Genomic DNA, 281,503 nt, shown 5'->3' on the forward strand with positions numbered 1-281,503 from the left:
GAGACTCTCTAACAGCTCTTATCCAGCACCTTTCATCCAAGGATCTCAAAGCACTTTCCTCTCGTTACCACTCAACCCCCAAGCCCAGGCGTATTTAGACCCATTTTACAGAGAGAGTCACAAAAAAGATAGTCGAGCGGCTGCCTTGGGCCACCCGCAAGTGACTTGGGGCTTGTCTACATTTGAAGCAGCACAGTAACTCCTCACTTAAAGTCGTCCCGGTTAAAGTTGTTTTGTTGTTATGTTGCTGATCAATTAGGGAACATGCTCGTTTCAAGTTGTGCCATGCCCCCTTCTAACATTGTTTGGCAGCCGCCTGCTTTGTCCACCGCTTGCAGGAAGAGCAGCCGGTTGGAGCTAGCTGGTGGGGGCTTGGAACCAAGGTGGACCGGCAGCCCCCCTATCAGCTCCCCGCTCCCCTAAGTTCGCTGTGCAGCAGCTGCCCAGCAGGCTAGCAATTGCAGCTGTTCCTCCCCCCACTGCCATGTACTGCTCCTGCCCTTTGCCTTGGAGCTGCTCCCCGAGCCTCCTGCTTGCTAATGTCAGGGTGTCCCGCTCCCCCCTGCTCCTACACCCCGCTTTCTCTTTCTTCTCCATATAGAGCAGGGTGGGGACACAGAGAGAGCCTGGGGCAGCAGCTGCTGTCTCAACTTCCTGATCCACTTAAAAAGACAATGGACTTAAGAGTGGGTCAGTTTACTTAAAGGGGCAGTGTGCATTTCTCTCTCTCTCTCTCCCCCCCCTACACAAGGTGTGTGTCTGTCTGCTATGCTGTCTCCCCTCCCCTCCATTCCTGTGGCCTCCTAGAGCGTGAGGCTAAATTAAAAACAATGTATTAACCCTTGAGGGCTCAGCCCAGTGCTAGTTCATCATTTAGCCCAGGGGTTCTCAAACTGGGGGTTGGGACCCCTCAGGGGGTCACTATTACATGGGCGGGTCGCGAGCTGTCAGCCTCCACCCCAAACCCTGCTTTGCCTCCAGCATTTATAATGATGTTAAATATGGGGAGAGGTTTGCTATGTGAAAGGGGTCACTAGTACAAAAGTTTGAGAACCACTGATTAAGCAGCAAGGCATTCCCTGGGAAATATCCCACCCTCTAACGTCACCACCTCAACCAAGCTTCACAATCATCAGCTGTGAACAGTATTAAATTATTTGTTTAAAACGTACTGTGTGTGTGTGTGTGTGTGTGTGAGTGAAACACATTTCCCTGGAACCTGACCCCCTCTATTTACATTAATTCTTATGGGAAAATTGGATTTGCTTAACATTGTTTTGCTTAAAGTCGCATTTTTCAGGAACATAATTACAGCGTTAAGTGAGGAGTTACTGTACAGTGCCACCGCGGTGCTTCAGTGTAGACCCTCCCTACGGCAATAGGAGGGGTCCTCCTGTTGCTGTAGTTAATCCACATCCCGGAGAGGTGGTAGCGAGGTGGACGGAAGAATTCTTCCATCGCCCTCCCGCTGTCCACACGGGTCAGGTCAGCTTAACTACGGAGCTCAGTAATTTTTTCACACCCCTGAGCACTGTAGCTGGGTTGATCTAATTGTTGAGTGTGGACCTGATCTCAGGGATAGAAACAGAACCCAGGAGGTCCTGTGTGTAAACTCAAGAGCGGCCGCCGCTCTCCAGATCAGGCTGAGCACAGTCTAGTCTTGCAAAACACACCGTGGGCTCTTTAACGACAAGTTGTCAAGGCCTCTGGTTTTCCCTCCCAGACGGCCACCTGAACGGCACAGCGCTCCCTAGCTACTGTGCTTACTGAGGTACGGTCTTTCCTCCTCCCCTTCCCCAAGCACCATAGAGCTTTCCTCAGAGGTCTCCCCCTCCAGCTACTGACCGGGTGGGCCCCTGAGTCTGCTCCCCAGATCCCAGCCCGTGGTGGTACCCAACTGAGGCTACTTACTTGGACTGCTGATTGCTGAACCCCGGGTGCTGCGTGTAGATATGAGCGTGGGCGCTGGGGGCTGACTTGAACGCCATGGGGCAGATGGGGCACTTGTGGAAAACCTCACAGTGCGAGGTCTGGATGTGGGACTTTATGGAATTCACCCCTCCGAACACCACGGCACAACTGGGGCACCTGGAAGCAAGAACACACGGTAAGGCGGCTATTTCAGAGGGGCAGGGTTAGGTTGGGGACTTCCCCCGCGCCAGTAACCAGTGAGCCAAGGCAGCCCACGCTGGGCTGTGCGCTGGCAGAGTTCAAAGCAGGCTTAGTGACGTGTGCCCAGCTGGAATTCCTCTGCCCCTTTCTAGAGGCAAGTGCATCTGCTGCTCTTTGGTCCACCTCTCCCACACCCTGGATTTTAGCCCTTTGGTGAGGGTCACTGTCTAATGGTTAACAGAGTAAGATCAATTGCTGAGCACGGGGGACAGCTACTGCAGTACAGTCAGCTAATGCATTCCTATCTGATCACCATGCTTTCGAGGGGTAACACCGGGGGGATCAAAATCAGCCCTGCCAGGAATGACAAGTTTGGCCCTAAGGCCAAGAGAGACTTTAAAGTCAAAGTCAAAGCAGTCAAACAGATTTCTACTTGGAAACCATGGGATGAATACAGGGACATTCCCACAAGCTGCTTGTCCGTCGTCAGCTGCCCTGCTCCGCTGGGAGCTCTCTGCCCCACAGAGTCTGCGTTATTGCCCAGGAATGGGCTGACTCACTATAGTGTTTTGGATCCTTCCTAGAGGGTACAGGAAGCTGTTCAAAGAGGGAGAGAGCAGGGAACAGCACCAGTTCTGAGTTCTGCTTAAGATAATTAATATGAATGGAATAACACCACCTATTTCTCAGACAGCGCTTACCTCAAACCGCTTCATAATCTATAATGTGTTTTTAAGAACATCCATACTGGGTCAGACCAAAGGTCCATCTAGCCCAGTATCCTGGCTCCAACAGTGGCCAGTGCCAGATGCTTCAAAGGCAATGAACAAAACAGGGCAATTATCAAGTGATCCATCCCCTGTCATCCAGTCCCAGCTTCTGGCACCTGAAGGTTTAGGGACACCCAGGGCAGGGGGTTGCATTCCTGACCATCTCAGCTAACAGCCATTGATGGACCGACCTATCCTCCAGGAACTTGTCTAGTTCTTTTTTGAACCCAGTCATAGTTTTGCCTTCACAACAACATCCCCCTGCAATGAGTTCCACAGGTTAACTGTGCCTTGTGTGAAGATGTTCTTCGTTAGGTTTGTTTTAAACATGTTGTCTATGTTCACAACACCCCTGTGAGGCAGGACAGGGCAGGGCTCTTCACCACACTGTACAGATGGGCCACAGAGGCAAAGTGACTTGGCCAAGGTCACACAAGAAGTTTTGTGGCAGAACAAGGAACTGAAACCGGGTCTCCCATGTCTAGGGCTAGAGTCCTAACAGCTGGAGCATCCTTCCTCTCCTAGCTGCTGGCAACAGGAGACCAGCTGGCAATCCTGGATCCAGGCAGCCTCTTATTAACAGGCCAGATGCACCACGGGGTGAATCAGATTCCTACCAGAAGAGCCAGGCTCTGCCACCATTCACTCCTTGGCCTCTGCTGAGATTGACAATCCCAGCTGTGACAGTGGGGACATCTGCCCAGAAAGAACTGGAATGAGCCTCGCCCCCTATCCCTCCAACCCCCCCTATTTCATACGGCCACCGCCATCCCACGGCCCAGTCACAACCATCCCGTGTTGGATTTGAACTGCTGACCTAGGGGCTCCTGCCTCTTCTTATAGCAACAGGAAAATTCTCTGTCAGCAGTTGAAATGACGACAGCCAGAAGGGGGAAGCAAAGCTGACAGTTCATCCTCCAGGTCATCCTCCACTTTGCACCAGTGACTGAGCTAAGCAGAAAGAATTTGCCTGGAACCTTTCCCTGCGGCATCTGCAACCAAAGTCTGTGCCACAGGGCTAGCCCAGTGCTTCTCAACTTCACCTGACTGGGATCCCTCCAGGCTTCTCCTATCTAGCTGGGACGGACCCAGGACCCACCCCCAGCCCTGCGGGAAGGCCAGGGTGGTCACAGGCCCCCGAAACACCGCAGAGCTGTAGCGTCATACCTGTATCCCACCCTCCTGGAGAAATGCAGGCAGGCCTCCTTCAGATGGGCCTCGAAGTTCGCCAAGAGGAAGTTCCCGCCACACTCGGGGCACACGTGGGGGGGTCGGTTTTTGTGCATCCGTTGATGAGCGTTAAAGCTGCAGGGATTGGGCATCATCATGGGGCAGGTCGTGCACACCTGGGAGGGAAGCAAGCACAGGTAACGTGAGCATCCATCGCGCGGCACCTCCAGCCGCCACCGACTTCACTAGGTTGTGCAAGAAGAACACACTGGCCACGTGTCCCCTTCCCTCCCGGCTCTATTCAGAGCCCCGGGAAAACCTGTGAACATCTAGCCAAGCCCAGCAGACGGTATAAAGAAGTGATGGGTGCGTGGTTGAACTAGGCCTGACACAAGTTTTGATTTTGCAAAGTGGGGGGCTGTTTTTCAACTGTTTTCCAACCCAGTCCACGCAGGCAGGCAAGAGTTAGTATCATGGTAGCGCCTAAAGCAGGGGTGGCCAACCTGAGCCTGAGAAGCAGCCAAAATTTACCAGTGTACATTGCTAAAGAGCCACAGTAATATGTCAGCGGTCCCCCATAAGCTCCCCCCTTCCCAGCGCCTCCCACCTACCTGATCAGAGCCACCCTCTCCCTCCCCAGCTGTTTCGTGGAATGCAGGAGGCTGAGGGGAGGGGGAGGAGCAATGGCATGGCAGGCTCAGGGGAGGGGATGGGAAAGAGGGGTGGGGGCAGGGCCCGGAGTTGAGCAATGAGCACCCCCTGACCCATTGGGAAGGGGACGCCTGTAGCTCCATCCCCAGAGTCGGTGCCCATACAAGAAGCTGCATATTAACTTCTGGAGAGCCGCACGTGGTGCCACAGGTTGGCCATCCCAGCCTAGAGGCCAGCTGAGATCAGGGCCGCATGGCCCGAGATGCCGTCTAAACTCATACGGTCGGATTGAGAAAAGGCCCTGCTTGTGACTGCCACTAGGTGCCTCAACAGCTTGGTACCCAACCCATGGTAACAGAATCCATGCCCCAAAGAGCGTATGAGCTAAACGGAAAAGACACACAGGGTAGGAGGGGAAACTGAGGCACAGAGACTTGTCCATGGTCACTCAACAGAGCCAGGAAAATAACCCTCATCTGCAATATACATTAATACGCTACAATCAGTGCGAACCACAACAGCCCAAAGCCAGCCCCCCGGCCAGGCTGCCTGGAGGAAAACGCTTAGCGAGGGCCGGGGATGTCAATTGCGTTGGCGCTGCAGCACTGGTTCAGTGACTTGTATCCTGTGGGCGGCTGCTGCTTGTACTGACTCGCTTCCCGGTGGCTGCTAGGAGAACACAAAGCATAGAAGAAGAGGGTCTTTTTCTGCTTCTCAAAAGTCTAAATGAAAACAAACAGGTGGAAGATGCCGGTTCGACGCAAGCCAGAGCGTCTCTTAGGAATTTCACTCTGCAGTGCATCTTCCATACCCCCTACCCCCTTCTGCCATTGTACTAGAATCAATTAGAGTGGGGGAGAGACATTAAGAGGTACAGACAAGGGAGGTGACGGGATATTTCCAGCTGAGCTTAGAAGAGGTTCAAGGAGGCAGTGAGATACTGAAAGGCAGGAGCTGAGGGAAAGCGGATTCAGGAAGCCACAGCAGGCGGCCAGAGAAGCCGAAAGTGAGAGAGACACACCCCTACCCCAGGTCCGTGTGAATCCATAAAACCAGAGGGCAGCTTGGAACTGGATCCTGGCGGCAGAGCTGCAGGTCTTTGTACGTGGAAGAGCCGCGGTTGGTCGGCATGTGCAGAAGGCCAAGCTTAGGGGGGCTGCAAGCGTTAAGAGGGAAGCAGAAGCCAGGGTGAGGACTTCAGGAGGCGGAGGGGGCCACAGGAAGGGTGGGAGGAGAAGCCAAGGTCGCCAGCTGGAGCCAGTGGATGGAAGAAGAAAGAAGGAGTGAGGAGTGCGTGCAGGAGTCTGAGAAGGACAGAAAAAGCTTGAATTAACCCTTTCAACACTGACGGCTCCCCGTGACTCTGTAAAGCGCTTTGGACGCATCTGGAATTTAAGGGGTGCTGCATAAATGCACGACCTAGAGCTGGCTGCCATATACCTCCTCACTCTCCTCTCTGGGCCTCTGGCATGGCATCCCCTAGGTACCTCGCCCTATAATTACTCAGGCTTGGAGCCAACGGACAAGGAGGAGTCCTTCGAGTACAGTTTAGCAGCGAGAAATTACCAGGGAGCAATGGACTGGACAAGAGAAAGCAGCCAAGACTCGTTCCAAGCAGCCTAGGAGTTATGGGAGCGGAGCTGTTTGTTGCAGGGTGGCTGGCGAGTCTCTCAGCAATGGAGGAAAGGGATTGCAATACCCTGTAGCTGGGACAGACTCTCAGAACTCAAGGGGCCCAGATCGGCACTCCATCGCTGAGTCCAGGCTCGCATGCTTTGGAGAGTGCTTTGCAGGACACACCAGTCCTGGCTTTTCCTAAGGGGTGGGGTGGGGAGGCACGTGTGTCTGAGGAGCGCCCTTATTTAGATTTGGCAACCAAGGCTGCAATTAGATCAAGCTTCCAGAGCCATGTGCATATTCACGCCAGCTCTGTCCGATCCTAGGAGTTACTGAAGCAGAGAAAACTGCTGACAAATTCAGGCAGCACAAGAGATTTAAACAACAAAGGAAAAGCAGACAGGAGGGGGAGGGGTGGGAGACAGCACCAGTCATAACCAGATCTGGGGATCTGAGATCAGACATCAAGGACATAACACAGGGAAAGGAGGACAATACAGTAGCCTTGTAATTCTAATGGCCTCTTGTTAATTCACTTTGTCAGTGCAGAGTTAAGGTTGCCTGATGGTATCTTGTGCCCTTCCAGAACATTTCAATTCAGCTAAACTTCCAAAACCCAGGAAATAAAGAGGTAAGGCACACGCTATCCCCACAACATCACCTTAACTCTGCCCCCTGGGGCTGGCAATTGCCCCTGGAAATCCTTCGGTAAGGGTGACACAGCAGTAAGGGGACACGAGGAAGTTGTGTAGGTCATGTCAGTAGCAATACATGGCGCTTTCCTGCCATGGCAATTGGCAGACGTGGTCTGTGGGTTTGAGGGGTAAAGTTGAAGAGGGCGTAAGAGGGGTTACGGCCTTGTACAGTTCCACCATTGTGCCTTGCACCTCTGGAGTGGACTTGGTGCACGTCGGATCTAAACACGTTTTGCATTAGGCCTGGTCTACACTGAAGCATTATATAGTCACAGCTGTGCCAGCCAGGGGTGTGAGAAAACCCACGGTCCTGCCCAACGCCACTACGCTGGCAAACAACCTCCCGCCCATGTAGATACAGAAGAGCACTTCTGTCACTGCAGCGGAGTGGTGGGGTTCCCAGGCTGTCAGAAAAACCCTTCTATCGGTGCAGGCTGATGGGGCTATGCCAACAGTGTCCAGATATGCCCGCAGGTGTTAGATGCCGCTCCCGCGCTCAAATGCCCTATTACCCAAGTGTTCTGTACTCTCTGCAAGGCACAGGGCTAGGATACGTGTTGGCCATCATGCAGAGGACAGAGTTACGGTTGCGTGGTGCAGTTGGCATCTCCCTTAATTCTAGTTCCTACTTTTCAGAAATTTGAGTTGAGCTGAACTTGATGTCTTGGAAAGGCACAAGGTGCCACCAGGCACCTTTAACTCTGCAGGACCGACACTTCTCAGCAGGGAATTCTTTTTCTGAACCAGAAAGTGCTGTTCTGTGCAGGAGACGGGGTTAGTGGAGGAAGCGTGATTATCAGGTGGTTTGAAGGTAAGGTGCTGCCATGCTAGGCAAAGGATACTGTGTGATTCTCAAAGGGTCCTTCCCCCTCTTGTGCATTTTGTTGTAGTGCAGTGGTGAGCATGGTCCTGCAGGGAAATGTCTGGAGGGTGCGGTTGCTGACAGGGCAGGGAGAGAAAGCACAGGCCTGGGTTATTTCACAAGGGGTTGAAAGTTTCATTCCATGTGGGTTACCGTAACTAAGCATTCACGAGGAGGCTGGTGTGCATCTCCCTGTCTTGGCCCCTCCCTCCCCAGAGTATATTTTCCCTCTCCCCTTTGCTCCTTTATCTACCCCTCCACCTTCAGCTCAAAGCAGATCTGGTCGTAGGCTGTGCCCTAGCTGGCTAAGGAACGTGACCATCCAATCTGTGACATGACCAGCGTCCACTCTCAGCAGCTCTAGAAGCCGGGGGCACACTCCATCCCTCCCATGGCTGCTAGCGGCACTCACCCTTTCACCCCTTCTCAGAGGCTTTCAAAGGGCACCTCAGTCCAACAGCCTGGAAGAGGAATCTGCTCGCCACAGCCCCGACAGACGCCCCAAGAATATGGCCCCACATCTTGGAAGACACTGACGACAAACTGTGGGGCACGTTCTGGCGGATTGTTTTTTGGGGGGAGGGGGAAGCGGCGATACCAGGTGGCCCGTGACAGGGGCTCTACAGAGGGCAGGGAAGGAGCGCCACCTCCACCCCAACTCAGCTCAGTGGGCTACACAACCCAGAGGCAGTGCTAGAATATTGGGGGTCCTAAGCAAGTACACTTCTCCTCCCACCCCCAACACTGACAGCCCAAGCCCCCCCACCAGCTGGGGCTGACAGCTTGAGCTCCCCACCAGCCCAGGCTGGTTGGAGGTGCAGAGATCACATAAAATCATGGAATCAGTGACCAACTGGAGCCATAACAACAACCACAAAAAGCGACTAGGGGGTCCCCTTGGGCTTCTCAGACCCTACACAATTGCTTACTCTGCTTATGCCTAGCACCAGCACTGCCTTGGTTGTGCGTAACAGAGGGTGGGGGCACAGACAGATACCGTTAATAGTAGAGGGGGGGGAAGTTTGCACACCACTACTCTAGCTGACTTTATCCTTGAAAAGACCTTGCTCCCTCCTGGGGCAGACGGACACCAAGTCCCTGCGCGACAAGCCCCTCCCGCTGCTATTTAACGTTAGCTTAAATCACAGCTCGACCAAAGCTGGCAATTCCACCTCCAGTTGCATTCTCCACACCCTCCAAGAGCCACCACCTGTTCTCCAAAGGCGCCACATCCATGCTACTCCTTGCTAACACCCACTGTGCTCCAAGGAGCTTTCCAGACCCTTTGGGAATCTCTCCGTCAGCCTTTGTAACATAGCGAGGCCCCGAAAGCCCAGCCTTACTGATGTTCCGCATGCTATCCATAACTCCAGCTGTGCGAGCGCGCGCTGCATCAGCGCTTCAGGGCGGAACCTGTTCTCCAGGTAAGCAATCGCCTCCCCGCAGAACACTTTGCACGAGTCACATTGAAACACCCTGCTGGAAATCGTATCAGCTGAGAAAGCGGTGCCACCCAAGCCAAGCCTAGCACACTGGTGCCCAGCATTCATTCTCAAAGGCCTGCTGAGGGCAGGACTCGACCTTGCGGTCTTGGAGTACGACTGGAGTTGAAGCACCGGAGCACGTTGCCCGGCCCTACTCCATGACTGACGTCAGATACACTTTCACATGCCTCCCCAGCGCCCGTCCGGGTCCCTCCGGAGGCGAGTGCTTGTGGGCTGACCCTGGTTTGCAGGATTCCCTGCAGTACACTTTGCATGAGCTGGGCACAGGCATCATACACAGCATTGCAATATGCACAGCAGCAGTACGTTCAAGACACTAAGGGTTCAGCTTCCTACCCGCCGGATCAGTGGGTAGTGTTTGATGTATCGGGGATCGGTTTATCGTGTCTCATCTGGATGTGATAAATCGATCCCCAAATTGATGCCCATACTCCATCTTGGCAGGAGGAGTACGCAGAGTCGTCGGGGGAGCCGTGGCAGTCGACTCACTGCCATGAGGACGGCCAGATAAGTCGAACTAAGATACTAAGCGTAGCTGAAGTTGCGTATCTTAGTTCAAACCCCCCCTGCTAGTGTAGCCCAGGCCTAACTTCTAACTTCGCTGGGATATTAGAGGCTACTTTCCAAGCAGTGTAAAAGAATCCCACTTCTAACAGGCAGAAATAGCTCAAACCCCTGGTCGATGAGGATGGCTGGGGGGGTGACTGACTACAGCACACGTCCCTGACCTACTCTGGGACTCTGCCATCAGCTAATATGGAGATATACTTATCTCACAGAACTGGAAGGGACCTTGAAAGGCCATTGAGTCCAGTCCTCTGCCTTCACAGCAGAACCAAGTACCATCCCTCCCTTTTTTTTTTTGCCCCAGATCCCTAAATGGCCTCCTCAAGGATTGAACTCACAACCCTGCGTTTAGCAGGCCAATGCTCAAACCACAGAGCTATCCCTCCCCCCATGCTTATTCATACTCATGCACATTTCCACATCCTCCCCCTAATCCCCACATACACACACATCAATTTGGATCTGTTCTCTAAGTCCAAATTCTCAGGTCAATAACTTTCTCAATATTGTGTCCCAATAGGGTGATGGGTAAAGTAAATGCCGAGTGACAGACACACTAAGGGCTTGTCTACATCAGAAAGTTGCAGCGCTGGTGAGGGAGTTACAGCGCTGCAACTTTGAAGGTGTACACATCTGCAGGGCATCACCAGCGCTGCAACTCCCTGTTTGCAGCGCTGGCCGTACTCCCGTTTTGTCTCGGGTGTAGAGGATCCAGCGCTGGTGATCCAGCGCTGGTAATCAAGTGTAGCCACTTACCAGCGCTTTTCTTGACCTCCGTGGAAGAAGGAAGCCTCTGGTAATCAAGCTGGTCTCCTTCCCCGGCTTGCTCTCGCGTTCCCGGAACCCCGAGCAAGCAGGTCTCCTTCCCTGCGGTTTGCAGGGTGGTTCGGGGAACGCGAGAGCAAACCGCGGGGAAGCTGGTCTCCTTTCCCGGTTTGCTCTCTCGTTCCCCGAACCCCGAGCAAGCAGGTCTCCTTCCCTGCGGTTTGCTCTCTCGTTCCCCGAACCCTCGTGCAAGCAGGTCTCCTTCCCTGCGGTTTGCAGGGTGGTTCGGGGAACGCGAGAGCAAACCGCCGCGAAGCTGGTCTTCTTTCCCGGTTTGCTCTCTCGTTCCCCGAACCCCCGAGCAAGCAGGTCTCCTTCCCTGCGGTTTGCGGGGGGGTTCGGGGAACGTGAGAGCAAACCGCGGCGAAGCTGGTCTCCTTCCCCGGTTTGCTCTCGTGTTCCCCGAACCCCCCTTGAAGCCGCCCAACAGCGCTGCAGTATGGCCACATCTAACACCACTTGCAGCGCTGGTTGCTGTAAGTGTGGCCACTCTGCAGCGCTGGCCCTATACAGCTGTACTAATACAGCTGTAACAACCAGCACTGCAAAATTTTAGATGTAGACATGGCCTAAGATACCCAGACACGTGCAAACAAGTGTTACAAGAACCAGCTGTTTGTAAGAGGGCTGTAGCTCAGGAACCCCTTATTCAAATAGCCCCAAATTTGGACCACTATCCCCACTCTGCATCCTCATGAAACACGGTGAGTTCCAAGCCAATTTCAGTGAGCAGGAGGATTTTAGAGCCAACAGCCAACCTTTAAACAGAGAGCAATGCTCATCCTTAACTACAGCACGGTGATATGTGAATTTAAACAATCATTTGGCTGTAACAGCGCTCGGAAGTAAACAAACACTGAAGGAGGAACAGTAAATTCTTTTCACAGGAAAGAAGCCAATGAGCTTAATAATTTAAAAGGACAAAGTTACGGTGGACAGAATTTGTAGGTCCCCTCTGGGACTCTGGATACCAAGGTAGGAATAGATTGTATTCAGGCTCATTCCGCCTTTTGAAGATCAATCTATACTCCGCTTTAATGCTGAGAGACGGCTCGATGTCGTCATGCCGAGTGAACCAGGATGTGTTCACAGCAAACAGGAAGTAGACGGAATCTCAGGCCTAGCTCTCCAGCAGGGAGCTAATACATCCAGGCTTCTCCACCGACTTAACTTGATGATTAGCGCCAACAAACCAGGAAGCAGGATCCAGATCAAGACTCTAGCAAGAATCCTAATCTTTTATTAGCATCTTTAATTCTGCCCCACCCCACAGACTTAAATAATACACAGATGCCTATTACAAGGCCCTAGGTGCCTTAGCACATAATTAATGCTACAGGGGAAATGCCACAGAGCCATTCACAGGTCTAAGGCCAGAAGAGACCACTCTGATCATCTCATAGACTTTAAGGTCAGAAGGGACTATTATGATCATCTAGTCTGACCTGCTGCACAACGCAGGCCACAGAACTTCAGCCCTCCCGTATAATGCAGGCTACAGAACTTCCCTGAATTAAATCCTCTTTGAACTAGAGATCTTTTTGATTAATCATCCAACCACGATTTAAAAATTGCCAGTGACGGAGAATCCACCCCACTTGGAACACCACAGAATCAAACCTTAGATCTGGTGCTTCCAAGAAATTCCCCACTTTCCAAGTGATAATACAAAGAAATGTGTTTTTTAAAACTGCAACAGAGGATTAATTATTTGCTAATTGCTAACATTCCATGAAAGTGACAGACGCGGGGGAAATTGTCCCTTATCTCTGAAATATACACTTGGATTGAAAGGGACCAGGTGTAAGTGGGTTACATAGAACTGAATGTGCAATTTTACATTCTTCTCTAACAAGACGGATACTGGGAGCGCTGACTCTTCTGGAAACTGCCTATGTACAGAGTCAGCAGACCCTGAACTGTAGTGACAGGGCTGAGAGACTCCCAGTCAATTTAAATTTAAGATCATTCCCTTTCAAGGTTTCTCCAGTTCAGTTGTAGGCTTCCCTGCTTTCCTTGGAGACTCTCCCCCAGGCTAACAGATCCGGTTGTCGATTACCTTTCCTGCACCGCTCTCAGCAACCTTCCTGACCCTCTGCTCCTTGCAGTCTTCAAGCTTTGCACATGCTTACATCCCATATTTCACTAAGTGCAGCACATTTAGTCTCCCAGGTCAATTCCTTCTCCTTTACCATAAGGTTATTCAACCCAAAATTGGGCTATCAGAATGTGTCAACGAGTCATGCGGGAGTCGGCACCCTTGGCTCTAGTCCCATGCAGCTGGCCAGCCTCGGCTCCATGACAACAGGGGCAACAGGAGCACTGTGACTCCATGTACCAGATTGTGACACCACTGTCACAAATTTGGCCTGGTTGACCTGCCAGGGGAGCTAGGCCAAACCAGAGTGGTGATGCGACATCAGAGGTCGCAGGAAGCCGAGCCCAGCCAGACGCGCCGTACCGGAGCTGCAGGAGCTGCCGCTATGGTATGCACAGTGTACTTACTACATTGACGTGTTTGTTCAATATCGTGGGTAAGATATTTCATAAACTAGATTTTTTTGCACTGAAGCTATTTACTAGGTCGCAACAGGCCACCAAGGTTTACAAACAGGTCCTGAGTCCCAAAAGGTTGAGAGCCGCTGCTCTACAACGGGCTGGTTTCCTGCAACAGAAGCTGCCTCTGTGAATAGATATTTTGCAAATAGCAGCCGCATGATACAGGAAATAATCAGGTACAAGGCAGTATAGAGAGCTGCTAACGTAACACAATGCATATACCCAACGCCTTTCATCTCAGGCTCTCGATAGCCTCATTCTGCAGAGGGAGAATCTGAAAAAGAGGGGAAAGGACTTGCCTGAGGTCACACAGGGAACCCACAGCAAAGCTGGGAGTAAAAGCCAGGTCTCCTGCCTGCTATGCTCCCTGTCTTGCCATTAGACGTGCTGCCTCTCTCAGGAAAGCGCTAGGACACCCGGGAGCTCTGCAATAAGAGGGGGCCTCTGGGACGGGGTCGAAGCTGTTCTACCTACCGTGCTGGTGATTGTTCCGGCAGTCACAGCCTGCTGGAAGTGCGCAGCGAGCCCGGCTTTGTCCTTGCATTGCTCCTTGCACTCCAGACACCGGAAGCAGTTATAGCTAGTTTGCTCCGAGCTGCCGCTCAGGGGCAGGATGGGTTGGTCCTGAGCCCCATTAGCTGTCGCCATGGCATCCTGAGGCACCCCAGCCACTTTGCCAGCAGTGAGGGAGGTCACTGACACGATGGGGGTGATGTCCGGCTGGCCAATCATTTGATCCAGAGCAATAGGTCTCATGACCAAGTGGGAGCACTGCATCACCAGGCCTTTGTCCTTGTGCTCCCGGGCATGCAGAAGCAAGCTGCACTTGTTGAAGAAGACCAGGCGCTTGGTGCAGTGGTTGCAGGTCACTTCGATGCGCATGCTACGCCGGTCGTAGTGCCGAGCCAGGCTCTTCTCCAGGGCGAAGGAGTCCCCACACTCCAAGCAGCGATACCCGAAGGGCGGGAGAGTCAGGCTGGAGTCCGCCGGAGGATTCAGGTTGGGTTTGTAGGTTGGCAAGAGGTTTTTACTGTTCAGGATCTTGTTGAAAGCCTCCACCAGGCTGGACTGGCTCCTGGAAATGACCGTGCCGGCAATGGTGGGTGAAGGCTTCTGCGGCTGCACCATCACCACCGTAGTGCCGTTGACCTTCTGGTTGGCCGTGGTGGTGACGGTGGTGGTCTGGGTCACCGTGCTGACGTTGGTCCTGGTGTCGGCTTTGGGGAGAGTCTGCGGCACCAGGTTGATAATGTTCTTCGTCACGGCCTTGCCCGGCAGCACCACAGATTTCTGCTGGGCTACGCTGGCGGCGATCAGCATGGCGCTGCTGGCGTTCTGGATGGTGGTGACCGGCAGAACAGTCCCTTTGATTTTGGTGCCATTGCCTAGCTGGACACTGACAATTTTGGGTCCTTCTATGACTTTCAGGGGACTGGAGAGCTCCGTTTTCTTTTTGGGCACCTCCAGCACGCTCTCCTCTTTCACCACTGCAGCCGAGAGCATGGAGTCCTCTGTGGAGGCCTCCTGAGAACTTGGCTCCAAAGGCAGCTTGGCAGCTCCCGGCTCCGAATCAGAGGAGACTCTGGTCACTGTCCGGGTGATGCTGCCGGAAGACGTCTTGATGGTTTTAATCCGCACTTTGAGAGGCCGCGAGGAACTGGAAGAGGGGGAATCATTGCTGCCATCTTCTTCCTCCTCTTCTTCCTCCTCGCCGCTTGACATGCTCCGTGGGAGTTTCTCTAGAGCCTCCTGCTCTTCCTTGAGGGGGATGCTCCCCAGCGGCTTGGGGGAGCCAAGGGGCTCGGGGCTTCCCTCCGCCAGTGGGGAAGGTTTGAAGAACGGCTCCTGAGGGCTGGTGGGAGACTGTTTCACTTCAGGGAGGTTGCTGGTGCTACTGTCAAGGTTTGGATCTGAACTGGGCCAGGACGTGACGGGGGAATCATCCGTGGAGTAGCGGACAGTGACCGATTTCAGGTGCCCCAAGGGGCTGTCATGCAGGGCTGCAGCCAAACCCTTGGGGCTGGCCCCATGGTCCAGCTCCTCTGAGTCGGACTCCTCTTTCTTGATCATGGGAATGATGGCAGGGGAGCCGTTCATGCCCCCTGCTTGGCTGGTTTCAAAGGGCTGCGGGAAAGCCGGCGGGAGGCTGTCAGTGCTCTCTCCGGCTGGGTCTTTGCAGTTTGGCGATGAAGCAGGAGACGGGGTGGGGGATGGGGAGAGAGAGGGCACAGAGAGGGCTCTCTCTTTCTGTTTGCCCTCCCGGGGCCTGTCAATCAGATCCGCAGAGTTCTCCTCGTGGGGATCGGGGCTGAAGTGGGAAAAGATGTCCATGGGTTTTGCCCCTTTCTCCTTGGAAGCCCAGCACTCTCCGTTGGACGACGCCACCACTTCCCCTGGCCTGGAGGTGGGGGACCTGGGCATCTCTGGGGCACCAAAGCCATTCTGCAGTAGGCGGGGCCCAAGGCCGTGCCCATCTTTGCCGCGGCCGTCCAAGGGGTCGAGCTGCTCGGGGCAGACAGTGTTCTTCACTATCACACTGACGGCAGTGATGTCTGCGTGGGGGAGGACGTGGTCAGGGGCCACGGGCTCCCCAGGGACCTGTTTGATGTGAGCCTCAGCCTCCTCATGGCCAGAATGGATGGCCTCGTTGGTGTCGATGTCCGGAATATCAAAAGCTGCCAAGAGGTCATCGAAATCCGGGGTCTTCATGTCACCCATGGTGAAGAATCCAGCAGAGTCTAAGAAAAGGAAGACAGAGGATTTAATATTACAGGGCAGGGAAACTTCCTGGACCGACACAGACCATGCTGGCATCACAGAGCAGCACGCCATGCACAGGACCAGAAGCTAGGACATTGTAACCCCAGCTGTGTATCTCTCAGGTTCTGGCCCATCACCATATGCGCCTTAGCGTATTTATCCTCATAACCCCTGGGCAGCAGGGCTGTTACATTGTAGAGAGGGGCAAACTGTGGCACAGAGACACTTAGGGCATGTCTCCCCTGCAGCTCACAGACACACACACACGCTAGCCTTAACCTAGCTAGGTTGGGTCATGCAGCAGTGAAGCTGTGTAATTGAGAGTAATTACCCAGGGTTCCAGGTGGGTACACAGCTCGCCAAAGCCCACACCGACAGGGCTTCGCTACTCCAGGACCCGAGCTAGTTTCAATCTAACCAGCTTGGGTAAGTCTACACGAGCTGCAGTCACACCCTAGGACTGCCATAGAGATGTAACCTTTTTGACTCACCCAAGGTTGTACAGGAGGCCTTTGTCAGGGTGGGGAATTGAACCAGGTTCTCCCCAGTCCCAGGCCAGTGCTCTAACCCCTAGGCCATCCTTGCTGTCTAGTCCCAGCTCTGGCCCCCTTGGGCATACATCACTTTGCCCCTCCCTGCTGCTGTTCACTGCATCTTTTTCTGTAAAATGGGAATAAGCACCTCACACGGGAGTCACAAGGGTTTGTTCGCTGTGAGAACAGGATTCATAGAGCTCAAAATGCACACGGTGGCACCGAGGATACCTCTCCAAAAACCCCGTTATCCCACTCTTCACCAATCTAGTGTCACGTAGGGCACTTGGATCCTACTAAGACGTGCCTGTCGGAATGCCCAAGGGAACTGAAAAATTCTTCACTGCCTCTTGGAACACAGCCAAAGTTCTCTGTGGCCAGCCGGGGGGGGGGGGGAAATCTTTGTTTAATCAAAACCCCATTTTTTCTATCGAAAAAACAGTTTTGATGTAAAATTTTCAACCTGCCCAAAAGATCAGAACAAAACAAATCTGCCCATCTCTCTCCACCATAAAGGGGCCATCCCGCCTCTGTGGGTGGAGTTCCACAGACGTGAATGGCATTGCACTGCTTACACCAGATCTGAATGAGACTTAGGATTCTGAAACCTGCAGAAAGACTGACAGTAGGAAAGGATCCAATTTACGCCCCAAACAGTGGATTATCCGAAACACATACATAGGCCAACTTCTAGCAGTAACTTTCAGATAACCCACTGGAATATTGCGCTATAAACCACATCTAATCCCTTCGCTCCATCAGGAGCTTCAGCAGGGTGACCAGATGTCCCAATTTTATAAGGACAGTCCTGATTTTTGGGTCTTTTTCTTATATAGGCTCCTGTTACCCCCCATCCCCTGCCCTGATTTTTCAGACTTGCTGTCTGGTCACCCTAAGCTTCAGAAATATACATGATTAAGTTTACTAGAAGAATTGCCCCTTTGATGTCATCGACTTGTATGAATAAGTGGCAAAATATCTGGCAAACACCAAGACACTTAAAAAACCCAATTCTAAGATGACGTATGAAAGATTTTCCATGATTTGGCCAATATTTCAGCAGCTGTATTTCCCCTACCTCATTAATGCTTGTTCACAACCTTGTAAGAGTTTGACGAGTAGCTGGGCTTTTCACCCCTCATCTTAACTGTGATGCTTCCAGGAGTTGGTACTTTAACTCACAGGCTTCTTTAGCTACATGGAAGTGTCAGGTCAGTGCAGCTACCTCACTCAGAGGCGTGATAAATCCACACCCCGAGGGGTGTTAAGCCGACCTAAATCCCCCTGTAGCAGCACTAGGTCAATGGAAGACTACTGGCCTCTCAGAGAGGTGGACTGCCTATACTGATGGGAGCATCCCATCAACATAGATAATGTCTACACTGCAGTGCTACAACTGTGCCGCTACAGAGTTTTCAAGCGCAGACGAGCCCTCTGACTATCTGTAAGCAGCACGTTGTTCTGAGTCCCCACAAACACATATGTGAGCAAAACCCTTCTGTCTCGCTAGGTTTATTTGGGGAAGGACAGGACAAGTTTCTCAGAAGAGCCCTTGTTGGGCTGAATACTGATGCTCTGTTTTAAAAACTGGCGCACACGTGCATGTGGTCTACGACCAGTGGGAAGCAACAGCTCCTCTGTGGCAGAGGGGATCAGCGAGGGAGAGGGCTCTCAAAGCACACCAAGGAGAGGAGCATCCAAAATAAGAAATGACAGTGTGCTTTCACAGATAGCGAAGTCAAATCATGCAAAGAATGCAACTACAGCGCACACACCCCCTAGCCTGGTCTGGTTCTGTTATTGTGGCTCTGCACAAAACAGATTGTGGAATGATACTAGGTTGCATCTGTTCCAAACTTTTGTAGAACAGTGGTTCTCAACCAGGGGTATGCATACTTCGGGGTTACTTTGAGGTCTTCCAGGGGGTACATTAACTCATCTCAATATTTGCCTAGTTTTTCATCAGGCTACCTAAAAAGCATCAGCGAAGTCACTACAATTTCATACAGACAATGACTTGTTTATACTGCTCAATATACCATACGCTGACCTGTAAGTACAATATTTATGTTCCGATCGATTTTATAATTCGATGGTAACAATGAGAAAGTCAGTGACTGTTCAGTAACAGTGCGGCTGTGACACTTATATTTTTAGGTCTGATTTTGTAAGCAAGTCGTTTTTAAGTGAGGTGAAACTTGGGGCTACATGAGACAAATCAGACTCTTCAAAGGGGTACAGTCATCTGGGAAGGTTGAGAGCCACTGACGTAGAAAGGCACCGCAAACGGTCCTGTGTGATGGCACCAAACCAAAGACATGGTCTTTATGGTGAAGGCACGTGGCTAACTGTAGCAGGACACTGTATCGGCACTAGCATAAGGCATTTCCACGGGCCATTCCATAGCTGCAGCTACATAGACCTGCAGTGCTCTAAGACCATGATTAAGAACAACGTAGATGCCGTGGAAGTAAATGTTTTAACATGGTTCAGGTGGCCAGCACATATGGGGACAAACCGGGCTAAGAAACCTAGTTCTGAGTCTCGGCTAAACCTGTTTTTATACATGGTTTGGTCTCATTTGTGTCCTCGAGACCTCATTAGAAACCTGTTTCACTATGACTGAGCTAAGCAGGGTTTTAAAGACCACTAGGAAAGCCACTGTAGACAGCTTAGTAGGTAGGTTTAGTCTAGTTATATTTTTAACCCTCACCATAGGTCATTCCAAGAGGGATCTCTGTTCAGTCAACTGACCCCCAGAGACATCCCCACGCTGCATCAGTGTCATCTCTTGTACCATGCGGGTGAGCTTCTCAGGGAGACTCTTCCAATGCCCAGACAAATAGCTCTGCCCTGCAAAACAGACACCAAGTGTGTCTACACTGCAATCAGATGCCCCTGGAGGATCTGTGCCAGTCCACACGGGCTCGCGGGGATCAGGCTACGGCAGAGGTGGGCAAACTACGGCCCACGGGACCGTCCTGCCTGGCCCTTGAGCTCCTGGCCAGGGAGGCTAGCCCCTGGCCCCTCCCCCGCTATCCCCCCTCCCCTGAAGCCACACTGCCGGGTGGGCAGCACTCTGGGCAGCGGGGTTGCGTGCTTCTGCCAAGCAGCACAGCAGTCAGGGGACAAGGAGCAGGGGGGGGTTGGATGGGTCGAGAGTTCTGAGGGGGGACAGTCAGGGGCCAGGCTGTTTGGGGAGGCACAGACTTCCCTACCTGGCCCTCCATACAGTTTTGCAACCCCAATGTGGCCCTTGGGCTGAAAAAGTTTGTCCACCCCAGACTAAGGGGTGGTAATGTAGGTGTAGACGTGAGCTCTGGGACCCTCCCACCTCACACAGTCCCAGAGCCCAAGCCCAAATGGCTACAATTAAGCATTTAAACAGTTCTTTAGCCCAAGCCAGCTGGCATGGGTCAACCATGTTGCAGTGCAGACATATGCTAGAAAGGAGGCTAGTGCGGCAAACAGAATTTGTTCAGAGTTCTCATTACATTTGAAAGGGGAGAGTGCGCAAAGCATTGTCTACCAGATTGAGAAGGGTTTCCACAGGAGGAAAGGAAACGGCTGGGAGGCACAAGGGGATAAGTGATACCGAGAATGGGCTGAAATTACAAAAGGGAAAATTTAAGCCACACTGAGACCTATTAAGGCTCTGGCGTCATCTCCCAGGGGAAGAGGAACCCTGCCTGCTGATACATTTAAAGGCAGATTTGATAGAAGAGCCACTAGAAGATACTGGAGGGATTGATCCTGTGCTGGACACCTGAGTAGGAACAGAGGGGATTTTATTAGCAATAGAAGAGACCTCCTCTATGATTAAACCCTGTCCTACGCAAACAAGTTTCAAAGAGATCACATGATGTTCCTCCAGCCACGACTAGGGACAATGCAGAGATGTCTTAAGTGATGTGGGAGGAGAGGCTCCATTAGCTCTCAGCAGAAGGGATATGTTGAAAAGAAGTGGGATTTCAAAGAGCCGGGACAGAGGACCTCTGTATGTTACGCTCAGCTCCATCATTTGCCATCTGTTTTCCCAGCACACTGGCCCGCTTAGCCTCACACACGATTCTGCAGGAAAGTTGGTTTTTCAAATAATGATTTTTCTCATCCAGCTTTGGCAAAGTACGACTATTTACAGACAAGAGAGGAGACAAGCAGGTTGCTGCACACAAAGACGCCCCGGAAGAAGCCAACAGTTGGCCTACGCAAACAAAGCAAGGATTTGTTTAGGGAAATTCTCCCCCTTGGAACAGATTCAACATGATCCCTGGATTTCTAGTTCACCTGTGCACATCCCCTCCAATACTATCCTGGAGGTTACAGCCAGTGCAAAGGTTCTCCCCTTTACACACAGCTTCCCTCTTACTAGGAACAGGTTCATCCGCACGTGGGCATGGAGAAGAGACAACCAAGAGGGATTTTCTGAACGCCGACTTGGACATCGGGGAAGGATAAAGACGTCCCTTAAGCAGCTCAACCTCAATTTTGAGAAGCAGCATTGGACACGGCTTCAGAAACCAAAATTACCTCACTTTTGAGCAGTAAAACTCAGCTTTGTCCAGATCTTCAAAGTGTTCAATGGCCCAGGCCCAGGCCTAGGCCCAGCAGACTGAAGAAGACGCCTACACTGCAGCTGGGACATGCTTCCCAGCCCAGGCAGACAGACAGGAGGCAGCTCTGCTTGAGCTAGTGTCGCCAGGATCACATGGGCGGTAGTTTGGACTAGCTGTCCGAGTGCAAATACACCAAGGATACGTACTCGGGCAGCTAACCTGAGCCACCATCTGTGTTACACCAGCTACGCCGCTACTGTCAGGGTGCTGTTAGCTCAAGCAGAGCTAGCCTGTCACTGCCGACAGTGGGAAGCACGTTCCCAGCTACATAACCTAAGAGCCTCAAGTTCAGTTGGCAGCTCTGTTCCTCAGGCCCAGGGGAACTTTCCACCCCTCGGCTGGCATCAGACAGAGCTTATTTCAGCTATGGAACAATCTCCCATGGGAACTACGGCCCATCCCAGACCTCCCCACCTCCTGCTACAAGTGCCAGGTGCACTTCTTCAACCTGCCTTCCCTCACATAAACACAATGCAGCATGTAACATTTGAAAACAAAACCCTACCAAAACAAAAACACTCCACTGCACATAACACTCTCCCCTGGGAGGAGAGAGGGAACGAGCCACCCGTGACAGCTGATGGGCACATCACAATCCACAACTGGAAGGCGCTTCGGTACTCCGGTGACGACGGCAGGATAAGAGCCCCGAGAGAACAGAATCTTTCAGCGGCAACCTCCGAAGAAAGGCCCAAGACCTGGCGGAACCAGAGACTGAAACTAGCTTGGGAAGGAGCACTGCCCATGAAACACCGGTTCTGGTACACTCGACACACCAGTCTCCAGGGCTGTCACTTCTCACCCGCAGTGAATTCTCAATCCAAAAGGCATATTTTAAAGACTGCTTATGAAACATTGAACGTAGGCTTTTACGCTGTTGAGACAAGCACCGTCATTATGCGGCCTGGTGTCACATGCAACCTGCATGCTGCTTTTTATTTATGCATCAGACTAATTATTCAACATCTGCCCTAACATCCCGCGTTGCAGTTTACTCCCACTTATTCTACTATAAACAATTTGCATGTATGTCTTTGTACAAGCAGACACACATGATCTCCACTAGGGAAAAAAAAACCCAGACATTTCATTTCTCAAATACAGGGGGAAGTCAAGTTCTGCCTCTTGTCATCCTGGCGTTTCCATAGATTAGTTAAGTTTCTCCTGCACCCCTTTTGATTAAGTCCCCCCCCTTTTTTTTTTAAATACACCCAAGCCCACCATGGTAGGAGACCAGACCCCATTTTAACCTCCTTCCATTGTCTTCGAAAACCTCACCAGTTTAAAAACAGAAAGAAAGAGGCATTTACAAACCGTTCGTAGCTTCCATGCTCCCAGAGACGTTCTTCAACCGATTGCTCCCTGAAGAAATTGCTCTTGAGGGAGGATCGTTGACTCTGCACAGGGCTGATTACATGAGCGTTTCCTCGTGGGTTAGTGTCAATGGCAAATTCCCCTCCGCCCTCACAGGGGGGTTGTGTGTGTTCTTTGAAGTCACTATTCCACCGAGATCCCATCTGCACCACAACAACTGTGCCTGTGTCTTCACTGTGTTCTTAACTCGAGCTCACACACGCATGGTAAAATCCCGGTGAAGACAAGGCAGTCTGCCGTTTCCACATGAGTTAGCAGGTCACAGCAAGCTGTAGGCTCTCCCCCTCTTTATCTCAAACTGCCATGGGACAGCCTACAGCTCACTGTGACCTGCTAACTCACGGGAACACTACAAACTGCCTTGTCTTCACCAGGACTCTAGCAGAGTTAGCTAAACATGAGACTAAAAAAAAACACTTTACAAGGCTGATGGTTTGGGGGACACTGCACTGCCACACAGTTTGGTTACTGATGGTCCTGAAAGACATTCTACCCAGGCTATAACGTGACTCAGGAACCATTCCTTACTGTACTATTTAATCGAGTGCTTAGATATCTGCAGGGGGGGGTGGGGATCAATTATTTTTTGTCAAGATCCACGTTTCTTGGTCAAGGTATAGTCAAGGTCCAGGCTGCAGAGAAAATCATACAAACATTATAACAACGAGGATGATAAATTTAGAATGACAATGGCAAAAAGATTTTGCGGTCTGTTCAAAAGTGTCTGGCGGTCCGGATTTGGCTGGCAGTCTACCTATTGACTACCCCTGGTATAGAGTCATTCTCATTTGACAGACTGGAAAACAGACACAGTAGGGAAGTTGTGGAGAGGCTGAACCAGGATTAGAACCCAGATCTAGGCCACCCCAAGCCTGTCCAGGGTTTCAAGCACTATAATCCCCATTTTCAAATTAACGAGAGATCAATGTAAGATTTCAAATCTAAAAGCTCACAGTTCTGTTATCAAACTACCACCCGTCCACCAAAGAGCACAGGATACAGAACCACCAGAGACCAGTTCGTTCTGGCTACGTCTGGGACAAGATGATGTGGTTTTAAATGGAGATGAGCTCAGTGTAAAGATGCACCTCTTTTTCCAGTGAATACGGAGCCTCTGTCTCCAGTGCCTATTCTTGGTTTGGATAGTCTGGAACTCAAAAACAACACTGCCGTGGGCAACTGTCATCAGGGTCTCGCAAAAATGAGGAACCCTCAATGGTGAGCCATGCTGATAATCTAAGGGAACATTTGTGCTTTCAATTTTAAGCCAAAGGATATGGTTTCCGGTTAGCTCACACACACATTAACCGTGAGCCCGTCACGTCCATTTCTGGCCGGATACGCAGCACGCACAATATTGCCGTTACAGGGGTGTTTTTATTGCAACTTGACCATGTAACTACTGTTCAGTCCTACAGGGGGCACTCAGCTGGATACAGGATTATTTAACAACTGCAGTAATCAGCCCAACAGGCTTACTGAAGACAGACCAGACTGTCATAGTCACTGGCTGAAATGCAAAGGCCGCGCTGCAAGGGGCCTCCTTGCAGAGGGAGGAAACAGCTTCTGTAAGCTGCTCTGTAAGGAAGGCCAAGTTTTATCCTCATCCCCCACTCAAATACCCTTCCCCCTCCCCCACGCCTGTTCACAGAAACCCATGACTTGTCTAAGGATGGCCCGTGTGCAAAGGGCACAGTGCAACAGGGAGACAAACCAGATCATGGGCTGCTGCTCTCTGCTAATTGCAGAGCTGGAAAAGTTTGTCAGATTAGAGGCCAACCCAATGGCAGAGGGGCAAAAATGTAGAGAAACTACAGCTGGGTCTACATGAAAAAGTGAGGTGGACCCAGTTACGTCGCTTAGGGATGAGGTATGTAGTGAAGCTGACCTGAACCCTGGTGTAGATGGCACTAGGTCAACTGAAGAATTCTTCCCATGACCTAGTTACTGCCTCTTGGGGAGGGGGATTAACTACAGCAATGGGAGAACCTCTCTGGTTGCTTTAGCGAGCATCTACATTGATGGGCTGCAGTGTTTCTAGTGAAGCAGTAGCTTAAGTTCTCAAACCCAGACCATATGAAGTTTGAGATCAAACAGCACTTCCTACCTTAGAATACAGAATCTCAGGAGATCATGTAGTCCAACCCCCTGCTCAAAGCAGGGCAAATTCCAGGACTTTTTCTTTTTTAAAACCCCAGTTCCCTAAATGGCCCCCTCAAGGATTGAACTCACAACCCTGGGTTTAGCAGGCCAATGCTCAAACCACTGAGCTATCCCTCCCCACTTGCAGCACCTCCTAACTCCAAGCTCTGGGACATCTCTCTTCAGGCATGGGTAGGGTGTAACCACCACAGCCCAAAAGAGGGGGAGCGGGGATTAGGGTGGTTGGGGAAGTGAAAGCTGCATGCCTGCCTCAGGGATGTCCTGGGATCTTGAGTCTTCTATGTCATTAACAGACCAAAGTCCCCGTGTCTCTGCAGAGTGGTGTAAACCCAACTCCCCCACAGGCTAAATAGAGCTTCAGATATTTGAAGGCCAGAACAGATCATCGTGATGGTCCTGTCTGAGCCCCTGCAGAACATGGGCCAGAGACTGTCTCCCCAAAACGACTGCATCAAGCTGCTAACTTTTGGTTGAACTACAGCAAATCTCCCAAAGCAATGAAAAATCCACCACTTCCCGAAGTAAATTGTTCCAATGGTTAATTATCCTCCCTGTTGAAACTGTTGAATTTGTCTCGATTCATCTTCTAGCCACTGGATCTTGCTTTCCTTTTTCTACTAGATTAAACTGCTTTCTCTAGGGAATCTTCCCATGTAGGTACTTGTAGACCGTGAACAAGTCACTCCTTCAACACCTCTTGGATAAACTAAACAGGCTGAGGCCTGGTCTACACAAGAAAACAAAATCTGTTTAACCATGTTGGTTGGGGTGTGAAAAATCCACACCCCTTAGCAGTGCAGGTAAACCAACCTAAGTCCCTGTGTGGACAGCAATTGGTCAAGGGAAAAATTCTCCCATTGACCTAGCACTGCCTACTTGGAAGGATTCTTGTGCTGATCTAAGTACCGCCTCGTGGGGAGGCAGATTAGCTTTGCTGATGGGAAGAATTCTGAATTCTACACTGAAGTGCTACAGCACAACAGCTGTCTGCTTTAGCATTTTAAGTGTAAACAAGCCCTGAGTTTCTTTAGTCTTCGGTATCGGTCAGTAGCAATCGATTGCTCGGGGATCGATATATCGTGTCGCATCTAGACACGATATATCGATCCCCGAACGCGTTTATATGGATTCCGGAACTCCACCAACCCCAACGGAGTCGCGGAGTCGACATGGGGAGCCGCGGACATCGATCCCGCGCCGTGAGGACAGTGAGTAATTCGATCTTAGATACTTCGACTTCAGCTACGTTATTCATGTAGCTGAAGTTGCGTATCTGAGATCGATTTTCCCCCGTAGTGTAGACCAGCCCTTCCTCTCAAAGGGAGGTTTTCCAGACCATGAATCTTCTTGTAGCTCTTTTCTGAACCTTTCCCAACTTGTTAACATCCTTATTTAAGTGCTTAAGTGCACACTAGAATTGGACACAGTCTTACTAATGCAGGAGCAAGCAAACATTTTGGGGTGTAGGTGCTGGGACTGAAGGGTTCAGAGGGCGGGAGGAGGATCAGAACTGGAGCAGGGGGGTGGGTGCAGGTTCTGGGGTGGGGCTGGGGATGAGGAGTTTGGAGGATAGGAGGGTTCCCCGGGCTGGGACCAAGGGGGTTTGGAGGGTGAGAGGGGGATCAAGGCTAGGGCAGGAGGTTGGGGCTCAGGGGTGCAGGCTCTAGGCAGCACTTACCTCAAACAGCTCCTGGAAGCAGCAGAGACACAACCAGGCAGCTCTGCGCACTGCCCCGTCCACAGGCACAGCCTCTACAGCTCCCATTTGCTGCAATTCCTGACCAATGGGAGCTGCGGAGGCAGCGTGCAGGGCAGAGCCCCCTGGTTGCCCCCTACAGGTAGGAGCCGGAACAGGGCCATGCCACTGCTTCCAGAAACAGCGTGGAGCAGCCCCGACCCTACTCCCTGGCTGGAGCAGGGCCATACCGTGGCTTCCGGGTGGTGCAGCCCCTGACCCTGCTCCCCAACTGGAGCAGGGCAAGCACCCCTCCCTCCCCAGCGGGACTCGAGGACCAGCTTAAGTCGGCAGGCAAGCTGTTTGCCCACCCCTGCAATAATGCTATACACAAAGATAACACCACTTCACTACTTCTACTTCATAGTCTCCAGTTTATACAGGAAAGAATCAGATTTGCCCACTTAGCTACAGTACTGCACTCTGAGCTCAGGTTCAGGGGTTATCTACCCTAATCCCCAAGTGCATTCCAGGAGACAGCCCCCCCCCCCCTCCGTCTTTGTTTCAAGATGTAGGGCCTTGCCTTTGGTCACATTAAGACACATTCAAATGAGCCCCCGCCCCAAGCGATTCAGATCTTTCCAAAGAACTGACCTGTTCCTGTCAATATTTACCATTCCCTCAGTTTTTGTGCCATCTGAAAATATTACCAAGGAGTATTTGCATCATCATCGTACGGGGAAACTGAGGCCCAAAGTCACACACAGCAAGTCAGTGGCAGGGCTGGGCATGGAACCCATTCTCTCTGCTCCAAGCACTAGACCACACTACTTCCCAAAGCAAGGGATAGAACCCTGGATTTTAGAGTCCCAGCTTCGGACCTAACCCCTAATCATTACCACTAATATTAGGCAGCTTTCTACGCAGATGCATTGTAAAGCTCCCAACACCCCTGCAGCCGCTCTGCCTAGGGGTTTAGCGTGGGTGCAAGTGGCTTTATGCTTAACTAGGAAGCAGGACTGCTGGCTGGAGGATCCCATCCACTACCCTCCCCCCCTTAAAAAAATACCAATAGAGGAGGTGTCCTCGGGTCTATTAACAGAAGCCATCTTTGTGCACTGATGCTCTGGAATTGCTGGGAGTATTAAGTCCCCACTCAGCGCACGGAGAACACAGACCGCACCAGAGAATTTGTGCCAGGGACAGCCAGAAAGGCACACAAGGCCCAGACAAAAAGAGAGACTGAACCGTGGGACTATTTAAAGGGCCTGCTATTTCTAAAAGCTGCTCTTCCTGTTCCCCTTCCTGACCAGTGCAGGGTCCTGCCTACCAGGAGCATTTAAAAAAACAAACAAACCACCAACCCTCAGAAAACACGACATCTCAATGAAATTGTTAAACGCCATTTGGAACATTTCCCTCCCACTTCCAGGCCTTCAGCCCTGCCTGTCCCTGCGTCCAAGGCCAACTGGAATGGCTGAGCTCCGGAGGATCACGTGACAAATGGATTAGCTTCCGAAGCACAGAGGAAACCTTCAGAACAGCTCTCCCTGGCCTACTGCTCCCAGGCCTCAATGCCCACGGGGGAGAGGAGGGACGCAGTCCCAAGGAAAAAATGACAGATTTACCTGGCGAGGAGACCCCAGATTAAGAGCTGGGCAAACCACTCCCTTCTCAATCGTTCCTAGTGCTGTTTTGAGCTATTTTAAAACCATTCCCCTGCTTTAAAAAAAAAAAACCAAAAAAAAACCTCCAGCCTTTGTGGACCCTTCAAGAGCAACTGTTTTTAATGAGCAAAACTAGCGCCAGGTGTTCTATAATCTCTCTCCCCAGCTGAGACCTCAGGCCAACGTTTTAGCAGACAGTCTGCAGAAGGCCTTGAACTGGGAGGGAGGGGAAGGGAGAAATCTCGGAGCAGCACAGACCGGAGCTCCTGGCCTCGCTATTCCATATTTCACTGCTCTCCCCCCTCCCCCCCCCCCCCCCCACAAACAAAATCCTGCACTGTTGGCAACTGGTAAAAAAAACAACAAAACAAAACACCAATGGCTGTGCTTGTGTGTGTGTTATTTATGCAACAGCTAGTGCTCATCTGTTCTAATTCCCCTCTCTGGGGGTAGACCCCCCAAAGCTGTGCTCACATGGAAGATCAATGCTAATTGTTGACATGATTCCCAGCTGGTGCTGACAAGGGAGTGGGGGTGGGGTGGAACCTTAGTACATGCAACAGGATCTGCCAGCTTAGCTTGTGTTTGGGGCACATCTGCCACCACAGCAGAGAGCGCCCCGCTTTGCCCAATGCACAATCGCAAACGGTCGGAAACAATGCGGCGCTGAACGCTTTACAGAGCGGGTACCTGGATTTTGTGGTGAAGGCAGATCATTCAGGTCAAAGGGAAGTGCTATGTTTATTTTAACACCAAAACAAGTTTTAGTAAGTTTTCACAAAAGCTGGCATGACGAGAAGTGACTTTGGATTGAAACCTTCCCTAACAATGTTTGCAAGAGTTGGGAATCTTCTGACTGCTCTAACTATTCAACCTCTCTGCTCTCCAGAAACAGCAAGAGAATAGGAGTGAGATGCAAAAGGCCATTTTAGTGGGTTTTGATCCCCAAAAGAGGGAATCTATAGGATGCAGTAAGATTGGAGATTTTGAACACTGCAGCCTTGAGTTAGCAGGAGACACAGAATACGAAACTGACATAAATCAAGTGAAATTGAACAGTATAATTTTATTGCCCAAGTTGAGTGAAATTCAAGAATTAAACAATATCTAAACAAGAGGAGATTTTTTTTAAAGCTATTAACCTGACAGCACCCCAAAAATAAGAAAGAATCAGTTGTTCAAGAAAAACAGGTGGTTGCCATGAATTTATTAGAGAACTACTGTTTTATCCCACGTCTAAGTGGGTGTATATTTGGGGGGCTTTCCTTCTTTCTAGAGGAACCTGCATTTCTAAACAGCATTTTCCTCTAAAACAAAGACTGCATGTACACAGCATCGTTCAGCTCTCAAACACTTGACAAGGTTGGGTATTATCACCCATTTTACAGATGGGGAAACTGAGGCAAAGGGAGAGAAAGTGATCAGTGAGTCAATGGCTGTGTACAGAATAAGATTTAAAAGGCGTGCAGTTAGCTTGAGAAGCACTTGTTTAGATATCTGATGTGGGGGACCGGCAATTTTTTTCCCCAATGTGCCAGGGACCAGTACCATATTATCAACCTATTCGACGCTCTTTTGAGGAAACTCACCACGGACCGGCAGCCAATGGGTCACAGACCGGTGAGAAGCACTCATCTAAACCACATCTAAGCTCAATTTTTTAGAACAAGGCAGTGTATACTTTAAACTGCTCAAGTCTAAAGCCAGCTAATTTGATCAGTTTACTGTATGTTAAAGCATACGCTGGCTTGTCCACACTGGATTTTTACTCCATGGCAGCCAACGTGTGCTATTACCACACCTGTAAAACCTAACATAGAAAGAGCCGGGAGCAGAACACAGACATCCTGACACCTCGACCTAGTAAAATTTCACAAGTTTTACCAGCATAGCAGTCAGTTTGGGGCGGTTATTTATTTTTTTAAACTAACACAGCTATTCTGGGAAAAGCCCTAGTATAGACAATGTTATATCACTATAAAAGTGCTTATAGCAATATAGCTTATGCTGATATAAGCACACTTACACCAATATAACTGTGCCCACAGTAGAGGCTATTGCCAGCATAGCTGAGGGTAGATAAAGCCCTCGTCTCCAGCTCTGACCACTAGACCGGCTTGCTTCCATTTCATTACTCAATGACTCGCACTTCACTGGCAGGCACCGCAAATCTCATACCTGTTCCTGAGCCATATTTTCTTCTCCCTGCCAACTAAAGCATTCCAAGCTTTCAGCATTATGCCACACCTAGGCTGACTTCTCTGGGAACACAGCATCAAGTTATGAGCCTACTTCTCCCTGCCGGACAACTTCTAAAGATCTCCAACTTCAAAGTTTTTCCCTCTGCACTTTCTTCTTTTGGGGCACTATAATTATTTTCGCTAAGATAGAAAGCAGAAAGGGATTCAGCCGAGCTTTGGAGGAGAGACGCTATTTATAAACAACCGTGTGCATCTAGAGTGTCTTTAATTTGGGGATTTACAAACATTAAGCTTAAGTCTCATAAGCCACATGGGAGCAGAAGAATATTACACCCTATTTAAGGATGGGGAAACTGAGGCACAAAGTGGGAACTGACTTGCCCAAGATCACAAGTCAGAGACAGAGCTGGGTACAGAACCCAAATCCCAGTTCCCCTGCTTTGAGCCAAAGAGAACAGTCTTAACTGAAATTTATCAGGGCACCTTCAAAGCCATGCATGGAGCCCTGGTGAACCATTCCCAGTTGCAGTTCAGCTAAGGGGGACCTGCGTCTTTGTTCTGCAGAGTACCACGCACGCTTCGGGGGGCATATAAGAAATACCACATTTACACAATGCTCCAAATTCACTCATAGCTTCCCCCAGTGATACACCCCCGTTTGTTTGGTAACCTATTCCAAAACCACAGCACCTATTTCAAAAATCCCTGCACCCAAGAGGTTTCCAGTACACCGCATTTCTCGCTTTCGGCCTTCCTGATCCCATCAGAGCTTGCTTATCTAGCAAATCTTCAGCGGTGTGATCTGCCAACTCAGTCACCCTTCAGCTTCCAGAACCAGGCACCCGGTGCGGTACTAACCTGCTAGAAGGGAGCTCTGTGGAGGAGTGCAGCAGGCCGGGAGGACCCGGCTCGAGTTTCACATGGAGGAAAAGGGGAGGGGGATGATAGAAAGCCACACTGGTTAAACAAGCAGCAGCAGCATGTTCTGCGCCTCAGCGTGACATCATGAGGTCAGGACTCAGCAGGGACAGCTGCAGTGGGAGGGAAGGTTTAGCAAAACAAGCCCCAAACTCCTCGGTGGCCACGGCTGGCCTTCTGGGAGGATGGCCCTGGCTAGGAGGCGCGGTTTAAGGCAGCAGCTACCCATCCGATGCTCGGCGCAGAGGCGCAAATCCTAGGCACCTCCACTGCCATCCTCTCTGCCTTGCCCCCAGCAACATCGACTAATTCGTGGGAGGAGCTCCATCTCCCTTGCCATCTGCTAGGGCTGGGATCCAGAGCTCACCGTGTCCATCCTTGCTCAGCATGGCAGGCTCAACACCACATTGGGGGGAGGAGGGGAGACAGGTATTCCAGGTCTCGGGGCTTCAGATTCTGTTCATCAAACCAGGGGGACAGCACCAGGAAAAGGGGGGAGATCAGTGAGGAAAGAGAAGACAAGCAGCAATCACAGCAAACACCGCTGGACTCCTGGGTTCCATTCCCAGCTACTCAGGATTTTATCCTGCTGCCCATCACCACAGCATCTGTGCGCCCTCCTCATCAAACCGCCAGCAGCAGTGAAGTCCCTAGCAGCCTTCATGGAGTTCCCCCAGCTCTTCTCCTTGTTCAGGGTGAAATCCAGGCTGTGCATGTGCTTGTTGCTTTGTGCCAGGTTTATTGAAGGCGGGTGTGTGTGTGTGTGTGTGTGTGTGTGTGTGTGTGTGTGTGTTAGGGTCGAGACCATCATTCTTGCCATGAGGAAAGGCTTTACCAAAGAGGAAGATTTGGCAGCATTTCCTCTGGAGTCGCTGTGGTAGGTTAGATTAGACAACAGTCAGAAGGCCTTTGTTCTGCTCCCAGCTCTGCCCCCTTCGCTGGGTGACCTTGAACCAGTCCCGTCACCGCGGTGCCTCAGTTTCCCCACTGCTAAAATTAGAGCCTCACAGGGAGATCGTGGACTTTCAAGTGCTTCGAGATCCCTGGATAAAAGACACTAGAGAAGGGCAAAGCAGCATGTAACCCAGAGGAAAGTAACAGCTGGCAAACAAGACGAGCATGGGTGGATATACAGGAGTGAGAATTTGGTGTTAGACCCACAAACCCATGGAAATGTCTCACCAGCACCATGCAGAATCCGAGCTGAAAGGGTGGGTGGGCAGACGTGCTGCTAGACAGATATTGTGCTAAAAGATTCCTAGATGTCTTGCAGGAAAAACAAGCATCAGTAGAAACCCCAGAGGCACAAGCTGGCTCCTTTTCACCTTGATGGGCAGTATTAAGCCTCAAGAGGCTAGTTAAAACACAGGCATTGTTAACTTCTGTCTATGACAGAGCAACTCAGCAAGTGTCCAGGTGCTTTTAGAAGCCGTGATCTTTATGCCAAGCCCCTGGCTCTTCCTGCGTTGACGGAAGCCACAAACGCACAAAAGACCTGGAGTGCCCCAACTTCTGGGGTTAACCTGCAATTTCCTTTTTCTTCAAACACTAAAGCCCCTCTGAAGAAGAGCTCTGTGAGCTCAAGGGCTGGGCCAACCAAAGATATTCCCTCCCCCACCGTGTCTCTCCAATATCCTGGCACCAAAAGCTTTCCCTGTCATATGCACTTTAACAGAGATGACAAGCTCAAACCCCTCATAGGCATTAAGAGATGAAAGCCTCGACCCTCAGAGGTAGGGAAGAATCATTCCCATTTCACAGATAGGGAAACTGAGGCATGGTGAGGTGACAAAGGACACACAGCAAGTAAATAGCAACACTCAGAACAGAACCCAGACGTCCTGACTCCTTGGTCTGTATTCCAATTGGTTTCTTGTACTCTCCTGGCCCCAGCTACCCAACAAATCGAGCCCAAAAGATATCATGAGGCCTGTCCCCAACCATGACAAAGCAGAGGGACGTAGCTCTTGCTGCTAACTCAGTACAAAATTCATAATCAAATTGTCACCTTAGAAGATGCTGGGCACCTGCTCTGTGAGGCGCGACTTCCATATATGACTCAATTCAGCTGTTTCATGGGCTACTGCTGAGCCACGGGGTCATTTCCAGTATGTGTCTTCCCCCACCCAACAAATGAAATAGACCCAGAGAGAGACACGGAGCTTTCCACAAAAGGCTGGGCTGAGATCAACCAAGGAAAGGATTGAAGGTTCAGCCCCAAAGGAGAAGGTTTCAGAAGGGCATGAACAGATGAGAACAGAGGTGGAGCTGCGCTCTCTCTGCATGCTGGAGCAGGGCTGTTTGGGACAGGGCTAAGAGGGCTTCAAAGATGGTTTTTCAATTGGTGAAAAGTCTCCATCCCTAGGTGTTTCCAAAGCCATGCTACAAAAATGGTCAGCAAGGGGGCCTAATCTAGGAGCTTTTGGGGGTACAGGATCCAAGTCAGTGGCAAGGACATTGCTACATTTGCCCTGAATCTCTAGGCTTTTGTAGCTTACAGAACGTGGTTCCCAACAAAGTCAGTTATTGTTGGAACGATTTCCTGACATGGAGATAAGCGAGTGTCTCACAAGGGACGGTTTGTAAGGAATGCCTCTAGGCCACACCTCATGTGCTGGTGCATCTCCAGAAGGATGGGCAAGAAACTGAGTGCTCCTCATAGACCCAGCTCTGCAGACCCCAGCATGTGCTGCTGCTGACCTCACACATACAAGGTGACAGAGACACCTTCACCCCCTTCCTCTGATATCCCGACCAGCTCGATTTGTTTCAGGAGCCTGTTCCGCCTCGGTTTTAAATCCCACTGTGGATTAGCGCCAGCCAACCACCTTGATCCACTCTCTCTATGCTCCTCCCTGCTTGTCTAGCCACATAATCTACCCTTTGGTGCAAGAGCCTTCTCCTCTACATCTCCCGCCACTCCATGAACCCCACTACCACACAGTCTCTCCTTTCCCTACCCTCCATGGCCCGCCCTCTCTCCCACATCAGCAACTGAACCCTCCCTGGCCAGGAAGGACAGGTAACCGCTGCGCTCCCCAAAAACGGTCTGGTCAGAATTCCAACCTCCAACCCCACCTGATCCATTCCAGATAGGAGTATTTTACAGCACAGCCGAGAAGAAATAAAAGCAGCAGGGTTTTAGACGTTAGCCGCTAGATGCAGGAAGTGTGGCCGCTCTACAGTCTGTTACAGAAAATGTTACTTTTCAAGGCTCTACCAGAGCTTAATTATGAATGTACCCTGGTGGAATCCATGGCTGCCCACTCGCTTAGTGAGGACAACCCGTTACTTCCTGGAATCAGTTCCCTTGTGTCCATTTCTCTTGGGAAAGGGCCCGTATCTATTCCCTGCCCTCATGCCTTCCTGTCTCTGGAGTGCTCAGTGATGGCTCCTTTCACCTCTCCAGAGGCCCAGGTAGGAAACAATACTCAGCCACACCTATTGATCTGACATTGGAAGCCATTCAAGGCTGTTTCCCCCTCCCTTCCCAGGGAGGGGTGGGTGATTGGAATTTGGCCATTATGCATGTTTCCTTGCGCAATGCCCCCTCCCACTCCCCAGCAAAGACGCACCCTACAGCGATGAAAGTCTACAGCCTACACCACTTCCCTGAGCGGCAGTAGCTAGGGTGACAGAAGCATTTTCCGTTGACCTCGCTGCGTCTACACGGGGTTAGGCTGGCATAGCTCCAGCGCTCGGGGGTCTGAAATCTTCACTCCTGAACGCTGTAGCTATGCCAGCCACCCCATCAGAGACTCATTCACCTGCACATCTACCAATGTGCCAGCAATGCCCCTCTGCCATGCACACTGGCCAACCCAGACAGTCTCTACGCAAAAGAATAAATGGACACAAATCCAATGTTTTTGAATGTTATCATTCCTGACCAGTCGGAGAACACTTCAGCCTCCCTGGTCACTCAACTACAGAAAAAAGTCGCAATTCTTCAACAAAAAAACCTTCAAACACAGACTCCAAACGAGAAACTGCAGAACTGGAATTAATCTGCAAACTGGATACCAGCAGATTAGGCTTAAATAAAGATTGGGAGTGGATTGGTCATTACACAAAGTAAAAACTATTTCCCCGAGCTAATTTTCCCTCTACTGTTACTCACACCTTCTTGTCAACTGTTTGAAATAGGCCATCCTGATTATCACTACAAAAGCTTTTTCTCCTGGTGATAATAGCTCACCTTAATGGATTAGTCTTGTTAGAGTTGGTATGGCAACACCCATGTTTTCATGTTCTCTGTGTATATATATCTTCCTACTGTATTTGCCATGCATGCATACAATGAAGTGGCCTTTAGCCCATAAAAGCTTATGCCCAAATAAATGTGTTAGTCTCTAAGTTGCCACAGGTACTCCTGTTCTTTTGGTAACCTAAGAGTAGACCAGGCCTAAAACTCATAAGGACTCTCAAACATCACTCCCCCAGGAAAATCATAAAATTATAGAATATCAGAGTTGGAAGGGACCTCAGGAGGTATCTAGTCCAACCCCTGCTCAAAGCAGGACCAATTCCAAGTAAATCAAGAGGCAGAACCTGATGACCGTTGGCCGGCCTGCCCAGAGACGAGATGGAGGAGCTTGTGTCCACGGGGAAGTTACTCTGGAATAAGGTAGGGTGTCCAGTTAAAGCATGAAAGCTATTCTGAAATTAAAATGCCCATGGGTAGAGGAATTCCAGTAAATCCACCCACCACAAGGAAAAGAACCCATATCAGTAAGAGCATAGCTTTGGCAGCATAGCTGCGTGCACACTAGGCTCTACGGGCTTCTGCTGGCACGGCCATGCTGGTCAGAGATCACACCTCTTCACAGCCCACGTAGCTGTGCTGGCAGAGGTCTGTAGTATAGACACAGTCTAATGCAGTGATACTCAGACCTCAGTGGTTCCGGAGCCAAATTAGCGATCAACGTTACCCACATATAAATAAATAAAATTCGGACCAAGTATTATTTTATCGACTACGGGCTTGTCTACATCAGAAAGTTGCAGCGCTGGTGAGGGAGTTACAGCGCTGCAACTTTGAAGGTGTACACATCTGCAGGGCACCACCAGCGCTGCAACTCCCTGTTTGCAGCGCTGGCCGTACTCCCGTTTTGTCTCGGGTGTAGAGGATCCAGCGCTGGTGATCCAGCGCTGGTAATCCAATGTAGACAGTTACCAGCGCTTTTCTTGACCTCCGTGGAAGGAGGAAGCCTCTGGTAATCAAGCTGGTTTCCTTTCCCGGTTTGCTCTCTCGGTCCCGGAGCCAGCCAGCAAACCGCAGGGAAGGAGACCTGCTTGCTCGGGGTTCCGGGACCGAGAGAGCAAACCGGGAACGCCGCGGTTTGCTCTCTCGGTCCCGGAACCCCGAGCAAGCAGGTCTCCTTCCCCGCGGTTTGCTGGCTGGCTCCGGGACCGAGAGAGCAAACCGCGGCGTTCCCGGTTTGCTCTCTCGGTCCCGGAACCCCGAGCAAGCAGGTCTCCTTCCCCGCGGTTTGCTGGCTGGCTCCGGGACCGAGAGAGCAAACCGCGGCGTTCCCGGTTTGCTCTCTCGGTCCCGGAACCCCGAGCAAGCAGGTCTCCTTCCCCGCGGTTTGCTGGCTGGCTCCGGGACCGAGAGAGCAAACCGCGGCGTTCCCGGTTTGCTCTCTCGGTCCCGGAACCCCGAGCAAGCAGGTCTCCTTCCCCGCGGTTTGCTGGCTGGCTCCGGGACCGAGAGAGCAAACCGCGGCGTTCCCGGTTTGCTCTCTCGGTCCCGGAACCCCGAGCAAGCAGGTCTCCTTCCCCGCGGTTTGCTGGCTGGCTCCGGGACCGAGAGAGCAAACCGCGGCGTTCCCGGTTTGCTCTCTCGGTCCCGGAACCCCGAGCAAGCAGGTCTCCTTCCCTGCGGTTTGCTGGCTGGCTCCGGGACCGAGAGAGCAAACCGCGGCGTTCCCGGTTTGCTCTCTCGGTCCCGGAACCCCGAGCAAGCAGGTCTCCTTCCCTGCGGTTTGCTGGCTGGCTCCGGGACCGAGAGAGCAAACCGCGGCGAAGCTGGTTTCCTTTCCCGGTTTGCTCTCTCGGTCCCGGAACCCCCCTTGAAGCCGCCCAACAGCGCTGCAGTGTGGCCACATCTAACACCACTTGCAGCGCTGGTTGCTGTAAGTGTGGCCACTCTGCAGCGCTGGCCCTATACAGCTGTACTAATACAGCTGTAACAACCAGCGCTGCAAAATTTTAGATGTAGACATGGCCTACAATTGGTTAACAACACAGTAAACGCATCCTGACTGATTAGCGAGTTAGACTAGTTGATAATGAATCACCCAGCCTTTTAATATCATGTGCTGCAAAGAGCTGCAGGAGACCCACTAAAGAGCCACTTGCAGCTCCCGGGCCTCAGTCTAAGTATCACTGGTCTGCAGTCTGATTTACACTTACAACTTATACTAGCACAGCTATGTCGATTAGGGGTGTGATTTTCTGCTGACACAGCTATGCCAGTACAAGCCCTAGTGTAGACGCACTTATAGCTGCATAAAGGTGTTTTGGCTGGTATCAACTGTCTCTTAGGGCTAATTACACCAGGCAGTTTGCAGGCACAGCTGCATCAGCTAGGAGAGGCTTGGTCTACACTACAGAGTTAGGTCGGTGTAAGGCACCTTTCGTCATCCTAATTACACCAGTGTACATACACCAGCCTTGCTCCCGTCGACGTTGGTGCCCCACACACCACCATGACAACTCCACGAGAGGCGTAGGCCTTATGTCAGGGTGATGCAGGGTCCGTGTAGACACTGCAGGTTGAGCCCCTGGCTGTCACTTTTATCTCCTGGCTGCTCAGCCTGCATGGAATGCGTACAGCCAAATCGCAGTCCCGTTCCTAGGGAATGGAGAGCCACATCGCAAGCACTTCTGGTGCTAAGTGGCCCCCTTGTTGGGGGATTCAGCAGAGAGGGTGAGGACTGAACGGGCCAGAGGGATTAAACTCTCCCTCGCATGAGGTGGCCCCTCCAGATTAGGGTGAACAGATGTCCTGATTTTATAGGGACAGTCCTGATATTTGGGTCTTTTCCTTATATAGGCTCCTATTACCCCCCACCCCCATCCTGATTTTTCACACTTGCTGTCTGGTCACCCTACTCCAGATCGAGCAGAGGAAGAGTGCAACACCTTCTGCTGGCCATGAACTCTCTGGGCTTGTCTACATCAGAAAGTTGCAGCGCTGGTGAGGGAGTTACAGCGCTGCAACTTAGGAGGTGTACACATCTGCAGGGCACCACCAGCGCTGCAACTCCCTGTTTGCAGCGCTGGCCGTACTCCCGTTTTGTCTCGGGTGTAGATGATCCAGCGCTGGTGATCCAGCGCTGGTAATCAAATATAGACACTTACCAGCGCTTTTCTTGACCTCCGTGGAATAAGCAGGTATCCCAGCATACCTGAGGAAGCCTCTGGTAATCAAACTGGTCTCCTTCCCCGGCTTGCTCTCGCGTTCCCCGAACCCCGAGCAAGCAGGTCTCCTTCCCTGAGGTATCCAGGGTGGTTCGGGGAACGCGAGAGCAAACCGCGGCGAAGCTGGTTTCCTTTCCCGGTTTGCTCTCTCGTTCCCCGAACCCCGAGCAAGCAGGTCTCCTTCCCTGAGGTTTGCTGGGTGGTTCCGGGAACGCGAGAGCAAACCGCAGCGAAGCTGGTCTCCTTTCCCGGTTTGCTCTCTCGTTCCCCGAACCCCGAGCAAGCAGGTCTCCTTCCCTGAGGTTTCCAGGGTGGTTCGGGGAACGTGAGAGCAAACCGCGGCGAAGCTGGTCTCCTTTCCCGGTTTGCTCTCTCGTTCCCCGAACCCCGAGCAAGCAGGTCTCCTTCCCTGAGGTTTCCAGGGTGGTTCCGGGAACGCGAGAGCAAACCGCAGCGAAGCTGGTCTCCTTTCCCGGTTTGCTCTCTCATTCCCCAAACCCCGAGCAAGCAGGTCTCCTTCCCTGAGGTTTGCTGGGTGGTTCCGGGAACGCGAGAGCAAACCGCAGCGAAGCTGGTCTCCTTTCCCGGTTTGCTCTCTCGTTCCCCGAACCCCCGAGCAAGCAGGTCTCCTTCCCTGCGGTTTGCAGGGTGGTTCGGGGAACGCGAGAGCAAACCGCAGCGAAGCTGGTCTCCTTTCCCGGTTTCCTCTCGCGTTCCCCGAACCCCCCTTGAAGCCGCCCAACAGCGCTGCAGTGTGGCCACATCTAACACCACTTGCAGCGCTGGTTGCTATAAGTGTGGCCACTCTGCAGCGCTGGCCCTATACAGCTGTACTAATACAGCTGTAACAACCAGCGCTGCAAAATTTTAGATGTAGACATGGCCTCAGCCATGGTCAGGATTTCAAGGCAGAGCCAAGGGTCAAGGCTAAATTACCTTACAGGGCCATGGGAGTATTTTTGGAGGAGGGAGCCAAGGGGCTCCCTCCTTATGACTATTGTTCTGCTGTGCTTCCACGTACTTTCATTTAACCCCCGCAGCCCATCAGCAGCTCTGCTCAGGGAATCGAGATCTGTAGCATCCAAGGAGCCCAGGAATTAAGTCTCACAACCCTCTTTACCGACAGGGAAATGGAAGCTGCGAGAGGTGGAAGTGACTTACATAAGCTCCCACAGTGAGTCAGTGCAGAGGCTAGGAACAGAACCCAGGAGTCCTAGTTCCCAGTCCCTTCACTAACAGGCAGCTCTTAACATTGCTCCATGCTGAACGGGAAGATCATAGAAAATCAGGGTTGGAAGGGACCTCAGGAGGTATCTAGTCCAACCCCCTGCTCCTAACAGCCTCACTCATTAGAAAGATCCAGCGAAACCAGCTTATGATGATCTCAGATCAAGTGGAACGCCACTTATTCTGACCAAAGCCAAGCCACTTCCCATTTCACAGGTGGGGAAAATGGAGGCACAGAGAAGGGAATAACAATACTCCTCGACAGCTGTAAAGCGCTTTGAGTTCCTTCGAGGAAAAACAACTATATTACAGGCCTCTAGTTAGAACAGGGGTCGGCAACCTTTCAGAAGTGCTGTGCTAAGTCTTCATTTATTCACTCTAATTTAAGGTATCACATGCCAGTCACACATTTTAAAACTTTTAGAAGGTCTCTTTCTATAAGTCTATAATATAGAACTAAACTATTGTTGTATATAAAATAAATAAAGTTTTAAAAATGTTTAAGAAGCTTCATTTAAAATTAAATTAAAATGCAGAGCCTCCCGGACCAGTGGCCAGGACCCAGGCAGTGTGAGTGCTCACGTGCCGCCTTCGGCATGCGTGCCATAGGTTGCCTTCCCCTGAGTTAGGAGGTTGCCTTCCCCTGAGTTAGGAGGACACCTCTGCAAAGACAAACAATGGCTTCTCTCCAGTGACAGGGAACAGAAAAGGATCTAAGCTAAATATACGTCTGCCTGAAGATTTTGTACCTGCTATTTTATCTTTTTTTAAACAAGCCAGACTTAAGTTCACTGTAAGAAATAAGTCGCAAAATCCCTCTGTTTTTTCCAGATGTCTCCTTTGTGCATTTAACAGTACCTTCTTTGTGCTTTTCCCCTGTGTGTTAATAAGCATTTTGATTATACAGGATTAACAGAAAAACTAGGCACAAATTTCCCCCTTTTGCTTGTGTAGGTGCTGCTGTGTGAAAGAGGGGAGAGAACGAGATATAAAAAAAGAAATAAGGAGGACCAAGGGGGCAGATAATATACCTGAAATCATCTTAGCTTATTTTTTAAAACTGACTAGCTCTCACCATGGCAGCACGCTTTAAAATCGCTCCCCAGCTTCTGGAATCAAATCTAGGAGTGGAACCCAGCGGTCCTGATGCCCAGCCCCCTTCGCCCATCAGTAGCCAACACTGTTCTTCCTGGATCCACACCCAATGTACGGATTCCACCCCAGGAATTTAACTACTGAGGCAGGTGCACTGAGAATTCCAACTTGAACCCTTTTACAATAGGAAATCCTAAGAACTGTTGTGCAAAGTTTGGGGAAGTTCCAGTTTCCCCATGGAGCAAGCAGGGAACCCAAGGAACAAAGCAATAAATTGAAATGAAACCCTAACTCCCAGTCCTGCGCTCCATCTACCAGCAGATCACAGCTGTCCCTGCAGGAGAGGAGACATAAACCCGACTAGAGGCTGGTTAGTGATTAAATTCCCATAGGTTTAACAGCATTAAGTCTCTACCATCTGCTAATTTCTGGAGACACCAAACAAACAAGTGGTGGCTGAGATCCAGGGCTGCTTAGAATTTGGCCAGCCTGGAAAATGAAGTTTTTAAACATTGGCAGGCTTTTGTTTAAGTTGTTTTTTTAACACAAACTGGTCTCAGCATCAACACGAGGAGAAAGGAGCGATTCTGTCAAACAAAACAAAACCCGACAGAGTCTGAGTAACGGCCGGTCTAAGGTGGAAAACGAGATCCCATGGGACAGTACTCTGCACTCGGGACAGTGTCCACACTACAGGCTTCCGCCAGCCTGAAGAATGAGATCTCTGACGGACAAAGCTATGCTGGCAGCCCTGTGCTAGCGGCGATACAGCTACAGCAGCTACCCTGTGCTTTTGCCAGGGTAGCGTATCCCGCTCTAGGGGCTGGAATAAGCTATAAGTGTGTGCAGTTTGGTGGTACAAACTTCAAACACACTAGGAGCACTTTGCAGGTTTAGCACCTACACTAGCAAAGCACTCCTGGCATAGACAAGGCCTACGCAGTGGATAATTCACCGAGATCTAGGCGAGCACTAAGCATTACCACTCCCACCCCCAGTATTAATTCTATTTTACAGATGGGGAACTAAGGCCTGAAATCTAGAACTGACTTACCCCAAGGTCACAGTGCCAGGACCCGTCTACACTAGGAACGTGCCCCGATTTCACACATCTGGGCAGTAGCATCAGTGCTAAGCCCTGGTGTAGAGAGGGGAAGCCGCATCAAGCGATAATTTGCATTTGCACTCATTTAGCCAGCCGTCAAGTTGCACAGATGCAAGTCGCGCCTCAGCCTGGCATTGCCACACACGCAGCGGGCACTGAGGTAATTCCCTAATGCAGCTAAGGCCTGATTTTCCCGGCAGAGAAAGGAAGAAAAGCTACTGTTTCTAGTACCACTAGACAATGCTGTTTAGTGAGTAAGGCAGTGCTATCGTAGCTACTGAATCATGCCACCAGAATAGCACAAACAGGTTAAAATGAACATTTTATGAAGCAATGGGTAATATTACATTCCTCTCCAGCAGTAGTGTTCCAGTAGTGGCCTAGAGACTTCAATCAACATTTTGTAAAGCGTTCTATACGCACGTAGTATGAGACAGCAGCTACCCCAAAGAGCCTGCAATCCAAGCAAGACAAAGGTGGGAGGAAAGGAAATATCCCCATTTTCCAGATGGGAAATCGAGGCATAAACAGAGGAAGCAACTCACCCAGTGGGTCAATGACAGTCAGCAGTTGAACCCCCTTGTATTTCCTGAGTCCTACTTCAATGTTTTAACCATACGGCAATGGAGACTTCCCAGACCTGGAAATCTACAAACCCCTTTACCATCTACTGGTGCATTTCTAACATACCCTCCCCACGTCATCCGGCATCAAAAACAACACCCAGATTGATGTTCTGAGATTGATGTTCTGAGATTTCTAGAGGACCCCACTGTTATCTTTATGCCAATGGACTTTCATTCTGTTTTCACCATATTAAGTTTTATAATGCAAGTTTCAGACTCAGCCAGGATCTCTCCTTTCAGTCCAACACTGAAAACAGATGATGTCACACATGTATAGCAATGCCAAGGGGGAAAAGGAAGGAGATAAAGTAGTTCTCTCACTCTAGACACACACACACACACACCAGTGACCCTGTTCCATAACTGCACACAGCTTCTATTAGCACATTAATATTTGTACAGTATCCAGAAGTGTTTAGATGCTTTCCGGTACAAATAAATTAAAGCCTGCAAAACATATTGTAAGGGACAATCCTACATTAGCAAAAGCAGAGATTAAAACAGATGACCTAGAAGATTCCAGAAGTCAGAGATGGAAGAGATCAAGAAAACCGTATAAGGTCCCTGTCCTTGCAAAACGCTGAGCGAACGATGCAGGACGTGCACCACACAAGAGTAGGCCCCTAAAAGGAACAAAAACAACATATCCGCGTCAGAAAAACCTGCTATTTGGGTAATTTTCTGAAATGCTTCCACCACTGCTAAGGCCTGATGTTACAATCAGCCGCAGGCAGACACCTGCATCTTTGCAGAGCCCTACGGGTTTCACTTGGTCTCCATGCAAAAGTAAGGTCCCCCCTACACAGCTGAGACTGCAGGATTAAGGCCAAAGGTGAAAGCACAGGTATAGCTCACTGGTGTTCATACCACTGTCCTCTACACCAGAATAGGAAGACAGCGGTAAAAACCCCTGCACACCTGATCTATGCTAGAGACGGTGGAACTGCTAGCATCGACGGAACCACACTGTGTCACAGAACAGACGGGCGATTTTTCACACACTCAAATAGACTGTCATCAGTGACTGCTGGCCCTCATGCTAAATCCTGGGACATTGCTTAGATCAGATACAACCTAAACATCAGAAGAAAGCAGATCTTACTTACAGCCGACTACAGAGAGATTTAATTCTGTTTAAAAATCTGATCTTCTTCCCACAAACAACTTTATTTTGCAGAGCCACAAGACTGCCCTGCGATATGATTCCGCAGAGTCACAGACTAGAAAGAGGCGGCTTTCTGGGGGAGATGCCCAGGAGGCCGTAACTGGGTCTGAAGCAAAACACCAAACGCCCAGGATGTCTAACAACCCTTCCTCCTATCAAACAAAAGGCAAGCGGCCTCAAAAGGAAGTGACCGAAGCCCAGGATAGACTGAAGCAGAATGGAACAGTTACATTTTAATACTGTACACAACTTCCTTGCAGAACCCATCCCCCTTCCCACAAGGTTCAACCCTGATCGTCCACTCCTTTGTATTACACCCACCCACGCACACATAGGGAGAGTTGAGGGAATAAAAGGGTCTCAGAGCAGGACCACCTACCCAACCCCTTGTTTCCATTTCAGGAGTTTGAAGGGCTGTGCGGTGAGACACCCACAGGAGCTCGGGGGTGGCCATAGAGGGGACAGTCCCTGAGTGCAAGAGCACTATTATTTGCTCCCACTGAGCTGGGGGGAGACGACCCCCCAATCCAGACTCCACTCCCCTTAAATTGGTGGCCCATAATGAGATCCCCCTTCAGTCACCTTCTCCATAGTCCAGGGTCCCAGAGAAATACCCCCTATTCAAACAACCTTCCCCAGGCACTGGGGAGCTGAGGGAGATCCCAGGAATGGGAGAGTCCCACAAAACCTCCATTAGCCACTTCCCCATTTGGGGGGCACCTAGTCCCCTTAGTCATACACTCCTCCCTGACATCTGGGGGAAACCCCATAAAACTCCCTTGTTCACCTTCTCCGTGTTTGAGGAGGACCAGAGAGACACGCCACCTTAGTCACACCCTCCTCCCCAGGAAATGAAGGGCCACCAGAGCCTGCTATTCACTCTCTGTGTCTGAGGGTGCCTAGAGACCCCTAAGAACCTGGGGGGCGGGGGAGGGGCTTGAGGCCTCTTTTTTAATTTTCCCCATTTGGGGCACTCCCCTATTCCCACCTCTTCCCTGGGAATCAGGGGCTCCTGGGGAGACCCCTTTATTTCCCTTCCCCACTCGGGGGTACAGAAACACCCCTCCCCCTTACTCCCCACGTGCTGGGGGGCAGGGAGACCCCCCAGGAACTGGGGGCCCGCATAATACGACCCCCCCTTATTCCCCATTTGGGGCACTCCCGTATTCCCACCTCTTCCCTGGGAATCAGGGGGCTCCTGGGGAGACCCCTTTATTTCCCTTCCCCACTCGGGGGTACAGAAACACCCCTCCCCCTTACTCACTCCCCACGCGCTGGGGGGCGGGGAGACCCCCCAGGAACTGGGGGCCCGCATAATACGACCCCCCCTTGTTCCCCATTTGCATTGTACGGGGGCGCCCAGGCACTGGGGTGCAGCCCCCGCTCCAGGCCGGCGAGGATCGGGGGGTCTCGGCGCGGGGGGGGGATTTACCCGCTGGCCCCTGGGCTCAGGCGGCGGCGGCTCCTCCCCGGCTGGCCGGGCGCTGCGGAGGAGGGTCCCGGCTCCAGCTCCTGGAGGGGGGGGGCGGCTCCGATCCCAGCCCCAAGGCCCCTCTCCGGCTACAGCTGCTCCTCAGCCACTTCCTGCTTCACCCTCCTCCCCCCGCCCCCTGCCCGCTGGGGCTCGCCCCTCCCTTACACCGACCCCATTGGCAGGCGGGCCTGGCACTCAAGGGCTCTTCCCACCCTCCTCCCGCTCCATTGGCTATATTATCTCTCACTCAAGGGCTTCCTTCTCTTATCTCATTTCCCATTGGTTGGAAACAAGCAACTCCGAGGCTGATACCGCCTACCGTATGCTGTTCCCATTGATGGTCGCTTGTGCCACTCAAAGGCTACCCCCGCCTATGTCATACCCCATTGGTCTGAAGCACAGCGGCTGCAGCCACTATCTCGTTCTCCATTAGTCGGGAAATATGTCAATTATCTCTGCTCCGCCCACTCTGATCCTCGTTGGCTCTCCTGACTGTCACTCAAGGGCTGATCCTCGCCTCTATTGGCCAGAAAGCTTGACAATCAAGATGACACCCAACTGCCTAGCCTAATACTGGGGAGCCCCATACTCAACTGGATGACTCCCTAGGCCGATTGGTTGAGGACAATCCCTGAAGGGCTTCCCCGTTAGCTAGGGAGGCTGTCACCCCGCGACCCCAAACCCCAAGGACCAGCGGAACGTAGCTCAGGAATGGCCTCCTTCCACGCCCAAGTCCATTGGCTGCCATGGAGAGGGATCCCTCACTCTGTCCTTCCAATTGGCCTGGGCATCTGTCACTCAAAACGTTCCTCACAAAATCTCAGCTCAATTGGCGAATAAAGCTGTCATTCACATCAGTTCCTACCCATTGCCTTCCCTATTGGGTGGCGGGTATGTTAATCAGGACTAACCACTCACATTTTATTGGATGCCTTGTGCATTGCCTACCTTACCCCTTCTTCCCTTCCTCATTGGCTACAGCCTCCACGGCTTGCAGCCGCTCTCCACCTATGAGAAGGCCATACCCAGCTGCTAGCACCGCTGATTGGCTGAGACCACTCGCATCGCAAACCCACCCCCTTGGGCCACCCCCTTTTGATTGTAAACAGTCCTCCAATGATTGCATTGGCTGCTGCCATCCGAGGAAGGGCAATGGGGTCTGGGAGCAGGAGAGCAGAGAATTCTGGGAGCTGGGGCGCAAAGGATTCTGGGAGCCGGAGAGCAGAGGATTCTGGGAGATTTCTAGCTACAAGGAGCTATGCTGACACATGGCCTGTAAAGGGCTAAGGCTCAGCAGAGTTTTCAGTTGGCTCATTCCTGCAAGGCCCTTGACTTCCTGTCTCAAACTCTCCCTGCCCCGCAGACAGGAAGTGAGTTCAGCAGAGACAGCCATAGAGCACTCAGCCAGGCTGGGGTGATGATAGCCTCAGGGCCATGTTCATCTCAGATGTCAGTTGCTGCTCCCCACCCAAAGCAGGGTCGCCAGTTGAAAAGTCCAACAATCAGGCAGACCCAGCCCCTAAAAAGCAATGAAACTGGGCCCCAATGAGATTTTTTTTAAAAGACTAAATGGTGGGTTGTGGTCTCTGCTAAACTCCCCCTGCACACCCCACTGCATGTGTGACAAGTACAGCAGTGGCAAGCTAAGGTGGGTGAGGTGATATCTCTGATTGGCCCAACTTCTGTTGGTGAAAGAGACAAGCTCTTGAGTGACACAGCTCTTCTTCAGGACTGGGAAACTTACTCAGGTTTTGTCCACACCACAGACTTATGTTGGTATAACTGTGGTGCTCATGAGGGCATGTCTACACTACAGTCTTAAATCAACCTAGGTTAGGCCAACTTACAGCCACTGTAGTAAGTTGCATCTGGAGATGGGACAGGAACTGAGAGTCTGGGGCAGGGCAGCCAGGCTGCTGGGACCCTGGGGGGCAGCAGGCCTCCCTAGGAGGGTTCAGGGGGGCAGCTGAAGCTGGGAGCCTGGGTGACAGCCCAGCTGGGGAGCCATGAAATTGACAAGACAGCCAACTACTGATGTAAGTAATGCTCCGTTGCCCTATCATAAGCCCTAGGCCTCTCATGGAGGTGGAGTTATGTCAGTATAGCAGGGCACTTACACCAGCTGGAGCAAGGCTGTAGTGTGTACGCTGACATTGGTTGAGGCTGTAGTGTGTACACTGACGTGAGCTGCCTTATATTGACCCAACTGTGTAGTACAGACCAGGACACAATCCACACCCCTGAGCGATGAAATTATTCTGACCCAAACTCCTGGTGTAAACAGTACAGAAGGGCTTCTCCCATGGGCTCAGCTACCCTCTTCACTAAACGCTGCGGCACTGTACATATAGACAAGCCCTCAGGGTGTCACAGCTAAATACAAGGTGGAACAGACTGTTTAGCATAAGTAGTTAACAGGTATTTCAAAGGTGAAGTGGCCCATTAACACCCCTCCAGTCATACAGAGGAAGGGTGGGGGGAGCAGCTGACACTGACCTGCTGTGTGACATAGAACCACAAAAGGGACTGCAAGGGTCACCCAGTCTAATCTAACCCCCTGCCAAGATGCAGAATTTGTTGTTTCTTGTGCAAACCACTTCATCTTTGTGCCTCTACTTCCCCTCCCGGCTTTGGCTGCCTTGACTATTTAGATTGCAAGCCTTTGGGGCAAGGACTGTGATACACCCAAAAGTATGGGGCCCTGCTCTCATTTGGGGCATCTACATGATACCAGAAGCAAACAGGAATTTCAGCTGCATAAAAGGCCATTCAGGGGAACAAAATGGACAATAGCAAAAATGCTGCAGTACCTTGTTCATGCCAGCAGCTAGGGCTGGAGGGCTACACTAGTCCATGCACTTTGGAAGGTGCAACAGTATAAGCAAGCTCTGAAGAAGCAACCAACCAGGAGTCTGGGGAAGGGGTTTCACCTTCCTCTGCAGGGTGAGGTGTGGGTTGCTTGCCAAGATTATCTGGAAAGATCTCACTACATTTCCCTGCCGTTGCAGAGGTCTCAGGCACTGGTGCACCTCTGTCCCTCCCATGCTGTCTGCCTGCCGCACATAACCACCATCCCGTCTCCTGTGGGCTGTGCTACTTTGCTCTCATTTTGGTTGTTGGTGTTGGGGGGGGCAAGGCTCCAAGTAACTGGCAATATGGCGTGGGATCAAAAGTTTACATTCTCAGGCCTACGATTGCCCTCGGATTGCCCCCCCCCGGGCTAATCAATATGTTCCTTTGAAGCTAGCGTAAGTACATGCATTCATTTATTATTTTTCTTTTGTTCCTTTGTTTATGGTATAAAATGTGATTAATCAAAGGGGGTTCTGTATTGTGGGAAGAGGATGTAGTTAATTAAAGAATCCGGTAGTTAATAAATTGTAAATGATCGATTGTAGCACCTGTAAACATCTCTGTAAACAAGTAGGGTATATAAGGTAGGGAAAAAGGATAGTAATGTGTGCATGATTTGAGATTGGTATCTCCCTGCACCTTATTTGATTTCAAATAAAGAGACTTGCTTCTCCACTCCGGTGTGGTCATTGGGGATACACACACCGGGCAAACGAACCCCAACTGTTGCCCCCTGCAAGATTGGGTTAGTGTGTGGAGGCTGGGTGGGGTTGGTGGCCTCTGCTATGCAGAAGGTCAGACTGGACGAGCAGTGGTTCCTTCTGGCCTTAACCTCTATGACTATCACATGACTGGACACACCCGATCACATGTCTGTGAAACAGCCTGGTTACAATGGTGGAGGAAGTGAGTTCTAGCACAGAAAAAAGGCTCTCTGACAAGGAAAAGTGTTAACAGTGTTTTACATGGGATTGTTATGGCAGGTGACATGGTTGCCAGAAGTCCAGTTTTGACCAGAATGCCCAGGACCCTGGCATCTCTGGTCAGTACCCCTGACTGGGCCATTTAATGTCCGGTTGGTGGCAAAGCGGGGCTGGCAAGCTCTCTGCCTGGCTCCGTGCGGCTCCCAGACGTGGCTGGCAGGGCCCTCCGGCTATTAGGTGGAGGTGTGGCGACAGGGGCTCCATGTGCTGCCTCCTGCCCTGAGCGCCGGCTCCGCAGCTCCCATTGGCCGGGAACCATGGCCAATGGGAGCTGCGGGGGAGGCGTGTGTGAGTGGGGGAAGTGCACAGAGCCCCCTGACTGCACCTCCACCTAGGAGCTGGAGAGACATGTCAGCCGCTTCCAGGACCCACCTGAGGTAAGCACTGCCTGGAGCCCGTGCCCCAACCCCCTGCCCCAGCCCTGGGCCCCCTCCCACACCAAACTCCCTCTGGGAGCCCCCTCCCACTCCTGCACCCCAACCCCCTGAGCTCCCTCCTGTACCCCAAACTCCTCATCCCTAGCTGCACCCCAGAGCCCGCACCCTCAGCTGCAACCCTCCTGCACCCCAATCCCTTGCCCTAGTCCAGAGCCCCCTACCACACTCTGAACCCCTCACCCCCAGCCCAGAGCCCCCTCCTACCCCCCAAATCCCTCATCCCCAGCCCCACCCCAGAGCCTGCACCCCAAACTGGAACCCTCCTCCCTTCCCCCTCCCGCACCCCTGCCCCAGCCTGGAGCCCCCTACCTCACTCTGAACCCCTCACCCTCAGCTCCCATTGCCCAGGTACCAGGGCGGAGCCGGTGCTCAGGATGGGAGCAGTGTGCAGAGCCCCGTGGCCCCCCTGTCTAGAAGCTGGACCCACTTGCTGGCCACTTTCGGGGCACAGCGCGGTGTCGGAGCAGGTAGGCACTAGCCTGCCTCAGCTGGGCAGCACTGCCGATGGGACTTTTAACATCCCAGTCAGCGGTGCTGACCAGAGCCGCTAGGGTCCCTGGGTGCTGAGCAAGGCGACCCAGTGCCTTATACGCCATGACCCAGTACTGGGTCACAAGCCGAACTTTGAAAAACGCTGTTCTAAGGAAACCTGTTACACAGAGGCTGTCTCTCCACTACAGCCCACATAAGCGCCGGGGTGGAGGAGAGCTCTCTCCCATCGGCTTTCAGCAGCTACATTAGACATCTTACAGCAGCGCCGCTGCATCAGTGCCGTTGTGGTGCTGTAATCCCTCTACTGTAGCTGTGCCTAGACTGCATGGGAATGCTGACCAGCGAGCCCCCGATGCCTGCTACTGCTCCTCAGAGGGGCAACCCTGGTGCCAGAATGGCACACAAGTATCAGAAGGGCAACAGCCCAGATATAGACTTGCCCAGGATATGGGCAGACATGTAGGCCCTGCACTAAGTCAAATCACTTTATAAACAGGGGCCTACGAAGCTGGGAAACACATGGCCTGAGGTGGCTTTTCCCAAAGGGGGCATGCAGGGCTGGGTGGAAGTTTTCTCCCGTACCAGGCTAACAGCAGGGTTAACATGGGGTGGGGCTGATGGTTTTCATTTCCCCGCAGGGAGTGGGTCTCAGCTTGCTGAAGATTTTTCACCACCTGTTCTCTGGGTACAGTGAGAAGAGATGATCAGAAAGCAGGTAAAGAAAGAAGCCCCAAACTGCAATAAATAGCTAAAAAATGATGCCCAGATGAGCTGCAGGTGCCAGACAGAACAGACCTTCGAGCACAAGCCAATCTGTAACAAACAACTCGAAGCTGGGTGGCTCAGAGGAAGCAGAAGGCTTGGATGTGAGCTGCAACTGAAATCTTCTATTGAGGCGCAAACCCCAGGACTGGGGGAGGAAGCCGTCGCCAGGCCATGACAGCAAAACAAGAGTTTGCAGCAGTGCCCACAGGAAAGTCTCTGGCCAGTGTGTGTTCTGCGTCCACAGCCTTCTCGTGCCAAAGGGTTTGAATAGCAAATTCTGGTCATAAACCTGACCCAGATGCAAATGGGTTAAATCACGTCCTAGGGAACTGCGTTTGCAGGAAAGGGACATCGCCCAGAACACTGAGATAGTGTCACAGGAGCGCATGGGGTCTGTTACATGCCTCAGCCAGGTGGGTCCACACACGTAGGAAGAGATTGGAGAAAGCGAGGGCAGAAGATGGCAGTAGCGGATGTCGTATGGGTGGGACCGGCCCATGCCATAACTGGGAGAAGCAAGACTTGGACTTTGCCTGGACTCCTGTGAGATGAACAAGAGACTTCTCCACTGACTCATGGGGAATGAAAACATTGGAGGCAGCCTCACGTACTCCACAGGGCACCGTGTCCTCTTTTAGGGCTGGTGGGGCCCCACATAGAGGTCACTGAGCCTGCTATAGCCTTGGCTACAAGAGGCTCTTGCTTTTAGATGCAGGGGGGGCCAGGTTCAGTTCCCCACCAGAGGTTTGCCAAGGAGGCAAACGCTAAAATCTTCAGCATCCATCACTGAGGTTTGGCAGGTTCTGCAGGGTGTGGACTCAAAACTCAAAGGAAAAGACCCCAGAGAACACTGCTTTTCAGATCTCACGACTGAGTCGCCAGCAAGATGAGAGACCCTTAAATGTATTGCGGTGACCTCATTCCTTGCCAAGGTGACCTCATGCTACATGAAAATACAGCCCCACCGCCGTGTGGTGACATCACACCATGACATCATGCACCGTCACTCTCCCAGACGTGGGGACGTCACTGGTGTGCAGTGAGGCAAGATGTAAGCACCACCTCTTTGGGCCCTGCACAAGAGCGCAGCGGGACATACAGTAGTGTGCAGGGCAGGGTGGACACATATAGGAAGAGGACACGGGCCTGTCTAGTGGCTAGAGCACTGAACTGAGACTCAGGAGATGATGGGTTCTATTCCCAGGTGCTACTAACCTGCTGGGTGACCTCAGACAAGTTACTTCCCGCTCTGTGCCTCAGTTTCCCCATCTGTAAAAAGGGGATGATGGATACTGACCTGCTATGTAAAACACTATGAAAGCAACGGATGAAAAGTGCTAGATAAGAGCTCAGGATGATTATCACCACTGACTCAATAATGTTGCATCACAGTCCCTTTTACCCCCCAACAACATCACAGTGATCTGCAGGCCCTGGGGAGGGGGCACATGCCAAGGCTGTCCAGTTCTTAAATTCACAGTGAGCCCAGAAACAGCAGAAGAAAGCACAGGTGCCAGATCTGCAACACGCTGCGCCCCTGCCAGGGAAGACATTCCATTTGTAGATTTCAAGGTCAGACGGGACTACTGTGACCTTCCAGTGTGACCTGCACAGAGAGCAGGGAAACCTATCGGTGGTTCCTGCACGGAGCCCGTATCCTTTGGCTGAGCTCGAGCACAGCTTTCGGAGAGCCAGCCAGGCTCCCTTTAAAGACTCCAAGCAAAGCAGTTTTCCACGTGCTGCCGGAATACGTTCCAGTGGTTAATTCACCTCACAGTTAAAAATTCTCAGCTTATTTCTAGTTCAACATTTGGATTTTTCATTAGGCTGTTCAAGCCCCTCTTTCTGCAAATATCTGCTTTGCCTCAGGCCATTGTGATGATCGTATGACATTGATACTGCACGCACACCCAGGACGGGCCCAGACTGGGAGAGCTTTGGGCTCTTTGTTCCGTGTCTGTGTAGCACCAAGAGGCCCCGAGCCAGGACTGGGGCGCCTAGAGGCTACTGCAGTACAGATAATTAATAATAAATTTAAAACAGGTTTAAAACAACTAAAAGGAAGTTCTTCTTCACGCAGCGGACAGTCAACTTGTGGAACTCCTTGCCTGAAGAGGTTGTGAAGGCTAGGACTATAGCAGCATTTAAAAGAGAACTGGATAAATTCATGGAGGTTAAGTCCATTAATGGCTATTAGCCAGGATGGATGAGAAATGGTGTCCCTAGCCCCTGTTTGTCAGAGGGTGGAGATGGATGGCAGGAGAGAAATCACTTGATTATTGCCTGTTAGGTTCACTCCCTCTGGGGCACCTGGCATTGGCCACTGTCGATAGATAGGATACTGGGATAGATGGACCTTTGGTCTGACCCGGTGTGGCCATTCTTATGTTCTTAATAATAAAGGTGACACCTCTCTAGACAAAGACAGTTTAGCAATTACAGCAGAGGCCTGGAAGTTCTGGCCCTTGAATAGCCATACTAGGTCAGACCAATGGTCCATCTTGCCCAGTATTCTGTTTTCCAACAGTGGCCAGTGCCAGCTGCTTCATAGAATCATAGAATATCACGGTTGGAAGGGACCTCAGGAGGTATCTAGTCCAACCCCCTGCTGAAAACAGGACCAATTCCCAACTAAATCACTCCAGCCAGGGCTTTGTCAAGCCTGACCTTAAAAACCTCTAAGGAAGGAGATTCCACCACCTCCCTAGGTAACCCATTCCAGCGCTTCACCACTCTCTGAGTGAAAAAGTTTTTCCTAATATTCAACCTAAACCTCCCCCACTGCAACTTGAGACCATTACTCCTTGTTCTGTCATCAGGTACCACAGAGAACGGTCTAGATCCATCCTCTTTGGAACCCCCTTTCAGGTAGTTGAAAGCAGCTATCAAATCCCCCGATATTCTTCTTTTCTGCAGACTAAACAATCCCAGTTCCCTCAGCCTCTCCTCATAAATCATGTGCTCCAGCCCCCTAATAATTTTTGTTGCCCTCCGCTGGACTCTTTCCAAGTTTTCCACATCCTCCTTGTAGTGTGGGGCCCAAAACTGGACACAGTACTCCAGATGAGGCCTCACCAATGTCGAATAGAGGGGAATGATCACATCCCTCGATCTGCTGGCAATGCCCCTACTTATACAGCCCAAAATGCCGTTAGCCTTCTTGGCAACAAGGGCACACTGATGACTCATATCCAGCTTCTCGTCCACTGTAACCCCTAGGTCCTTTTCGCAGAACTGCTGCCTAGCCATTCGGTTCCTAGTCTGTAACAGTGAATGGGATTCTTCCGTCCTAAGTGCAGGACTCTGCACTTGTCCTTGTTGAACCTCATCATGTTTCTTTTGGCCCAATCCTCTACTTTGTCTAGGTCCCTCTGAATCCTATCCCTACCCTCCAGCATATCTACCACTCCTCCAAGTTTAGTGTCCTCTGCAAACTTGCTGGGAGTGCAGTCCACACCAGCCTCCAGATCATTAATGAAGATATTGAACAAAACCGGCCCCAGGACCGACCCTTGGGGCACTCCACTTGAAACCGGCTGCCAACTAGACATAGAGCCATTTATCACTACCCGTTGAGCTTGACGCTCTAGCCAGCCATTCAGAGGGAATGAACAGAACAGGGCAGTTATCGAGTGATCCAGCCCATCGTCCAGTCTCAGCAGCAGGCAGTCAGAGGCTAGGGCCACCCAGAACATGAGGTTACTTCCATGACCACCTTGGCTAATAGCCATTGATGGACCTATCCTGCAGGAACTCATCTCATTATTTTTTGATCCCACTTATACTTCTGGCCTTCACAACATCCCCTGGCAACGAATTCCACAGGTTGACCTGTGTGTGGTGTGCAGAAGTACTTCCTTTGGCTTGCTTTAAACCTGCTGCCTGTTAATTTCATCAGGTGACCCCTGGCTCTTGTGTTATGCAATGAGATAACTAACACATCCCCATTCACTTTCTCCACACCACGCATGATTTTACAGACCCCTATCCTAGCCCTTCTCAGTTGTCTCTTTTCTCAGCTGACTGGTCCCAGTGAGCGTCGTTTCTCTTCTTATGTAAGTTATTCCAGCCCCTAATCATGTTATTACCCTGCTGTGTCCCTTTTCCAATTCTAGTCAATCTTTTTGGAGATGGTGCAGCCAGCAGTGCCCGCAGTACACCAGACGGGGTGTACCACAGATTTATACAGTGGCATGACCCTGCCCTTTCTATACACTGTGGAGAACAAGTCTTTCCTGCCTCTGCCTTGGGCAGACGGATGCTAACCTGGTGAGACATAGGAGCTAGATCCAGGATCCCCAGGCTGCTTGCAAATTTCTCCTTCCCAACCAGCCCGCCTGAGGGCTCCAGTGACCCCCCCTCCCCAGCTCTATTTTCCACCCGAGGGGCCGAGGCCAATTTTATCTCCCAGGGCCTGGAGCTGTTCAGTGCCCAGCCTTTAATTGCAACTCGCCTTCAGCTCAATATCACCGAACAATCTTCCCTTTATGCTGCCTCAAAACCAGCCGAGCACAGCGCCGGCCCCTTCTCGAAAGCTGAGTGGGCTCCCACAGGAGCCCGGCATGACACAGCACATCCCAGCGCACAGGGGCCCGTTTGTGTCCCAGCCCTGCCTTTTGCCAGCAGGGGCCCAGCCAGCTTATCAGTGATCAGGTTTCCTTTGAAAGGCCCTTTTCCCAGGAGCTTGGAATGTGGAATCTGAGCAGGTCGGCTGAAAGCAGAGCTGGACTGTGCTTGGGGTACTTGTGGGGGAGAGGCTGGTACCAATCTGCCATGGCAAGGGGACTGCCCTCCCTCCATCGTTAACCACGCGAGTTGAGAAAGCCGGGTTAGCATAGGGACAGTGGAGAGTTCTGCCCCCCTTTAAGTAAGGTGACTCCCTCCCACCCCCTGAAATAATGAGATCTTCTCCCAGAATTTCAGGTCCTTCCAGGACCCAGTGAGCCACCCAGACAGGGAGAGAGCTACAGTAAGAGCACAGCAGTCCCCCCGGCCATCTCCTCCACATGCAACATTGCCAAACCCCCAATGTTCAAAAATCCCGAGTCAGGCTCACCAAAAATCCCAAGATTATGCACAAATAATAGATGTAGGGTTCTTTTTATTTGCCTTCTAGTTTGGGGGCCTTTAGGGTGCACTGGGGTCACATGTTGAAGCTTTCTCCACAGCCTCGAGGGCCAGAAAGTGACTTTTTCTTTAAGAATGAAGGCTGAAATCATCACGTCTCCCTGTGACTCCAGGAGCTGAGGCTTTAAGGAAGAATCATTATGAGATTCATGACAAAATCAGAAGAGTTGGCCACACTGCAAATGCAACAGTGGCAGCAAAGTTTAGGGTAAGCAAAGAAGCTGCGGGTTTTCTCTAGCACCCATCACTGGAGCATCCAGGTGCTCTGCCCCATGGCTTCCCCTCTGTATCACAGTCAGGCTGTCTCTCACTCTGGGCTCCTTGCATGACATGCTGCCGTTCATTGATAGAGGAGGGGCACAGTTGCGCTCTAACTTTGTAGGCCCAACAGAGTCATGGCCCAGCCAAGGGCTACAAAGGAGGATGCAACACACCAATTTTCTAGCACACCTTCCAAGCCAGCTGCAGCGCGAGGACACTTCACGGAGTCGACAGGCAGCCGACGGAGAGGGAGCGAGGCATCTGCAGAGAGAGCTGGCAGATCCAGGAGTTTACTGCCAGTGAAAGACTCCGCAACCCCTAGGCAGCCTGCAATCATCCATTCCTAGATGTTCGTCACCATCAGAGAACCCCCCAGTTCTGGTGGTAGGCAGGGCTGGCACGTCAGCTTTGAGCCCAGCCAGCAAGGAGAAGAGTGAGTTATTTTACTCCAATTCAGAAGCCAATTGTAGGATTCCAGATTTAGACCTGGCCTCAAAAGCTCCGCTGGGCCGTAGCAAGCCCCAAGTTCTGGGCTGCTCCCCATCACACAGGGCTGAGCTCCATGGGAAAGACACACAGGGCAAACATCAAATGTGAATTTCAAAGGTTGGGGGTGGGGGCTCTTTCTGCATACGAGGGGCTTTATGTGGTTTAGCGGAATTCAGCTAGAAACAGGACTAGCTAAACTGACGTCCACGCAGCCCCTAACACCAGTTACTAGATTGATTTGAAAGCACGTTCTCATTTATGCCCATGCAGCTTCCTCCGACAGCCACACCCTCGGTCGTGTTAAAAAAGCACAGGCTTGGATTTAGGGAGAAAAATCAGCCATTGGGGTTGGTGGGTGTTTTATTTTAAAACCACAGATGTGGGTGCTGGTTACGGGGTGGGGCTGGGACATTAGCTTGGGATGTAGGCGACCGGCATTCAGTTCCGTTAACGCCACACAAAATGGCAGAGGAGGAGGGAGACCCCTGTTCAGATCCTCTCTCTTCTTCAGGCAGAGGGGGGAACCGAACTGGGCTCTGCCAAGTCCCAGGGGCATCCCCTAACCCCTGGGCTAAAGCCTGTCAGGGAGGCGCTCCTCTTGCTCCATGGCATGGTGTTAAGCAAGCACCTAACGCACGCTCGCAAGGAACAGCTCAGGGTGTTCTAGAGTGGACGCATTCAGGAGTCACTTCGAGAGGGGTGGTTCTAGACCTTTAGTGAAACACCTCAGGCTCCAGCAGATCCCTCTGGGCACAGGGCCTGCCCTGGGAGGTTGTTTAAGGCACAAGCTGGGCCATTCTTTTCCCTTGGCACAACATGTTCCAGAAGCAGAACATAATCTAAGGGAGAGGGGAGGATTCTTGCAGCCTCCCTCTCCACATCCTGTCCTGCGAGGTTCCGATCACAGCTGCAGACAGAAACCGCTTCGGGTTGTGCGCTCGGGGCTATTGTTGGGGCGCAGGCAGAATAGGACAAAGAGGTAACTCAGGCTGCAGGAAGGGGGGGGGCAGGTGCACAGCTGGGAGGCTCCACTATAGGCCTCAATCCCATTGGACAGGCACAGCCCAAGTAAGGCCGCCCCCCAGCTTTGCAACCCCTATAAGACACCCGGAGCTCCGGTGCCGCTGGCTGAGTGCGAGAAGGGGTCTAGATCGCCTGCGTCCCTGGCGCTCCTGGCGAATGTCTGCTGAAGAGAAGAGCCCTGATTCCTGGCCAGCTGGACTGCAGGTGAAGAGCCCCCCATATGTAAGTGACAGATCAGGCGCTGGAGCGGGGGGTGACAGACTGATCCTTGGGGAGAGGAGTTTGGGGAGCACGGGGGCTCAATCCAACTCCTAGGATATGGCATCCAACTCACTAAGGCACCTGCGGGGTGGTAGCTGCAGCTGGAAGGAGAGGCCAGGGACCGTGGGTGCCACAGAACACGAATGCCCCTGTCCCAGAGACGGTCCCTCCAGGGCAGGAGAAGGCACTTCTCCTCCTCCTCCTCCTGCCGCCAAAACAGAGCCAGGCTGGGCTACCACTGCAGCTGCATTTGGTCCTGGGAAGCCTGGTCCCTCCCATGCCCCAGCACCAACGTGCCCTCAGCTGGGTGGGGAAGTGGAGCAGAAAACAGGCGCCAGCCCCCTCCTGGGGGGCAGAGAAATTTGAGGGGGATAAGGAGATGCCCAAGCACTGTGGGGGAGAAGTTAGGGGAAAGGGGTCAGGACCAGGGAGAGTAAAAGGTTAGAGCGGCTGGAGAAGGGACATACAGGGGGTGATGAGAAACCGGGAGAGGAGGGGGACGACCTCTGAACCTCTCTCCAAGCACCAGAGCCCACAGACTTGGAGCAAGAGGCAGGCTTGATCCCCAGCCCCGCACGGAGGGGCCTATGCTGGGTGCCTGGCTCCATCCACCCCAGGCTGTGGCTCTTTCGCCCCTTGGTTAGCGCAGAGAGGCGCCCAGCCAGCTTGAAGTTAAGCTGATGGCAGAGACGCCCAGGATGGCTTCACTCTCCTCTTCCTTTGCCACAGCGGTCCCTGGGTTCCTCTTCCCAACAAAGGCCTGTGCCTTAAGGAGGAGCTGGGTTACTCTGGAATGGGGCTGCTGCCCGGCACTCAGAACACGGCACTAAGACTCCTGAGTTCTCTTCCTAGCCTGAGGAGGGGAGCAAGATCTAGTGGTTAGAGCAGGGGCTGGAGATCTTGGCTTCTGTCCCTGGCTCTGCTGAAGTTTTGCTGAGAAGTGCTCTCAAAGTTCAGACCCCCTCTCTGGGGCGCAGTTTCCCTACCTCTCGGCAGCTAGTAGCCCAGCGGGACCACTCCGGCTCCAGAGGAAATCAGATTAGTCTCAAGTGTCATGTTCAGGTTCCTTTAAACATCCTACAAAGCTCAGCCGACAGGAGCTGGCTGCAAGGGAAACAGGAGCCGCGGCAGCATCGGGAGCCCAGACAGTGCCGCCGTGGCCTGGTGCAGGGGAGAGAAATTGTCTGGAAACAAAGGGACAGTGAATTTCCACAGCAATTTGCATCCAGGCGGCTCCTGGCACTTTACTACCACCCCTTCTCTTAGCCTCACACTTACCAGCAGGCAGGATTATCAGACTCTATTCATAGATGTTGAGGCGAGCAGAGTAGGAATGGGGCAGAGACCATCTCTTTGTTCTGTTTGTACAGCACCTAGCGCAACGGGGGCCGGGGCTGCAGCTCTAGGCACTACAGTAATACACCTCACAACAGGCAGAAGTAGGTTTGACATTAAAGACCCCTGCCCCCTTCCAACAGCCAGCTGGGAAGGGAGCTGTCATGGCACCTCCAGTCCCCTAGCCCCTCTGCCTAGACGGGGCCATTGCCTGGGGTGGTTCCGCACTGGGCTCAGACTTGCCACATTCATTTCACACACGGGCCTCCGAGTGGCAGCACCTTCCCAGGGCCACCACGCTAGGCCGGATGTTGAACTGGTGCCATGGCAGCAATGGGCTCTTCAGCCCAGGAAAGAGCGAAGTCCGGCCTCTGCTGAGGTTGGCTAGCAGCAGCAGGGAATCCAGCCTGCTGCAGAGTGAGCCTCTTGGACCAGATGGCTCCGGCCACGGGATCCTTCTCAGCACACCCCGTCTGCTGCCTGCTGCCCAACACTCTCCCTCTTCCTCAGACCTTCCACTCCAGCCTGGAGATGCAGGGGACTCCTCCCTCCAGCCCCAAGCTGGTGATCCTGACTCTGGGGGCGGTCGCAGTCCTCACCATCAGCATCATAGGGGTCCTTGTGGCAACATATCTCGGGCGAACTACCTGCCTCCAGGTACAGCGAGGGGATTGGGGGGAGGGAGGTGTTGGGCCTGGCTCCCTGTGCAGGAAGGAAGGGAAATCTGAAAGGAGAGGGGAGGGCCAGGGGTTCCTAGCTAAGCAGATCAGCTTGCTCCAGGCTAGCAGGGAGAACATGGAGGGGAGGGTGCCTAGGAGGAATGGTAGCTAACGGGGATTTCTCGTGGTGACCAGTCAGTGGGGGCTGGCACATCCCCCTGTTCCTCCTAATCCAATTTCCTTCCCTTTCCCTCCCTTTGCCCTGCTCAAGCGAGATGCCTACGGCTACCTGCCTACGCAGGTGAACGTCCAGAACGAAGCGTCGCTGCTCCTGGCTCTCAGCGAGCTGGGAGAACAGGGCGTTGCGCCAGGGATAACCTGTGACCTAAGAAATGTAAGTACAGTGGGTTTGGGGTGCTGGGGAAGATGTAGACATCCATCATGCATTGCAGGGGCCCCTTCCACACCAAGGCCCCTCTGCTTCGCTGACGGCCTACACAGAACTACCACTGAGAGGCAGCCACCTCCGGGGTGGGACGCAGTGGAGAGCAAACAACCCGCAACAATGCTACTGGAGAGCTGAGAACCAGACGCGAGAGAAAGTCCCAGCTCTGATTGGGCTGCAGAATAGAATGATCCCAGCTAGGACTGGCTGCCTCCCACCCAGAATGCCACGGGGGTCTAATGAACACAGTCCTTGCTCAGTGGTAAGTCTCCACAGCAGCTGTGGACAATGGGTGCAGCGGAGGCCAGCAGGACAGGCTCCATTGTCATCTCCTCCCCAATGCTTATGCTTCTCGGCTGCATCGGGGCCAGGCTAACACCTGCCACGAGCACAGATCAGCAGGGAAAGTCCCATGTGCTCTAACTCAGGGAGGAAGCACACAGGATACCAGCCTGTCCCCAGCTTGATCCAGCATTGTGGGATTAAACACAACCTCCCCTGCTGCGCCACCCTAGCAGCACTCCAGCCGCGAAGCCCTGCCCAGAGGCTACCACGACAGGCTTTCACAGTGGGGTGCTCTCGCTTTCCCCCCTCCCAGCACCTGATGGTGTATCACGGGCAGCCAGAAGGGTGCGTGGCCCGGAAGATGGAACCCTCCGACCAGCTGCCATCCTGCCAGGAGCTGGAAAGCTACTTCCAGGCTGTATTGGTAAATAAATGCCCAAGAGATGCTGCAGCTGCCCCCATAACACCCCCCCTCCCCGTCAGACAGGGCCCCTCAAATCCATCCGGTCTCTGAGAGGGTGGGGGGGGGCACTCCTAATCAGTGGAGCTCTGATAAGAGCAGAGGCCAAAGGTGGCCAGCCTGCAAGAGAAGCATTTCCCCCATCCCCTCTGACTGACGGTGGCGCTGAGCCTGATCTGTTCACCAGAGGCCTCCACTGAGCCTGGGGCTGGAGCTCCAACGCAGCCATCATTCCCCTTCTCCTCTCCAGTGAGAAATGGCCAGGCTGGATCAGACCCAAGGTCCATCTAGCCCCCTACCTGCCTCCCCCCAGGGACTCCAGGAGAAAAGCGAGACCCCTGCAGCAGGCAGCAGTGGGCTGGCCCTCCTTAACGGCTCACCCTGATCCCTACCAGAGCCTCACCAGTTCTGAAGTTTCAGGTTCTCTCCCCCACACACCCACCCTTTCCATGGCTCTAATGCTAACAGTCATCCAGATCCTGCTCTCCAGCCAGCCGAGCAGGACAGGGCTGGGGTCCAGGATCTGGAGCCCTCCCCGCCAGTAGGAATGAGAGCATATGGGCCCTTGGCTCAGGGAAAGGAGCCCAGTGGCCCAAATCAGGGTAGCTCTGCTCTCAGGCACAGGGGCCCATTGCAATTCCACTTATATGTGGTGGGAGGCGGCGGAGCTGGAGCCACTGCCTGCCAGAACCAGGAGTGATGCCAAAGCAGCCCAGGAATTGCTCCACAGATCAGCGACGAGGCAGTCAGGTGCTCAGGCTTAGACATGTCAGCCCTGCGGCACAGACTAGAAAAATACCCCACTGGCCGGAAAGGGGCTGAACGATGGAAATACTAGGCCCAGGTAGCCCCACCCCTACAGGCCTGCTGAGCATGCTCCAGCGCAGGGTAAAGGTGCTCAGAAGGGGGGGACAGGCTGCAGGACACAGGCAACCTTCTCCAGAAAGCCAGGCAGAAGGTTGAGCCTGAGAGGGGACCACAGCATGGATAAGGCCCCCAGGCAGAGCCTTCCTCTCATAAGAACCAGCAGATCCTACTCGTCTGGACTTTTCTTAAGCAACTGAGTGTTGAGATAGTGGTCATGTCCCCAAACTGAAGGGAAGTGACCCAGGGTAGCAGACTTAGATGCTCTGCAGGGAGGGCCTTGCTGGTGTTGCTTCCCACAGTGCACTGGGCTGGGACTTGATGAAGAGGGAGGGACCAGGTCCCTCTAGCACTGCCCCCTTCAAAGGGCTGTCACCCACATGCAGCTGGAGGCCAGAAGATTCCAAGCGAAGGGTCAGGAACTAGGTACCTCTACTGCCCGACAGACAGGCAAAGGGCTGGTCAGGTGCACTAATCACTAGACTGCCCAGCCCTCCAAATCCCCTGTCACACCCTTCCAAGGCGAGATTCTTTGGCTGCTGTATCAAAGCCTCCCACTCAATTGTCTGATCTCACTGCAGAGAAACGCTACACTGGGGATTACCTCGGATGTTCAGAGCATGGGGACTAGCTCCCTGGGCAGCCTGACCACCCTGCTTTGCAGCAACAAACCCACGTATTTGATCACAGCCTTTGCACGTAAGTAGCACAACCTCAGGCTCAACGGGCCCCAGGGAAATCGCTGTGCATGTTAACCAGCTTGGGGCAGATGGGAAAGCCAAGTTTGCAGCCATGACATAGACCCAGTTTTGCAAGACTGGGCTACGCAAACCTGCACGAGCAGCCTCTAAAGACTGATCCTGGCCCTGCTAGCCACTGGCTCCATCTTCCCTAAAAGGGGAGTTGCCAGAGCTATTTGGCCGGCTAGACCCAAAAAGTTAATATAGGAGTCGCATCACAGTGAGTTGCAGCGTTTGCCTGACCAAGTCCTGGGCCCCTAGTTACATTGAAATATCCTATAAGGGGGATCCTGGCCAGAGATGCAAAATTAGGGATGCAGAACTAGGTCTAGGCATAACGAGTTCTCATTACCGTGTTGTACACACGTCTACAAGAGCTGATTTGACAGCAGCAAAAGAATGGCAACCAATGCAAGTTCTGCTGGCATCAGCCAAAGGCTATTATTGCGTGGTCTGGCTGAGACCTGCCCCATTTAATGCCTCTCTGGACAGTCCTACTCAGCAGCTTGGGGTTAGAAGAGGATTCCCAGCTCAATCATTTACAAGGACACATGAAAGAGGTGGTGGAACCCCGTCTCTTGGGACACTCTAGAACTAGACTGGTCAGAGCAGTAGTGGGGCGACCGTGCACCGCCCATGTGCCATCTCTTGTTTCTTTACTAATCACTATGAAAACACCAAAACCCCTGTGATAGTAGCCACTAAATGAAACCAGCCTATCACATTATGATGAGTGACACACACCCTTTGGTGGCAGAACAGTCTGGGACATGCCCACTGGCAATTCAGGCGTAACTAAGAGCAGAGGTAGCCAGAGCTGATCAGCCATTTAAGGCCCATCAGGGCAGAGGAGGGCTATTGCTTACTAAAGCTCTTGATTTTGTGTCCACGCAGCTTCCCCCAGGCATCACATAAGCATGGCTGCTTAGCAAGCCCACGGCTCATGCAGGGAACACCAGACTGCAAATCCAGCTGTCTCGACTTACTGTATTAATTCCAACTGCATCCATCTGGGATGGCCACGCACACGTCAGAGTTTCTAGCCTTGGGTTCTATCTTTCGGGGGAGAACCGACAACTAACAAGTGTGGGATTCTGTATCACTGCTTTGCCCGAGATAATCAGTAGCAATAAAATACAGAGATGTGACAAGTTGCCGAGTTACCCATAGCATCATCATGTATCGAACTAATCAACTCAGAAGCAAAAGCCAGTCTGCAGAGATTCTTCATTACGTTGTCATTCACATGGGCATGGGTTTGGTGCTTCCTTAGCACGTTCTGTACTACAGGAAGCCCTCGGTGGGGATACAAGGAAAATATATTAATGACTGACACAGTGATCAATAAAGAGCACCACAAAACAGCCTTTGTTTCCGTGTGGATAATTTCCAGTGCTGATAATACTTCCTAGCAAGCACTCTGCTGCGCAGAAGCGAAGAGTTCCTGAGCAGAGTCTTTGGCTTTTAAATCTTTGAGACAAGGAGAGTCATCACTTGGGTACGTTCTCAGCAGCTGCGGTAACGGGGGTTCTGTTGTAGCACATGGATTTTGGATGGGTGAGTTGAGGAGATAAAGTAAACTGGGCCCTACAGCCCTTTGAAGACTACAGGGCACTGGTGTCCTCACTGCTCCACAGCCACAGCAAGGGAGTCCCCATGTATTCTGCACTGCTTCCCAGAGGCTGCCTGGTCTGAAAGCAGAGCTCAGATAAGGCCACAGAAACAAGATGGTGCCAGACTGCCTCTTGGAACTGCTGAGAACTAGATAGTGCAGCCGTCCATTTGCACTTCAGAGGTGGGTTTAAAGCCCGGGTACATCACAGCTGGAGAGACAGTCCAAGCTGTTTAGGCCTGTATGTAACAATATGCACCTCTCTGGTATGGCTCAGCCAGACGACATTTTTGGTGGGCAAGTTCACATGGCTGGATAAAGTCCGACCAGGGAATTTCCAACACAGCTCTCATCCTGACCTGCAGGCCATCTGCTGGTGCAGCCTGAGGCTTCCTTCCGAGCTCTGTTAACATACCTAACTCCCACCCTGCTATTCCATGGGAGGGGATTCTTGAGAAGGCTTGTAGGGGTCTTAGCAAATAGGATGTGCTGAGGTGCTTCTGGGCCTTTACCAAATGGCTTCTTGCTGAAAGCTAGGGAACTGCCTCCTGCTAGAAGGGTGATGGCTTTTAATAAAGGGGCAACTACAGTTAAAATAAGGCCTTTCCTTCTGCCCCTTCCCCAATGCACAGACGAGAACAGCACACTAGCATCACTCCTGCCAGCAAACACGTATGTACAGCAGCATTGTGGTCATTTAGTCTGAGCTCCCGCATTAACACAGGGCAGAACATTTAATCCAGCGATTCCTACATGAAGTCTGCTGAGCTGAGCTGGAGGACCTGCTGACGGACTCTGAGAATTTACTCCATCCTTATGGTTCCGTTCTGTTGGGATGTTTCTCTCACGGATAACAATTTGCCCCCCCCGCCCTCGTCTGAACCTTGCCAACTTCCACTTTCCACCACTGGCTCTTGTTAAGCCTTCGCTAGACTTAGGAGCACCAAGGTATCAAATTGATGCATAACTTTTCCATAGGCAGATAATCCTGTTTGCGTCAATCGGGTTACTCCTGTGAGTAAAAGTTACACAACTGATTAAGTGTTGCAGGATCTAAGCACAGTGGGGAAGGCTCTCAGGGGTTTATTTCCTTTACTCCAAAGGTCCCTATGTACCACAAAGCTGAGAAGGGAATATATTTAAGATCAGCAAGCCGTGGATGTTACTTGGAAGGTTGGATTTGGATTCAGTTCAGTTTAAGGTGGCTTAGGATACCATGGCCTCCTGCTCTAAGTTAGGGGACCTGCATGCTAGAGGGGCCGCAAACTATGCAATGCAGCTTTCCATGGCAGAAGCCCTGTCTACACACAAGTTGTACTGGTGTAGTTAAACCAGCACAACACCCCCAACACGACCCTGGGTACAGTTCTCTCTCTGTATAAAGGGTATGTCATACAAACACAGCTATTTCCACACAGGAAGGGGATGTACTACCCCAGTATAAGGCTCCTCTATCCCAGTATAACCAAGTCCAGACATGGGGCTGTTCTGGTAGATCAGTAAAAAGAGAAGCATTCCCCTGACAGCTGTATCAGTACAAAAGCCCTCTCTAAACCAGGCCTAAGAGATGCAAGGAATTCACTTGGACCCAACTAATCTGGTTTAAGTGAAGCCCTCTCCCACTCTGAAACCTCATGGACCTAAGGGGTAGCTTTCCCTGGAGGTGGGTCACCCCGTCACTGCAGGGATTCTTGCAGCCTGCTCTGAAGCAGATTGTTCTAGCCTGGAGTCAGGAGACTGGGCAAAGTGCACCCCTGCCAATTCCTATGTGCCTCTAAAAAGAACCCATTAGCAGGTTCTATAGTTACTTTAGAAGGGAGATGGAAAAAAATTTAACGTTTTTATTAACTGTTACATCAAGAAAAAAAAATTCCTACCCTTGCCCTGTGATCGCTCCGCAGCTACCTGGAGAACAGTGATTAAGTAAATTGAAGTTATTAGGTTACATGGACCGGAACATGCAGGGCTGAGATTATCCCAATCGCTTGTCAGTAGCAGAGAGGCCAGTACCCCAGTGCCATCACTTCTTCTCCTCTTCCTTTTTGTCTTTGTTCTCCTTGGACGCCTGCGAGGCCAAGGAACCCATGGCGTTGCGGATGGCCTCGTTGTTGGGGTCGACGCCAGGCAGGTTTTCAAGCACGCTCTGTAGGAACTCCGGATCCTGCATCACATCGTAATCATCTTCTTCCTGCACATCCATGAAGAAAGAGTCATTCCCCATCGAGGAAAATATGCTGGAATCTAACAGGCTAGCACTGCTTACTTGAAACACTCCCCCTTATTAGCAGGTGCTGAGCGTACTAGGGAAGGTTTAAGTGGATTGCAGGAACTCATTGAGCCTGGCAGCTCTTGATAAAGGAGATGGGAGTGGCTCTGTGGGGGAAGGGAGACCTAGGGTGCGAGCTGAGCAGTCCTGAGGGAGGAACCTCAGCAGCAGCAAATCCTACTGACAAGGCTTGAACTGAACTTTTACGTTAACCAAGTCTAAGGAGAGGGGGAGTTTGGACTCTACACAGAGTGGATGTGAGAGACTGGGAAAAGGTGGCTGGGGAGACCATCACCTTGGTAGGTTCTGATGTGTCCATGGCTGCACTGCTATCAACTTCTCCCGATTCAGCTTGGGCGAACTCTGAAGAGAGGAAAGAAATGTCTTGGCTATTGAATATTTGCCACTACCTTTACTGTAATAGTATTTATGCTGGGTTGCCAGCAGGGTGTGTATGTAAAGATATTGAAGGCAACTTGCCTGTGGCAGTTAGTGGGCCAGGAGTTTCACAAACCAGACATCCACAATTGCAGGCCTTCAGGTCAGGAGTCTGTCAGCGCTTCATCCCATCCTTGCCTTACCCAGCATATGGCAAATCATTCCCACCCTACTGATCTGCTGCTCCCTGCTACAGACAGCATATCAGTCAAGAGGTGCCTGCGATAATACTGATGGATGCAGCAGGAAGCCTCAAGGCATAATAGTGAGGGTTGAGAAAGGAGATTCAGGCTTGAAGGCCTGACATGAAGGTTCTGACACCCCTCGCCCCCAGACAGGTAGGACATTCATGGAATTCAAGTCCACTCAGACAAGCATTCGCTCATTTTGTGCATCTCAGTTTTTGGGTGCCCAACCTCTGTCAGACGTCCACAGGTGTCAAGAACCAGCTGCTGTCACTGGGACAGCTCACTCAGCACAGGATTTGGCTTTAGGGATTAGACAGCTGTGCTAAATTCTAGCCGCTCACCTGGCCCTTGCAGAGACATCTGCATGGCATAAGCAATCTGCTCCTCTTCTGTCATGCTGCTAAGGTCGGGCAAGCCAGCTCTACCAAACTCCTGCTGGGTGATCGTCATCTTCAATAAGGCATCGTCCGAATCTAGCACAGGGATAAACACAGTACATGTTCCTAGAGCAATTCCCCAACAAATTCTATATTCAGAGAAGAATTCCTCCTCACCACTGAAGAGCAGCCACTTCTGGGGTGGGATGAGAGAGCTGCACAAAGCGCACAGCAACAAGGCGCAACAGTTCAGGACAGGAAAAAATACTGCATTAAACTGTAAGTGCAGAGACAGTTTTAGGGATGGCAGACTGTAGATACCCGAGTAGGGACTCGGCTGAGATACTGGGGCTAACAGTATTCTTGTGGAAAGTGCCATGGGATCTCTAGCCAGTGCATGCGATCAGGGATCTCAGATGAAGGGGAACACCACACTGGGGGGACAGAAGGAATTAACATGTTGAAAGGAAGTGCACTCCTCCCTAATGAATCCCCTGCAGAGCGCAGGTGTCCATCCCATCCTAATGCAACCCGGGCCTGGCTTAGCACCGGAGGCTAGACACGATCTCAGTACAAATGATCTGGCTGCATCAGCAGACTCCCTCTCTCTGTTGCATCGAACTCGCTGCTTTACTCTGTTCACCCCTGCCCCTCCAACTGAAGAGGGATTAGATCCCCCGCCTGGTTTCTTACCATCCCCACCAGTGGCTGTAATTCCTGCCTCAGCAGCGGAAGCAGCTGCAGCTCTCCTGGCCTCTTCCTCCTGCCGCTGCCTCTGTTCCTCCATGGACACACGCAGCGCCTGTAGAGCAGACAATGGGGTAAACTCAAAGCAACAGCATGTTCCCAAACAGTTCGGCTCCTTCAAAGTGATTCTCGGTTCCATCATCTCTTACCAGAGCCAGTTCTGGGTCCGCGCTGGGATCCACTCCAAACTCAAAGTCGCTAGCGCCAAGGCCAAGCATGGCCCCGCCCTCCCCAGCCAAAATGGGGGAACTGATGAGGGCATCGGCAAGGCTAGGGCCAGGGGGCACAGTCACCAGGTGGGAACCAGTCCCATCCTTGCCGTTTAAGGTGTTAATGAAGGCAGTCAGCTTGTCTGTGTTGGCTTCCTAGGGGAGGGGGGGGAGAGAGAAAGAAGAGGTTAGAACTCAGGCTGGCTTCCTCTCATTGGCTTGGCTCAAAGGAGATGATGCTGGGCTGCCCTATGAGCTGTAATAACCCTGAAGTCCTCTTACCAACTGGTGTTCAGGAAGAGAACTCATCTATAATTACAGAAGTACAGAGAACGGTGACCAGGATGCATCAGGGGTATGGAGACATGCCAAGTTTCAGAGCTGCAAGAGGCCATCTGTAGAATGGGCCCCCTCCAATGGGTAACTGATTAAAATTCTCCCCAGGAAGTCCCTGTGCAGAGTGAGGACAGTAGGCTCTAGTCAATTCATCCTGAGTTTGCTTGTGTTTTAGAGTCCTGCTCAAAGGAAGTGCCAGCAGTTTCCTTTCATGGCGGTGTGATCTCACTGGCGATCAGGAACCTTATGGGTGTTATCTGGCAGTCAGCCTGAGGGTGTACCAGCAGCACTAAAGATGAGATTATACCCAACAACCAGAACAAACTTGGTCCTATTTCTCTTCTAACATGGGCACCCCATGTCTTGAATACATCCCTAATTTTCATACTTTTGCCCTCCATCAGAATCATGTTACACTGAGGTTTTGCTGTATCTATCCAGATAGAGCAGTTCAATGTGATATGGCATCAGGCCACTCTGCTTTGCATCTTGATCATCAGCTATGCTGGAAATGGTTGTGGTAGGTTTCTGGGATTCAGCTATCTCAGTTTAGGGAATAAACTCCATCATTCTCCACTGAGTACGGGTTGCCCCTAGGAAAGAAAGTTGGCTAGGGTATCACCCTGGCATCACTGATGCCACCCACACATTAACGATCAGGAAAGAACAGTCACAGAATCCTGTGAAGGCTGCTCCCTCCAAGCAAGTATGTCCCTGGAGATCTGGAAGTGGAGTAGGGATTACTGGGGAAGAGATGGGAAAACTACCAAACCTATTATTTTTCCTGCTCACCTGGAACATCATTACCAGCTTGGTTCTAAAACCAAGCACCAAAAGTCTTTTAAAGTGGTGATTAGATTCTTGCATAGCTAGTGTTGCAGCCCAGAAACACCACTCGGAGGCATATGGTGAGACACTATATGGGGCCATTTCCAGCAAGGACAAGATAACCCAGGAATTCACTTACCTCGATGGAGAGGGGTCACCTCACAGGACTAAATGCCAGACCGACAAAATTTAACCACACTTGTATTCCCAGCACTCCCCACTGTTCCTCAGCCTTACACCACAATACAGCCCTTTGCCCAAGGAAGTCTGAAGCTGACACTGACTAATGTAGCCTGCGACTCATGGAGGTGCATTCCGGAGCATTAACAGTATATTTCATGAACAGTAATTAAAGTCTTTGATGTATGGTTGCAAGTGAATATGGTAACTTCACACTGCCATGGAGGTGTCATCCTAAGGAAGGGCTGGGGTTTTAAATACAAAGGGTAAAGTATGTTTTACATACAAAGGTTTGTGTCACAAACTGATAAAGATGGAGGAAACTCAGAATTACAGGTGGCTTTCTATTTTAACCCCAACACTGTGAAAAGACAGGTGACTAAAGCATGCGGAAACAAAGTTAAAAAAATATTAAAAGAAAGGATGTTCTTCAATACCTTCGCTTATGGAAACAAAGAGTTTTTAAAAATCCAAATTGTTTTCTTTTTGCCCTTCACTTTTAGACTGGTCAATTTCACTGTTAGAGTCAGTTTCACTGAAGCACTAGCAGAAGTGGGAAATGTTTGGGTAGGAAACACAGCAGGGGAATATTTGAGAAGAGTCTCCTTTGGAATCTGCAAAATATTAATGGAAGGATTTCTGTTGTCTGAATAGACCAGCCTTAAAATCCTTGCTGAAGAGATTAAGATAGGGGGAATTGTGATAGTATTCTTCACTGGTGTTCCCAGATAGATAAGAGTCAAGTGTTTGAAAATGGACACCTGGATGGAGTTTGTATTTCAAAGACTCTTGGGAGATCAGTTTAAAAGTCTCACCTCTTCTCCAAAGTTGATGATGTCAACATTTACTTTCTCCTTTTTAAGGCGCTTTGCCAGTTTCACCAGCTGCAATAAAGAGAAAGCAGTGTTAGCCTTTCATCCCTCGTCTTCAGCTCCTACATCTCCTCCACATAACAGAAAGCAGACAAAAGTGCATGGGATTCATTCATCAGGACACAAAGCCAGATATAAAAGCATCTAATTTACAGGTGCCACAGTCTATACAAGCTTCAGAATAAGAGATTATTTCTGTACAGTAAAATGTTTGAGAGGTTTAATTGTATGTACTTTGATTTAATTAAAAAGGCACCTATCTAAAATTCTGATTTTTTTTTTTTATATAAAAACCATCCAGACAAATACAATTAAGAGTTCAGATTTCTGACCGTTCGATGCTTGAAGGCTTTTTTAATACTGCAACCAGATATTAAGCATGATCTGGTGTATGATCTGATTTAAATTCCCCCACCTACTGGGGGCAGATTTAAATTTTCACAGTTGCAGGGAAATTATGGGGCAGTGAGACAATTATTTAATCACAACAGACATTGAGATTCAAAAAGTTAGAGATTTATAACTGTGAAAACACAAATTGTCAACATCACATCAAAATATACAAAGTAAATATCCTTAAATCAAACTCTAGGAAGTTATCAAGCAGCATTTTTCAATGGAAATATTTTTTCATAGGTTTGTATGTGTACAGTGAAATCAATGTTTATCGACATTTACCTACAGAAATCAAATCCTTCCAAGCCTATTTATAAAATAGGTTAAATGAGGCTCTATTTTGATAGAAACTCGTATTGCCTGAGAGAGGATCTGTTACACTTAGGCACTAGGCATACTCAGAGAGCTGAGTGAGGGCTTGTCTACATCAGAAAGTTGCAGCGCTGGTGAGGGAGTTACAGCGCTGCAACTTTGAAGGTGTACACATCTGCAGGGCATCACCAGCGCTGCAACTCCCTGTTTGCAGCGCTGGCCGTACTCCCGTTTTGTCTCGGGTGTAGAGGATCCAGCGCTGGTGATCCAGCGCTGGTAATCCAATGTAGACAGTTACCAGCGCTTTTCTTGACCTCCGTGGAAGGAGGAAGCCTCTGGTAATCAAGCTGGTCTCCTTCCCCAGCTTGCTCTCGCGTTCCCGGAACCCCGAGCAAGCAGGTCTCCTTCCCTGCGGTTTGCAGGGGGGTTCAGGAACGCGAGAGCAAACCGGGAAAGGAGACCAGCTTCGCCGCGGTTTGCTCTCCCGTTCCCCAAGCAAGCAGGTCTCCTTCCCTGCGGTTTGCAGGGTGGCTCCGGGAACGCGAGAGCAAACCGCGGCGAAGCGGGTCTCCTTTCCCGGTTTGCTCTCTAGTTCCCGGAGCCCCGAGCAAGCAGGTCTCCTTCCCTGCGGTTTGCTGGGTGGCTCCGGGAACGCGAGAGCAAACCGGGAAAGGAGACCAGCTTCGCCGCGGTTTGCTCTCCCGTTCCCCGAGCAAGCAGGTCTCCTTCCCTGCGGTTTGCAGGGGCTCCGGGAACGCGAGAGCAAACCGCGGCAAAGCGGGTCTCCTTTCCCGGTTTGCTCTCTCGTTCCCGGAGCCCCGAGCAAGCAGGTCTCCTTCCCTGCGGTTTGCAGGGGCTCCGGGAACGCGAGAGCAAACCGCGGCGAAGCGGGTCTCCTTTCCCGGTTTGCTCTCTCGTTCCCGGAACCCCGAGCAAGCAGGTCTCCTTCCCTGCGGTTTGCAGGGGCTCCGGGAACGCGAGAGCAAACCGCGGCGAAGCGGGTCTCCTTTCCCGGTTTGCTCTCTAGTTCCCGGAGCCCCGAGCAAGCAGGTCTCCTTCCCTGCGGTTTGCAGGGGGTTCGGGAACGCGAGAGCAAACCGCGGCGAAGCTGGTCTCCTTTCCCGGTTTGCTCTCTCGTTCCCGGAACCCCGAGCAAGCAGGTCTCCTTCCCTGCGGTTTGCAGGGGGTTCGGGAACGCGAGAGCAAACCGCGGCGAAGCTGGTCTCCTTTCCCGGTTTGCTCTCTCGTTCCCGGAACCCCGAGCAAGCAGGTCTCCTTCCCTGCGGTTTGCAGGGGGTTCGGGAACGCGAGAGCAAACCGCGGCGAAGCTGGTCTCCTTTCCCGGTTTGCTCTCTCGTTCCCCGAACCCCCCCTTGAAGCCGCCCAACAGCGCTGCAGTGTGGCCACATCTAACACCACTTGCAGCGCTGGTTGCTGTAAGTGTGGCCACTCTGCAGCGCTGGCCCTATACAGCTGTACTAATACAGCTGTAACTACCAGCGCTGCAAAATTTTAGATGTAGACATGGCCTGAGTTTATTTGCATCATTCCTTCTTTTCCATTTTCCCACCCACCCTCCCCCTTTCAATAGCTCACATTCTAGTAGCAGGGTTTATCAGCTAAACAGTTGTCTCACTGGGACATAAGCTTTGAACCTTACAGTTCTTGATACAGATGCAATGAGATTGTTGTAATATCAATGCTCATTCAGATTTCTTAGAACCATGTTTTCTGGATATAAAGGCCTGGTCTACACTAGGGGGCGGGGTTGATGTAAGATACACAACTTCCGCTACAGGAATAGCGTAGCTGAAGTCGACGCATCTTATTTCCACTTACCTCCTGTCCTCACGGTGCGGGATCGACGGCCACGGCTCCCCATGTCGACTCCGCTACCGCCACTCGCCCTGGTGGAGTTCTGGAGTTGACCGGAGCGCGTTCGAGGATCGATATATTGCGTCTAGATGAGACGCGATACATCGATCCCCGATAAATCGATTGTGTAGACATACCCAAAGACTGACCAACATAGTCAGTTCAGAAAAACATTGAACAGTTCCAGCTTCAAGAAAGCAACAATTATTAGGTACTTGATATCAGGGTAATGAGAGCAGTATAAACACCTAGATAAAGAAATTGCTGTGAAAACTAAGGGCACGTCTACATTTAAAAGGCTGCACTGGCTCTCCCGTCAACACAGCGCTGTCTACATGGGGGTTAGGTTGGTGTAACTACGTCACTCAGAGGTGTGGATTTTTCACACCGAGAGTGACATAGTTATACAATATAGGTCTGTAGTGTAAACCAGGCCTGAGGGTTCACCATCACAGATTAAACATACCCATGAACTTGCATCTAAGTGGTCACGCTTTACTCACATCTTTCTCATTATCTTCCACAGGGCTCCCAACAAAGGCAATGATGCGCATCTTGTGATTCTTGCCTTGACGATGTTTCAAAGCCAACTGGAAAATAAGAGTTGTCATCCAAGGTGAACATAAGAACGGCCATACTGGGTAAGACCAGTGGTCCATCTAGCCCAGTATCCTGTTTTCCAACAGTGGCCAGTGCCAGCTGCTTCAGAGGGAATGAACAGAACAGGGCCATTATTGAGTGATCCACCCCAACGTCCAGTCTCAGCATCAGGCAGTCAGAAGTTAGGGACACCCAAAACATGGGGTTGCATCCATGACCATCTTGGCTAATAGCCATTGATGGACCCATCCTCCATGAATGTATCCAATTCTTTTTTGAGCCCACTTATACTTTTGGCCTTAACAACATCCCCGGCAACAAATTTCACAGGATGACTGTGCATTGTGTGAAAAAGTACTTCCTTTGGTTTGTTTTAAACCTTCTGCCTATTAATTTCCCTGGGTAACCCCGGGTTCTTGTGTTATGTGAAGGGGTAAATAACACTCCTCTATTCACTTTCTCCACCTCATTCTTGATTTTATAGACCTCTATCATATTTTCCCACAGTCATCTCTGTTCCAAGCTGAACAGTCGCAGTCTTTTTAATCCTCAAAAGGAAGCTGACGGTGACTGATGTATCAAGAAAATGCAAATACCCAGGATGGAGAAGAGTTGCGTGGGATGGAAAAAATGGGATATTACACACACACTTTGGAACAACAGGCTGAACCTGAGCTAGATACCAGGAAGCACTTTTATGAAGCAAGATGAGCACTGGAAGGGGTTACCTAGGGAGGTGGTGGAATCTCCTTCCTTAGAGGTTTTTAAGGCCTGGCTTGACAAAGCCCTGGCTGGGATGATTTCGTTGGGGATTGGTCCTGCTTTGAGCAGGGGATTGGACTAGATACCTCCTGAGGTCCCTTCCAACCCTGAGATTCTATGATAAAATTCATTAGACTGAAGAGTATTTTCAAGAGGATATAAGCTGTATTGTAATAAGCCGCTTTTAAGCATCTGCTGCTTCCACAACACGCTTTAAAAGGAACTGGCACTCATAATGCCACTTCTCTATCAAAGGATCCCAGCACAACAAACATTAGTTTAGTTGCATTTGTGAGGCAGGTATTACAATCCCTATTTCGCACCCAAGGAAACTGAGGCAAAAGAGCATCATTAAGTGACTTACTCAATGTCTACACGGCAACTCCACACCCACGGCTAGCCTGTGCCAGACGACTCAGGCTCGCGGGGCTCAGGCTGCGGGACTGTTTCACTGCTATGTTGATGTCTGGGGTCAGGCTCGAGCCTAGGCTTCAGGACTCTGTGATATGGGTGGGTCCCAGAGCTGGGCCTGAGCCCAGAAATCTACACAGCAATGAAATAGCCCAGAAGCCCTAGCCAACTGGCATGGGCCAACGGAGTGTTTTTCTTTGCTGTGTAGACATAAGTAAATCTGTGGCAGAGCTGGCAATAGACCAGAAGGTCGACCTCCAAGTCCTTTTCCTTAACTACAAAACCATCCTTCCCCCTCTGAACAGATATGAGTATTGGCTTTCCAGATGTACACAGCAGAGGTGAGATGAGAAGCACATATACCAGTACAGAGCAAAAGAACAGGACAGAAGAGAGTGACTAAACCTTGAGACCTATTCCAGATGTTTAAGGGTAACAAAGGCACCTCTCTTTTGTGGGTGTGAATTGCCAGAATTTGGCCCCCTTAAGTTGGCTGCACATACATGAGATATATTGCAACTGTAACCCCGCAATTTGGTAGCAAATCAAAAGCTATCGCCACAGACTAAGATTCTCTCTCGCTTATAGTTCTCTTTCTTCCCCTTCACCAAACAGCGTCATTGATTTCCCCACACTCGACTACTCAATAGAATTATTCACCCGGTAGCAGACTGGATTACATTAAATCCCATGACCTGGCTCAGTTCCAACGCGAGTAGTTAGAGGACACTTGCCTAAATTCACCTCGCACTTTCAAATGAAGGTAGTTAGTATCCTAAACTATGATGAGACGTTAGTACAATACCAAACCCGTATCTAGCACTTTTCATCCATAGATCTCGAAGTGCTTTACGAAGGAGGTCAGTATCACCACCCCTATTTTACAGATGGGAAAACCGAGGCACAGAAGTGGCATGAATTACTCAAGGTCACCCAGCAGGACAATGGCAGAACCAGAAACAGAAGCTAGGTCCCCTGAGACACAGTCCAGTGCTCTGCCTAGGAGTCCACACTGGCAGTCAGCAGAATGTTTCAGGGTGAGCGGGGTTATAGAAATGCAAGACGACGACTCCTTTAAGAAAAGTCATGAACAAGGTGTCACTTACATGAGCAACTCGGATTCCTGTACAGAAGGTAATTTTCCCTTTGGGTTGCACCGTGTGTAATTTGGAAAGGATCCGTCCCGTGTCTGGGGTAAGCGTGGTCAACACTTCACAGTTACTAGAACAATATACATGATTGCATTGTTATACAAAGTCCTTTCAAACCATTAAACAACCCCCCCAAAACCCCTTGTATCCTTCTACAGGTGGGGAAACTGAGGCACAGGGTCTCCCACAGTCACATGGGGAAAACAGCAGAAGCCAGTTATTCCTAGATCTGTGCTCGATACACTAGAACAATGTTTCTCAGCCTTTTCAGGTTGGCAACCCCTCGTGCGAGGTCAAAAGTGTTTGTAACTCCCTTATATTTACTATAAAAGAGTCAGAACTGCATCATTGATAAGCCTATGTAATTCGAGTTTTTTGAGAGGTTGACAGAATACTTAACCTTGCAGGATCAAAGCGTGCAGGGAGCAGGATCTCTGTTGTAGATTATATTATAATCCCCTCCCTTATCCCCTGCACTGCCTTTCATGACCCACATAGGGGTTGCAACTCACGGGCTGGGAAATACTACACACTAGACCATGCCCACCACCTGCGCGGGAGAGCGGGAGACATTTTGATTTCTAGGAGGAGGAAAACTCTACAGACATACTTAGCTAAGGTAATGAGCCCCACGTTGTTCTCTGGGTTGCTACGGGTTTTCGAGTGGCACACAATGTTGACAGCATCTTGCTGGGCTTGCAGGCGAGTAGGTAGAAAGTCCCCATTTCTCATGTACTCGCTGTTGTCGACACTGAAATACAGAATCAGATAAGGTCAGAACTAAAAAACAGGCTCGTCTGGTTTTCACCGTAAGCTGGTTCATGAAAATGAAGCCTCAGGATCCTAGATCTGTGGTCAGAAAGCTAACAGCATACACGTCTCGTCTCCTCTCCTCGTCCTTGTCACTTCTTAAGGCAGAGAGAGAGAGAATCTTGAAATTCAGATGCAAGAACCAATCCATTTTAAAGCCCTGGTTATAGCAGAACAATGCAGAGGCCTGCCCTTTGGGCCTATGGGACAGACTCAGAGCCCATAGTCCAGTTCATGAGTCCTAAAACTGGGCACGCAGCACCCCCTCCCTATAACTGCAAGCAGAAGAGCATTCAACATCAGCTCCATGTTCTAAGATTTGCAGGTGAACACAAAGAACAAGCAACTTCTCTTCATCCATCAGACAGTGTTAGCCATGGCTGGAGACAGGATAAAGAATAGCTGGACCAAGCTGACGGGGCAATACCTGCGTTCCTATCAGTATATATACGCAAGCATCTCTTAGGGTTATGAGCATTTATTTGACATTTTAAGAAGTAGCCTACAGCTTTTTGATATTATAGCAACTTAGCACCGCTTCCAAAGTGCTTTGGAACAACTATCCATGCCCTCATTTTACAGAGAGGGAAACTGAGGCACAGACAGGGGAGACTTCCCCAAGGTCACACAGAGTCAATGAGAGCTGGGACTAGAACTATTGTCTGGCGTGTGTCAGCCCCAGGCGCTAATGAAACATTGATACAGGCCAGGCTCCTGGCAAGCTGTCATGAGGGCTGTGTCCCAGAGTTCAAGCATCCCCGTTACACAGATTTCACTGTTTGGGATACCGTGATGTCTCGTGGTTGAAAGCAGAGACGGGGAAGCAGGGCTTCTCAGCTCTATTCTGGCCACTGCCACTAACTCACCGGGCGAGCTATGGGTGAGTCACCCCCTGCGCTTCAATTCCCGCCCCCTGTGTAAAATGGGGCTAATTCTCACTTGCTCTTTGCAAAGTGCGTGGAGCTCCTTGGGTGAAAGGTGCTAAACATGTGCCTGGTATTATCAAGCAGGGAATTACCAGCTTTGTGGTTTCACTTCTGTTCCCAACAGAAAGAGATTAACATCCCAGCCCCCCCTCAGTTAACAGGAGCGGTTACATTGCCTGTTAGCTACACTGACTGGGTAAGTCGGATTCACTCTCCACCCACTAGCCGGCTGACCCATTCCATGCAAGCTAGCACATCTACAACACTGATGGCTTGCTATGATAGTGCTTTCATTAATATTAGGATTGGTTGAACAAGGAGAGGCTCTCTGCCAGTGGTCTCCAACCTTTTTATCCCCAAGATCTCTTTTTAAATGTAAATGCAACCCAGGATGTACCTATCTAGCTCCTTAACCGAGGGCGTCCCCACACACACACTCACTCAATCCCCCCCCCCCCATTGCTCATTCTCACCCACCCTCATTCACTTTCACCGGATTGGGGCAGGTGGTTGGAGCTGAGGGGTTCGGAGTGTGGGAGGGGGTTCCGGGCTGAGCCTGGAGCAGAGGTGTAGGAGGGGTTGAGGGGGTGCAAGCTCTGTGAGGGAGTTTGGGTGCAGGAGAGGGCTCTGGGCTGGGGCAGTGTTGGGGTGCAGGAGGGAGTACGGGGTGCAGGCTCGGGGTGCAGGCTCTGTGAGGGAGTTTGGGTGCAAGAGGGGGCAGAGTGTTGGGATTCAGGATGGGCAGTGTTGCGATTCAGGAGGGGGTGCAGGTTCTGGGAGGGAGTTTGGGCATGGGAGGGGGCTCTGGGCTGGGGCAATGTTGGGGTGCAGGAGGGAGTACGGGGTGCAGGTTCTGGGAGGGAGTTTGGGAATAGGAGGGGGATCTGGGCTGGGGCAGTGTTTGGGTTCAGGAGGGGGTATGGTGTGCAGGCTCCAGGAGGGGGCTCAGGGCTGGGGGGTGGGTTCCTGCCAGTGGTGCTTACCTCAGGTGGCTCCTGGTCTGCGGCACAGCAGGGCTAAGGCAGGCTCCCTGCCTGCTCCAGCCCCATACCACTCCCGGAAGCTGCCATTCCCTACAGCCCTGGCAGAGCAGGGAGGCACATGGCTCCACACACTGTAGCCAGGCACTGCCCCCACAGCTCCCATTGGCCACAGTTCCCTGTTCCCAAACAAAGGGAGCTGCAGGTAGGAGCAGTGTGTGGGAGACCCTCGATCCCGCTGCCCTTCCAGGACTCGGCAGCGCAGGATCAGGGCAGGCAGCAGGGAGCCTTCCTGAGCCCTGCCAGACTTTTAGGAGACGGAGATCACAATCGACTGTCAGAGGCTCCGAGATCCACCAGTTGGTGACCACTGCTCTACACTCAACTTGAAGGCATGTCTGTCAATAACATGATAACTTTGGAATGCCAGAGCCAATCCATTCTAAAAATGTCAGCAAATGTTCAGTCTAGGTATTAATGGGCAGAACCCGATGGATTTTGGTGAAAAACAAAACTGGGAAGGGGGAGTCCCAGGCATCTAGTTAGCAGAGTTACCAGCTTCAACCAGTCTGTAGATCAAATAACTAGCTGATGGGGCCACTGATGCCTTCCATGCTACCCACATCTCAGCTCTTCCCTTCTTCCCAATAGAGTTTAAAATGCTGAGCCCCTGAACGAGATAACTCCCAGACAGAAGAAATAATGGAAGGCACACAGAGCCCCTGCCATGGGGCAATGAGGGGTTGCAGAGAGTTCCTGAAATAAGGCACACAAACAGCTTGTGGGGCAAATGAAAGGAGGCAAGGAGCCCCTGGTGTGTGCAATGAGCTGAGCAGACAGAAGCAACTACGCAGTAGTTTTGTGCCTGGGCAATTTTAAACCTTTCACATACAGAATGTCACAGCCCAGGAGCCAGTTTTAATCCTTGCTCTCCTGGCTGTAGCACATAAAGCCACTTTCTCATGCCGGGAGGCATCAGTCTGTATTAAAAATGCAAAACCCTGTCACATTGTGCACTGCTGAACACAAATATTCGTTACTACAAAAAGCAGCCATTCATTGACGCACAATGAATGGAAGTGGATGTGTGTAATAAGGAATAGCACATGGCATATGGATTTCAAAGTGCTTTGCTAACATTAATTCTCACAACAACCCTGAGAAGCAAGTTAATAATACTGTACTCTTATTTTACGTGACACAGTACCAGTGGCATGACATGGGCCAGAAACCAGGACTCATGAATCCCAGTGCCCTGGTCTAACCCACTACACACACACCCATGGCCCAGCACTTCTTAGCCTGCATCCTGTGGGGGAGGGATAGCTCAGTGGTTTGAGCATTGGCCCGCTAAACCCAGGGTTGTGAATTCAATCCCTGAGGGGGGCATTTAGGGATCTGGGGCAAAAATCAATCCTGCTTTGAGCAGGGGGTTGGACTAAATGACCTCCTGAGGTCCCTTCCAGCCCTGATATTCTATGATAGTCACTATGTGAACCTAGTGTAAGAATGAGGGTAAATACACTGCCAGACTAGAATGATAGCCCGCTGCACCCATTCTGCACTGGGGAAAGTGACCATACAATGGACTGGGCTCACTAGATCTGGGATTTTATACTCCAATTTCAGGACTCATTCCCCCAAAGTCATGACATCAACAGCTGCAAGAGAACATTAACTAACCTAACACTGTCTCTTATTTGAATCTGACACAGTTACTGTGATGTCTCTATCCAACTAACTGAAGAGCTATTTAGTTACCAGGTACAACCCACAATGGAAGTTTTGTGCATATTATGAATCTCTGCTATTGTTACATTTGGTAATTAGACTACAGCAAGTAGGGTCTGAGGTATTGTAGTAACCAGGATCTTTATTATGCACTGAACAATAGTATGTTTAATAGTAAGTTCAGTGATTTTTTTTATGTATCTCTGAAGTATAAACGTATTTTCTATGCTTGGTTTTAGCTCCAGCTATCAGGTTGGTAACGTAGAAGCCAAAACTGACACCACCATTTTACTTCACATCTGGTATTAAGCAACAGCGCAACACTAATACAGTCGGATTGCAGTTGCCCAGGACTTCATGCCAGCCCTGCATTAACCCACCTATACACACCAGTCACTGAAAACATGGGAAGGGAGGAAGGTTGCCTGAGCTGGGGGCCTAAAAGGTTATTTATACTCTCCAGCTCTTGCAGGGGAGGTGAAGGGGGCGGGGGGAAGAGAGGTCAGACACTGTAAACCGTGAACAGTTTCTATTGTCTGCTCTTGTAACAAGTTACTCTAGGCCACATCAAACCCTAACCAGCCCTGCTTGTGCTATGAGATAACATGTGGGGGGTGGACAGGGAGCAAGGTTGGGGGTTCAATCCACACCAGGCTAGAGGCGAGTTAACACAGAGAAGGCCCTGGATATCTTTGTTGATGCAGTGTGAAGTGGATTCGAGTCCAGCTATGTCATATGCTCCCACTTCTCAGTCCCAACTGATCCTCCCAGAGTCCACCCCTCCCCATCCCCCAGAGTCTGCCCACCACACACTGCCCACTGTGCCCTGCAGCTTCTCAACAGGATCAAGCCCTCCCCCAGCAATGTCAAATATTTGCCTTATCCCACCTGACCCTGTCACCACATCCCAGCCCAGACCGCCTCTGAATCTCCTGTCCCAGACTATCACCAACTGCCCACTAGACTAAAGCTCTCCATAAACAAGGAGAACCTCCAATCCAAACAACCGCCATCTCCATAGCCCACCCAGCACAGCACAGCCCCACATCCAAGTTAACAACTGTCCCTGCCCTTACCTCAGCTCCAAACCACCTTCCAGCCTGGAAGGGACAGCCAGCCCAGCCCCGCACCAACCCAGAAAAGGACAGCGATTCCCAGCACCTTGTGAACACGCCCTGATCCCCTCACTCCATTACTGTGCCCCTCCTCATAGGGCAGTAATTGTGGCCCCCAATGCAACCTAGAACTCAGTCACTCAACAGATCCCACTTCTCCCACAACCTTGTACTGATGCTCCCCATTCACCTTATCCTATCCCATCCCCAGCCCAGAACTGGGATGGCCTCTGCCTCTTTCACATCCCTGCTCCCAACCTGCCACTCATCTCCTGCTCCCAGAAATCTCCCCAGCTGGGTCCTGCTTCACTCACCCCCTGCATGACTTTAACCCAGCCCTGCTCCAGACCCCCTTTCCAGCACCGGACCTCCCCAACTCCCCGTCACCTCAGCATTTTCCCCACTGAAATCTCCCCATCTTGGGGTTATTCCACACACACCTGTCCCCGCCTGATCCTAATCCAGCCCCCCACCTGCCCTCCCTTCTCCTGGCTCTCCACAACCCCATCAAGTCAGACCTGCTCCTCTTCCCTATCTCCTGAACCAGATTCCCCCACGGAGCCTCTCCAGCCTGACCCTGCTCCATATCCCTCACAACTCAACTCCAACCCTTCCCCTGACCCCCCGATCCCTGCTCCTCTTCCCCGCCTCACCCTGGCCCTGCCCCCAGAGTCACCCCAGCCTAGGGATATTCCACTTCCCCTCCATAGCTCCCACCTGCCCTCCTCCAGCCCCCCAGCTAGCCCTGCACCCATCCGCCCAGGACTCTAAACGTAATGATCCCTGCTTAGTCCTGTCCCCCCCCAGATTCTCTCCAGCCTGACCCAGTGCCACATACACCACTGCTCAACCCTATTGTCTACTCGGACAGCCCCCCGCCCACCCCAGAACTCACTGCAGTTCTCCTCACCCCAGCCTGGCCCTGCCTGCAGGAGTCTCCCCACCTGGTGATATTCCACCCCCTCACCTGCCTGCTGCCCTCCCCTATCCCCCCACAGCCAGCGCTGAACCAGCCCCAGCTCCACATCCCCTCCAGGCCTGCTCCGCTCCACCCCAGGTGAGCCCCCCTGCCTGACCCTGCTCCCCCTCAGCCCAGCCTCACCCTGACAGCCCCACTCCCCCCAGCCCCCCCGACCCTGCTCCCTCTCAGCTCAGCCCCACTCCCTCAACCCCCCTGCCTGACCCTGCTCCCCCTCAGCCCAGACCCATTCCAACCCCCCCGTCTGACCCTGCTCCCCTTCAGCCCAGCCTCACCCTGACAGCCCCACTCCCCCCAGCCCTCCCGCCTGACCCTGCTCCCCGTCAGCCCAGACCCACTCCAACCACCTCTGCCTGACCCTGCTCCCCGTCAGCCCAGACCCACTCCAACCCCCCCACCTGACCCTCCTCCCCCTCAGCCCAGACCCACTCCAACCCCCAGCCTGACCCTGCTCCCCCTCAGCCCAGACCCACTCCAACCCCCCGCCTGACCCTGCTCCCCCTCAGCCCAGACCCACTCCAACCACCTCTGCCTGACCCTGCTCCCCGTCAGCCCAGACCCACTCCAACCCCCCCACCTGACCCTCCTCCCCCTCAGCCCAGACCCACTCCAACCCCCCGCCTGACCCTGCTCCCCCTCAGCCCAGACCCACTCCAACCCCCCACCTGACCCTGCTCCCCCTCAGCCCAGACCCACTCCAACCCCCCGCCTGACCCTGCTCCCCCTCAGCCCAGACCCACTCCAACCCCCCACCTGACCCTGCTCCCCCTCAGCCCAGCCTCACCCTGACAGCCCCACTCCCCCCAGCCCTCCCGCCTGACCCTGCTCCCCCTCAGCCCAGACCCACTCCAACCCCCCTGTCTGACCCTGCTCCCCGTCAGCCCAGACCCACTCCAACCCCCCCACCTGACCCTGCTCCCCCTCAGCCCAGACCCACTCCAACCCCCCACCTGACCCTGCTCCCCCTCAGCCCAGACCCACTCCAACCCCCCACCTGACCCTGCTCCCCCTCAGCCCAGACCCACTCCAACCCCCCACCTGACCCTGCTCCCCCTCAGCCCAGACCCACTCCAACCCCCGTCTGAACCTGCTCCCCGTCAGCCCAGACCCACTCCAACCCCCCGCCTGACCCTGCTCCCCGTCAGCCCAGACCCACTCCAACCCCCCCACCTGACCCTGCTCCCCCTCAGCCCAGCCTCACCCTGACAGCCCCACTCCCCCCAACCCCCCCACCTGACCCTGCTCCCCCTCAGCCCAGACCCACTCCAACCCCCGTCTGAACCTGCTCCCCCTCAGCCCAGACCCACTCCAACCCCCCTGTCTGACCCTGCTCCCCGTCAGCCCAGACCCACTCCAACCCCACCACCTGACCCTGCTCCCCCTCAGCCCAGACCCACTCCAACCCCCCACCTGACCCTGCTCCCCCTCAGCCCAGACCCACTCCAACCCCCCACCTGACCCTGCTCCCCCTCAGCCCAGACCCACTCCAACCCCCGTCTGAACCTGCTCCCCGTCAGCCCAGACCCACTCCAACCCCCGTCTGAACCTGCTCCCCGTCAGCCCAGACCCACTCCAACCCCCCCACCTGACCCTGCTCCCCCTCAGCCCAGACCCACTCCAACCCCCCACCTGACCCTGCTCCCCTTCAGCCCAGCCTCACCCCGACAGCCCCACTCCCCCCAGCCCCCCCAACCCTGCTCCCTCTCAGCTCAGCCCCACTCCCTCAACCCCCCTGCCTGACCCTGCTCCCCCTCAGCCCAGCCTCCCCTGACAGCGCCCCCGGCCGGGCCTGGACAGCGGAGCAGGAGCCGGGATGACTCAGGGAAACCCCGCGGGGGCCCGGTCCCAGGTCCTGGCCCGGCCTATCCTCGACTCCTCACCGGGATCCCGGCCCGCCCTCGCCCGTCTCGGCCCCCGCCCCACCGCCCGGCGCCTCGACCGGCCCCGGCCCCGGCCGCTCACCAGACCATAGTGCTCTCCAGCACCATCTTGCCTCCCTTCGAGACACCGGCCGGGCTAGGCCCAGCCAACAAGCCACCCTCGCACTGGCCCAGCCTCCAGCCAATCACCGGAGCCCATCTTAAACGGTCGGCCGCAAGGGCCGCAGGGAGTTGTAGTTTCATCGCGCCTTCCGAAGGGACTACAGAAGGACAACTTTCGTCCCCGGCCTGCGGGCGAGAGGCCGGTCGTTGGAGCTGGAGCTCCCTCCCCCACCTTTGCAAGAAAAATGGGCGCAGGCAAATCCTCTCATGCAGGGACCTTAGTTGCGTTTTATTCCCTCAGCAGGAAAAGTTACTTGGCCCAGATGAATGGGCTTTTGCCCTGCAGGAATTGCCAGGTTTTTGCAAACAAAATTGCTTTGTAAATTTACTGGCCCTGGTGCAGAATTCACTTGCCAGCCCTTTGTTGTGATAACAATGGAGGAAAAGAGAAGCGAGTGAAACACAATTAATGGGACTTATAGCGCAGGGAGGGAGGGCACTTGTACGCTGTAGGTTTCAGCCCCACCTGAGTTGAGCTTTCAGGCATTATTTTGAGAAAGTTCTCTGGCCTGTGTTAGACAGGAGGTCAGCCTGAGGGTCACAGTTGTCCATCCTTTCTGGCAGTTTAAAACTGGCCTTGCAGGAATGTACAAGCACTTTATTTCCAGTAAAAGCTTTGTAGATGTGCCATTGCTACAACAATTCCTAGTGTGGCTGCCCACCACCAAGTGAGCGATTTGGAATGGGTGTACCCACAAGTCAAGTACATGGAGGAGTGCAGCATTTGTTAATTGTTTAGGAGTGGTGTTCGGATGGCTTAAGGACATAAAAATGGCCATACTGGGTCAGACCAATGGTCCATTTGGCCCAGTATCCTGTCTTCTGAGAGTGGTCAAGGCCAGGTGCCCCAGAGGGAATGAACAGAACAGGTAATCATTAAGTGATCCATCCCGTCACCCATTCCCATCCTAATAGCCATTGATGGACCTATCCTCCATGAATTTTTCTAGCTCTTTTTTGAACCCTGTTATAGTCTTGGCCTTCACAACATCCTCTGGCAAGGTGTTCCATGGGGCCCTGCACATTTCCTTGATCAATATCACATTTAGCTTCAATCCACGCCCTCCCTGCCATTTAAAATTACCCAGGGGATGGTAGCCTTGGATTACTAGACTTGTGGTAACTGAAAACTCCCACATGTGCACCTATAGATCTTACAGTGTAAACAAAGATACCAGATTCTTTTGTTAATTGTTTTAAAAGCAGCTGGTGCAAGAGAAATGTCCTGACCATATTTGGCCACTGGGGGTCACTGTACTACCAGCTCAAGAGGACTGAACAGTACTTGTGTTTCTCTGGAAGAAACATTTTTAAAGGTGGACTTGAGGTTTAGATGGTGAAATTCAAAGCTGGGACCATTATGCATTTTGATTCCTTCTGCATAAGTGGCTTGTGATGATCTCTCTACCCCATGTTTAAAGTCAGCCCCAGTAACAAAACAATGAGCTTTGTTATTGTAACTTGCTTCATCCATCTATAGTAAGGGAGACAGTGTGATCTAGTAGGTAGGGGCACTAGATCAGGAGTCAGGGTTCTTCTATTCCTGGCTGTGAGGATGGGTGAATCATAGTGTCATGGTATAATTCTCCACTCTGAACCTTAGCGTCCAAAAGATGGGGTACCAGCATGAATTCCTCTAAGCTTAATTACCAGCTTAGAACCTGTAGCGCTGCCACCAACCAGGAATTCCAGTGCCTGGTACACTCTGGTCCCCACAAAACCTTGCCCAGGGACCCCCAGGACCCAGACCCTCTGGATCTTACCACAAGGAAAGTAAATCCTTTCCCCCACCGTTGCCTCTCCCAGGCTTCCCCTCCCTGGGTTACCCTGGAAGATCACTGAGATTCAAACTCCTTGAATCTTAAAACAGAGAGGAAAATCCACCTCCCCCCCTCCTTCTCTCTTCCCCTCCCAGACTCTTCCTGAGAGAGAAAGTAATCCTAACACAGAGAGAAATTAACCTTTCTCTCCCCCTTCCCTCCTTTCTCCCCACCAGTTCCCTGGTGAATCCAGACCCAGTCCCCTGGGGTCTCACACCAAAAAAAACCCCAATCAGGTTCTTAAAGAAGAAAAGCTTTTAATTAAAGAAAGAAAAAACAATAAAAATTATCTTTGTGAATTTAAGATGGAATAGATACAGGGTCTTTCAGCTATAGACACTGGGAATACCCTCCCAGCCTAAGTATACAAGTACAAATTAAAACCCTTCCAGCCAAATACACATTTGCAAATAAAGAAAACAACCATAAGCCTAACTCGCTTTATCTACCTAGTACTCACTATTCTGAACTTGTAAGAGCCTGTATCAGAGAGATTGGAGTGAAGCCTGGTTGCACATCTGGTCACTCTCAGAACCCAGAGAGAACCACCACCAAACACTAACAGCACACACACAAACTTCCCTCCCTCGAGATTTGAAAGTATCCTGTCCCCTGATTGGTCCTCTGGTCAGGTGACAGCCTGGCTCACTGATCTTGTTAACCCTTTACAGGCAAAAGAGATATGAAGTACTTCTGTTCTATTAACTCTTACTTATCTGTTTATGACACACAGAATCTCAGGGTTGGAAGGGACCTCAGGAGGTATCTAGTCCAACCCCCTGCTCAAAGCAGGGCCAATCCCCAGACAGATTTTTGCCCCAGCTCCCTAAATACCCCCCTCAAGGGCTGGGCTCATAACCCTGGGTTTAGTAGGCCAAAGCTCAAACCACTGAGTTATTCCCCCAGTGAGTCACTTACCCCTTCTCTGTTTCCTCTCCCATCCTTTGTCTGCCTTGTCTATTTAGTTTGCCTACACTCCTTAAGGCAGGATGAATGGCTCTTACTATGGCTAGGTTTACACGACAGAATTGCTTCAGTATAACTACATCACTCAAATCCACACCCAAGTGAAGTAGTTATACTGATCTAAGTGCTGATGTAGACAGTGCTAGGTTGACAGGAGATATTCGCCCGCTGACATAGCTACGGCTTCTCTCCCGTCGGCATAGCGTGTCTTCATGAAAGCACTGCAGCGGCACAACTGCATTGGTGCAGCATTTTAAGAGTAGAACCACTCTTAGTGTACGTACAGCGCCTAGTGCAATGGGGTCCTGATGTCACGTAGGGCCTCTAGCTGCTATTGTAATATTAATAGTAAAAGAACAGTGAGGGCTTTTTAATCAGGAGAGCTCCAAACGCTTTACTATGGAGGTCAGTATCCTTATCTCCCTTTTACATGGGGAAACCGAGGCACAGAGAAGGGATGGGACTTGCCCAAGGTCACCCCGCAGGCTAGGAGCAGAGCTGGAACTAGAACCCAGGTCTCCCAAGGCCCAGATTAATGCTTTATCCACTCTGAGACAACTGTGTACATGATTATGAAATTGTATGTTATCTCATCACCATCTGCTGTCACGTGTCTCAGGCCCTCGTCCTGCAGTGGGGGCTCTGCACAGACCCTGTTTCCGGATCTGGGCCTTGGATTGTGAGCTGTTCAATGCAGCGAGCACGGCTTTGTCCAGCATGCAGCACAGTGAGGTCCTGACCCTGCTTGAGGCCTCTGGGTGTTACAGCAATATAAACAGTAAGTGCCGCTTCTAAGCCAGCTGGGTCACACACACTTCAGAAGCCCTGCCCCCCCTCCATCTCGCCGTCCAGTCCCATCTTCTAGCAGTTGGTGGATTAGGGACACCCAGAGCGTGGGGTTGCGTCCCTGACCATCTTGACTAACAGCCATTGACGGATCTGTCCTCCAGGAAATACTCTAATTTGTGACCCAGGTATACTTTTGGCCTTCGCACCATCTCCTAACAAGTTCCCCAGGTTGACTGTGCGTTGGGTGAAGAAGTGCTTCTTATGTTTGTTTTAAACCTGCTGCCTGTTACTTTCATTGGGTGACCCCTGGTTTGCATGTTATGTGAATTCCCTATTCCCATTCTCCACACCGTTCATGAACGTATAGACCTCTATCCTCTCCCCCCTTAGTCGTCTCTTTTCAAAGCTGAGCAGTGCACGTCTTTTTTAATCTCGGCTCGTACAGAAGCTCAGCCACCCCCCAATCATTTTGTGGCCCTCTCTGCAACATTTCCAATTCAAATAGATCTTTGTGAAGGAGGAGAATACTGTAGCTTTCACAGGATGCTTGTCCCAGGCGTGAAGGGCCGAGGGGAGAAAGCACAAAGGTGTTTGAAAACATAAGAAGTGGGTGATAGAAAGGTCAACTCCCATCTCCCAGGCAGAACGAGACACGATGGGGATGGTAGGGATAGACTGTGAAGGACCTTGACTGTAAGCAACCTGCATCTCAGTGGGATGTATAAACAGGGAAATCTCGAATAGGAGCAGGGAGATTATTTTACCCCTGGCTTTGGCACTGGTGCAACTGCTGCTGGAATCCTAAGTCCAGTTCTGGTACCCACAATTCACAAGAAGGATGTTGAAAAATTGGAGAGGGCCAGGAGAATGAATAAAGAATTAGAAAACATACCTTAGGATAAGAGACTCAAAGACTCTTTCTATTAAGCTTAAAGAGAAGGTGAAGGGAAGACTTGATTACAGCACATGGGGAACAATATTTAATAACGGGCTCTTCAGTCTAGTAGAGAAGGGTGAAACACGATCTAATGTCTGGAAGTAGAAGCTAGACCATTTCAGTCTGGAAATAAGATGTAAATTTAAAAACAAAGTAATAAACCATTGGAACAATTTACCCACGGTCAGAATGGATTCTCCCTCACTGACGTTTTAAATAAAGATTGGATGTTTTTCTAAAAGACCTGCTCTTGGAATTACTTGGGTCAGGTCTCTGGCCTGTGTTAGACAGGAGGTTAGACTAGGGGTACATCTACACTAGTGATCCACCTATCAGGGAACAATTTATCACATCTAGTGTAGATTCGATAAACGGATCCCTGATCGCTCTGCCATTGACTCCTGTACTCCACCGTACCCAAGAGGCGGAAGTGGAGTCAGCAGGGACGTGGCGGCAGTCAACCCCATGCCATGAGGACGCGAGGTAAGTCGACCTAAGATACGTCGACTTCAGCTACACTATTCTCATAGCTGAAGTTGCATATCTTAGGTCAATCCCCCTCGCTAGTGTAGACCAGGCCTTGATGAACACAGTGGTCCCTTGTGGCCTTGTAATCCATGCACTTGCTTTGTTTGTGAGCCCGCAAACAATAGTTTTGAGAGGTGTGAACTACTTAGTCATGTAAATGGAATGTTGATTCTGAAACCTAATGACAACTGCGTGCAAATATTGTCATCTGCATGGATGAAAGCATGAGTTCCATGTTGTATGTAAGGCACAGGAAGAAACTGTCTCACTGCACTCAGCCCTGGTGAGGCTTAGGCTGAACAGATCTGGTCTGGGGCACCACGCTTTAAGAAACATGCGGACAAACTGCAGAGTGTGCAAAGAAGAGCAACGAAAATGCTAAAACATTTAGCAAACCTGACCTATGAAGATTGGGCATGTTTAGTCTGGGGACCTGATAATCTTCAAACATGTTAAGGGCTGTTATAAGCATCAACTGTTCTCCCTGTTTATTGTCATTTAGATGGAATAGAGGGGCCCAAACAGTCAAAGGTGTTAACATGATCCTGTTACTCTCCAACAGTGTTCAGCAAGGTTCAGGGGCCTGCTTATACCATGGCAAACACACCATTCAAAATCACTAACTCTGCGCTAAAAACATACAGAAGGAAAATGTAAAGCTTTAAGTAAGGCTTTCATGTTAACAGCCCTCGCTCCCTTCCATGTGAGCTGGAGGGTTTTTTAAAAGGACCCTCCTCCCAGCTCAGTTGAAGTGGCATTAAAGATGGTCAGAACTGTCCTTTTGGGAAAAAGAGACACTAGTCGAAATGGGATGGAGCTGGCCTTGTTGCTGTTGGTATTCGAGTCCAATCCTGCTTTCCAGGAAACCAAAAAAGAGGAGCACTCCAGGGGAAAGGAAAGAACAGCAAAAGAGGGACAATGCAGCTGGCTCTCCCATGCAACCTAGCTGCTGAACACACACAAGGCCACCCGCTGTGCTGATCAGCCACTCTGACACCTGGCAAACTTATGCGAGCAGCAGGCATTTTAGAGCAGTACACTTAGCTGTCCTTGCAATCGCAGGCTTACAGCACGGTTGCAAAATATGCAGTCTTGGCCAACAAAGCCAGCCTCTTCTTAGACCAAAGGAAAAGGGGATAGGGAGGCAGGGAAGAGAAGAAATAAGGTGGGAAAGAGAAAGGACGTACTGGGAGAACGACCCCATCCTAGGTGGTGTTTGGGGTTTAGTTGGAGCTGGCAGAGGTGATGGTGTCATCTGGGTCCCTCGCTCTGGCCTGGTCTGGACCGGACCTTTCTCAGGATTAAGACAAAGGTTCCAGGTCCTGGGAAATAAGGGGGTGGCAGCTACAATGGTGACACTCGTTCCTTTCCCTTCTTTTAGCCAGTGTTCGTATTCCCTCCTTTCAGTCAGCCCATCTTTCAGTAGCCATCTTCCCCCTGCTTGTCTTTCTGAGGCCCTCAAGGAGGAGTGACGGCTGGAATGGCTCCTCTTCCTCATTTGGTCCACCAATTATGCTTAATTTCTGACACCAATTTGAGTGAATTGATTTTCAGTCCCACACTCCTCTCGTTTACTAGGCATGATCTTAACTTGGCCCTGGGATTGTATCAGTAGGACTTGAGGTTTGGACTAATTCAGTCTGTCTCCATTTTTATCTTCTCCCATTAACACTTGTAAGAGGTTATCCTGACACTTTTAGGAACAGTCAGTCGCTTTTCAGAGTTGAGCTGATAATTAGGGCAAGGGTGTAGGCCCAATTATCACCACACAGCCACTGAAAGTAGGAGAAGTAGTAATGGGCTTAATCTGCAGCAAGGGAGATTTAGGTTAGAGATGAGTAAAAACTTTTTAATTGTATGGGCAGTAAACTAGGCTTCCAAGGGATGTTATGGGATCCCTGTCGTAGGAGTTTTTAAGAGTAGGTTGGACAAACCCGTCAGGGATGGTCTCGATTTATTGGTCTTGCTACAAGGCAGCGGTCTGGACTTAATGACTTCTCGAGGTCCAGTAGTAACCCTGAGGAGAAGATAGGCAGGAAAGAACCCAGGGAAACAGCAATAGTGTCACAACTTAAGCAGACTGGTTGATCGGCCTACGGTCCCTGGTCTGGAACCTGGAGTAATGGACAGGGCCAGGTTCCCCTACCAGCCACAAGGGAAGTGGTATAGTCTTGGAGGTGAAGCAGAAGACCACCTGAGACTGCAGATAGTCAGTTTGTCCAGGGAGAGTTTGATACCCTGCAGGGCAGGGCTACAGTGACCTGTCTGGAGGCTGTCACGTAGAGCACTCCATGTCCAGAGAGTGTCTACAGGGCAAGCAACAGAACGCTGCTGCCAGGAGAAGCCGCACTGGCAAGGGAACCCCGTTACAAGGACAAAACTAAGTGTTCAGTGGGACACCTCTCAGGCCACGGCTACGCTACAAGCACAGCTGCAGCACTGTCGCTGTAGTGTAGACACTTCCTCCACTGATGGAAGGAGTTTCTCTGGAGTTAACCCATCTCGCCAAGATGTGGTTAGCTAAGTAAACAGAAGAATTATTGTTGACCTGGCTGCATCTACACTGGGGTTAGGTCAACTTAACCATGGCACTCAAACAGTGCAAAATTCTTCACAGCCCTGAGCAACTGTTAGGTTTATTTAACTTTCCAACTCTAGACCAGCGAACAGAGTGTTGCTAGAGCCACTGGAGACAACTCGCTCCAAGCCAACAAGCACTCCTCAGAACTCCACACCTCAACAGCAGTTCCCTGAACTTAAGTCTTTACCATTGCAGACTTGTCTCTTACATCTACCATCTCCATTGCTGCGTGCCAGGAGAGAGTTGTATGAATGTTATGAAATGATGAAGTATAGTTTTCAAGTTCCCTGAAGCAACCCCTCACCACCAAGAGGAAAACAAAACAAAAAAACTCAACACACACACACCTTTCTGGGTTTGGTAATTTCTGTGTATTGTAATGTCCCCACAGTGATATTATCCCCTGTGTAGGACAGGCTGCTAAGAGACAAAATGAATATTAAAAACAAAAGCTAACAGCCAATGATGGCAAAAGTGTTACAAGATTAAAATGACACTATTCACCACACGGCACAAGTTGTTTCATAAGGATGTATGTTCGACAGGTCAGATCCTCCCTGCTGGATTGACGAAGTAGTAACGGATCCTGCCGTGTGGAATCAAAGCTGTCGGCGTAGACTGAGCAGGAAAGAGGTCCAGCCATTGGCAGCTCTCAATGATTCTCCCCGCATTTCAGTCCAACAATGGAGAGAGATAAGGGTAGGGCGAGAAGCTTAAAACAGGGAGCCAGGATCAAGGGTCTTGAGCCCCCCTTTGCGGACCCAACTCTCTGAGCCGTTGGCCAGGTAACCAAACCTCTCATGATGGAAATAACCGACCAAGTTTTAATACCTTAAACCAGTTACTCTGCCCCTTTTAGAATGCAAGAAGCCTTTGCTGTTATACCATTGCAAAGCAGAGGTTGATAATTATGATATATAAATGTCAATGCCCTCCCTTCCTTACCCTTTGAGCTCCCTGCAGACTGAGTAATTATTCCCAGAATAAAAACATTTAAATACAACTTCATAAATATTAAATGATGAAAAAAACCCAACTGAACTGGTTTCTTTCCTCCTGGTAAAAAAAAAAATTTGAGTCAGGAGGGAAGATCAGAAAGAGTGTGTGTCTAATATAGACTGTTCATCAGGGTGTGAAGAATAACCTGCTGAGTAGAGGGGAGAAAGAGGGAAATTGTACTCGAGCCATTTCTTGTTGTCATTACACGGATCTTCAAGGTACAGGTCTCAGCAGGATATCACCTGACGTTTAAAATCTAGATAAAGAGGTTCCAGAGCCCTTAGGAACCAAACATTACTCAGAGACCATCGCTTTCCTGCTTGACTAAACTCCTTTGTGTTTGGACACCTGGCTGGCTCTCTGTGAGAAAGGCAGTTCTGCCTCATCTGCCTTTCAAAGATCTGTTGTTTTTTTAAAACTAACAGCTTGAACTATATTCACTTTAAATTGATTGGGAAAAAAAAACAACCCCAAACACTCAGCCCTGATACATCAACTAAAAACCCCTTCTAAGCCGCTACATTCTGCGGCTTTATTAGCAACGACTGCTAATACGCATACAAAACCCTTGCACGGGCAGGAGCAAGGATTCCTTTATTTTTTAAATCTATAAAAAGGAGGTGGGGGAGGGTCACTGCTTTTGGGGGAAAAAGACTAAGATTCATTAAATTAAAAAAAAACAAAACTTTAGTGAAAATAAAAATCAGTACAACATATGCTCAGGTTTCTAGCCATGTGTCTGCAGCTGGTAACTTGGTAAGGACTGCCACAGTCTTATGTACAGCAAATGGCAAAGATAATACAGCAATGCGTCTTTTCAGCTGATTCTAATAAGCTGCAGCTTGGAATTAGAGTGCAACACACACTTTTGTTGAGGCAAAAAACCCAAAAATCTGTTGCTCTGCACAGAGACCCAGCAGCCGTTTATATGGAGTGGCATTATGGGAATCTATTTGGATGCGGTCAGAGCACCGTGTGCAGAAGGTAACCCTGATGCCAAAGGTTAAGACAGAAGCATAGCTATCAAAAGGGAATTTAGCTATAAAAAAAATGCAGATTTTACAAGTTGTGTCCCAAGGAAGACAAACAATACTGGGAAAAAAAACAAGCAGGATCGGTTTGGTCCATTTGCTTAAGAAACACTGAAGGCATAAAAATGTGCCAGGCACTGAGATCTCCTGAAATCTCTGTTGCTTCTCATTCTGTGTGAGGATGAGAGAATAAAGGAGTAGTTTAAAACAGGACAAAGCAATGCAAAAACCTCTCTGACATCTTAAAAGTGTGGCCCATTCCAAATCCTTCAAGCACCAAGCCATGATAAAGCACCAAGTCTTGTGAGAGAGTCTGTTCCAGGTCACCTTCTCAGGATGATGATGATGCAATGTCATAAAGGCATTGGCCTGCTGCACTCAAAATTAGTTTATAGAAAAGACATCCATGATCAATACCTTTCATGTGTGACCAAAAAACAGTCGCTCCCCCTTCTACGGGACATTTTTGGAGAAACACTGATAAAACTATTTTTAAAAATAACAGATAGTTGTCGCAGCCTAAAAGAAACAATATGACTGAATTCAAGAAACTTAAATTAATATAAAAACCAAACACCATGTTGAGCTGTTGCAAAAACTGTTCCAACAAGGCTCCAATGTCCATTTCCCCCGGTGCTCTTCAGAGTTGACCATTGTTCTTGCAAGGTTTGTGAGGTCCTCAATCCTAGGTAACCGACTCCTCCAAAGCCAGCTCCTTTTCTCCAGAGGACTCTGGCCTGCATGGAGCAGCTCCTGCTCCTCCCTGGAGATGAGCAGCCTTGCTCCTGCCAGTCTTCAAAGAGAGGACAGCAGCAGAAAACAAACTAGATGCAACCAGCCACAGCTTGAGGGCTGTTTTTCAGAAGAGGTTGCTGCTCTGGGCTCAGCCACTGTTAATACTATGACACTAAGTATGTCCCAAGCCTTCCAGCTTCTATGGATTCTGTCCGGATAAGATTTCTAAGATCAGCGGCAGGGGCTGAATGTTTGTCAGACTCTACGGCCCACGCAGAGTATAGAGAAATCTTCTGTTCACATCAAAACTGTCCCTCTGTTATTTCACTGTAAAGGGAAAAATCAATAGGTAGACTATTCAGGAAGGTTTTCCAAGCAGTTTGAGTGAGTTTCTTCCTTGGTGGAAGGTGCTGGATTGCTAAATGATTGTGGTGAGTAAGAGACAAGTCCAGTAGCAATGCAAAGCCTCCCTGACATTTCAAAAGCTAGTCTCTGAACAGGCACAACTACTCTGTGCTAATGTAAGTGTCGTAAAGTGCTTCCTTCTTGTCCTCGAGTAGTCAGGGGAGTGGTTCTCAACCTATTTACCATTGCGGGCTGCATGCAATACTACTTCTGTGGCCCTGGGGGTGTCACATGGGCTGCAGCTCTGCGGATTGGGCTGCAAGTTGAGAACCACTGATCTCGGGCCGAGCAATTCTTGGCCTCTCTGAGGCAGACATTGTATTAGAAGATGCTGTCTAGACAGGTCACAGGTTTGGTCTACACTTGATCGTGGTTTTATAGGTCCCAAATCATGCTGATGGGTCACTTTCAGCTTGGACAGTGAGACTAGCCTGGATAATTACACTTTGTGGCCCAGTGGCTCTAGCACTGAACTGAGACCCAGGAGCCCTGGTTCTATTCTCAAGTTTTCCATAGACCTGCTTTGGACATATCTGATCTGTGCCTCAATTTCCCCTCCCACTCTATGTGATCTCTGGTGCAGAGTCTCACTAGATATCTGTGTCGCGTGCAGCACAATGAGGGGCCATTGTATCAAAGAAACTAATCCATTGAGTTAGTCTGTTGCATTTCGTGATTCTCACACCCCAAGCACAAAACGCCTGCATTTGAATTAAAAACCCAATTAAACTATTTTTTTTTTTAAACTGCGACTAAAAGTGCCCGACAGAGCCCTCCTCAGACCTATAGAAATGCAGGTACTTACAAAGCTTATCTCCGTCTCTTGCACGTCTTCAAAATGTTCTGTCAGTTCTGAGGAGCGTTCTGTTACGGAAGGCCCTGCAGAGCCACTGGGGAAACAGAAAAGGGACACCTATGAAGCTACTTCTTCTAAACAATCCTTCAAAATTCGTGTCCCTTTGGGTTTCCTAATATGCCCTCACGATGTATAAAGCATCTCTTAGCCACACGAGAGGTTCCTAACTCATGAGCCACCTTGGCACGTGTACTTGAAAAGACTGCACCAGGAAAATAAATAAACCCCACCCTAAACTGACTGTACCAGTCTGGAATCCAGGTTTTTCCTCCCTGCCCCACAAGAGTGCTGTGATGTGTTACTATCTCTCTGGGGCAGAGTGCTCCTTTCCCACATTCCACATGGGTACTGCAGAGATTTTTTATTCAAACAAGAACTACCCTCATCACAGACTCGAACTGAGGGGAGTTTCAGGCAAGCAGGTAGGGCCCACCACTGGTGTTGACTCATTTAGGGAAACGCAAAGAGAGGCCAATTTCCGTCACATGTTTCCATTCTACAAACATTCCATCCTTAGTGTTTACTCAGTTGGAGCAGTCACCTTCTCTTCCCTGGTTTTAATTGCTCTGTTTATTGTGTAAACGTATATCTTAAACACTAGATGAGAATGCTTATGGTTCAGATAAACCAATGGCTCCTCTTTACAAGCACAGTGGGTTTTCAACCTTCTTTCATTTGCGGACCCCTAAAAAAAAAATTTCAAACAGAGGCACAAGCCCCTTTGGAAATCTTAGTCTGCAGATCCCCAGGGGTCTGCAGACCACAGGTTGAAAACCCCTGCCCTAGTGCATTGCTGGTAGGTAAATAAATACTCCTAGCTGGAAGGCATTTCAAGGAGATGATAAAGTGACATAATGGGCTACAGCTGTGTTTCTCGACTTTTTCAAAATGGAAATATCTTATTTAGAGGGAAAAAATTTTGTGATCCCCTAACATTTACAATGAAATAAGCAATTGCACCAATGGTAGATCTCTGATTTGCATGTGTGTTTTAAGAGGCTGACAAGACTGGACCTTGAAAAGGGTCAGGGTGCATGGGGAGTGGGGGAGGCGATGCACTGGTTTCCAAACTGGGCCTCCCCACCCCTCCCACCTAGCAATACAGGACGGGCAGTGTGGGCATGAGGTCCTGACTCCATTTCATGACCCAAAGATTGAGAATCCATGAAGAGGATAAAGGGAAAGTTCAACCTGGTGAACAGAGATTTCACACAGTACCACGTGTTACACAGGCCAGGAGATGCTAGTCACAGTACAGTCACTGTCTTAAAAGAGAGTTGCGATTGCATAAGGAAAGCCACATGCTTCTGAAGTTGAAGGCACTTTGGTTTATGCAGCTAACGCACCCAGGGCTTGTTGTTTGCTTCCAGCAGGCTACACCTTGTCATCTGGTGCTGCATGCATCATCGGCAGGGTACAAAATGCATAGAGCTGTCAAACCGCGCGGTGGAGGACAACGTTCGGTACATGGAAAGTGGTCACCCTGCAAAGCTAGGATCTCTGCTCAATAATCTTCTGTTCACTCACATTCAGCAGACTGGAGACTCTGGAGTCCTTGTGTTTGGACACAGAGGGTACCACACATCTTCCCCTGCCTAGATTAAAAGCCTCACCTATTTGAGCAGTTACTCAGGGCTGAACTAGCTACATCCTCTGCTGAGCTTTCTGAGCTGTGAACTTCCAGTCCCACTGACCTACACAGAGATTAAAAGGAGAGACCCTCAGCTGGTGAATACAATGCCCCAGACACTGATTTTACAAAGAAGGGAAAGTCTGGTGATAATTTTAAAATGCAAACTTTATGTGGGTTAAGAAATGATATCCTCATTTTAAGGTCATTTATGTAGTACCACAGAATCCAGCAAAGGGATGACAAGAAATTCCCCACCTAAAGCCATGAGGAAGGTCAACTATGGGACTCATTGCCACAGGATGCCAATGAAACACTATGGCTGAATAATTTATAACTTTATTTAGAAGCACTGTTTGGGGATCTCAAAGTGCTTCACAAACAATATCAGAGTCAATGGCAGTGATGGGTCCAGATACACAGGGGAGTCCTAACTCCCAGCCCCATTCTCTTCTGGACTGACCCCTCTTTTCATCTGAGATTATACAGCATATAAACTGACCCCCCACATATCTCAGGGAGACAGTCTCCTTCCCACCTGCACAGCACTACAGCTTGCTTTGAAGCATCAGGTATTGGTTACAGCAAAAGGCAGGACACCAGATTTAATGGCTCAATGACTTGATCCAGTGTGGAAAGCCTACTCTGTCATGAATGTTGGCCCAGGGGCACCCCATACACAGAAGGCGGTGCAGGGACAGCCACACATCAATGGCAGGCACCCGGGGTTGGCTTTACCCCTACCCCTCACAAAGGCAGGCAGGATTTGCTGCAAGCACACGCTAACAGTGTGGTATTGCTTATGTTGCTCTGAGGGGTGCATCCTCCTCAGGGCAGGCTGTGCACAGTTAGAGGCATATAGCAACACTCCACAGGAGGGGAAAGTGGCTGCGCTGCAAACCAGAGACTGGAGTAGTTCTTTCAACCTGAGATTGCAAAATAGGGGGCCCATCCCCTTGTGTTTAGAACTTAAATACAGGGCAAATTAGTGCCTTTCCGGTCTTGGTCTTCACTCTCACCTATTGGAGCGGAAGCTGAGAATTGTTCTAATTGTAGCGTTTTCAGACTTGTGAACTTGAACTCCCACTGACCTACACAGAGATTACAAAGGTGAAACACCACACTGAGTGGTAAATACAAAGCCACAGGCTTGCTGACGCTATAGAGAAGGAGAAACTCTGGTTTAATTCCATGTAAACAATTACTACAGTTACGAAAGTACCTCAGTGCTAGTCCATTAAATACAGTGCCGTGGGATTTGAACACAAGACCAAGACCCTTGCTCTAGCAATCTGTCCTCACTTGTATCTATGGGAGGTTAGAGAAAAGTAATTGCATCTCATGATTGCTTGCAGGGGTCAGGAAGGAAATGCTTTATCCATGTGTAGTGTTGTCCCATTGGGCAAGTGTATTAATGGATGGGTGTGGGAGGAAAGGTTGTTTCCTTCCCTTAAAAATCAATAAATGTTCACAGGATTCCAGATTTGATGGACCAGTGGGATTAACCCAGCAAGGCAAATCCTATGGATGCTGGGATTATTATGATGTCATGCAAGGATGACACCATACCTTGAAGGCACGTATCGTTCCATGACTGTGTTCCATGGTATTATATTACATATGATGAATTCCCTAGATGCAGACCACTTATAGCCTTTGAACAGTAAAGGGGCATATGGCAAGTTGGACAAGTGGTCCTACTAAAAACAGGCTATGAAGTACTTCATCTACAGATAGCAGAAGTCAAAATTCTGTTTAGAACTGAAGAGATTTCAGGCAAAGCATGATCCTCGCCCTCACCTATTTGAGCAGATAGCAGGAGCTGTTCTAGCCAAATCCTTTGGTGAGGTTTCAGATTTGTGAACTTGCACTCCCACTAACCTAAGCAGAAATTAAAGGAGAGAGACCCTCAATAGTGAGACAAGAAAAAGCCTCAGACATGCTCACTTTATTGAAAAGGAGAAGATCTGGTTTCAGATCCCTATAAAGAAGCGTGTGTGAGATGGGCAAATTATAAAATTTATAATCTAGTTCTGGCTCACCAGTTCAGGACAGAGCAAAAAAAATCAGATGTTGGGCTGGGTTTGTGACATTCTGCAGTCAGACTATGATTAATGAGGACAGAATGTTTTTGATCATTTGTGATATGAGAAATTAGCATCAGAGCAGCTGTGCGCTTCCACGATCCAGACTGCCCCACCCCTTACATCCCCTCCTATTCTCTACCAATCTTACCCCTTTTGCAACAAACAAAAGATTCAAGGGGGTCCTTTCATTGCTGTGTATGCACATTCATCTCCTAGCAGATGCACTTTTAAAACTCATTTTCTTTTGGCCTCATTTTCAGAGGGGTTAAGCACCTATAATTCTTCTGGAATCCATGAGAGCTGCAAGAGCTCAACACTTCTGTGGGGGGCGGGGGGCGGGGGGGGGGGGATGAAGTATATTTTGTCAACCCTGCTTGCTACTATGCTTGTGTTCTCCTGTGTGTCTTCTTTTTTTAAGAGACATTTCACCAAATCACCTACTGTAAAAGATTTCAAATGATGAAGTAAAAAAAAAAAAAAAAAAAAAATCAAAGCTGCTACACAGTTCAAGCAAGGAGCTAGAAGGCCAACAAGACTCACCACCTTACAAAGCAGAGGATGCAACACTGCCTTGTCTTCAAACACAACACTGCATGTTAATGGTGTTACCATGACCCCTTGTGCTGATGGTACTGAACCTGTCTGGCATGGAACGACTCTTCAAAAGACATGTAGTTTGACAAGCATGCCAAAAAATAAACACTCCATGAAAGCAGCAGGCATCTGCCCTGTGACTGATGTGTTTGAAAGCAGAGTATCCCAGCCTGCAGGCAGCAGTGCCCTCCCACGCACTGTTGTGATTAATGGAGAGGTACCTGTTGGCTGGAGAGTTAAGGCCTCCACTGCCCATCGAAGAAGTGGACAAGGTTGTTGCCATGGAATCACTGTTAGCTTCATCTACTGGAGGAGTTCTGGGAAGGAGATCGGGGCGACCAAGATGGGAACCTGCAGGAAGAGCAGAACAGATAGCTCGGTCATCAACATAATGAATAGCATCCCCTTGCATGAGCAGCCATAACTAATCATTTGCCAAGATCTTCTGTAGCCAATGCTGCAAACTACACAACAGAATGGTCCAGATCAGCGCATTTGGTATCCATTCTTAGTGAATCCAGCTCTTTGTGATACAGTCTGTGTACTAACATTTCCACTAACACACAGGCAGGGCATGATCCACAGGGAAGGAGATCAAAGCTCAAGACATTACTTAGGCCAATTACATAGGACTTACCATACTGGATCGGACCAGAGGTCCGATCAGTCCAGTATCCTGTCTTTACACAGGCCAGTACTAGATGCTTCAGAGGATGGGGTAACAATGCTACTGACATGGGATAATCCACCCCTCACCAAATGAGGTCTCCTCCTGACCTCTAAGAGTTAAAGATAGGCTTCAGGGCTTTAGACTGAGGTTTAAAATCCATTCCAGAATTTGTTACGATACCAAGAATATCCAGTTGTAATTCATATAGATGTCCAATCCCTTTTTGCTTCTTGCTAAATTAGTTCTTGATCTCATTCACTTCCTGTAGCAGTGAGTGCCATGGGCTAAGTATACATTATGTAGAAAAAAAAGGTCTCTATTATTCCACCATTAATGCACCACAATGTTGGCAGGTCCTCAGTGGGCTGAGAGAGACATTTCATAAAAGTCTGACAACTCGTCTAGGCCTGCTAAAGACACCTCAGAATGCCATACCCCTTGAGCTACGCAATATATTAATGGCTGCATCTGAGTCCTGGTAGCTGTGATTAGATCTGTGATCCCAGGATAGTGCCCTAGTATGCTTGCAGACTCAGACAGCGTGTACTGAATGTCCCCACAGTCTCATCAGTGGAGGTCTTTGATCACAAAAATCTGGGCTGAACCAAGCTTCTTTTGCTGTTCTTTTTTCTAAAAAGGAAAGCAATTCCTGTCATCTGGGTTTTCTAGCATAGGCACCAACCTTGCTCCACATCTGCTTCTGCTGTTACTTGCGCTTTAGTTTCACACGATGAATGCGATTGGTAAGGGGCTCCACCCTGACCCGGCCTCCGAGGAACAGTTGTGCCAGACCGGCTCTTTTTAGAAGGAGAAAGTTTTACTTGAAGACAAAAGAAAAGAAAGATCTCACTTAATATCACCTTTTCCAGAAGAGGAAACAGAGTCTTACACAGCAACATCCATAACCTTCCCCATTATTTAATGGGGAAGTGTTGCACTCAGAAGAAAGCCGATGGATGAAAGACCCTCCCCTACAAGTTGTTAGTCACGCTCTGCAGGGCAGGAAGATGTACCAGTAATCCTGACACAGCACAAAGTTTCCTACTAATCAGACGAACCACCATTCATTCTCTTCCTGACTACAGCAGCCTCCCAGGAACCCACCTGTGAAGAGATACTTACATGGTATTTTCTTGAATGCAGTGTTGCACATGAATCGTTGAAACCTTTCTGCATAGAAGCTGGGCCTATGCACAGACACAGTGTCCTAAAAACATCCAAGGGGCAAAAGTTACACATGTAACTAGGGATAAGTAGAATTCTAAGACAACATGGGTTTCTTTTAGAGTAGGTTTACATTTGGAACAAGTATGGTCACATGATATTAAAGGCATCTTTATAAATGGTGTATAAAACTATTAAAAAAGTGTTTATTAGCCGTTGAAATCATGAATAGTATCTGTTATAAACACATCAATAGAAGGCATTATAGATGGTTATAAGCAAGCTATTAACATGGACTAGCCATCGACTATGCATTTATTAACATTTATTAATCATTTGTTGATCTTTATAAAATATACCTTTACTATAAGGTGTGACCATATATACTACTTTACTATATATCTACACAAACAACTCTCTGTTTGATGGGACACCTGATTTTAAACTACTGCTATCAGGTAATTTAAGACCCCCAGGATGACATTCGTGCCACTTACCCCGTCATGTACCAAAGCTTTCCATGAGTGCTCCAACTTCTTAACGAATCTGAGAAGTGAGATTTGAAAGCAGTGAACAGACCACCGTCATTTTCAAATTTAGGCTTTGCAATCACTATTAGTCAATTACGTTCATTGCTGCAGTTTGGCTCATCATTGACAGATACAACAGAAATGCAAGCCAAAGTAAATTTACAGATCTAGTGAAAATAATCTAAACATTCAGTAGCTGTTTTATTCTTCTGGGGGGAGATTTGAAGAGGCATCGATAGCAGTGAGATAACGCTCATTGACTTCTAATGCTCTCAATTTCTAAAGCTCTCAATTTTTTTTTTTTTTTAGTTAGCTAGAATTCCCAGCTAGCTGAAACTAGGGGTGTGGCAGCACCTCTGGGCTTGAAGTGGTTTCCACCATATTCAGGGTTTACAGTTTGGTTCAATGGCTTTTAGCACCCCTCCCACACACACACACACACACACACACACACACACTATACAAACTGTCCCAGCACCCCAGGCTATGCACCAACTTGACACCAACACTACAAACGTCGAAGCAAAGTTGTAAAACTATTTTTCATTGCAGAGGAAAGAGGCGCGATGGTAATTTTAACCTACCACCTATTTTACTCTGCTACTTCCTGCACACTCCCTTCAGCATAATCACCAAGTCTAAGAAAACCCTGGCCTGTAAGAGCAAGCCTGTACTCTGACACCGAGTAAAAGACGGATACAAGGTCCAGAGGAGCATGTGGGGATTTCAGCCTATGAAAAATGTCAAGGAAATGAGGCCATAAAACTAAAAACTGCTTGTAGTCGTCAGTAAACAAGCCAGAGTCTCAAACTGTTGCAACCAAACAGGGCCAATTTTATTACTGGAGGTTTATTTTATCCACTGTTGACAACATACAGGGGTCATGTAAAAACTCTTACCTGTACGACTGTAGCACATCGATGATACCAATATATAAAAGCAGCCTTTCTCCCTTTGAATTCCGGGCTGGAATGCCTCCCATTCTAGAAAACAAACAGGAAGCATGAGATTTGCAGGCTTTACCCTGATCAAAACGTTTTCACTCTACACAACTTAGCCTTGCATGGGTTAAACGTTAAGTGGATTAACGAGTGGCAACATGCAGAGAATACCTACTGCTGAGCTGACAAACTCTAGTGAAGACAAATCAGAGCTAAATGCTAAGTCGGTAAGTTACCAAAACATAATAAGAGCTTATCCCTGTTTTCTGTACACTTGTCAATTTTACTGAAACTGGGGGCTGGTCAATTGATAACTGACGACTTAGAAAAGGCTCTAAGAAACCCTGGAGTATCTGGTGCTGGCCACTGTTAGAGACAGAAGTTCGGGTCTGATCCGCTATAGCAATTCCTATGATCCACGGAGGCGATACTTAATGTTTAGGTGTTTGAGTACAGCTTCCAGGTGTGGTACAGACATTAATCCCCGAATATCCGTGTGAGGCTGGCAAGCATCCTGCTTTCGCAGGTCAAGGAAGCAGAGGCACAAAGGACTTAAGTGACGTGCTCACAATAAGGAACTGAAACCAGAACTCAGGAGTCCTGAATCCCAAGCCTCAGGCTCAGCCCTACATCATACTCCTGCCATAATGCTTTGGCTCTGTGATCCATACTCAGTACCTAAAATCACACCTTCCTTATCAATTCTTGAATTTTACCCTATCTGCTTTAAGTATGAATTGGCCATGTTAATTTGAACGATCAAAGCAGACGTACTGGTCGTCAGTCTCTATGGTGCCGCCTCGCCGGGCCTCTCCTCGGATAGACTCCATAGCAGTGGAGTAGAGAGCTTTCTGGGTAGCTGGCCTTCGCGTGTCCGACTGGGACGTCCCATCCATTATCGCACGCTCTCTCAGTGCCTGATCAATGTTATGGACAGCCACAAGCAAACTATAATCCATGATTTTAAAACTCTGCAGAACCTGGACGGAAACAAAGTCAATATGGCATCATTTACGTTTTGCAAGCTACATGAATGGTTAAACTATTCCAGTTTTATGCATGCATGGACTATTTTTGCTTAGTATTCTGAAAATACCAAGGGGATGGCCTCTATATAAACACTCAGTGATCTTCACCCACAGAGAACAATGAGCAGCTTTACAAAGGAAAGTAAAATATCAGTATCTTTCTTCTACAGATAGGGCAACTGGGAAAATGATTTGTGCAGGGCTGCACACCAGGTCAGTTGCAGGCACAGAACTCAGGTCCTCTGACTCTCCGTCCGGTGTCCTATCTGCTGGACCACATAACTGCTCTAAAATTAGGATTCCTCCTACTGGAAGGGTACATCTATACTACCCACCAGATTGGCAGGTAGTGTTTGATGTATCGAGGATCCATTTATCGCGTCTCGATCTCTGAATTGATGCCTGTACTCCACCTCAGTAGGAGGAGTAAGCAGAGTCGATGGAGGAGTGGCAGCAGTCAACTCGCAGCCGTGAGGACGGCCAGGTAAGTCGAACTAAGATATTTTGACTTCAGCTACGCAAAATAGTGTAGCTGAAGTTGCGTATCTTAGTTCCAACCCCACTCGCAATGTAGCCCAGGCCTTAAAGTAGTAAGACATTATTGGGTGGGGAGCATAAATCTGACTGCTCAGGGGGATAGGGGAGGGAAGACTGGCCCTTATCCCTCTAGATTACTGATTTGAATTTGAGGTGCCAAAGATTGAATGGATCACGATAGAGTTCTCTGGGTCAGAATTGAGTTGTACGGGGAGGGCAATGTTTCGAGGGGGTGATGCACTGCAGCTGCCCGGGCTGTGCCTTTCTGGGGGACAGAGGACTCAATCCTAGCACCTTTCACTTAAAAATGCACTGCAGAATTATCACCTGTAGACACACAAGGAAAAAATAGGGCAGATGCCAGGCCTAAGAAGCTTTACAATGACCCTCGGGTACACGCATTTCAAAAGGCATGAAGCTAATCCACAGAGAAGGGGGAAATTGGTCTCAATTCAGCCTGTCTCACCCGTTACTCACCAAACAATCTCTCTGTAGTGTTTTGCATAAGGCATTGTACATATCAGAGTCTAGGAACAGGCCATCGGGGATGTCCTGCATAAAATCCAGGTCTTTGTATGTCGGGAAGACCTTCTCCCGCTCCTTCTGGGATGCTCGACGTTTATAGGTGGAGCCTTTCAAGTCATACTTGAGGTGCATTTTCACAGAGCGGGGAAGCAGGTTGTTCATCACTACGATGCGGATGTTCTTCCCTCCAGCCTGCACGCAGTACAGCCCATAGAACTTAGGCAGCAATGTCCGAGGATTCTGATTCAAGTTCTAAATGCCCAAAGACAGAAGACGTAACTTCAGAGTCCGGGTGACTCCCTAAATTCAGAGTGGCTAGCTATTTGCTCTTTACCAGTGTATCTGAATCAAAGCAACCTTGTCTGGGATCCAAAGTGATGATCAGCAAAGCAACAAATCAGGGATGGATGAACCTGGGGCATAGATAGGTAACTCTAAGGTAAGAAATGTTTTCTCTCCAAAATTGAATGTGTCCGATGCAGCTTTTGCATCTTCATCCACACAATTATTTAACAGAGCCCATCTGTGGCAGCCAGCAGGGAAAAGGGGGATTTTTGTGCTTAGTTTTTTAGTTTGCCACTCCCTCTTCAAGCTAGGCTCTTGCCAGATCTAATCCTAAACAGGACAGAGGTGGGTGCATACTGGAGTAAGAGACCACTATAACTCTGGTGCTTGCAGAAACTAGCATTGGGCCAGTTTCCCAACCTAGTAATATGGGCAAAGTGCTGGTGGTGCCATGGTCTTAAGCAGAGGTCTTAACCAATGCATGTATTAAGAATCCCATGGCACTTTTCTAAGCCAGGGACAAACTCCATTATCCCGGCCAAATTCCCACTCACGGAGGCAGTTAGTAAAGCACTCTGGGACCATCTGCCATCTCTAGTGGGATTATTATATATTGTATGTTGAGGCTGGATCTGATTTTGTTCTAGGACTAGCAGGGCCCATTGATCTATTTATAATCACATTTTTAGACTCTTTAGACAGACACTCAGAGGCCCTGGAACACGGGCATGTTAAATTTAAATAAAGTAGTGTTTGTTGGGCAGCACTGATGAAACGAAGAGAATGGTCCAGAAGAGGGGAAAGGAAATAAGGAACTTTGCTAGTCTTTGCATATCATGAGTAGGAGCTTCTCGCACAAACACTGACTGAGCAGACACACACTCAGCTATTCAACCACAAAGAATCTAGCAGTGCAAGCCTGAACACTGGGTGGGTCCCTTTAAGGGATACAGGCACTCTTCAAAACAATCCAAATGGGAAGGTCTGGTACAAACCTCCCGGTGCAGGCCCAAAGAGCTCCAACAGTCTCTCTCAGCCACATGCAGGAGGGTGTATCAGTATTAGGCAGCAGAGGCAAAATGGAGTTGACCAACCCAAAGGGCTCAGGTCCAGACTTTCAGAGCTGCTGAGCATCTGCCCCTGCAGCTAATCGGAGTGGAGTGTGCTCAACATCTCTGAAAATACAGCCTTGAGACCAGCTGTTAACCGGCCATACAGCCTGTGATCTGCCAGCTACGACGATATTCTCAAGTTTATGCCATCAGAGAAACATCAATACAACCCACGCAGAAAGGTCACTTACCATATAGTAACCCGGCAGCAGCTTTTGCAAGAACTCTGCTTCTTTGTGCTGAACGGTTTTAATGATGAACTCGTCATCACTGGATACGTAGAAGAGGGAACCACTAGCCCCAGAGTTGGAGAGCTCAATGAGCGGTTCACTGCAGAGCGAGTACTGAAGAGGGGTGAGTTAAAAAGCAAAGGCATAAGAGAAACAAGTAACAAAGCACAGGCCTCTTTATCCAAGTTACAGCCAGAGGGCCAACTCGAGGGTCTGAGAACGTAGATGAGGAGTCGTTATACATCCGCGTATGCGCCCTTGCAAAGCACTTTGAGCCAGCCCAGTGAACAGCAGCACCATATATTGCAATTCAGTACATAGACAGGTTACTAGCTCATTAAGTTAGATAAACTAGAGATGTTTTATGAGCGCAGCAAGTCACGGCACAGCTTTTAGAATTGGGGAAGCATCCAGCAGGACTGTCTCTGGAATCTGTGGCCCTTAGGTTAGAGCTTTTTCATGTCCGTAACTTTGTGCTAGAACATGTCTTGTTTGGAGAGATTACAGGTAGGCATGGAGATGTAGTTATAAGCCTGTGATGTCTCAGCAGCTTTGCTCCCTCCCTCCCTCTGGGTTGTTCGCCGTTAGTAATTATTTGTATTAGCATAGCACTTAGGAGCTATAGTCAAAGACCAGGACACCCCACCCCCCAGCCCGAGTTAGTGCAGTTGCTTGCTACGTAAAGGAACAGTTTGGTTCCTTCTTGAAACTACTGGCCCACTGACTGGCTAAGGGCAACATATTTTGGCCAACCACGGGGCCCTATAAGCAAGGATCACACCTAATTTGTATAAAATAGAGTAAAAACTGCTGCATCCTGCTCTAATACAGTAGCACAATTGCAGAGATCACCTGGCCCACTGTGCACAACTCTATTTTGATGCTAGTAGTCTGAGCTCCACATCAAAGATGGGAGCTGCACAATAGAATTCTGTGGGCTGCATGTGCTGCTGCTTTGGCCACCCCTGGGTTAAAGTAGTGGTTTCAAGAGAGCCTACAGTGGGTCCAGGCTAGGAGAGTTTCATGTGACGGTATCTGAGAAGCACAATCAGGACGGAATTGGTACTGGACTCTGTATGGACATTCAGAATATGCTGCTGCGAATCTGACAGTCAGACCAGGCAGGTCTCATTAGCTCCACTCCAGAACATAAGCCAACAGTCATCAGAAGGGTCAAGAGATCCCAACAAGGATAAATATTGATCTGCCCACACTGGGGAATTGAGGATCAGGCTGATGGCTATAAGTGAAGTCCTGGCCAAGGGCTTTTTCTTGGTAAACTTTAATAAATAAAGGCAAACCTCAAGAAGGGGGCGAAGCTGAGACAACATCCATTGGTGCGCACGATGTTAGGAGTAGGACCGGATAGAGGCAATTTACACTGGGGAAGAAGGGAAAAATCAAGTATGACAAATAACACTGGCTTCCCCAGTGACTTACCAGATAGTCATCTGGCCGTATTCCAAACAGTTCACGGAAGTAGCGAAATGCTACAGGAGCATAGGTTTTAAACCGGAAGTCATTGTAGTGATGAGCTGGGGTCAGGTTACTCCCTTCACTGTGGGGGTGGGGAATGGATAGTTAGAAATACACATAGTACTTTTAAAGGCCTCTTTTAAAAATAAAGAAGGACCACCCCAAGGCAATTTTCTACAACCCCAAAAAACAAAAAACAGATGGCAAATTTCACACCTTAAATCAGTGATTCTCGACCTATTTACGATTGTGGGCCGCATCCAATACTACTTGTATGGCCCTGAGGATGTCACACAGGCCACAGCTCTGTGCTGATTGGGCTGCAAGCAGTGGGCTGCAGGTTGAGAACAGCTGCCTTAAATTCTCTTTCGTTAACCCTCGCATGCCTGAGAGCTCCAGCAGGTATTTTTCTATCATATATAATGCAAGGACAGTCATTGTTGAATGCATGCTCTGATGGAAAGGTTGAGGAATACCTAAAATTAGGGGCTGAGTTGCATTCTGTTGTGAATATCAACAAGTGCAGAACTAGCCACTATACTATTGAGTGCTTTAGAGACGCCTGTATGTGTCTTAGGGAGTTTATTTGGAATCAGTGTTGCTTTCTTCTCTTAACACTCCAACCTACAAGTAAAGTAACAGTACTAGCTCATAACCCACAGGAAGACTCATCTCAGAGTGGATAACTCTAAGTAAAAGCATTTCACAGATCAGCAAGAAAGCTCTCACCTTGGGAAGAAGATACTTTCTACTACATAGAAGTCTTGCATGAGAACATCTCGCTCCGGTTTGGTGCTCAAGCTTCCAACTGTGTGGGTGATGCCCAGCTGAATGGCACCTTTCAAGGCCGATGATGTAGTCTGGAGGGGAGAAGGAAACAGGAAGTCAAACATCTCTGACATGGAGCAGCAGATTCCATATTGCAACAGCAGGGGTTAAATGAATGACTGACTGTCTTCAAGCAAAAAAAGTTGGCTCCAATTTAAACTAGCACCCTTCCAGTAGGCACTGACTAGATAGTATTTTGTACCCAAAAATCCCGGTTTCCTTTTTTGCTTCTCTCTAGCTGGCTAACTTAGTCTTTGGCTGCTTACTTTCATGTCAATCTGCTCTATGGGAAAGATTCTCAACCTATTTACAACTTATCACTGAGCAGCAATATCATCACATGGATCCTGTTTCCAGAATATTTAAGCTGCTGCCAAATTAAGGTGACAAGGGCTCCATATTCCACTCATCTGAAGCGCAGGGCATACAAGACTAGCTTCTGCCATATATTAGGGATGGAGATACCTCTACATCCCCAACAAAGCCCTAACAATCCTTCATCTCATTTTATCCCCATTCTGCAGCATTGCTACCTCAGAGGGCTTGCACTGTAGCTACCATCCACCTGGCCATATGAAGACTGGATTTTACCTCCTCCTAAGGTGTTCGTTTCCACTCCTTACAACGACCAGAGTGCTGGCTATTGAACAGCCAAGTACTCTTTTTCCTCTGGGAAGCAGACAAGCACAGTATCTGTGCATCATCTCAATCTCCCGAGACCTAGGTCTGCATGATCAGAAGGCCGCAGCATAGACTCTGGTCTTCCTTGAGGCAATGCAGAGTCCCATCACGGAGCTAGCCATCAAAATAACCTAACCCCACAGAATGCACACTTGTGGGTTGCAACCCTCTAGTCTCACCCTCTTATTCTACTCCCTTGCTAGGCTTGTGGCTCATAAGCAATAATAATAATAAGAGGCTTGGCAGAATTCACTGATGATTTTATTTTTTTTAAAAACACAATGTTGACTGTAATAACAATGTTTATTTTTAAGCATTTGTTAAGACTTGTATCTATTTAAAAACGGATAAAAATAGGAAAAAGTGCTTAAAACCATCATTCTGCACAACTGTGAAAATGTAATGTTCACAGTTGTGGGAAATTTAGGGGGAAGTCAGACAATTATTTAATGACCGTAGACGTTGCAATTCAAAAAGTTTCAGCTTTGCCAGGGTCAAAACACAAAGTTTCACCATAGAGAAAGCAAATATCCTTAAAAATCAAACTCTAAGAAGTTCTCAAGTGGCATTCTTCTTTGCCTAGCTGGACTTTTGACCAGTGATGGAAATGTGTGTGTCAGTGTGTGTGTGTGTGTGTGTGTGCAGGGTGAAACTGAGGTTTACCTATAAAAATCTGATCCTTCCAAGCCTAACTAACAGCTGGTCATTACAGTTTTAAAAACAAACCGTAGCTTTGCTGCTGCGGCCTCTGCATAAATTGTCCAAGAACAATGCAGGATTATATTCCTGTGGCAGCTATTTACAAACATCAAGAATCTGCTAGTTTGCTCATGTCTACAGAGCACACAATTTTGTCTTAGGCCGTTAACACTTGCTTATATCCAGCTTGTTCTATGCGGTCATGAATCTTCAAGGATGACAGAGATAAGATCAAGGATGACACAGTAGACAACTACTGAAGTTACATGGTCTGTGTCAATTCCTAGTCTATAAAACATAAGCCCACTGCAAAGGTTGTTAAAACTATGGTGGAACAGGTGCAAGTTGTTTACATACAAGGCAACTGAACCTAAAACAAAGTCCTGAGCAGGTGACTCAATAAGTGATGTCCTTCTGACAGTCAGTATTAAATCAATACCCCAGCTAGGTGCCAAGGGACACTGTGCATCTAATAAGAAGTCCTGATGATTTGGTCGTTTAAGATCAAGGTACGTTGTGAAAGATTGAATTCTATCTTGATGACTAGGCCAGATTCCCATTTGCGCAAGTACATTTTGGCTTCCCTAGATTTCCCCTCCATTGCCTCTAAAATGAATGCTCTGGCTTTCATCTGAGTATCTACAAAATCTTTCAAAGATGAACAAACATATTCCTCATTCATTATTAATCATCTTTATTATTAAGGGCCGACAAAGAATGAGGCCCCATTGTGCTAAGCACTGTACAAACTCAGAAATAAAGAGCTTATTATCTAAACAGACAAGACAGATGCCAGGTGGGGAAGGAGAAGCACACAGCAGCAGAATGGACAGCGTGATGGCAGCAAGCAGGTTAGTTCCATTACTATTTTTGGGAGTGGGTTTGGTTAGGAGAGGATCAGCAAATGGAAAGAAAAGGGAACGGGGGTGAGCAGGACAGAGCAGAAGGTAAATGGAGATGGAGTAAGAGATTTGTCCAAGATCACATAGTAAGTGACAGAACTGAGAATAGAACTTAGGTTTTTCTTGATTCCATCAGGTTTTAGACCACTTCATGGCATTCCTTCACTGTGAGACTTATCACACAATCTGTCTAGGATGTTGGAACAGAGTTCTCCTAAATACCTTTCCTTCTTGCCTTTTAAAATTAGTATCACTGAAAAATCCATGAAAGCTCAGCACACCGTTCACATCGAAAAGGTAATTTCACTTTAAAGATAAAGAAACTATCAACACTAGCTTGGCATTGCTGCATTATCTGTGGGTGCAAAGAGCCACAATGAGGTTGCCATTAAGCTGTGTGCAATTTTTTCCCCTTATCATAAACTGAGCAGTCAGCTGCCTGTTTACAATTGTTTTAACAAAGGGCAGAGAGAGAATAAATTAATCAACATACTGCCTCAAAGAAAGGCAGGAGAGACCTAGCCACAGCAACAAACAACTTAAGTGAGGAGAGCCTGTCAGTCATTTCCAGGTAATCCCATTAGTTGTGTCCCCCCCCACCCCAAACCCCCGGTTACTAATTTCTGAGGTCCCTGCAAACATATTTAAGTATCTCATCTAATTCCACTTTGGTTGCTGCCTTCTCCCAGCCAGTACTGCTACCTCCTCCTCCTCCTCCTCCTCCTCCCCCCCCACTCAGCATTCTGGGATACTGGAGATCTGAACTGAGAACCCCCAAGCTTAAACATAATCAATTATAGTAAATTAGAGAGACTAGATTAAACAGAAGTGCTGTTTAAATTCTCTCCCACACACTCAGTTCCCTTATTTTCCAGGTGAAGAAGTGAACCCCATCACCAAACAAACAGTACGTGGATATTAAAGCGTGGCTGGATTAGAGATTTCAAACGAGAAGCTTCCACTTACATAAAGCGAGAGCTGCTGAAACGCCTCGATCATGCCATTATCCATTTAATCCAGACACAGGAAACCACTCTTGTTGTAAAGCAAGTTGGCACATACTGATGAAGTCCAACAAAAGTTAGTAGCAGCGTCCAAAAATCCCCACATCCATAGGCTGGTTTAAGAAACCAACACACAATCTGCCCTTTGTAAAGCAAATTTCAGCAAAATCACAATCTGTAGCTGCTATTGTGTCCAGACAGCATAGAGCACACTCAGTAAACGAGAAGGGTCCTAGGAAGTGTTGCTAAAGGGGTAAGGTTTAAAAAATAATCCTGTCTCTAGGAGGCAATAGCAGAGAAGCATAAATCCCCAAAGCATAAATTCAGCCCTTCAGCCTGCCAGTCTTTGCTCTCACTAAGATCTTCTTTAATGTTTGTCACGCAAGTTACCCAACCTTTTACGCTAAATAGAATGAGTCAGAAAAGCCTGATGCTCTGGGCAGCATTAATTTAGCGAACAGGGGAATGAAAACAAACAATTAGATTAATTAGGTGAGAGGCACCTACCTTTTTATATGTCGTCTCACCAGTGGAATCTACTCCTCTATGACCTTTTTTTATTGTTTGTGAGCCAGGCTGTCCAGAAGAACCAGACATCTAGGAGTATGGGTGAGGACAAGAACGAAGAAGTTTTAAAAACAAATATCCTAGGTGTATCTCCCCACCCAGAATCAAGAGGCATAACTACAGAAGGCTACAGGGGCTCTCTCAAGGGTAAGCCTATGGAGTTGTATAATACATTTCTTTTCAACTTGCACCTTTAATACAAAGATACAGCTTGCAGAAAATTACAGGTCCCAGCATGCAATGCCAGAAGCTGTTTGGATCAAGATGGAGCACCACACGCTGGGACCAGTAGTCTTCATGGGCTGCTTCTGCATATTAATGTGGAGGGGGACATTATATGGCCGAACTTCATCTTCAAAATAGCAGAGTGACATTAAAGAATCTTGGAGAAATACTAGCTTCCTGGGAACTTCCTGTGTGATGCAGACTTGGAATCTAAATAAAGGGGTGGAGGGGACTGTCTTCGCAAAATGCAAGCTAGGGGAGGAATTCTGGTTCCTGTACAAGGAGAGAGTTTTCAGGTTGCTCTTAGAAGCCTTAATTTCCAGCAGACTGGTCCGGAATGACCTCAGGCTGCAATCAGTGTTCGCTTTCCTCTACTAGTACAACTCGTGCCCATGAAGGGTATGGCTAGACTGCAATCATAACAGGACTGCTGCTTGAGCAGACATACTCTAGCTAGCATGGGTATTGGGCTTGTACATCTCTTGCTCAAGTGCACACGGCCACAACTTCACTGCTCCAGTATCCGAGCTAGCTAGATCAAAGCTAGTATGTGTGCTCAAGCTGCAATTATACCCTGTGATTGCAGCGCACACATACACTTCGAAGACTCGAGTCCTTAGAGGAAGTGAGCTAGGTTGGCAGTACAAGTTAATCTAGTTTCTCAGGTAGAGGTGGCAATTTTAGCTGCATCTTGTCTGCACTACTCTGTTACCCCTTGGAAACTTGCCTGGGTCATTGTCTTCTGTGTAAACGGCCATTCTGTTCCTCTATAAACTCGAGCTCAGGCTCTGTGGCTTGACATTTATATAATGTTTTGATGGCATGGCATCACTTGAAATTCCAGGGCCATAAGGATATAAAAATGGACCCGATTCTCTTATGAGGAACAAAGGCCCACTGATTTCACAAGTGAATACATCAGCTCATTGCAGCCTTATAATTGCTTGTTCGGCTGTCCCCCGCTTTCCCTTCCAGATTCAAGCCATATACAGAGCTCAAAATGCCTAGTTTCACAGAAAGCACCTATTTATGACAGTGCTCAGGGAACAAAGCACACCAATTTCTCAAGAAGTAACTTACCTCTGAAGTGTATGATTTTTTGAAGGTTGCTGATCCTGTCAAGATATAAATTTAAGAGATATTTAGCAAAGAAACAGGTTATTATATATTGTAGAAAAAGCCTGACATTCCGCTGTGATTTGAATGTTTTAGTGCATCTGAAAAAACACTGACTCATGTTTGATTTTTTCCTCAACTTCTCCTCTTGCTCACAGCACAGGGAAATTTCTCTCAGGCCACAAGGAAATGTTATTCTGCTTACCACACAGCCATCCCAATTTAACTTTGTTTCTCTCTCACAGCGTAGCTATTTGCTAGTCTGATCTCTCCTGCTCAGCCAGATTCCAAGAATTTTTTAGCTGTGTATAGAAACTCAGGGCCAAATTCAGACATGGTGTAAGATGATGCAACTTTATCAAATTCAGTTGAGTTACACCAAAGACTTAATAAGGCTCTAACCAACCATTTATTAAAATCACTACATCAAAGACCCAATTTTCATAGTTCAAGCTTTGTGATGCTGCAGCGTCAGCACTTCCATTATAAACTTATTTCCAGGAGTTTTTACAATCACAACATAAATCCTTTGAGTCAAATGTTAAGGTTCAGACAAAACTAGGGCTAAATGACAGTGAGGTGATTTACTGCTTTTTCCACCTTTTGAGGCCAGGATTCCAGTCCTGTTTCTTAGATACGGGAACTGAAATGGACTCTGTGATCCTGCTCTTTTGGGGATGTTTGTCTAAGCCACAAAACCACCACACAGATCAGCAATATAAGAAAACAGCCCAGAACTGCAAAAGCAGAGATGCTGCCTGCACATGAAGTGAAGTCATGGGAAAACTTGCATTTCTTCCTCTACCTGGGAGAGAGAGAGAGACACACACACACAAACAAAAAAATCACACACCACAACTCCAGGGGAGTTGGGATAGCTCAGGGGTTTGAGCATTGGCCTGTTAAACTCAGGGTTGTGAATTCAATCCTTGAGGGGGCCACTTAGGGATCTGGGGCAAAATCAGTACTTGGTCCTGCTAGTGAAGGCAGGGGGCTGGACTCGATGACCTTTCGGGGTCACTTCCAGCTCTATGAGATAGCACCATGGCAGCACATCCTCCCCAGGTGAGAGCCACAAATACAGTCTGAGCAAGCTTATTTCTCAACCATGGCAACCTCAGTCATTCAAAACAGGGACAAAGAAAAACTCAAGTGTTATGGTGGTAAGAAAACTGCATTTCAGCAAAGTATACAAAGGCACTTAAATGGATCAGAAGGATGGTCAGGTTCACTGTTATCTATCAATCAAATCTCCCATTTCAAAACAGACGAAACAGTGAGCAAAAATAATTCTGTGCCAAAAGCTTTTTACTAACCAAAGTGAGAGGACAGTGACTGGCTTTTCCAACTTGTTTTCCACCCACTCTGTTCTCCCCTTAAAGGCAAGAAAGGTGTCATGACAAGTTCTAATTTTTAATGCATAAAGTTCCACACATTCAGGAGCTATTCCCTCCTCCTCCCAGTACATTCTGTGCTCTTCATAAAAATGAGTAATGCACAGCTGTATTCATACTCACTGACTTGCAACTAGCTGTGCTATGCAAGGCCACAGACCAGTGGCTTACAACCTGCAGCCCATGGACTCCTGTGGGTACACAGACTATGTCTAAGATTTCCAAAGGGGTCTGTACTTCCATTCAAAACAATTTAGGGGTCCTCAGATAAGGTTGAAAACCATTGCCATGGACCAAAGACGGTCGGGCTAGCAGGGCAGCCAATTTTGCACATCAGTTGGAGCCATCTGTCCTGGGACACAGGTCCAAGGGCTCAAGATTCTGTTGCCACTATTCAATTTGGCCAGTTGAATCGCTGTGGAGTCAAGGAGGCTCTCCAAGTTTCCATGAGGTTGAAGCTGGAGAAGCCTGCTAGGCTATCACTGTCTGACAGTCCAAGTTAACAGCTTTTGTTCTCCCCCTCACCCCCAAGCAGGAAGTTCTGTCACTACAGAACAAAATGGATCTGAAAGCAAACATATTCCCAGTTGGAAGCTTGCTTCTCTACACTTCAGTCCTGCTAACAGAAGCCAAGCAGCCACAACCCAGTTTTCCTGCATGCTGTTTTAATGGAAAAAACAACTGACAGTGCTCCACTCTGTCACCTTGCAGTACAGGTGACTGCTCTGAACAAGGCTTTCCAAACTGTCAATGTCTGGGACACACTGGTGGAGGAAGCAACTCAGTTATTGCAATGCAGCACCTGCACAGCAACAATTGAGCCCAATTGCCTTTTCGAGTGTGTATGTAAATCAGATATTCTCTATAAGTCACACTCAACCAGCAGCACAGCTAGCCCCATCACCTTAGAGATGATTAACATAGCTAATCATCCATTCGAACCCTTACATTCTGAGGATTTATCTAAAACTACTTATTCAAAAGGGACAGCAAATGAGCTTTTTTAATACCTTTTCAATCACATCCAAGAAACATTAAAGCAAAAGAGAGAGACACCCAAAAAACCAAAAACGTTTCACTTGTGAGGCACTTCTCAACTGAGGATTCTAAAGAATTTCATATTCACTTGGCCTCTATACCAAGGGCGGCCAAGCATACTGACCCAGCGAGCTGCATACAACAATCTTCAGAAGTTTGAGAACCGGGGAGCACCTGCTGGGGCTTGGGGTTTCAGTTCTGCTCCTGCTGAAGCCTCAAGCCCTAGCAGGTGTGCCTCATGGGGCTGAAGCCCTGATAACCCTCTACCACTGAGCAGAAGTCCCTACCCCACCACCCTGCTGCAAGGCAGAGGTCCTCACCCACACATACACACTCCGAGTTTGGTAGGTGGAGAATGGGGTGGGGGTGTGTGTGGCACACCTGGGTGTGGCGGGGCTTCACCAGCAACACTAACTGCAAAAGAACCACATGCAGCTTGCGAGCCACGGTTTGACCACCCCTGAGATATACCAGTGTGAGCCAGGCACTCTCAATTTACAGAGCTTTACAGTAATATACACAGTGATTTGCCTGAAGTCACACAGCAAATCAGCATCAGGACTGAGAAGAGAAACCAGGAAACTGGCTCTACATGGCACTGGTGAAGCCTCAAACGAATACTGTGTCCAGTTCCAGAGCCACACTTTAGGAAAGATGTGGACAAATTGGAGGAGCCCAGAAGAGAGCAACAAAAATGAAAAAGGGTTTAGAAAACCTGATCTATGACGAAAGTTTACAAAACTGGGCAAGTTTAGTCTAGAGAAAAGACAATTGAGAGGGAGACCTGATGACAGTCACCCAATACATTAAGGGCTGTTATAAAAAAGGGAGAATGATCAATTGTTCCTTATGTCCACTGAAGGCAGGCCAAGCAGTAATTGGGTTAATCTGAAGCGAGAGGGATTTAGATTAGACATTAGGAAAAAATGTCCTAACTGCAAGGAAAGTTAAGCACTGGAACAAGCTTCCAAGAGAGGTTGTACAGTCCCCATCATGGAGCTTTTAAAGAACAGTTTGACAGACACCCTGTCAGGGATGAGGCCCGCACAACATGCGGCCCCCAGAGGCTCACTGTGCGGCCCGCGGAGGGATTCAAAAGGCTCCGAGCTGCCTGCAGCGGTGGGGAGCCCAGAGCCATTTAAATTTCAGCCGTGGCCGGGATTCATAGGGTTCTGGGCTGCCCGCAGCTGCAGAGCCCAGAGCCCTTTAAATCTCAGCCGCCAGGGCTGGCTTTAGGCCAATTCAACCAATTCCCCTGAATCAGCCAGCCCCTAAGAGGGCCATATGCCCAAGCCCCAGTAGGGTGCACCGGCAAAAGCCAGTGTGCTGTAGCAGGGTGGCCCAGCTTCCCCAGGGGGCAATTTAAAAGGCCTGTGGCTCCCAGGCTCTTTAAATTGCCACCAGAGCAGCACTGCTGGAGCCCTGGAGTAGGGCTGTGGGGCTCTGGGGGCTATTTAAAAAGTCCGGGGTTCCCATCGCTTCTACCACCCTGGCCCTTTAAATAGCCACCGGAGCCCCACCACTTCCCCAGGGTTCCTGTGGCTATTTAAAGGGCTGGGGCGGTAGAAGAAGGCGAGCCCCGGGCCCTTTAAATACCCCCAGAGCCCTGGGGGCTATTTAAAGGGCCGGGGCTCCAGCTGCCTCTGCCGCCCTGGTCCTTAAATAGTCGTTGAAGCCACACCGCTTCCCCAGGGCTCCCTCAGCTATTTACAGGGCTGGGGCGGTAGAAGCAGGGGAGCCATGGGCTCTTTAAATAGCCCCCAGAGCCCTGGTGTGTGTGTGTGGGGGTGTCTCCAGATGCCTTTGCTGCCCTGGTCCTTTAAATAGCCCCTGGAGCCCCACCATGTCCTCAGGGCTCCTGCAGCTATTTACAGGGCTGGGGCAGTGGAAGCAGGGGAGCCCCAGGCCCTTTAAATAGCTCCTGAGCCACAGGCTGCTACTGCTACCCTGGTGGGGGAGGCAGGAGGAGGGGGCACTCACCATACAGGATGGGCTGTATCCCCTGTACCTGGACCAGTTGCCCGCAGCCAACCCCTGCCGCACCTCCTGCCCTGCCTTCACCAGTTCCTGTCTGCAGCCAGCCCTGCACCCATTGCCAGCCCATCTCCAGCCAGCCCCTCACCCCTTGCCTTGCCTTCAGCCCTGCACCAACCCGTCTCCAGCCAGCCCTGCACCTCTTCCCTGTCTCCAGCCAATCCCTGCCGCACCCCCCTGCCTGAAGCCAGCCAGTCCTCCACTCCTTTGTCTCCAGCCCTGCCAACCCATGCCACATCCCCCGTGGCCCTGCCTGAAGCCAGCCAGCCCATCCCACATGCCGTCTCCAGACTGCCCCCCACCCCTTGCCTAGCCTGCAGCAAGACCCTACCTCCAGCCACCTCCAGCCAGCCCCATGTCCACTGGTGCCCTGTAGTTCCCAGGGAAGTAACCCTGCACACCTGCTTCAATGAGGTGGGCAGGGAGCAGCTGGGACCCACACGTGCACCCTAGCACACCCTCAGGGAGTGGCGGAGCTCATTTCTAGTTCAGACACATCTTTTTAAAAAAGAACTTTAGGTAGGGTTAACATACATGTGTACTTTCCTGGACATGTCAGGCTTTTTGGATCTTAAATCGCCATCCAGGAGGAAAATATGGACGTATGGTAACCCTATTAGTACAAAAAATACATACTGTGGCAGAACTTTTTATAGGGAACCGGTTGCTAAGAAATGAAAGGCGTTTTTTTTTTTTTTAATTTTTTTTTTCTTTCAGTCATCCCTGTCGGGGCCCCGCTGAAAATGTTCGAATTGGGCCCTGCACTTCCTAAAGCCGGCCCTTCCAGCTGCGGACGAGATTCCAAGGCTCTGGGCTCCCCACAGCCGTGGGGAGCCCAGAGTCCTTTAAATCTCAGCCATGGCTGGGATTCAAGGGGCTCTGAGCTGCCTGCAGAGATTCTCGGCCGTGGCTGAGATTTAAAGGGCTCAGGGCTCCCCGCCACCACGGGCAGCCCAGAGCCCTTTGAATCCTGGCGGCAGCTCCAGCAGATGCGCTGGGGCTGGGATTTAAAGGGCTCAGGCTCCCCTCAGCAGCAGGAGCTCTGGGCCCTTCAAATCCCTGCCCCTGCCCCACAAAGCTCCGGGTTCCTGCAGCCACCGGAGCCCCGGGCCCTTTAATTTGACCCTGAGGGCTCCTAGCCACCTCTTCAGCTGGGAGCCCCTGGTTGATTTAAAATCAAGTATCACCTCCCGACCCCTAACCTTCCTTTTTGGCCCACAGCTGTTTTGGTGGGGCGGCACTAGGAAAGAAGGGTTTGTTTCTTCAGGGCTGGGCGGTGCTAGGGCGGAGTGTTTCTGCTGGGCCGGGTGGGGGGTGATGTTTCCGCGGGGCTGGGGGGTTTCGGCCCTCAGCTGTTTTCTTCAGAGTAATGTGGCCCTCGCCGCTTTACGAGCTGTGGAGGCCAGGTCTAGGTTTACTTGGTCCCACACAGGAGGCTGGACTAGATGACCTCTCAAGGTCCCTTCCAGCCCTACATTTCTATGCATTCCTACTTCCCTGGTCTAACTGCTAGAGAGAACATTGTCTCCCATCATGTAATTCTAGTGAATGCAATCTGGAAATCAGATATACATTATCTCCAAATCAAGCGCCACTGTTTACAAGGAAAGATCACTAGTCAGTATAGAAAAGTTACCGTATGCTGTAACAAGGATCGGTAACCAACACACACACCCTACCATGTGCAAGACGGGAAGCACTCCCTCCCTCTCTCTAGTTCCTTCATTTCCAAACAAATGTGCAATATCCGTTGATTGCGATATCTCCAACCGTCCCAGATGGGGAGGGCTCTGAGTTACTACAGAGATTCTTTCCCAGGTGTCAGAGTAGCAGCCGTGTTAGTCTATATTCGCAAAAAGAACAGGAGTACTTGTGGCACCTTAGAGACTAACAAATTTATTTGAGCATAAGCTTTTGTGAGCTCCGAAGAAGTGAGCTGTAGCCCACAAAAACTTATGCTCAAATAAATGTTGGTCTCTAAGGTGCCACAAGTCCTCCTGTTCTCTCTCTCAAGTGTCTGGCTAGAGAGGCTCTCTCTCATGCTCATGGTCTAACTGAACACCCTATTTGGGGTTGAGAAGGAATTTCCCCCCAGGACAGATTGGCAAAGACCCTGGTGTTTTTTTGCTTCTCTGCAGTGTGGTGTGGGGTCACTTGCTGGTTTGAACTAGAGTAAATGGTGGATTGTTTGTAACTTGAAGTTTTTAAATCAAGATTTGAGGACTTTAGTAATTCAGCCAGAGGTTACAGGCCTATTGCAGGAATGGGTAGGTGAGGGTCTGTGCGCTGTGATGTGCAGGTCGTCAGACTAGATGATCATGACGGTCCCTTCTGGCCTTAAAGTCTATGAGATTGGACAATAGGTTATTTCCTTTGGTCCACAAGAAAGATGGCTAATTACACTTGAGCACTAGAATGAACATGCAGCAGGAGTCTGGTCTCCTAGGTAAAGGGGAGATGAATGTAAACAGGCGTGTGCAATTACTGTAAATGTTGGGAGTTGCCTGCAAACGCATAAGCTTCTGACAGAGCCAGAAGAGTACCCAAGAAGCCACCTACTACAGGACAGGTCCAACAAAGAAAACAACAGAACCCCACTAGCCATCACCTACAGCCCCCAACTAAAACCTCTGCAGTGCATCAAAGATCTACAACCTATCCTGAAAGATGATCCCTCACTCTCACAGATCTTGGGAGACAGGCCAGTCCTCACTTACAGACAGCCCCCGAACTTGAAGCAAATACTCACCAGCAACTGCACACTGCACTACAAAAACAGTAACCCAGGAACCTATCCTTGCTACGAAGCCTGTTGCCAACTCTGTCCACATATCTATTTAAGTGACACCATCATAGGACCTAATCACATCAGCCACGCCATCAGGGGCTCGTTCACCTGCACATCTACCAACGTGATATATGCCATCATGTGCCAGCAATGCCCCTCTGCCATGTACACTGGCCAAACTGGGCAGTCTCTATGAAAAGAATAAATGGAGACAAATCTGACATCCGGAATCATAACATTCAAAAACTACTGGGAAAACACTTCAACCTCTCTAACCACTCAGTGACATACTTGAAGGTGGCAATTTTGCAACAAAAAAAACTTCAAACACAGACTACAAAGAGAGACTGCTGAACTCGAATCAATATGCAAATTAGATACAATTAACTTAGGTTTAAACAGAGACTGGGAATGGTTGGGTCATTACACTAATTGAATCTATTTCCCTATCTTAAGTTCTCCTCACACCTTCTACGGGTCATATCGATCATCACTTGGAAGGTTTTTTTTTCCTCCTGCTGATAGCTCATCTCAATTGATTGGACTCTTCCAGTTGGTATGCGTATCTAATTTGCATATTAATTCACCTTTTCATGTTCTCTGTATGTATAAATATCTTCTGTGTGTTCCATTCTATGCATCCAATGAAGTGGGTTTTAGCCCACAAAAGCTTATGCTGAAATAAATGTGTTAGTCTCCAAGGTGCCACAAGTACTGCTGTTCTTTTTGTGATACAGACTAACACGGCTGCTACTCTGAAATCAGTTAAAAGTGTTACTGGTTTTGGCCAGAGGGAGGCATCATACACAGAGCCAGGAAAGACTTTCCATGCAAGGAAGTCAGAGTTATTATTCTCTTTATTTAAATGACTATTTCTTCTGCAGCATGTGGCGAAATGAAGGACGAGCAACAGCATTAGCCAACTCAATGAGCACATTTTCTACAAAACTGAACCTTTAGTTAAAGCTTCGCTTGTGCCTGGGCGTTTCTGAAAATGAGTTAGGTTTAAAAATATGGATCTCTTTTTCAAAAAACACTCATGAATTTAAGCAGATCTATCTCAAGTGTTTAATTAAAATCAAGCAGGTGATTGACTAAAGAGTTCCAGTAACTATTTTGATACTCTTTGTGGTTTAACTTTCATGCCTGGCCTCTCTTTTGAGGGGATTAGATAACTTAGACATTACCTATGCCCCCAACTCCTCAAAAAAAAAAAAGGAAAAAAGATGGATCATCATATGTTTGTATCTTTTAACATCACACAATCAATCCCCAAGGAGAATTCAGATGGTCCATGGAGTTATTTATTGGAAGCTGAATCAGGAGAAGCAAATAGAACCTAGCTGAAAATAGTACAAGCCCACCATAAGTAGTATATTTCTTACAGCACATCAAATAAATATCAGATTAAAAGCCATACTGAAGCTATTGTGGTGCTGTTTTGGTTAAACAGTCCGCAAACTGCTCTGAAAGGAGTATGCAACACAGAAATTCAGGTCAAATTCTCCCCTCACTCATTCATCCAGTGCTAATTTGGGGTGGGCAGGATTCATAGCCACCAGTGTCTATATTTATGGAGCGGTTCTAACAAATTTCAGTTGCATCTCATGTTTTAGATAAAAATAAAAGCGAAAACATTACCACATCCAAACATATCATCAAGAGCTACACTCTTCAGGGTATGAAGCATCTTACTAGCTAAGCGCCAGGGCCACATCAAACAAGCATGCATTGAAGCAGCTAGAAGCTCTTGTGAGGAAAGAAGACATATCTCCATTTCCTCTCCCAATTTCAGGTTCCATCTCAACCCCGCCAGCAGACAACTGGAGAAGGACATAAAAAAAAAACAAAGCAACCACCTCTTTTCTATTTAGGATGGCTTTCAAAGGTTCTGCAGACGGAAGACAGTTGAGATGTTTTCAGAAAGGCATGTCAAGCAGGTATGAAAACATAAAATGAACCTAACTAGAATAATCTTGGCAAACACACAGCATAGATGTCAGGCAGTAGTTCATACTTTCATATAACATGCATTTTTTTTTTAAAAAAGCCATTTAAATTAAAATAGCAGCTTCCACTGAGCAAAGTTATAGCACCCATCAACTAAGCCTACAAAAGGCTTGATTCTGTATCACTTCTTAAAAGCCAAGACAGTTATGTAAGGTGGGCTGTTTGCTGCTAGTTACGGACAGGAAGAAAACCCATGCTTCTGAAGCAGATATGCAACTTGTCTACCTCTTTGAGATGACACTGAGCAGCACAAAAAGCTGAAATCTATATGAGGAAGAACAAAGCAAAAGAAAGCAAATTGAAACTTCAACCCTTAAAGAAATGGGAAACTTTTTTGTGGCTAAAGATACAGGAACAAATTTTATCAAGACCGAATATAATTTCTGTAAGATAAGAAAGAGGACACCTCTCAAACTGTGCAAAAAAAAAAAAAAAGCTGAGTTCTTAACAAGACACCCTCACCCTGTTGAGTTCACTCACAACAAAACTCTTTTGCAGCTCTAGAAGACGAGCATCTAAATATTTCATTTGCTTTTGGCAAAAGGCTCTTATGGACACTCAAGGAGCCTGGCTTGAACAAAAAGTCAAAACAACATTGATCATAGCAGTTGGAGAGGGAAGATCTGTTAGATCATTCAGCCCACCCTCCGCCAGGGCAGAATACAGTCCTCTGAAAGAGGATATATAAACACTTGATCTTGGCTGGAAGGCCAAGCAGTGGGTGGCATTTTGAAGTTCTCTGCACCGTCTCCCCCGCTTCTTCCATGCCCTGGAGAAAGAGAGGAGGAGCCAAGAAGCATGTCACCTGCCTTCTGGCAGAGGATGGCACCCCCCCCCAACACTCCCCAAAGATCAAGAGGAGATATGCGGGAGGACCAGGGCCTTCTACGTAAGCCTGTTCTTCCTGGATCTGACCAATCCTGATGCTTGCAGAGTGCTCTGGGACGGACTCCTGGTGGTCAGCGCTGGTGACTGGGACCGGCTAGAGCTGCCTCTCACTCTGGCCGAGCTCTCGGAAGCCCTCCACCGTATGCCCATGAATAAACCAATAGATCTATCCAACAACTTATGTTAAGAGCATTCCTAAATGTTTTTTATTTACATTTGCTGTTAAAGAACCTCTGGATTAAGACTTGCTAAATTTCTTCATGAACTACTCATTCTTGCTACCACAATTCCATAGAATATTAGGGTTGGAAGGATCTCAGGAATTAATCTAGTCCAACCTCCTGCTCAAAAGAGGACCAATCCCCAGACAGATTTTTACCCCATTCCCTAAATGGCCCCTTCAAGGATTGAACTCACAACCCAAGGTTTAGCAGGGCAATGCTCAAAACCACTGAGCTAATTTGCTAGCAGTCAGCAGAATTAACACATGCATGAATGACTTTTTGTTGCCTCGGATTAGTGCACAGCTTCTTCTCTATTTCACTTGTACTATGAACTAATGGAGCAGAGCATGAGACAGGATATTTCTGAAGTTACTGGGATGCTACTGACAATGATTAGGCTCACGGTGAGCCCATCAAAGTTTCTTGGGGGATAGGCCACAGGAAAACTCTAAACATTTTGCACCATGTTTTCATGGCAAGCTCCTCCTGTTGCTTTACAGGACAGGAATAAACTATTCCTGAGGGGTTATATACTACAGCAACAGGCACTTTATAAATACCTAATATAGAGAGTTAATCTCAGACATCAAGACATCCAGAAATAGAAGGAAACATAGTAAGCTCTGTGGACTTTTACTCCATTATTGCACAGAGATTTGGCAAGTTGGGGTGCAGGGAAAAAACCCAACAGGTTTTCAAACTTCTCTCCCCATCTCCTTAAGGTTTGTGGGTGAAGTTCCATGCTTATGTTAGTAAGTGAGCATTGTAAACCTACTGGAACACGGGAATTATAAACACACTGTTGGAGACAGTTACAATAGCAACCCAGTAACAGAGATACTTAACGGCAACTAACTATTTTGGGTCCTGAACCAAAACCCACTAAGGTCAATAGGAGTCTTTGCACTGATTTGATTGGGTTTAGGATCAGGTCCAGAGCTGTAACTAGGCATTTTTGCACATGGGGCAAACAAGCATATTTGCACCCACTAAAGGCAACGTGGGCACGGCAGAAGGACACAGGATCACATCCCCCCACCCGATTTCTGCCTTCAAATTAGCACAAAGGTTTTCAAAAGGCACACTCCAGTTTGAAAACTGTCGCCTGCTGGTGGATCAGATGCTGATGGGAACTGCCTAACTCACTTAGGCCCCGGCTCTCCGACTGCGGGAGCCGGGGTGCTGCCCTCCTTGCCCTGCTCCTCTAGCTGCACCACCTCTGCATGGCTGGGTACTCCCCAGCCAGGGCACATGGCACAGCTCCAAGATGTGCACCGATAGGCTCTTGCCTCTCCCTCAAGAGTCCGGTGCCGGTTGGCGAGGCCCCTTGCCCACTGAGCCTGCCCTGCCTGGGGAGCACCTGGCCATGCAGAGAGAGAGAGAGGGAGGGCTGCTGGGCAGCCAGCCAGTGCCCTGGCTTCTACAGTGCAAAGAGCTTGGGCTCGAGCAGCTTCCAATCTGCTGGCTCCTGGCAGGAGGCTACGGTTTTCAAACTGTAGGACAAGCCCCCATAGGGAGGTGCACCTGACAGTTTGAAAGCTACTATGCTAAATGGAAGGCAGAAATCGGGGGGGGGGGGGTGTAACCCCACATGACCTCTCTCACTTTTCCACCCCCGCAGCTTTGCGCCCTGGGAAGCTGCCCCACCTTGGTACAGCCCTGATCAGGGGTGGGTGTTCTATAGAAACCTAACAGATCTTTCTTTTTTCTGATCACTGGCCCAGGAGCAATGCTTAGAAAAGATCATTGTCCTCTAGTGCATTTATAGTGGCAAATAAAACTGTTTCTAGTTCCGTGAGAACACCCCACATTAAAAAGGACTTCCTGACGGACAGTTCGCTATTTCCCTCAACACCACAAGCCCTTGCTCCCTTGCTGATTTCAGCAGCTACGGTTTCATGAACAGCTAGAGTGGATGATTCATGTTTTCTACCACCAGTAAACCGGCACTGCAAACTTTGCTCAAATAAATTTGTTAGTCTCTAAGGTGCCACAAGTACCCCTGTTCTTTTTTGGGGGTTGTACAATGCATTTGTTGCTGGCTTTGGCTGTGCTCAAGATAGAAGTTAAGATCATTCTGCAGTGAAGTGGGAAAATCGGATGTTAGTCAGAATTATGCAACTCCAACATCCCATATCATGACTTGCCAAATAAATACAAGATTTATGCACGTGGCATTGTGGGGAGCAAGTGAAGGACAGACAAGAGACATCAATGAATGGTTCACAGATGTGGAGCAGACAGCCTTTGTGACTGAAGACAGACAAAGGCGAGAGTACTGTCCCAACGGACAGGGAGCTAAAAGCCACTGACTTCTGATCCTGGCTGATGCTGTGAAGGTCAAGACTATAAAAGGGTTCAAAAAAAGAACAAGATAAATTCATGGAGGATAGGTCCATCAGTGGCTATTAGCCAGGATAGAGTCCTTAACCTCTGTTTGCCAGAAGCTGGGACTGGATCACTTAATGATTGCCTGTTCTGTTCATTCCCTCTGGGTCACCTGGAATTGGCCACTGTCGGAAGACAAGATACTGGACTACCTTTGGTTTGACCCAGTGTGGCTGTTCTTTTGACTCTTACACACACTCCCCTGTAGTGAAGTGATTCGCCAATACCTCTCTGCCTCAGTTTCCCCATCTGTAAAGTAGGAATACCACTAAGCAGGCAGGAGGCTGAGTTTGGAGACTGTTTGGTAATAAGGATTATAATGTTTTGAAGATGAAGAGCATTATGTAAGTATGAAACAGTACAATTAAATCCTGGTAAGAGTCAACTAGAAAGTGCGCAACAAAAAGCTATTTAATTACAAAGGCTTGATGTGAAAGTAATGTAAGTGTATTGTTCCTAAAAGGAGAAAAGATCACATTCCATCTCCCATGGAAAGGTTACGTTTCTTGGCTCCTCGACACACAGTTACAGACTTCAGTATCTGCAGAAGACAGTTCAGCGCTTCTGAAAGCACGACCACTCTGACAGGAACAGTTTCTGGACTATTTTATGGGCTAAACATTAACTAACCCTCACAACACTTGCACATTTACTTCACAGAGCTGTCAGGTTAAGTGACTCAACCAAAGCCATGGAGGGAGTTGGGATTAGAAATCAGGGGGTACTCACCGGTCCCTTGTCATGTGTTCAGGCCATGTCCGTCCGTCCCCCCCCCCCCACCCACCCACTTTGGAGAGGCAAATTGTCATTTTCCAGCAGAACAGAATTTAGGCTACATCCAAAATGCCATTCTGTCTCCTGAGAGCTATGGCTCTTAGAACAAGGGAGAGTAAGTGGGGATTATAAAACACCGTTAATAACATATATAATGGTGTTATAATTGTGATATTACAAAGTAATCAACAAAGACCAAGAACTACCTTCAATATCTGTGTCACATTTTCTGGTTTTCATTGGATCTAGTCTGTCAAAAGTGAAACTGACAGCCCTAGAATGAAGCTCTGCATCACCAAAGAGATACTGCACAAGCAGAAGTGTCAATGTGCTTTGGTCCTGAGCTGGAGGGGTTCACATGAAAGGGCTCATCTATGCAGGGAGCTACTCCCATTCATTCCACTCCGGCTCATCTACCCTATGAAATTAGGTCAGTATAACTGTGCTGCTCGGGAGTGTGAAAAATCCACAGCCCTGAGCGACACAGTTAAATTGACCTAACCCTGGTGTAGACAGCGCCACATGCATAGGAGAATTCTTCTGTCAACCTAGCTACTGCCTCTCAGGGAGGTGGATTACCTATGCCAGCAAAAGAACCCTTCTCATTGGCATAGGCAGCATCTTAACTGAAGCGCTACACAGCACAGCTGTGTCACTATCGTGGTTTATGTGCAGACAAGCCTTTATTCCAAAAGAAGTGTGCCTTATTCCAAATTAGCTTAGTCCACATGATTAGACTAATTCAGAGAAGGCATGCTTATTCTGGAATAAGAGTGTTCATATACAGGGTTAATCAGAAACAGATAATAATCCACTTTAAATTCCCACCCTACTTTATTCTGGATTTTCATGTGGCAAGAAACACTAAGGGTAAGAGGAAAAAGCTTAGTCCTTGGCCGCTATTGCTGAAACTGTCAACGGTAGCGGGTAGATGCCTGTCTAGTGTGATCTGGACAAAGACAACCATACAGACAAAGCAGTAACAACTTTCAGTCCCTACTAATCTGGGTTGTAATTGAACCAGTCACCTAGAAATAAAAGGCTTCAAAGCCCATTTTCCAGGGGTGTGTGCAGTGAGGGACTAGCTGGAGTGGCATGGAAGAGGAAGTTTTTTTTTTGTTTTGTTTTTTTTTGAGAAAACATAAGCATTATTTATAAATATGTCTTAAAATAGTAAACCTGGGTTGCCCTTTAACAACACATGCCAGCATTAAAGGCTGTGTTTTCCAAAAGGGGGCTCAAGTTTAAGAAACCCAGGAAATGGTGCTATGGTTTATCACCAACCCCCACAAACCATCGTACAGTAAAAGCTGTGTTATCCAGCACTTTACCAACTGTAAAGCTCTAGAAACCAACATTTCTGATATCTCCATTAAAAGTGTGGTTGGCACAGGACTGGCAGGCTCCCTACCTGGCTCCACGTGGCTCCCTAGAAGTGGTGACATGTCCCTCCCGCTTTTAGGCGGAGGAATGGTGGGGGGCTGCATGCATTGCCCCCGCCCCACATGCTGGCTCCACAGCTCTCACTGGCTGGGAACCACGGCCAATGGGAGCTGCAGGGATAGTGCCTGTGGGAAGAGGCAGCACACAGCGCCTCCTGGCCACACCTCCATCTAGGAGCAGCAGGGACATGTCGCCGCTTGCGGGGAGCTACCCTAGGTGAGCACTGCCCAGATCCAGCACCCTGAAACCTCTCCTGCACCCCGACGCCCTGCCGCGAGCCCCCTCCCACACCCATACTCCCTCCCAGAGTCCACGCCCTGCACCCTCCACCCCCCCGCACCCAAACTCCCTCCCTCTATTGGTAAGTATAAAAACTCTCAGTTAACGGGAATTTTTGACTAACCGGTACCCCTCATTCCTCCACGACAGACGATAAAACTTTTCCTGTATTTTCATGCGCTTCTTTCTAAAGAATCTTCCAAAGAAGAAACTTCCAGCTTGACAAACCTGTTTGTATTTTGCTTAGAAAAGCAAACACGCTACTTTGTTCTTTTAAATCACCCGGTATCATCATCTCTCCTCTCTATCTTAAAGGACAAGGCAATTTGGCCAATGCCAATACGTGTATTGCAAACATAAGCTCATGAAGTTTTTCTGCGCTAGGTTTTTCTTCTGTTTCCCACCATTGTAGCTCCAGTAATGGTAGCGAAAGTGCAAGTTTAGATCAGGGTGAGACAACAGTGTGCGATTTACAAGAGCATTCAGAAGCAGGGAATGGATCACTGGAGGATTCCTTCTTCTGTTCATTCCCTCTGGGGCATCTGGCATTGGCCACTGTCGGAAGACAGGATACTGGGCTAGATGGACCTTTGGTCTGACCCAGAATGGCCGTTTTATGTTCACATTGCTGACTGCCCACTACAGATCATTTTAGATGTTGACAGGGTAGATACAAATCAATTTTGGGGGGACAAAAAAAAATAATCAGATTTTATAATTTAAATAAAAGAAAAACATTGTTATATTTTAAATATGAATCTGAATTTAATACATGTTAAGGCAAAAATCTATAATCTCTTAAAACATTTATCTAAAATATATATGTCGAATCCATGAGCCCCTGTCAAAACTTTTGAGTTAAAGACTGCTTTTTTTAATAGAAAGAAAGAATCAGGGCAAAAACATCTAACGTTGGAGGTCAAACTTAACAAATATGGCACAACAGATCAAGTGCTGTGTTAAGGGCTTGTTTAAATAAAAATAAATTTGATATGTTGTTGTGTGTGTTTAATTAAATTCCAATTACCATCCTAATGCTGCTTGACACAAGCCACGAGCAAAAAGTTAATTATCTAGAGCAGTGTTTCCCAAACTTGGGACACCACTCGTGTAGGAAAAGCCGCTGGTGGGCCAGGCTGGTTTAACTGCCACATCCGCAGGTCCTGCTGATCGTGGCTCCCACTGCCTGCAGTTCGCTGCTGCAGGCTAATGGGGGAGGAGGGAAGCAGCGGCCAGCACATCCCTCGGCCCGCGCCGCTTCCAGCAGCTCCCATTAGCTTGGAGCAGCGAATCACAGCAGCCAGTGGGAGCCACGATCGGCCGAACCAGCGGACGCAGCAGGTACGCAAACCAGCCCGGCCCGTCAGGGGCTTTCCCTACACAAGCGGCATCCCAAGTTTGGGAAACACCGATCTAGTAAATAAGCAGTATGTCATTCACCTTCTCCTAAAAAGTTAAAAATGTAAAATTAATAGAAATCTGAAAATATCAAACTATATATGACTGCTTAAATAAATGCATAACTTTATAGCATACCTTCCTAGGTAGCAAAAAGATGTACCAAATCCAGTGTAAAGACTCTACTTAGTTGCAAAGCAGCATGTTTTAGTTGTTACCTTTCTTAAGAAAATAACCAAATGGAAAAACTTCCTTAACATTTATAAGTTAAATTGAGCTTTTCCACTTGGTGATTTAAATCAATCCACCCTGGGTTTTGAAGTTTAGCTCTGTGAGGAAAAGGGCAAGAGACTTTTTAAAATTGAGGCTTAGGACTCCAATAGTTAGGGTCCTTCCAAATTCATGGTCCACTTTGGTCAATTTCATGGCAGCTGGATCTTAAAAATCAGTCAATTTCATGATTTCAGATGTTTATATCTGAAATTTCATGGTGCTGCAATTGTATGGGCTCCCGACTTAAAAGTAGATCATGGGGGGATCCCAAAGCTGTTGGGGGGGGGGGGGGATTGCAAGACTGCCATACTTACTTCTGTTCTGCCTTGACAGCCCAGCTCTGAAGGCAGCAGCTGTGGCATTTACCATAATTCAGAACCTCCCTGTGCAATTAACTTCAAATCTGTCAGAAAAATTCTACCTCCACTCTCAAAATTAGGTTAGATTTGAAGCTATATTTCTTTGGAAATTTGAAAGAGGGGCCCAAACTCAAGGTTACAATGAAAACCAAGCATCTGAAGTCTCACACTGCTACTTTTGGCACTGTTCTCACACTTCAAAGTGAAAGCAACAAGATGTGATCCTCTTGGGTGTTTCCATACACAGTTAAAAAACAAACAAGGAGGGAACATCTCCATGTCCTGCAGAGAGGGTGGAGGAAACTCCGCATGACTGGATTTTAAGGAGGAAAGGGTGGTACAAGTTTCAGAAACAGTCATCCCCTTTACGTATGCAAAGAGAAGCCAGAGGGTAAACAGCAGCATTGCCACTCTGGGGAATGTGGCTAGCCCCCTAATAACCACGCCAAGTCTTTAAGTAGTTTTAGTTGTATTGTGGGGAGGAAGGGAAGGAGCACACTCTCCCACGTCCAAATTAACAAACCATTTTTAATATCCAACTACTATGCTTATTCTGCCTAAGGAAGGCTGTACTGTGCTTCCCCTGGAGCCTGACAATGCAGCTCCTGAGGTGCCTGCAGGTGTTTGTTGGAGAGAGAACCAAGATACCCTTAAACCCTTGAGGCAAGGCTTGCTGAATTCAGGACCTGAGTTTGCATCCTCCTGTGGCACAGCAATAAGATCACAAGATAAAGCAACTGTCATTTGAAACAGAGGGAACAATTACTGGTCTAAGCCAGCGCTTGCTAATTAGTCAAAGAACAGAAAATCTTAAAATCCACACTACAGGACAGTCAGAGGCTTAATGGCCATCACTGGTCCCAAAGGCTGTGCCTGTCTACACTGCCACTTTACAGCACTGCAACTTTCTTGCTCAGGGGAGTGAAATAATACCCCCTTCAGCGCTGCAAGTTTCAGCGATGTAAAGTGGCAGTGTAGACTGTGCCACAGCACTGTAATAAAAGCACCCCTATGAGGGGAGTAGCTATTACAGTGCTGGTGCAGTGACCACACAGCCACGGTAAAGCACTGCCGCGGCACCACTTTAACATTGCTAGTGAAGCCATACCCTTAGACTCTTTTTTTGGTAAAGTGGCAGCAACAGTAGGAGCACTAGTGTAGACAGCATTTTTATTGCTTTGTTAATGCCGCTTAGAACAGCTCTAGATGACAAAGATGTTAGTGCCCTGCCTACCCTAGAGCTTCCACCATTGCTTCCACTGTGGGAGATTTCCCAAAGTAGTTTAGTGCAGACAAATCCATAAGCGATGGGGAAGAGGAGAGGGTGGAAAGGTTATAAAGCCTGTGCAGTAAATGCTAAACGAAGGATACATATGTCAACAGATCACAAGGGTTTGAGTGATTGTTTGGAAAGTAAACTAAAGGCCGTTTTAAAAAATTAACTTGCACTACAGCCACAGGCTATAGAGAGGTGTTTGGTTTGGCCTGTTGTTAGGAGACCCAACCCAATTCCTGTAAAAAAGAGAATGGCGTTCAGTAACACCCCACCCAGCGATACTGCAAGAATTAGTGTCTGTGAAGTGCTCTGAAGATGTGCATAAGTGCTAAGTATCTGCCCCTTTCTCTCCCAGGGGTGACTAGCTGCCACAATCCCATTTTTGTTATTATTCGCCTCCATCACCAGGTTTAGCAATGGCATTCAGAGCTCCTTCCAGCTCCTGTCAACACCATTTCTGGTTCAGCTGGAGTTAATAAAGAGAAGAAACCTGATTATATTCTTCTGTTTTAACAGTGACAAACACCTTCCCACCCTGGTAAACTGAGGCAGGAGACGGGACTCTTTGCCTTGGCTTCCCAGGGGAGGGAGCCTCTTCCTAAAACAAGCCTGATGACAATTTACACTCCGTCTGCAGGGTCCCAGGGCACCCCGAGGAGGGGTCTCTGCACACACCCAGGCTACACCCCCCCCCAGCACAGAGCATCACCCAGCACCTGCCCTCAGCACCAGACCCTTGGGCGTCCCCAGCCAGAGCCCCACAAGCGTTTGCGACCCCGGCCCAGGAAAGGGGAGGCGGCGGGTCACACCTCGGCCCCCCCCGGCTCTGGGAGCAGAGCCACGCGGGGGGGGGGGGGCTCAGCTCCCGCCCAGCTGCCTGGGCCCCCCAGCGCCCCGCCCAGGTGTCCACACAGCGGGTCCCTCCTCCCCCCTTCCCCCGCCCCTCTGGGGAGGTTACACCCCCTCTCCGGGCCCCCCTTACCCGCGACGCCGGCGCTGCTGCTGCTGCTGCCCCCAGACTCGGGGCCGGCCGACGCCATCTTCGAGCTTCTCCCTGCTCCGCTGGCCGCCGGCAGCTCCGCCCTCCCCCCGGGGGCCCCTCACTTGGTGCCGCCCTCAGCTCAGGACCGCACCACTCGGGCTTAGACGGTTGGGTCGCTCCCTCCGACTTGGACTCGCCCGGCCGGCTCCGGACCGAACCACTCCGAGCGGATGGGAGGGGTGGTGAGAAGGTGCCGGGCTGCGGCCACCGCCTGTTATTGCTAAACTCGGGGAGCTGAGCGCCTCCTGGGCTGGCTGAAGCGCATGCGCACGGAGGGGGGGGTTGTGAAGCCATAGTGGAGGCCGCCATGGGTCACATGACAATGGAGGGGGCCACAAAAACAATGATAACCCCCTCCAGTGTGATGTCAAGGGGCGGGCCTGGCACATCATGGTGCTACTGGGGTGTTGCCATGGTAACATAACATGGCTTGTCATGACTTCACCTGTGTTGCCACCGTGCTTCGACCTCACCCCGTTGTCATGGCATCTTATGTCCTGACCTCATCCTCACATCATGTCCCTGTACCACCTCATCAGGTCATGGCACCACGTGTCCTGACCTCACTGTGGCACCTCACCTCTCACCTCCTCGCATTGCCACACCATATCATGCCCCGCCTTTTCCATATCATCCCAGCCCCATATATCCTGACCTTATCCCGCTGTCACTGAGTGATGTGCTGACCTCACTGCATAATCATGTCATGCATGACCTCACCAGCACATTGCCATGATGTCACGTTGCCTTGACGTGTTACATGCTAACCTCGCCCTGTCACTAGCTGAGTTGAGAGATCTGGGATTTGCGGTTTATAAGAATGAATTTTCTATGCAGTAAGAGTCTAATCCTTATTTCATAGTGGGAGATACTAAATTCCCATCATTAGTGTATAATTTTTGGACCAAATTGTATGTTAAGTCAAGTTCAACAAAAACCAGTTTAATGGTTATTGCTATAGCCTGCCATTGGCCCTCCAAGTACAGCAAGTCAAAGGGAGGAGATTTCATATATTTTACTGCTCTAGATACAGAGTTCACCAAATGCAATCAGAGACCCAGTAACCCCAACTAGTTTAAAACAAAGAGAGTAAATACCATTTAACCTAAAACATTTCCTCTATTACATCCTCATCTATCACATTGCCATGGTAGGTCAAATCGCCACTTCACATCTAAACCTCTACATGTTGCTGTGTCATGTCGTGTCCTGGCACTATCTCTTTGCAACGTGTCACCAATCATGTGCTGACCTCACTGGATCACATCATGACTAAGGCTAAGATTTTGTCATGGGTATTTTTAGTAAAGGTCATGGACAGGACGCGGATAATAAACAATAAATTATGGAAGGCCCAGCCCTTCACAGTGGAACTGGAGCTGAAGCCCCGCGGTGCGTGGCTGACAGCCAGAGCCCCGCCACACGTCAGGCTGAAGCTGAAGCCGAAAAAGTCACAGAGCTCTGTTAATGTCACGGATACCATGACCTCCATGACCAAGTCAAATCCTTGTGATTGCAGCACCATTTTGCCATGAGAAATGTAACCATGTTGCATCTCTAGGCAAGCACTTAACACATCTTGACACCACAACAGCACACCATGGACGTTTGGTTGATGCTCTCACGTGCTGACAAGAAACTATATCATGTTGCATTGATAGGCAATGGCCCTTTGTCACATCAGGATATCCTGATACCTAACTGTAGTCTTTTGGCCATGTCGCAACAAGGAATGACATCATATTGCATCACTGGCCAGTCTGACATGTTGTCATGCCAAGACAAGATTTTTTATGCAGGGTATCATGCCATCTGCGTGACCACTCCAGCTTGTCACAATACTACATGACAGCCCCTGTGGGTCAGTGCTGCTATGTTGCAACACAGCAAGACATTGTAATGTTTGCAACACTAACTGATTGTGTTATAACTCAAAGTTATCATGTCACATTATGGCAAGTCATCATGCCAGGATGCCATGTTAGTGTATTTTGGCCCAGTTTCATCATGGACCATAACTAGAGGATGGCCTCTAGAGTTCAGTGTGGTTATGTTGCATTGCGGCCTGTCATCTTGCCGTGCAATTATGGCATGTCACCATTTGGTGTAAAGTTCTTCTTGGTGCATCATACTGTCCCAATGACTTGATGGTGTCTTGATGCAATGTCAAGACCCTCAGGTTGCAGTGTCATCTCGCAGTGCCAGGTGAAAGCATGCATGCAATGTCCGGATAGCATTGAAAATCTCTTGACTCAGAAGTAAGGGGGTCCTCCTGAGTAAATCTGAATGATTAAATTCTGCCTTCCTAAATCCTCACTGCAGTTTCACTTGGTTATGACATTCTTCTTCACTTCCTGTCAAGTAGCATTGCTGTGAGCTGTTAAACAGCTGCTGCATTCCACCCCAGAGCTGGTTGCATTTCAATGATGACTGCAGTAATTCAAGATTGCAAAGAATTTGGGGATGAAAGATCCCTTGTAGGTGCAATAGATTATACAACACTATCTTTGACAGAGAGGCATACCTTAGTTATTTGAGCACAGAAGTAGCAGAACAGAAACTCCTGAGTTCTAGTTTCAGCTGTGACATTGATTCCATCTCTGGCCTTGGGCAAGTCACTTAACCTCTCTGCTTTACTCTCACTTATTGTAAAGTGTGGATAATAACACATAGCTAACCCCTATACAGCATGGGCAGGAGGGAATTGTTAATTAGTGGACATTCATGAAGCGCTATGGAGGTCAGAAATACCATGCGCTATTTGTAACTGAATCAGTGTTAACATCGATAAGACCCTCTGCTGTGAAAATAGAATTGGACCTTTGCAGCTTGTTTTGAAAGCTCCCTGTCAAATTAAGCAGTGCTTTATTTTAACGGGTGACTCAGATAGCCTACCAGCCTTGAAACAAAGCGTTGCGTTACACCCCTGCCCTTTCCAATCTGTCAGCTCAGTTAACCGATATGATCATTTCCCACATCAGGGTAATAATAGGTCTGTTTGGGATGACTCTGTGGGCAGGCGTTAGAAAGCTTCTGCCACCTACAGGCAAAACATGAGAGCCATCTCTCAGGGCTGCACATCACAGAAGGAATGACAGCTGCTGTGGGGATTTCAGACAGATCCAATCTTTTTGTCTTTAGCAACAATCACAAAAGAAAGGGTAGCTTGGCCCAGTGTATTAAGGAGCATTTCTACTCATCTTGATTCCGTAAGAAAACTGCTTCAATGCGATGTAACAAGAATATAATCAGACTGTCCACAGGCCAGTCCTGTAACAGGTGATAATCAAACCATGGGGCAACTGTAGTTATTTTACATGTCAGGTGATATTTCTATACTACAAAATCCAGACTCTGGGATGTTTTTCTGGTTGTTCCTTTCCACCTCTTCATCACTAATTTAAACCTGGTAAATCTCAGTTCATAGTAATGATGAGAAAATCAAATTCCATCTGCTGCCCTCGAGCAAATCAGGAGAAAACTCCTATCTTGGACTACAGTCTGCATTAGGGTGACCAGGTAGCAAGTGTGAAAAATTAGGACGGGGGGGTGGGGGGTGATAGGCACCTATAAAAGACAAAGCCCTGAATACCAGGACTGTCCCTATAAAATTGGGACATCTGGTCACCCTAATCTGCATCCTGCAGACAGTGCTATGCAGACAGACTCCTGTGCTCTCAGGGAGCCCTTTGTCTTCAAGAGGCCCTGTGTAGGGGCTTGCAGGCCCCACACTGTCCTGACTGATGGCTGTTATTTTAAAATCAAGTTAATTTCCTCTTGTGAGCTGGTCATTCTAGCTGCCCTGTACACAGGTGGTGATGCCAACTTCCCATTGGGGCTTTGCCTATGATATCAGGTCTATCTGGGAGGAGACTTCTCAAAAAGTAATAATTGTACTGTGACTTGATATGAACCAAGTACTGTGCAGACATTACTTAATTCACCTGGTTCATCCACCTGGGAGGTGGAGCCTTACCATTATCCCTACATTGCCCATGTGAGTTCTAGTTCCATCTCTACCACAGACTCGCAGTGTAACTTGGGCAGGTCATGGCCCCTGCTCTGTGCCTCAGTTTCCCTAGCTGTAAAATGCAGGGAATAATACTTACCTGACATTTTGGGCTGTCAGGGTTAATTCAAGATAATAAAATAATAGGAATTTGGGGCTGGAAGGGACTGTAAGATGTTATCTAACCCATCGCTCCCACCCTCTGCTAGGCAGAGTTAAGTATACCTAGACCACCCTGAGAGGTGTTTGTCTAACCTGCTCTTAAAATCCTCCAATGACGGGGATTCCACAACCTCCCTTGGAGGCTAATTCCAGTGCTTAACTATCCTTAGAGTTCGAAAGTTTCCTGGTATCTAACCTGAATCTCCCTTGTGCAAACTAAGAGGATTATTTCTCGTCCTACCCTCAGGAGACATGGCAAACTGAGAACAATCCTCGGATGGAAGGTGCTATAGACATGCTAATGATCCTATTTATCTGACCTGGATTTCCAGGTAGGCTTCTGTTTACAGGCCTAGTGACCACCAAACATCACCAAACTCCTTCTCATGAGGCGAACTCTCACTGCTACAACTGCACAGAGAACCACTCGATTTCCTGTTTTTGTCAGAGCATGTTTCATCCCATGGACTCTTGCTCTTAGTCACGTTAGTATTAAAAGGACCCTGACATTCTTTCCTGGTTTTTATTGTGTTCTGTAGATAGCCAAATATTGGCTTGTGAAATTTAAGAGGAGTCAGGATTTCACTATTTCTGGAAACTGACTCATTCCCATGGTATCAAGCCTGACCTTCTTTACAGAATTACACCTGACACCAGTTATTTACCCATGAAAAGTCCCCTGATAATGCTATGTCTAGAACCCCCTCCCTGATGCAGTTAGCCATACTTCAATGCTTTCCTGAAATGTACATCTCCCAGACATGGGAACCGGTAACAGGAGGGCCAAAGATCGATTGCCTCATACTTTTTAAACAGGAGGGTATGCCACTCACTTTTGAGAACCTGAACTTAGCAGCAGGGGTACATTGAGAGGGGTGAGAAGGCCCCCCCGTGACTTCTGACCAGAACTGGGTGGCATAAAGGCAGAATCCCTTCCCTTGGCCTAGACCAGCCATCCCATCAGCATGACGGAGGGGTGGCTGGGACAAATGTGAGTGGCATTGAGACCCTGTGCCCCAGGTCACAACACCACTCACTCATATTTGTCTGTCCCTCCATTCAACTTCTGCTGTCTTTCTGGTGCCATTGCTCTCAGCAGACCTATACCTCGAGTCTCCCCTGCAGATGCACTAATGGATTCAGTGACTGAAACTTCAGCTACAAATAATACAAATTAAAAAATCCAGGCAGAAACCATGCAACCACCATGACTGGTGCTAAACATTTCCATTCCATAGGAACATAGGGATTTGTCAAATTGGATCAGACGTGAAGCCCACCTGTCCAGCAATGCCCAGCACCAGCTACTTCAGAGGAAGATGTAAGAACCCCACAGCAGCAGATGTGGGATAATGTGCCCCTCACAGTAGGTCTCATCCTGGTCTCTATGGGTATGTGTACACTGCAAAAAAACAAAACCAAAAACAAAACCTCAGAACCCAGCCCTGGCAGTAAGTGGGTTTCAAATCCCAAGCAGGAAAATCCACAGAGCTGTTTTCAGCCCTGTAGACCAGGGCTCTGGGACTTGCTGCTGGGGGGTGGTTTTTGTTGTTGTGTTTTTTTCAGTGTATGCATGCCCTGTTACTCAGAGATCAGCTTAAACACTGAAGCAGGAGATGTAATATCCCTTCCAAAATTGTTGTTAGCAATAACTATGCCAATCCCTCTTTGAATCTTGCTAAGTTCTTGGCCTTAATGATGCCATGCAGCAGTGGGTTTCACAGTCTGCCTACGCACTGTGTGAAGAAGTATCTCCTTTGATCAGGTTTTAACTTGCCACCTATTCATTTAATTGACTGTTCATTCCAGATCATGCTGCTTTTCGTCGTGTGGTTTCCACTACTCTCCATTTGTACATTGTGTATTTAGATAGCAAGTTCTTCAGGGCAAAGACCGAGTCTTCTTACAAGTTTTCACTATTGGCTTTGAATACTACAGTGGTGAGTGCTCCAGAACACAAGTAAACTCTGATGATCCCAACTCCAATTATCTGAAATGTGGATGATCTGAGGTCGTGTCTACACTGCCACTTACACTGCTGTAACTTTCTTTGCCTAGCGATGTGAAGAAACTCCTCCCTCAGAGATGCAAGTTTCAGCGCTGTAAAGTGGCAGTGTAGACAGTGCTACATTGCTGGTAGCTGCGCTCCCAGTGCTGGTAGCTATTCCCCTTACGGAGGGGAGCCCTCTCCCCCAGCGCTGGAGCTGTGACTACACAGCCATGTTAGCTGTGTAGACATACTCTGAACTTTGGAAATGTCGTCCAAACCAGAATTTTCTCTTTTGAGAAGTGTGGTTGAAATTGATTTGCTGAAATTACTGTTCCCATTTGGATAGTCCAGGTTTCCCTGTAAATGATAGATACATAATGATTTTAGATAGCTATAGTTTTGTTCATTCAGAAGAGTTCCAAAGCCTTTTACAAATTTCAGCTTCTTCCACCAGTCATATGCAGCCACCTTTGGGGTGGAACACAGCAGCTGTTTAACAGCACACAGCAACACTGTGCACCAATTTAGAACAGGAAGCGAAGATGTTATGGCTTAAATTGGAATTTGGCCAGGACACTTGGATTATGACCCCTGCTATTGTAGTGAGAGCATCAATGACGATACAGTGCGCTGTACCTGTTCTGGAGATAGATGGTTTACAAACATTACAAACATCAATAACTTCTTGGATTGCATGGGGGACTTTTAAAACTAGATTAGACAAAGTATTTGAAAATGTACCATAGCGAACAAAGTTTCCCTGGTCTCAGGGAGATGGACTGGATAAACTAATAGGTCTTTTCCACCTCTGCCTCTGATGATTCAGATTCCCATTGACTTCAGTGGGCTTTGGATTAAGCTCCTAGAGGCAAGGAAGAAGAGACAGCTCCAGAGAGGGCTTTATTTTTTGCAAACCTCATTGTGTTAAAAAAACCTCATCTGGTAACAATCCAGAATTATGGCTAATCCATCACCGAGCATCCAGCGCATACCGAAAAGATTACTGTTTAAGACCTTAATGTGTTAGGACACTTTGTAAACATTGTGACTGGACTGAGTTGCAGTGCTAGAACATGATTTGAACCACATCCTCAGCTGCTGTAAATCAGCAGAGCTCCAGCCACTTGTTTTGTAAGAAAAGGGCTATACATTCTGATTGGGCAAGCTGGTGATTTGAACAATGTAGAACAAGTCATTATCCTGCTCAGATCGTCCTGCTGATTTCAACAAGCCAGATCCTGAGAAGTGCTGCACCTCCCATGAAACTAACATGAATTGTAGAGGCAGAGCAGGATGCGGCCCATTCCTCAGGCACCCAGATACCATGATGATGGGCACCACCAGTATAAGATCCTACGCTACATGGACAGATATGTATGTATGGAGATACCTAAATAAGTCTTGTGATTTATTTATTTTACATTCATCATCATCTTTGTTGGGAATCCCTTGAGGTTGAGGATGATTGTCTTTCATGGATTGTCTATTTCAAATTATCTGTAGGTCCGCTGATGGCTCATAAGGCCTATTCTGGAGCTGCACTCTCTGCCATGTAGCAGACGTGTTTCCGAGCAGGGCAGGTGACCCTGGGATATTAGTTAGGGCCATAGCACGCCCTCTCTGTTGCTTCTGTTTTTCTGTTATATGTCGCTGCATCTGACTTTCAAAGTGTTGAATTCCCTGCCTCAAGCAGTTCCTCCATTGCTGTCTCTCCTGGGTTATACATTCCCACGAATGCAACTAACCAAACACATGCATGCTCTGCACTCTAAGCCTGATTCCCCGTTGTGTTGTCATTTACATCAGTGCAAAGCAGGTTTAAAATGATACCGTTCCAATGCAGGGTAACCATCAATCAAACCTGAGAGAGAGAGAGAAGGAGAGAGATGAAATTTGAAAGGGCAGTGAGGAGTACATTGGATGTGAGATCAGATAGGTAGGATGGAATGAGTGTATGATACAATCTCCAGATGTTATTTATTGTCACTTACACTAAGAGGAACTACTGGCTCCAGCAAACCTGAAACTAGCTGGAGCCCAGGCAAATCAGGTTAGATTTAGGCCTGGTTTACACTAGATGGTTAGGTCGATGTAAGCTGCCTTGTGTCAACCTAGCTGTGGAAGTGTCTTCATTTAAATTCATGCTCTCTATGCTGATTTAGTAACACCACCTAGCAGTGTCACGGTTGATGTAATTAGATTGATGCTGTGTTAGTGTAGACACTGCGATACTTAAGTCAGCTGTTACTGGCTTTCACAATGCCTCACACTGGCAATACAATTGATACAAGTGCTCCTGGCAATGACGCACAGCACTGACACAAGGAGCCAGGCGTGCACACACACAAGTGCTTCAACAGCTGCGGTGGCTGTATGCTGACATTAGGTCATCATAATTGTGTAGTGTAGACATGGCCGCAGATGCCAAAGTTTTCTCTGCTTAACAGACCTTTAAAATGATCTTTTAGCAAAATGCCATGGAACTTCCTATGATGTGAAAAAACCTGTAGGTTCCAACTTAAACTAAGCAGAAAGAGTTAGATTCTCAGTACATATTTTAGCAACAAAGCTGATCAGCTGATAATTTGTTAATCATGCATTTTCAGCTCCGTATTGTTCGTTTCTTCCAGGTATATTATGAATCTAGATTTATAGCAAAGATGAGTTAATGATGTTAGGAGATCAGAAAGTAATGCACCATAATAAAGTCATGCCTTGTGGAAAATTCTGAAAAACTTCCTCACAATTTTGCTAAGATCTGAGATTTGGTTTATTTTTCTTTATGGATCAAATTAATCTCTTGTGTTAGTGGATGCAACTGCTATTGACTTCAGTGGGATTGTGTATATTTACACCCAGGGTGAATTTGACCTGTGGGTCTTTGTTCCTTAAATTGGGCTACATCTGCCCATTGGTCTTATTTCCCACAGGTGATCAGAAACCTGTTTGTGCCATCACAGTTGGGCTGCAGGGGAATTTTGATATCAGAAGAGGAAGAGTGGTTTTGACATCACTTAAAATTTACCAAGGGTCATAGTGGATTTCCCATCACTGGCAACTTTTTAATCAAGATTGGATGTTTTTCTAAAAGATCTGCTCTAGGAATTAGGCTGGGGAAGTTCTCGGACTGTAGTCCAGGATGATCACAAAGGTCCCCTCTGGCCTTGAAATATGAAGATGTGAAACCTGTTTTTGTGCCAGACGTCAGACTCAAATCAGCTTCCTTGAAAGTTTCCCACAACTTTTTATCAAGACTGAACTCAGATTAAAACAGCCACAACAACAAAAACAGAGGCTGATTCATGGTCCTGCATCCAAGCTCAGTGGTTTGGGCTGAGGTTTGCTTTATTGGTTGGGTCCCCACAGCTGAGTTACCTCCTGGGAGTGGGGGGCTGAGATAAAGAATTAAAGTTTGTACAGTGTTTTGAGATCTTTAGATGGAAGGCACCATGGCAGGGCAAAGAATTCTTGTGAATGATCCTGTTTCAATGCAAACAGTTTTAGCAATAATAAAACAAGGAAAAGAGAAAATGGGAAATATCAATCAATGGAGCTGGTTCTAAACAGTTACTGTTTTGATTTCAGTCTTTATCCCCAAGATACAGTTTCAAAGCAAAAACCACGAGCACATCAGGGAAATCTAGTGAGGCAGGTCTAAACAATCAGTAACACTAACTGGTATCAGGTCATAACTGCTCTCAGAATAATTAGGCAACTTGCCAGATTGCTTCAACAGACCCTCTGAGGTGATCTCTATGTCCTCTTGGCCCAGGTCTGAAGCAGAAGGCCAGGTTTGGTCAGTGGAGTTATACCTGCTCATTCCAGCTACCTGATTCTCTCAAGCTTTGCACCACATGTCACCACTGACATCTGTGCCAAGTGAGTGTGATGTGCAATCAGATTGGGACAGCAGTGTTTTATGCTTACTTTGTACAGGTGTAACCGATGAGGCACAGTCTGAGAGGGGGAGTTTTTGCTGTGTCTCTTTGTGCTCTGTTAATGATTTGTTGGATCATGAGAGGTCCCCATTTTGTATCATCCCACCAGCAATGTTTCCAACTCTTGCCTTTATCTTTCTTGCTGCTGCATTGAGCTCAATGGTATTTTATGGCAAGCCTTGCAGCATCTGGAGTTTTTCTGAAAGCCCCACTGGCTGGAGTTATGTGATTACATAACAGAGAATCTCAGCTTCATTTTTTTTTTTTTTGAAAGGGCCAGGGTTGCTCCTTTTGACCAAACTTGCTAGTCACCACTTGGCACCCTGTGGGTGTTCCGGTAGGGAGTAGAAATTGGAGCTAGGTATTTCTGTGATGTTTATTTACAAGGAATATACAAAGTCCCGTGCCTCTGAATGCAGAGGGAATCAAACAGCAAGAAACAACTTCTGTTGCTCACAGCACCAAGCACATGCTTTTCAGCCTGCACACTTGACCTGAAAAACCTCTCCCCAGGTTTCTTCTGGGGTCAGCCACATGCTTTCAGCTGCTAGGGTGACCAGATGTCCCAATTTTATAGAGACAGTCCCAATTTTGGGGTCCTTTTCTTATATAGGTTTCTATTACCCTCCCACCCCCCGTTATCATTTTTCACACTTGCTGTCTGGTCACCCTATCAGCTGCTCATTCCTTCAGGTTAGCTTCTAGTTCTCTCCTCTGTCTGGTCTCAGTTTGTGTGTGTTCTCTTCCCCCCAGTACCCGGCTGAATTCAATAGGAGCTGCTAGTCGCTAGGCAGACTTTATTAGGCTTTGTTTTAAGCGTGTCCCCTTAACTGTCTCTTACAACCGTCTTAAATGGGCAACTTCTTCACACTTCTGACTCATCCCATAACAAAGTTTCGCCTGCCGTAGCTCATTGCAGTAGGCTTCTGGCCCTCACGACTGCAGAGAAAAGCTGGAAATCACAATGTCTGAAATCTCAAAAACCAGACAGCCAATAATTGATCCTATTTATATTATTGGGATTTTTAAGCTAGTCTTATGATGTGTTTTTGGGGCGGAGCTGACCATGACTGTTGAGTGCTGGGGGCTGGCAATAGTGTCCCAGGTCTCCAGTCACTGTGGTAGCAGGAAGTCACTTGTCTCTGTGGTGAGAATTGCTAATGGCAGGGACTGGCTTCCAGTGGGATTTCTCGCAGGGGCAAAAGCTGCTGCCCCCATGGGGCCTTGGGCTGGTGCCTGGGGAACTCCCACAAGCTAAGTAGGGCTGCTCTGGGTCAGCATGTGAAGGGGAGACCCCCCCCCCCATAGAACCCTGTTGGAGGGGAGCTCAGGGCTACCTGGGGGGTGTACTGTGACTGGGTGGGAAGGGCAGGGCCAGCCCTGATACAGGAGAGACAGGGCAGCAGCCCCTCCACAAGCCCCGCCCAGCTTCCATCGATCTCTCGGGGCTCGATCGTTCTTCCCTGGTCGCGTCTCTCGGCGCTCCGAGCCGGGACGGGGGGGTTGCTCTCGGCGTGCGCTCGCTCTCCCCTGGGCCAGGCCGGAGCAGCCGCTCGCTGGCTCGGCGGCGGCGGCGGAGCGGGATGAGCCTGGCGGGGGGCAGGGCGCCGCGCCGCACGGCGGGGAACCGGCTGGCGGGGCTGCTGAACGCCGAGGAGGATGAGTTCTACCAGACCACCTACGGGGGCTTCACGGAGGTGGGGGGGAGCAGTGGGCCGGGGGGGGGGGATGGAGCTGGGGGGGGGAGCAGTGGGCCGGGGGGGGGGAGCAGTGGGCTGCGGGGGGGATCGAGGAGGGGAGCAGTGGGCCGGGGGGGATGGATGGGAGATGGAGCTGGGGGAGGGGAGCAGTGGGCCGGGGGGGATGGATGGGAGATGGAGCTGGGAGAGGGGAGCAGTGGGCAGGGGGGGGGAAGGATGAGAGATGGAGCTGGGGGAGGGGAGCAGTGGGCGGGGGGGGGAAGGATGAGAGATGGAGCTGGGGGGGAGGGGAGCAGTGGGCGGGGGGGGGAAGGATGAGAGATGGAGCTGGGGGAGGGGAGCAGTGGGCGGGGGGGGGAAGGATGAGAGATGGAGCTGGGGGAGGGGAGCAATGGGCTGCGGGGGCGGGGGGGATGGATGGGAGATGGAGCTGGGGGAGGGGAGCAGTGGCCGGGGGGGATGGATGAGAGATGGAGCTGGGGGAGGGGAGCAGTGGCCGGGGGGGATGGATGGGAGATGGAGCTGGGGGAGGGGAGCAGTGGGCTGGGGCGGGGCTGTGAGGGACCCCAAGAGGGTAGTGGGGGGGCTTTGTGGAGGGGAATGGGTAGAGTTGGGGGGTGGGCGAGTGTGTACCAAGGCCCTGTGGAGGCTGAGTTGGGGGATGTGGGCCACTAGGGTGATAGCTGTGGTGGGGCCAGGTTGTGTTGGGGTGGGGACAGTAGGACCCATGGTGGGGAGCATGCCTGCAGGAGTGGGACTCCCAAAGGGACAGTGGGATCAGCTCAGCCATGCCTGTTGTTTGCCCCCCCTCTCCCGGGCAGGAGTCGGGAGATGACGAGTACAAAGGCGACCAGTCGGACAGCGACGATGAAGTGGACTCAGACTTTGACATAGATGAGGGCGACGAGCCAGCCAGTGACCAGGACGATGACGAGCCCAAGAGGAAACGCAGGGTGGTCACCAAGGCTTACAAGGTGAGGACAAAGCAGCTGGTTGTGGTGCTGGGTTTGGGTCTGTATTGGGGTAGCACCTAAGAGCACCCACCAGTCATGGGCCAGGACTACTGGGTGCTGTATGAAATGATGGTCTCTGCCCCAAAGGGCATCCAATTGAAGTACAAGACAGGAGACACCAGGTGGACACAGATGGAGGCGCACAAGAAAATAACAAGACAACCACAGTCAGCATGACAGGCAATGGTCTCAACTCATCAGCTGTCTAACCGCTGTTTCTGATATAGTTGTGTTGGGCTGAGTGAGGGACCCACAAGAAAGCTGCTGCCAAAACTCTCAGTACAACCAGATTGTAATCTAGTTTAGGGGGTAGCCGGGGAGTTGTCAGAAATTCCATTTATAGGCTTTTTCGTTTATGATCAGCAGCAGAACCTTGAAAACATCTTCAATTAGTGCCTTTCAGGAGTGGGAGTGCAGACTCCTGGGCAGTACTCCTGGGTTCTATTTCCAGCTCTGGGATGGAGTGTGGCCTCATGTTTAACCAGGAGATTGGCAGTCAGGACTCCTGGGTTCTATTCCTGGCTATTGGAGGGAGTGATGTCTAGTGGTTAGAAACTGACCATACTAAACAGACTGCAGCAATGGTCAATATAAATCAGAGGTTGAAAATGTTCTTTCTGTAATCAAAGGTGTAACTAGTAATATGGGCAAAGCACTTTTCTTTTTAAAGGTGTTTATGTTGGAAGGGGCCCCTCTCTCAAAAACAAACTCCAAAATCCCTTGTGACTCTTCAGTAGAATCTGGAACTGGAAGGGACCTTGAAAGGTCATTGAGTCCAGTCCCCTGTCTTCACAGCAGGACCAAGTACCATCTCCGTGTGAGATTTTTCCCCAGATCCCTAAATGGCCCCCTTAAGGATTGAACTCACAACCCTGGGTTTAGCAGGCCAATGTGCAAACCACTGAGCTATTCTCCCCCTCCCCTTTATTTAAATGGGGTTGAAATCTCCCAAAGCAGCATTAAATAGCAAACCCCCAGGAGGTTCTATCTTTCCTTGCATCACTTCTTTTCTGAACCCACTAGGAGCCCATCAAAAGCCTGAGACCCAAGAAGCCCGATACAGCTGCTAGCAGCTCCCAGAAGATGCGAGAGGAGAAATCTGCACCCCTGGAACTCCAGGATGAAGTGGGAGACAGTAAGTGTGTCTGACGCTCATTAGGATCAAATGTGTTGCCTTTAGGTGAGCAGAAACCAATTGTTTGTAAGGTTTTCTTGAAGCTGCTGCATCGATTTGCAGGGCAGAGGTTTGATTCAAGGTTATTCAAGTACAGCTGCTGGGCTGAGCTGTGATCCACAGATGGGGAGGAGTCATTGTGGGGCTGCTTTGCTGGTTTCTTGGTAGCTACGCTGTCTCTGCCTGCCTTACCCAATGTCCTGACTTTCCCTCCCACTCCTTGGGCCTACAGGCCGCAAGTACATGCGCCAGTCGACTACGGAGCACACGCGCCAGACCTTCCTGCGTGTCCAGGAGCGTCAGGTGCAGTCGAAGCGCAAGAAGGGGGGGCCGAACTGTGACAGGCCCCTGACGCAGGAGGAGCTGCTGGAGGAGGCCAAGATCACAGAGGAGATTAACCTGCGGTCTCTGGGTGAGTGACATGGGTAGGAGGGCAAGAGGCTTGTGAAGTCTTCAGGCAATAGCCCTCCCCCTACTGCAGTGGCACAATTGAGCCACACAGAGAAGAGACATGAGCGGCGTGGAGTCAGGGAGTGAAGTGACTGGGGTTAGGGGCTTATGTAAGAATGAGGCTTAGAGCAGCTGAATGGGAGGCCCTGGGAAGCACACAGGCTGGCAGCAGGACCCTTGCACACCAGTCAGAGCTGTACTGGTCCACTGGAGACCACATGATCTGATAGGCAGAGCACAGGGTTGGGAATCGGAACGCCCAGGTTCGAGTGCCAGCTCTGGAAGGCTGTATTATCTAGTAGTAGAACAGGGGACCTGGAGTTAGGACTCCGGGGTTCTGTTCCCAGTTCTTGAAGGAGAGTGGAGTCTAGTGGTTAGAGCAATGTGGGGTTGGAATCTGGACTCCGGGTTTTATTTCCATCTCTGCCATGGGCCATTCATTTCACTGCTCTGTGCCTCAGTTTCCCCAACTGTAAGCGTGGATAATGCTACCCAAGCATTAGTTCTGTGGATGATATATAGACGTGCCTAGGCAGCTCCACTCACCATCATGAATGGTTCAGAATTATGGGCATAACACAGGAGTTCTTTGGCTCATTCAGATACCAGCCACCCCTTATGGGAGCCCATGTCCCCCTCCTTGGTTCTCAGACTGCCAGGAAGGAGTTTGCAGACCATTGGTGACCTGCGACCTGCAGTGTGAGAGCTGCTGGTGTGGCACAAATCCCTCTGAAATGCTGGCGTCACAGTCACAGTTAGTGGCTCTTGCAGTGCTTCCATGTGGTACCTCCCGTGTGAAGCAAAGAGCCCAGAGCTCTGATGGCAGTCGAGTGGGCCCAGTAGCCGGATTGATGACTGGTGGTGTTTTTCAAGCTGCCCCATTGTTCCGAGCCCTGCTCCGTTCACCCTTGGTTCAATTGCCCTTGCAGAGACCTACGAGCGGCTGGAAGCTGACAAGAGGAAGCATGTGCAGAAGAAGCGGAAGTGTGTGGGGCCGGTGATCCGCTACTACTCAGGGACCATGCCGCTGATCACTGACCTCGGGTTGAAGGAGGAGAACGTGGATGTGGAAGGGTAGGTGTTGGGGATTGTATTCACTCTTTCCATCTCCCTAGCATGAACTCCGGCCCCTCGGGATGGGCTGCCAACTCCCTCTGAGGTCTCACTGTCCCTGCTGACTCCTGCACTCTGGCTGGCAGCGCCAACCCCACTTCCTAGGGGATTCCCCTGAGCCAGCTCGTGGGAGACGTCAGCCCCATCTTGCAGACCCCAGCCATTCAGTCAGTCCTGTTTGGCATCCTAGCCTTCAGCTGCTTCTCTGAACTGGATCCTGAGTCCCAACAGCCACTGATTTCTTTGTCGTTAGCCGCATGAGTGTGATCTGGGTCCCCCCAGGCGACAGGTGTTTGGGCCCTGGTTAGTTTCTGGCTGAGGACGGGGGCCAGTTTTGGAATTCCCACCTGGACGTAGCTTGAGTTTCAAACACAGCTCAGGCCCATGCTGATCCCGAGCCCCTCCCGTACTCCAAGGATATCCCAGCTGGGGAGGGTAGGATTAGAACTCAGGCTTGGACAAGGAAGGGCCATGCCTCCTTTTGCTAGACTCTGCTGCCTCAAGCTGGGATTTGTGTGGGGTTCGCACCCTGCCTTGTGCAGAGGTTGCCTGGAGATCTTTACTGAGCACAAGTGCCTGGTACATCCTTTGTACCCCCTGCACCTCTCCAGAAGCCCTGTGTGTCCTTGTGCCCCCCATCCCCAGAGCCCTGGATGTTCTTACTCCCACTGTTGCATTTGAAGCTCGAGCTGATACTGTGTTTTCTCCCCACCCCCAGGTTGGATCAAGACATGCAGCAAACAGCAGAGGCTCCCCAGGCTGCTGCCTCCCCGGCTGGCAAATGTTCTCGCACCTTTATCACCTTCAGCGATGACGAGACCTTTGAGCGCTTCTTCCCTAAAGCCAAGCAGCCCAAGCTGCCTGTGAAGGAGATCTGCCCCGTCACCCACAAGCCGGCCGTCTACAGGGACCCCATCACCGACATCCCCTACTCCAACATCCGGGCTTTCAAAATCATCCGTGAGGCCTACAAGAAATACATCACTGCCCATGGGCTGCCCAACGCGGCAGCTTCTGCGGCCCTGGGGGCGGGGCCGCCCGCAATGGACCCAAATGTCCGGGCAACCAGGCAGAAAATCATCATCAAACAAACCGTCCCGGCCACATAAAGCCCAGGAGTGTCTGTTCCCTTTCCAGGAGGGAACTTCTTAAACGGACACAGGCACCTTTGGGTAGCTCAATATTGACCCACTCCTCCTCCTCCTTCCCTACATATCTTTGTTTTTCAAACTCAAACGGGTGGTGCTTCATTGCTCTTTATTTATTTCATTTTTTAATGAAAAAAGCGATGCCTGCGGCGGTCCTACCAGAACAAACCAGCCTGCAGAGCCCGTCCCTCCTGGGAGACCCTGCGGAAAACAAACCAGCCTGCACAGCCCGTCCCTCCTGGGAGACCCTGCGGAAAACAAACCAGCCTGCACAGCCCGTCCCTCCTGGGAGACCCTACGGAAAACAAACCAGCCTGCACAGCCCATCCCTCCTGGGAGACCCTGCGGAAAACAAACCAGCCTGCACAGCCCGTCCCTCCTGGGAGACCCTACGGAAAACAAATCAGCTTGCACAGCCCGTCCCTCCTGGGAGACCCTACGAAAAACAAACCAGGGTGCACCAGCAGAGGCATGCAGTGGGTGGGATCACTTATTCTGTAAGGAGCAGGATGGATTTTAAGCTCAGAAATGGTGCCTGTTGTTTATCCGTTTAGAAAGATAATAAAATGAGAGGACAGATGCTGTCTGCACTGTGTGGCTCATTGCAGGGAGGGGAGGAGCTGGTGAACGAGGCCGGATTCTGCTGCAGCCTAACATCCCCTTCTCACTGACCAGCTACAGCAGGGGCAGTGCCAGTGTACGACTGCCCTGCCCTGGAGAGCGTCAGGCACCAGGTGACATTCAGTTGGTTCTAGCTGAGACTGCAGACAGGGTAAAACTCCCACTGCAAAAGCCAGAGGCGCCATTTGCGCTGAAACCCTGACTGGAGCCTTGGCAGGGCTGTAAGGCCCAGGCGGTTCTGGGTCTCAGACAGGTTAGTTGGTGTCTGCCTCCTGCTAGTGGGGCTTGGCCAGCCTGCAGGGCTCTGATAAGTGTCAGTAACACCCCCGGGAGGTTCAGAGCAGCGTGTTATTCCTCGGGGTTGTCAGGCAGCATCGCCAGCCCGGCTGCTTCAATAAGGAGAGAAGGGAAATAAAAGAACCCCCCATTCCAAAGGCGAGTTCCTCAGTCGCCCTCCCTGCCCCAGCCCAGCCAATTTTCTGCCTATATCCACTGCCAGCTTGATCCCTGTCCCCTCTCTACCCCACTCTGGTTTTAAATGTCTTGGGCACTGGGGATTCTGCGCCTTGGGGGATGAGTCTGCCTCATGGGAGAGCTTGTTAAGAAGCCATTCCTGAGCTTCAGCTTAAATTTCTCTCTCTCGCTCCTAGTTACTCCCCAAGCAATTCTTCCTCCTTGCAGCAGGCTATCGTCGTCCCCCCTGCCCCTTCCCCTGCCCACAGGGTACAGCTTAGTTCTGCCTGGCTCGCATCTTATCCAGCCCTGTCCCCAAAGTAGCTTAATGCTTTGCCCATGGTTGTGTATTGATCCTCCCAGGGATTTAGCATTATCCCCATTTTACAAATAGGGAAACTGAGGCACGAGGTCTCACGCTAACATGGGGAGTCAGAGCTGAGAATTGAATCCAGGTCTATAGAGTCCTAGTCCAGGGCCTTAACTGCCAACTCATCCTTTCCTTACCCCACACCTCCATTAAGCTGTCCTCATAAATCAGCCTCCCACCCCCTCACCTCCCTTCTGTTTCTCTTCTCTAAATCAGTTTAATAGATTACTGGCCAGAAGGGACCTTTATTAGGTGTATTATGATACCAGCTGGGAGGCGCAGTCATGGACCAGGATCCCATGGTGCTGTATGTTATTTATTAGGTGTATTATGGTAGCAGCTGGGACCCCCAGTCACGGACCAGCAGTCCACTGTGCTCGGTGCAGTACGGGCACATCAAAGAGGTGATCCCTGCCTCACAGAGCACTGTCTTATCCGTTCGTCTGATCCAGGCTGTGTCTGATCCTGAGCTAACGCCAGGATTCCCAGTGCGGTCACATGGGATCTGGAGTGAGAGGGGTCCTCTCTTCTCAGCTCTGCCAGGATGCCTGTGTGGCTGGTTCTGATCGGCGGGAGCCCTTCCTGCTGCTGAGGCCTCATCTCATGCCCACCCCACCTGCAAAGCAAAACGGGCAACCGAGAGCTGCCCCCTTCAAGTGGCAATTCTGGCATTTGACCACTGGGGGTCTGCAGGGCTCTGGGAAAACCGGCTGGGCAGTTGGAGTGATTGATAACCAGCCTGTCTATGTGATCTCGCTCCCCCACCCTCCCCTTTGCCCAGCTGGAGCTAAAATAATAAAATGCTGATCTCACACACTTTGCTGGCGGTATTCCTTGCCTCAGCACTGCGCTGCTGCTACTTTCGCCCAGCCTGGAAAGGCAGTGTCCTGGACTGCCAGGGGAAGGTAAGCTGGAAGCCCTGCTCCTGGGCAGTAAATTTCTCCATGGGGCACAAGGCTGATCTAACCACAAAGGTAATATTCTAAGCGGCTCGCTGAAGGAGCGTGGGGCTGGCTTGCCCTCTTTGGCCATTGCTCGGGCTCTGGATTCTCACCTCCGGCTTGCATTGGAGGGGCCGGGCTGCCCATGTGGGATCAGTGCCTGCTTTTCTGGGCTGTAGGGCAGGTGTTCCTCTTGTAGGTAGGTGAAGGCACCCTTCCCTGGTGCGGTGAGAGGCCTTCTCTGCCTGGGACATCTGCTGCTTGTACTTGACCCTTCGGGTAAACAGCTTTGTCTCCTTTCATGGCTCCATGCACGATCCTGATGGAGGATGGGTTCCGGCTACTAGGACTGCTTTTCCCTCACCAAAAGAATATAAAAAGCACAACAGGCTACGACATGACTGCTCCTACAGTGCTCCGCAGCCCAGAGCGCAGTGTAAATGTTACAGACCTGTACGGCTCGGTTTGACTAGTGCTCAAATGTGGCCACCTCTGGGGAGGGCTGCAGCAGCTGTTATAATCGTTCAGGAGAGGGCCCGAGTACCGTAACTGCAGGAGGAATATTAGGTAGGCAACATTGCAATTCCCAGGCTGGGATTTTGGAGATAACCAGCACTAGGGGATCTTTAGTGATGGGGGCTTGAGTGTTACACCTGCCACGCAGCCCTCCCTAGTGCCCTGTTCTGACCCCGTAAGGAGAGCGCCACCTATTGAATCCTCCAGTGCTGCTTCCTGCGGATCTGGGTGGAGGCCTCCAACCCAGCCTGCCCCTGCTCAGCCTCTGAAACCTAGCTGGACTCCAGCGCACAGTGGCGCAACCACGGACTGAATTGCTTGGAATAAAACAAGAGGACGGTCAGGTGTTGCCCTGGGGAAAGGCCAAAGGGCTATTGCCAGATTCCCAGAGCCCTCCAGGACATTGTGCCCTTGCTTTGTAATCGGAAGCCAGCTTAACCCTGGTACGGCTGCGGCCACACGTGAGCACCTGGCCGCTGTGACCTCAGCGGAGCAAGGTCAGCTGGAGTCAGGAGCAGTGTGGCCGCAGGGGCTGTTAGAAAGGCTTTTTCGACTGGAGCTGGTGTCTGGCTGCTGCTTTAATATGCTCCCGGGTACTAATATAAATAATTCCCTCTGTGGCAGGTACTCCTGGGTGGCTGGCTCTGGCCTGGGTTAGACAGGAGCTCAGACTAACCGATCAGAGCGACTGCGTTGGGCCTTAGCGGCCGTAGGCTTGATTCTGATGGCCCGTATGCTGGTAGATGGAGAGTAACTGCGCTGAACACTAGGGTGTGAGATCCGAATCCCTCCTTGTGGCTCTGTGTTCTCCCTGTGCCCTGGCCGGTCCTGTTTGCTTATGTAGTCAGAGTGCCCATCACCGTGGGGGCTGGGCCCTGTGCCAATGAGCGTACAAGCAAAAGGCGGCAGTGCGTGCGGCTTGAAGTGGGTGACGGTTCTGTAGACGCTCTCCTTACACTGCCAGAGCTGGGTACACGGGCTGAGGGGTCGACTTCCCCAGTTCCCAGAGGGTGCTCGACCCCCACTCTACCCCAGGCCCTGCCCTCACTCCACCCCTTCCCCAAATCTCCTGCCTCACCTCTTCCCCCAAACCTCACCCCCTCCTCTTCCTGCCCCCCTTTCCCTCCCCCCCTGCACCTCCTGAATGTTGCTGAACAGCTGATCATGGTGGGAGGCAGGCACTGGCAGAGACGGGGAGGAGCTGATTGGTGTGGCCACTGGCGGGTGGGAAGGCTGGGCGGGGGAGCAGCTGATCCACAGGGCTGCCGGTGGGTGCTCAACACTATTTTTTTCCCATGGGTGCTCCAGCCCCAGAGCACCCACGGAGTCGTCGCCAATGCCAGGCCCATTCTTTAAGATGCTTCCCAGCTGAGGATCTCCAAGCACCTCCCATTGTACTGATGCGGGAAACTCTGGGGCTGTCTGCTCTTGGAGTTCATAGATTCCTAGATTCCGAGGCCAGAAGGGACCATGGTGATCATCTAGTGTAGACCGCCTCCGTAACAGGCCAGACACCTGCCCCAAAGGAATTCCTAGAGCAGAGCTGTTAGAAAAACATCCAGCCTTGATTAAAAAATGGTATCTGATGGAGAATCCACCATGACCCTTGGGAAATTGTTCCAGTGGCTAATTACTGTCCTGGTTAAAAACGTGCACCTTATTTCCAGGCTTCAACTGCCAGCCATTGGATTGTGTTCGGCCTTTCTCTGCTCATGTAAAGAGCCTATTATTCAATACTTGTTCCCCACGCCATGTGGGTACCCACAGACTGGGATGAAGACCCACCTTCGCCTTCTCTTGGTTAAGCGAAATGGATTGAGCTCCTGGAGTCTCTTGCTGTAAAGCAGGTTTTCGAATCCTTTAATCCTCCTCGCAGCTCTTCTCTGACCCCTCTCCGATTTATCATCCCTGTGGGAGCCCCGAGAGAGCCTCGGAAAACCCACCGCACCGTGTAGCACTTTGCTCGGTGACTTTATTTAAGGCCCGTTTCTCTGCCCTGTTTCAGAACCCGCTCCGGCGGGGAGGGGCGTCTGTCCCACCTGTTCTACAGCTGCCAGCTGGCACCGCTCTCCCAACGAGCATCACAGGACATGACACTGGACGCCAGGCTGACCTGTGTCCAGCCAGGTTGGCAGATTCCTGGAGCAGCTGCCGTGGCAGTTTTGATCAGTCGAAGGGCTGTGTCACCCCTCCATCTGCCCTTTAGGTTCTGCCCCCAGCATGACACCCTCCATCCCCATTGTGCCCCATCTGTCCGTCCGTCCCCAGGGCGTCCATTCCCTCTCCAGCTCTACCCTTATCTCAGGGCAGGTGCCATCCCTCTGTCACCCTTAGTCCAGCACCACCTTCATCGCTCTCCCTTCCAGCATGGACTGATGGCACCCAATGGACTCTCTAGTCCCCTCCAGGGGCACCCTCCCACCCTGCTCAGCACGTCTGCTTCAGACTCGTTCCTTTATCGGCTGGTGCTGATGGCTGCGGGGCTGGGAAGGGCCCTGGGTGGGACTGTGGGTCTCTGATAAGGACACTGGGCTACTGCAGCTGTTTGGAGATAGGGAGGGGCAGGATTAGGGGCTGATTTAACCATTCCTGCCACGGGTCCCTTGTGCTGAGGCTTTGGGGAAGGGATGGGAGATGAGGGCAGTTAATGCACCATCCCCTCGGGGGGGGCAGAAGGTTGGCTGGGCCTGGCTGCTGGATTCCTGCCCACTGCTACTCTGGACCCTACAGTGTCTTCAGACTGCCAGGATGCCAGGGAATTCAATAATACCTACTGGCAGTGAGTTCCACAGGCTAACCTCACTAATGCCCAGTGTCAAGGAGTGCCACAGGCTAACCTAATAAGCATCCAGTAGCTGGGAGTTCCATGGAGCAATCTCACTAATATCCAATGGCAGGCAGTCCCGTGGGCTAACCTGATTAATATCCAATGACAGAGAGTTGCACTGTCCAGTCTCACTAACATTCAGTGGCAGGGAGTCCCCTGGGCCAATCTCACTAATATCGAGTGGCAGGGAATTACACAGACTAACCTCACCAATACCTGGTAGCAGGGAGTTCCATGGGCTAACCTTGCTAATATCCCACATCAGCGAGTCCCATGGGCTGACCTCACTGATACCTTGTGGCAGGCAGTTCCAGAGGTCAATGTCAGTCCTGTCCCTCGGCAGTGACCCAGAGGTCTTGTGTGGCAGCAGGGAGTCCCATGAGTGAACCTTATGAATGCCCCACTGCAGGGAGAGCCCACATCTGTTTGTGTCCCCACCCAGGCTAAGTCTCTGCTCAGTTGTTGAGGAGGGGTTCCCTCTGACGCCGCTGAACCATGACGTCCTACCGGATGGAGCTGGAGAAGTACCGGGACATCGACGAAGAGAAACTCCTGAGAGAACTTTCCCCCGAGGAGCTGGACCAGCTCGACCTAGAGCTGCAGGAGATGGATCCCGAGGTGAGGCCGCCCCCGGGCTGGCACAGGAAGCGGGTGACGCTGCGGCTTGGGGGCAGTTGCTGACCTCTGCGCTCCAAGGCTTCGAAGCCTCAGTCCCGTCCCCACCCCACCCCTGACCCTTACCTATAGCCATGACGGTCATAAAACAGTTTGGAGCTCAGGCCAGTGTGGGTGGGAGGGGAGTGCAGTTCAGTGGTTAGAGCACAGGGGCTGGGAGCCAGGACTCCTGGGTTCTATTCCCAGCTCTGGCACTAGCTCCCTGAGTAAACCACTCCCCTGCGGTGTGCCTCAGTTTCCCCATTGTAACATGGGGCATAGGCACCAAGCTTCATTCATTGCCATTTGCAAAGGGCTTTGTGCCCCTCCTCAGGGGCAGGGGGCATGTGATCTCTATGGGGGGTTTGTGCCGCCAGTGACCCCTTCCCACCTCCCTCTTCCAGAACATGATGCTCCCAGCTGGGCTGCGCCAGCGAGACCAGACCAAGAAGAGCCCGACGGGGCCGCTGGACCGGGACGCCCTCATGCAACACCTGGAGAAGCAGGCGCTGGAGGTGAAGGAGCGTGAGGACCTGGTGCCATTCACCGGAGAGAAGAGAGGTACCACGGCAGGGTGTGTGTGGAGGTGTGCACAGGGGCTTGGCTCAGTCTGACTCGGCACTGGCACAAATGGTACAGTCTCTTGCACTTGCCTGATTGCCCCCCTGACTGGGGGAGACGGGCTCCCGGCCCAAGCTGCCAGGAGGTCCCTGGCCATGACATGGGGTCAGTGCCAGAGGATACGTGCCCCCCACCCCTGGGGCAGGGCTAGGCCTGAGGGGGGGTACGTGCCCTTGGCAGCTGTGGGGGTTCATTCCCCTTGGGGGCCATGCTACGGGGTACCCAGCCCCCATGCAGGGACAGGGCCGGGGGGGGCAGGTGCAGCACCAGAGCAGGGGCAGCACCTGGGGACACACCCCGTCCTGTGTCTCTGCGTGGCCAAGCCGTGGTGGGTCAGGCAGACCAGGCCAGGGAGAATGGCCCAGAGCCATTTGGAGGCACTGCCTTGGTCTTTGGGGGGTGGGCAGGACCGTCCCTGGGTGCTGCTGGCCGAGTGTCTGCCCAGGTGCTGGGCTGCAGGGCCAGGATGGAAGGGATTCTACGTAGCTCAGCCCAGGAGCTGTGGCTGCTCCAAAATATCTTGGTGAGCGGCTCGGCTGTCTCGTTCGATCCAAGCTGGGGTCCCACCAGCCCAGGCACAGCAGCTCCTGGCCCTGGAACCCACACCTTGGCCTGGTCACTCCTCTCCCCATAACCCTGGGGAGCCAGCAGCGACTGGTGGGGCCAGTGCCTTGGGGCAGGGGAAAGGGCAGAGCTGCTGAGGTTCTGTGGAGGCAGCAAGGGCTAGTGGGCACCAGGCTGGGCCTCAGGATACCTGAGTTCTATTCCCACTGGCCTATGGGGGGATATTGGGCAAGTCCCTTCCCTTCTCGGTGCCTCAGTTTCCCTTGTCTCTCAAGTCTGTCTGGTCTATTGAGACTGGGATCTTCAGGGCATGGAGCGCCTCCCACTCTGGGTCTGTGCAGGTCCCCAATCTCAGCTGGGGTCTCTGGATGCCACCCTGAAGGGCCAATGCTCTATTCTCTGATTGGGGACCCCTCCTGTGAGGCTCCTCCCCCTGAGCTGCCACCCACAGTGCTGTGCACCTCAGGGTCCATTCCCTGGCATCACCACGGCCCCAGCCCAACGGCCTCCTGTGGCAACCAGCTTCCATTTCGGCTCGAAGGGCGGCCGGGGCCGGAAGTGACTCCCCTGCCCTATCCGCGGGCCTGGGGTCCACCTGGTGACACCAACACACCTGGGAGATTCACCAGGGAGGCCCAGGAGGGAATGGGCCATGGAGGCTGTGCTGGTCTCTGGCCCCAGAGGTGTTCCCACATGGGGTAGCATAGGAGAAATCTGAGCCCAGGCTCTGCCCATCCTGTGAATGCCTGGGGCTGCCAATCAGGGGACGTCTTCTGCCACATTGGAAAAATTATACCGAAAATCCCCCAATCCCACAGAGATCGTGGTGCTAAAAGATCCACCCGGGGCCCTGGGAGCGTAGGGCCCTGGACTGGCAAGGCGGGGCCCTGGGGCAGAGACAGAGTCCGTGAGAGATGCTGGGTCACCTGCCTGGCTCCTGAGCACCACTGAACTCTAAATCTGCCTCTGGCTGCTAGGGAGCTGGAGTCGCTGGGAGCGTCAGGCTGAGCTGGGGGGTGTCTGGGAAGCAGGGCTCTGCGACGGCAGCCCGTGAGGAGGGGATCCTCCTGCCTCGCTCGGCTGGCAGGACAGGAGCCGCTCACCGTGCAAGCCCCATGAGTCAGGTGGAGGCAGCAGGCCTGGTTCTGGTGCATTCACGCCCCTCTGTGCTGCTCTGGCCTGGGTGTGGTTGGAAACAGTGCCCCTAAAAATCCTCCCTGTGCCGGGGCCTCCCCAGCCAGTGTGCAGCTGGCATGAGGGCCCTGTGCCCACCTTGCTCCCACCCCCACTGCGGGGGGTGGATCGGGGGTGTGGCCGTAGCACCCTGTGCTGCGGCTATTCTCGGCTCCCCAGGGTCCATACAGGGTGGGGCGGGTGTGCAGCCATGCTGCACTGTGCCTCTTCTTTTCTCCCCAGGGCCCACTGGGACCCCCGGCCGCTCCACCTTACCCTGGGTGCCAGGCTGGGCCCTGCACCAACCCAGAATCTGGGGAGAGCAAAGGCGACTGAGCCACCTCGCACCCCAATCCTGCTCCGAGTGCAGGCGCAGAGTGACTGGGATCGGCCCCAGTGCGTGGGCACCACATGTCCTGTCCATAGCCCCTGGCCACCTGATGGCCCATGAACTCTCCGCTTCCCCCTCCGGAGCATGATCACAAGCAGGTGCTGGCAGGGCCGTGCGGCATCAGAACATGGTGCTCCGGGAGATGGGCCCGCCACAATGCACCCGTGAAATGAAACCCAGGCCAGGGTGACACTGCCCCCAGTGCCTCAGCTGGGCAGGAGGTGCCTGAAGCAGATGCTGCTGCAGCATCCTGAAAATCAGGTGTCTGACAGTGGCTGGTTTCCCCTGAGGCTAAGAGCCCCGGGGCGCTTCCAGGCGGGTTGGTCACATCAGAAAAGCACTTTGCTCTGCTCCATCTCCCCCAACCTTCCTCTGGCCCCCGTCCAGGGCAGGACCTCCTAGTCTATGCAGTTTCCTATCCCACCCTGTGACCGTGGCCCGTGGGCACCTTCCAGGCATGCGTTAAGCCGGGCGACTGACCCCTGCCATGTGTGGCTTGTTCTCTCGCTGGGGGGTGTTTTGGTGCTGTCGGAGAAGGGCAGGGCAGGGAAGCAGACCAGGGGGCGGGAGGGGTGGAAGGCTGAGAAGATCCAGTCCTGGGGGAGTTCATGCCCCAGTCTGGGACCAGCCCCCGAGGAAGCCCTATCTGCTGCACACATGGTAGAAAGCTCCCCTGGGCCTGAGGACCTGGCAACCATGGTCCTCAGATTTTGGGTCTTCCAGAGCTGCTGGGCCACTGAGCTCTTTGTGGGTGAGGCCCGAGGCTATTCCATGGGAAGGCAGCATCGAGAGCGGAGTATCTGATCTAACTGATGTGGGGTCTCACCCCGCTGCCGGCACCCATCCCAGCCCTCCCGGGTTCAAGCCAGGGTGCTACCTTCTCTCCACCTCTGCACTGATCAGGACCATCTGGCCCCTGGTGCTCCCCTGTCTGTCTTTCTGCACGTGTTGTCTCTCGACTTAGACTGTCAGCTCCTTGGGGCAGGGGCCCGCGCCTTCCTGTGTCTGTGTAGTGGGGCTGGGACTCTGCGATACACACCCTGATAATCTCTAGCCCTGGGGTCTGGCATGTGCTCCCGGCCGTGAAGGGGCTGGAGCGAATGAGTCACAGGAATTTTACAGAGCCGAGGCCAGAACTCCCTGCGGGGTTGTCAAAAAGATCAGCCACACTCCTACATTCTGTCACTCAGCGCTGCCCCGGCCTTTCAGCTGGATTCTCCTTTGCTTCCTGTCATGACCTCATGTGGCTGTTAAACAGCTACAGTGTTCTGCCACAGACGTGGCTGCATTTGTGTACCACCCACCTGATCTGGGACGGCAATTCCTGCTCTGGTGCTGGGGGAAGTAGGCATTCCGGGGCAGAAGGCACTGTGGGAATCAAAGATGCCATCACCAGTCGATGGCTACCTGGCATCAACAGGCTGCTACTTATAACCTCGTGGTGGCAGGGGGAATAGAAACCACATCTTCCTACTCCAAAAGTCCAGGCTCCTGCCACATGAGCGGACGGAGAATCTCCACTGGTCTCTGGCAGTATAGGGCATATGACACACATGCCTGTTTCCATGCAGCAGAGGGCAGTTGAGCGCATACACTGCTATATTTTGGTTCTAACCTTCACTGCTCTCCAGCCCAGAAGCTAACCTCAGTCTGTCTCTCTGCAGGGAAACCCTTTATCCCAAAGAACCCCCAGCGGGAGATCCCCAAGGAGGAGCAGATCACTCTGGAACCCGAGCTGGAGGAAGCCCTGGCCAACGCCACTGAAGCAGAGATGTGCGACATTGCAGGTGAAGGACCTGGGGCCCTCAGGGCAGCAAACCCCATCTGCTTTGGGGCCACGGTGATGCGGGAGGCAGGAGTGCCCTGCCTGCATGCTAGTGGTGAATGCCCGGGGCTCTGGTTCTGGCTTGATGTCGCCGCAGCTGGGCAGCTGGCATTTCCAGGGTGGGTGTGTTGTGACTGGGGTTGAGCTAACGTTGGCTGGGTCCTGGCACTGGGCGGGAATTCAGATGGGAGCTAGTGAGATGCTGAGCCCCCCAGATTGGGTTATAGGTTTAATCCCCACAGCCCAGAGACCTCTGGAGCATGAAGCCCCAGCTCTGCGGCGGGAACTGAAAGGTGAGGTTGTTGGCCAAGGCTGTAGCAGGCTCATCATCTGCCATGTGTGACCACTTGAGGAGGTGAGAGACGCTGAGAGCAGGGAACAGGTGCCCACCTACCCCACAGGGGGCCTGGTCGTCATCCTGGGGAGCCGGGGTGGGTACCAGGGCTTAGAGCTGGGGACAGCTGCCCTAAAACATCCCTGTGGGGACGCAGGGTGTGGGATCGGTCAGGGGGAGCAAATGACAGGCCCGTGGGCACAGCCTCCGCTGAAATCAACGGGCATCTTGCCACCTTGACCCCTCAGAGCTCCTGTAATTAGCGAGTGTGTCATGTCACTGCAGTGGGGCTAGTGGCAGGGGAATGTGTTGCGGTTTGGGGTCTGCGGTGTGTGAAAATGCCTGCCCAGACGGGGCAGTCTTGTGCAGACTGAGGATGCCCGGGGAGCTTGGCGTACCTGGACAAACCACGCTGCCGTGTGCCTGCAGGCAGAGGTGGGTTTGTGCCTGTTGTATGCACGTCCCTGTGTGAATGCACGCATGTGAGTGTATGCATGTGTGTGTGGCTAGGCCCCTGTGTTTGTGTACCCCGTGTGAGTCCATGCGTTGTGCGAATGCCTTTCCCAGTGCAGATGTGCATATATATACCTGTGTGTCTGCATGATTGTATGCCCCTGTGCGAATACATACACCTATGTGACTCCACGTAGGTGTGAGCACATGTGCACATGTGGCCTGGCGTGTGCATATACTCCTGGGTGTTCGTGCTCTTGCCTTCTTTCAGGGGCTCCCTGCGGCTCCTAGTACATTCGGGCTGGCTCGTAGCCTGGCACTGATACATGGCATCTCTCTTAGCTCCCGGGTGGGGATGGGAGGGCGTAGGGGGACCAAGGGGTAAAGCGAGACCCAGGCTCAGCAGCACAAAGCTCGGCCTGCTCGAGCTCCAGGACCCAGCTTTGGTTCCCTGCCCCCATGCCGCCTCAGGGATGTTACTGCTCCTGCCCATACAAGCCACGATGAGCTCCGATTCCCAGAGCTCAGCAGCGAGTGAGCTGGCCGGGAGCCAGCGGGTGGCTAAAATGAGAAAGGCAGGCTCCAGGGCTATCCGCTTACACCCACCGGGGAGATGCTAGGCCAATAAAAATACGTGGGGCATGTGGTGAGAGATTACATTTAGGGGCTTTTCCTATGGCCTCCCACAGCCAGCTGCGATCGGGTTGTGAGCGCGGCCGCAGGGCTGCTCCATGGCCTGCCACAGCGATAGAGAAGTGCCGTCAATCCCCAGGGTCATGGGGCATTTTGGGAGCCCTGTGTGTACAGGAATTGCTTGCCCACCCACTGACATGCTGCCACCTCTGGGGTGGAACTTGGCAGCTTTTTAAAAAAAGGCATTGTCACCCACTATGTGCATACTGCCATCTCTGGGGTGGAAGATTTTAGAGAGGGGGCACTCTCTCAGTGGGTGAGACACAGCAGCTTCTGGCGTGGAATATGGAAGCTGCTCATACAGGGATCATCCCTTCCCCTGTGCTGAGATGCAGCCACCTCTGGGGTGCAAGGTGGTAACTGTTTAACAGCAAACAGCAACACTCCGACTCACTTTACTGCAGCTTAGTGAAACTGGGCAGTTCCCTTCTGCCAGGCAGGTGCAGGGTGAGCCCAGGAAAGCAGGGAGCTGCAGCGACTCCCATCCCCTACCTCTGCAGCTCAGACTCTCGCTATTTGCTGTTCCCTCCCCAACAGCCATTCTGGGGATGTACACCCTGATGAGCAACAAGCAGTACTACGAAGCCCTCTGCAGCGGCAACATCACCAGCACCGAAGGCATCAACAGTGAGTGAGCTCCACCAGCCTGCGCGGCGGGAGGGTGGGGTTCGCGCTCCTCCCACGCACCAGCTGACTCCGCTTAGTCTGTGAGAGAGCACAAGGCCTGGGTCCCTAGGTCTGGACTGTTCCCCCTGCAGGGCTGTGAGCCCGCTCTCAGGAAACCAGCTGTGAAACCAGCAGATCTGGGCTGAGAACGAAATGGGGTTTATAAATTCCTCTCTGTTATGAGTAACGCAGGGCAGGAGATGTCAGGAAACAGAGGGGGCCAAATTCTCCCAGCATTTACCCTGGCGTAAATCAGGAGTAGCCACGGCGAAGCATCTTCGGCTGATCGGCGGCGTTGCTCTGGCTCCAAGGCCGGGTGATGCCAGCTGAGCTTCGGGCCCAGTGGAGTGGGAGAGGATCGGGTGGGCGAATCTCCCCCTGCCGACCTGGTGGTGCGCGTGTGTTTCCCACCAGGCGTGGTAAAGCCGGATAGGTACAAACCTGTCCCAGACGAGCCGCCGAACCCCACCAACGTGGAGGAGACCCTGAAAAAAATCCAGAGCAACGACAAGGACCTGGAGGAGGTCAACCTGAACAATATCAAGGTGAGCTTCCCTCAGGGCAGCCAGGGGCAAGGGAGAGGGTGGGAGTCCCGAGCCGTGGGGGCATCTGACTGGGCAAAGTCCTGGGGTGAAATACTGGTCCCACTAATGTCAATCATAGTGGGGCCATTGATTCATTGGGGTCAGGATCTCAGCCCCTCGGGGAATAGATATCCACTTTGGTCCATCTACCTACCCCTTCTATCCACCCCTGATATCCACCTCCCTCTATCCATCTACCCCTTCGATCCACCCAGCCGATATCCGCCTCCCTCCATCTATCTACCCCTTCGATCCACCCAATATCCACCTCCCTCCATCTAGCTACTGCTTCCATCCATACACCCGATATCCGCCTCCCTCCATCTATCTACCCTTTTGATCCACCCACCTGATATCCACCTCCCTCCATCTATCCACCCCCCCGATATCCACCTCCCTCCATCTATCCAGCCCTTTGATCCAGCCACCCGATATCCACCTCCCTCCATCTATCCAACCCTTCGATCCACCCACCCGATATCCACCTCCCTCCATCTATCTACCCCTTCGATCCACCCACCCGATATCCACCTCCCTCCATCTATCTACCCCTTCGATCCACCCACCCGCTATCCACCTCCCTCCATCTACCCCTTCGATCCACCCACCCGATATCCACCTCCCTCCATCTATCTACCCCTTCGATCCACCCACCCGCTATCCACCTCCGTCCATCTACCCCTTCGATCTACCCACCTGATATCCACCTCTCTCCACCTATCTACCCCTTCGATCCACCCACCCGATATCCGCCTCCCTCCATCTATCTACCCCTTCGATCCGCCCACCCGATATCCACCTCCCTCCAACTATCCACCCCTTCGATCCACCCACCCGATATCCATTTACCTCCATCTGTTTAGCCCTTCCTTCCATCCATTCCTCGACCCATCTACATCTATCTACGTGTTTACTACTTTGATCCACCCATCTACTTCATCATCTATCTACCCCTTTGTGACCCAGGGTGCCTGGGGCCGCCCTCACTGGAAATGCCAAGGTCAGGGCAGGCTGCAAAAGACAGAGGAGATACTCCCAAGACTCGGGGGTAATACTGAAGTTAAACTCCCCAACCAGTCACAGACTGTGCTTCAGCCCCCCAGCCCCCCGATTATCAAGAAGCAACAAAAGAAATCACGCAGCCCCCGTCATTGCATTCCCGTTCTTTGGCTCCCAGCCAGCCCCTGCGTCCAGCACAGGGAGAAGTTATTTAAAACCTCCGCTCACCTACAGAAAATGTTCTTCTGAGCCCAAAGGGTCAGCCACATTCCCAGGTCAGTAGAGGTTTACTGGCTACGCTGCCAGCCAGTCCTTTAGTATCTAACACTAAAGGTTTATTATAAAGAAAAAGAAAGAAGAAGAAGAGAGCTGTTAAATGGTAAAACAGTCACATACATACAAAGACTTCAAAGTCCATTTAACACAGTAGTTCTCAAACTGGTGACCCCTTTCACATAGCAGGCCTCTGAGTGCGACCACCCCCCCAAATTAAAAACATTTAAAAATATATTTAACACCATTATAAATGCTGGAGGCAAAGCAGGGTTTGGGGTGAGGCTGACAGCTCGTGACCCCCCTGCCCCCGAAATAACCTCGTGACACCCAGCTTGAGAACCCCTGATATGTCAGGGGTCCTAACAGTATTGGTGAGTTTGCTGGCTTGAAAGTCCCTCTGCTTGGATGGGTCATTCAGTCCATTGTCAGAGCTTCCTTTGTAGAAAGGTTCCTCCAGAGGTGAGAAGCAGGACTGAAGACAAAGTGAAGAAGATGCAGCTGCCTTTTATAGTCTTTTGCCATGTGGCCTGTGCTTCCTTCGTTTCCAACACAAGCTGCCCAACACAGGGCTTGGAAGCCTTTTCTGTCCATGAGCCTGCCCCTCAATGCCTTGCTGAGTGATAAGGTGCATCCTCTGCCTTCTCTCAATGGGTCACTTGTATAGTTCATGGTCCTTAATGGGCCATCAAGCAGGCTAGCCAGTGCTGATGCCAAACTGTCTGGGGGTGTCACCCGGAGGAAGCATAGCACAAGTCTGAAATACAGACATACCTACATAGCTATGGGCTTGTCTACATCAGAAAGTTGCAGCGCTGGTGAGGGAGTTACAGCGCTGCAACTTTGAAGGTGTACACATCTGCAGGGCACCACCAGCGCTGCAACTCCCTGTTTGCAGCGCTGGCCGTACTCCCGTTTTGTCTCGGGTGTAGAGGATCCAGCGCTGGTGATCCAGCGCTGGTAATCCAATGTAGACACTTACCAGCGCTTTTCTTGACCTCCGTGGAAGGAGGAAGCCTCCGGTAATCAAGCTGGTCTCCTTTCCCGGTTTGCTCTCTCGTTCCCGGAACCCCGAGCAAGCAGGTCTCCTTCCCTGCGGTTTGCAGGGTGGTTCGGGGAATGCGAGAGCAAACCGCGGCGAAGCTGGTCTCCTTTCCCGGTTTGCTCTCTCGTTCCCGGAACCCCGAGCAAGCAGGTCTCCTTCCCTGCGGTTTGCAGGGTGGTTCGGGGAATGCGAGAGCAAACCGCGGCGAAGCTGGTCTCCTTTCCCGGTTTGCTCTCTCGTTCCCGGAACCCCGAGCAAGCAGGTCTCCTTCCCTGCGGTTTGCTGGATGGCTCCGGGAACGCGAGAGCAAACCGCGGCGAAGCTGGTCTCCTTTCCCGGTTTGCTCTCGCGTTCCCGGAACCCCCCTTGAAGCCGCCCAACAGCGCTGCAGTGTGGCCACATCTAACACCACTTGCAGCGCTGGTTGCTGTAAGTGTGGCCACTCTGCAGCGCTGGCCCTATACAGCTGTACTAATACAGCTGTAACAACCAGCGCTGCAAAATTTTAGATGTAGACATGGCCTATAACTCATAATACAAGGGTGATACAAACACAGAAATGAGATGATCACATCTGGCAAGTTATACCTGACATAGCTGCATATCTGGCATAACTCGTTACGATTTTACAATACTGATAGTCCTAATATCCTAAAGTGTCCCCCAGATTCCATACAGCGTCACACCCTTGGATCCATCCATCTACTTCATCATCTGTCTACCCCTTTGATCCATCCATCCACCTATTCCTCCATCCTCTCATCCATCTACCCCATTGATCCATCTCTCTACCTTATCCACCCCACCCTATCCCTCCCTCCATCCGCCCACCCATCTACCTCATCCCTCCATCCCCCATCCCATCAACCCACCCATCTACCTCATCCCTCTGTCCATCCCTCCGTTGTGATGCAGGACAAACCCGTGAAGGCTCCCATTTTCTCACTCTCTCCTCCTGCAGGACATTCCCATCCCGAAGCTGAAGGAAATCTGCGAAGCTATGAAAACCAACACCCACGTGAAGAAGCTGAGCTTGGTGGCGACTCGGAGCAACGACCCCGTGGCCAAGGTAAGCCCTGCAGCTCACGACAGATGGAGCCGTTTGGACTGTCTCCGTTTGCCGGTCCCCCCAAAGCTTTGACAAGCCGTAGCTGGCACCGGAATCGCTGGGGAGTCTGACTCTCCCAGAGGGAAACAGCTTCCCCGAGGGGGAGAATTTTCCCTGGCTGGAGACCTAAGCCCCAGCTGGATTCAGCCAAGCACCGGCGTAGGTCCGGCTGAGCTCAGTAGCTATGCCTATACTGCAGTCTGGAGGTGTGACTTCAGCATGTGTAGACGTGCCCCAGCTGGTTGATCTAGCGAGCTCGAGTAACATAGCGGTGACGCTCCAGCAACCCAGGTGGGGGCAGGAGCTTGCTGCTTGGGCACATCCCCAGGGGCCTGGGTGGGCAGGTCCAGCCCATGCAGCTTCCCTGCTGTTTTGACTTGCGCTGGCTTTGATCTAGCTAGATCTCAGGTACGTCGCCTCCCTGTCGCAGCGTAGACACAAGCAGGGGGGGCTTACGCTTGGGCTTCGGTGCTCTGCTGAAAGGGGTCTTCAGTCACAGCCCCTCAGCTTGTCAAGCAAAGAACCACTCGGGACAGGTGTGAGGCATGATGCTTAATGGAGGGAGCCTAGGTGACCAGGCCGTGTAAGAACCAGACTAGAATTCAAGCTACAGCTGAGAAGCAGTTACCATTAGCTACCACTAGCGATCCCAGTGTGGTCCAGTGTGTAGGGCCCTGGCCTTGGAGTCGGGGTTCTGTTGCCACTGGGTGACCTTGGCCATGTCACTTTGCCGCCTTGTGACTCAGTTTCCCCATCTGTAAAATGAGGGCATTCATGCCTGCCTCCCTTTGGGGAGCGCTTTGAGATCTATGGATGCAATGCAACAGAGAAGAGCTGGGGGTTGTTATTACTGTGGGTTATTCCAAGGCCTCTGGTTTGCAGGTGAGGGTAATTAACGGTTTGGAACAATTTCCCAAGGGTCTCAGTGGATTTCAAGGCAGGTGGGGTGTTTCTCTCACAGATCTCTCACGGCCTTGTTTTGGGGAGGTTCTCTGGGCTGTGTGAAGCCGGTCAGGCCAGATGGTCACAGTGGCGGCTGTGCTGACAGGCCCTGGGTAGACTTTTAGCTCAGAACCGAACCCCACTTCTGCAATCTCAGCCGGGGGCTCCGGGACCATGCTGCAAACCTGGATTGGCTGGAGCTGCGTGTACACGCGTGGTCCCTTAGCCAGCGAGAGCTGGGAGGGCGGCTGTGTCTCATGTCGCTCACCAGCGATCCCGGTAACTACCAGTCTTCACTTCCATCCATCCGCCTGAGGGTGGTGTCTACCTTGGAGGCCTTGATGTGGGGGCCAGCGACCTTTTAGCTTCATGTTCTGTGCGGGGGGCCACGTGGGGAGGATGTCACCACAGCAAACCCTGCTTGCAGGCTGTGAGAGGTCGATGCGACTGACTCTGGTCTGGGACTCCCACAGGCCGTGGCGGAGATGCTGAAGGAGAACAAGACTCTTCAGAGCCTCAACATCGAGTCCAATTTCATCACCAGTGCCGGGATGATGGCCATCATCAAGGGCATGCAGCAAAACACCTCGCTGGCCGAGCTCAAGGTGGACAACCAGGTATGGCCGTGCCCAGCCGCTAGGGAACACCGGGGCAGGGTGTGATATGCGGCCTGGTGGGGGCGTAGCACCGGAAGGGCAATCGAGTCCAGGCATCATCTGACGGGTGGGCGGGAAGCGAGAGGTGGGGCGAACGGACGTTGGATGTCATCGGTGGCTGGGATACAGACCTGTGTGCTGGGAACCCCTCAGTATTAATCCCAGCTCAGCTTCTGTGGACACATGGGGTTTCAAATCCTGGCCCCACTGACGCCAGCGGGAATTTGGCAATTGAGTCTAATAGAAGTGTGACAGGGTGGGTACCTCTGAGTGCCCCCTTGTGGCCTGGAATGGCTCTGCAGCATCCCTGCCTCAGTTTCTCTTCACCCGAATTTTTATGAGGTCCAGGTGTTTAGTTAGTCCTGCCCCCTCAGGCTAGGAGGCTGCTAATTAAGACACAGGCAGGGCTGGCCCCATTTCTCCTTAAAGGATCCAGTCACTCTGTGACAAGGAAGCTGGCCATTCTGTGCCTCAATTTCCCCCAGGTAAAACAGACATAATGCAGCCTGGGTTTGTAAGGGGCGTTGCCCACTTTCCCTAGCCAAGGGCCAGATATTTGTTATAACACTCCCTTACCTTTCGGGGGGTTACGAGGGGTCACATTTGTAGACAGAGGTTAATTATTAACGATGATCTCTGCTGCCTGCACATTGCTAATCAAGGGCCTAATCCGGGGAGGGGCAGAGCTCGCACTGCACCCGTGGGTACATGGAGCAGAGGGGCGCAGCGCCTTGCAGCCATGGGCTGTGGGTGGGATGAGGAGAGGCCCCATGAAGTGAATGGAAAGGCTCTGGGTGACTCCAATAGGCCTGGTTACTCAGACAGCCAGATGCGTGGGCCGGGTATCTGCATCCAGAGCGAGAGATCGGTGGAGGGTGCAATTGGGACCAACTTGCCATCTGCCCAGAGCTGTCGGGCCTAGGGTGGGCTCTACGCTGGGCCGCAGGCCCTGGAGAACCCCGACCCTGTTAGATCCCAGCGGCAGGGAGCTCAGCAGGATGGACGGATGTTCTGCTCGACTTGCCTACCCTGGCGTTGTGCCGCCACGAGTGCTGCCCTGCCCTGTCCTGCCCAAAGCTGCTCCTGGCTCTGAACCCCACGGGCAGGGGACCTGGCCTGATGACCGCTCAGCCTTCCCTGCACACACAGGGAGAGAAACAATGGCTTGGTCCTTTTGCTCCAAGCTACCATCCTCGGTACCCCTCTGTGAGAGACCAGGGAGCCAGTCCAGGCCCGGGTCCTGGGCTAGCACAGGTGCCAAGGCTGGGATGTGCCCTAGAGGACTGGGCACCCGGTGGGACCTTAAGCACCGCCTGTGCCTGAAATGCAGCCTCCACTTTCCTGACAAGGTCTCCTGGAGACCGGTGTCCGTGCACAACAATCCCCAGTTTCCTGGGGGTGAGTAACAGGAGACGAGGCCTCTCACCCTTGGGGCCGGCTCCGCTTTGCAGCCACCCCCCAGCAGCTGGTGTGAGATGAGTCTGGCGGCTGTCAGGCCAGCTCCCAGCCACCTGGCAGTCTCTGCAGAAAGACCAAGGGTCGGTTGGGCCCTGGGGGCTATGCGTGGGGGGGTTGTTTCCAAGGCTACCCAGGGCTGCAGTCAGGTTCCCTGGCCCACACCAGGGCTGGTGCAGCCCATGTGGGGCTGGGCTGGAGGGGAGGCCAGTGGGCAGCCTGGGAGAAGGTGGGAGCAGAGCTCCCTGCCTCTGGGGCTAAGCTCAGCCAGGCGGTGGTACCCACCGAGGCTGCTGTTCCTCCCCCACAGTCTCAGCGGCTGGGGGATTCGGTGGAGATGGAGATGGCCGCCATGCTGGAGAAGTGCCCCTCCATCATCCGCTTCGGGTACCACTTCACGCAGCAGGGACCAAGGGCCAGAGCCTCCATTGCCATCAGCAAGAACAACGAGCTCCGTAAGTAGCAGGCTGGAGAAGGGTGGGGAGGGGACAGACGACTGCTCGACCCCCCTCCCTGGCCCCACTGCAGCGGCTCTGTGAGCCTCAGCCCCCTTGGATTTACAATAGGTCCCCTCGCCCCAGATTTACCCCCATTGATGCGGCTCTGCGGACGGCCTGAGGTCTGGTGCGCTCTGCTCTGGGGTGGAGCGCCTGGTTGACTGTACGATGCTGCTCCTCTCTAGCGGCTAGATCAGACAGAGCGGGTCCGAGGGTGGCGCCAATGGTGTCGGTTCTTTCGCTTAAGCAGCCCAGACCTGTGCATTTGGATGTGGAGGGTTAGGGTTCAATTCCCGCCCCTGGTGTCATTCCGTGTGCTGCTGGTTAGGACAGGAAGTGAAGGCTCCTCCAGCCCGTTGAACCTGCAGTGGGGGTGTGAGGTCAGAATCGGAGAGTGGGCCCTGGACTTCACCCAGGACAGGGGGATTAAGACCCCAGGAGCGGTAACACCCCCATGGACCATCCCACTGGGCCACCCATTCCTGATGGATGTCAGCCTCCTCACTTCCTGTCCAAAACCGCCCAGCGGCATTTTCTTCCTGCTCGTTTCCGGGATGGGCCGGAGCAGATCTGGGGCGTGGGGAGAAGGTTCAGGGAGGCTGGCACTGGCTGATTAACAGAGGGTGGGGTGGGGGCCTCTAGGCTCAGCTCTGCCCCATCAACCCCCTTGCTGTGTCTGCCCCACAGGTCGCAAGCAGAGGAGGACATAATGCCAGGTGCCGCCGCAAGCCAGCCTGTGTCATTACCTTTCTCCGTGCCTCAAAGCCATGGTGCCCCGCGGCCAGGGCTCTGCCTCCAGCACAAAGCAAAGTGGAGCTTTTTGTTCTTTTTGTAGGTTTCCTGGAGCTGGCGCTCAGCTGTCGGCCCCCTGCCCCTCTCCCGCCCCATCTAGCACTCGGAGTCCCCAGCTCAGGTTACTCGTTCCTAGGAAGATAATTGAAGCGAGTATTTTGGTTCTCACTGTAAATAAAGACCTCACCATGTGGACAGAGGGCCCAGGCTCGGGCAATGGGGTGGGGGGTGGGGACCAAACACCATAGGGCCGGGAGCCTCCTTCTCCCAGGGGCCAGTCCCAGCTGTGTCAGAGAAAGTGCAAGTCCTTCCCTCCGCACCCCAGGCTGCAACAGGGCCACCTGGTGCCCCAGCAGAGCTGAGCTCGCCAAGCTGCAGATCAGTCTATTTGCCCACTAGTCTCCCAGCTCCCCACTCCGGAGAGGGGCACCCTGCTCCTGGATTCGCCCCTACCGCCTGCACCTCCCTCCTTTGCCCCTAGAGTCCCCCCCTCAACCCTCTGCCCCCCTCCCCTCCCCTCTCTCCCCTCCAGCCATTACATTCTTTACAGTGGTGCCTAGAGGCTGCCCAGGAGCTCAGGGCCCCGCCCCAAGGTGCTCACCCTGGAACTAGCCAAGGGGTGGGAGGGGAAACTGAGGTGCGGAGCGGGGAAGGAACTTACCAAGCTCACCCCAAACTGGAACAGGGCCGAGACCCTGTGGTGGTAGTGGTGGGGCCCTACCCCCGGTGTGCTCTGCCTCGAATGTACCACTAACCTGACCCCCCCCCCCTTTTCCTGCCGGGCTCCCCAGCGCCGCTTGTCCAGGACCTAGTGCAACCTCAGCTCCAGCCGTCCCAGCTTGCGCCAAACCCTGTGGCTGGAAGGTCATTTCAAGGATGCCACCCCCCTCTGCCCGCCCCCTCTCCCCAGTTCCTGCCAGCCTGTGCACACACCCTTCTCATCCTCCTGCCAGGCCCCGGCCCCCTCACACACCTGCCGCCCGGGGCAGCTCCTGGAGCAATGGAGGGGCTGAGAATCAAGAGGCACGTCGGTGAGTGGGTGGGGGGGGGTCCCCCATGGGCACTCAGACCTGCAGCCTCACTCCTGGTGGTGCCACTCAGGCCGTGGCTTCCCAGCCAGCCTAGCTCCTTACGGCACCTGCCCGACAGGGGCTGCCCCCGCCATAATGGTGGGGGGGAGCATGGCCCTACACATCCATTGTCACTCTGACTCCAGCCGTGGGGATCCCTGGGCACAGACACCCCTGGGGCGAAGGAGTTTGGAGTCAGACTCCACAGAGGGGCCATCACGGGGAGGGCTGATGTGCCTGGCCTCACGTGCCCAGGCTGGCAGGGGGGAAGGCCCCAAGCCGGGCGCCGACTGATGGGCTTATATGGTAATGGTGGCATGCTGGCTCCCTCCCTGTCCCCGCAGCCATCACACCCACGGGCTGATGGGGGCAGGTGGCATTAGTCAGCAAGCACGTTTGGGGCCATGCTAAGCCCTGCCTGGCCTGGGGCTGCCAGGCTCATAAACAAGTGGCACTGCTCCCACTTAGGCGTCTTAGCATCAAAGGGCTGCGGCCTTGGGCCACGAGGAGCAGGGATGACTGATGGGGTGGGTGGGGGCCTGGGCCGCTGGCAGGGCTCATTCCGGGACACTCACTGGGCTGCGTCCCTGCACAGGTGACCACAGGCAATTCCCTGCCAGCACCACCAGGGGGCAGCACTGCAGGGGGCTATGGAGCTGGGCTGGCTCCTGGCCCCTTTCTGGGTGGTGGCCACACTGGACTGCTGCGGACACCTGGGTTCCATTTGCAGGTCCGAGGAGTCCTGCCCCATGTAAGGGGCAAATCAAGGTGGAGGCTCAAAAGAGCTTTATAAATGGGAGGCAGCATTACCCAGTGGTTAGCTCAGAGGTGGGGGAGGAGTCAGGATGCTTGGGTTCTATTCCCCGCTTTGCCCCTGACTCCTTGTGTGACCCTGGGGCAAGGCCCGTCTGTGCCTCAGTTTCCCCCTCTGTAGCATGGGGCCGCTGAGCCTGCCCTGCCTCTATAATTTGCTTTGAGATTCTCGGAGGCAGGTACTCTGAAAGCAAAGTGTCCCGTGGGCCACTGGGGGCCAACCATGGGAGAGGGCCCCGCCTGCTGCAGGGGATCCAACCCCACCTGGCCCTCTGGAGCAGTGACCCTGATGCAGGTGGCCCCTGGAGCAGGCTAAGTGGGGGTAGGTGGAGCAGGGACCCAGGCGGGCGCCTACCGGGGACTCAGTGGCTGAGCTCTGGCACGATAGGCTCCCGGAGCTGCCGCTGGGGGAATGGTCGCAGGCAGGCAGGCAGCGCCGCAGCCAAGTGCTCCGTGCCCTGGTGTATTTATACCCCTGGGATCAGGCCGTGAAACGGAGCAAGGGCGATCGGGTTACGGAACAGCGCGGACGTCACCCTCAAGGAGAGGAATGAGGCCAGCACAGTCCCCCATACCCAGTAATCGGGGTTGGACCCTATCTCTGCCGGTGGCACCCCCCTCCCACCACCTTCTCCTCTTCCTCAGCTCCCGCGATCCTACCCACAATGCTCCCTTCCCCACCGGTGTCCCCTCGGCTGCCATCAGTCAAGTGTGTCGCGCTACCCCTCCCCCCAAGCCGGAAAGGTTTATAAGCCCTAAAAATGTACACGTCTAGCAGCTGGAAACAACCTATTAAAGCCGGCGGCTCTGCTGTCCTTGGGGACCCGAGCAGGGTGTGGGCGGCAGGGGGTGTCTCACGTGGGATTAGCCAGATCATGCCAGCCTCACACAGGAAGCGCCTGCTCTGTAGCCAGGATGGCGCCCACCTGCTCTCTCTGGGCGGTGACTCCCCCCGCCTGCAGTCAACTCCACTGAGCCCGGCAGGCCCCAAGCTCCTAAGGGGACTCCAGCTCCGGCCGCACCCAGGGCCGGCCCCGCTCCCTGCAGCCTGGGCCCCTTTCAGGCCCCGTTGGCACCAGCACCTGGCCCCATGATCCTCCCCGGTCCTGGCTGCCAGAGCCCTTTGGTGCGATTCATCCCGGGAGCTCGCCCTCCCCCCGCTGGGACCCGGCGGACACGGCTGCCCAACACCCACTGTCTATTTATAGGTAGGAGCCTGAACTAGGGGCAGCCAGAGCCACAGCTGAGACCAGACTGGCCTGGCTCGGCTCAGCCTCCCCGAGCCCAGGAAATGGGGCAGAGCCGTGCCCACAAGGTGCCTGCAGGGGCAGAGCTGCTCCTGAACTGCCTCCAGGTGGAGTAGAGGAAGGACCCCCCCCCCCAAGCTTTGGCATCATGCCAAGCATCCCTGTCCCATCCCAAGGGGCTCAGGGGCCATAGCCCCCTCGCCGCTGAGGTTCACAGCACGAAGTTCTCCTCTAGGCCTATTCCACCCCCAAAGCCACAGGCCACAGGGTCTGGGGATTCCCCTCCGTGGTGTTGGACTCCCCAGGGCAGGCCCCCTGCTCTGCCTGTATTCTGGGAGGGTGCATGTGGCCCATTCGTTCTCAGCAGGGCCATTTGGAGCTCAAATCAGCTGCTCCAAACTTGGGGCCTGCCAGTTGGGAGGAGGATCCAGCCAGTCAGCCCATGCCCGCTCACCACGCTGGAGGCAGAGCGCCCGGGGAGCAGCTCAGAAGCAGCACATGCAGTGGAGCTGATGCTGCCAGGGAGAAAACTTTGCCCCAGTTTTTAGATTTATCACTGTCCGACAGTGGTGGCTAGACTAGGGCCCGTTGCACCAGGCACTGCAGACCCAGTGCAAGAGGCAGCCTTAAAGAGCTCAAAGGCTGAATAGAGCAGACACACACAGGGAAACTGAGACACAGGGAAGGCAAGGGACTTGCCCATGGTCATGGAGCAGGTGAGTAGCAGAGCCAGGAAGAGAGCCCGGCTGTCCTGTGGCCCAGGCCCAGGCCTGCCCCCCTGGACCTTACTAGGAGTAGCAGTGGAGGGGGGAGCCGGCAGGCTGCTGCTGTGCCTCCCAATAACTAAGCTTACGGCGCCCTCTGGGAGGGGCTGCACAGAAGAACACCAGGGCCAGGAGCTTCACAATCCTTTTTCCAAGCCGGAGCCCTGCGGTGCCGATCCAGAGGCCCCACACCCGGTGCCAATCCACACCCCCTTTCCCCAGCTGCCGTTCTCTGTAGCTCCTCGAAGCAGGACGTGAACCAACTAGGCGTGCTTGAGGGGCCGCGAAAGGGCCTCACATGCCTCCCTCCTTGTTGAGCTGACCAGCACAGCTGTCACTTTCACAAGCAGCTCAACAGGTGGGTCGAGGCCTTGGACTCCCACCCTTGACGAGGTCACTTTAACGACCTGAGCCGACCCTCCACCTGCAAGTTCTGGGCCCCCAGCAGAAAGGCGGCTGGCCAGCTAGTCCCCCTGTGCTCATGCCTGGCAGCGTTCAAGCTGTATTAACGAGTGCTGGAAACTCAGCACAAGCACCGTAGCTGGGAACTTTCAGGATTTGAACAGCTGCAGTGGCCTGGGGTGAGCAGCTCCAGCGCCCTGAAGGCCCACGAGGCTCTGAGATCTGCCATCACGCGCGGCAGCTAGAAAACCGAACAGAGGCCAGATATCTGGAGGGACCAACTCCCAGGCCTTGCTGGGGCCTGAGAAGGAAGGATACTGAGTCAGGGAGCAGGGAATGGGGATAGGAACGGGCCAGGGTGCAAATTGAGGGCTGACTGGACTCGGAAAGCTCAGCGGGAACCTCTCACTCCCCCAGTGCAAATCAGGCGTGATGCACTGAAGTCAGTGGGGTTACCCCAGTCTGACCGCAGACTAGGAAGGAAGATGATCTGGCCTCTGCGTTTCTATCACTGGGTCTAAGGACCCACGAGGGGTACAGGAAAAAACCAGCTGGGAGACTGGGAGCTCTGGGGGGCAAGGACATTGGTTTCGTGTGTGTCTGTGCAGCGCCTAGCACCATGGGGTCCTGAGGGCACCTGAGGGCTACTGTAATACACCTAATATGGGTTCCTGCTCATGGCTAGGGCTCGAGAGCTACAGTAATACACCTAATACATAACATACAGCGCCTAGCACAAGAGGGTCCTGGTCCATTACTAAGGCTTTAAGGTGCTACTGTAATACACCTAATATGGGTACCTGATTCATGGCTATGGTGCCTGAGCACTACCGTAATACACCTAATATACAACTTCCAACACCTAGCGCCATTGGTTCCTGATTCATGGCTAGGGCGCCTGAGCATTACCGTAATACTCTTAATACACAACACACAGTGCCTAGCATAAGAGGGTCCTGGTCCATGACTGAGGCTTTAAGGTGCTACCCGTAATACACCTAATAAATAGTCGTATCAGAGGGGTAGCCGTGTTAGTCTGGCTCTGTAAAAAGCAACAAAGAGAGTCCTGTGGCACCTTATAGGCTAACAGACGTACTGGAGCACATGTGTCTGATGAAGTGGGTATTCACTCACGAAAGCTCATGCTGCAATACGTCTGTTAGTCTATAAGGTGCCACAGGACTCTGCTGCTTTTTACTAGTAAATAATAATAATTTCAGCCCTCTGATCCAGCAAAGCACTTAAGCCTGTGCTTAACTTTAAGCCCCGATTTCAAATGGGACTGCTCCCATATTTACAATTAAGCACGTGCTCAGGCCCCAGAATGCCTCACAGAGACCCCCACCCTTTTCCTTGTTACTATGTGTGGTTGTTAACATACATAGATTTTAAATGAAGCATCAAATGTAATGCAAATAGGAAGGAGACACCTCATGCGTAGGCTGCTGCAGAATAGGCCCCAGGAAGCAGAACTGAAGACGTCTGTGGTGCTTTTTAATGTACCAAGCCACCCCAGCAGCACAGGGAGAAGCCAATTCGATTTTAAGATCGACTTTTTAAAAACAAACCAACCACAGGGGGGAAAAATGCCAGAGAATTGCCTGTTAGACGAGAGCATTGTCCAGTGAGCTGGGGGGCGGGGGGCAGGGAGCGTCTCTTTGTTCCGTTTCTGTGCAGTGCCCAGCACAATGGGGTCCTGATCCACGGCTGGGGTGCCTAGGTGCTACCGTAATACACCTAATAACAGTGATCAGAACATAAGAGGGAGTCACGACGCCCGAGTTCTATCCTGACTTTTCCCACTAACTCACGTGGACGTTGCTGTCAGTCTGTGCCTCAGTTTCCTCACATAAAAGGGGCATGATACTTGCCTCCCTCTGGGAGATGCTTTATGATCCTGGGTTGAAAGATGCTAGATGAGCCTGAAGCACTGATTTCCTCCAGCACACCCCGCTTTCCTTTGTGTCCCGCCGAGAGCAGCATCCACCCTTGTGCCCATCCCCAGAGACAGAGCAGACCTCGTGCTGGGAACCTGTGGCGGTGGCAACATGGCAGCTCCCACTGAGAATGACCCCAGCAGTGTCCGTGGATACAGTGAAGCGGCGATGGGGGTTTCTAGAAACTGTTTGGAAACATCCTTCTTCCCTGGTGATTTATATCCAAAATCAAAGCCACGGGGGTTGGATAGGAAGATGCAGACAGGCCATTCCTGCCCCCTTCTGCCAGCCCCATCCCACGAGATAGTCATTGTAGTTCAGTACCGGGTCCAGCTCCTGGAGGTATCCCACTAGCCGGAGAGGCTGAGAAGTCGGGACGGCGGCTCGTCCTCATCAGAGTCGAACTCCACGTTCTCGTCTTTCACCCACTTGCCGGAAGGGTCCTGGATCCAGCCTGAGCTGAGGGAAGGACAGACAGACAGAGCTACAAACACCAGGGCAGATGGATGCCAATTTAAGAAGATTGAAGGACGGTGCTAAGGAGATGGTTTCTTTACTGACAGGGCACAGGACTCCCGGGTTCTATAACAAATTCTGTCAGTGCCTGTCACTCCATCCCACTCCCTGTGCCTCAGTTTCCCTCCACCTGTGAAGCCATCCCTTTGTAAAGCATTTGGAGATGGATGGGTGGGGAGCGCTGTGTGGGACTGCATGCATGAGAGCCCAAGAACTAGATGGGCAGAGCCATGGAGGAGAGATGGTAGGTTAAACCAGCAAGGGGCTGGATGGGACTTAGGGAACTTTTCCCTTTGCTGAGTGTTGAGATGAGCTCCTACCACTCAGCCCCAGGGATCGGACCCCTCCGATGCACCCTGCTGCTCTGCAGGGAACAGGCAGAAGGCAGCTCACCTCCTCAGCAGGAGATAGTGCTCCAGGGCTTGGCGCTTCCCAGGGCTGATGGCTCCAGGCTGGACAGACAAGGAGGATTTTCTTTTGCTGCTTCTCTTGATCCTCGCAGCAGGTTCCTTCTGCAAATCTAGAATGAGAAGAAAGGGACGAGATGAGGCCATGAGGCCTTGGAAGGTCGGGATGGAGCATCACTGCCCACTGGCACCTTCGCGGAGAGCTCATCACCTTTGTGGACATGCTTAGTTCCAAGCCAAACCGGCAGCTCATGGGAGGCTGAGATCAGAAAGCTCATGTGACAGGGTAATGGCGCTTTGCATTTCTACAGTGATCTGTAACCTGAGTGACAATGACGAATGCACCCCTCCGCCCCCTCAGGAAACCAAGGCCTGGGGATTTGCCCCAACGCAACAAAGCAAATCAGTGGTTGGGAGAGCATGAGAACTCAGGAGTCTTGACTCCCAGTTCCTCCCCACCGCTCACTCTAACCACTAGACCCTACTCCCCTCCCAGAGCTGGAAATAGAACCCAGGAGTCCTGACTCCCATCCCCATGCCTCACTCTAATGACCCCCTGGGATAGAACCCAGTAGTCCTGCCTCGCAGCCCCCACACTCTAAGCAGCAAACAGCAATGGAATTTCCCAAAGATGGCAGAAACATACGAGCCGCTGCAGTGAGACAGGCGAACGGTCGATTTAATTGTCCCCAGGTGCCTCAGTGGAAGGGGCAAGACCCAAGAGCCTCTCAGGCTGGTACCTGCTCGAGGGCTGGCGGGTCCAGGGAGCAGCGTGGAGGGGGATGTATCCGCAGCAGCACATCCCTCTTCAGCTCTCGCCGTGGAGCTTCCCGGCTCTGCTGGCTGCTTCCCAACGGCACTCCCGAAGGCAGCGGGGGCAGCAGGCTCCGGCCTAGAAGAACTAATGCTCGAGCCGCTGCCATCGGGCCTAAGACAGACAGAGGTCTCCTGAGACTAGTGGCGACCAGCTGCCCGCTGTGCACAGCCACAGTAACAGCTAGGGATAGTATCTTGCTCTCTAGAGCCCCATCTGTCAGAGGACCCCACAGTGATTTCTGGACAGGGAGTAACTCACAAAACTCCTCACGTAAGGAAAGTAAATATTATCCTTGGGTTACAGATGGGGAAACTGAGGTACAGAAGGGAAGTGACCAAGTCAGTGGCACAGCTAGGCACAGAACCCAGGAGTCCTGACCCCCAGTTCCCTGTTCTAACCACCAGACCCGCTCCCCTCCCAGATCTGGGAACAGAACCCAGGAGGTCTGACTGCCAGCCTCCCTGCTCTAACCACCACACCTCACTCCCCTCCCAGAGTTGGGAAGAGAACCCAAGCATCATCTCTCCTAGTCCTCTGCCCTAATCACCTAGGGCTGGAAACAGAACTCAGGTCCCCTGCTCTGACCATTAGACCACACTCTCTTCTCAAAGCTGCTGCCTTTACATAACATGTTTTGCTGCTGAAATATAAAGTAGGTACAGAAGAGAATCACAATCCCCTGCTCTGAAACCATTCCTACTACACTCAGCACCTTGCCCACCAGGAAAATGATCAGCTTAAGGATTCAGGGCCAGATCCTCAGCTGGGGTAAATCAGCACCGTACCATGGACATTCACAAAGCTATGCTAACTGACACCAACTGGGCCAATGGCCTTTACAGAGGAAAGGAGCAGAAAAGCCTGCTGCGGGCAGATGTCCAGCAAGAGCTTGCCAAGGCTGTGCCTGGCTTTCATACCATCCTCCGACGCCATGGCGAACCCTCGACCCACGCTGGCAGGGAACGCATAGGTATTACCTGTTTCTTCGGCAGCAGCTGTTATAAGGAGAGGCTTTCAGCAAAGCATTCTGGGCAATCTTCCTGGTCTGAGCCAGCAAGGGTGCAGGGCATGCGAGATCCTAAGGAAAACACAGACAAGCTTAGCAGGGTAAAGGTCATGGGAGGGGCTCCCATAGGGCGCACATGCCAACCTGCGTGCCCGCCTCCTCTGCCCGCAGGAACTCCTGCTGCCGCCGCTTCTGCACCTCATTCTCATGTGATCGCTTCTTTCCATAGAACGTCTGCAGGCCTGGGACACAGAGAGAGACAGACACAGGTAATCCAGGCAGCGAGAGTCTCGCCAGGCAGTCTGCCACCCAGCCGAGGTTACATTGCCAATGGGCTGCCCAAGTGGCTGTGGGCTTGGGGTGGCACGGACGGCTGTGTCTCAGGAGGATGGATGGATGGCTTTGAGCAATCCAAGCAGTGTGAAGGTCCAAACCTCGCTGGGTCATCTCAGTCTGTCCTTCTCCCAAGGCAGACAGACAGCTCCAGGCAGCTCGTCCCTGAAATACACCTCTCTAAATAGCATCATGGGGCTCATGTCTATTGTCTCATGATCCAGAGCGTAGGTTCTGGAAGAGATCAAGCCCGGCTTCAGCTGATCTCTAACTATTAGACACCAGGAAGAGACCTATGTGAGAGGCAGATTATCCCACATCTGCTATTCACACCTGCCTCTGAAGCACCTGGCGCTGGCCACTGTCAGGCTGAGGATACTGGCCGAGGACCTTGGGTCTGATCCAGCCTGGCAGTTCTGTCAGTGATAAGACAGTTCTTCTACCTCCAGCATCACCAACTGCCCCTGAGCTTTGGGAGTGAAGCTGGACTCTTCCTTCCTCCTGCACCAGCTACACTACCCAGGGTCTGCAGCTCCCTGAGCAACTGAGCCCTTAGGGCTGACTTACTAGCTACGTGTTTCTTGCCGGCCCTATGGACCGTCAGCATGTCAAGTGTGTCGAAGACCGGACGGTGGAAACATACTGTGCAGGCGTACCTGAGAGAGAGGAAAGACAGTCACATCAAGCCAGGAGCATCTCCCCCTCACACACACCTACTAGGACAGATGGGTTCTGCCCCAGCTTTTCTTAGCAGCGTTAAGAGACACTGCGCAGTTGTAACACTGAGGGGGAAGAGACACTAGTTACACCCACTAGAATAAAGGACCATGATTCTCAGATTCACCCAGCGCAGTGGGACCTCTACGAATGTCACTGGCCGAGGTTCTCAAAGCACAGGCAGCCAGGTTAAGTGTTACTATCCTCATCTTACCCATGGGGCAACTGAGTGATTTGCCCAATGAGTCAATGACAGAGCTGGGAAGAGAACCCAGGTGTCCTGACTCCCACTCCAATGCTCTAGACGCTGGACCACACACCCTCTATCTTGTCCCTAATTTACAGTTGAGGAAACAGGTCAGGACAACGTAAGTGACAACCAGGGAGAGTCGAGAACTGAACCCAATATTCCTGGCTCCGTGGCCACCGGACTGCGCTCATTCTCCGACAAACATCCGAAAATCTGAATGCCGAGCCAACCAGTCTGAGTCTGTAATATTAGCTAGAGGCTCTCCTGGGGGCGTGTGGCTGTTTTACATGTGAAGGGAAGTGGGAACTGCAAAGCCAAAATGAAAACTACAACCAAAAAAACCCCAGATCAGCCTCAATATACAGCCCAGATCCCAGCTTTTGGTGGGGTTTGAAATCCAAACCTGGATTTGGGTTTAACTTTTACAGATTGTCCCTATGTTTATAATGGGCCTCAGCAAAAAATTCCTGAATGCTGGGGCCTTGGAAATCCAGATCTTAATTTAATAACAAATAACAACCCCTAACTAGCACTTATCTAGTGCGTGTCATCAGTAGAGCTTGATAAAGGAACAGCAGTATTGTTATCTCCATTTTACAGATGGGAAAACTGAGGCACAGAGCAATGAAGTGATTTGCCCAAGGACACCTAGCAGGTCTGTAGCAGAGCAGGGAAAAGAACCCAGGTGTCCTGATTCCCATTCCAGTACTCTGGGCATTAGGCCACTCTGCCAATTTTGCAGCTTCAGTCCCCGGAATAAATACACTAATTAATGAATTGAACTGATTGAAGGGGTCATAGTTCAATGTGGCCTTTAGGCTGAGGTTGGATTTTATCTGACCCGATCTTTATGGCATACGGTCTTCTCAGAACCACGTCGCTTGCTGTCGAATGGATCTAACGCACCTGCCGTTCCTTAGCAGCAGCGCCTCGTCCTCCGGGATGTAGTTTGCCAGCAGATCTGCAACTCTTCTTTTCTGAATAAATGACCAGGCCATGTTACAGAGGAATCAATCTCTCTGATGTAGGCAGCAGAGCAACTGGCATCGGTGTGGCCATAGATGAACAATAACAACATCTTTAGCTCTTATCTAGCGCGTTTCATCCATGGGTCTCTGAGCTCTTTACAAAGGAGGCTGGTAGCATTATCACCATTTTACAGATGTGGAATCTGAGGCACAGGGCAATGACTTGCCCAAGGTCCTCCAGCAGGCCAGTGGCAATGCTGGATAGAGCCCAGAGCAGCAAGGATGAGGAGCGAGGGGACAGGAGCCAGAGGCCGAGAAGTGTTGGGGTGGTTGCAGAGTGAGAGCACCAGGGGCCGAGGGGTGTTAGGGGGATCACCCTGGGGATGGGGGAGTGGCAGGGTGTGTGTGTGTTGGGGGAGCAGGGGAGTGACTCAGGGGTTGAGAGGGAAGCCTGGGGCTGCTCTGGGGCTGAAGGGCAGTGGGAGGGTTGGGGGCGCCAGAGGGCGGGGAGCTGAGGGGATCATAAATGATCTGGAGAAAGGGGTAAACAGTGAGGTGGCAAAGTTTGCAGATGATATTAAACTGCTCAAGATAGTTAAGACCAAAGCAGACTGTGAAGAACTTCAAAAAGATCTCACAAAACTAAGTGATTGGGCAACAAAATGGCAAATGAAATTTAATGTGGATAAATGTAAAGTAATGCACACTGGAAAAAATAACCCCAACTATACATACGACGGGGGCTAATTCAGCTACAACGAGTCAGGAAAAAGATCTTAGAGTCATTGTGGACAGTTCTCTGAAGATGTCCACGCAGTGTGTAGAGGTGGTCAAAAAAGCAGACAGGATGTTAGGAATCATTAAAAAGGGGACAGAGAATAAGACTGAGATTATATTATTGCTCTTATATAAATCTATGGTACTCCCACATCTTGAATACTGTGTACAGATGTGGTCTCTTCACCTCAAAAAAGATATGCTGGCATTAGAAAAGGATCAGAAAAGGGCAACTAAAATGATTAGGGGTTTGGAGAGGGTCCCATATGAGGAAAGATTAAAGAGGCTAGGCCTCTTCAGCTTGGAAAAGAGGAGACTAAGAGGGGATATGATAGAGGTATATAAAATCATGAGTGATGTGGAGAAAGTGGATAAGGAAAAGTTATTTACTTATTCCCATAATACAAGAACTAGGGGTCACCAAATGAAATTAATAGGCAGCAGGTTTAAAACAAATAAAAGGACGTTCTTCTTCACGCAGCGCACAGTCAACTTGTGGAACTCCCTACCTGAGGAGGTTGTGAAGGCTGGGACTATAACAGCATTTAAAAGGGAACTGGACAAATTCATGGTGGCTAAGTCCATAAATGGCTATTAGCCAGGATGGGTAAGGAATGGTGTCCCTAGCTTCTGTTTGTCAGAGGATGGAGATGGATGGCAGGAGAGAGATCACTTGATCATTACCTGTTAGGTTTACTCCCTCTGGGGCACTTGGCATTGGCCACTGTCGTTAGACAGATACTGGGCTGGATGGACCTTTGGTCTGACCCGGTACGGCCAGTCTTATGTTCTTACTGCTCTGGGGATGGCGGTTTGGGGAGAGCTGGGGAGGGGTCGCGGGAGCTGGGAGGATTGGGGGGGTCAATATGGGGCTGTGGGGAGCAGGGGGGCTGAGGATTGGGGGGTCACTCTGCGGCTGTGGGGAGCGGGGGGGGCTGAGGAGGAGTTGGGGGGTCACTCTGGGGCTGTGGGGAGCGGGGGGGCTGAGGAGGAGTCTGCAGGTCACTCTGGGGCTGTGGGGAGCGGGGGGACTGAGGAGTCGGGGGTCACTCGGGCTGTGGGGAGCACGGGGGGGTGAGGAGGAGTCGGGGGGTCACTCTGGGGCTGTGGGGAGCAGGGGGGCTGAGGAGGAGTCGGGGGGTCACTCTGGGGCTGTGGGGAGCGGGGAGCTGAGGAGGAGTTGGGGGGTCACTCTGGGGCTGTGGGGAGCGGGGGGGCTGAGGAGTCAGGGGGTCACTCTGGGGCTGTGGGGAGCGGGGGGGCTGAGGAGTCAGGGGGTCACTCTGGGGCTGTGGGGAGCACGGGGGGCTGAGGAGGAGTTGGGGGGTCACTCGGGGGCTGTGGGGAGCTGGGGGGGCTGAGGAGGATTGGGGGTCAGTCGGGGGCTGTGGGGAGCGGGGGGGCTGAGGAGGAGTCGGCAGGTCACTCGAGGACTGTGGGGAGCGGGGGGGCTGAGGAGGAGTCGGGGGTCACTCGGGGGCTGTGGGGAGCAGGGGGGCTGAGGAGGAGTCGGGGGGTCACTCGGGGGCTGTGGGGAGCAGGGGGGGCTGAGGAGGAGTCGGGGGGTCACTCGGGGACTGTGGGGAGCGGGGGGGCTGAAAAGGAGTCGGGGTCACTCGGGGGCTGTGGGGAGCAGGGGGGGCTGAGGAGGAGTCGGGGGTCACTCGGGGGCTGTGAGGAGCAGGGGGCTGAGGAGGAGTCGGGGGGTCACTCGGGGGCTGTGGGGAGCGGGGGGCTGAGGAGGAGTCGGGGGGTCACTCGGGGGCTGTGGGGAGCAGGGGGGGCTGAGGAGGAGTCGGCAGGTCACTCGGGGACTGTGGGGAGCGGGGGGGCTGAGGAGGAGTCGGGGGTCACTCGGGGGCTGTGGGGAGCAGGGGGGCTGAGGAGGAGTCGGGGGGTCACTCGGGGGCTGTGGGGAGCAGGGGGGGCTGAGGAGGAGTCGGGGGTCACTCGGGGGCTGTGGGGAGCAGGGGGGCTGAGGAGGAGTCGGGGGGTCACTCGGGGGCTGTGGGGAGCAGGGGGGGCTGAGGAGGAGTCAGGGTCACTCGGGGGCTGTGGGGAGCAGGGGGGGCTGAGGAGGAGTCGGGGGGTCACTCGGGGGCTGTGAGGAGCGGGGGGGGGGCTGAGGAGGAGTCGGGGGTCACTCGGGGGCTGTGGGGAGCGGGGGGGCTGAGGAGGAGTCGGGGGTCACTCGGGGGCTGTGGGGAGCAGGGGGGCTGAGGAGGAGTCGGGGGGTCACTCGGGGGCTGTGGGGAGCAGGGGGGGCTGAGGAGGAGTCGGGGTCACTCGGGGGCTGTGGGGAGCAGGGGGGGCTGAGGAGGAGTCGGGGGGTCACTCGGGGGCTGTGAGGAGCGGGGGGGGGCTGAGGAGGAGTCGGGGGGTCACTCGGGGGCTGTGAGGAGCGGGGGGGGGGGCTGAGGAGGAGTCAGGGTCACTCGGGGGCTGTGAGGAGCAGGGGGGCTGGAGAGGAGTCGGGGGGTCTCTGTGGGGAGCGGGGGGGTCACTCGGGGGCTGTGAGGAGTCGGGGGGTCTCTGTGGGGAGCGGGGGGGGCTGAGGAGTCGGGGGGTCACTCGGGGGCTGTGGGGAGTCGGGGGGTCTCTGTGGGGAGCGGGGGGGGCTGAGGAGTCGGGGGATCACTCGGGGGCTGTGGGGAGTCGGGGGGTCTCTGTGGGGAGCGGGGGGGGGGCTGAGGAGGAGTCGGGGGGTCTCTGTGGGGAGCGGGGGGTCACTCTGGGGATGTGAGGATCCGGGGGGGCGGGGACCAGAGGGGCTGGGGGGGGATGAGAAGGAGCCGGGAGTCGGGGGCGCCCCGGGCAGCCCTGCGGAGCCGGGGTGTTGGACCCGCTGCCCGGCCCGGCCCGGCCTGGCCGCTCACCTGCAGCACGTTCAGCTGGCCCGAGTCATCCCCCTCCCGCTTGAAGGACATGGCGGCGGTCCGCCGCCCCTGGCCGCGGTAACCATGGGAACTGGGGCCACCCAGCACTTCCGGTTTGGTTCTCTTCCCGGACTACCCTTCCCAGCATGCCTTTGGGCGCTCCGCGCGGATAGGCCCCTTGGGCTAAAACGCCCATGATGCATTGAGAGGGTTAGAGGAGGCGGGGCATGCTGGGAAATGTAGTCCTGGACCCTGACCCCTCTCTGCTTAGGCTATTCTTGTGGCTGGTCTGGGCGGAATCGTCCCCGCTGTGCCACCTCTTTGGCCCCAGAGGGTCGGAGCATGATTATGGGGTTGGGGGAGCTGCCAGGGATCCTGTGGGGCAGGCAACTAGCCAGGGAGAGACTACATGTCCCAGAGGTCTTTGCGTGGGGCCGGAAGGAAGGGGGCGGGCACCGCTCCTCTCAGCTGTTGTGGGCCAGCTGAGCGACGGGACCGGCTACGTGCTGCGGACACTGGCTGCTCTGCAGGGCAGGGGCCGCTGCGGGGTGGCTGGGCTCCGGGGGGGAATTGCCCCTTCCCCCGAGTAAAGAAGGAGCTGGGGAGGGGCAGAGAAGATGGAGGAGACCCCCCTGCACCCCTCTCTGGTGTAGGGGGTGGCAGGAAATTTGGGGACCCCCCTTCCATCCCCTCCCCCACCTGTGCAGAGTGGGTTTTGCTGTGTGGGGCGGAAATTGGGGGAGCCCCCGGCTGTGCCCTGGAGTAAAGGCTGAGGGGAGGGAAGCAGAGAGACCTTTGTGGGGGGGCTCAGAGTGGGGGAGCCCTGGCCTGGCTGGGAGGAGCATTGTTGACTTTGCCTGAGGGGGGTCCTGCCATGAGCACCCCTCAGGAAAGCCCCTCCAGAACCCAGGCACCTCTGCTGCCCGCACTGGTGCCCCACTGACTGGGGGGGAGGGATGGCCTCCCCTTCCAGGCAGGGGTCCCCTGGAGGGGCTGGGCTGCTCTGCGGCAGCAAGACCCGGTCCTACGGCAGCCTCGTCAAGTCAATGTGCTCCCCGGTGAGGGAGAGGAGGGTGGAACATCGACTGGAGCCGGGGGACACCTTGCAGGGGCTGGCGCTCAAGTATGGGGTCACGGTAGGTCTGTGCGGAAGCTTTCTGTTGCAATCGGGGGGCTGTAGGTAACCTGGCAGGAGGGACCCAGTGAGGTCCCACGATTAGTGCAGGGGACACAGTGCCAGGCTCCTGGCTTCTCTTCCTAGCTCTGCCAGGGGACTGGCAGCCAGGTCTCCTGGGTTCAGGGTGGATTTGATTTAAATTAAGTTGATGTAAATCATGATTTAAGTTATTAGGCAGGGAGACTTGATTTAATCATGGATTTCTACATAAAAGTGCATTCTTTTTGGTTGTTATAACCTTTTAATACATATTCTTAACAACTCCAAGGTAGATGTAGGTTTCATTTTGAGAAGGTACACACTATACATTTTTAAAGTGATTTATTTTAAAAACTTTTCAGATTAGTTTTACAGCTGTGTCAGAGAATGAACGATTGTTTGGGTATTTCATTTACCAAAGATAACTGAAGCAGATATTTATGAAGTCACTGGGAGGTGAACTATCTCCAGTTCAACAGGTTAATCATTAATATTTGGAGGATTTTCTTGCCATGCTGCGTTAGGTGGAGAACATCACCAGACAGACATTTAAATTATTTTATTTAACTAAAACAATAATGTTATGTATTCTGGATTTTTTCTTCAATAGCAAACATAATATTTTAACAAAACAAGCATGAATTTTTTTAATTAGGTTTGTTTTTGTTAAAATTTTTTAACTAAAATAGATAAATGAAATATTTAAAAAAAAATTCAAAAATTAAATCGACTGTGTCAGCCAGGTCAACATTAGAAACTTAAAATTTTGGCTTCTGCATCTAACTCAGTCGTCTTCATCTTCATTTTCCTGTTTGTTCATAAACTGGAAAAGAAAAACAAGCTTTCCTGCTTTTTCAGGTACCAAACAACTTCTCAGTTTGGAATGAATTAGTCCAAAGGAAGAAAATATTCTTTCTTCACTGGCAGTCTCTGAATCCAAGTGCTTAAGTGACTTCCACCAGTTCACTGGTGTGGCTTTCTTTAAAACATCAGCAGCAAACATATTTCCTGAATGGTTCTTATTTCCAAACTGGGTTTGTTTTACAGCCTTCTGCCATTATAGGTTTCCCTTCTAGTGAGAGAATGGTATGGTAGATCTCAAATCAATGAAGGCTACACTCAGAAAGACCTCAAGACTTCTGGAATATGCTGATCAAACAGTTTCACTTTTATTTATATTCCCTGTCCCTCCCTTCTCACATTTATCTCCAGACTTCTCCTTATCCAGATCTATTTCGCCCCCAACAATCTTCTATTCATTGAACTTTTTTGAAACTTTGCACTTTGAGAGAGAGGTAAGGGATTGATACTGTGTACACACATTTGCAGAGAGACAATAGGGTTGAGGCCTGTTATTTCTCACCTCTCTATATGTATTTATTTATTTAAAAACATTTTTTGCTGTTAACAAGCATGTTATCTCTGGAGACACAAATCCACAGTTTGAAAACCGCAGAACTAAGCATCTCTGATGGTATCTTTTAGATTGAGCACTTGAGTCCCATAGGGTAGATAGAAAGATAAATAATCTGTACAGAAGCCCCTGGAACCCCATAAAATTGGGTTCCTAATCCATGAACTATTGGAACTCATTTACAAAACTTTTCTTAAACATTACATGAATATAGCAGCAAAGAGTCCTGTGGCACCTTATAGACTAACAGACGTATTGGAGCACAGGGCTGCCCGGGGAGGGCAAGTGGGGCAATTTGCCTCAGGCCCCGCAGGGGCCCCCATGAGAGTTTTTCGGGGTCCCTGGAGTGGGGTCCTTCACTTGCTTCAGAGACCCTGGAAAACTGTCGCGGGGCCCGGGCCCGGGCCCGGGCCCCTGGAGCTTCTTCCGCTCCGGGTCTTCGGCAGCAATTCAGCGGCGGGGGTTCCTTCTGCCCTGGGACCCACCACCAAAGTGCCAGGTCTTTGGCGGCAGTTGAGCGGCGGGCCCCCCCACCGCCGATGACCTCAGGCCCCCTGAATCCTCTGGGCGGCCCTGTTGGAGCATGATCTTTCGTGGGTGAATACCCACTTCATCGGATGAATGCTTTTACAGATCCAGACTAACACGGCTACCCCTCTGATGCTTGACTACATGAATATATTGTCTCATTCTGTTGAATTAGAATGTATAATCCCTATTCCATGAGGAGATACCTTTGAGCTATGATGTATCTTAATAGGTTTTTTCCTCAAAAAGCATTTTATATATTAAAAAAAAATCCAATCTTTTTGATTTTTTTTTTTTAGAAAATAATAATTGATTTTATCCACCCTACTTGAGTTCTGGTCCCTGCCCTGGGCCTCAGTTTCTCTATTACAAAAACCAGGCTCTTGCTACTGACCTGTCTTTGGTAAAGCACGAGCTATCGGATTTCAAATTGCGGCGGGACTGGTGAGTGCTCCCTGAGGCACCAGCTCTCCAATTCCAAGCCCTCCTGGATGCTCTTAAGTGATCCCCTCAAGAAATGTGCAAAACAAGCAATTATATCTGTAGAGTGAATCCTTCCCCTGGGTTTCCTAACACCCCCTGGCTTCCCTTCTTCCCCTGGTAGGCCTTGAGTCTGCAGCTTGGGTCCCAGTTGGTTTCCACTCCATTTTGTACAGTGCTTGGTGTGTTCTGGACGAGGAGCTCTGGCTAAGCACTTAGCGTTACTGCTGAGCATCTGGGGTGAAGCAGGGAGAGTCCTGTCATGAGCACCCCTAAGAAAAGGGGCACTGACAGAGTCCAGGCACCTTTGATCCCCCTACAGTGGGGACTCCTGGTTCTTGGCCGAGGGTACTGCAATGCACATAATGAATCCTAATAATTGATGCAGCTCTAGAGCAGAGCCAGGGGCTTGGGTGCGAAATCAAAGACACAGTCCCTGCCCCTAGGGCTCCACAATCCAGCACCCTGATCGTGGAACTCTGAGCGGGCACCCCACTGGTGTTCCTGGGCTGTGGGGGCATGGGTGGGGGCATGGGGAGGCTGAATGTCTGGAGTCTCATGCAGGGCCAGGGCTGAGGGCTCTGACCCTGCACAGGCCGTCTCCCTGGTAATGTGCGCACACAGTCACACCCTTTCTCATTTCCTGTTTTTGCAGCTTTCTGTTCCTGTGGCTCTCACGAGGGATCAGTTTCTGCTGCAGAAATGCGCCTGGAGGTTGCAGCCAAAGCTGTATCACCTCCAGCCTGCACATATGGTCAGGCAGAGATGGCTGTTGAGTGTCTCTGGGAGTGTAGCAGTTTGAAGCTTGACAGGCCCCGCAGCCTGACAGCCCCAGTTGAGTCTTCCCCACAACACATGCATGCTGTCCCCTGCTGGTGTGCTCCTGCCCTGTAGCTGGAGCAGCCAGGAAAGCGGGGAGCTGTCTCGGGGGCTGCCAGCCAGAGGGGTCAGATGCAGGGGCAGCTCCAGACACCAGCGTGCCAAGCACGTGCTTGGGGCAACAAGCCACTGGGGGCGCTCTGCCGGTCGCCGCGAGGGTGGCAGGCAGGCAAGCTGCCTTCAGCGACTTGTCTGCGGAGGGTCTGCTGGTCCCGCGGCTTCGGTGGACCTCCTGCAGGCGTGCCTGCGGGAGGTTCGCCGAAGCTGCGGGACCAGCGGACCCTCCACAGGTATGCCACCGAAGGCAGCCTGCCTGCCATGCTTGGGGCGGCAAAATGCCTAGAGCTGCCCCTGCCTGCTGTGTTTGTGTGATAGATGCTGAGAACCTGCCAGCTTATTTTGCAGGAGCCCAACAAACCGCCAAGGGAGGGTCAGAGTCGTGGCACGTGCCATGGTGATCAGCTCCCATCCTGTCTCCCTCATCCACCTCTGACTGAGACACTGGCACACTTAACAATGGCATGTCTCTCTCCCTGCCAGGGGGACAGCACAGTCCTTGCCTGGCTGCATTGAACATCATCTCCAGGGGCTTGGTCAGTTTCCCTCCCCTGGCATTCAAGTCCCAGCAACCCCCTAACCCATCTCCCTGCCAGCGTGAGCCCGGCACTCGCAGCCCGGATCACGTCACACACACGCTTGCCCTCATTGCTCTGTTTGCATACTGGTGTCCTCCACCCCAGAGGTGGCTGCATTTCGGTGGCGCCGTGATATTAGGTGTCCAGCCTGCAATGGAGCTTTAGGGAACAAGCCCCGGTTCAGAGGCAGTTGTTCTCTTGGTGTATAGAGAAGAGGGTTGGTGACGTGTGTCCCAGGCCTGGAGGGGTTACAGGTGCTTGTGGTCTCTTCCCAGATGGAGCAGATCAAGCGGGCGAACCGGTTGTACACCAGCGACTCCATCTTCCTCAAGACAACGCTGCACATCCCTGTCCCGGTGGAGCCCAAGCAGATGGCAAATGGTTTAAACCTGGAGGAAGAGGAAGAGGAGGCGGAGGAAGGAGCCAGACGACCCACCGCTAGAGAGGACAAGTCAATGCTGAAAAACGGCTCCGTGGCCAGCACAGGCACCACCCCCCGCCACGACCTCTCGGCCACGGATTTCTTAAGGAAGCTCGACTTGGAGATCAGCCTGTCCAAGAAGGCTGCGGTGAAGAAGCTGCGGGAGGGGGAGATCGCGTGAGTGCCACCTGGAGGTTACTGTAGCGCTGAGTAACTAACGCGGTGCCTGGGCTGTGTGGGCAGGGAAACAATCCCCAGACCTGCTGCTCCGGCTTGTAGGCCCCTGCCAGCTGCGCTAAAGGAAAATCTCTTCTGGCTTCCCTTGGGTTAGTGCTTATATCCTCTGTGGGGCTGCTACAGGGCGAGGTGACCCCACAACTGCCAGTGATGCCTGAGCGCCCCCAGCGCAGGTTTTACGTGCCCCTTGGTGGGGAGGGAGAAATTAAAACCCCATTGAATCAGGTGCGGTGCTCATCAAACTAAAAGAGCCCAGCGCTGATGCCTGTGGGATCCTCCATGTCCTGCCCCATAACCTGCTCCTTCCCCTCCCCCCAAGAAACACACTTACCCAGGAGTCCCCAAGGCTGACGGCCGTGCCCTGGCAGGGGGCTGTAGGGCAGGGAGATTGGCCGGTGGTGGGAGAATGAGGGGCCGTTCATTGCTGATGGGACGGAGGTGATGTAGCCCCAGGCTTTGGCTCCCTGCCGCGTGACCAGGTGAGTACAGGTGCCATTGGCTCATGGTGACCAGAAGGAGGGAACAGAGATGCATGCGTGGTGGGGAGTTCTCTGAAGGCGGCGAACACCCACACATGGCAATGTGGACACACACCGATGCTTTTGCTTTGATGCTGTTAGTTCCCGGGGCCCCTCCCACCCCCTGCTTCATCTCCTAGCAGCGCTGGGCAGACAAGAGATAAGAGCCAGGAAATTGTGTCCTGCCGGGCGTGTGCCGCTAGCTGCGGGGTGGGAAGGAATTCACGGAGGGCCCTGGGATGTGTCCTGGGTTCCTCTAGGGAAACTGCCGTGGGTCACTGCTGGGGGAGAGGGAGATGCTGGGTTGGATGGGGCCTGGGTCCGATCCAGGCTGTTAGCACCTGCCTCCCTGTGGACCGCAGGGCAGAGCTCCCTGTGCTACTGGGAACAGGGATCGTTAGAAGCCGCTTGGTTACTTTCCTCCCTTGCGTGCCGTGCTGTAGGGGGTTAAACAGCCAGCGCGTTAGCTCAGGGTGCAGCCAGAGGAGCCCGTGGCCACCATCTACCCCCAGTCGGCTGCTGTTCAGGGAATGCCCTTCTCCTGGCCTGGGAGTCTGACGCAGCTGGGCCTCTGAGAACTGTGGCTGGGCTAAGGACCCGGCTGCTGCTTGCTATTGACTAGTCTCTGCGGCCATGAGAGGGCGCCATTGCCTGCATCGAAGATCTCTGCAGTTCCTGTCCCAGCTCGGGCAGTGCCCCTCAGTCCTGACCTGCAGCCCCCTCCTATCCCAGTGCTGGGCCCTGACCCCCAGCTTGGCAAGTGCCCCTCAGTCCTGACCTGCAGCCCCCTCCTATCCCAATGCTGGGCCCTGAAACCCGCCCCCCCAGCTTGGCAAGTGCCCCTCAGTCCTGACCTGCAGCCCCCTCCTATCCCAATGCTGGGCCCTGACCCCCAGCTTGGCAAGTGCCCCTCAGTCCTGACCTGCAGCCCCCTCCTATCCCAATGCTGGGCCCTGAAAACCACCCCCCCCCCAGCTTGGCAAGTGTCCCTCAGTCCTGATCCACAGCCCCCTCCTACCCCAGCTCAGGCAGTGCCCCTCAGTCCTGATCCACAGCCCTCTCCTACCCCAATTCTGGGTTACCGGCCCCCAGCTTGGGCAGTGCCCTATAATCCTGACCCGCAGCCCCCTCCTACCCCAGCCCTGGGCTCATCCCCCAACCCCAGCTGTGCCAGTGCCCCTCAGTCTCAGCCCACAGGCCCAGCAGCCCCAGCCCATGGCATCCTCCCCACAGCTCTGCTGATTCACTCCAGCCCTTTGAACAAAGATTCCCACAGGGATTACACAGGCCTCCCTGCGCCCTCCCCATCTGTACTGTCACCTCTGGTGTACTTCATCCCTGAGACCCCCCCTCCCCGCCCTGGCCCCATGTCTAAAGGGGGCTCTTCCCTGGATCCTTCCCAGCCCCAGCAGAGAGCGCTGTGCCAGTTCAGCCACCCCCGAGCAGGGCACAGCGAGGGAGGGATCCCTGAGCAGGGTGCATCCGCGGTGGCCACTCCCTGTTTGAGATCTACCCCCCTCCTGTCTCCCCACAGAATCGCCAGGGCTGAGCCAGAGGCCAGCAGCACCGTCTCCTATCAGAGCGAGCCCTCGCCTCACGCTCAGCAGCGTGCCCTGCTGGGCCCTGTGCCGCTCACCAAAAGCATCCGGGCCGCCACGCTGCAGGACCAGGAGGACGAGATCTTCAAGCTCTGATGGGCAGAGCCTTCTTTTCCCCAAGGACTCGCCTCTCCCCTCTTAGCCGGTGCGTCCAGCCCTGGGGGGCAGTGCAGGGTCTGTGATGGCCCTGCCAGGGGGACCCGGACGGAGCTGAGACCCTGATCCCAGCAGGAGTCTGCGTGAGTCCTCCGGCTGCCCCTGCCTTCGCACCAATCTGCAGAGGATGGGCTGGCTGCAGAGGGAGCGGTGCATGGGGGATGTTCTGCGGCTGAGGTGGGTGGTGCCCAGAGGTGTGTTATGGGGGTGACTGGCAGAGCGCCCCGTTGGGGCGCGTGTGTCTCGGTGACACGCTTTAATGCACCAGCGTTTTCTGTGCTGCTCCTCGCTGGCCTTTCCCACTGCTGGGCTCTGAGCTCCCCGTCCCAGCGCGCCAGCCTCTCCCATCCTGTAAGGTCACCGTGTTTGGCGACAGCCCTGTCACTTACAACCCCCTTGGCTCCCCCACTGAGACTTTAGGGAAAGGCCTCGGGATCAGGTCCTCAGCCCAGCCCCCCCAATCATCTACTGATGCCCCTCAATCCTGACCCACAGTCCCCCCTGCTTTTCCTGTTGTGGGAACTTGGCCTGATTCTAAATGAAACAGGCGCCTTCGCAAGCCTGACGTCCTCGGGGGTGTCAGGACCCTCTGCAGCTGATCCCATTGGACGCCTGGCAGGCAAGAGTCAGCAAGGCCAATGAGCATCGTCGCCTGCCGCTCTCACCGCCAGCGAGCCCACATGGGGTCGGGCTCTCAGTGCCCAGCCCCCACATGGGAAGGGCTCAGCATCTGCTGTGCTGAAACGCAGCCCCTGGGCCTGAGCCGAAATCTGCCCGAGTCTTTCCATTGACCTCTGGGTGGGGCCTGGCTTGGGGGCCAAGGGGGCGAATTCCATACCCTGCTTGGCTTCCTTGCCCTGAAAGTGATGGGTACAAACCTTCCCACCCCCTCTCCCCATGGATCTGTCCCCTGTGTCTGCCAGAGCTACTCAACGACCCCTCACTGCTTAGGATTCCTCTTAGCTTGGCTCTGGGGCAGGGAGCCGGGATCTGTCCCTGTTAGCCCACTGGGGCCAGTCCAGCTCTGGGGGAGGGAACCACGGCCTGTCCCTCGTTGTGTGCCATTAATCCAAGAGCTGACCTATCCTTTCTGCCTGTCTGGCTCCACTGGGGCTGTATGGGGCCCCTGAGAGACTAGCGCTGATGATCGCCTGTTAATTGGTTACTGGGCGTGAGGTGTGAGAGGGAAAACACCCAGCTTGACTCTCAGCTCCCAGGCTGATGTTTCAGGCAGGGGACAACAGCTAGTGGCTTGTAATCGGTGTTTGTGGGCCAGGGGTGAATGGACGAACTCCCAGAACAGCCCCTCCTTGGACGGTGTTAGCTGCTTGAGCCGAGCCAGAAGCCACAGACTCCGTATGGGGCAGGTGAACCGGGCTCTGATTTCCCCGCTCGTCTGTTTCATTCAGCCGTATTGACTTGGAACCCTTTGCTGTTCCTCACGGCTCAGCTCTGGAGAGGGAAACAGAGTTAAAAATAAAACCCTCTCTTGGGTTCCTCTTTAAAGCTTCCTGGCAGCTGAGAGGCCCAGATCCTCTTTAAATAACTCTGCCAGGCACTTCTCAGACACAAGATTGAGATCTGCCGAGATTGGCCCTCAGCCAGCGGTGAAGGGACCTGCAAATAAAAGTGTTCCATCCTGATTGCTCTTTGAACAAAACACGCAACACGTCTCCATGGTAAATCATTTCTGTTCCTCCCCTTTATTTCCCTGGTGAGGCACAAAGTGGGTTTGGGTCGGCCTTTGTACAGCAGTGGCGGTCAGCGGGGAGATGCTCCAAAAATGGGTCAGATCCTGCTCCTTTGGAAGTCTCTGGACATTTTGCCCTCCGTTGTGGTGTGTGGCTGGTATTGGCTGATGTGTCTTTTGTCTTAGGCTCTCGATTGCAATGAGTAAGGCCCACGTGACACCTGTGTTAGAGGGAAAGCTGCATAGCTCAGCATGGGGATAGCGGCAGAGCTGTCTGGGAGGGGGCCCAGGCCTGGGATAGCAGCAGGGGGGTGGGCTGTGCATTGGGATTGAGGAGCAGCGGCAGAGTCTGAGCGGGGCTTGAGGCTGGGATAGTGGGGGCTGGGGTGCAGCAGAGCAGTGGTGGGAGGCAGAGCTGGTGAGGGGTGGGGTGTGTCCGGGTCCTGCTGATGCAGTGAGAAGGGGAGATTGAGCAATCAAGCTTGCAGGGATGGGAAAGCAGGAACAGCGCCTCCCCCTGGCTGAATCCTGAGGGGCTCTGGGCCTGTCCCAGCGGCAGCTGCCTGCTGTGCCAGTGGGTCCCATTGTGGCGTCGTTCACTTCGCTGCAGTGACTTGCCCGCCATGCCCCAGGCTGGCCTTGCCTGCAGTCAGCCTCTCCCCGGAACTGGCCGAGGCCCGCGGGCATCGCTGCCAGCAGAGCTGCTCTCCGGTCCTGGCCTCTGCCCCGTGCACCTGGCTTCTGCTAACCAGTGACATTGCATCCCTGCCTGCGACAGGGCAACCGCAGGCTCCTCTGTCTGCTTCCTCCCTGCCTAGGTGGAGTGCCGGTGGGGTTGGACTGACACCCTGGAGACCTCCGCATCCCTGGGGTGCCTGGGCAAACAGCCCTGCTCTGAAGAGCCCCCCCCCCCTTTCATGCCATGGAAACCTGGGTGCTGCAAACCTGACACCCGTCAAACTCATTTCGTGCAGCCCGCTGCACAGTAACGGCTTGTAATTGTGAGGCTTTGGGGGCCACAGGCTCTTTAATGGCTGCAGGGAGCTGCCTTGAGAAAACCAGCACCTTTAGCAGCTCCCCGCAGCACACTGGGTTCAGGGCTGATGTGGCTGGAAGAGCGCCCCCTATTGACTCACCGGTGCAAGCTGCTGGAGCACCTGGGAGGTGCTCTTCCAAACGCGGACCAGGTTGGGGCAGTGCCTAAGCCTAATTATATTCCTCCTCTGATTAATTGCCACCTGACAGGCTGTAGTGGGACCAGCACAGATGCTCATCTGCAGGGAAGGTTTTACTTTTGGGGCCTAATATCTTCTGTAGAAGGCAGCTCCTGGGATGTGGAGAAGCCAGCAGCTCCCCCAGCTTGGGCATCGGTGGGAATTGAACCTGTGACCCCTCCACCAGCCAAATTAAAACGGACAGCCAGGGGTTCCTTTAGTGAGGGTTTGGAGTGCTTTCATTTCTGGGGGCCAGAAAGCAGTGGGCATGTGTTCCCCCAAATCCAGGTTTCTTAAGGGGTGGCCTGTGAGGGTGAAATGGGACAGGCACAGGGCCGTATAGTAGCACCAATTCAGATATTTCTTCGGTGGGGGGTGGGATGTGTGAATTCTAGTCCCTGCAGGGCAGGGACCCAGTTCCACTCTGCTTGTACCCCCCTTCTTCCCACAGGGAGCTGGATCCCATCGGCCATGGAGTCCCTCTTTTCTCTTACCCATGCCGTGTGGGAGCCGGTGTCACCGAGGGGCAGGTTTCAGCAGCCTCCCCCGTGCTCCGCCATCCAGGGCCAGCCTCCCTGTGCTTCAGGTCGCAGTCCCCTTTGGCCTGGCTGCCCCGCGGAGCAGCCGGATCCAGGTTCGGCTCTGCAGCCGGAGCGATGCTCTGGATTGCGGTGGGAGCAGCCGCACTAGGTCAGTCCAGCGCCACTGATTAAAAGGGTTCAGGCTCTCCCTTCCCCCCCGCCCCAGCTCTGCAGCCTGTGGAACTTTGAGCAAGTGCAAAAACTTTGGGGAAGGGGGGGCATTTGTTCCCCCCACTAATTGATGCCACCAGGGCACCAACCAGCCTCTTACCCCAACCATGAGGGGGAGACAAAGCCACATGCTGGGTTAGTGTGAGGCCAGCAGCTGAGTGCTGGAGAGGGGCAGGGGAGGGGAACTCGGGGTGTGTGGAGATCAGGCCAGGCTATCAGAGCAGGGAGGCAGGCAAGGGGTGACCTCGTGCCCCCCTTGGTGAGGGGCTGTTTTCTCAGGGAACTCTGGCTCTGGTCTCCCCTTCCTACGCCGAGAGCTGTTTGACTTCCCCCGGCCTGGGTTGTGCACCGTCCAGCCACGTTCTTGGTGAGCTGGCAGCATCCAGCATGGCAGCAAATTGGGCAGGGGAAGGTGGCTTTGAGGGCTGCATGCCCACCCTTTAACTGTGCCCATGCCAGCCAAGGTAGCCTTGTCTGCTGGTCTGTTCCCAACACGCCCGCTCCGAGGAAGCTGCTGGTACCTTTGCTTGACCTGTGCAGCCCCTGGGTTGCACTGGAGGAAGCCCAGCTGCTAAGGGGCCTCCTGGAGTCATGAGTCTTCGCCTCCCTCCGACATGCCATGGGAGACCCACCGACCTTCCAGCCCACCGCAGGCTGCCAAGGCATGGGCCATAAACTGGGATCACGGCGTTGGGGGGATGAGGGGCTGGGGCAGGAGAGCAGAGTGGCCAGGGAAGGCATGGGGGGGACCCTACCATTTGCCTGCGGGACCTTTGACCGACATGGCGTTTCTGACCCGCACGGGGTGCCCCCCATTCTCACCCTGCTCGTGGCCTCACCTGTGTCTCTGGCAGCGGCCGGGCTCGGGGAGGGAAAGTCGTAAACTCTCCATGGCTGAAGCTAAGCTCCTAATCCTGAGCTTATTGTGGGGCAGAGCTCCATTGAGTGCAGCCCTGGGGACTAGACCTCACTGCTGGGGACCCATGTGGCAAGGACGGGCTCACGCCGGTGGCTGGTCCCTTCCCCTGGGCGTCGCATTTATGTGCAATTGACATAAAAGCTCAGAATCTGCCACCCGGCTCTGTTTTGCTGGCTCGGTGGAGCCTCAACTGATCCCTTTGGCCACGGGCAACCCTGCGATGAGGAGTGTTTGGGGGAGGGATTTGATCTGTTGCCTTCATCGGCCCAGCTCCCTAATGTCCTGCAGTGGGAGCTGAACCCAGCCCCACCTCCGCCGGCCTTACAAACTGTACCATCAAGGGGTAACTGCCCAGGCCGAACCTGGTGCCCCCACCCCCCCCGCAGCAGATCCCCCGCTCAACACGGCGAGGCAGGCGTAACAACGCCAAGATGAGTGCGTACAAAAATAACCGCTCTGCAAGTGTCACTGACGGGGAGATAGAGTCGGGGGCTGGGCGGCCCAATCCATGAGGGCGTGGAGAGGACTGGGACGGATGCAGAGAGCACGGATGGCTCTGAGTGCAAGTGGGACATGCCCGAGTCTTGATTGTCCTGTGGGATCATCCAGTTCTCCATCCCCTATAAACCTGAATGTCCTTGCTCCTTGGCTAGGATTTCCATAGGTGCCTAAGGGAGTAAAGTGTTTCCAGGCCCCCATGGGATACAAACCCCCAACTCCCATAATCTTTTGCTGGCTGAGGAGGAGGAGTAAGGCAAGGCCCCCTCCCACCCCGCTCACAGCTTCCCCTCCTCTATCAGCTTGTTCAAGCCCTGGCAGATCTTCTGCAGGTGGGGCCGGTAGGGCTCCCCGGGGCTGTAGAGCTGGCTGAGCAGGTCGCCGTTGGCGAAGTGGTCAAAGACGTGGCGGATGCGGCCGTGGGACTTGGCCGTCAGGTGCTTCTCCACCAGCTGCAGCAGCATATCCCGGCAGTCCTGCAGCAGCTGGGTCAGCACGCCCGGCTCGAAGGTGAACTCCACCTCGTAGAAGCTGACGGCTGTCATGGCGCCCTGGTGCAGCTTGTGTTTGAACTCCCCCGCCAGGCCCAGCTCGCTGGCGCTGAAGCGGTTGTTGCGGTACAGCACGCTGACCTTAACAGCCACCTTGATGAGGTTCTTGATGACCTTCTGGGCCTCAGACCGGTTCTGGGTGTGCAGCTTGGAGACCCGGTACAGCTCGTCCAGGATCTCGCTGCTGGTGTCGTCCAGGAATACATTCGCCACCGACTTGCTGGCCATGTGGCTCAGGATCTTCTTCTCAGCCTGCATGGCCAGGTTCCTGGAGCTGAATGTCTCCATTGTGGCTGCAGGGCGAGTAAAGAGATGCTGCTGTTACGGAGTGCGGGGATGACAGAGGGCTGGGACTCAGCAGAGCTAGCTTTGAGTCCTAGCTCTACCCTGGGCATCTTCCTGTATTTATATGAGGAACTACAGACGTGGCGTGGACAAATTGGAGAGAGTCCAGCGGAGGGCAACGAAAATGATTAGGGGGCTGGGGCACATGAATTATGAGGAGAGGCTGAGGGAAGTGGGGTTATTTAGTCTGCAGAAGAGTGAGGGGAGATTTGACTGCAGCCTTCAACTACCTGAAGGGGGGTTCCAAAGAGGATGGAGCTCGGCTATTCTCAGTGGTGGCAGATGAAAGAACAAGGAGCAACGGTCTCAAGTTGCAGTGGGGGAGGTCTAGGTTGGTTATTAAGAAACACTATTTCCCTAGGAGGATGGTGAAGCACTGGAATGGGTTACCTAGGGAGGTGGTGGAATCTCCTTCCTTAGAGGTTTTTAAGGTCCGGCTTGACAAAGCCCTGGCTGGGATGATTTAGTTGGGGACTGGTCCTGATTTGAGCAGGGGGTTGGACTAGATACCTCCTGAGGTCTCTTCCAACCCTGATCTTCTCTGATTCTATGAGTGTAACGTGCTGTAGTGCTAATCTGGGGGGGGGGGGGTGATGCCCCTTCTTTCCGCTGGCCTGAGCGACTCCTTGAGGGGCCGGGTTCTCTGCCCCAAGTGCTCTGGAGGGCTCCCCTCCATGGCCTCACCTGGCCTGCTGAGCATCAGAGCTCTGACTGCACGACCCCAAGGGAACATCAGCACTAACTTTGCTCACCTTACTGTGGACTGGGGCTAATGATCTAGACTGGAATACAGGGGACCTGAGTTCTAGCCCATGCCCTATGCTGATCTGTGGGTGATTCTCTGCTTTCTCTATGCCTCAGTTTTCCCATCTGTAAGATGGAGCTGATGATGCTGCTGTTCTCTGTTAAGGGCTAGGGAATTTTTGTTACCATCATTTCTTCTCCAGTAACCTCCCCCCCCATCACTCAGCAAACATCCAGGCTCTGTGTGTCTTGTGGACCCCTTTACAGATGGCGATTTGGGGTCATGGCAGACAGCCCCTCTCCTCTAGTGCCCTCTGCATCCCACCCCATTGCAGTTAGCAGCACCGTGTTCTTTTTCTGCCATTGCTCCGGAGCCGGACATGTCCCAGATGGCGGGGGCTGCAGGGGAGGGGATGTGGATCAAACCGTCCCAGTGCAGCCCCAGCGGAGGGCCCATCACTTGCAATTCTCACTTGGAGCTCGCAGACATTTCTGACTCTCAGCAAAGGGCCGATGAGACACGGGCACCCCAGTGCAAAACTGCTCCGGGGAGAGGCTGTGCCACGTTCCCTGTGCACAGATGTCCTGCCTGGTTGCAGCTCTGTTAGCAGCAAATTTATTCCTGGCAAAACCAGAGGCCGGCGGGTGTTAATTCCCCTTGGTGCCAATTTACACCCACTGGGGATCTGGCTCAAAGACAGAGCAGAGCACAGCTTGGGCAGACACAGGGCATGGTTCCCAGCTATGGTGGCCCTGCTCAAGTCCCGCTGCCTTGTCTTGGAGGGGATGCCCTTGGAGCGTGAGCATTCAGTGGCTTGCTTGACCGGAGCGGGAGCAGTTCGGTGGGGTCCTCGAGGCTCAACGCTGCTAAACAGAGTTTTGCCCACTTCTCATTTTGGGGTTCATGACGTTTACCCACTTCTCGTCTGGGGGCTGAAGCGCTGACTTGCTCCTCTGATAAGCCCAGCTTGGCTGCACGTCCCCCCCCCACAGCTGACGTGCATCTCTACCAGCTGGTCGTGCCCAGCAACAGACGAGGCTCTGAAATCATGGCTTGCTGAGGTCCGCAGTGAGGGAGCCAGTGCTCGGCACGTGTGGATTGACTGGAGACATCTGGCAGCCGTTACACCCTGTGTTTTGTACAACTTGACGTAATTTGCTAGACTAACCCCATTCACCATCAGGGCATCTCTGCACCCCTTCGTGCCTCCGATACCGCTGCGCGGTTCATTTACTCACTTCTTTTTTTTTACCACTGGGGCAGTGAATGGCTGTGCTGGATGACAGAGGCTTCTGAGGTGAGGATTTGCCAGGAATTGGGCTGAGACCCACCAGCTTTTGACACAGACTCCCTCTTTTGCACTGTCACATCTCCTTCGCAGCAGTGCCAGTCTAGGCACGAGAGCTGCCCTGGATGTACAGGCCATTGGGGGTGTCAGAGTCCTGGCGTTAAATCCGGATCTCCCCCTCTGTGAGATGCAAACCACTAATCCTATGCTCTGCCCCAGAGTAGCCTCGGCACTCCATTATCAAAGTGCTCTACAAAGGAAGGGCAGTGTGGTTATACCTGTTTTAGAGCTGGGGAAACTGAGGCAGGTGGGGAAACTGAGGTAGATTGACTTGCTCCAGTTCATCCACCAGGCCACTGACTGAGTGGGAATGGAAACCAGGTCTTGTGTGTCCCAAACCAGTGCTCTGTCCACAGATCTACCCTCCGGTCAATGGTTAGACTGGACTCTGCAGTGGAAACCTGCCTAGGTTTAAAGTTCCTCTTGGACCATATTTGGCATTAGGCCTGCAGAGTACACTTAACGGCTGGAGCCGCTGGCGGGGCAGGAGGGCACTGGGCCCATAACCCAGAGGTGAATGGAGCAAACCATTCTCTGCTAGCCCCCTGCCTTCTTCTGAGATGAAGGAAGGTCCAGTGGCTAGGGCACTATCTTAGCAGTCCTGGGTTCAAGTCCCTCCTCTGCTACAAACTTCCGGTGTGAGCTTGGGCAAATCACCTAGCAGCTCAGAGCCTCAGTTTCCCCATCAGCCCAATGGGGATAATTGCTCTGTGTCGTGGGGAAAAATACATTACAGGTGGTGAGAGGTTCAATAATCAAGTAAGGGGGCTAGATAAGTCTATAGAAGACAGACAGAACACCTTACAAACATCTGCAAATGTACCAGACAAATTCAAATGAACAGCCAGGATTTTTTGTATTGAGGATTTGGAGTTTCATTTCTGGGGGGGCCTGATTCTGAGAAAGCGCTGAGCATGGGTCCCCCTGCAAATCCTGGTTCCTTAAGGGGTGACTTCAGCGCAAGTGTTGTGATATTTGGTATTTTTCTTCAAGCCCCAGCTCCTGGAATCCTGTGATTATACAAGAATCTCAGCTTTCATTTAAAAACAAAGTAGGTTTCTAGCCCTTGTGGGGGAAGAGAAAAGCTGGATCCCCACCTCCAATGGCTCAAACCCCTGAAGATGAATAAAAAAGCTTCTTCTCCCAAAATGTATTATTTGTTTTTTAAAATCTCATGAATTTTCAGCCAATCTTGTGATTGGTGTGTGGGGGGGGCTGTTTCATGACTTTTCAACTGTTCAGCTGGGTGCCCCAAAATCATTAGTCACCCTTCTAAGTCTTGGCCCCTGATATTTGCTTTCTGGTGCTTCTCACCCCCAAAAGATTCCAGGCTGAAATGCAGCCACCTCTGGTTCTCAGCGCACAACAATACTGAGCAACTTTAGGGCAAGAAGCACCAAAAACTACATACGGAATGTGGCTGAAATCGCAGGGGGTCAGTACATGGGGTCACTACTAACGGTGAGGGGAGAGTGTCCCCTATTGAGGCCAAACAGCCTGGAGAAGGACATGCTGTGTGGGGGGACTGTGATCTACTGGTTGGAGCAGGATGCTTGGGTTCTAGTCCCAGCTCTGGGAAGGGAGTGGGATCTAATGATTAGAGTTGGGGAGGGGGCTGGGAGTCAGGATTCCTGGGTTCTATTCTTGCTCCCTACAGCACAGCACCCCCTAGCCCCGCATTGGGGTCAGCTGCTGACATCTCAGCCCCACAGCTGTGGCCCTAGTGGTGCTCTGCCTGGATTGTGACACGGCTGAATCAATCAAGCCGGGGGGAGGAAGAGAAGGGTGGATCAGCTAGAGGAAGGCTCCTGGTTAGTCTGCCTGAGGGGCCCTGCTGGGGAAGAGATGGGGGACAGTGCCCTTGCCAGTTTAATGGGGCCCTGGTGGATGGTATTGTTTGGATAATTGCAGATTCCTCCTTGAGGGAATTTCCGCTCGGTGTGAGGTCCCAGGTTGAGTCTGGCTGTCCCCAGCTGGAGCGGGGTCTGGGCAGCCAGGGTTCCCAAGTGTGTGAGTGGAAGGGGAGGAAAAACCAGCTGCTGGATGGAGGGGGCACATCCCATTATAAGCCGTGGGCAGGGCTGAAGCCAGAAAGGGCTGGAGACGAAAGCCCTGGCAGAGGGAGGTTGGGCTTGGCCTCTGCAGATCTTGGTTCTATTTCTGGGTCGGCCCCACTCTGCCAGGGTGGGCAAATCAGAGCATCTCTCTGTGCCTCACTGCCCCGCCTGCAAAACGGGGCTGGGCGCCAGGTCTCATTTTGAAAGAGAACAGTGCCCCCTAGTGCCACACCAGGGTCCCCACCAACCGGGAAGGGAGGGCGCCCCCTACTGAGCCCCCAGCCTGCTCCATGCAGCACAGCGCCCCCTACCATCACACTGGGGCCAGCGCTGACTGCAAAGGACCAGCGCCCCCTATTAGTGCCCCCCGCTACCTGCAGCACAGCACCTCCTAGTGCTGCACTGAGGTCAGCACTAACTATAAAAGGACAGTGCCCCCTATTGTCCCCCCTGCTCCCTGCACCTCCTATTGCCACACAGGGGTCACCAGTGACCCAAGAGGGAGAGTGCCCCCAACTGAGCGCCTCGCCCCCGCCAGCTCCCTGCAGCACAGCGCCCCCTACCACTGGGGGTCAGCACAACTTGACAGCGCCCCCTATTGAGTTCCCCCTCTCTGTAGCCCAGCGCCCCCTAGTGCTTGGGAGGATAAATGCAGCAATGACTGCGAGCAGGAGCGGGTGAAGGGAGCCTGAGGAAAGCAACCAGCCCAGCTCTGCAGACTCCAGCACATGTCGAATCCCATCCGGCCCCTTCTCCCCCGCAACCACAGTCGCAGCCCCCTCTCCTATATAGCTCCCCATAAAACAGCCCCTCTCCAGTTTGGAGCCCTGATTCTCAGAGCTTCTTGGGTCACTGGGCACTCTCTCCTGTAGGGTTCCTTGGGAGTTCGGTGCCTAAATATCTTTGAGATGCTGAGCCTCGATTCCTGCACTTGGGGCAGGGAGGCCTTTAATCCTCCTTTATGTTCCCCCAGGTGCAGGGCTGCCCATGGCCCTTGTAAAGCAGAGCAGCCCCGGGAGAGCCCTGTCCTAATGCAAGGGGAGTGGGGAGCGACTGCCAGGGTGATGCAGAGTTGGGAGGCTTTGCAAAGGGGATGGTGCAGTGAGGCTGGGGTGGGCTGGGCTAATGCAGGGGATAGGGGGCAATGGAGCTGCAGGGCTGGAGCGTCGGTGTGGACGGCATTGCAGGGGGATGGTGCAGAATCGGGGCATTGCAGGGGGATGGTGCAGTGTTGCAGGGGGTGGAGAGGTGCAGAATCGGGGCTGGCATTGCAGAGGGTGGTGCAGGGGGATGGTGCAGTGTTGCAGGGGGAGGGGGTGGTGCAGAATCGGGGCTGGCATTGCAGGGAGAGGTGCAGGGGATGGTGCAGTGTTGCAGGGGGAGGGGGTGGTGCAGAATCGGGGCTGGAACTGCAAGGAGAGGTGCAGGGGGATGGTGCAGTGTTGCAGGGGGAGGGGTGGTGCAGAATCGGGGCTGGTGTTGCAGGGGGTAGTGCAGGGGGATGGTGCAGTGTTGCAGGGGGAGGGGTGCAGAATCGGGGCTGGTGTTGCAGGGGGTGGTGCAGGGGGATGGTGCAGTGTTGCAGGGGGAGGGGTGGTGCAGAATCAGGCCGCTAGCATTGCAAGGGGTGGTGCAGGAGGATGGTGCAGCGTTGCAGGGGGAAGGGTGGCGCAGAATCAGGGCTGGTGTTGCAGGGGGTGGTGCAGGGGGATGGTGCAGTGTTGCAGGGGAGAGGTGGTGCAGAATCGGGGTTGGCGTTGCAGGGGGTGGTGCAGGGGGACGGTGCAGTGTTGCAGGGGATGTGTGATGCAGAATCGGGGGGGGATGGCATACCGGTGCAGGTGGGGGAGGAGGCAGGGGGCACGTTCTGCGTGCATCTCAACAGGCCGTTTCAGCAGTGCTGCCCACGCAGCCTGTGTCTTTAGGCCTCTGTCTCTCCTGGCTTTGGCAAGGAGGGAAATTCCCAGCATGTGGCAGAGCTTGCAGGGAGGGAGCCGAGATTGTCACCCTGGCACCCTGAGGCATCTCCATTTGTGTCACCAGTGGCTATGCTGGATCGATACCCTCCCTCGTGCTTCTGGGCCAGCCGGACATAGGCTGCCCGCCCCACCTCCCTTACTGCAAAGCTGCCAGGAAGAGCCTCTTACCGCAGAGGATACAGTAGTTGCAAAAATGAGCTTGAAGCAAACACTTTCTCTTCCCCTATGTCTGGGCCTGGCCATCTCGCGAGGAACTGGGCAATCAGACTCCAGATTTCTAAGACAGCAGCACAGGAAGGCCCCAACCATCCTCCGGGCTTGGTGCGACACAGGCACAGCGCGAGAGACACTCCCTGCCCTGAACGGCCGGCAATTGAAATAGACCAGACAGCCCTGTTAGCTGAGGCACAGAGCGATCCTGTGATAGGGCAGAGCGAGACCTTGCACCCTCTTGAGTGCTAGTGAGCGCATTACCGACACCGAGGCCAGCCTTCTGGGTGGGCTGGGAAGCTTAATTAATGTTGGCGAAGCTCTTTGAGATCCTTGGTTAGAGATTGTCAGAGATGAAAGTTTCTCGCTGTCTCGCGTGCACACGGCTTTACTTCCTGTTTTTCGCCTTGCCTCTTAGCATAACATCTGTGTGTCTCTTCCTGAGCCCGGGTCTGGTGCTTCCCAGAGAAGCCAGATTTATCCGACCCCTGTTCCACCTTCCCCATTGTCCGTTTGATTAAGACGATGCCATGGGAGCGTGAAGGGGGAGGATGAACATCTTAGCACAGATGAGACCCGGAAATGGGAATTCTGGTAGCAGGGGCCTTCGCTGGCTCTTGGCCAGGGTGGGGGGTGTGAGCCTTTAGGCTCAAATGGCTCTCTGTTCATTTATTTTTTATTTTATATTATTAGCCCAACTGAAAATGCTCAAAAGATTCGAGCACAGTCAGCAGATTGAGGAGAAGGTAGTGCTGAGATGCAACTCAGGCTCCACCCATCAACCCCCAAGCTCCTCCCACAACCCTATGATCAGCGGTGAAATAGTTAATATTATACACCACCATCATCAGGATGCAGTTAGCAAGCCACTGAGCTAATGGAAGTAGCTCAGACTCCGCTGACCAACCCCAAACTCTTACCACAGTTGCAAGGGAGCTGGATATTTTGGCTACAAATGTGACCACCAGTGAAGTAATTAACCACCTTGACATTTATATGTTAATCATTAGGGTTCAGAGTTAACAAACCTATTGACATAAATGAGGTAGTTCAGACTCCACACACTAACCCCAGGGTAACTGGATGCCTCCCTTAAAACGTGCTCAGCAGTGAAATAGTTACCCATGGGGACACTGACCCTCTCATCATCATTATGGTTCAGAGTCAACAAAGTAATTTACATGAACTGGGGAGCTCAGGCCAGCTCCAGCCACCAGCCCCAAGCTCCTCCTGCAACCCCAAGCTTAGCCCATAGAAAGCAACTGGAGTTTTGCTGGCTAAAAAAGCAAACAACCTTAGCATTTGCACCTGCATTATTATGGTTCAGAGTCAACAGCCTGCCGAGCTAAAGGGCATCACTCGTGCCCTCTCTCTCAGCTATCAATTCAGGCTGCCCTATCTGCAGACTCAGGAAGGCAGCACTGCCGAGGGTCACTCTGGGGATGTGATGAAATTTTGTGCCTTTGGCTATAGAGATCTCCACAGCTGCTTGGCTGTGTTTTGGCAGCAGCAGGATCCTCTGCGTGCTGAGTCAATCATCTGCCCCGGGGCTTGGATAACAGTAGCTTTCATTAGGCTGGCTGAGTGACTGCATCTCATCTGGGGAGACTGGCAGCCCTGCTGAGCCGATGAGGCAGAGCGGTGCAGCCAGCCGTCGTGGCAAATCACAGGGGAAGGGCAGAAACTTGCCTTGTGTTGCTCACCGGTGTAGCTGCCACCGGCTGATCCGGTGAACCTGATCTTTAGATACAACTAGCTGTGTGTGCCGGGCTGCTGCCTGATTCCTCTGTTACTGGAGTCCTTTGTCCCATCTCCCACTCCGGCCCAGGCAAGGAATGGGGCCTCCCGGCCAAAGAGCCTGGAGAAGGACATGCTATGTGGAGGGAGTGTGGTCTAGTGGTTGGAGCAGGATGCCTGCGTTCTAGTCCCAGCTCTGGGAAGGGAGTGGGGTCTAACAGTTACAGCGGGGGGCTGGAAGTCAGGATTCCTGGGTTCTATTCCTGGCTCTGGGAAGGGAGTGGGGTCTAGTGGTTAGCGAAGTGAGCCTTAGGGGTCAGGCCTCCTGGATTCCATCCCTGGTTTGAGGAGGGGAATGGCGTCTACTGCTCCCAGCATAGGACTTGAGGTGTCAGGATGTCTGGGTTCTCTTCCCGGCTCTGCCACAGAGTGGCTGTGTGACCTCACACCAGTCACCGCCTTTCTGCTTGCCCTGGTTAAACTCCTGCCCTATAGCACAGAAACTGCCCGGCAGTGCAGCCTGCTCAGCTCCTTCCTGCTGCCCGGTGATGCCTTCAGCAGATGCATCCTCTTCCCCCAGCCTCCAGAACCCCCTTCTGCTCCTGGAAGGATACAGCCATTTGGGAGGAAGCTGGGCTAGCCAGACCAGGGGTCCTGGAGAAGTCATTTGTTCCGGCGGAGGAGAATGCTAGCCCTGCAGGCTGGCTTGAGCTAAGGTGGGGAGGAACTGGGGGATGGGTCCCATGTGGGGGATGAATGGCAGGCTCTGTAAGCGGTTTGTCCCAGCTTGGGGCTTTTCATATGGACGGTGGCAGTGATGTCTAGTGGTTACAGCAAGGGACTTGGGAGTCAGGACTTCTGGATTCTGTCTGGAGGAGAGTGTTTCTAGTAGTTAGAGCAGGGGTGATTTGACATCAGGACTCTGGGGTTTTAGTCCTCACTCTGACTTGCCCTGTGACCTTTGGCACATCACTGGGCCTCTGGGACTCAGTTTCCCCATTTGTACAGTGGCGATAATCCTGACCCACAGGGCCTTTGCAAAGGTCCTAAGTGCCAGTGCAGACCTGGAAGCCACAACAATCCTCCTGAGCCCTTTGCAAACACAAACTCAGCCTGCTGCCAACCCCGGGGAGAAAGCCCAATTATCCCTGCATTGCACCCAGGGAGCCTGAGCCATCCAGGTGAACTGACTTGCTCCAGGCCCCACGGCAAGTCAGAGCCAGAACTGGGATGAGATTCGCAGCCTCCCGCTGCCCCTCGGTCTGAGACTTCCTCCCAGGGCAGAGCCAGCAGTCACAGGTTAGTCACCCCCACGGGGGTCTGACAGCTGACGGCCAGGACTAGTCCCAGCATGTGTCATCGCAGGGTAGGACTGGGAATGGTGGCCCCTGTCCCTGTGCAAACAGTTTCTCACTGGGCTCCCACCGAAGCTAGACAGGTCTGCAAGGAAGTGACTGTCCTGATGGGGTGTTCCTGGGCCTCCGCCAGCCTGACTTGCTGCCACGCAGCCCTGAACCTGAGCGCAGGGCAGTGAACTGCAGCCCACAGCCTCAGCGGCCTGGAGGCAAACGCTCGGGGGCAGGAGAGTTCAGACGAGGGAACAGCTGGGAAATGTCACTGTCCTGCCGGCAGCAAACCCAGAGCAAACTGGAGTCTGGGGGTGCCACAGCTGCAGCACTGTCAAGTGGCCAACCCGGACTCCTGGGTTCTATTCCCAGATAGAGGAGAGAGTGTTAGCTAGTGGTTAGAGATGGAGAGTCAGGACTCCTGCGTTCTATTGCTGGCTCTGGGAGGGGGGCGAGGACTAGTGGTGAGAGTAGAGGACTGGGAGACAGGACTCCTGGGTTCTGTTGCTGGTTCTGGGAGGGAAGCAAGGACTAGCGGTGAGAGTAGCAGACTGGGAGTCAGGACTCCTGGGTTCTGTTTCTGGTTCTGGGAGGGGAGCAAGGACTAGCGGTGAGATTAGCGGACTGGGAGTCAGGACTCCTGGGTTCTGTTGCTGGTTCTGGGAGGGGAGCAAGGACTAGCGGTGAGATTAGCGGACTGGGAGTCAGGACTCCTGGGTTCTGTTGCTGGTTCTGGGAGGGGAGCGAGGACTAGCGGTGAGAGTAGGGGACTGGAAGCCAGAACTCCTAGGTTCTGTTGCTGGCTCAAAGAGGGCAGTAGGGCCTAGTGATGAGGGCTGGGGCCAAGGAGTTAGTACTCCTGGGTTCTAGTCCTGCCTCAACCAATGACTTGCCTACAGCATTTTGTTCAAGTTATACCTGCTCTATGCCTCAGTTTCCCCCAGGATAAAATGGGGACACTTATCATTCCAGGGCTTGTGAGGCATCTGGGTTTTCAGAACCCTGGAGCAAAGACACCCTGAAGTGTCAGACATGCTCTGACTCAGCCGCATGCCTGGCACAGGCCTAGCCAGTGGCTTTGCTAAAACCACACACACCTCTACCCGCTGCTGGCACTGCATACAGCCCAGGAGACCAAATCGCCTTCTCAGGATGGTTTAATTTAGTTGCCTGCCTATTAATATCCCTGACAAGCATCCGGCACAGCGCTCGGCCATCAGAAAGCTAACGGGCTTTCCCACGGGGATACCCTACGGGGGCAGAGTGCCAGAGCTCAGTAATAATCAGACCAAGCTTTTGCCATCAGTAGCTCTCAAAGAATTTCCCCAGGGAAGTCAGTATCATCACCCCCATTACACAGATGGGGAAACTGAGGCACAGAGGCGGGACGTCCCTTCCCTAAGGTCACCCTGCAGCAGGGCCAGGAATAGAACACAGGTCCCAGGCCAGTGCTCTAAGCACTAGGCGACACTGCCTCCCTGGGATGGGGAGCAGAACAGCCACCCATCTTGGCTGACATGCTGGGAGTTGGAGCAGGGATCTATGCTGAGGGCTGTAACTCCACCGACCAGTGGGCTACAATTATCTTATCCAGGGCGATGTCCTGTTAACCCCTCCTCCCCCGGCCATGGGGCGAGCAATGCAGCCAGGCTCCTCTCTCTACTCTGCCAGCAACTGCCCGCCCCGCGCCAACAGCGCCGACTCCAGCTACCTGCGCCATTTCTGGGCCCTGCCTCGGCCAAGCAAAGCGGCATCTTAGCAGGTCTGAAGCCCCGCCACAGTTGGGGTTTACTGTCCCCTATGGGCCAGCAAAGCCCTGACCCTCCCTGGCCCCACTAGCCTTTCACTGCTCCCTGCGCCCCCGCTTGGGGGTGTGGGTCCAGTGCACCTTGTGATGCAGGGGAAGGGGGTGCTGTGATGCATTTATGCTGGGTCAGTGGGTTTGCTGAGATCTCCCTTCCCCCAGCCTCAGCTGCTCCTGCCTTAGGCGCATGGACTCATTCACAACTGTGCACCGGGGACACACATGTATCACCTGGGGAACTAGCCTCCTTCGCGCTCAGAGGATCTGGGGCGGTTCTCCCAGTACTTCAGCTCTAGGGCAGCAGGCAGAGTCTTTGCCCCCCCCCCCCCTCCTTGGGACAGGTCTGCTTCGCTGAAAGGCAGAACTGCCTGTGGTGTGAGCCACACGTGTCTGCTCGGAAGCCTCCTGGCCTCCCCCCGCCCCCGCTTCTGGTCTCAACCCCAGCAGGCAATGCAGCCTGACCTGGAAATGGTTAAACCCTTCCCAGCTGGGTGCTTCCCACCCAAGAGTCCTGACTCTCAGCCCCCGGTTCTAACCCACTGGACCCCGCTCCTCACGCATGCCAGGTCGAGAAGCCAGGAGTCCTGACTCCCAGCCCCACTGCTCTAACCACTAGGCACCATTCCCCACCCAAAAGTGAGGCCAGAACTCAGGAGTCCTGACTCCCAGCCCCCTGGCTCTAACCCACTGGACTCCATCCTTTCCCAGGGCTAGATAGAACCCAGGAGTCCTAACTCCCAGCCCCCCGCCACTCTAACTCACTGGGTCCCACTCCTTACCCAAGCCAGGTCAAGAAGTCAGGAGTCCTGACTCCCAGCCCTCGCCATCCTCCCTCCCCGCTCTAACTCACTGGGCCCCACTCCTCACCTAAGCCAGGACAAGAACCCAGGAGTCCTGACTCCCAGCCCCACTGCTCTAACCACTAGGCACCATTCCCCACCCAAAAGTGAGGCCAGAACTCAGGAGTCCTGACTCCCAGCCCCCTGGCTCTAACCCACTGGACTCCATCCTTTCCCAGGGCTAGATAGAACCCAGGAGTCCTAACTCCTAGCCCCCCGCCACTCTAACTCACTGGGTCCCACTCCTTACCCAAGCCAGGTCAAGAACCCAGGAGTCCTGACTCCCAGCCCCCTGACTCTAACCCACTGGACTCCATCCTTTCCCAGGGCTAGACAGAACCCAGGAGTCCTGACTCCCTGCCTCCGTCCCTGTACCACCCTTAGCAGGGCACAGACCTCCCCTAGCCAGCATCCTCTCCATCTCTGGCACTCCGAGGTGCATTTGGAGAGGAGGCAGGGCAGGAGTATCAGGGCAAGGAAGGAAGCAAGCGAGACGCCTGGCCCTGTTGCAGCACTAACCTGTGCCACGATCCAGCCCCGTGTCCCAGCCTGATCTCCAACCGTCCCCCATTCCATCCTCGGTGACTCAGAGCCGCTGCCTGTCGCAACTTGTTATGGTGGAAACTGAACTGAAAATGACACCCCTCATCCCCTGCAAACAGCCCTCCTTCCTTCCCGACGCACCTCGTTCTCGACGGGATGGGATGCCCACGTGCCCGCCAACCTGCCCCCTCGCCAGCGCAGAAGCCACTCACCGCGTCTCCGGTTGTCACCCGCCAGTTTCTTCTGCTCATACAGGCTACCCTGGAGCAGACTTTGGCATGGAGGAGGGCAAAAACCTGAATCGACAGCACACTGACGAGATAACTTTAGTGAAACTTCCTTGAGGAACCGTCGCTGGGGCCCGCCCTTGTCAGCTGACGGAACTGACTTATTTCGGGGCTTGAACTGCTCCCTGCAGACACAACTAACAGCCGGCTGGCAGGCAGAGCAGGTCAGATATGGGGGAGATTTTCGTTTCCTCTCTAAACTTCCTGAGATCTTTATCTTCAGGCGCTTTGGCCTTGGTTCAGCCGGATCTCGCCAAGACAAGGAGCCTTTACCCATCTGCCTGATGATCACAACAGGGCTGCAAGGATCAGCCCCTTCCCACGATGGTGGTGCTTTTAATCTCCCTTCAGCAGAGAGGGAAACTGAGGCACAGAGAAGGGAAAGTGACTTGCCTTAGGCCGTACGATGAGTCACAGAGCTGGGAATGCAACCTGGGTGTCCTGACTCCCAGTCCACTGTCTTACCCACTGGCCCACACAGCTGGCTTTAATCTTGTTAGTCTTGTTATACAGATTAGGAAACTGAGGCATGCAGCGGGGAAAGTCATTGCACAGGTCAGTAGCAGAGTCATGAATTCCATTCCCTCTTCCAAAGGACCAGGCCCTATGCTCCCTCCAATAATTGGGTCTAGAAGGCTGGAGTCCTCACTCCCAGCCCCCCGCTGCTGTAATCACTAGACCCCACTCCCCTCCCAGAGCCAGGGCTAGAACCCAGGAGTCCTGGCTCTAAGACCTACCTGTTCTAATCACTAGACTCCATTCCTCTCCCACAGCTAGGAAGAGAACCCAGGAGTTCTGGCTCCCAGCTCACCTCCTCTAACCGCAAGACAAGCTCCCTGCCTTTGCTGAGCAGCAGTGACTGGGCTTTGAAGAGCTTTCGCTAGCCAATCAGAGCTGAGGCAGCGTGGCTAACACCGGTGGTACCTTGTGCAGGGGTCGGATTCCCAGGGTGGAGTTGGAATCAGAGAAAAGCCCGCTGAGTTTGCAGGTGTGGGGCCCCGGCTGTTCTGAAATCCCAGCCTTGAGTCTGTAAACTGAGCACAATGGACCTACCCCTGGGTGGGCTCTCACACCGGGGGGAGGGGGATTGTGGCAGCTAAGGGTCTCAAAGCATCTGGCTAGAGGGGACACTGGTTACATGGAGCCTGGCAGAGCCCTGAGCCGACACCCCTGACCCCATGCTGCTTTCTGCCAGGTTAGGCCCCTCCTGCCCAGGGCCGCCTAGAGGATTCAGGGGGCCTGGGGCAAAGCAATTTCAGGGGGCCCCTTCCATAAAAAAAAGTTGCAATATTATAGAATACTATATTCTCATGGGGGACCCTGTGGGGCCCTGGGCAAATTGTCCCACTTGCCCCCCCCCCCAAGCGGCCCTGCTCCTGCCTCCTGCCACGCTAGGTCACACCATTGCTCCAAGGCCATTCCCGTCCCCTGTCTGCCCTGCCTCCCAGATCAGCCAGCCACACAACCTGGAATCCTGTTTCCTGCCATGCTAGATCTAGCTTCTTGTCTGGCCTCTGCCAATACATTCTGCTGTGGAGGGCAGCCCCCTTCTCCCCTATTTCTGCCTGGCCTCAGCTTGCATGCCCTGAATCACAGGTGCTGGTTGCTTCTTGCTGGCCTGGCTATTCCGGAGAGGAACGAGAGTTCAGACAGGTGCTGCGCCGGCTGTCTGGCATCCATGTGACCGTGTCCCTCTGCAAACATTGTGGGCAGCAGGCCATGGCAGCGGTGCCCGGAAGACTGAGTGCCGTCAAGCCAAATGGCCACCCTGCAGAGTAATCCAGGGGGTAATGAGAAGGGACGCCATCCCTGGGCTGTAGCAGTGACCAGGCAATCGGGCTCTCCGGCATGGGGAGTTGCCACTGAGTCCTGCCAGCCCCGAGCGCGTCCTGCTGCCCAAGGCCCAGTAACCGACGTGTCTGGAAAAGTGCGAGCAGGCCCCAGGCCTATGGCTGCTGCCTCCAAGGCTCAGAAAAACAGGACCTCCAGGGTGATCCTGCGCCCATAACCCGGCCAGCTGCCTGTGTGCACATAAGAATATAAGACCATAAGAACGGCCAGACTGGGTTAGACCAAAGATCCCTCTAGCCCAGTGTCCTGTCTCCTGAAAGTGGTCAGCACCAGGTGCCCCAGAGGGAATGAACAGACCATGGAATCATCAAGTGATCCATCCCCTGTCGCCCATTCCCAGTGCTGCTCATTCCCAGATAGATTTCTCAGGACAGCTACCTCCAGAAAGGGACAGTTGTGGGAAAACCAGGACAGGGGGCAGCCCCACTCAGGCCGAGGCTGAGGCAGCAAGGCTGAGAGAGGCTGGATGGGCTATGGGACTCGGGGAGGACGGGACTCTGGTGCGAATCCTGCCTACAGGGTTGATCTCCATCACGGGCGGTTTGTAGAGCTCTGCTCTAGCTCCAGCAGGAGGCAGGTCTCTGGAAAGTGCCAGCCAGGATGATCACAGTGGTCCCATCCGGCCCTTCGACACCAGGGCCCCAAAACCCACTGGAGTCAATGGGTGTTTGCCTGTTGATCTTGGAGGGCTTTGCATCAGGACCTAAACAGAGTGGGGCTGAAATACATTCTGCTGGCTGAAATGCAGAGGCTGTGCGAGTGGGTAGAGCGCTGGGCTGGGGTTCTGGCCAGTTCATCCTGGGAGCGCTCTGGGGCAAGGGCTCTCTTATGCATATGTGCAGCACCTAGCACCCCGGGGCCGTCCGATAAAAACTGCAATGTAAAAACTCATTTACCTGTCCCCCCCCACCCAATTGACTTCCCCATGAAAATAAAAGTGCTGCTGGGGAAACAATCCCTCCTAGGTGTAGGCAGGGTGGCCTAGTGGCTAGAGCACTAGGCTGGGCTTGTAGAGCTCCTGATTTCTATTCCTGGCTCTGACACAGGTCACTTTAACCTCCCTGTGCCTCAGTTTCCTCATCTGTAAAACAGGGCTAATGAGCCTGCCCTGCCTTGGAAAGTGTTTTGGGATCCAGGGATGTGATTATTCCTTTTAAGGGAGAAGGATTCAGAGCAGCAGGGACCCAGTCCTGTCCCACATAGGTGCCTGGGGAGGCCTGAGGACAAGTGGTGTGGAGCAGCACTATTTTGAGCCCCAGCCCTTGATCTGCAAGTCAGCAGAAACCAACCCCTCCAAAGCAACACTTTCTGCTTAGCGTGTGCATTTGAAGCCTCTTCCTTTATCTGCCATCTGCCCTCCACCTCCCCTACTTCCTCTCCGGAGCGCTCGCACCGTGAGAGGCCAGCCCCGTTCTTCCTCTTGTAGTTCCTTCTGGGTGAGGTGTGGTTCTGGGGCTGCTCCGCCTGCCAGCTCCCCAGGGCAGCACCTCGGCCCTGGGGTCTGTGAAGGAGTCTGGCTGAGCTAGATGCCCCTAGGTCCCATTGACATTCCATGGGGCTTGGCAGCTCGGCTTTCCCAGCCTTGAACCCCAGGGCCTCGGTTTCCCCATCTGTAAAATGGGAATAATAATAATTCTGCATTTCTCCCACTCTGTGTCTGCCTAGAGTGGGAGCTTTTCTGGCCAGGAGCTGGCTCTTACTCTGAGTCTCAGAAGCACCTAGAAAATGGGCCCTGATCTCGGTTGGGGTCTGTGCAGCGCCTGGCATCTGGGTCAGGATCTGTGCTGGGGCTGGCACATTGGGGGTCCTCATCTTGGTTGGTGTATTGAGATGCTACTGTCCTATAGATAATAATAGGTACGTTTGACGGTGCCTAATGGGGTGTCTCCAACTTTAGTGAGATCCTGAAGCCCCCCCGAGTTGTGCAGGGGCAGAACCTGCCCTATTGAGAGGAACATGGGTAGGAGGGCAGAGGGGATGTCCCACCAGGATGGAGACTGCACCAGGTTTCAGTTGGGCTGTGAGATCCAGCCATACTATGGGCGCTAAACCCTCCTGTCCCCCCAAGGCTCCTCCTCCCCCAGCATCTTCTCATTCATTAAGAAAACAAAGCCTGGCCTGAGTAAAGGATGAATGGTTCCCCAGGCAACGGGGCAGTTTCCTGCCAGCTTCCTGTCTCATGTGATGGCATCTCACAAAGAAGGATCTGCTGGGCTCTTTGGCCCCCGTGACCTGAGCCGGGGGATTTGGCTGCAGCTGGGGCAATCCCTGGGGAGGCCATGCTGTCTGGTGCCAGCTCCCACCCGACCCTCTCAGCCTGAGTGTCACAACCCACCATGGCCATCCAAACAGGGTCGCGAGCACCCTCCCTTGTGTCCCTACCCCCGATGGTTGTGAGTTAAGCCTGAAAACGCCAAGCAATGCCCGCCTGAGTCTGCAGACAGCCTGGCACTGGAGTGCTAAGGCAGGGCTGCTTGCCAGGGGGCAGAGGTTGCCTCCTCTCAGCAGGTGTCAGGGAGCCACCACCCTGTGTTATTAAGGCACAGCCCTGGGCTTCAGGGGGCCTCGGTTCTAGTCCTGGCTCTGGGAGGGGAGTGTTGTCTAGTGGTTAGAGCAGGTGCATTATTACTCAGGACTCCTGGCTTCTATCCCCAGCTCTGGAAGGGGAGTGGTGTCTAGTGGTTAGATCAGACAGGGCTGCAAGTCAGGATGCCTGGGTTCTAGTCTGGGCTGTAGAAGGGGAGTAGGACAGAGAATCAGGACTCCTGGGTTCCATTCCTAGCCCTGGTAGGGGACTAGTAGTCAGCATTCCTGGGTTTTATTCTCTGCTCGGGTGGCAGAGAGGGGTGGGGGGCTAGGAAGCAAGAGTCCTGGGTTCTCCTCCCAGTACTCAGACAGAGCAGAGCTAAGGGTAGAGCTAGCGAGTGGGAGTCAGGACTCCTGGTCCAATTCTCAACTCATGCATAGTGTGACTTTGGGGGAGTCATTTCCCTCCATTTGTTGTGCCTCAGTTTTCCCCTCTGTACAATGGGGTGTTAACCCCCCACTGCCAGGGAAGTGAGGCTGAACTGAACTCTCTGAGGGGCTGTGTGATCCTGAGCATGCTAGAGACAGGCAGTGGTGCATGTTTGCTGCAGGAATGAAATTCCTGTCCCAAGGGGGCATGGGCCGAATCTGCCCCAATCTGTCACCATGCATCTTCCCCCAAGGCCCACACTGATCCAGCTCATCATTAATATCAGCCCTTTGGCTGAGGTGCCAGGACAGGTCGCAGGTGATGGCTGGTAGCCGCTGGTTGCCTACAGCCCAAGCCCAGTAGCCAATGGGGCGTCACCAGCCAGCTATTTCAGCACCAAGGACAGGGGCTGCAGAGCACCTTGAGCTACCCGTCCACTGCCCCACCCAGCTCCCATCCTGGGTCTCCATGTCCCACTATGGGAGGGGCCGGAGGGACAGGCCCAGGTGCTCCCCAGAGAGAAGGTGGAGCCTGGGCAGAGGCAAGGCCAGCTGCCCCCACCATGCACACACCGCCCCCTGCGGGGCGAGAGAGGAGCTGAGCCTCCATCTGCCCTTGGCCTCTCTGCCGAGGGGCCGTCTGCACTCAGGTGTACAGCTGTGACCAGACAGCCAAGCCCTCTCCCAGGCTCCAGTCTGCACCTTCACCAGCACACATACAGGTAGGGACACACTCAGCTGCAGACACAAACAGTTACTGTGATCAGCTCTGCATGGGAAGGCTTCATCTAAGGAATTTTCCCAGCCACTTAAGTGCTGTCCTCCCCGTCCTCCCCACTGCCCCGGAGTGTAAATCCAAAATTAAACTGTCTTGTGCTGCACAGGGAACCATACAGCGTAAGCTCATGAAATTCGCCCCCTCCCTCAATGTGGAGAGGAAATATACAACTGCTTTTCACCACAAGTTATAACTTCCACACACTGGTTTGTGATAAAGCAAAAACAAATGTATTAACTACAAAAGAGAGATTTTAAGTGATTATAAGGGATAGCAAACAGATCAAAGCAGGTTACCTAGCAAAAAAAACAAAAACACCATCTAAGCTTCATAGACTAAAGAGATTGCATCTGAGTAGCAAATTCTCACCCTAAATGATGGTTTAAACCAGCTGCAGACTCCTAAAGGGCAAGCGGCACTTGCTTGCAGATAAAACCCCAGGTATTCTTTTCACAGGGTAGAAATCCCTCGAAACTTGGCCCAGCCCTTCCTCCCAGTTCAGTCCGTGTTCCTCAGATGTTTCCAAGTGTCTCTGTTTCAGTGATATCTTTCCATGCCTTATGTTGCACCAAATACATCATAATTACGCCATACCCATATCACAATAACATTACTACACAGGAAGGGGCTGGGGAGGGGTAGCTCAGCAGTTTGAGCATTGGCCTGCTAAACTCAGGGTTGTGAGTTCAATCCTCAGGGGGGCTATTTAGGGATCTGGGGCAAAACTCAGTCTGGGGAGTGGTCCTTCTTTGAGCAGGGGGTTGGACTAGATGCCTCCTGAGGTCCCTTCCAACCCTGATATTCTATGAATATGGGGCACAGGATCATCCGAAGGTGCTTGTTCTTTACATCAGAGCCAGCTGGCTCCATTCACCCAGGTATCTTCTGGGTGGAAGCTGGGAGACTGGAGAGCTTCTCCAGCCACCCAGAAAAGTCAGCAGGATTCAAGGTGGGTGAAGGAGGTTAGCAGGAGCTTTCATACACTGGTGCCATCTCCAGCCATCTGCCTGGAAGAGGGATGGTTTGCAAGGAGTGGAAGCCAAGGCAACTGAACAGAGGCAGGGCCACAGAGTCACTTTGTGCCTCAGTTTCCCCAGGCAGCATTGTGCGGCTACATACCTACAAGAGTGGGAAGCACTTTGAGATCTACCAGGGAACTGTGCTATCTACAAGCTAGGTATTATTACATCTTCATGTGCATAAGCACCCATGTCCCTGCGTTCACACACTGAGCCAGGGAGGGCCATAGACAGTCTGGGCTGTGGTTGCATCTGGGAAAGGGGAAAAGAGTTTGCTGGTTTCTGCCTGGACAGCACCCTCCACAACTGAGGGCAGAGCCCTGTCCCTGGCACTGCCAGGGGACCCTGCTGTGCAAAGGCAGCCCAAAGTGCATTCAGGCTATCCCGGGGAGATGCTGCGAGTCAGTGCCCTGAGGGTGTGATTGGCCAGAGAAGTTTAACCATTTCTTTGCCTTGTTCAGCTTGCTGGTCACCCACCCCTGCCTGCAGGGAGCAGGCAACTGTCTTTGAGCCTCAAAGCAGGAAGAGAAACTTGTGGTTCCTCCAGAGATGGGCAAGAGGCTAAGAACAGAACTGAGCACTTCTCCATCTCACGGGGCGGGAACTCAGAGCCCTCGGCCCCCCCCCCTTCACCACCAGGCCATGGGGCAGGGCCTCTTCCCACCCCTTCCCTGCCCCCATTCCAACCCCTTTCCTGAAGTCCCCATCCCAACTCCACCCCCTCCTTGCCCCCAGAGGGTGCATGAGGGGTGTGGCAGGGGCTCAGAGCAGGGAGTTGAGGTGCAGTAGGGGACTCAGGGCAAGGGATTGGGGTGCAGAAGGGGTGTGGGATGCAGCAGGGGGCTCAGGGCAGGGGGCTGAGGTGCAGGCAGGGGGCTCAGGGCAGGGAGTTGGGGTGCAGCAGGGGGTTGGGGTGCAGGCAGGGGGCTCAGAGTAGGGAATTGGGGTGCAGGGGTGTGGGGTGCAAGCAGGGGGGTCAGGGCACGGGGTTGGGGGTTGGGGTGCAGGGGGGCTTCAGGCTCCGTGGTGGCAGCGGCGCACACTGGGGCCAGGGCAGGCTGCTGGCCCCGGCCCCACTCCGGCAAGTAGCTGGAACCATGTCCCTGAGGCCCCTGGCGGACTGGGATGCAGTGCTCCACATGCTGCTTGCTGCACCTCCAAGTACCTCCCCTGAAGCTCCGATTGGCCGCAGTTCCCCACTCCCAGCCAATGGGAGCTGTGGGGGGGGGCGGTGCCTGGAAGCTAGGTGTAGCAGGGTGGACTCCTGCTCCTGCCTTGAAGGGCTGAAAACAGCCCAGGAGAGGGCTGTGGCTGGGGCAGAAGCCTGGGCTGATTGGGGAAAGTAGGCTCAGCTGTGGCTATGCTCCAATCAGGCCTAGCTGGCCCCTATAAGAGGCTGTGAGTCAGAAGCCCAAACAGTCTCTCTCTAGCTATAGAGGGAGATGGGCCTGGCTGCAGGGAACTAGACACAGGGTACATAAGTGGAGCAGGGCTGGGGACAGGCAGAGGAGCTGGGGAGCTCTAGCCTGGAAAGCCCCAGGCTGCAGCCTAGCAGTGGGCTAAAAGGTACTGGGGGTTGCAGAGGGCAGCCCAGGGGTAGGCCAAGGCAGCAGGTCCAAACCCTCCTTTGCCTATGATGAGTAGGCTGATAGAGGAGATTTTTGGAACAAATTGATAAATTGAACAGTAATAAGTCACCAGCACCAGATGGTATTCGCCCAAGAGTTCTGAGAGAACTCAAATATGACATAGCAGGACTAACTGTGGTATGTAACCTATTGCTTAAATTAGCCTCTCTGCCAGATGGCTGGAGGCTAGCTAATGTGATGCCGATTTTTTTAAAAGGTTCCAGAGGTGATCCTGGCAATTACAGGCTGGTAAGCCCAATTTCAGAACTGGGCAAACTGGTTGCGACTGTAATAAAGAACAGAATTATCAGACACATTGCTAAGATAGGTTGGGGAAGAGTCAACACAGCTCTTTTAAAGGGAAATCATGCCTCACCAATCTATTAGAATTTGTTGATGGTGTCAACAAACACGTGGACAATGGTGATCCAGTGTATATAGTGTACTTGGACTTTCAGAAAGCCTTTGACAAGGTCCCTCACCAAAGGCTCTTAAGCAATGTAAGCAGTCATGGGATAAGAGGGAAGATTCTCTCATGGATCAGTAACAGCCTACAGGTTAAAAGATGGGAAACAAAGAGTAGGAATAAATGGTCAGTTTTCAGAATGCAGAGAGAATTGTGGTGTCCTCCAGGGATCTGTGCTGGGACTAGTCTTATTCAATATATTCATAAATGATCTGGAAAAAGGGGTAACCAGTGAGGAGGCAAAATGCACAGATGATATAAAATTACTCAAGATAGTAACGTCCATAACTGACTGTGAAGACTTACAAAGCGATCTCACAAAACTGGACAACAAAATGGAAGATGAAATTCCCTATTGATAAATGCAAAGTAATGCACATTGGAAAACAGAATCCCAACTCCACGTACACAATGATGGGGTTTGAATGAGTTGTCACCACTCAGAAAAGAGATCTTGGAGTCACTGTGGCTAATTCCCTGAAAACATCCGCTCAATGTACAGCAGCAGTCCAAAAAGCGAACAGAATGGTAGGAACCATTAGGAAAGGGATAGATAATATGAGAGATAATATCATAATGCCACTATATAAATCCATGCTACGCCAACACCGTGAATGCTGTGTGCAGTTCCAATTGCCTCATCTCAGAAAAGATATATTAGAATTGGAAAAATTGCAGAGAAGGGCAACAAAAATGATTAGGGAGATGGAACAGCTTCTGGGTGAGGAGAGATTAAAAAGAATAGGATTGTTCATCTTAGAAAAGAGACAACTATGAGGGGGTGTGAGCTAGGTCTATGAAATCATGAGTGGTGTGGAGAAAGTGACTAGCGATGTGTTATTTATCCATTCACATAATAAACGAACCAGGGGTCACCCAATTAAATTAACAGGTGGCAGATTGAAAACAAACATAGGCAAGGATTTCTTCACACAATGCACAGTCAACCTGTGGAACTCCTTGCCAGGGGATGTTGTGAAGGCCAAAAGTATAACCGGGTTCAAAAAAGAATGAGATAAGTTTATGGAGGATAGGGCTATGAGCCAAGATGGTCAGAGATGCAAGCCCATGCTCTGGGTGTCCCTAAGCCTCTGACAGAAGCTTGGACAAGATGACAGGGGATGTTCTGTTCTGTTCATTCCTTGTGAAGCATCTGGCACTTGGCCAACATCACAGACAGGCTCTCAGGCTAGATGGGCTATTGGGCTGACCCAATGTTGGCCGTTCTTACATTCTCTCTAACCCTAGCCCACGTGCGAGAGGCAGGCGTCACTTCAGGCAGCCATAGGATTGTAGCAGAGGCTGGTGTTACTGCAGGCTGAAGGGAAGCAAACCCTTCTCAGAGGAGATTGCCCAGCTCTGCCGAGCAGTGAGGGGACTGGGACCAGCCTCCCCCAGGGGGAAGGGCTGGGAATTGTCCATTGCTTGAGGCTGGACAAAGCTCTAGAAGATGCATGATAGAGAACAATCCTACCCAGGACTCTGGGTAACTGACTAGGCAGGACATACACATGGGCCAAATCCGCCGTGCCATATGCCCCATGTAGCCCAATCAGTAGGAGAGCTAACGAGGATCATTTAGCCACTGACCCAGTAGGAACCTTCACCAGGAACCGCCAAGGCGTTAGAGAGGCCGTCGCTTGCTCTTTCCACCCGTCCAGGTTAGCCAATGTCTGTCTGTTCTGCTTATCTGCCCAGGGGAAGCGTTTTGCAAGAGGGGACTTCTCCTTTTCAGCTGGGTTCCAGGAGAGACTCAGACAGCCCTCCCCATCCCCCGCTGTGCCTGGAACCCTGGAGTCCTGCCTCCCAGTCCCCTGCTCTAAGCACTAGATCCCCTTCCCCTCCCGGGATTTGGGACTTGAACCCCAGAGGCCTAGTTCCCAGGGCCCTGCTCTAACCATTAGACACCACTCCCTCCTTAAATGCCCATGTTGTCTTCACGCTACTCCCTGCTTCGCTCATTGTTCCTGTTTTCCTGGGGCTCTGGGACACCCAGGGCAGTGTCTCTCTGGGCTAGCGTTGCATTGCTCCAGCTCACTCCACCTGCAGATGGCTGTGGTGTACGCCGGCTTCCAGTCGGCAGTGCAGAGAGCTGCTGTGGCTCCATGTGGCCAGCAAGTGTCAGCATAGCTCCAGGTTAGCCATGGCCCTGTGGGCTGCTACAGGAGGCCAAATGCTGATAACCCATCCCTGCCCTGCCCTGCCCAAGCTCAGGGCAGCCCTAGGAGACATGCCCACATCCTGGGCGGTAGCTGGGCATCTGACTCGGATAGCAGCAGCTGCAGCGACCAGGGCTGGCTTTGCAGTCACAGCGCAAGAGCCATGCAGCTATAGACCGCAAGAGACACGCTCAGAGCAAGGGCCCACCCAGCCCTGCATCCTGCCTCTCCTGGCGCAGACCACTGGCCCATTGAGTGCAGTCTCCCACCTCACTGCAGTAGGCCTGGCCTTGCCCGCATGGAGAGCTGCAACACGCCCGCCATGGTCAATGAACAGGTGGATGGCCGCACACCCGGCTGCATAAGGGACAAGATGATTTGGGCACCAAAGTCCTCTGTCTGAATACAGTGGGGTTGCAGGGATGTGACTAAGGGCAGAATCTATCTATCCATCCTCCCCAGCCATTCTGCCCCCAAGCTCTAGGGGGCAGTGTGCGTGAGACGCTCGCTGCTGCCACCTAGTGGAGAAAGAGGGAACTTTGGTGTCCAGGCCACCTTCTTGAACAGCCCCTGGCAAGAATGGGTTAAACTGGGTTTCATCAGGTCTGGTCCGAGCCTAAGTTCCCTCTAAGCTACGAGGCCACGCAGTCAGGGCCAGCGCTTCCATTTAGGCGACCTAGGCGGTCGCCTAGGGTGCCAGGATTTGGGAGGGCGGCAGGCTGCTCCGGTGGACATCCCGCAGGTGTGCCTGCGGAGGGTCCACTGGTCCCGCAGCTCTGGTGAAGCATCCGCAGGAACGCCTGCGGGAGTCCACCGGAGCCGAGGGACCGGTGAGCGGCCGAGCGCCCCCCCGCGGCGTGCCGCCGTGCTTGGGGCGGCGAAATGGCTAGAGCCTGCCCTGCGCCTAGGGCGCCAAAAACCCTGGCGCTGCTCCTGCACGCAGTTGCCTATCCAGCCTTGCACAGGGGCTCAGAATTACTGCGGCTGGGAGAGAGGCGCCCCTCCCCACCGGCCCCAACATGGACCTGCTGCAGATTTGCCGACCGCCCCAGCACAGACCTGCCCTGGACTTACCATGGCTGGGGGATAGGAGCCCCACACCTCGGCCCAGCCCAGCCCTGCCCTGCCAGAGCTGCCAAAGCCGGGGAGAGGCACCTCTCCCCCCGCCCCAAGCTGCTGCAGTGAGAGAGGGCAGGGGTGAGTTTTCTGTCCCCACCGCAGCTCCTGAGCAGCCTGCACCCCAAACTCCTCATCCTCGCCTCCCCCAGAGCCCACACCCCTCTCCCGCACCCCAACCCTCTGCCCTAGCCCTGAGCCCCCTCCTGCACCCCAAACCCCTCATCCTCAGCCCCACCCAGAGCCTTCATCCCTAGCCGGAGCCCTCACCCCTTGCACCCAACCCTCTGCCCCAGCCCTGAGCCCCCTCCCGAACCCCTCATCCCTGACCCCACCCCAGAGCCTGCACCCCCAGCCAGAGCCCTCATCCCCTCAAACCCCAACCCTCTGCCCCAGCCCTGAGCTCCCTCTCGCACTCCAAACTCCTTGGCCCCACCCCTGGCATATGAATTTTGTCACCCATCACCACCATATTGGTGCACATAACAAAATTCATTCCGCACATGGACACAAAAAATTTGGAGGAACGCTGAGCCCCCTGCATTTGTGACAGAGAGACTGGCCTGCCGCAGTGCTGCACTCTGGCCAGCCGCATCTGCCCACCCCCACTACCCCATGGCATTTGCCCAACTGCAGCAATAACAGTAGCCAGCGGGGAGAGGGGCATGTGCTTCTGACCCCCCCGAACATCAAAGGCCCCTGGGCGCTGGGTTTCCTGTCATTGATGGATCCCTCCCCCAAGCTGCAGGTGACTGCGGCTGCTCGTAGGCTTTGCCCGCTCAGCCTGTGGCAGAAGTGGGGGACTGGAGACCAAAGCTCCCAAATACGGCACAGCCGGGAGCGGCAGCTTTCAGGACAGAGCTGAGATGAAAGATCAGACACAGTCACTGTGACGGGGGTGCTGCTCTGAGCTGCTTTTGACCCAAACTGGCTCTGATTAGGGATGGGCAAAGCCCTGGCTGTAGGGTGGGAAGTGTCTCCCGGCAGGCGAGGGCTTGGGGAGCGGGGGTGCTGTCGTGGGCTCCCCGCTGCTGCGTCAGGGCCTGAGGGTGTGTTGCCATGGGGCTGGGGCTGTGTTACGTGGTGACCCCGTGTCAGGACGCCATGTCCCGATCTCCCATGGGGCTTTGTTTCGGGTCCCAGTCCTCTCTCAGGGTGGGTCTCTTGGGAGACCCTGTCCTGCTGCAGAGAGCTGACCCTAGGGTGGATCTGGCCTTGCAGGCCTCATGGCAGAGGAGCGGACTGAGGTGGTGCCCGCTCTCCCTCACAGGAGTGGTGGTGGGGGGACGGGGACTGAGCAGCAGGGAGAAGGGGGGTTCCCCAGAAAGGAGGGGCTGCCTGGAGCTGGGCTTCCCACTCTCTGTGGGCAGCGTGGCTGGGTTGGGTGCAGCTTGAGTCTGGGGTTTGTATGTGGGGCGAGGGGACACCCACTGGGGGTCTGGCAAAGGGAGGTAGAGGGCGGTGGCTCTGCATGGCTCCCACCAGTCCGGGAAGATCTTCTGGCTCCTACTGACCCAGGCAGGGGGCTCGGTTCCCGGCAGAGATGGGCCCAGCCAGGGGAGGTGACTCTACCTGCCAGCTGGGATCAGCCTCCTGAGCCCCCCGAAGGGGAACTGGCTCCCAGCTGGCCGAAAGTGGGATTGTCTATTAGCTGCACCAGTCCCAGCTGTTCAGTGAGGGATGGGGGTGGGCTCCCCATCCCATCCCTCAGCATTGCCTGCAGATCAGCCCCCAACATGCAGAGGGGCAAAGGCTCCAGGAAGGGGCAGGCGGCCGACCCTCTCGCTGGCCGGTCTGTTAACCTGCTCACAGGCTGAGGGCGCCAGCTGGAGCTGCCCTCGTTACTTTACTGCAAAGAGGGGGGAGGATGGGATGAAGTGGGGGGGATGGAGGGGACTCTTGGGTCTCAGGAGCCAGTCGAATGGGCTCGGCCATACCACTAACCCCCCTGCTGATTGGCCAGTGAGTAGGGAGGGGCAAAACGATTACTGAGGCAACCCTGCCACAGGCATCTGCCCCAGTGGTGTTATCATTCTCCCCTGGGCGGCGTGGGAAACTGAGGCACAGGGAGGGGAAAGGACAGGCCCCAAAGACTCACAGAACCTGGGAGCCTAGGCTCCGGGTCTCACCCTGCTCTAACCTCATAGCCACCACTCCCCTCCCAAGGCTGAAGATAGAACCCAGGAGTCCTGACACCCAGGGTCCCCCCACCTTGGCTCTAGCCATTAGACCATCCTATCAGTCCATGCCGTGTTCCCTGTTAATGAGGCAGGGCAGGTAGCCGGGCGTGGGCCCACCCGTATATCCCAGGCACCAGACTGACCCAACCCCAGGGAATCAGCCGGCTGTTTCCAGTTCCAACCGCAGCTCCCCTGGCACCAGTACATGAGGTGGCCACTAGGTGTCCCCCTCACCTTTACCTGCCCTATTCCCGCCCCTTCCCCAGGGGGAGTGATGGGAGCAGGTGGCTGGCTCAGAACGCTGGTGTGTGCGGTGGGATCATGCCTTCAACTCCCCTTTCCCCAGGCCTGGGGGAAAAGTTAACGACTGCCCCCTACCCGCTGCCCCGAGCAGGCTAAACTCTGCCCCGGGAGGCCTTTTAATGGGGGCTCTGTCTGCAGGGATCACATCATCTCTCCACTGCGGATCGAAGAGCCAAGCTGCACGCAGGGAAACATTGAAGCACAGGACGGGCGCCAGCTGCGGCTGAGACCGACTCTGCCGGCTGCTTGGTGTCTCTCCCTGTGTGTGTAACGTTCCCCAGAAGCCATCAGGCCTCGGATGAACTGCGCCGCACGGCAGGCCTGTTGCCTGGAGCGTAGCTCAGAGGGTCGGGGCAGGACCCCCGGGTTGCTCCCAGCTCAAGGAAGGAGGCCGGCAGAAGAGCGTAGCTTGGGGAGTCAGGGCGCTGGGGTTTTCTGGGGCTCACCTCAGGGAGCTCTCTGGGTGTCGTTTCCCTGAAGGGTGAAATGAGAAGCACAGCTCCCACTTCTCTAGGGTGGGTAGAGGGCGAGGCAGTGGTTGTGCAGTGCTCTGCCATCCCTGGCAGAACGGGCAGAGGGCTGGGCTGTGGCAGGGCTTTCGTGGTGCCAAGGTTCCTGCTCCCAGGCCCTGAAGCACAGGCGGAGCAGCGCCCAGGGAGATGCGACCCACTTACCTTGAAAGGCACCTGGAGCCTTCACTGCCACAGCTTCCACCTCGCCTGCCCCGTGCGGTGACTCACTCTGGATCCTGCTGCTGGGGTGTGCTTGGCATGCGGGAGCTGCAGGTCCTGACGGCTCGGGTGCATTATGGGGAGGGGGGGGGGGCAGGCTGAGCCCTGGGTTGGGTAGGTTACAATGGGAGGTGGCCTAGAGCAGAGGGGATTAGGTGTCGGGGCACCTGGGTTCTGTTCCCAGCTGTGAGAGGGAAGTGGGGTCTAATGTCTAGAGCTGGGTGGGGTGCTGAGTATCAGAACTCCTGGGTTCTGCTTCCAGACCTGCCCCTGCCCTGAACAAGCCACTCAGGCTTTACACTATGCAAGCTGCCCTGTGGGTTGGGGGTGGGGGCTCATTAACTCTTCACTAAGTACTTGGTGATGAGTGAGTGGATGGTGCTGGGACTAACCTGCTGGGTGTCAGCGTTTCTAACCAGTGTCTTCCTGTGGGGTGAATGGGGATCAGCTCCCCACAGTGCTGGGTGACTGTGACCACCCAGGCCCAGCGATCGGCTCCCCCCGGCACTGGGTGACCACCTGGGCCCAGCGATTGGCTCCCTGTGGTGCTGGGTGACCACCTGGCCCCAGCGATCAGCTCCCCGCTGCGCTGGGTGACCACCCGGGCCCAGCGATCGGCTCCCCCCGGCGCTGGGTGATCACCTGGGCCCAGTGATCGGCTCCCTGTGACGCTGGGTGACCGCCCGGGTCCAGCGATCGGCTTTCCACGGCGCTGGGTGACAGCCAGGCCCAGCGATCGGCTCCCCCTGGCGCCAGGTGACCGCCCGGGCCCAGCGATCGGCTCCCTCCGGCACTGGGTGACCGCCCGGGCCCAGCGATCGGCTCCCTCCGGCGCTGGGTGACCGCCCGGGCCCAGCAATCGGTTCCCTGTGGTGCTGGGTGGCAGCTGGGCTCTGTGCCTCTTGCTGCCTCCTACTCCACTGCTCCCATCCGTGCTCTGTCTCTTTAAGTGTCTCCTTCCCTTCCAGCTTTTTTATCCTGTTAGGTGACAAACTACTGCTAATCCCCATAACCCTGAGAAGCAGGGCACTTAGCAGGCAGGCAGCCCCCTGACTCCCGACTGTGTTAGTAGAAGCCAGTGGATCTGTCTGTCAGTTACTTCCCTGTCTTCCTCTGTGTGGCCAGTCAGAGAGAGGGTGGTCTTATGGTTGAGGTGTTAGTGGATGATCTGGGTTCAAGTCCTTGCTCTGCCACAGCTGCCCTGCGTGATCTTGGGCAATTCCAGTAGCTGCTCTGTGCCTCAGTTTCCCTGCCTGGACCATGGGATAACAGCCTAGCTCCTAGTGAAGCCACATCAGTGACACTCAAGACTGAGGCTTGGGAGCCACAAGTGGCTCGTTAATGTGGTTCCTGTGGCTCTTTGCAGCACATGATATTAAAACGCCACGGGAGTTAATGATTAACCAGTCTAAGTTATTAACCAATCAGGATGTGTTTACTATGTTAGTAACCAACTGCAGAATAGTTGGTCAGTCACTTTGCCAGGAGAATAATCTCTCTAGATAAATAGTAAAGGAAACAATGAATTCCTACTCCTTTGGCTCTTTGGGGTGATGCTGATGGTTAATTTGGCTCCTGAATCACTGAGGACTGAGTATCACTGAGCTAAATCCACGGATGTGCTCAGATGCCCCGGCAATGGGCTCTGCATCCACAGGAGAATCCACCCTTGACAATGTCCTGCTTACTCTGGTTTCCCCCAGGCAGTTCCTAGCGGTCAGGTTTCCCCCATGGGCCCTGGATCTGCCTCTCCTCTCCTGCAGGCTGGGGCAATCAGGAGTACAGATCTCTGCCCAAGTCAGTGGGGTGAAGCTAGCGAGACGGGAACCTGCTCCGATGAGGGTGGGGGGAGGGACTCTGCCCAGTTGCCAAAAGCAGCTGCAGCCCCTCTGCTGAGTGGAGAATTTTGCCCCAGACGTGTAAAGCCAGGACCCCAAATGCCCAGCTCCCACAATGGGACCCCATTACGGGCCCGATTTCCCAGAGTGCCCAGCGCCTGGCGGTGGGAAATGAAGGGCCAGGTTTTCCAAAGAATCCAACCTCTTTAGACAATCTCCATGGGAAGACCCTCTCCGTTCTCCGCCCTGGGTTTGTGGGACAGCCATCCCCCGAATCACCCTTCCCTAGGGGAGAGCGAAGCGGCTAGTTCTCAGGCGGGTGTTGATGCCAGATTCCCAGTTGATTTGTGCAGGAACGTAGAATCACAGAGATGTCAGGCTGGAAGGGCCCTTGGGAGGTCACCACATCCAGCCCCTGGCACTGAGGTAGGATCAAATACACCTAGACCGTCCCTGGCAGATCCTATGAATTAGGAACATCCATCAATGCCAGGGCTTAACGCTGCGGCTGCGATAGGCCAGCAGTGAAAGGAGGCACCTGCCTTGGCAACAGCTTCTGTGATAGTTCAAAAGGGGCACAAGCAGCATCTCACGAGCGCAAACCCACGGTGGGACCGTGAGTCGATGAAACACGAGTGCAAAGAGTGTGCAAAGCACCAGCCGAGCGGTATGGCAGCATTGCACGCTGGCTTTGCACTAGTGTAAGTGACTGCAGGAGGGGGCAGGGAGAGAACAGAATGAGGCCTGGTGTTTAGAGACAGTTTAATTTTGTGCGTCAGCCCAGCTTGTATGTGTTTGTGTGTGGAGGTGTAACTCAGCGGGGGCCATGCACAGGATGTGTGTGTGTGAAGTCAAGCAGGGGCAATGCATGGTGTGTGTGTATGTAGCCGAGTGGTGGCAATGCATGGGGGTGTGGTGTGTGTGGGGGGAGGTTGGGCAATGTAGCTGAGGGGGGCACTGCATGGGGGTGTGGGGGGTGTATAGGGGTGTGAGCAGCTGAGAGGGGGCAATGCATGGGGTACAGAAGTGTGGGGCTGCATGGAGCCTGCTCACAGGTTTGCGCCTCCCTGTATCCACCTCCCTCCTCATTCCCAAGGACCTGAAACACTTGGCCCCCGCAAGGGACAGCAGGGCAGGGCAAGCGGGGTGGGGAGGGGCAGTAGAGCAGGGCGAGAGGGGCAGCGGAACAGGGTGGGGGGGCAGCAGAGCAGGGGGAGGGGGAGCAGCAGAGCAGGGTGAAGGGGATGGGGGCATCAGAGCAAGGTGGGGGGAGGGGGGCAGCAGAGCAGTGGGAGTGGGGGCACGTGTAGAGATAAAGCAGCGTCGGCGAGTTAAGGCCCAGTTCTCATTCAGCTGATCTGCGGGGGCTGTTTCTGTGTGGGGAGGCAGCGGCTCAGGGATGCCCCTAACCTGGCTCTTTGCTCAGGCCTGGGCCTGCACGAATCCCCCAGCTTCGTGCTCTGCACAGTCCAGATCATCGGGGTGGGTGGGGGGTGTGGTAATGTACAAGCCCCGCTTTACCCTGGGCAGGGACCAGCATATTGCCCAGCCCACATTAGGTGCAGTCAAATCCCCAGGCTTCGCTCCTCTGATCATCAGGGCTGAGGAATGGGGGGAGCAGGAGCCGGCCTAGGAACTGCTGCCCCAGGAGAAAGCAATGCAGCATCATGCTGGGAAGGGGGGGTGAGCTCTTTGCAGCCCTCCCTGTGCTGGATTTAAGGTGATTTCCACTGGCTCCATGCAGCTGTGCTGGTGCACCGGGGGGAGGGAGGGGGGCAGCAGGCCTGCGAGGGGCTGTGCATGGGGGAGCTCTCCCTCCCCGTAAGGCTGATTCATTGATGCCCTGAGGTGTGACATTTCCATAACTGGGGAGGAGGGAGGGAGAGACTGGGGGGATCCCAGGGGACAGCACTATTTCCAGCTCCCTGCCAGCCCGTGTTCTCGTTAGCAGCCCGGTGGCCATGCCTGAGCCCGCACTGGGGGACAGAGCGGTATTTTTAGGCTGAGAAAAAAATCACATACACACAGTGCGTGGTGGGAAAGTGCTGACTCGGGCGAATGCAAATGCCAAGGATGCTGGGCTTGGGGAGGCTTTCTGTTTGCAATTGGCAGGGGAGCCGGCTTCTTCGCCGTGGGGCAATGGCAGGGCACGGTGCCTCTGGCGTCAGCTGCCCTCTGCCAGCCCTGCAGAACCCTGCCCATGGGACGAAATAACAATAAACCGGTGCAGTTCTGCAGCAAATCTTGCCCAAGGTTTGCTCCATCAATCTATCCCTATAAACTCCCCATCATCATCTTCATCTATCTATCTCTCTATCCCCATACACCCCCTCTATCTATCTATCTATCTATCTATCTATCTATCTATCTATCTATCTATCTATCTATCTATAGCAGGGTGGTCCCCTGCTCCTGCCCTGAAGGGTTGAAAACAGCCCAGGAGAGGGCTGTGGCTGGGGCAGAAGCCTGGGCTGATTGGGAAGGTAGGCTCAGCAGTGGCCAGGCCCCAATCAGGCCCAGCTGACCCCTATAAAAAGCTGTGAGCCAGAAGCCTAAACAGTCTCTCTCTACTTGTAGAGGGAGAAGGGCCTGGCTGTAGGGAGCCAGAGACAAAAAGTACCTGGGTGTAGTGGAGCTGGGGAGCTCCAGCCTGGAAAGTTCCAGGCTGTGGCCTAGCATTGGGCTAACAGGTACTGGGGATTGCAGAGGGCAGCCCAAGGGTAGGCCGAGGCAGCTGGACCAAACCCTCCTTGCCAGGGATGAGTGGCTGATACTGCAGTCTGCCCCAGGTTGTGGGGCTAGACGATGACTGGCAGTAGCCTGATACTGAGGTGAGGTGGGAATAGTGGCTGGTGGTTCCCTGGAGAGGGGAGACCCTACGATTGAGGGGTTACTGCCAGGGGGCAGCACCCCAGGTAAAAGGGCACCGGGTCCAGGGAGGGACATGGGGACCAGAGGACAGGTGGATCATTGGCCTGCAGAAGGCGCTCTGGAGCTGGAACAAGCTAATTCCCAGAAGTCATCAGCAGGAGGTGCCGCAGGGGTGAGTCTGCTCGTCTACTCTATCTCCAGACACCCCCATCTTTCTATCCACATACCCCCCCATCATGTTCATCAGCTTTGAATCTCACAACACTTTGCAAGCATCAATTGCCCCCCCCCTTGTAACAGGACATAGAGAGATCATGTTACCTACCAGTGAAATGTGACCACTTCTGGGGAGGACTAAGGTAGTAGTCCAGCCACCCACAGCAACGCTATCTAGTTTGGGCCAGGAAGCCTGAAACCATATGGGTGGTGGGGGAGCTTCTGGGAGGCAGAATGTAACCGTGGGAAGTGGGAGGCGGGCGAGGGCCTGTGTCTGATGCCCCTGCTTGTGTGAAGAGTTCCCAAGCGCTCCGGAAGGACCACAGCTGCTGGCAGCTCACTGCTCATCTGCGGGTAGCATGGCACTCAGATGTGACCCACCTGGATGTCTGGGTGCCCTTTTTGCCTGGCTCTCATTATACTGGGCAAGATCTGCAGATGGAGTGAAGGAGGAGGGAAGAGGCCTGGGGAGTTGAGGTCAATTCTCCAGGGAGCTCAAATCCTCTCCCTCAACTTCTTTGTAGCTCCCTCACTCTCGCTCTCTCTGTCTCCCTGCCCAGCTCTCCTCCCACCTTTTCGGGCTCTTGGATTCAGCCAGCCTGTGCGATCACTCGGAAGAAATTACCTTCCTTTTTAATAACTCTGTCTTGGGCTTCGCTGCTGGGATCCGTCGTGGGTAGAAGGGGGGACATTCAGAGTCAAAGCTGCAGGGCTGGCTGGCTTGGAATAGTTGCAAGGCGTGGGTTGGAGCGGGGGGGCAGCCCCTTCTTAGATTAGCCCCAAGAGGTCTCCTGGCTTCTATTAATACCTCGTGCTGCAAGGGATTTTCTCAATCATAAAAGCCTTGGCTGTGATCTTGGTGCTTTTGGATCCCACTTAACCCCCCCAGCTGTTTCCCCTTTGCCCTCTCTGGGGCCAGAAACTGCTCAGAGGAGGGCCCCAGGAAACCCCATTTCCCCTCCAGCTGCAGAATCCTCAGGCAAGGCCATGAGACCGACTCACCCAGGGACCACTGGGAATTGTCTGCCCTGTGCAGGACTTGCTGGGCTCCTGGGCTCCCAGCAAGCTTGGCGCTCGGGCCAGGTTCCTGCATGACTCGGGGAACCAGTGAGCTGGGTTACAAGCCATCCTGGAGAGCTGCAGGGTCACCTCTGGCTGGCTTTCATGCACCTCTCACAGATCGGTGGCCAGCTGGAGACACTTGCTTGTCATTAGGCTACCGATCATAGTCTGTTGGGTATTAGTAGCAGTGTGACAGGAACTTGCATTGCCCTGCTCCAAATCCTCGAACTCCAGCACCTGAGCTAAAGGAGAATCCCTACTGACCAGTAGCACTATAGAGCCTCTGACACAGGTGCTGTACTTTATTTATTAGGTATATTACAGTAGCATCTAAGTTTCCCCAGTCACAGACCAGGACCCCAATACGCCAGGTGCTGTACAAGCCCCTGGAACTGAGTGGCTAAGGGGTGATTTGCCAAAGGGCTCAGCTCCAGTTCAGGCATGTGATCATTTCAAGCCATAAGCATCCCAGTGGCAGCGGCTGGGTGCTGAGCACTTGAAACTCTGGCCACTTATGCAGACTCACCTAGCCCCCTCAGGACTCCTGGGTTCTATCCCCGGCTCTGCCACTGAAGCTGGGTATGTCCCTTCCCCTCTTAGTGCCTCAGTTTCCAGCCTCACCCTTTGCCTGTCTTGTCTATCCAGATGGTGAGCTCTCCAGGTCAGGGCCTGGCTCTTACTCTGTGTCCATGCAGTGATGGGGCCCTGATCTTTCTGGGGCCTCTAGGTGCTACTGTCCTGCAAAGGATTATGAATTAATCAATGTGAAAATTCTAGAAGAGCTATTAAACCTCAGGCTTCAGGGCTGAAGCTGATCTCTGTCGATTCGGGCTCAGGATGAGAGCTCCTGTAGGGGGCAGATTATCTCGTGTCTGCCCCTGGGGGGTTCTTACCCCTTCCTCTGAGGTGCAGGGCACTGCCAGAGCCAGGATACTGGGCTGGATGGGCCTGCGGGCTGATCCAGGTTGGCGAGCCCTACAAATCAGAATCATATTCCAAGACGCTGCAGTTAACACCCCTGCTCTGGCTAATTAGAGTCTGCTCTGCATCCTGACCCAGCATAGGGGAAAGGATCCTCTTCCCCCGCCCCCCTGAGCTATACAATCTCCTTGGTCCCTGGAGACCTACCTGCTGTGGGAAAAGCCACTTCATTTCCCTGACACCTTGGTGTCTTTGCAGAATTGTTTGCAAAATATGATTTGGGTTGCTCCAGCCGGCCGTATGATAATAGACTTTCTAATGGGCCAATTTTTCCTACTCAGTTGATTTCTTGCAACCTCAGCCGTCTCTGGAATGGCCACATTTTTCATGCGTTTGCTCTAGCTGGTGTTTTCTCGCCTGGTGCTTGGTAATATTCCATCAGCAGCCGGGCTGCCTTTCCCATGAAATGGATTAGGCAATAAAAATATAACCAAGGCAGAAAAATATATCAGGGAAAGGGGATTTTAATGGGAGGCCTGGAATGAGACTTGGATTGGAGTATGGCACCTGCTCGCCCTCTCCCAGTCAATGAGCTGCCTACCCTGTTCGGGGGGTGATCCGAAGACTGAATATTCGAGTGTTCTTGTGGAATGGATGGATCAGGAAGATGGCAACGGAGTGTGCAGGTGTGTTGCTGGATATCGTGTAGGTAGAAAGCACCTGCTGGATGTTCTAGGTGCATCCAGGTAGAACCCACCTGCTATACTGTTGGGTGTTCTAGGTATGTCTAGGTAGAATCCCCTTGCTGTACTGCTCGATATTCTAGGTACATCCAGGTAGAACCTACTTGTCATCCTGATGGATGTTATATGTCCATGTAAAACCCACCTACTGTCTTGCTGGATGTTTTAGGTACATTCAGGTAGAACCCATTGCCGAGTTGCTGGTTGTTCTAGGTATATCAAGCACATCCTGAAGCTCCATTGACTTCAGTGGACCACAGCAGCACATGGGGATGGACTCAAGAACCCAGGTCCAAAAGTGTTAGGTTGCACCCTCTTTGGAGAGCGCCTGCGGCTCTCATCTCTACAGAGCATCCGGTCTGGATAGTCTGGTCGTCCTTATATCCCAGGTTTGATCCCACATTCTCATGGTGAGGAAGAAGAAAGGACATTATTACCCCTGAAACTGCCAGATCCTGAGAGAGTCTTAATGAGCACCAGACCCTCTCCAGCCCATTTGCAGTCTGGCAGGGGAGAGTAGAAGCCAGATAGGTATGTGGTGGAGTCCAGTGACCATCTGAGGCAGAGGGAGCTGTCTAGCAGGGTGCACCACAGCTAGGCTCTGACACTAGCCAAGGAGCAGCCTTGAAAGCTGCTTGGAAAAACAGAGGGGCACGAGCGAGCAGCCTGGTGGAGAACTGGGGACAGAGGGAGCAGGTGGGAAAGCAAAGGTTCCCAGCTGGGGCTGCTAGAGATGAAACTGACCAGAACCGAGTGTGAAACCGACCAGTCTCCATTCCCTGTCGGATACAAGGGAAAAAAGCCTGGATGGGACTGAGTAGAGCCTGGATCATCTCTAGCCCTGTCATTCCCACAGGGAAGGGCCCTTTTTTTTCCTGCAGACATTGGGCTGGATTCTCAGGTGTGCCAAGTTTGGCCTGCAGGGGTGTGGCGGTTAGAAGTCGCATTATGGCCCCACACTGGTCCTAGGACCAGCCGGGGAATGAGTTGGGTCCTGGCACAGACAACGGTAGCCCTGTGCCCCTGTCATGTTCCCAGATGGGCCCTTCCACACTACTGGGGAATCTGCTGGTGACAGGGGCATCCCGCAGCTGTCTGAGGGCTCAAAAAGAGGCCGGATCTGGTCGTGTCAGGGAAAGATGTGGCCAGGACTCTGTGCATGGGGCACAGGCAGTGATGGAAAGCACTGAATGAGGGAACTAGGCCAGGCACAGACCAGGAGGATTTTCATTAATTGATTTAGGTCGTTAATTGCTCCGGGCAGGTGCAGTCAATGGAACTGTTAAAGCAGGTGAAATTGGGTTGTCTTGCTCCTCAAGCAGCATGTGTGTGTGTGTGTGTGTGTGTGTGTGTGCGCGCGTGCGTGCGCTGGGGGGGGGCGTGAGGATTGGTGCTGTGTGGAGTGTGTAGATATGGGGGGGCGGAGAGGGGGTGTGTGAAGGGACATAAGTGTGTGCAGGTGTTTATATGTGCAGTTGTGTATATGTATTTGTGTAGAACTGATAAATGAAATTGTTTTTAATTGTTCACTTTATTAATGTAACTTCTGTTCACCATTCACTACACTTGCCTACACTGTAACTTCTGTTCCATATTGTAATTCAAACCCCATTTTAAAACACTCACTCCATTTTGTAAAAGCTTCCTCCAACCTTCATTTTTGCAAACCCTGCTGTAATCTTATTAGTTTAGTTTAGATGTGTGAATGAGGTATGTATGAATGATGGAATCAACCTCCAGCCCCAGCCTGTCCTGATGAGATAAAGTTCAAATACCAACGGCTGAAGACCTAGACAACAGCCCTAAACAAAGTAAGAAGCATCCACCCTAAAAAGAAAAGGACAACAGAACTACAGAAGGAAGATCAAAGCCAGGTCCAAGGCTGAAAGTCACGCCTGCAATTGATGGGTGATCAATCTAAACCCAGAGGCAGCGTGACACAGCAAGACCTATAGACTTTAAATCCAAACTAAAAGCCTATAAAAAAGAAGGGTGAAATAAGAAACTCTGGGTAACATTCTGCTGCCAACATGGAAGAACATCGGTGCCTGCCCAACAGAGATCCAGCTCAGCCTTGTGCCCAGCTTTCCTGGCCAGTTAGCTGCCACAAGCTACGAACCCAAGCTGCAAAATCAAGCCATGAACTTAAGCTATCTTCAGGACTGGTAACTATGCAGCAGCTGCAGAACACCTGATGAATGTGGATTGTGTGTGTGAATGTGTGTGTGTGTGTATAGGTATTAGGTATAATGTGAATGTGTGTGTGTGTGTGTGTATAGGTAATAGGTATAATGTGTGTGTATAAGAATTAAGATATTAGTTATTAGTCATAAATTGTTATCATAATAAATGTGGCATCTTTGTCTTATCCCCTTTAAAAAGATCCTGCTGGTTTTTACTGGTCTAATATAATTGGTACAAGATTTGGATGTGCATTCACAGGTGTGTGTGTATATCTGTGTACAGGATATGTGCAGGATGAGTGTGTGTATACAGGGTTGAGTGTATAGTTTGTGTGTGTGTGCATTCAAGTGTGTGTATATATCTGTGTGTGTGCATGTGCAGGTGTGTATCTGTGCAGGGTGTGTGTGCATGGAGGGGTGTGTGTATATGAGTGTGTGCTGGTGTGTGTGTATTTACATGCAGCTGTGTGCGTACAGGTATGTGTATATATCTGTGTATGTGTTTGCATGTGTGCGGGTATGTGTGCACACAGGTGTGTGGATGTGTATCCATACAGAGGGAGTGTGTGTGCATGCGTGCAGGTGAGTGCACACAAGTGTAGGCATGTATAGCTGAGTGAAGGAGTGTGTGTACGTGGGCTTGTGTGTGTGTATGTAGGCCTGCAGGTGTGTATGTGCATTCATAGTTCCCTACAGCAGCCGGATCCGGCCATATACTGAGCAGAAAACCAGACAGTGTTCCTGCCGCCTCACGCTGCCTCTGCAGCACCCAGGCCAGGGGGTCACATCAGTGGGTTCCTCAAGGAGGAAAATTCCATTTGAAGCCTCCCCAGCCCTAGCCGTTTGGGTGCCATGGTTTGCCCTAGTGAGAGGCGCTGGACCGAGAACCTAGCAGTCCGTGCAATCTTTGTGCTGTGCCTGGGCAGCCTTCCCTGGCCTTGCCATGGACCCTGCCCCTGACAGACCCCATGCTGGGGGCGTGTGTCTGTAGCCCACTCAGTCCCTGGCCCCTCTGCACGGGCTGCCACGGACTGGGGTGCTTAGCGCCAGCTGTGAGGGTGGTTTTGTACCACGAATGCTGGGAATCAGACTGAAACCCAGCCGGGTTCAAACAGCTGCAGGATGCCAATAGGTTTCAGCTCCCACCAGCCAGGGCTAAATTCACGCTGGTGACCTAGAGGCGAAAGGTTCAGTGCCTCCCTTCACACTCCTTTGGCATTTAAATGCCAGGCTGCCATTGCTAGTAGCCTGTTAAGAAGTGGCTGGGCTGTTACGGATCCCCCTCCTGGCTTGCAGGACTGGGATAAGCGCCCAGGTCCTCCCTAGCGTCTAATGAAGCCCGGAAGGATGGCGTAATGTATCAGACTTGGGTAGAGTCCCCAGAGCAGCGACGTGTCTGTGGAGCTCAGTTGGTCTGTTTCTATATAGTTAGTAAACACAGAGTTGGACCCCAGCTCGGGCCTTGTGGTTATCTCATATTCTTCCCGGTGCGTCCTGAAAGCAGAGCCACAACAGATGGCCCAGCGATCAAGGCACTGGGATAGGAGCCTTGGCTTCACTTCCTAGCTTTGCCACTGGCTCCACATGTGACCTGGCATGAATTGCTATGTCTTTCTGTGCCTCAGTTTCCCCCCCAAGGAAGGATAATGAGCTTTCCTTTGTCTCTTTAGTCTGTGAGCAGCAGCTGTCTCATTATGTGAGCCTAGGTCAAAAGGGCCCCAATCTGTACTATACTGATGATGGCTGTTTGGGTGAAATGAGTTTGTTTGGGTCTCTGCTCCTAATAAATAGGCTTGTGTGTTACAAAGGTTACCTCTGGGACTCCTCATTCTCCTTAGCAGCAGCCCAGGTCAAGGGTGAGGCCCATTGGCAAGGCAGCGGCAAGCCTGGCTGCCTCTCACCAGTTCTGAAATCAATCAAGAAATGCAAGACTTTATCACAAGTTCGTTGCATCCTGGCAGGAATCTCCACTGGCTGCTTTCAGGAGGGCTGTCATATCTCTGGATCCTAGTCCAGAAGCAGAGAGCGTGGCCTGCAAATCCAGCCTGCTGTCAGTGAACAATAATTCAAGACTCAGTTGCTCTGTTCCAGGGGAAATGAATAGCTTGGAATTCACTGCAGTGAGATTTGGCTGGTGCTGAAGCTGCTGCAGAGCACACTCAGCCAGAAACTTTCCAATTAATATTTGGCATAACCCTGCCTTCTCCCTGCAGTTAATACAGAAAGGCCAACTCTCGTGATATTCAGTCCCCAGCTCCTGGAGTCCTGTGATTACACGAGACTCTCAGCTGGCATTTAAAAAAGTCGGTTTCTAGCCCTTGTGGTTGCAGAGAAGCTTGAAAATGTGTCCTGAATGTGACCCTAAAGGCTCCGAAGCCAGAAAGCAAAGAAAAAGAACACCAAATATAGTGGGTTTTTTTTTTAATCTCGTAATTCTTAAGCCAGTATCAGGACTTTTTGTGGCCAGACGCTGAGTTTTGAACGTTTGGGGTGGGTGATAATATATGTAGTATGGTAGTGCCTATAGAATCCAAGTGAGTTCAGGGCTCCAGCGTGCTGGGTGCTGCATGACACACAGTGAGAGACAGGACCCGCCCCCAAGGGCTTCCAGGCTAGACAAAGTGTGGGAGGGGAAACTGAGGCACAGAGAGGCGACGTGACTTGCCCAGTGTCAGGGGTGGAGCTGGCAAAGGAACATGGGGACCCCGTCTAGAGCCCAGGCGGGCTGGCCACGTTACCCTGTGTGCCCTGATCATGGATAGTCTGTGAGAGCATTTACAGCACTCCTGAGCTATTCCCCGACTGGCCACTAGGGGGTGCCCCTTGCTGCAGGGCTGATGAGCCACTGCACGAATCCTTCCTGCTGCTTCAGCAGCATCAGGATCAGGTCCTTTCCCCATGGTTCCCTTTATCCACGATGTGTGCTCTGTGACATCACAGAGAATCGTCACGGAAGCCATTCTGATGTCACGGACGCAGGGCTGTGAGGTCATCGCTGAATGGGACAGGCTGCAAAGCGGGTGTTCCTCCCCCTCCCCCCATCATACTCTCCCCCACCCTGAAGGGACCCTGTTTAGGAATTTAGGACTCCGCTTCTGTCCCAGGTCTCACATCTGAGGCCGCCAGTGAGTGCAGCGCCTGCCAGCCGCACAGGGTGAGAGCTGGGTGCCCGTTTGCCGATGGAAAACGCCCAGTTGGTGAAATTGAAACATTTCTTTGGAATGTGTCACTTTCACAAAATATTTTGATGGGAAAGTAGCAGAACGTTTCATTTTTGACCTTTATCATTTCTAGTCTGTGACAGTCAAAATATGAGGCTCTTAGATGTATAGACTCCAAGGCGTGATCATCTAGTCTGACCTCCTGTAGGACGCAGGCCCTAGGACATCCCTAATGAATTCCTGTCTGAACCAGAGAAGATCTTTAGGAAAACATCCCTGATTTAAAAATTGCCCGGGGTGGAGAATCCACTCGAGCCCTTGAGAAGTTTGGTTCATTCCCCAACCCTTATTTCCAGTCTGAATTTGTTGAACTTTGATACTCAACAATATTTTATATAATGAAAAAACAGATTTTTGATTTCAGGATTAAATCAATTTTTGGAATTTCCTGCAGGATGGGAATTCTGGGTTTTGGCCAGCTCCTTAGGGTCTGGGGTGTAGGCGCACTGGCTGGTAGTGGTCACGACTGAACATGTCCACACTTCAGGGGTGGCCAGGAGGTGGTAATCAGCGAGATGGGATCAAAGCAAGTGCTGCTGCCAGCCAGGATCAATAGGCCAAAACAGGGCTGCCCGGGGAGCGGGGGGGGGGGGGGGCTGGGGCAATTTGCCCCAGGCCCCTACGAGAATATAATATTCTATAGTTTTGCAACTTTTTTTATGGAAGGGGCCCCTGAAATTGCTTTGCCCCAGGCCCCCTGAATCCTCTGGGCGGCCTTGGGCCAGAATCAGGCTGGGATCCGAGATCGGAAAGCGAGGTGAGGTGTGAAGTCACAGCCAGCCAGAAATCTGTGGTTGCCCAGACAACTTGCTGGGGCACCCTTTGGGTTAAATAGTTAGCACAGGCCAATCAGAAGGCTGCAGGGTGCTGTCACTCTGGACTCTTTGGCCAGTACTTCCTGCAGTGCCTACTCCCCACAATGCTCCTTGGATGGAGCTCTGCATGGCCTCCTGGTGGCGATGCCGGCTATCCTCAGGCACTGTGACCTGGGTTCTAGTCCCACGGAGCCTTACATGGCTTTAGCTGGAGTTGTTTACAAAGGTGCAACTTACCCCCTTCAGAACTGGGCTCAGACTCTGCAAACTCATCTCATGCAACAGCCACCTCCCCAGCCCTCAGGCGATGACCAGCTTCCCAGCCTTGATTTGGACTGGAATCTTTGAGTTAGGGCCTCTCTTCCTCTGCCCTAGCTGGTTCCCCCCACTGGGGCAGGGGGATGGGACACATATGTGTGTGAAAGATGCTTTGCGATCGGCAGAGATGGGGGAGGAAACGTGGTGGAAACATCTGATGCTTTAATGGGGATTTGGACACGGGCTCTTCGTTGGCAGGCTCTGCTTGGTAGTGTCTAGACAGAGCAATATGTCACTGTCTCTCTCCCTTCACTCTGAGCCATCATTTTCCACTGTCCCCTCGTGCAGATATCAGGCAAAGGGTAGCAGGGGCCACTGAGGGCGGGGATGGGGCGGGTGGAGAGGAGGGGGAGAGGAGGAATTGCTGGCCTTCACTGCAAACTCTGCAGCGCCAGGTTCTGAGCTAGCCGTGGATGGTGGGTGAAATTCACCAGTGCTGCCTGGGCCTCCTATTAGCTCTCTGCTCAGGGGGGAATTTCATGCAGAGGCATCGCTGAGCTGTTGCATTGTTGCGACTATGAGGGCAAGGTGCTGGACCCAGGAGGAGAGATTCTCCACAGGATGTCAGACTTGTGATCAGAACGGTGTCAGGCTGGCGCTGAAAGCTACGAGATTCTCCCTCCCCTATGCCAGCCAGTGTGTCCAAGCCCTGCCCCATCTAGGAGCAAGAGGGGAGATCTGCCCCTTTGCTGGGGCTGCCGATGACAGGGCTTGGTTATGCCAAAGTTGGACTCTGAGTGCCTGGATGGACATATAACCAGCCCTCAGGATGGGTGGGAGATGGAGATCTCTGAACTGATCGTTAGAGATGCAAGCCAGGCAGCCAGCAGATCTGAACACACCTCCATGTGAGCAAGCGATTCCCCACTCCCTGGGCTACAGTTTACCACGGTGCCGCTGACCCACACCGCTGCTTAGAAATAGCGTCAGCCACACGGCTGCAGTTGGCCAAAGCAAGACAGGGCTGGTAGCCAGGGCTGGCCTGCTGCTGAGGCAGACACAAGGGGGCATGTGCTGGAAACGCTGTCCCCACAGCTGTGGGCCATGGGGCTTTAATGTATGCAGATTATTAAGGGTAATATTATGGTAACACCTGGATGTCACAGCTGAGATTGGTCCCCATTGGTACCAGACGCTGCACAGATGCAAAGTAACCACAATCATGGCCCTGTCGCACCAGGCGTGCCCAGACGTAACCGAGATCATGGCCCTGTTGTGCCGGGTGCTGCCCAGACGCAGAGTAAAACACAGTCCCCACCTTGAAAGCTCACAGTCTGAATAGAGACAGTGTTGCCAACTCTTATGATTTTATTGTGAATCCCATAGTATTGGGTGTGTTTAAAGTGCCAGCTCTGGGAGTCATGTGATTTCCTGAGACTCTCAGCTTTGCTTAAAAGAAGTGGGATGTTTCTAGCCCTTGTGGCTGGGAGAGAGAGCTTGGCATGTCCTGCAGCCTCCAAAACCAGGCGGAACCAATCAGAACCTGATGTTTATTGTGGCTGTTAAGAGTCTCTTGATCGTAGGGCTGGCAACAAAGAGGGGATCGTGCCCCCCTTTTACAGATGGAGCAGCTATGTACTGTGATCCCCATCACCACAGTAACTGAGCACCTCACAAGCTTTAACATATTTAACCTCACAACCCCTGGTGGGGCACAGCTGTTACCATCATTGCACATGTGGGGAAACTGAGGCACAAAGTGACCAAGTGACTCAAACAAAGTCACGAAGGGAGGTTGTGGCAGAGCAGGGCCTTCACCCCAGGTCTCCTAAGAATCATAGAATATCAGGGTTGGACAGGGCCTCAGGAGGTCTTATAGTCCAACCCCCTGCTCAAAGCAGGACCAACCCCAACTAAATGATCGCAGCCAGGGCTTTGTCAAACCTGACCTTAAAAACCTCTAAGGAAGGAGATTCCACCACCTCCCTAGGTAACTCATCTCTACGCAAAAGAATAAATAGCCACAAATCAGACATCAATAATTGTAACATTCAAAAACCAGTCGGAGAACACTTCAACCTCCCTGGTCACTCAATTACAGACTTAAAAGTTGCAATTCTCCAACACAAAAAACTTCAAAAACAGACTCCAACGAGAAACTACAGAACTAGAATTAATTTGCAAATTGGACACCATTAAAATAAGTTTAAATAAAGACTGGGAGTGAATGGGTCATTACACGAAGTAAAAACTATTTCCCCGTGCTAATTTTTCCCCTACTGTTACTCATACCTTCTTTTCAACTGTTTGAAATAGGCCATCCTGATTATCACTACAAAATTTTTTTTTCTCCTGCTGATAATATCCCACCTTAATTGATTAGTCTCATTAGAGTTGGTATGGCAACACCCATGTTTTCATGTTCTCTGTGTATATATATCTTCCTACTTTGTTTTCCACTGCATGCATCTGATGAAGTCGGTTTTAGCCCACAAAAGCTTATGCCCAAATAAATTTGTTAGTCTGTAAGGTGCCACAAGGACTCCTCGTTCTTTTTGCTAGTCATTTTTGTTGCCCTTCACTGGACTCTTTTTCCAATTTTTCTACATCCTTCTTGTAGTGGGGGGCTCAGAACTGGACACAGTACTCCAGATGAGGCCTCACCAGTACCGAATAGAGGGGAATGATCTTGTCCCTCGATCTGCTGGTAACGTTCCTACTTACATAGGCCAAAATGCCGTTAGCCTTCTTGGCAACAAGGGCACACTGATTCATGGCCAGCTTCTCGTCCACTATAACCCCTAGGTCCTTTTCTGCAGAACTGCTGCCTAGCCACTCGGTCCCTAGTCTGTAGCAGTGCATGGGATTCTTCCATCGTAAGTGCAGGACTCTGCACTTATCCTTGTTGAACCTCATCAGATTTCTTTTGGCCCAGTCCTCTAATTTGTCTAGGTCCCTCTGTATCCTATTCCTACCCTCCAGCGTATCTAAGCCATTAGCACATGCCCCAACTACTCACATGAAGGCCAAAGCAAATCTCCAGTTGCTCACTGCCTTTACCAGAAGGGGTGTTTCAGGGGAAAAAAAATGGGGGAGGAGGCAAAGTTGTGTCAGTGTATAGACCATTATATGTGATACCCTGCAAAGTAAGAAGGAAGCAAAAGGTGGAGCACACAGAAAAGTTGGGGGGGGTGGGAAGACCAAGGTCAGGGGGACAACGGCCCCCTTGCCCTATAGCAACTGGTGCCCCTGTTTGCAGTTCTGAGTGTTTGCTCTCAGGCCTCAGGAGCTGCTTGACATGGACGCTGGGCCCATGCCACAAGGCCTGGGAGCAAAGGCGCATGGGTAAGCACCCACACCGGGCCAGGCCTCTGCAGCTGTGTCAGCTCCGCCTCCCAGACACCCTCGCCATGGGGGAATCAGTGCTACCCTGGGGCCCTTGGAACCCAGGGGACGCTGACCAATGGGGGCGAGGCTTGGGGAAGAAGCTGGGGACCCAAGGCAGAGCTTCCCGTGGTTTCAGGGAGGTCTTGGCCCCTCTCTGCTCAGGAGGCACTGTGCAGGTTGTAATTCCCAATGGTCACCCTTTGGTGGTCAGTGAGTTGTTAGGGCTGGCTTGTCTTTATCCCTCACTGGGCAAGAGGCAGGACTGCACTGTGGTTCTGCCACTAGCCATGGACTATCCCTGCTCTGCCACAGACTTCCTGTGTGACCCTTGGTCTGCCACATGGCCTCTCTGTGCCTCAGTTCCCCACCTGGCTGGACTACATCAACTACAGTGCATCATGGGCTCCCTTCCAGTGCATCATGGGAGTTGCAGTTGTTGGGCCTCATGTCCCCCTTTACCTCAATAGACCAGACTCTCTGGCTGAACTACATCTCCCATGATGCATCTCAGTATCCCTTGAGCCAGTGCAATGCATCATGGGAGATGTAGTTCTACCCTTGAGAATAGCATGGGTCCTAGGGTGACCAGCCAGCAAGTGTGAAAAACCGGGGTGGGGTGCGGGGTAATAGGAGCCTAAAGAACAAAAAAGACCCCAAAACCAGGACTGTCCCTATGAAATCGGGACATCTGGTCACCCTAATGGGGCCCCGCACGACAGCTCCCAGGAGGCACCATTGCAGCTTAGGGAGACACAGATTCATGTCGAGGTGGATGGAAATTCCTGCTCTGATGATTCTTCTCAGAGAGGCTGCTGTCATGGCTAGTGATACACACAGGCTTGTAGACCGTGAGGCCGGTATGGGCTGCTGGGTCTTCTCGCCTGACCTGGATGGCAGTTGCTTGTGTCTTTGCTTGGCCTTTGCCTTGAGTCTGTTGCTCACAGCGCTGGAGTCAAGGGGCCGGGTTCTGAGCCAACTTGTGTGGTGTAAAGCTGGAGCAATTTGAATCCAGGTCCGTGGGATTGGTACAGTAGGACCTCAGGTCCGGATCTGGCCCCAGATGAGAACGGCTGCCCTAATCTCCCAGGGGTGTTCAGCTCTCTGTTCCATGCAGTTAAGGAGAAATGCATGGTGCTTGCACTTAATAATCAACGCTTTGCAAATCAGTAATGACTCTCAGCCAAGGATTGCACCACACTCCACAAACGTTAATTAATTTAGACTCCTCCAGGGGAAGGAAGGCTCCTTATCAACATTTTACAGATGGGGAAACTGAGGCAAGTGGAGCAGGCCTTGCCTGCTTCTCTATGGTAAGACTGGGAATAGAACCCAGGAGTCCAGGCATTCCAGTCCCCTGCCTCAAGACTCTCTTCTGGCATTGGAATTATTTCAAGCTTCCCTTCGAATAGGATTGCTGAGCATGGAGCTAATGTCTCCATGTGAGCTGCAGTCAGAGGTGCTGGAGATGGTGGGGAGGGAGTAGGTTCACTGTGTGTCCCCACCCCGCTTAAAACCTGGCTGGCAGGGAGCATGCCGTGAGTACCTGCGTCCTGCTCTGCTCTGAGCTGCATGCCGGCAGCCAGGCCCTCATCTGTTGGTTACCGAAACTGCAACGGAGACTTCTCTTGGTGCTAGGGACCAACCAGGTCTGGGAAGTGGGACAGACACATCACCCCAGGGCTTTGGGCTGGTCAGCAGGGAGAGTAAGTGGGGGGGGCAGGGGCTCCAGGAGGGGGTGCTGGTGGGTGCAGGGGCTCTGGGAGGGTGGGGCTCTGTGTGTACGTGCAAATCAGAGTCTGTGGAGTTGTGTATAGGTTATGGTGTGCATATGTGTTGATGCATGTTTGTATGTAGGTGCATATGTACATACGTGTGTATTGCATGTGTATAGTATCAGAGGGGTACCGTGTTAGTCTGGATCTGTAAAAGCAGCAAAGAATCCTGTGGCACCTTATAGACTAACAGACGTTTTGGAGCATGAGCTTTTGTGGGTGAATACCCACTTCGTCGGATGTTGCTTATCTATAAGGTGCCACAGGATTCTTTGCTGCTTTTGCATGTGTATGTGCATTGCCTGTGTATGTGTCAGCTTGTGTCTTTGCACGTGTTCATGAGTATGTGTGCACAAGTGCATGTGCGGCCACTTGCGTGTGTGGGTCCACTTGGGCATTTGCAGGTGTTCATGTGTGTCTGCATGTGTCTATGCATTTGTATTTGTGCAGAGGTGCATGTATGTGTGCACCTTTGCAGGTATTCCCAGATGCCTGCATGTGTACATGTGCCTTTGCGTATGTACGCATGTGCATTTACACATGTTCCCACGTGCCTAATCTGTGGGCGTGTGCAATCGTGTACGTGCGTGCAAGCAAACTCAGGCCAGATGGCAAACAGCCGACCTGTGCCTGAGTGAACATGGGGGTGGATAACCCCCCCCTTCCCCTCTGCGCTGCTGAGTATTTTGCAATGATGGTGTTTATCAACCCAGCGAGACGTAACTGGCCTTAAAAATGTTTCGATGAACCTAGCGCTGGCCCCGTGCTGCCCTGGGGATTGATGGTCCCCGAGCACATGGGTGATGATGCCTCGGGAAGAGTGTTTGTGCGTCTGCTGATTTTTTTTTCCCAAGAAATTTCATTATGGAAACCCATCAGATATTTCTCCTCTCTGAATGAGAATAACATTGGGGGAGGGGGAGAGATCCTGGAGCTGCTGCATTTTTCATTCCAGAGTCTGTTTATTATTTGCAGGTAAGAATCCTCTTGGCGCGTCTTTTCTCCCCGGGTGTCCACGGGCCGAGACTCCATGGTTGCAGCCACAGGAGGGAGTTAGCTATTCTAGGATGGGGAAACTGAGGCAGCGAGAGATTAGGGGAATGACTTATCCATGACCACATGAAGAATCATTGGCAGAGCTGGGAGTGGAACCCAGGAGTCCTGACTCTCAGCTGTAGCCACTAGGCCACACTCCCTCGTAGAACTGGGGATGGAACCCAGGAGTCCTGACGCTCGGGCCTTTTCTCTAAACATGTCCTCCCTTAGGCGAGCTGAGACTGGTGTGCTCCAGTATCTTGCTTCGGGGGACATTCTGGGTCTGGATGGAATCATCCCTCCACCCCTGCCCCAGCCTCACGCAGTCTTCCCTGGCTGGCTGGCTGCAGGCCGAGGGAGCTGTGAGCCCCGAAGAGCAGGTGTCCCCACCCCCGCTGGTGGCAGGCTACGGGACTCGGGCCGGAGAAGCGACCTGGCACCGTTGCTCTGGCCTTGGGAAACCTGCTTCCTGTTTACAATGCCTGTTGCCAAGTGAGGGGCCTGAGCCAGCCCCACTAGAATCCAACAGGAGTTTGGGCATTGACCCCGAGGGCAGCAGGATGAGGCCGGAAGGACATGATCCAGCTGGAGGGTACGTCTACACTGCGATAACAGCCCCGTGGCACAGCTGGCTCAGACTCCAGGGGTTCAGGCTGCGGGGCTTAAAATGGCAGTGTCGGGATTTGGCCTGGGGCTGGAGCCCGGGCTCTGGCACCCAGTGAAGAGGGAGCGTCCCAGAGCCCAGGCTCCAGCCTGAGCCTGACCATCCACACTGCTCCTTTTAGCCTCACAAGCCTCAGTTTACCCAGGCCCTGAGGCTCGGCACTGCAGGTTGTTCACTGCAGTGTAGGCGTCCCTGGGGGGGCTGATCAGAGTAGGGGCTAGGCTGTGTTTCCCCCACAGTGAGAGTCAGTCCACGAGACAGATGCTGTATTGTCTCTCGCTCTTCGTGTGTTTGGTTTTGCCTTCTCAGGACTTTTCCCGTATCTCTAAGGAAGGGGGAAAAGGATGTTGAGTGGTGTGTTCGCCCCGCTGTGAAACCGGCTGGTCCCTCTAAACTAACCCCCCAACCTTGTTTGAAACTGTTTACCTCATTCCTAAACATCAAACTGTTGCGTCTTTGGGTCCCTTTATTCCATGTAAATGAATACACCCTCTCTCACTCCCCCTTCCCTGCTCTGCTGCTGCCCCTCGATCCTGACCCGCAGCCCCCTGCTAGCCCAGCCCCATAAACAACTCTGCTAGTGCCCCTCAATCCCGACCCAGAGCTCCTCCTGAAATCCCAGTCCTGGGCTTCCCACACACACAGCTATTTCTGCCGAGGCCCTCAAGCTGTGTGATCTTTTACAAAGATTGTATTTTTCCTGAAAATATCATTAGCCATAAAGACCAAAGGAGGAAAATATATATACACATCAGCTCCCTCCCCGTCTCTAAAGAGCAGCTTTTCGGAGCCATAATGTGGCATTTTTGAAGAGCTGTTTCATGACTCACAATATTGAGTAAGTCACAGATATTTCCAGTTATTTGTGGTTATTGGGTGAGTTTCCTAAATGAAAAAAGAAAATCTAGTTATTTGGCCGTCTTTTCCAGACACGGCAGCTGCCTGGCCAGTCCAGGGGCTGGCGTGACCCTAGGAGGACAGGCGGGTTTTTAACTGGTGTCGGAGTAAGTCACCACAGTTAAAATCCTAGTGTAGACAGGGCAAGTTGTAATTCGACTTGGTTCTCTTTCTAGACGGGGGGTGGCCAAACTGTGGCTCCGGAGCCACGTGGGGCTTTTCAGAAGTTAATATGTGGCTCCTTGTATAGGCACTGACTCCAGAGCTGGAGCTACAGGCGCCAACTTCCCAGTGTGCTGGGGCGGGGGGGGGGGTTTTCACTGCTCAATCCCTGGCCCTGCCATAGGCCCTGCCCTAACTCCACCCACTCCCCTGAGCCTGCCGTGCCCTCCCCAGAGCCTCCTGCACGCCACAAAACAGCTGATCAGGGGGTGCAGGGAGGGAGAGGGAGTCGCTGATCAGCGAGGCTGCAGGTGAATGGGAGGCGCTGGGAGCTGGGTGGGGGAGTTGAGGGGGGGCTGCTGATGTATTACTGTGGCTCTTTGGCAATGTACATTGGTAAATTCTGGCTCCTTCTCAGGCTATGTGGATTCTTTCTGCAGATCAGCCCTAAGGTACGCCTTGCCCACATGGGCACTATTCTAGAGGGGTCTGGTCAGTTTCCCCTCGAGAGATGCGAAGCCAAACTGATCCACAGTCAGGGGTCAGGTCCCATCAGAATCATGAAATCAGCTTAAAACCAGCCCTCTGTGGGGTCTGCGGCTTGGCCGTGTGGTTCGGAGTTGCATTTTCCAGTTTTTCTCCGCATCCTAGGGGTGACTAAGCTCCTTAGGGCACAGAAATGGGGATTCGATAGCACCAGCTTTTGGTGAATCCTGCTGGCACCGAGCTGAGATCAGGCCCCCACTGCACCAGGTGCTGCAGAGACACAGGGGAGAGACAGTCCCTGCCCCAGTGAGCTCACGGGCTGGATGCACAAGGGGTGAGAAGGGAAACTGAGGCACAGAGACTTGCCCAGGGTCACGCAGCAGGTCAGTGGCAGAGCCAGGAATAGGAGCCAAAGTGTCCCGATGGCAGCCGAGTGTACTAGCCACCAGACTGGGCTGCCTCTTCTTAAAAAGCTGCTGTCTGCGTCAGCAACACCCCCGGTCTTTGCGCTCCTGTTCTTGGGAGCGGGGAACCCATTCTCTGCACAGAGGCCGTGTACAGAACAGGCCACAGACATAGAGCTCCTTTCTCGGCCACAGGGGTTGCTCCGGGTCAGAGCTAAGGATCATTAGAGCTCACCCTAAACCACACCTGATCCAGGCTCCTTCAGAAAGGTGCTGGGTTCCCATGATGCAGCTCAGAGAGTCAAGGGCCCCCAGCCTCCAAGCCACCTATTCCCAGCCCTCCAGCGACGCGCTGCCTGACCGTGGCCAAGTCATGCTGCTGCTCCCTGCCTTGGTTTCCCCGTCCATAAAGCAGGGCTATTGGGAGGCTCATTAGCAGTGGACATCTCAGGCCTCTTGCATGGCGCCCCAACGTAGAGTCAGGCTTGCCCAACACCTGCGCAAGGACACCCAGCCGCTCACTTAGCGCCATCCAGGAGCAGCGTGCAAATGTCTCCTGCAGGAAACAGCCAGTCGACCAATCAGAACCTGCCTCCTGCTGTTTCTTTTTTCTGCTGGAGTCTTTAATTACGGGAAGAAAGAGCGAGAGAAAAAAAGGTAAAATGCATCCAGATGGGAAAACAATTAAAAAAACAGATCTCTTTATTTTTAGCCTGTTTTTTCTCCCTGTCTGGCAATTTCTGGGCCGTGTTGCTAGCTGGAAGATGGGCAAAAACAGCCTTAGAGGAGAAGGGATTGAAAAGCCAAATGCTTTTTCACTTGAAGCCCTCGAGGAAAGAGAAACATAAACAACGCGGAGAGAGACTGGCTCCGTCGGCCTCCTCCTGGATCGGCCTCTTGGATCCAAAGCAGCTGGGCCGAGATGTGGGGAGAGTATTCAGGGTGCTTCCCTCATCCCCCCCCTTCCCCTCCCGCAGACAGAGCAGGGAGTGAGGTGGGGGATGCCTTTTAAGCTGTGTGTGGAGGGGGAGAGCTCATAGCTGGGTCAGTGGAAACAGCCAGGCTGGGAATTTGGGTGCAGCCTGTCAGGAGACTCAATTTTTGGAGCGGGGAAAACTGGTTTGAAAGAATTAAAATGGGCCAGATCCCAGCTGGTGTCCATTGGCCATAGCTCCATTCGAGTTGATGGGGGCAACTCCCCAGCTGGTGTGAATGGGCCATAGTGCCATTGACGTCCGTTCAATCCGTTGACACCAGCATGGGGTTTGGACCACTGGATTCGGTGCTAGTAGGGTTGCCAGGTGTCCACTTTTCCATTGGAACACCCGGTCGAAAAGGGACCCTGATGCCTCTGGTCACCACTGCCATTAAAAGTCCTGTCAGCGGCGCAGCGAGACTAAGGCAGGCTCCCTGCCTGCTGTGGCTCCGCGCAATTCCCGGAAGCAGCAGCATGTCCCCTGCTCCAACTCCTAGGCACAGGGACAGCCAAAGGGCTCCGCATGCTGCCCCTGCCCCAAGCACCGGCTCCGCAGCTCCCATTGGACGGGAATTGCAGTCAATGGGTGCTGCGGGGACGGCGCCTTTGGACAGGGCAGTGCACAGAGCTGCCTGGCTGCACTTCTGCATAGGAGCCGGAGGCGGGACATGCTGCTGCTTCTGGGAGCCATCTGAGGTAAGTGCCATCTGGAGCCTGCACCTGCTCCCGTGCCCAACCCTCTGCCACAGCCCTGATCCCGCTCCTGCCCTCTGAACCTCTTGTTTCCATCCCAGAGCACCCTCCTACACCCCAAGCCCCTCCACCCCAGCCCACCCTCCTGCACCCCAAATCCCTCATCCCCAGCACCACCCCAGAGCCTGTACCCCCCCATCTCCCCTGCCCCAGCCCGGAGTCTCCTCCCACATGCCAAACCCCTCTGCCCCAGCCCCGCACCAGAGCCCACACCCCAACCCCCTGAGCCAGTCCAGTGAAAATGACCGAGTGAGTGAGTGAGGGGAGGGAGAGCAAGCGACAGAGGGAGGGGGGATGGAGTCTCGAAGAAGGGGCGGAGGCCTCAGAAGAGTGGCAAGGCAGGAGCGGGGCAGTGGTGTTCAGTTCTGTGCAAGTAGAAAGTTGCTAGGGAGGGTGATGGCTTGGCATCCCCACTGCCCAGACTTGTCAGCAGGCACTTGGCTGCAAGCAGGGAATGTCAGTGGGGCTGCTGGCATGTGCTCCGGTTACCCACAGGCCCCAGCCCCTCACTGAGTGGGCCCTTCCCCTGGCACAGGCTGCCCAGCACCGGGGGCTCTGAATACTCCCCCCAACACAGGGCAGGGGACTTGTTTGTCTGACCCATCTGGTCATCGGGCGGCGATAACGAAGGGAAACAAAGCCACCACCCTAGTGAGGCGGGAGAGTGTCTCTCGCGGGGACCTGACCCTCAAATAATAAGTAATTGAATCAGCTGCTTGTAGACAATCTGGCTGTATTGGAAAAGAATAACAAGGAAGGTCTTTTATGACTGCTTGTGACCCACAGGTGATTAGTAGCCTTGTAACATGTCTGCACTAACGTTGCCTGAGGAATCATGGATACTCACTGACACTGCGCTTTAAAGTCTGTGATCAAACAGAGAGAGAAACAGGTTTTCTCTCAGACAGGAGGAAAGGCAGCTGCTATCTGTCTCCAGTGAACCTGAGGCCAGGTCTACACTACACACTTACTGCAGTATAACTAGATCGCGCCGGGGTGTGATAAATCCACCCCCCTGAGTGATGTAGTTACACTGACTTAACCCCCCGTGTAGACAGCGCTATGGGAGAGCGTCTCCTGCAGACATAGCTACTGCCTGTCGCGGAGGTGGAGTTATTAAACCGTCAAGAGAGGTCTACACTACACACCAAGGCAAGTTTGTAGTCTACCCCTGCTCTGAGCAAGGTGTGACCCAATCCAATGGGAGCCCAGTTATATATATAAATCATCAGGAGGTGGGGAATCCCCAGGCAGGGGAGAACAGCAGGGCTCAGCCTGAGTCTGAGGATAAAACAGGGAATTTAGGAAGATATACAAAGCCATCAAGGTGTCTCTCACTGGACAGGCGCAAAGAGCCAGAGCTCTTGCAAGCTGCGACAGATGGGTCCTTCAAGCAAAGGGGTCTGAAGTCCCTAGGAACTGAATATCATAGGTGCTGACTCCATGGGTACTCCGGGGCTGGAGCACTCACAGAAAAAGAAATAGTGGGTGCCCAGCACCCACTAGTCGATCAGCTGTTCCGCAGTCCCTGCCAATCAGCTGTTTGGCAGTGGGCAGGAGGCGGTGGTGGGAGGGTGAGGAGTGGGACGAGGAAGAACAAGGGTGGGGCCTTGGGGCAAGAGGCAGAGCGGGGCTGGCTCAGACCCGGAAAGAAGAAAAGTCGGCACCTGTGCTGCTGACTGTAGGTTAGAAAACTGCTTAGGCAAAGATCGTTCAGCTGGGAAGACAAGGGAAACCAGCCCCTTGTGCTGGTGCAGAAGGGCCTGATTGAAAGTCAGCAGTGGGTGGGAAGGAAAAGATTGGTTCAAAATATACCTTGACCCAATCAGGAGGATGGTGGTGGTGGGGAGGAAGGATTGGATGCAGCAAAGCAGGAATGTGGCTCGCGTCCCTGCATCCGCTGCAATTCTACCTTGACCCCAGGAGCAGGCGCTACCTGCTTCCTCGCCAATCATGCTGGCTCTGGGGAGCAGGACAGATGGCTGGTGCGACATGACATGGGGCCCCCTCTGCCAGCTGGGTGGGCACTTTGCCTTTATTCCAGATCTGGGAGGGGAGGGAAGGGGGCAAAGGATTTCAAGCTGAATTTCAGGTTGATTTGCATTTTAATAAGTGAGTCCCCCTCCTCCTCCTCCCACCCCCCCGAGGGGCCAGGTGTGGAAAATGAAAGTGGGGCCTGACACAGGAATTTATCAAACATCGCCTTATGAGGAATTATAGCTACTGGGGCTTTAATAAAGCAGCATGCGCCCCCCACCCCCCCGGGACTGAGTGCTTGGAGGGTGGGAAGGGGAGGAATAATGTGGGGGCTGAGAAAAGGGGCGGGTGAGGAGGAGACTTGGCGGGATCGATTCTCCTCTCCCGCTGGGTTTACAACTGTGCTGTTAAGGGAATCAGCCCAACTGACTCCTGCATGAGGGAAGGGGCGGTGAAGTCCCAAAGGGACAGGGCAGGATATTGACTAGGAGATTCCTCCCTTGGGGTCCCGATGGCTCCCACCAGCTGCAGCGTCTCAGAGCACTTCGCGAATGCGGGGTTTCTAGACGAGAAAAGCGACACACAGGGCAGTCGGGGTCGGAGCCGCGAGGAGATTCCAATTCCAGCCACACATGGGGGTTCTCCTGACACACCAGGTCTCGGAGTCATAGGGTGGATCTCGGCTTCCATTCAAAGGAAAGGACGTCCCTAGCCCCGGCATCAGGACGAAAAGGTGGAGGAAGTGGCCCCTACAGGCTCCGAACGCAGAGGGAGAATAGACAGAACCCGGCATTGTTTGTTCAGTAAAATCTTGGGATTTTTGAAGAGTTGGGGTTGGCGATACCGCAAGAACCCAGGAGTCCTGACATGGAGGCCCCCTCATGCTAACCGCTAGTCAACACTGCTCTTCCAGAGGTAGAAATAGAAGCCAGGAGGCCTGACTTGCCAGGTCCCTTGCTCTAATTGCTAGACACCACTGCCCTCCCCCTGCCAAGATTAGAATGCAGGAGTCCTGATGCGCAGCTCCCCACCCCTGCATTCAAACCACTGTCAGCTAGTTTTTTCTGAAGTGATCAGCACCCCAATTAAAACAAAATAGGTGCCTCAGTTTCCACACCTATGCATTGGGGACGATGCTATTTCCCTGGTTCACTACAGATGCTGTGTGGATAGAGGCTTAATGATTAGTGGGGGCCTGGGACACTTCAGTGTGTGGACAAGGGGACTAGGTTGGCCCCCAAAAAACTCATTTCACTTGTGGGCATGGGCACTGTGTTTGTTAAAGACTGGGAATCCTCAGAGGCACCTTGTTATGTCATTAAAAAACAGACAAACCTTCCCTCCCTCAGTGCTACGACACCCGCCCAAAGAGTTCACAGTCTAAACAGGCAAAGGCCTGGGAGGGGAAACTGAGGCACAGCATCTGGCCCAGGGGCAGAGCATCAGGGAAACGGAGGCACAGCAGCTTGCTCAAGGACAGAACTGAGATGCAAACACAAAGCTGCTGACCCCCAATCTAGTGCCCTCCCCCCCGAACCATGGAGCACTGTTATTGAATTTCCCTGCCCCACTGGGGCACCCTACATTCTCCCCCCCACCCCCGTTTCCAAGGCCATGTGGGTTGGGTATATGATTCTGCCATATAACTGAATTACAGGGCTGGAAGGCGCCTCCAGAGGCCATCCAGTCCCCGCCCTCACGCTGCCGCGGGATTATGTATATCTAAGAATACCAGGCAGGCTAGTGATGTCTCTTCCTGCCCTGATCTTACGTGAGTGCCACAGGGCTTTGGCAAAGCTGGCCAAATGGACGAGTCAATAATGCAGCGGTCCTGGCCCTGCGGCCACCCAGGCCCTAATCACCATTCTTCCCTCTCTGGCTTTTGATGAATTCCTTTCACAGCATCTCCAGGCAGCTGATCTAATCTCCTGTAATTTCCCTACTGATCTCCTGGCTGCTCCTGCTTTCATGCAGCTGATCAGATGCTATACCTCTTTCATTCCCATCCCTTCTTCCTTGGCAGATAAAGAAGCGCATTGGCATTTAGTGCAAAGAGAGAATAAACAAGCCCTGGCCTGGAGCGTACAGTGGTGCTGCGTCATTTGGTAACTTATACGTCTCGGGCCCTGGGAGCTGAGAGATCTATTTTTTATTTATTATCTTCACTCAGAAGAAAAGGGTTCTGGTTACACTGGCAGATAATGATGATGATGATGATGGTGGTCATCATCATCATCATACATAGCACCTGCTTTATAAAATGGGGAAACTGAGGCACGGGGAGGGGAAAGCAACTTATCCAAGGCCAGAAGGGACCACTGTGATTATCTAGTCTGACCGCCTGTACAACACAGGCTGGAGAACTGCCCCAAAATAATTCCTAGAGCAGATTTTTTTAGGAAACCGTCCAATTTTGGTTTAAACGTCAGTGACGGATAATCCACTTGCGCAAGGTCATCCAGCCAGTCGCAGAGCCAGGAATGGAACCCAGGTGTCCCCTGTTCTATCCACTTGACCACACTGCCCCCACCAGGCAGAAGATCCAGAGGTTTCAAAGGCAGAAGGCCCATTCTCACAGCCCAGAACTGCTCCTCCAGACAGTCCTGTTGCTTGCAGTGGAACTCAGAGCATCAAATTACAGAGGAGACATCTGAGCTGCACTATTAAAGTCTCCCAGTGAAGTAGGCTCCTCCACATCTCAGATCCCCCAAAATCCTGAGAGCCGCTTAGAAATCATGAGATTTTTAAAACCTAATATATCACAGGGCCCTTTTTAATTCACCTTCTGGCTTTTGAGGCTTTTGGGCATCACATTCTCAAACTTTTCTATGCAACAAGGTCTGGCAATTTAATTTGTTTTTTCCCCATGAAAGCTGTGAATCACGTGACTCCAGGAGCTGGGGCTTTAAACAAAAAAACATTCTGGATATCCCTCGGGGAGTTCACAAGGTTAGTTCCCTTTGTTTGGTGGAAAGTACCACGTATGCCCAAAAGGGAGTGACACACTTAGGTGACTGGTAAGGGAGGCTCAGGAACCTTTCCCTTCTAGTTGACCAGTTCCCTATTGTTATGGAGGGGGTTGGGCAGTTCCCCACACTTTTGTCTCCGATCTATGGACAGTCAAGCCAACTCCTGGAAGCTATTGGGTGTGATGATCAATTTTCATTCAGGCTAAGGGAGGGGGGCAATTAAATACTCCTTTGTTTAGTGATAGCTGAAACAATGGAAATCCACCACCCATGCACTAGAGCGTATGCAAGCCTGGGCAGTGGCTGGGACATGCCGTCCAAGAAGTTCCCCAGGGGTCTGGTAAGAAATGCAGGGGAAAGGGATTGATTTGATTGCAGCTGTGCATGACAGAAGGAAATAATGAGAGAAGGCAGTGGAAAGCCAAGGAGACAAGCCCTGAGAAAAAGCTGAAAGAAAGAGAGCGAGCTTTTTGGGCAGAATGCTGGCTGAACAGAGACTAGGAATTGTGAGCAAGGAAATAATCTCCTACTGATTCTTCCTGTGCCCAGGGAACCAGGACTTTAGGTACATTCCTTGTATATAAAGAGGATGGCTTCAAAGAAATACCTGCCTCCGTCATCAATTTCCCTTCCTAACTGAAAGGACCTGCAGGACCCTGAGAATGGGCTCACCTCCCATGCCGAAAGGGATGGCACAGTCCAGTTCTGGCTGGTGGTACCTGTAAGTTGGGCCCATGTCTATTTATTGGTAGGTCTCAGTCCGGTTCCCAACGGGACAGGTGCCTGCAACATGAACGGGCACTCACTGCACTTCCCACTTGAGAACTGACCAAGGACTGCCTGGACCATGGACACTGGAGTCGCTGCACTGGGGGGATTGTGTATCTGTGTGATGCTTCCCCGTGCTGTACCTGTTCCCGAGGGATGAACAGAGGAGTCTGGTCTCAGGGTGGGGTGGGTGGTTTCCATCCGGCCTCTTTCACCGGCAATACAACCCCAAGTAGCCCAAACTCAGCAGCGGCAACACAGCAAGTGGGGTCATGGCCAGGACCAGCGTCTCAGCCCGCCTGCTGCCAGTTTGCAAGGTGGGGAGGCAAAGCTTGCTCGTGGCTCCAGATCTTCGCAGGAAGGGAGATGATTAGCAGCAGAGCCGAGCGCTTGCCCGGAGCTCCTTGAATTATTCAGTTATTCAAATTGGAGGGTTATTAAAACTCTGCCACGTGCGGCTTTTGTTTTATTATTTGGGAGAAGGGGAGTTTGCAGTGGAAGGGAAGAGACCGTGGTTCGGTTCAGAGCAACGTGGGTTGCTTGCAAGGCCTGAGGTAGAGCTGAACGAGGAACCCAGGAGTCCTGGCAGTTGAGAGTTAGTGCTTCACAGCTTGAAAGATCCCAAAGTGCTTAATAAACTAAGATCAAAAGTTGGCACCTAACCCAGAGGGCCAGCCCCACAGCTGCCATTGGGCAACACTCCCTTCCCAGAGCTGGGACTAGAGTCTAGGAGTAGTGACTCCCAGTCCCCCTGCTTTAACCACTAGACCCCACTGCCCTCCCAGAGCAGGGAGGAGAACCCAGCAGTCCTGTCTACCAGCCTACTCTGCTCTAACCACTAGACACCACTCCCTTCCCAGAGCTGCAACTAGAGCCCAGGAGTCCTGACTCCCAGCCCGCGCCCCCTCACTCTAACCACTAGTCCCCACTCTTCCTCACTCCTTGGTGTTGCAGCACATAGGAACCTGGTCACCATGTTGCAAAGCTGGGCCATCCACAACTGAACTGGCTGGTCCCTGCTGGAGTAAAGACATTTACTCTTCTCCTGCAAGCCAGGGAGGGAGCCTGTAGGGGGCGCTGGTGTCAGCACTGATGCGTGCCATGGGCTGCAGCCTAAAGGGAAGGTCTGGCATGGGTTATTGCTACCTGTATCTAGAGGCCTCACCTGCGAACCCACCATGGTGCCCAGCGCTGTACGGACACACATAGGCCCTGCCTCCAAAGAGCTTGTGATTTAAATAAACCAGAGTGGGAGGGGAAACTGAGGCACAGAAATGGGAACGGGACTCGCCGAAGTTCAGTGACAGAACTGGGAAAAAAACCCAGCGCTGCCTTCCAGTCCAGTGCTCTACCCATTACATAACACAGCCTCCCACGGGAACTGGCTGCTCATGGCAGGGGGCGGGGGAGTATTAGAGCATTTTCGTCCCAAATTTCCCACTCCCCAACACAGGGGGCACTAGAGACGAATCGTCCTGGGATGGTGAATGGGACCTGGGCAGTCTGTGTAGGGCAGGGGCGGCGGGACAGGGTACATGCCAGGGGGCGGGTAGTGGCAGATGGTGATACCAAGCTCTGAGTGACGTCGGCATTGTTCGCTGGCAGGCGGTAAGCGGCCTGGCCCTGGGCCAGCACCTCCTGGAAGCCGTGGCTGCTATTGAGCGGGGAAGAGTAAGGAAATCTGACCTTCCCCCCATTGTAATTACATTTCCCAATGAGCTCTGGGAGGGGGAAGGAGATCAGAGCCCCTCCCCCATCTCTGTGGTTTGGCATTACATCGCAGGAGGCAGATGTTACCCCCCTACCCACCATAGACAGAGCTGGGCTGGACCCTCTCCTGGACCCACCATACAAATCAAAACTACCCCATGGGTTTTATTAACTGGGGAGGAGGAGGTGGAACTCTAGTCAGAGCAAACCACGGTGAGCCCGGACTCCTGGGTTCTCTTCCCAGCTCCAGAAGGGGAATGGCGTCCTGTGGTTAGAGCAGGAGGGGAGGCAGAATCAGGACTCCTGGGTTCTATTTCCAAATCTGGGAGGGGAGGGAGGTTTAGTGGATCAGAGCTGGGCAGAGGGGTGATCTGAGAGTCAGGACTCCTGGGTGCATTTCGGGGTGGGAGTGTGGCCTGCTGGGAGGGGGTCTCTGGGGTACCCTTTCTCCTGCTTTTCACTTTAGCCTGTCTATGCCTCGGTTTCCCCAGCACCATAGTGAGGGTGATGCGCCTGCCCGAGGCTTAATTCTCACAAAGCAGTTCAGTTGTTGTGACTCCCAGGGACAGGCTCTGTGTGTGTGCGTGTGTGTGTGTGCACCCAGGACCAGGCTGGGCATGTGTGTCTGTCTCCTTTCTAGGGCCAGAGTCTGTGTGTTTCTCCCAGAGCCAGGCTGTGTGTGTGTATACAGGTATTGTGTGTGTGTGTGTGTGTGTGTGTGTGTCCATGGGGAAGTGAGGAAAAAAACCCTTCTTTGGACCAGATGGTTCCCAACCAAAATAGCCCAGCACTTAAAGCTTTAAATACCCTGGAACAGCAAATTAAGATGCTCAGAATAAAGATCTACTTTCTGTGTGTCGAGTCTGACAAACAGCAGGCAAGGGGCCGAGGGCACCCAGTCTCCCCTCACCTTCCAGACGTTCAGCCTGATCCCTGCTCAGGGCTGGCAGGAGGGGCTGTGGGTACAGAGGACAGAGAGGTGAGGTGCCAGCCCTGAGAGGGGAGTGGATTTAGTCCTCAGGGGAAGGGACTGGTAGGCAGGACTCCTGGATTCTCAGCTGCAGAAAGAGAGTGGAGCTGGGTGGTTAGACTGCTGAGTGGCAGATGGGATTGAAAGTCAGTTCACAGGGTCCAAGCTGAGACGGGACCATTGTGATCATCTAGGCCAGGGGTGGGCAAACTATGGCCCGTGGGCTATATCTGGCCTGCGGGACCGTCCTGCCAGGCCCCCAAGCTCCTGGCCAGGGAGGCTTGCCCCTGGCCCCTCCGCCGCTATCCCTTCCTCCGCAGCCTCAGTTCACTCCCTCCGCGGCCAGCGCAATGCTCTGGGCAGTGGGGCTGTGACCTCCTGGGGCAGCGCAGCTGCAGAGCCCAGCCTGACCCGGTGCTCCGTGCTGCATGGTGGCGACAGCAGTGTGGCCCGGCTCCAGCTGGGCGAAGTGGCTGTCGTGCTGCCAGCTACCGGTGCTCCAGGCAGGGCGGTAAGGGGGCAGGGGAGTTTGGGGTGGTGGTCAGGGGGTGGGGGTGTGGATGGTGGTTGGGGGAGGAACAGGGGGTTGAATGGGGGCAGGGGTCCCGGGGGGGCAGTCAGGAAGGAGGGGGGGTTGGATGGGGTGGCAGGGGTTCTGGGGGCAGTTGGGAACAGGGAGAAGGGGTGGTTGGATGGGGCTGGGGTCCCGGGGGGGCCATCAGGAATGAGAAGAGGGGTTGGATGGGGTGGCGGTGGTCCGGGGACAGAGAGCGGGTGTGTGTGGATAGGGCAGGGATCCCAGAGGGGCCATCAGGCAATGGGGGGCAGGACTGGATGTGGCAGGAGTCCCCGGGGGGGGGACAGATAGGAGGTGGGGGCTGGGCCACAACCCCCTCCCCTAACTGGCCCTCCATACAATTTACGAAACCTGATGCGGCCCTCAGGCCAAAAACTTTGCCCTCCCCTCATCTAGACTGACCTCCTGGATAGCACGGGCCAGAGACCTGCCCTGACATAATTCCTAGAGTGGAGCTGTTAGAAAAACATCCTGTCTGGATCTAAACGTTGTCAGGGATGGAGAATCCACCACGCCCCTTTTTAAGTTGTTCCAAAGGTTGATGGCTAAAATTTACACCTTATTTCCAGTCTGAATCGGTTCAACTTTAACTTCCAGCCACTGGATCCTGTTCGACTTTTCTCCGCTAGATCCAAGAGCCCATTATCGAATGTTTGTAGGTACTTTTAGACTTTGTTTTCTTCTGGGTCATTAATAACAATGTTAAATAGTACAGCCAAGAACCGAGCACTGCGGGATCCCACTCGAAACATGCTCGCTCGATGTTTACAATGACATTGTGTGACTTATCAGTTAGCCGGCTTTTAATCTATTTAATCTGTGCCATGTTCATTTTGTATCTTTCCATTTTTTTGTTAATGAAAATGTCTTGAGGTATCGAAATGAAGTGCCTTACAGAAATCCAACTGTTTTATATCAAGGCTATTTCCTCTCTCAACCAAATCTCATCTAAAAAGAGAACAGATTAGTTTGACAGGATCTATTTCCATAAACCCACGTTGATTGGCATTAATTGTATTACCCTTCTTTAATTATTTATTAATCAAGACCCGTATCAGCGGCTCCATTATCTTGCCCGGGGTCAATGTCAGACTGACAGGTCTATAATTATCTGGGTCATCCTATTTACCCTCTCTAAATATTGGCACAAGAATTTTCTTCCAGTCTTCTGGAACTTCTCCAGTCTTCCACGGCTTATGGAAAATGAAAATTAATAGCCCAGTGAGCTCATCAGCCAGCTCTTTTAAAACTCTTGGAGGCAAGTTATCCAGACCTGCTGTTTAAAAAAATGTCTAACTTTGGCAGCTGCTGTTTATCCTCCTGAAATAAAAGTGGATTGGACAGAGTATCATACAATATAACTACATCATCTGCTTTTCTCCTAAATATAGAATGGTAATATTTATTAAACACGTCTGCCTTTTCTGTGTTATTACAGATGCTCCCCGACTTATGCAAGCATTCCGTTCCGCCTTGCGTAACTTGAATTTTGCGTAAGTTGGAAACGTATCTCCGACCACGACACACAAAAACCAACCAACCAACCAACCAACCAACCAACCAACCAACCAACCAACCAACCAACCAAACAAAAACCTCCTATTTCTAGCTTACAGAACTTTTTCCGTAAGTGCAGATTTGTGTAAATCGGGTCTTAGAATCATAGAATCATAGAATATCAGGGTTGGAAGGGACCTCAGGAGGTCATCTAGTCCAACCCGCTGCTCAAAGCAGGACCAATTCCCAACTAAATGATCGCAGCCAGGGCTTTGTCAAGCCTGACCTTAAAAACCTCTAAGGAAGGAGATTCCACCAGCTCTCTAGGTAACCCTTGCATAACAAGCGGAACATCTATATTGATAATTCAACCATTTCTATCTCATAATTAACCAATACATTGCAACAATTATTTTTGTTCTTCATACACTTAAATAACTCCTTCTTATGGTCCTGAACTCTGCTTGCTTTTGATGTCTCCTTGTGTCCCTTTGCTTCCCTTATCAGTTTTCTACAATTTCCAGCTTCCAATTTATATTCTGATCACTTTCCCCTTTCTGTCATTTGTTATATATATATTTTTATTCTGAGAGGGGAGTGGAATCTAATGGTCAGAATAAGGGATAGGGAATCAGAACTCCTATTTCCAACTGCAGAAATATGATGAGATCTAATGGTTACAGTGCTGAGGGTGGTGGAGAAATAGGAGTCAGGACTCTTGGGTTCTGTTCTGAGCTGCAGAAGGAGAGTATGGTACTGGTAAGAGTATAAGGGGATAGGTGTCAGAATTATTGGATTCTATTCCCCGCTCTGGGAGGGAAGTGGGCTCTCTAATGGTTAGAGTAAAGGAGTGGGAGTTAGGACTCATGGCTTCTATTCTTGGCTGTGGAACAAAAAAGTAGGGTCTCATAGTTGAGAACAGGGGCAAGGGGAGGCTGGGAGATGGGATTCCTGTCACAAACTTGCTGAGTGATCTTTTCCATGCCTCAGTTTCCCTGTCAGTACAAGGGATAATGCTACCCTGCCTCACAGGGGGCTGGGAGGAACTAATCAGACCCTGTTTGCCAAGCTCCATAGAGATGCTGAACACAACGGAATGGGCTCTGTCTGAGCCCATCAGCTCAAAGGGGGCTCCCTTGGGAGTGCCGCCGCCCCAGCCTCTACCTCCCTCGCCAGCGCTGTGTGACCCATGCATTATTCATCCCCGTGGCTGCTTTTCCCAGCCCCAGGGGCACGCTAAGCGAGTTACTCTGATCGCCAGTCATCTCCTGCCCTCGTGATGGATGGGTTCATATCCCGGCAATTACCTTCGCAGTGGCTGGCTGGGTCTCTTCGCTGCCTCGGCCCCAGCTCTGCATCACATCCATTTCCCCTGATACCCCTCCAGCCCAGAGTGGCTGAGATGTGCTACCTGGGCACAGGGAAGGGGCTCCCAGCCCTGGCCACCCAGGTAAGCGGCTCACTCCTCTGGTGCCCTCTGTAAGGTCAGTGCTGAGACGCCTGACAGAAGAGGCATTGCCGCAGGGGGTCCTTAGGAGGCGCTCTCACCTCCAAGATGGAGCTAGCCCAGCCCTCAGGTGTGGACTATAGGGGGCGCTGTGCTGCTGGAATTTCTACCCCAGAGACCCTGCCCGCCCGGGATCATTACAGACCCCGGTGCACTGTCAGGGTGCTTAATCCCCCTGTTCCAGCCAGCTTTCAACCTGGCAGGACCACATTCTGCCTCCACCGGCCATTTCCCTTGCAGACTGTATTCTTCACTGTCCAGCTGCTCTGGTCTACCCCAGAGCTGGCTGCATTTTAGCGCTGGGAGAGCAATTCCTGTGCATCGTTGTCTGAGGCTGTTAATACCAAGTCACAGTGCATCCCTGACACTAACCCCCCCCACCCCGCTCCTCCCCAGGGTTTCTCAGCTGCAGCCCCTGCAATGTGGAGAGCTGGTTCCAGAGTGTATGGGGGGCTGGGGCAGGGGCATGTATTCATCCATCCAATTAGACAGCTGCAGGAGAAAGAGGGGAGCTGGGGTGGGGGGGCTCCCCCCCCCCAGCTCTCCAGGCGTAAGACAAAGCATCTCTGACTGAGTCCTACTGCCCGCTGGGACTGGGATCCCTTCCCCAGACCCCCTGATACCAGCCCCCTCCCAGGGGCAGCAAAGCAGGGCCCCTCGCGTGGAAGCACTTGCCTCTCAGTACCAGCAGGCAGGGGAGGTGCCGTTTCGCAGCAGGCCAGCTGGCAAGGAGCAGTCAGGAGCTCGGTGCCCCATAGCAGCTTCTTCCTGGCCCTGGGCTGGGGGAGATGGGCTGGAGGGCTGCTCTTCCCAGCTCCCCCCAGGGATGCGTGGGGAGGGGGGAAGATTGGGAACAAAATTCCAGGGGCTGAGCTCTTGGTTCCTGACCCACGCTGGAAGCTGTTGCTGGGCGGTGCCCCATGCCAGGGCACTGTCCTCATCTGCTCAGTGCCTCAGTTTCCTCTCCCACCCTTTGCTGGCGAGCTCTGGGGGCAGGGCCTGTCTCTCACCATTAGTGCAGTGCCCAGCACAACTAGGCCTGCAGGCGCTACCCTTGCACTGGGAAAGGCAGAGGTTAATCCCATGGGCTGGGATTTGGCCCAGATCACAGGGTTCACAGCCTGGCAGCTGGGCAGCATGCCAGGGAGCTCCGTTTTGTGCCAGTGCTGGGTTCTGAACTGGTACATAAGAACAGCCAGACTGGGTCAGATCAAAGGTCCATCCAGCCCAGTATCCTGTCTCCAACAGTGGCCAATGCCAGATGCCCCACAGGGAATGAACAGAACAAGGAATCACCAAGTGATCCACCCCATCTCTCATTCCCAGCTTCTGATAAACAGCGGCTGGGGACACCATCCCTGCCCATCCTGGCTAATAGCCATAGATGGACCTATCCTTCATGAACTTATCTAGTTCTTTTTTGAACCCTGTTATGGTCTTGGCCTTCACGACATCCTCTGGCAAGGAGTTCCACAGGTTGACTGTGTGTTGTGTGAAGAAATACTTCCCTTTTGCTTGTTTTAAACCTGCTGCCTATTAATGTCATTTGGTGACCCATAGCTCTTGTGTTATGAGAAGGAGTAAATAACACTTCCCTATTCACTTTCTCCATGCCAGTCATGATCATCCCGCCTTTGCCGTCCCTTTTCCTAGCTGAAAAGTCCCAGTTTTATTAATCTCTCCTCATATGGAAGCTGTTCCATACCCCTCTTCATTTTTGGTTGCCCTTATCTGAGCCTTTTCCAATTCCAGTATATCTTTTTTGAGACGGGGCGACCACATCTGCCTGCAGTATTCCAGATGTGGGCGTACCAGGGATTTAGAGAGAGGCTGAAAGGGAAGAATCCCCCTCCCTGAACTCCCAGCCCCATGCGCAGTACCGCACTATGATGCTTCCCTGGCTTTATTCATCCCTCCTGTGCCCTGCTGGCTAATGCCCCCTGGCCCAGACACCCTGCCCCTCATTGGGCCCTTCAGCCCCTTGCTGGCACATCTCCCACCCCCTCACAGCTGCTGTTCAGAACAGCGGGTGTGACTGATACCCTCCAGCCAACGCAGCTGTGGGACCCCCCCCCTACAGCCTGGTGGGGCACCCCATGGAGGTTTGGGGGGGGCTCATTAGCTGGCATGGGTCTCTATAAACGCCCCCCCTTCCCATGCCCAGGTTCCCCCCCTCCCCGCCCCTCCTCTGGGCGTGAAAGCTCAGCCGTGCCCTGGGAAATTGCTTCTTCTGTCAAGCAGGAAATCAGTTTGTTCATTGCACTGGCTAATGCAACATGGAGAAGGGGGGCATGTGGAGGGGGACGTGGAGGGGGGAAGCACCATGCAGGTCCCTTCAGGTGGACCCGGCCTTTGCTTTAACCTCGTGAGTGTCAGGCCTGCCCCTTTGCTGGGCACCCCACCACATCAGGGCAGGCAGCCCCACTGATTGGGGGTGGCTTTAGGGTCCCCTCCCCACATCCAAACCCTCATTAATGCGGTTGCATATCCAGTTAGCCCATTAGCGGGATTAACTCCCTGTCTGAAGCAAGGGCCTCGGGGACCAGGAGATGGGAGCCATTCTGGGCGCTGAACGGGGGGTCCCAGAGTTCCTGTGGGCGGCTCAGCGGGGGAGGGGGTGGGGGCTTAGGGCCAGAGCAGCAGGAGGGTGATTTAGGGCTGGGGGGGGGGCCAGGCCCAGCCCCATTTCCCCAACCAGTCCCCACGCCACAGCCAGCACTGATTTCCCTGGCCCGTTTCAGTGGGAGACTCCACAGACCTACTGCCCTGAGCCTGCACCCTTGGATGCCCCTGGCTGCCAGCGAGGGCACAGTCCTGATCCTGAGTGCCCCCTCTGGTGCCCAAGGATGGGTGAGCGTCTTTCACCACAGGACCCAGAAGTGTGGCAGGGTGAGGGGCTGCAGGAGGGAGCGGGAGCAGGGCAGGAGATCGGACCCGCTCCTCGGCTGGCAGTGATGCGCCCACCACTGTGCCAGCAGGCTCCCCACCGGGCGTCGGGCTTGGCACAGAGATGAAGGGCCTGGAGTGGGAAGAAAGGAGAGAGAAGAGCAGGGCTGCGGGAGCACGTGACTCAGCGTCTGTCTGGCAGTGGGGGGGGGGGGATGGAGGAAGCGTGGGTGGGGGCCTCTATTTGCTCTATGCCACCCCAGAGGGCAGGGACATATGGTGAAGGGTCCATGCAGCAGCCCTGGGAAGCCGAGCTTGTGGGGAGGAGAAGTCACAAGTACAAGGAGTTTCTGGGGGTCTCTGTCTAGCCATGCCCCACAGAATGGGACACAGGGCCTGAGACCCCTGATTGCCCCTCGAGACGGGGGGTCCCTGCAAGGCAGGCCAGGGCCAAGGCCCTTGGGGGAAGCTTGCAGCTACACAGCTGATCAGCGGAAAAGCCCAGGGCCCGTCCCCTAGTGCCCATGACCCAGCCTCTGCCCCACCTCCCGTTGTGGTCGTGGGACGGGTCCTGGCTGGGGCAGTAGTGCAGGAAACCCACCGGGGCAGGGGGAGGAATCTGGCCGATCCCACCCCAGAAAGAATCCCAGCTGCCGTGGGGAAGAATGGCCTCTCTGTCATCTGCAGCCCACGCTGGGCGCTGGGCTCCTGTTGGCAGAAAAAGAGCCATGGAGATCCTGCCCCCCGGTGCTGGCCTGGCCCTGAGGAACATGGGACCCCTCCGCTCACTGGCCCATCACAGCAGAATCTGGACCCCGGGGAGCAGGCGTTGGGAGTGAGATCTCCCATGTGCTGATGGGGAAGGAGGGGCAGGTTCGCTAGCACCCAGGCAAGCGTTGGGAGCCCAGATCAGGGAAGGAGGGGTTCTCCCCCACCACATTCCAGGGACTGGCTTGTGCCACTGCCAAAGGTCTTTCTTTGTAGGCAGAGGCCAAACTCTGGCTCCGGAGTAGGATGTGGGGCAGTCAGTGGCTATTGTGGAGCAAGTGCCTGTGCCCTAGGAACTAGGATGAGACCCCCACACAAACTCAGCCCCCCAGGGAGCCTCCGGGTGGGGGGGTGTCGGAACCCTGGGGGTTCGGCTCCTAGCCTCAGCTGGTCTTGACTGTCCACAGAGCCTGCAAAAAGGGTGGCTCAGACAGGGGAGGGGGGGAACTGGGACTCCTGGGTTCCACCCAGCGCTGGGAGGGGAGTAGGGTCTAGTGGTTAGAGCAGAGGCTTGGGTGCCAGGATGCCTGGGTTCTCTTCCCAGAGTGAAACCCTGCAAACAGCAATGACGGCTGCACCCACAGCACCAGGCCTGGCACCCTCTGTCTGCTCCCCCAGCTGAATTCCTGCCCGCGTGTGCGTGGCCCCGGCCGGCCGCATGCCTGCCCTTCATTCCACAGCCCCCGCTGCATTCCCGCTGCGGGGGGTCAGCCAGAGCCCAGCTGGGCCATGCCCTCACTTGCACCCAGCCCCTTGGCTCCGGTGCTGAGTCTTAGTGAGCCTGGATCAGGGGGCTCCAGGGGGATCCCACCATTGAGCCACCTGCCCCACCCGGGCACAGAGAGGCCCAGGGCTCTGGTAACGGTCCAGATGCTGGAGCAAACCAATGGTGTCCCTCTGCCTTCCACCACTGTGCCAGCCTCAGCCACCTCCCCAATGGACCCCCAACAAATGAGCCCCCCCCCATGCCCAGCTCTGACCTGCAGCCCCCTGCTAGCCCAGCCCTGCCCCTCTCCAGCTCTGCCAGTGCCCCTCAATCCCGACCCACAGCCCAGCCTGTACAGGATTTAGGCCTCTCTCGCTGTGGGGTGCCACAGGAATGGGGGGATCCTGGCTTAAGGACTAGAGTTAGGCCCCTAAGTCCCACGGAGCAAGTGAGGGGGCCAGGTCCCAGCTAGCTTTGTGCCCATGTGATGAGTGGCGTTCAGCCCTGGTGGTATCAGCTCAGGGCTCCCCGGCTCAGCCCCATGGTGAAGGCAGCTAATGGGGAGCCCGAAGCCCATTGGGGTTTAATAAGGCAGGAGGCTGAGCACCCACCCTCTGCGGGGCGGGAGGACATTAGGTCTCCCCACACTCCCCTCCCCTGCACCTCCTAGGCTCCGGGACCCCCTCAGGCCTGGCAAGGATGGGTGGCTTTGGGGTGGCGGGTGCCCTGTCACTCCTGGGGGAAGCCTGGCCAGGAGCCCCCATGGTATGGGGTGGTGAGTCTGGTCCTTGGAGGGATCCCAGGAGTAGGTGCTGCAGAGGGGGAGATTCTTGTGCTGTCAGGGGGCAGGAGAGGCTGGTGCTGGGGCAGCGAGAGAGGTGAACAGCTCAGCCTAGGTAGGGGTTGGGGGAAAATGCCCTCTGCCCCTGTTGGTTGTGGGGGGTGAGGCAGGGAGGGGGCGCTGGGGGTATCAGAGGATCAGTGGGGCAGCAGTGAGCAGATCCAAAAAAGGGGAATCCCTGCTTCCTTGGGGGATGACATTCCCCTGCCCCCCAACAATGATCCCTGGATGGGAGGTGTCAGCCCAAGAGCCCCCAGTGATGGCATGTAGCACTTTCATTAACTGCACTCAGCTGGGTTCCCAGGCCCTGCCGTGTGAATCCGTGGGCGGGGGGACCCCCAGTGCTGCCTGTGCCAAGAAGCCGTTAATCTCTGGGAGCCGAGGCCGCATCTGCCTTTGCAGCTCAGTGGCTGGTTTTAATTAAAGGGGCTTTAATCTGCATGGCTGTGGGGGATGGGGAGAGCAGGGCGTGCCAGGGAGACAGAGACAGTGCTGGGAACGATGGGGGGTGGGGGGGGGGAATCTTGGGAGCTCTGCCCTCACAGATCCCTAAGCCCCCCGAGATTCCCAGGGAACTTTAACTGGGGATCAGATGACACTCCAGACAGTGGCTGAGTTTGCTGCTGATCTGTGAGAGCCGTGCTTCCAGGGATCTGTGCCAAGCCCAACTAGATTGCCTGCCTCCTGGTTCTCTGACTGCTAGGTACTCCCCTCCTAGAGCTGGGATAGAACCCAGGAGTCCTGACTCCCATCACCCCCCCCTGCTCTAACCACTAGGCCCTGCTGCTCTCCCAGACCTGGGGATAGAACCCAGGAGGCCTGGCACCCAGGGCTTTGCTCCCCTCCCCCTCCCAGAGGTGGGAACAGAACCCCACTTGACCCAAATGGATTTTTAATGCCCTATTTTTAACAAAATCTAGGAAAAGGTCCTGTTTAAACCTGGGCAGCTATGCTGGAGGGGGGCTGAAATAGAAGACTGGAGACTTTCACCACTAGAGCCAGCCTAGCCCCACCCCAGGCTGGGTGGGGCCATCTGACGATCCCCCTCAAAATCGAGACTTGCTGAAAAATCATGAGATTAAAAAAAAAATTAAAATCAGTTCTGGGTTCTGTTTCACTAGTGCCTGGTCTTTGACCCTTTTGGGGTCAGGTTTTCCACCATCACGTGGGCTAGAAAACTCCCCCTTTATGTTTTATTGGAAGCTGAGATTCTCCTGAATTCCCATGACTCCAGGAGCTGGGGCTTTACAAAAAATTAGGAAAATCATCAATATAATCTCTGGTACTTTTCTGGCTCCCATTACTGCATAGATGAGCACGTCCCAGTCCTTAACGTATTCATCCTCATGGCCCACCCCCGACACCAGGGTGGCTGCTTTTCTGGAACCTGCTGGCTAGAGCACTGTCCTTGGACTCTGGAGACCAGGGGTCTCCTCCCAGTTCTGCCACTCTGGTGGGCGACCTTGGGAAAATCATTTCCTCTCGCTCTGCCTCAGTTTCCCCACTTGTAAAATGGCGCTAATGATATTGGTCTCCTCTGTAAAGTGCCTGTACCCATCTCTGGTCTTCTCCTCAGACTATCAGCACCTTGCGGCAGGGACTGTCCTGTTTTCTGTTCTGTGTCTGTGCCGCGCGTAACCCAATGGGGTTGTGGTCCATGAATGGAGTGTCTTAAGTGCTACTGTAATACACCTAATAAATGCCATCCAGCACCTCATACAATGGGATCCTGGTCCATGAATGGAGCATCTAGGTGCTACCGTAATACACCTAATAAATAACGGTCGGCGCCTGGCACAATGGGGTCTTACTCCGTGACTAGGAGCTGTTCCGATACGGATAATAACAAACAATATCCACAATCTGGAGGAAAAGTGCTCAATATAATTATTTTGCAGACGAGGAACTGGACTTGTCACCATTTCAGGGCTAACCCGAGCACTGCCCCTAACCAGAGTCCTGCCAACCCTCCCCCCATCTTCTCTTCGGGGGTCTAAGAGGCCACGGCTTGAGTTAGCTCAACTCATCAACCACTAATACACCCCGCCCCCCGCCCCCGGCAGCTGGAGTGTTTTCGGGTGGTTGCTCTCACTCGAACCCGGCTACCTTGAACACAGAGAACTCCACGGGACCCCTACGGCTAGGGCTACACTTGAAATGTTTGCTGCTGTAATACTGTAATGCTGGGGGTGGGGGATTAATTTACCCCATTTTTATGCTGGCGAAGGCCATGGCCTAAACACATCAGCAAAAAGTCCTTTGGCCACGATGCGTCTTTAGTCCCAGGAGCTGGTGTAAGCCCAGCTGGCTAAAGCAGGGTTGGGTGGTCTGGCCTAGTGGTCAGAGCTGAGCAGCAGGCCCACCCCTACTTTGCACAGACAGGTCCTGGAATGGTTTTAACTAGGCTGCATAAGCACTGACTCTGTGAGTGCTCTGGGGCTGGAGGACCCACGGGAAAAAAAACAGTGGGTGCTCAGCACCCACCAGCCACCCACCAATCAGCTGTTGGATGGCAGGCGGGAGGCACTTGGGGGAAGGGATGGCATGGGGGTGGGATCTGGGAAGAGGTGACGCGAGGGCAGGGCGCTCTCAGGGGAGGAGGTGGGAAGAAGTGGAGAGAGGGCGGGGCCTTGGGGGAAGGGGCAACACATTGACGGAAAGAGGTGGGGCGAAGGTGGGTCCTTGTCGGAAGGGGCAGAGTGTGGGTGGGGCCTCAGGGTGGAGTGTTTGTGGAGCTACCACCTGGAAAAATGGCAGTCAGCCCCTATGCTAGGGTGCCTCTACCAATTTGGGCCCTAAGGGATGCTGTGTCAGTCCAGCCCTCCCAGCTGGTAACTCCCTCAGTACAGGGTCTATGCAGCGCTGCACAAGCCTGGTGCTGGACACTATTAACCATCCCATTTCCTTGCAGTGTCAATAAGGCCCCTATCCTCCAAGGTGCTGAGGTGCCTGACTAACTTACCTTGAAACCCATGGGAGGGAGGACCTCTGTGCCTTTGGTAATCTGGGCTTAACCAAACAGGCCAAGGTCCCCCAGTGAGCATGTGCCTGTGCAGGGATTTGAACCTGGGTCTCCCACCCTGACCACTGCACCAGCCTGCCTCTTACTGAGGGCTGCTTCTCTCATTCTGTTGGCAAACAGGCACCAGCCTGTCCCTGGCTGGCAAAGAAGCCATAGACTGACTGGGCCACAGAGCCTGAGGTGCCAGCCGAGAGAGAATCCCGCTGCCTCTGGGGACAGGTTCTGCTCTCCAGTCCCTTCCACCAGCTGGCTCAGAGCAGCAGGAGCAGGGGCGGGGTAAGGACCACGGAGAAGATTTAAGAGACAAACGAAGTGTCTCAGAAAAGCCAGGCACCATAATCTCCCCGGCTTAAGGCTCTGATAGGTGCTGAAGCCGCATGGATCTCAGGGCTCTGCAGGATTCCCATGCAGAGCCGCTCTCATGTCCACCGATATGGCAGGGAAAATCACCCAAATCCCCATCCCACCGCTGGGGATTGGCCTCAATGAGGTTGGCTGACCAAGCCGGGAAGGTGCCTCAACAGAGGGCTCTCTGCCGCTTGCGGCATGCCCCAGGTTACGCTTAGCAGCAGCTGGTTTGGGTTCATCCAGGTGTGATGCTGAGGAACAGCACCGGGGGTGGTGGTGGAGGGCAGTGGTTAGAGTTCTGGGGTCAATTCCTTGCTCTGCCACAGACTGCGTCTATGACCTACTGCAGGTCACAGCCACTGCCTGTGCCTCAGTTTCCCCATCTGTAAAATGGGGCTCATGTCACTGCCCTCCTAGGTAACACGTTTGAAGAGCTTGGGATGACAGAGCGAGGGGTTACTGTCACACAAGGGGGATTCCCCAGCAACGCAGCTGGACGAACAAAGACCCCGTCGCCAGGGGCCAGGCTTTTACCCCGATCGCACCGCTGGGTGCTGTGGACAGAGCCTTGATGCACTCAGCTGGGGGGTGGCCATTGCTGGGGCCAAGGGACAGAAAGGGGCTCGGACCTCTGCACTCTTCCCCTCTGTGCAGCTGCAGGAGCAGCCCGGATCTTTCCCTGCATGCTCTGCTTCCCTCCAGCCAATGCCCCCCTGGGAGTAAATTGGGGGTAGGTCTGCCACAGCCTGATGGGCCAGGCTGGGGGTAAGCTGGGGGGGTCCCTGTGTCTGGAGGAGCAGCCAGCCTGTCTGCAGCTGGCTGCAGAGCTGGGGAGCCCCAGGCGCAGCAGAAGCAGGTGCAGGCCGAAGGGAGACGGCGGAGGGGAAGTGACACTCTGTGACACCCAGGAGCAGCCGGGCTCCGAGAGGACGGACGGGCGGGTGGCGAACGCAACAGGCACAGATCTGGGCTCTAATCCTGGCTCTGCTACAGACTTCTTGGGGGAGTCACTTAATCTGTGCCTCAGTTTCCCCAGGTGTAAAGTGAGCTAGGGAGCCTCCCCTTGCCCGGTCAGACTGTGAGCTCTCTGGGCAGGTATTGGGTGGGCCCTGCTCTAACTAGCAAGAAGAAAGGGAATGTTTGGCGCAGGGTGACAGGACGTCAGGGGCATCCCGGGTGGGAGGTTTCTACAGACAAGCGATTTCCCTGCCCAGCGTGAATCGGGGGCTGGAGGAAGCGGGTGTCTGGCAGGCCTCGGAGATGCTCTCATGTCATTGCGTGATGTGCTGGCAGGTGCCCCCCTGGTGGCTGGGGCTTGTCTGTGCTGCCCCTGCTCTCAGGGTTTGCAACAGGGGTTAGCAGGCGGGAGCACAAAATGAACAGCCAGGAGCTCCTGGGTTTGCATCCCAGCTCTGCTGCTCCCTTACTGGGTAGCCACCGGCCCTGTCTGTGCCTCAGTTTCTCCATCTGTAAAAGGAGGGGCAGGGGATAAATATAGTGCTTCCAAAGCGAAAGCGTGAGGGGCATTATTGAATGGGGGGAGTGGGTGGTACTGGTGGGATTTCAGGCTAGTGACGGGGTGACCCCATTTGGGGTCTCTGGAAGCCCTGCTCCTCTAGGAACCCCCAGCCCCACGCATGGCTCTGTGTGGGGGAGACTAGAGTGATATAGTGGCCCAGGCCCAGGCTGAGCTGCTCACTCGGTTCTTTTGTTTCTCTGTCACAAAACAAGAGCCACCCCACCTTGGTGCAGCTTGCTTCCCTCTCGGAAACCGGCTTCCTGCAGCTGCTGCTGGCTCAGCAGGGGAGGGGGGCAGGAACTGAAATCGGTAATGCCGGCCTGGCCACCTGCAGGCAGTGTTGTCCAGTGGTTAGAGCAGCGGGGGTGGGAGGGAGTCAGAACACCTGGGTTCCGGTTCTGGCTGTGGAGGGGCGTGTGGTCTAGCGGTTAGATGGGAAGAAGGGCAGTCTGACAGCTGACGTACCTGGGCTCTCTCCTGACCTCCGGGAAGAGAGTATGTTCTAACAGTCAGAGGTAGGTCCTGGAAACCAGGACTCCGGGGCCCTATTTCCAACAGTGGCTTGGAGCCTAGTGGTTAGAGCCAGGGAGGACACCTGGGTGCTGTGCCAGCTCTGCCAATCACATGCTGGGCAGCCGTGGACTGGTCACCCATTGGCTAACAAGGCCAAGACGACGGGCGCCATCAGCGCGTGGGTGATCATTGTGAATCACAAAGCCCTGCCAGCAATATGATGGCAACAGGTGGAAAAATCCCTCCTCCACATATCTGCCGCCTGGCTCCTTGGGGCGGTCACAGTGCCTCTGGTAGGTGTCTAGCCCCATGGCGGGGCCCGATGAGCCCTGGCTAGGGGGCAGCTGTCATGCAAAGAATCCCTTGCAGATGAATTCATCCCAAAAGCCCCTATCCCAGCTGTACAACCAGCCCTTGTCTTTACACCGGGCCAGATCCGACCCCTGGCCTACCTCCCCACCCTGTCCTTCGGAGGGACCCACAGGCCCAGGGCTGGGGCATGGAGCCATCTCGAGGCCTGCACAGTGAGAGGAAGCCAAGCGCCATCTGTGTTTTGGCTACCAGGCCTTTTGGCTTCGGCTCCTGTTGAAATCTTGTCAGCGACTCAGCACTCCACCCCCAGCTGGGCCTGTTCTCCGAGACACGGCGGCTGAATCCCGAAATGACAGCTCCTCCAGTCACGTCAGCCCGGGTAAAGGAATGCAGGACTCGGCAGAGCTCGGCAGACCCCAGGCTCTGACAGCACTATATGGTTCAGAGGAAGGTGTCAGAGCTCCACAGTCCTATCTCCCCCTGTCACATCCTGACCCCCATAATCAGGGATCGGCTTAACCCCAGAAACAGGAAATTCTCCTCACCGATGCTCTTTTAGTCAGCATTATGCTATGCTAACCCCAGCTCATCTTGTCAGCCACATAAATATCCAACCCCGGTCTGAACCATGCTGAGTTTGTGGCCTCAGCAGCGTCCTGTGGTGGTGAGTTCCACCGGCTAATCCCCCGGGTGTGAAAAAGGCTCCTCTTTGACCAGTTCAGCAGGCTGCCTTCCATCCACCGCCCCCTTGTCCTGTTGCGAGACAAGGACAGAAGCCCCTCGTTCTCCCTTTGGCATTAATGAATTATGATCGGCATTATTGATCTGTATGGTGATAGCACGTAGCCACCCCAGTCACAGACCAGGTTCCCATTGTCCAGACTCAGAACAAAGAACCAGCCCCTGCTTTAAAAACACATGGCCAGGTTGACAAAGTATTTAGGCACCTAAAGCCAGAGAGAGGCACCTCCCAGATCCTCAAAGGCCTGAGTGACAATGGGAGTTAGGTGCCTAAATACCTTTATCAGCCTGGCCCTTACACAGGGCCGCCCAGAGGATTCGTGGGGCCTGGGGCAAAGCAATTTCAGGGCCCCCTTCCATTAAAAAAAAGTTGCAATACTATAGAATGCTATATTCTTGTGGGGGTCCCAAAGGGGCCTGGGGCAAGTTGCCCCGCTTGCCCCCCCCCGGGCAGCCCTGCCATTTCATGCTTTACTGATGTGAATGATGGGTCAGGAAAAGGTCAGCTCAAATGCACAGGGGGGAAGAACCTAGGGCAGGGGGGTGCGTTGCACTCAGGGAAGTGGGTTGCTTGCCAGTGTGTCTGAGCCGTGCACATGGCCCTGAATTCATTAGCATCCCTGATGCCCAGGGAGATGGATGCCTTCGCGAAGCTGAGCAGAGGCGAGGAATCAATGCAGTGGAAGCAATAGACATATGGAAGAATAATTCCTCGTTGCTGCTCTGGCAGCTTGCGGGGGGCGGGGAAGGGGGGATGGTCTGTGCGTGCCTTGAGGGCTCCATGTGGATGGAAGGCACTAAAAAAAAAAAAATCTAATTAGTAATGAAAACAAATGATCCCAACCTGTGAATCCGGGGTGGTGGTGGTGGGGGGGAGCTGAGGTCAGGCTGGGATGAGACAATGCTTAAGTGAAGCAGCCGTAGGGCAGAAGACAGGCTAGGCGGTCTAGTGGTTAGAGCAGTGGGGACTGGGAGTCGAGACTCCTGAGTTCTGTTGCTGGTGTTAAAAGGGGAGTGGGGTCTAGTGGTTAGAGCAGTGGAGACTGGAAGTCGGGACTCCTGAGTTCTGTTGCTGGCGTTAAGAGGGAAGTGGGGTCTAGTGGTTAGAGCAGAGGGGACTGGATGTCAGAACACTTGGGGTGGGGTTATAGCAGGGAAGCTGCAGCTCAGGACTCCTGGGTTCTATTCCTCAACTTGGCACATAGCCTGACTTTGGGCAAGTCACTGGGACCCTCTTTAACCCAGCCTGTAAAGTGGATTTAATGATGCCTCACTCCCAGGAACATTGTGATTGTGAAGTGCTTTGAAATCCTCTGATGAAAAGCACAGCCTGAGAGCAAACTTTTCTTATTACCCCTTACAAATATCCGGTTTGGAACATTCATTTTCATAATGTTTTCTTTTTTCCGGGAGGCTCGTGGAACATCGCCGGATAATGTTTCAGGGCTTTAAAGTACGACAGAGATGAAAAATCCCACAAATGTCTGTTTTGCAAACAATTTTCTTAGTCAAATGAAACCATAACACTGAGCTGCTCGCAATAACAATTCAATTACACTTGAACATTTGTTAGTACAGGAGAGCGAGCGAGCTGCCATTTCTGCTCCTTTTAGTCTTGTTCCGAGAAGTCACTAAAAGGTTTCCTTGAGTTTTTTTAACTAGATCACAGGGGAGGCCTTAATCTTTCTTCTCATGAATTCTCCAGGTGCAGGACAAGTGCAAAGAGCGACATGTAGAATCGAAAAATCAAAAGCGCCACTGCTGGGAATGACTGGCGAGGCTGGCGGACGGCTAAAAAGGATCAGGGCCGCACAGAGGGGGGGCAAATGGGGCAATTTGCTCCAGGCCCCGGGCCCCGCAGGGCCCCCCATGAGAATATAGTATTCTATAGTATTGCAACTTTTTTTTATGGAAGGGGCCCCCAAAATTGCTTTGCCCCAGGCCCCCTGAATCCTCTGGGTGGCTCTGAAAAGGATCTGAAGGTAGTGTTGGATCACAAATTGAATGTGAGCCAATGATATGATGCATGCGTGGGAGAGGGGCAAGCAGAGGCACGGACCCCCCTCCAATAATCATCAGGGGCACAAGAAGACCGAGCTCCTGCAGGGGTTGGGGCCAGGTGGAGGGAGAAAGGAAGACTGAGGTGGGACCTGAGAACAGTCTTCAGAGATGTTAAGGGCTGTTATGAAGATCAGTTGTTCTCCAGGTTCATTGAAGGTAGGGCAAGAAGTAACAGGCTTCATCTGCAGCAAGGGAAATTTCGGACTAGGGGCCCAGCCAGGGCCCAGCACCCTCTGGCGCTAGGTGCTGTACTAACACAGAGGAAAGGGACGGGCCCTGCCCTAGCCAGCTTCCAATCTAAGCATAAGACAGAAGCCAAGAGGTGGCAATGGACCGACTCGCTGAAGGGGCAGCCCAAGGAAGCAGGGGGTTTATACGGTGGGGTTAAAGGGACAGCCATGTGTTGAGCTGGCTGGAGGGTACAATGCAGAAGGCACCCTGACGCCCTTTTGGGGCACAGCGTGTTCCTCCATCCCCTGGGGGGCGCAGGGCCGGGCAGGATACAGGGAGGGGTGGGGATGAATAGTGCTGGCTCCTGTTCTGCAAAACCAATGTCTCAAAGCGCCCCTGGCCCCTGGCTTGGCAGGAGGGGAATTGGCGCTGGAGAAGGAGCCTGGGGGATGAGGTGGGGGAGTGATCTGTGAGTGCCACCCTCGTGGCCCTGCTCGCCCCCCACCCACTTGGGGTCCCCTATCCCTGCACGGCTGGGTGCGTTAGAGGAACCCAAGCGCTGCAGACATGGGGGGAGGGAGAAGTGGTACGTCTGATTGTTATACATAGTGACACCTGCCCCCTGAGCTAGGGGCTCTGGGGAAAACCAGCCTGGGCTTCTCCAGCCCCTTCCATCCCAATGGATTAGCTCTTATAACCCCCCCTCCCCTCGAAGGTGTGTTGGTACCATTAGCCCCACTCTTCAAAGGGGGAAACTGAGGCACAGGGCGGCAGGGCAGCAAGTCA

The 281,503-nt window shown here is 52.6% G+C and overlaps 8 protein-coding genes and 1 long non-coding RNA gene across 18 annotated transcripts in view; 4 read left to right on the forward strand and 5 right to left on the reverse strand.

The window, feature by feature from the left end:
- Positions 1–45,456, reverse strand: part of ZNF687 (zinc finger protein 687) — a 52,684-nt gene extending 7,228 nt beyond the window's left edge. The window contains exons 1-4 of the mRNA XM_030541779.1: positions 45,319–45,456; positions 13,808–16,071; positions 4,050–4,228; positions 1,912–2,088 (exon numbers count right to left, since the gene is read on the reverse strand). Coding sequence (XP_030397639.1) covers positions 1,912–2,088; positions 4,050–4,228; positions 13,808–16,051 — 2,600 coding nt within the window. The 5' untranslated portion in view covers positions 16,052–16,071; positions 45,319–45,456. The remainder of the gene's footprint in view (positions 1–1,911; positions 2,089–4,049; positions 4,229–13,807; positions 16,072–45,318) is intronic.
- Positions 45,457–57,881: 12,425 nt separating this feature from the next.
- Positions 57,882–66,190, forward strand: LOC115639535. Of its 2 annotated transcripts, XM_030542431.1 has the most exons (6): positions 57,882–58,012; positions 59,897–60,043; positions 60,317–60,439; positions 61,089–61,199; positions 62,681–62,798; positions 63,734–66,190. In XM_030542431.1, the coding sequence occupies exons 1-6, from the start codon at positions 57,947–57,949 to the stop codon at positions 63,766–63,768; spliced, it is 600 nt and encodes a 199-aa protein (XP_030398291.1). In that variant the 5' UTR covers positions 57,882–57,946; the 3' UTR covers positions 63,769–66,190. The 2 variants fall into 2 exon arrangements, with proteins under 2 accessions (XP_030398291.1, XP_030398290.1); XM_030542430.1 differs by lacking the exon at positions 57,882–58,012 and having other exon boundaries at positions 59,429–60,043.
- Positions 66,191–66,278: 88 nt separating this feature from the next.
- Positions 66,279–135,289, reverse strand: LOC115639534 (26S proteasome non-ATPase regulatory subunit 4). Of its 4 annotated transcripts, none has more exons than XM_030542427.1 (22): positions 135,009–135,289; positions 115,425–115,459; positions 114,060–114,149; positions 110,168–110,298; positions 109,403–109,520; positions 107,924–108,076; positions 106,288–106,587; positions 105,020–105,225; positions 104,204–104,287; positions 103,272–103,320; positions 102,733–102,817; positions 102,293–102,430; positions 101,162–101,291; positions 77,010–77,150; positions 76,355–76,469; positions 73,979–74,065; positions 70,836–70,904; positions 68,617–68,832; positions 68,414–68,522; positions 67,685–67,816; positions 67,013–67,080; positions 66,279–66,639 (listed from the first exon to the last, which is right to left on the reverse strand). In XM_030542427.1, the coding sequence occupies exons 1-22, from the start codon at positions 135,064–135,066 to the stop codon at positions 66,472–66,474; spliced, it is 2,682 nt and encodes an 893-aa protein (XP_030398287.1). In that variant the 5' UTR covers positions 135,067–135,289; the 3' UTR covers positions 66,279–66,471. The 4 variants fall into 4 exon arrangements, with proteins under 4 accessions (XP_030398287.1, XP_030398286.1, XP_030398289.1 ...); XM_030542426.1 differs by lacking the exon at positions 135,009–135,289 and adding an exon at positions 116,777–116,873; XM_030542428.1 differs by lacking the exons at positions 66,279–66,639; positions 67,013–67,080; positions 67,685–67,816; ... (5 more) ...; positions 77,010–77,150; positions 135,009–135,289 and adding exons at positions 92,952–95,695; positions 96,579–96,663; positions 116,777–117,062.
- Positions 135,290–146,718: 11,429 nt separating this feature from the next.
- VPS72 (vacuolar protein sorting 72 homolog) lies at positions 146,719–152,344 on the forward strand. The gene is made up of 6 exons (XM_030541786.1): positions 146,719–146,864; positions 147,689–147,841; positions 148,904–149,015; positions 149,287–149,466; positions 150,434–150,578; positions 151,336–152,344. The coding sequence occupies exons 1-6, from the start codon at positions 146,751–146,753 to the stop codon at positions 151,724–151,726; spliced, it is 1,095 nt and encodes a 364-aa protein (XP_030397646.1). The 5' UTR covers positions 146,719–146,750; the 3' UTR covers positions 151,727–152,344.
- On the reverse strand, positions 151,907–155,769 carry LOC115639281. The gene is made up of 2 exons (XR_003997643.1): positions 154,264–155,769; positions 151,907–153,825 (listed from the first exon to the last, which is right to left on the reverse strand). It is a non-coding gene; the product is annotated as an uncharacterized LOC115639281 (long non-coding RNA).
- TMOD4 (tropomodulin 4) lies at positions 153,822–173,418 on the forward strand. Of its 3 annotated transcripts, none has more exons than XM_030541787.1 (10): positions 153,822–154,114; positions 157,936–158,111; positions 158,552–158,708; positions 162,561–162,683; positions 164,739–164,828; positions 165,282–165,412; positions 168,730–168,837; positions 170,292–170,435; positions 172,240–172,384; positions 173,114–173,418. In XM_030541787.1, exons 2-10 carry the CDS (start codon positions 157,989–157,991, stop codon positions 173,134–173,136), a joined length of 1,044 nt encoding a protein of 347 aa, XP_030397647.1. In that variant the 5' UTR covers positions 153,822–154,114; positions 157,936–157,988; the 3' UTR covers positions 173,137–173,418. The 3 variants fall into 3 exon arrangements, with proteins under 3 accessions (XP_030397647.1, XP_030397648.1, XP_030397649.1); XM_030541788.1 differs by having other exon boundaries at positions 153,822–154,183; positions 173,114–173,136; XM_030541789.1 differs by lacking the exon at positions 153,822–154,114 and adding an exon at positions 157,342–157,445 and having other exon boundaries at positions 173,114–173,136.
- Positions 173,419–178,987: 5,569 nt separating this feature from the next.
- Positions 178,988–188,226, reverse strand: SCNM1 (sodium channel modifier 1). Its single transcript, XM_030542418.1, has 8 exons — positions 188,119–188,226; positions 184,404–184,474; positions 183,098–183,186; positions 182,342–182,439; positions 182,169–182,269; positions 181,115–181,302; positions 180,361–180,487; positions 178,988–179,910 (listed from the first exon to the last, which is right to left on the reverse strand). The coding sequence occupies exons 1-8, from the start codon at positions 188,167–188,169 to the stop codon at positions 179,802–179,804; spliced, it is 834 nt and encodes a 277-aa protein (XP_030398278.1). The 5' UTR covers positions 188,170–188,226; the 3' UTR covers positions 178,988–179,801.
- A 352-nt stretch (positions 188,227–188,578) lies between these two features.
- On the forward strand, positions 188,579–197,802 carry LYSMD1 (LysM domain containing 1). 2 transcript variants are annotated; one of them, XM_030542012.1, is made up of 3 exons: positions 188,579–189,254; positions 193,486–193,808; positions 195,921–197,802. In XM_030542012.1, exons 1-3 carry the CDS (start codon positions 189,075–189,077, stop codon positions 196,078–196,080), a joined length of 663 nt encoding a protein of 220 aa, XP_030397872.1. In that variant the 5' UTR covers positions 188,579–189,074; the 3' UTR covers positions 196,081–197,802. The 2 variants fall into 2 exon arrangements, with proteins under 2 accessions (XP_030397872.1, XP_030397873.1); XM_030542013.1 differs by lacking the exon at positions 188,579–189,254 and adding an exon at positions 192,262–192,530.
- Positions 197,803–197,820: 18 nt separating this feature from the next.
- On the reverse strand, positions 197,821–215,057 carry TNFAIP8L2 (TNF alpha induced protein 8 like 2). Of its 3 annotated transcripts, none has more exons than XM_030542015.1 (2): positions 214,930–215,057; positions 197,821–202,057 (listed from the first exon to the last, which is right to left on the reverse strand). In XM_030542015.1, the coding sequence occupies exon 2, from the start codon at positions 202,050–202,052 to the stop codon at positions 201,492–201,494; it is 561 nt and encodes a 186-aa protein (XP_030397875.1). In that variant the 5' UTR covers positions 202,053–202,057; positions 214,930–215,057; the 3' UTR covers positions 197,821–201,491. The 3 variants fall into 3 exon arrangements, with proteins under 3 accessions (XP_030397875.1, XP_030397874.1, XP_030397876.1); XM_030542014.1 differs by lacking the exon at positions 214,930–215,057 and adding an exon at positions 214,694–214,780; XM_030542016.1 differs by lacking the exon at positions 214,930–215,057 and adding an exon at positions 208,407–208,551.
- Between the last annotated feature and the right edge of the window lie 66,446 nt (positions 215,058–281,503).

This window comes from Gopherus evgoodei, chromosome 24, assembly GCF_007399415.2.
Source record: "Gopherus evgoodei ecotype Sinaloan lineage chromosome 24, rGopEvg1_v1.p, whole genome shotgun sequence".
Lineage (NCBI taxonomy): Eukaryota > Metazoa > Chordata > Testudines > Testudinidae > Gopherus > Gopherus evgoodei.

Coding starts and splice junctions, on each gene's coding strand:
- TNFAIP8L2 (XM_030542014.1), bottom strand. CDS start 214,745: ATGGGGGACGGTTGGAGATCAGGCTGGGACACGGGGCTGGATCGTGGC. Junction 202,058..214,693: donor GGGGCTGGATCGTGGCACAG/GTTAGTGCTGCA, acceptor CTCGCCCTGCAG/CCACAATGGAGACATTCAGC.
- LYSMD1 (XM_030542012.1), top strand. CDS start 189,075: ATGGCCTCCCCTTCCAGGCAGGGGTCCCCTGGAGGGGCTGGGCTGCTC. Junction 189,255..193,485: donor CGCTCAAGTATGGGGTCACG/GTAGGTCTGTGC, acceptor GTCTCTTCCCAG/ATGGAGCAGATCAAGCGGGC. Junction 193,809..195,920: donor CTGCGGGAGGGGGAGATCGC/GTGAGTGCCACC, acceptor GTCTCCCCACAG/AATCGCCAGGGCTGAGCCAG.
- LOC115639535 (XM_030542430.1), top strand. CDS start 59,822: ATGGCTCCGGCCACGGGATCCTTCTCAGCACACCCCGTCTGCTGCCTG. Junction 60,440..61,088: donor TAACCTGTGACCTAAGAAAT/GTAAGTACAGTG, acceptor CCCCCCTCCCAG/CACCTGATGGTGTATCACGG. Junction 62,799..63,733: donor TTTGATCACAGCCTTTGCAC/GTAAGTAGCACA, acceptor GTGTCCACGCAG/CTTCCCCCAGGCATCACATA.
- VPS72 (XM_030541786.1), top strand. CDS start 146,751: ATGAGCCTGGCGGGGGGCAGGGCGCCGCGCCGCACGGCGGGGAACCGG. Junction 149,016..149,286: donor CCAGGATGAAGTGGGAGACA/GTAAGTGTGTCT, acceptor TTGGGCCTACAG/GCCGCAAGTACATGCGCCAG. Junction 149,467..150,433: donor GATTAACCTGCGGTCTCTGG/GTGAGTGACATG, acceptor TTGCCCTTGCAG/AGACCTACGAGCGGCTGGAA.
- TMOD4 (XM_030541787.1), top strand. CDS start 157,989: ATGACGTCCTACCGGATGGAGCTGGAGAAGTACCGGGACATCGACGAA. Junction 165,413..168,729: donor TCAACCTGAACAATATCAAG/GTGAGCTTCCCT, acceptor CTCCTCCTGCAG/GACATTCCCATCCCGAAGCT. Junction 170,436..172,239: donor AGCTCAAGGTGGACAACCAG/GTATGGCCGTGC, acceptor CCTCCCCCACAG/TCTCAGCGGCTGGGGGATTC.
- SCNM1 (XM_030542418.1), bottom strand. CDS start 188,169: ATGTCCTTCAAGCGGGAGGGGGATGACTCGGGCCAGCTGAACGTGCTG. Junction 183,187..184,403: donor CTGCTGCTAAGGAACGGCAG/GTGCGTTAGATC, acceptor CCTCTCTCTCAG/GTACGCCTGCACAGTATGTT. Junction 180,488..181,114: donor ACCCGCCAGCCCTCGAGCAG/GTACCAGCCTGA, acceptor TTCTCATTCTAG/ATTTGCAGAAGGAACCTGCT.
- LOC115639534 (XM_030542426.1), bottom strand. CDS start 116,858: ATGACACCTTTCTTGCCTTTAAGGGGAGAACAGAGTGGGTGGAAAACA. Junction 115,460..116,776: donor GTCACTGTCCTCTCACTTTG/GTTAGTAAAAAG, acceptor ATATCTTGACAG/GATCAGCAACCTTCAAAAAA. Junction 70,905..73,978: donor TGGAAGATAATGAGAAAGAT/GTGAGTAAAGCG, acceptor TCTTTATTGCAG/CTGGTGAAACTGGCAAAGCG.